The sequence below is a fragment of the Papio anubis genome, chromosome 1, assembly GCF_008728515.1.
Source record: "Papio anubis isolate 15944 chromosome 1, Panubis1.0, whole genome shotgun sequence".
Taxonomy (NCBI): Eukaryota; Metazoa; Chordata; class Mammalia; order Primates; family Cercopithecidae; genus Papio; species Papio anubis.
In genome coordinates, this window is record NC_044976.1 from 175,483,912 (window position 1) to 175,772,269 (window position 288,358).

Here is a 288,358-nt window from a genome sequence, read left to right on the forward strand (position 1 = left end):
GTGGTCATCATGACCCTGGATCCTAGATCAGGATCCTGAGAACACTCAGCCAACACTGCCTCCCCAGAAATCAGTCCCCTTTGGCATAACTACACTAACAGTACTTGATTCCACTACTATTACTACTGGTTTCAGAACATGATGAGTTGTCCAGTAGATTATTTTCCCCTCTCATTTCACAGATTGCTAACACAGCACACCATTCTATTCTAATGGGCATGCATTGTTGGAAATTTGACACTGCAGGCGAGGCGCTCCAGTTCATGCCTGTAATCCCAGCACTTTGGGAGGCCAAGGTGGGTGGATCGCCTGAGCTCAGGAGTTGGAGACCAGTCTGGGCAACATGTCGTGACTCCATCTCTACAAAAAATACAAAAAATTAGCTGGGGGTGGCAGCGTGTACCTGTGGTGCCAGCTACTTGGGAGACTGAGGTGGGAGGATTGCTTGAGCCAGGGAGATGGAGGTTGCAGTGAGCTGAGATCACACCACTGCAGTCCAGCCTGGGTGAAAGAGTTAGACCCTGTCTCATAAAAAAGAAAAAAGAAAAAAAAAGAAAATTTGACACTGGATATAAAGAAATAGAGATGGCTTGCTTCTCTATTAGCAAAACCATGTTTTATTCCCTGAATAAACAGAACAAATGAAACCAAAGATTTGGCTTTTATCCTTGGCAGTACCACATATAAAGGAGAATATATGCATGTGTGTATTTATATACATTTATATGCATATTTATATACATATAAATACAGATATATATTTCATAGATATTTGTTTCATAAACACACACACAAAAATAACAACTCAAGGAAAATTAGCGGACTGAAAAATAATAACATCGTGTTGAATAAGATTCCTATGAATGCCCAAAATTGTATGAAATGAATATAAGAAGCCTTCCTGAAGGAAGGAAAGTACATTCAGGATAGAGAACATGGAATGTGCAAGAAGGCATGGAAATAGCATTTATTAAGTTTTAGGTCAACTTAATTTTTACATTCCTAACAATATAACAGTTCCATAATATAATAAATTCCGGGAAAGGGTATTTATTTACCTACATTTTATTATGATTTGATAGAGAAGGAAAATAGGTATCATACAGATACAGAAAAAAATTCTGTAGTAGTTTGGGTTATGAAATCTAGATTTTAAATAAAATCTATATTGGCAACATGTAAGTCTAAACTCACGTAAATGTCACTTAAACTTATAGCATTGGCACAACCTTAATTTGAGAAAAATGTTTGGAGTTTCCCTTTTGACTTAAAAGTAATATTTCACTCCTCTTCCTTCTTTCTTAATACTTAAAAAATCTAGAAACAGTTATGTTTTAAGCTTTAGAAAAAAATAGATGATTGTGAGATATAAATTTTATCTTACTATATGGATGAACATTGTAATGGTTAGAACAGTCCAAAGTGAGGTCGGACAGCCATAGGATAGAATAAACCTCCATTACTAGAAATGTTCAAAAATAAACTAGCCAACAATTTAGAAGGGTCAGGTGGATTTTTAAGGACCCTTCTAACTTCGATCCTATGGGTCAATGACTTTCGGGGAAAGCTTTCCATATTTATGCAGCATCTTCAGTAGAGGTAAAATTTTCACTTTCTTCCAGCAATGAACTTTGTCCTTCCGAATACCACAGCCAGGGCTTCATTCACTTGCTTGGCATTTTGCAAAGTTTGGCTCTGGAGGCATCCACATCACAAGCTCTAAAATGTTTACTAAACTTTCAGATTCCTGGGCCACACCTCAAAACTACAAAACAAACAAACAAACAAAAAAAAACAAAAAAAGAATCTTTATGGGTGAGCCCAGAAATCTGCATATTTAACAAGCTTTCCAAGTGACTGACGTACTCACTGCAATTTGTGAGCCATTGCTCTAATCCTTGACATTCCTACTGAAAAGACAGACCAGTAAGGATTACTTGGAGTTATGATTGCTGTTATATAGTTACTTGTTCCTTAAGGAGTGAGTTAAGCTCACAAGTGCTTTGAACACTATTTAAGCATCCGACCACCTTTGGAGAATAAACTTGCAGTATGTAAAATCTTCTTTCACCTTTTCCTTGCAACAGACAATTTTCTGTTTTCATGAGCATTCCAATTACTAAAAATAATCTTTCCCAAATCCTTTGTCTCACCAAAGAACATCAAGTGAACAAAGCTTCACTTATCAGCAATGTTTGCTTAAGATATGAATCTATGAGTACTTCAGCTGCTTTAGTTTCCATTTGATATTTAAAAAGAACACAGTATTCAGATCACATTGGCAACCTAAACCACAGAATGCAAGTTAAGAAATCCAAGGGAATCATCTCAATTTTACTGTAAAAATAATAACTATTTGGTTGTATACCAACCCATAACTACTCTACCATTTGTCCTATGGTGTAAAATTGCATAAGCAAATTTGAAGATTTAAAAATCTCACCTCCCATTTCTTCCATTACAATGTTCTTTAAAAGATCATGAAAAGGATTTAATTGTAGCATATTAAAAATACATAATTAATTAATAGTAAAACTCTGGCCAAATTGTGCTAATTGAGGGAAAGGTAGTTCAAATGTTATAAAAAGAATGGATGGTTAATAAGGCTTTTAAAAATATTATTTTCTGTGAGACATCTGCACTCCCACATTTATTGCGGCACTATTCACAAGAGCCAAGATTTTGGAATAACTTACAAGTACATTAATGAACGAATGGATGAAGAAAATGTGGTGCATATACACAACAGAATATTATTCAGCCATAAAAAAGAATAAAATCCTGTCATTTGCCACAACATGGATGGAAGTGGAGGACACTATGTTAAGTAAAATAAGCCAGGCACACACACAAAAAACAAATTTTGCATGTTCTCACTCATATGTGAGAACTAAAAATTAAAACAATTGAACTCATTGAGATAGAGAGTAGAATGATGGTTACCAAAGCCTGGGAAGGGTAGCAGGAATGGTGGCATAAAGTGCAATGGTTAGTGGTATGAACCATTAGTTAGAATGAATAAGATGTAGTATTTGGCAGCATTTGGTAGCACAACAGGGTGACTATAGTCAACAATAATTTATTTTATATTTTAAAATAACTATAAAAGTGGAATCAAAATGTTTCAATTTTTTTGTTTGTTTTGTTTTTTGTTTGAGATGGAGTCTCACTCTTGCCCAGGCTGGAGTGCAGTGGCGCAATCTTGGCTCACTGCAACCTCCATCTCCTGGGTTCAAGCGATTCTCCTGCCTCAGCCTCCCAAGTAGGTGGGATTCCACGCCCAGCTAATTTTTTTGTATTTTTAGTAGAGACTGGGTTTCACCATGTTGCCCAGGTTGGTGTGGAACTCCTGACCTCAAATGATCTCCCTGCCTTGGACTCCCAAAGTGCTAGGATTACAGGCATGAGGAATTGAAATGGAATTCCACTGCCCCGGCCCTGGAATTGGAATGTTTCTAACCCAAAAAATGATAAATATTTGAAATGATAGATATATCAATTACTCCAATGTAATCATGATACACTGTATGCCTGCATTAAAACATCACATGTACTCCATAAATATATATACATCTATTATCTACCCATAACAATTAAAATAACAATTAAACATTTAAAAATCTTAAATATTTTCAATAATATATAGGATACCAAATTTCAAATGTGAAATGATGGTAATAAGCATATATAACCTTTTCAAGAGCAAAAAAGCAAATAAAAATAATTAATATTAATTATTAATTATTAAACTTAACTCAATTAAGTTTTTGCAATTTATTCTAATAAACAGACCAGGTCCAAATCCTGCCTGAATTATCAAAAATTCCCAATCAAGGGATTTTGAATTTTACTATTAATCTGTCTTTTGGATTTGAATAGTCAAATTATCACGTAGATTAGTTATCTTTCATGCCTGCCTTAGTTTATATTCTAAGGGCATTGTTTAATTGGGATAAAAGTAACAAAATACTCTCAGCCAGGTGGTGGCTCAGGCCTGTAATCTCAGCACTTTGGGAGGCCAAGGCAGGAGGATTATTTGAGCCCAGGAGTTCGAGACCAGCCTAAGCAGCATAGTGAGACCCCTTATCTTTATTTATTTTTTTAAAAACGTTAAAAAAAAACTAGGAATAAAATATAATTTCATTTTTATAATTCCCCTTAGGCACGAATGAAACATAAAGAAAATGTTAACATTAGAAGGTTATAAAAACTTCTATCAGGAATATTTGAAAAGGTTACTTCAATTCACCAGAACACATTTTGTCTTAAGTTACGAACCTCTTAAAATTTATAGATTTTATATTTTACTTGGCTTGGTGAGTTTTGCTTAGTCTAGAAAAGAAGTTTTGCTTTGTGGCTCTAAACAAGTTCAGAAGAGAAAATAATTATTCCTAGAATATACCCTATTAGAACCCCATTTTAGAGAGAACAGAGAAGTAAAACATTCTGCAAAGAGTGTATGTTTTAAGAATAATGTGTTACAATATGTCGTAAGTAAACAAGTAGTGTTTATTTAGTCATAAACCTTGATTTAACTCTTCAGATAACCACAGAACTGATACCCGGACAGAGTTAGGTGGTGGAGTAGAGCATGGCAGACAACGTGCAAACCCTAGAGGCAGAAAGTCCTTGTTTGTAACACCACTCTGAATCACCCTGAATAATTTACATAATCTTTCTAAGCCTTGGTTTCTTCTTTTGTACATGGGAATGGATGATATCTACTTTTTAGGGTTTTATGGAGACTAAAGGAAATAATAACTGTAATGCATTTAGCATCATATCTACTGTATATAAAGCCTCCAAAACATAAACCATTATACACATACCTATAGATATATGTACATGCACATATATAGACACATATAGACATGTTTGTATCTATGTACCTATATACATATATAGGTACATATATGTGTACATGCCTATATAAATACATATACATATGTATATATGTATGTGTAAATATACACATATACATATATTTACACACATATACATATATGTATATAAATATATTTTAATATTTATATTCAAAAATATTCAATGTTTTCAATATTTATGTACATGTACATGTACATAAATTTTAAATTTACAGAATGTACAGAAAATTTCAAAAGTACACACAATAAATTGTAAGTTATAAGAAATAAAAAGTGGATCCTAAATAATCCATGTAATAGAACATGTCACTTAAAATCATATTTTCAAAGAATAAACAGTGAAATAGTAACGATATAATGTCAAGTAAAAATAAGGACATAAAACCATAGTTTCTATGAAAAAAAGTATGCACAGAAAAGAAACTGGAAGTACTGGAAGAAAATTCCTCAAAATGTATGCAGTGGTGCTTTCTGTTTGGGGGCATTATAGATGGTATTGCACATGGTCTGATATCTACCATCATGGCCCCTCTCCTATACTCCTGTTCATTAATGTCCTTTTAAATGTACATATATTGGAGCTGCTAACTAAACATACTATTCCACACGTGTTCTAATACAATAGTATGATCACTGTCATTTGAATGCTTTTTATACAACCAAGGATGCACATATTTATTGAGCATTTACTCTATGCCAAGCACTGAGTACACAAAGACATTGATTCTGCCTTAAGAATCATACAGACTGGTAAAGAAAATAGAAAAGGTAAATAAGAGAAAAAGTATGCTGAATAGTCTGAGAGTATACAAGGTACTAAGGAGACACAAATGAGGGCAGTCCATTTTCTTCTTAGGTTTGGGGTACGTTAGCTGACTCTTAAAATATCAGTAAAAATTGCTTTGATTTCACACCTAAGTGTCATGCATGTGAGATATTCTTGTGGAATTGTTCAGTAATCAGTGGAACACATGAGTGTAGAAATCAAGAAAGAGTTCCAAGATGAAATGAGGATTCGAGAGCCTCCAATAGATAGGTGGACAGTTTAAGCCAGAATGGATCAAGTTGGTAAAATTAACCATGAAAAAGGAAACAGGAACATGATCTAGAATCAGAAAAAGGACAAGGCCCTCAAAAACACCTCAAAATATTAGTTAAGGGATATACGTAGCAAGAGAACCCACATATGAAGGCTGAGAATAAATGGTCAGAGACATAAAATAAGAACCAAAACAGAGCTGGTGAGGAAGCACTGGATAGAGAATTTTTAAAGAAGGGTTCAGACTGATAGTACTAGAAGATGCCTAGTTAAGTGAGACATGAAAATAAAATGACGAGTTGATGGGTGCTGACGAGTTGATGGGTGCAGCACACCAACATGGCACAGGTATACATATGTAACAAACCTGCATGTTGTGCACATGTACCCTAGAACTTAAAGTATAATTTAAAAAAAAAAAAAGAAAATAATTCATTAAATTTAGCAGTCAGGTTCTTTTGGATACATTTGCCCGAACAAACATGTGCGTCTATGTGAGTGTGCACATGGATATATGTACACATTCATACATGGGATGAGAAGATAGGGGCTGAAGGCATTAAATGGGATGAGAAGGTAGGAGGCGAGGGCACACACTCATACAGGGATGGCAAGGTAGGGGGTGAGGGCATTAAATATTAAAATGGTGAGGCTAAACAGACAATTCACAAAGAAGGAAATACAAATGGAAAATATGTATTTTAAAATTGACATCTCTAGCTCACAAATGCAAACTAAAACTAGATACCAATTTTATTTTAAATGATAACGCTTCATGCTGGCCAGGGTACAGTGAGACAGCACACACTGCTGATAGAAATATGACACAATTCCACATTCTTCCTAGTATCTACCTGGTGTAACTAATCCCCTCTTTCTCTGTGGCCCCACTGTATACTATTTGCAACTTTTAATTGTACTTATATTCTTCGTATATAGCTCTTCTTCTATTTGGCTTATAAGGTTTGACTACTCTCTATACTCGTTAGTTTCTAGCATCTATCACAGTGTCTGACTCACAGTAATTACTTAAGTACTTAAGAGGTGTTTGCTAAATGAATTCGTAAAGTCCAGAGTTCCTATTTCGATATGTTATTCTAGCTAAAATACAAAATTCATCCCAAGTTCATGTTATAATTTAAAGAAATTAAGCCAGAAAAAAATAATTTCCTGTATTAAATTCTGACAGTGTCTGTGAAATCAGTGACAAAGGTAAGGACATATCTTATATCATGCATATCCATCCACAAGTATTTATGCTGTTCTGATCCACCTTCCATTTTGTTATTTTATTTCTCCCAAGGTTGAAGTCTCCATTTATCACCTCATCATTCTTTGAATATAAACTTTAAAAGCTATGCAAAGCTGCCTAGTCAATCAAGACAGTCATACCCCCTGCTGTTCAGCTGGGCATATGACTAAACCTTTGCCTAACAAGTTTACTGAAATCAATGAAAATGGAAAATGTATAAATTCACTTGGTATTTGAGGTGGGAAAGTAAAACATGAGTAGGCTTTAAAATATATTTTATGTGCTTCATATTTCCTAAGCTGTAATTTTAATGAATCATCAGAAATTATTGCATCTGTATATATCATTCAGGGAATCTCAGGAAAAGTAGTCATCACTGAGCCCTCAGGAATATGGATGCAACATTTTGATATCTCTTCTATGAGAGCCAAAGTCCCCCACCACTGGCATTACCTAGTGTTATTCTTCTAGGATTTATCAACACCACCCAGAGTGTGAGCCAAGTCAGCGCCTTCAAAGAACTTGGCAATTTTCTTTAACCATGCCAAAACTGAACTACTATTCCTTTGCTTGCTTGTGAAGATATTGAAATAATGACAGTTTCTCTAACTATACATTACTATCCCTTTGTGCTAAATCAGTGTTACTCAACTAGGGACAATTTCGCCCCCAGGGGACATAGACAATGTCTAGAGATGAATTTGGTTGTCACGACTGGAGGTGGGGAGGGGGTTTGCTACTGACATCTAGTTGATAAAGGCCAGGGATGCTGCTAAACATCCCACAATGCACAGGAAAGAACCCACAACAAACATTATCCTATCCAAAATGTCAATAATGCCAAGGTTGAAAACCCTGTGCTCAATCATAGACTAAATGCAGTTTTCAGGGAATCATATCTATCTTTTGAGGCCCAACTAAGGCTATGATCTTTTTCACAAGGTTTTCTTGGATCAACCAATGATGGCATCTTCACAAGTTGGACTTTTTATGTATAATTTAGATTTGATAGTAACTTATCTTAAAGATGTGTTGAAGAATCAAATGTTCATATTCTTATTCACTGCTGACACTTCTGTCTTCCCTTTTTGTAATTTGTGTTCCATGATAAAACTATTAGATAACTTTATATTCGGAAACTAACTATATATATTACTTTCTCTTTCTAATGTTTTTAACTTCTCCAGAATCTTATCTACTATAACACTGGTTTCATAGAAAATAAGTTTTGAAGCGGGAAAGGATAACAAACTATTCTATTATTTTTCCAGCTAAAATGTTTGGGCAATATTTCTAGTAATTCACATTGCCAATCTCCATTGTTTGGCCATTCTACTAAGAATAAAAATAAACAAAAAGGCTATGATTTTTGGCCTCTGATCAATTATGTAATTCTCCTTTTATTTAAAGTTTAAAGATTCAGCCTGTTATTTTTAATGCCAGGAATTCACATGCCATTAAGCCAGTACTGGTGGGAATGAGAGGCATGAAAAAAAAATTTAAGCTCCAAATTAAAGTCAATAGTTGAATAGAGTTCATTAGCAACACTCTTATGAAACAAGTGGTTTTCCTGAGTAAGAAAAGTCTTTTAATAAGTCACTGTCAGATTGGTTGATTGTGTTTCAGGTCCTTGAGAGTCCTTCAATATATTGGTTATACACAAACATAGAGTCTACAAGTACATATGGAAGGTTGTCAAGAAATGAATTGTTATACAAAACGATATGAAGGCTTATGATAGCTATTTCCATACGACCTACCCAATTAAAAAAAAAAAATGTCCAGCTAGGCAGGTTTACTTGGTTGTACATTTCCAAAAAAGAAAGGGCCATTATGGAAAATTCTGAATTCTGCCTAAGACAGAAGGGCATGATGAAGTGGTGGAAAAGTCACTGGCAGAGGTCAACTAGAAGATGTTAGTTTTCATGCCAAACTGAAACCTGCCTTCCTGTAACTTCCACACTGGTCTCATCTGAAGCAACACAAACCAAGTCCAATCTGTCTTCCACAAAAAAATCCCTTCACATACTGAAGACAGCTGCCCTCTTCTCCCTCAGTCTTCCCTTTGAACTCATTTTAAGATACATGAACTATCTAGCCTAACCAAAGATGAGAAAACAATGTAATTCTGACACTTGAGCATAACTGAAGAGTGAGCAGTCTATCTTTGGAGATTTAAATACAATTTGACTTAAACTCCAATCCCCAAAAGTTGGAGCATACCCCCAGTTGTCTTCAGGGATTCTTGGATGAGAGGAGTTGAGACCTCACTTTTCTCCTGGTTTCCCCAAGCTCAGAGCCTGAGTTTTCAGTGAATATTTTATCTTACTTGATTCACACTTTCTGTGGATGTTCTCTTTTTGCTCTGTCTTTAGTACTAACTCAAATATTAAACACAATCCCTGTCCTAGATTTTCCCAAAACCAATCACACAAGGCATTTGTGTTTGTATCAAATTTATTGTAGTTTTGGTGCAACAGAGGAAACGTACATTGTAGGAATGAAAATGACTTAAAATTATATAGTAGGTATCATTGTAAAATTATATAGTAGGCAACCCTGTTCTTAGAAGTCCTTTAGCAATCCTGTTTGATCTTCTGCACTTTTTTAAACTCTCCCATAGATTCCACTCATTCTCTTAGCTCCAGCATCAACATGGAATTCTTAGCCACGAACTCCAGCCTGTCTCACCTAAGTATTCTTCTTCCTCCAGCTTCTCTCCAAATCCTAATCAATATTGAAGGGCACATTTAAATCCTACTTTGAATTATACCTCCTAATCATTCTGCCTTGCCTTTCCTTCTTCCTCCTCTAAACTATATCCCATTCACTTTGGCACTTGTAACAGTTTCACCTTCCTGGGTGCAGGTCTTCTGTCTCCAGAAAGCTTAAGCTCTTTTAAGCACTCTAGGTTCTTGCTAACTGCTTACTGAATATGAATTAAAAGCTGAACAAAACTGAGTCCAGCTTCCCGTTTCAGGTCTGGCATGTGAAAAACCTGAAGTCACCACTCTGTCTTAACAAGTAAAAACCTGAACAAACTGAAAACATTGATTTTCCTAAACCTGAATTTTCTACTTTTAAAAATATCTATTCAGGGTCTTATTTACTATGATATTGCTTTCCTGAGTAATAATTAAATTTCTAAGTAGGAAAGAATCATTACCCCATTACCAACTAAAAAGTAAAGGTTCAAGTCTTTAAGAAGAAAAAATTCTTTCGTAGCATATGTGAGACCGGGCGCAGTGGCTCACACCAGTCATCCCAGCACTTTGGGAGGCCAAGGTGGGTGGATCACCTGAGGTCAGGAGTTCGAGACCAGCCTGGCCAACCTGGTGAAACACCATCTCTACTAAAAATATAAAAACTAGCTGGGCGTGGTGGTGGATGCCTGTAATCCCAGCTACTTGGGAGGCTGAGGCAGGAGAATTGCTTGAACCCAGGAGACAGGAGTTGCAGTGAGCCAACACGGTGCCACTGCGATCTAGCCTGGGCAACAGAGACTCCATCTCAAACAAAAAAACAAACAAACAAAAACAGAAACAAACAAACAAAAAAAGCACATGTGAAATCTCTACTCTAATTTGCACTAAATCTTAAGCTTTCTATCTTTACTTCCCCCTCCTTATCTGCTCAGTAGCTCCTTCAAACATATTTTTTTCCAGAATATTTGTGACAAAATACCAGAAAATACAGTCTAAGAATCTTACTCAATTCTTTCTTGTGCATTGGTCTCTGATAGTTTCCTAGTTCCAAATGGAAGAAGGTGTTTTTCAAAATCCATACTTTAAAAATTCAGCATTTGAATATTCATGTATCCCTTAACAATGAAGATGTGTTCTGAGAAATGTGTCATTAGGCAATTTTGTCACTGTGCCAACACAAAAGGGTAGATTTACCACAAACCTAGATGTACATACTGTGCAGATACTAGCCTACTACACACCTATGCTATATGGTATAGCCTACTGCCCCTAGGCAACAAACCTGTACAGCATATTACCCTACTGAATAATGTAGGCAACTGTAACACAATAGAAAGTATGTGTGTATCTAAACATATCTAAATATAGAAAAGGTTATGTGTTGCACTAAGATGTTACAGTGGCTACAATGCCACTGTGTGATAGGATTTTTCACCTCCATTATAGTCTTAGGGGACTATTGTTATATTTGCAGTCTGTTGTTGACTGAACCATCATTATGCAGTGTATAACAATATAATACAAACTATTTATACTGCACTTATGCACAGAGTATATTTAAATTGGTCTACCTGCATTATCTCATTTAATCCTTAACAATCCTATGAATGCATACTATGATTACTCCCATGTAGTTGAGGAAACTAAGGCATAGAAATGTTAACTTGCCAAAATACCATGGTGAGCGAAGCATAAATAGTCTGACAACAGTGCTCAAATGCTATGTATTGTTCCATCCACAAAAAAAAACAGAAAAGAGAGTCTCTCACTCTCTGGGTGTGTTTATGTGTGCGTTCCTTTTAAAACACAATTTTTAAAAGTCATAATTGCAAATTATTTTTCTAATGCAAATCACACATATCCTTTTGATAAGGATATTCAATCATAGCAAATATAAGTATTTTTCTCTCTAATATTTCATATTGTATTTTAATCAGTTGAGCAATGTGTATAAAAGAAAAAAATGACTGCATTTACATGTTATTATGTGGTTTCCTTTGGAATCAGTTCTTTGACTTAAGGTCAAACCAGACAGCCGGCCTGTATGTGATTATGCTGCCCTCACGTGACAGACATTGTGAACTGCAAGTAGAGTGGGATTCTAGCAAAGACCACCAAGCCCGAAAACTCAGAAGAGCCGAGAGTAGCTACTCCCCCAACTGTTCGCTAACCATTTTCAAAGCCACTTTTACCTGTGACCTCAAAACATCAGTGTGATTTTCACATGTCCTTAGCTTACTTCTAAGTAAGGTGTACAGGTGTTTACAATACTGTGTATTTACAGGTCTTACATGAATTTACAATTTAGTAGTAGGCAGTATCAGAAATGCTCTATTTCCTCTGGACTTAATATGCTAATAGAGAAAGGTGGCACATAATAATATTTTAAAATAACCAAAAAAGCCTTGAAATTTCTCCAGGGGCATATATAATTTACCTATTTGGTCATACAACCTGACAAGTGCTACCATTTTTAAATCCTTCTAGAAACGCGGCATGTAAGACTAAATTTAAAGACATCTATTAATAATTATGAATGTGGCCCGACGCGGTGACTCACACCTGTAATCCAGAATTTTGGGAGGCCGAGGCAGGAGGATCACCTGAGGTCGGAAGTTCGAGACCAGCCTGACCAACATGGAGAAACCCCGTCTCTACTAAAAATACAAAATTAGCCGGGCATGGTGGCACAAGCCTGTAATCCCAGCTACTTGGGAGGCTGAGGCAGGAGAATCGCTTGAACCCGGGAGGTAAAGGTTGAGTTGAGCCCAGAATGCGTGGTTTGTTGCACTCTGGTCTGGGCAACAAGAGTGAAACTCCGTATCAAAAATAAATAAATAAAATAAAAATAAAAATAATTATGAATGTGAACAAAGACCGTTTTGGTAAGATAAAATGTGCCATGCAACAAAAATCAAGGCAAATCTCTAGTGTGGTCCTCCTCTCCTTGATAAACAGTTCATTGGCTTGCAAAAGAAATGGGAATGGCTAAAATTCTCCTTTGACCATAAATTTTTATGATAGTTTCACTGACTATGGAGTTAAAAACTAAAAACAGAGCATCAAAATTCCACCCTAGATGATGTAGGAAGTTGCCTAGAATATGTGATCTGAAGCCGCCAAAAGACCTCTCAGTGGCTCCAAATGATCTTTCAAACTGGCTTGCCCTAGAGCCTAGGATTCCTGCCATTAATACATTTTTTCCTACTTACAATATGATGTCTCTGGTAGTTTGGTTTTGAAATATCAGAATACAGCATTATCTGGAGAGATAAGACACTATAAATCACAAATTCCTTAGCACAGATTAATTAATCAGAATACTTAATGTCAAAAGGAAAGCAGTAAATAAGACCTTGAGGTCAAGCTACAGGTAGTAATTTATGGACAGGAGGATAGAGGTGTGGTCCAAAGGATACAGCACTGCTGAAAAGAGTGCCCAGCCTGGGCAAGAAAAGATTGTTTAGCAAGAGAGGCCAAACATGGACAGGGAAAGTGGGAAGAAGCTGAAGATAAACTTGGGCTGCTGGAGAATTGCGTGTAAGACAGGCTTTTTAACTGAAACTAAAATATAAAAATTATCCAATAAAAAGGAAAAAAAAATCAGACTTTATAGATTAAATAAAGCCAGTATCAGAATGACCAAGTTTGTTTTCAAAGGACTTTAAAATTTATGACTTTACCACAGAAACTCTCACTTTTTTAAACAAAAAATTCTGCACATAGAAATATCAAATAGTATTAAAATACTAATGCATCTGCTAAATATTAAATAGAGTACTCTATCTCTTTGTGGCCAGGATGAGGAAAGGGCCATATTCTGTTTCTAAGGATCTTACTGACTGTATATCTTGAAATGTTTAGAATACACTAAATAAATGTAAAAACAAGAAACATCACCAAAATAATGTGCTCCCAGATAAGGAAGAGATTTTTACAACTCTCAAAAATCTAGGTCCAACCTTCCCAAACTGTAAAAACGAACATTAGAAAGTTAACCAAGTAAGTGAGTTAACCAAGTAAGTGATCATATAAATGTTTTTTCCTTATCTCTGAGAAAGCAGTTGTTAGTTGGTTCTTTTCTGGTGATCTCTTTTTCAGGTTCATGCTTATTCGCAATGTAATAGCTCTTCTTTCCATAGGAGAAGCTCTTCTTTCCACAGGAGATATCATTCAGTATCTACATTCAATCTCCTGTGGAACCACTTGCTTCTGAGAGTGATTACGAACATATAAAACAAACATTCTGAGATCCCTTTGGATACCTCCTAAGTAGGTAGAATTTTAAAATTTAAGCAATTTTTTCTCTTTTTGTATTCCTACTGTAGGAATACAAATTTAGACATGGAGGGAAATGGTATTCAATTCCTTGAACGGCTCTAGCATCTGAACCAGGGTAAAGAAAGCAGCCACAGCTGGTGGAGCTGCTCCTTCCAGTAAAGGCCAGTGCAGAATCCTAAACTGGGTTCTCTTCTAGTCTTTGACCTTTTTTCCACTCAGAAGACAACGTAATTTAGGTGAAGGATCAATTTTTAGTTTTCAATCCCTAAGGATGATATTCAAAATATTTTCTCGAAAAAAAAAAAAAAAAAGGCAAGATGGTGCTCTGTCTAACCAGAACAGACTCAGGATGTAAACAAAAATGTTTACGTACCATATTGTTTCTTCTACCTCTTGTTCCATTTCAGGGTCATTTTTCATTCTTCTTAGTTTTCTATTTTAGTAAAATTTAAATACCATAACTTAAAATAATCCCAATATTTTTAAAATAAAGCCAAAATATGTGTTGTTTATGATTACACCAAAGAACATAACTTAGTTTAAGCTTCACTTAGTCATGTAGTTACACAGAATATTTTTAAAAAGAAAATCAAACAAGAATCTTACAAGCTCGACACCATCAACATGGTGAGTTAACATACAAATTTCTTCCTGGGGTGCTGATCACATTTGAATAGCACATTTAACATATCGAAAGATATTAAGCATTTTTAAGGTGGAAAACAAGAAAATATATAGTCCATATATTTGATACTATGTAAGGAGGAATATTATATCTCAGATGTAGCAATATTACTAGAGAAATAGCTATATATAAGTAATAGGAATAAAAACCCATCTGGAATCAAATTAATGTCCACATCTTGGTCCCAACTTTTATTGGCTCTGGGATCTTGAGCAAGTTACTCAACCTCTCTTAATCTGTTTCTTCATCAATTAAATGATAATAATACTCCCTCCAATCAGTTTATTGTGACAATCACAATGAAATCATGTCAGTGAAAGTATTTTGTAAATTATTAAAAGTAATCCAAATATTACCTAATTTAAGCATTAAAATAACAATAATATTATTAAGCTAAATTCTAAGGCAGTTTCAGATTCCCTCTAAGAAAAGTTTTCTTCATGAACTATTCCTTAAGGTACTAGATATGTGATAAGAATCTAAAAGCTTGACAAATGGTTTAGGGACAAACACTGGATTAAAAAGGCAGGTAGGCCTCAACAATCTCTCATCACCATGACTGCAGCTTTGCACCTCACCCTTGAAAATGAATGTTATTTATAGATAAAGCTGCCCGGTTAAATCTCACAAGTGGATTACAAGACTGCCAATCAAGAAAAAGCCCCAGCAGGTGGGGTTTATGTGAGCTGATAAAACAGGTTCTGGCAAAGCACTTGCAAAAGTGAATTCCAGAATCACTGGCCCTCCCATACCGTATTCTTTATTAAAAAAAAAAAAAAAAAAAAAAAAAAAAAAGAACAAAAAGTAAGAGCTTATATTAAATAGATGGATTTAGGTTAGAACAAAAAATAAGAGTCTGCTATTAAAACACAGATTCCACCTAAAATGCTTTGTAGGTTATACAGAGAATATATGTGTTCTATATACCTAGATTTTGAAAATTGCATTAATACTAAGAGTTCAAAAGGCAACCTGAGGTTTTCAAGGGTATCTCAATGTACATTATATTTGTCAATTATAATAATATTCTTTTACATACAATATTTGATGCTTCATTTACGCTTCAGGGCCAAATTTCCATTTGTATTTAGGGCATCTCTCCCTGGGCTACCCAAATGGACTTCATATCATTATGTTCAGAATCATCTTTGCTCTCAAACCTTCCTCATGAGGGTTTGATCTCAGTGAATAGTATCATTCAGTGATGCTGAGTGACCAATATCACCATCTTTGACTCCTTCCTCATCCCCCTTCCCACCACTGTCATTAATTAATCCCTTTGGCTTCTATCTCTGAAATGTCTTTTGTATTCATTCATTCATTCCTCTGTTCCATTGCTTTTGCCACTACCCTTGTCCAGAGATTCATCATATTTCAACTAAACTATCTGTACAATGTCTTAACTGTTTTCACTGACCCTATCACCTTTCCAAATGTACTTTCCACATTCCTGATAGAGAAATCTTCTAAACAATAAGGCAGTAAGATTAAAACTCTTTAGCGAGGTAGTTAACAAACTAGGGTATATCTTTTAGTCTTATTTCTAAATTGATGTCTCCACAAATTCTATTCCCTAGTTCCACCATACACCATAATAGTCACCCTTCCCTGAGTACTGTACTTCATAGTTCTGAGCTTTTAACTTATATCATTCCATGCATCTAGAAAATCCTCACTCCCTTCTCTAAATACTAGCATGCATTTATTTTTAAAAATCCAGTTCAGGTACTATTTTCTCCATCTCCTTTCATTCAAGCTGTACCCCAAAGTAAGAATTTGTCAGTGCTTCCTATACCCTTACAAAGCCCTATTTATATCCCTAAAAGAGGACTCTTTTAACACATGCATATTGTTTTCTTACTAAATTGTAAGTCCAAACACTGTAAGCATGTCATTTTTAGCTTGGTATCCCCTATCATCTTTGGTGTGTGTTTTATTCATAAGTAGCTCATTGCATGTTCATTAAAAATAACGACTACCCTTAAATGAGTGCTTATTAAATATTAGACTCTATCTCCAATCTTTTACACTATGTTAATTGAGTCATTTAATCCCCAAAATAAATCTATGAAGTAGCTAAATTTTACAAGTAAAGTAGCAAATGCCCTACAAAGTTAAGCAACTTACCCAATGTCAACACTATCTGGTATCAGGACAGGAATCAAGATCTTTCCTCAACCAACTCATTAGGTAGCCTTAAATGTCTATCTCTGGGTAGTCAAATACAAAAAAATATATAGTGGATTAAAAGGCTATATATGAACACTGACTAAAAACATAGAGAAGCTTTACTCTAGAGCATTGGTGTCTAAAAGGTATTATGGCTAGAATTCATAAATTTAAACTCTGTTTAAAGAATACTATTTCCTACCTCATAAGACTATTTTGGAGAACAAGTGAAATGCAGTATATAAAATGCCTAGCACAGTACCTGGAACACAGTAGGAGCTGAAATACTAGGTTGGTGCAAAAGTAATTACAGTTTTGCCATTAAAAGTAAAATGTTTATATTATTTTCTCAGTTGTGAATAGTACAGAAATTATACCCAGACTTATTTCCTACATCACAAAATCCTGGGGCAAGGAGATGTGCTTTCAATGCATAGTGGCCTAAGTGTCAGACAAAAGGAAGTATTGTTTTAAATTTACACATAAATTTAATAAATTTATAAAACATTTCTCAGCATATCTGATATAGATAGAAAATATGAATGGATTAATAATTGTTTGGACAAAGTTATGAATGATGGCCTTTTAGATCAAGAGATCTTAGCTTTTAAGGCCGATGGCAGGAAATAACATCATATCCCACAATACATTCCTCTCCTTCTCTGCTGGAAATACAGCACTGGACTATGTGAGACCTGGACCATGAAATTGATCCAATAGCAATAATCATTCCTTGAGCAATGTGCTAGACACTGGGCAATGCAGTTCGTATGTTTCAACACATTTACTTCTCACAAATCACCTATTAGGTTGGTGCTGTTATTGTTGTTATTATTATTATTTTTCAAATGAGGAAACCAGGGTGTGGAGGTTAGGTAATTTGCTCCAAATTGTACTGCTGTGAGTAGCATAGCCAGGATTCAAGTACATAACTGTCTGACTCTGGAGTCTGACCTCTTTACCACTCAGGCTGTTTTTGCTCAGTCTATAATCTACTGTTGTTTTGGAATTTTCTTTTACAAAGGGACATTTTTTTGTGTGATTCATTACATTATAAATACTGGCTTCTTTTAAAAAATTTCATTCAAGCAAAACACTCATTGTCTAGGCAATCCAACTTCTTTTAACAAAAACAGCAGACATAAACAAATTACAATTTATGTAGTCTGAATTTCACTACCATAAAACCAGAAAGCACAGTGTACACTTCTCAATCCACAGTCTTTTCCTAGAATGGTCTGAAAACCAACAATGACATCATTGGGGGGTAGACTAACTTCATAGCATATGACTGTATGGTGATGTGTTCTGCGTATGTTATTATCTAATTTTTAAATAAAGGTCATACGGGTAACACATCAAATAAGGTATTTTAAAACTTCAGCTCTTCCCAAGTCAGCCACATTGTCCAGTCTTTACATCTACATATTTGCACTGTCATTTCCTGGGTAATTCTCTTTGTCTAATTTGACACCACTGTCTCCTATATAGTCTCGGTCCTTACTTTAAAAAAAAAAAATCCTCTATAAATAATTGTTCAGTTGATAATTTCATCCTCTATAGGATAATTTAAGTTTTAAATATTTATGTTGGATCTGTGCAATGAAATAAAAATGTGTACAATGAAAGGAAGTACTTAGGCTTTACCATAACTAGCTGTGACATCCCTTTCCTCCACCACATAAAGAAGCAGAAATATGAACACAGAATTCAGAGGTTTAATTTAACATGATGGTGGTTTGGGGGCCCCAGCATCAGATGATAGTAATTATAGGCTTCTCTTGCCAAATTTAGTATTTTTGAAGTTGAGTCAAAGTTTTTATTTAAACCTAAATTTCAACTATTCATAAAGTTATTTTTATTAGTCAGACATCTCAAATGCTGTTTCTCAGTGATTATCTTGAAACTCCAGAGACACTCATTAAAAAATGCTTTTCTCCTTACATGCTTTGAACTGTTAGGTTTTTGTACCACTACTCTTTCATCTTTTTTAGCTTTGTATTTCTGATTTTTTGGCCGGTCCTAACATAATTAAAGTCTAAAGTTATTCTAAAAGAGAGTTAAGATCCTCAGCAAATCACTCTCCAAGGTATTTTTACATATTCTGTCCTAAAATATTTTATTTGGATGAAATATTTAACATTTAAACTGAAAAGTTACAAAATGAAAAACATGTTCAGAAGAGTGTATGTGGAAGAGAAAAAAATAGGATATGTTGAACTCTAAGTGCACAAATAGGAGTTCCCCACTAATTTTTTTAACCAGCTGAAGAAATACAAACTTAACCAACCATCAAAATCTGTGTGTGTCAATTTACGCTAAGTCCTCGCTTAACATCATTGATAGGTTTTTGGAAACTGGAACTTAAAGCAAAACAATATATAACAAAACTGATTGTACCATAGGCTAATTGATATAAACAGGAGTTATATGGCATATTTCTGGTCACAAAAACATCACCAACCTCTAAACAAAGACCAAAATACTTCCCATATTGAACATTTAAATAAGTGTGAGGTATACATGCATTTTAAAAATATTAATAAAAACAAGATAATTATTTACCTAATTATTCCAGTTCAGGGTGGCTGCTGGCTGGAGCCTCTCCCAGCAGTTCAGGGCACAGGGCGGGAACCATCCCTGGACAGGACACTATCCCGTGGCAGGACACACTTACACACACACACACACACACTCAGATTGGGACCTTGTAGACATGTTAATTCACTTAATTTGCACATCTTTGTGATGTGGGAGGAAACAGCAGTAAATGGAGAAAACTCATGCAGATGGAGAACCTGCAAGCTCCACACAGACGGTGACCCTGACTGGGAATTATTATTTTTTTTTTATCTCATCAATATTGTTATGAAATAACGTTGAATGGAATGAAGTTATTAGAGGTTCTGCTATATTTTCTTGTTGTTAGAATCAAGCCTTTATTTTAATTTAAACCATCATTTTGGTCAGTCAAGAAGGTATAGCGGTGTATTTCCTCCCACCAACTATGTGGCCCTTGTAAAGTTATTCTTGCACAGTTCTCCAATGTGCAATTATTGCACGTTTCAAAACAGACTTACTCTGTCTTAAACGAAATCCAGCACCATCAATTCATAAAAACTGCTCAAACTACATTTAATAATAGAAACAGGAGATAATACCTTTCCAAAACACATTCGTGGTAGGCTGAATAATGGCCATCAGAGATATTCAGATCCTAATCCCGGTAGCCTGTAAATGTTGCTTTATTTGGCCAAAAGAGACTTTGCTGATTTAATTAAATTAAGAATTTTGAGATGGAGAGATCCTCGTGGACAATCTTGGTGGCCCTAAATGTAATTTTAAGTGTGAAGAAAGAGAGAGCCCTAACTAGAGAAAGGAAGAAGGCCATCTTATCACTGACGCAGAGACTGGAGTGCTGTGACCAAGAGACGAGGAATGCCAGCAGCCTCTAGAAACTGGAAGAGGCCAGGAACGCACTTTCCCCTAGAGACTGCAGAAGGAACTAGCCCTCTGACTACCCTGACTTTTGTCCGGTAAGATTCATTTTGGAATTCGCGCCCCCAGGTGTGTAAGAGAATAAATTTCTATTTTTAAGACAACAGAAATTAAAAGCCAGTACATTTGGGGTAATTTATTACAGTGCCAATAGAAAACTAAGACAAGCCTGCCCCGCACCCCAAGTTTTGGTAAGGCTCCGCTCTCGCACCCGGCACCAGGACCCACTGGGCCTGCGCTCCTCGCGGCTTTCAGGGACCCTGCAGCCCCCACCCACCCGCCTGCAAAGCCGAGGGTTAAGCTGGGGAAAGGGGGCCTTTAGGAAAGAGACCCCCCTGGAAAAGCCCGGCAGCTCCAAAAACACGAATGAAACTTAGCTCTAGCCTTCGCCCCTCCAGTTGCTGGTGGTCCCTCTTGCGGTTCGTCTGAGGCTAGGGGACTAGGCGCATCGCCTAGCGAGACTCCAGTGGCCTTTCTGGCCAGTTTATAACCGGAACTAGACCGACCCCGGCCGCCCCCTCCAGTGCTGGAGCGGGGGAGGAATGGCCACGCCGGGGAGGAGGGGGAGGGAAGCCTGGGCCACTGTGGGGCCTGACCTTTGCTCCACCTCTTAGGTGCTCACGACCCAGAGTGGTGCCCTGCTTGGCACTGCCACTGGATCCTCTGGCTTATGAAGCCGTCCAGGACAGGATTGGGGGGTGGTGGTCCTTAGTTTTCTTAGTGGGGTCATGCAGAGCGGTTTCCTCGAGGTCCCACGCCCGTCTCAGGAAGCCGGAAACGCAAGATGCCGGGCCCTCGGCCCAAACCCGTGACGCGGCCCAAGGGGCAAGGCGGATACCCAGGCGAGGCCTAAAGGGCCGGACTCTGACCACCCCGTCCGGACGCTGCAGGGCTCCGCCGGCCAGAGGCGGCCTTGGCGCCAACCACACCTACCAGCGAGGGCCCCCGGGCCCCACGATGCGCCCTCCTAGTCCCATTGCTCCTTCGGGGAGTTCCGAGGTGACTCAGAGACGCAGCTGACACAATTCTGAGGCCCCCAGGTAAGCCTGGAGCTACGGGATGGAGACGTTACCTGGTTTTGAAAGGCCCAGCTAAGCCAGCGAGACCCGCGTGCGCTCCGCGGGGAAGCAAGCCTCCCCAGGGGCGCACCTGGAAGCGCTCCAGCCCCCTGGTCCTTATCTCTGAATCGAAACCCGAACCTGGACCCATCTAGATAATTGGACTGAGCAATTAAGGACGCTTCACTCTCAACTGTTAGCATTTTTTCCTAAGGCTCTCGGAGGCGGAATCAGCTGGAAAGGAACATTGCTAAGTAGGAATTTCAGGCACCTGTGAACTGAGCCTACTCAACAATCAGCCCTTACTCTTAACCAAACTCAGCAAAGGAAGAAAGATCAAGTTGCTGAGGATGCACAGAGCCACCTGGGTGCAGTCCTTTAGAAACAGGAATTCTGAGTCAGTAGATATGGAAATGTTATGGTTTGCAGTCTTCAGAACATGCTGCTTTTATGCCTTTCACATGATTCTCCTTGGACTGCCACGTAAAGTCCAAGAAACAAGTCGAATGTTTGTATATTCATAGAAAAAACATCTGTAAAGGTGCACACAGACTGTTAACCACGTTTCGCGGGTAGGGGAAACAAGGGAGTTACATTTTTTACTCCATTGACTTTGGATTTTGTATTTTTCCAGTTATATTTACTTTCATAATTTAGAAAGCTAATAAAACATGTTTAAAGAAACAACAAAAAAAGAAAACTAAGACAACATTTTACATATATGGCTGCATTTTATAAATAGGAGAATTGTTGCCAAATATGTTAAAGTCAATTTACTAATCTTTCAAAACCAGCATTCTCAAAGTTAAGTAATGAAGTGAGAGAACTTCTGGTTTCCAGTCTAGTATGTAAGGAGCTTAAAAGTTGCTCCTGTGTCCTAAAAAGTTTTAAAAAACTCAACAAACTGAAAAAAATCAATTCTTCTTTAATCTGCCATAGAAATGAGGTTATAGGCACTTACCATTTGTAAATTTGCTTACATGGATTAACTCATTTACATGGATTAATACAACTGTTAATTGTGAGACACAGGATTTAGGGACATTTTACAGACACAGAAATGTTAAGCAATTTGCCTAAGCCCTGTCCTCCAATGCACTCTGAGAAGGCACCACAGTGCTTTTCTCCCTTGAATAGGTAAACCCTTTCCATGTAAGTTGGCTATTTTTTGAGGTACCAGTCTGAAGAATCATTTCAAATAATTATCAATATTTAGACTTACAAAAGATATAATACCTAATCATCAATTCCAAGTTCCCCATTGTAGTGAGATATAATTGATACTACATTCTTTAAAATGTATTTATTTATCAAATACAAATAAAGAGCCTTCTACGTACAAGACACCACTGCAGTAGAGTTGGCCACTGAGGAGCTAACAATCCACCAAAGAAATGCCATGAGTAAGTATAACAAAGAGATGGTCAGATAAATCACTTCCAAGCAAATGCTTTCTTAATTTGCTGAGTTTAGATATTTTTAAACATCAAATGTATTTGTTTTCCTAAGTTTTGTCATTCTTGGCTGGGGTCAAAAATAAACGTCTATTTCCTTATTTAACGTTTTCTTTACCAACTGCTCACCACCAGGTGGTTGTTTCAATTAACCAACTGTTATATAATCTATCTTAAAAGAAGGGCCAGGCCTGGTGGCTCAGGCCTGCAATCCAAGCACTTTAGGAGGCAGAGGCAGGAGGATCGCTTGAGCTCAGTGGTTTGAGAGCAACCTGGGCAACGTGGTGAAACCTCGCCTCTACAAAAAATACAAAAATTAACCAGGCATGGGGGCATGCACCTGTAGTCCAGCCTACTTGGGAGGCTGAGGTGGGAAGATCACCTGAATTCTGGGAGGTGGAGGCTACAGTGAGCTGAGATCGTGGCACTGCACTCCAGCCTGGGCGACAGGGATTGTAAAGGAAAAAAACCATGAACAATTTAATCCAAGGACTATTAATGGTTTTACTATTATAAGTTGAATGAATGAGTAACCATGGTAAAACTAACTGAATTGCAGACTCAGCATCTGCTCAGTTCCAGAGAACTGAACCACAAAATACTTTCAACCTCATAAGTAATATTTTTACTAATACAAAGAATTCACTTTTTCTGGGTGAAGCATTTCATGTAATACAATGTCTGTAATAGCACTGACTAGCCCTTTTCTGACAAGTTTTCTCAGCAGCAATTTGATATTTAAAAAACTGTAAACCCTGGTAAGCCAACAATGTATTGCAATGGTAGTAAGAAATAAATATTCACTTAATTCAATAAAGCAACTCTTCAATGTTATTTTTATATTAGCCAAAGATTTAAGCCAGAATAAGAAAAAACAAATAACTAAAAGAAATATAATCCAACTTAATAAAATAAATAGCATACTTTCTAGCAGAAGGCAAGAAATAACTAAGATCAGAGCAGAACTGAAGGAGATAGAGACACAAAAAACCCTCCAAAAAAATCAATGAATCCAGGAGCTGGTTTTTTGAAAAGATCAACAAAATTGATAGACCACTAGCAAGACTAATAAAGAAGAAAAGAGAGAAGAATCAAATAGATGCAATAAAAAATGATAAAGGGGATATCACCACCGACCCCACAGAAATATAAACTACCATCAGAGAATACTATAAACACCTCTACGCAAATAAACTAGAAAACCTAGAAGAAATGGATAATTTCCTGGACAGTTACACTCTCCCAAGACTAAACCAGGAAGAAGCTGAATCCCTGAATAGACCAATAGCAGGCTCTGCAATAATTAATAGCCTACCAACCAAAGAAAGTCCAGGACCAGACAGATTCACAGCTGAATTCTACCAGAGGTACAAGGAGGAGCTGGTACCATTCCTTCTGAAACTATTCCAATCAATAGAAAAAGAGGGAATCCTCCCTAACTCATTCTATGAGGCCACCATCATCCTGATACCAAAGCCTGGCAGAGACACAACAAAAAAAGAGAATTTTAAACCAATATCCCTGATGAACATCAATGCAAAAATCCTCAATAAAATAGTGGCAAACCGAATCCAGCAGCACATCAAAAAGCTTATCCACCATGATCAAGTGGGCTTCATCCCTGGGATGCAAGGCTGGTTCAACATAATGCAAATCAATAAACGTAATCCAGCATATAAACAAAACCAAAGACAAAAACCTCATGATTATCTCAATAGATGCAGAAAAGGCCTTTGACAAAATTCGACAGTCCTTCATGCTAAAAACTCTCAATAAATTCAGTATTGATGGAACTTATCTCAAAATAATAAGAGCTATTGATGACAAACCCACAGCCAATATCATACTGAATGGGCAAAAACTGGAAGCAGTCTCTTTGAAAACTGGCACAAGACAGGGACGCCCTCTCTCACCACTCCTATTCAACATAGTGTTGGAAGTTCTGGCTAGGGCAATCAGGCAAGAGAAAGAAATCAAGGGTATTCAATTAGGAAAAGAAGAAGTCAAATTGTCCCTGTTTGCAGATGACATGATTGTATATCTAGAAAACTCCATCGTCTCAGCCCAAAATCTCCTTTAGCTGATAAGCAACTTCAGCAAAGTCTCAGGATACAAAATCAATGTGCAAAAATCACAAGCATTCTTATACACCAGTAACAGACAAACAAGAGAGCCAAATCATGAATGAACTCCCATTCACAATAGCTTCAAAGAGAATAAAATACCTAGGAGTCCAACTTACAAGGGATGTAAAGGACCTCTTCAAGGAGATCTACAAACCACTGCTTAGTGAAATAAAAGAGGACAGAAACAAATGGAAGAACATGCCATGCTCATGGATAGGAAGAATCAATACTGTGAAAATGGCCATACTGCCCAAGGTAATTTATAGATTCAATGCCATCCCCATTAAGCTACCAATGACTTTCTTCACAGAATTGGAAAACACTGCTTTAAAGTTCATATGGAACCAAAAAAGACCCCGCATTGCCAAGAAATTCCTAAGCCAAAAGAATAAAGCTGGAGGCATCATGCTACCTGACTTCAAACTATGCTACCAGGCTACAGTAACCAAAACAGCATGGTACTGGTACCAAAACAGAGATACAGACCAATGGAACAGAACAGAGCCCTCAGAAATAATATCACATGTCTACAGCCATCTAATCTTTGACAAACCTGACAAAAACAAGAAATGGGGAAAGGATTCCCTATTGAATAAATAGTGCTTTCGGAAAATTGGCTAGCCTAAGCAGAGAGAAAGCTGAAACTGGATCCTTTCCTTATACCATGAAAAATTAATTCAGGATGGATTAGAGACTTAAATGTTAGACCCTAAAACCATAAAAACCCTAGAAAACCTAGTTGATACCATTCAGGACATAGGCATGGGCAAGGACTTCATGTCTAAAACACCTAAAGCAACGGCAACAAAAGTCTAAATTGACAAATGGGATCTAATTAAACTAAGAGCTTCTGCACAGCAAAGAAACTGCCATCACAGTGAACAGGCAATCTACAGAATGGGGAGAATTTTTGCAATCTACTCATCTGACAAAGAGGCTATGCAAGAGACACCACAAGAACTCAAACAAATTTACAAAAAAAAAAACAAACTAACCCCATCAAAAGTGGGCAAAGGATATGAACAGACACTTCTCCAAGAAGACATTCATACAGCCAACAGACACATGTGAAAAATGCTAACATCACTTGCCATCAGAGAAATGCAAATCAAAACCACAATGAGATACCATCTCCCACCAGTTACAGTAAAGTGCTAAAAGTCGGGGCTCCTTGGGGTAGCAGGAAGTGGGAGAAAGCCAGTGCTTTTCGGTGAGGTGGGACTGTAAAGCCAGGTTCAACCATTGTGGGAAGACAGTGTGGCGATTCCTCAGGATCTAGAACTAGAAATACCATTTAGCCCAACCATCTCATTACTGGGTATATACCCAAGCGATTATAAATCAATACTGCTATAAAGGCGATGTGCACATATATGTTTATTGCAGCACTATACAAATAACAAAGACTTGGAATCAGCAAATGTCCATCAGTGACGAAGACTGGATTAAGAAAATGTGGCACATATACACCATAGGAATACTATGCAGCCATAAAAAAAGGATGAGTTCGTGCCCTTGGTAGGGACATGGATGCAGCTAAAACCATCATTCTCAATAAACTATAAGAACAGAAAACAAAAACCGCGTGTTCTCACTCATAGGTGGGGGTGAACAATGGATCACTTGGACATAGGAAGGGATCATCACACACCAGAGACTATTGTGGGGAGGGGGAGGTGGAGGGATAGCATTAGGAGATATACCTAATGTATGAAATGACAATATCGAGTTAATGGGTGCAGCACGCAACGCTGCTTTATGTATACATATGTAACAAAACTGCCGTTGTGCACATATGTACCTAAATTTAAAGTATAATAAAATAATAATAATAATAACAATAAAAAGAAGATACACAACTAAGAGGTAGACTTATGACTTGAACCTCAGTTCGTATGACTCCATAGTCTGTGAGTTTAACTACATCTCTACCTTCCATTCTCTTCTGCATATCAAATTAAATTTTCAGATTCTAAAAAAAAAAAAAAAAAATACTTTCTACTTATTTTTCAATGCTTGTCAAGTTTTATAAATGTGCAGGTCCTATACAAATAAAAAATTTTAATAATAGTTTCCAAACTATAGACTCAAAATGCAAAGCAAAAAAATCAGATGAATAACCCCAAACAGAAATAATACAAAAACGTTCATTATAAAGGTATATATTTCTAATATTCAAAGGCAAGATATATAGATGTCTGAGCATGCTAAACTGTAGTCTCCCATAAAAGAAATAAGTCCTGAACATCCCAGAGGTAAAGAAAACAATGAGGTTTTAAAAGTAGGCACTAAAATTATTTGAATTAAGACACAAGAAAAGATACATAGAAATGAGGGAAGCAGAGGAAGCAAAAATAAAAATACTGATAATAAAATTATTAGCTGCTCATTATATGCTATTGTGTTAAGTAATTTATATTTATTAGATTCTCACATCCATGATATAAAGTCAATATTCTTATCCTTTTATAGACTAGAAATCAGAGGCTCAGAGAAGGATATCACTACAACAATGAGCAAAAGAACTAGGGCTTGAGCATGGGCATTTCTTACTCTAAAAATAATGTTCTTAACTGCTGCCATGTGCTAACCTACTTAGCAAGCAAAAAGAAATAGGAAAAAAAATGACTCTGTTAATTTTGTGTGGTTTTCTATTTTGAAATAATTTCAAGCACACCTAGAGGGAAGAATATTACAAAAGAGAGAATTATTAAACAAATGTGATAAAATGTTAACAATTGAAGGATCTGGGAGAAGAATATTATGGAGTTCCATGTATTATCCTTGTAACTTTTAGGTATGTTTAAAATTATTTCAAATTTAAAAGTCACAAAAAAATTTAACTGTGTATTTTTACACATTTTTTTCCTTAATCAGAATCATTAGAGAGTAAATTTGTAGATGTGGTGCCCCATTATCTCTACATACTTCAGTGTGTATTTCCTAAGAGTAAGAACATTCACTAATCGTCTTAATAATGTCCTTAAAACCCAAGAACTATTGTAATCCAGAATCCTGTAATCCAGGATCATATATTGCATTTAGCTGCCATGTCTCTTTAATCTCCTTAATCGGAAATAGTTCTTTTTCTCTTTCACAACCTTTCCCATGGAAGGCCAGTTACTTTGTAGAATGCCCCTCAGTTTTGTTTTTGTCTGATATTTCCTCATGATTAAATTCAGACCACATATTTTTGGTAAGAATATCACAGAAGCTGTGCTGTGTCTTTTTCACAATCAGAATGCACATGATGTCAGTTTGTCTCATTGTTGGTGATTTTTAACTGATCAAGTCATTAAATGGTTTCTATCGGGTTTTTCCACTGTAAATTTGATTTTTTTCTCTTTGTAATTTATACATAATTTGTGGGGAAATAACTTGAGGCTATATAAATATCCTGCTCCTCATCAAACTGCCACACAATAGGTTTAGCATCCATTAATAATTCTTACCTGAATGAAATATTACCATGATGGTTACCTAATAGCTCATTTTTTAACTCTTTATTCCTTCTACATCTTGGTTGGCATTTTACTATAAAGAAGGGATTTTCCTTTTCCCCCATTTATTTATATCAGTATATACCCATAAGTCCTTACTTTATTCTATAGATTAAATCCATTATTATTGTCATTTTGATGCTCAAATTTTTCCAAATTTGACCAGTGGAGCCCTTTCGAGCTGATTCCTGTATCCTTCTGATACATCGCCCTGATTTTTTTAGCATGCTTTAATTTTCGGCATAAGATTGTATCTTAGGCTCATTTTGTACTTTTCTGTTCCAGCCCTAGCTAGTTTCTTTCCCAACATGCCTTTATTTATTTTAGCGAAGACATTGTTTATCAAGATTTGAGTACTAAATATACTCACTACTACTGGGGTATCATTGTTTTGGGCCCTCTTAGTGCACAGAGCTGGGAAATGCATACACATACATAGGTAGATGATAGGGATAGATAGATGGGTGGATAGATAAGTTCGATAGATGATAAATAGATAGATAGATGATAGATAAACAGAGAGATACTCAGATAGCTGATAGACAGGTACATAGAACAAGCTGTGAATTCATACTGATATCTTCAATCCCAATCACAGGATTCACTCTACTCTTTTCCCAATCCCATGGCTGTCTTCCTTTCAACAATGAGGAATCAGACTTCTTTTACACTCAATTTATTTGTTTGCCCAATCCTTAAAAACACATAAAGCAGTAACATATTACTAACTTACAACATAAAAAACAACAGTGCTACTTATTAAAGTTCAGTACTTATATATAGTTCTTTTGGTCTTTATTCCTAGGTTAAGTTTCCAAAACACTATATCAAAAAATAACTTGGGTCCATTGCCCCCGTCTTCAATGTGATTGTATTTTTATTTGAAATACTTTCACTTGTTTCTGTTTGAATTCCATTTTAGATTCCTCTGATTTTTATTAGATTTATTTTGTGGGTTTAGTTTGAGTATGTAAAATATTAGCAAGATTACAAAAGTTAAAACTGTATGAAAAATTATACTTGGGGAGGCATCACTCCCTCATTCTCAACTGTTGATGCTCACTCACTCCTAGTAGGTAACCAATCTTATTGGTTTCTGGGTTTTTCATTCCTGCGTTTCTTTTTGCAAAAATGAACAGATATATGTCTATTTTCTTGTATCTCCTTCTTTCTCTTACCCAAAAGATAGCATACTATATATACTTCATACAATTTTAACTTTGCTTTTCCAACTTAACAATATATTCTGCAAATCACTTCATATCAGTCTTAGAGATCTTTTCCTTTTAAATTTCCATAGTACTTCATTCTATGAATGTGCCATAATTAATTTAGCCAACCTCCTATGGATGGACATTTAGGTTGTTCCTAATATTGTAAAATTACAAACAATGCTTCAATAAATAAATGTGTGCATATAAATTCTCATACAGTTAGATATATATTTTCAGGGTAAATACTCAGAAGTGGAATTGCTAGGTCAAAAGGTAATAACAGGTAATTTTGTTAGATAATGTCAAATTTTCCTTTATAAGTTTTGTACCAATTTTTATTCCTACCAGGAATGTATGAAAGTGCTATCCCACATCTTGCCAGCAGAATATGTCGCCAAGATTTTTGAGTTTTTGCGTATCTGATAAGTCAGGAAGGGTATCAGTATAATTTTACTTTCTCATATTCTCACTTCTCATATTATGAGTAAAACTGAACATATTTCCTTATGTTTAAGAGCCATCTATGTATGTAGACATGTTTTATATATAATATGCATATTATAGACTATATGGTGTTAGAAGTTAGATTAATGATTACTCTCAGAGAAAGACAAATGGTGACTGGCAGCAAAATGTGAAAATTCAATGAGCTCATGATATATGCACTTTTTGAATATATTTCATTGAAATATATTTTTTAATAATGACTGTCTTCCAAATAGAAGAAGGAATTTATAGGGATTAAGGAAAATATAATCAATCAAAAGGAAATTTGGTAATAAGAGAGGAAGGCAAAAATTAAATCATATAAATGTCATTAAAAAATTAAAACATAAAATGATAGGTGTTAAATCTATCAGTCATCACAACAAATGTACATGGACTACGTTATCCAATTAAAAGAGAGACATTAGCAATTTAGATAGAATAGACAGTATATACCTATATGGTATTTACAAGAGACATTTTTTTTTTTTATGATAGCCATCCTAACAGATATAAGGTGATATTTTAAAGTGGTTTTGATTTGCACTTCCCCGATAATGAGTAATGTTCAGCATCTTTTCATATACTTATTGGTCATTTGTATGTCTCATTTGGAGAAATATCTATTCAAATCCTTTGTCCAGTTTTTATTTCTTATGTTTTTATTTTTTATTTTTTCAATTTATGACTGCTCTGTAAAGGTTTTGACTTTTTAATAAGGTTATGTGCTTTTTGCTATTGAGTTGAAGGAGATCCTTATATATTTTAGATATTGACCCCTAATTAGATAAGTGGCCTGCAAATATTTTCTTCCACTTCATGGGTTGGCTTTTCATTATGTTAAATGTTTCCTTTGCTTGTAGAAACTTTTTAGTTTGATGTAGTATCATTTGTCTACTTTCGCTTTTGTTGCCTGTGCTTTTAGTGACATATCCAAGAAATCATTGCCAAGACTAATGTCACAAAATTTTCCCGTTTTCTTCTAGGAGTTTTACAGTTTCAGGTTTTATATTGAAGTCTAATCCATTTCGAGTTGATTTTGTATACAGTGTAAGATAAAGGTCTCACTTCATTCTTTTACATGTGGAATCCACTCTCCCGACACCATTTTGTTGAAAAAACTGTTCTTTTCCCATCATGTATTCTTGGCACCCTTGTTATAAATCAGTTGACCATATATGTGTGGGATTATTTCTGGACCCTTTATTCTGTTGCATTGCTATATGTGTCTGTCTTTATGTGAGTACCATACTACGTTAATTACTGTAGCTTTGTAATCAACTTTGAAACCAGGAAGTGTTATGCCTACAGTTTTGTTCTTTCTAAAGATAGTTTAGGGTATTTAGGGTCCTTTGTGAATTTTAGGATTGATTTTCTATTTACATAAAAAATTGGATTATTGATAAAGATTAAATACAACCTGTAAATTGGTTTAGGTGGTATTAAAATTTTAACATTATTAAATCTTCCACTCTAGGAAAATGGGATGTCTTTACATTTTATTTTCAGCAATGTCTTGTAGTTTTCAGGATCTAAGTCTTTTATCTATTTAGTTGTTAAGTATTTTATTCTTTTCGATACAATTGTAAATGAGATTGTTTTCTCTAATTCCCTTTCACATAGTTCATTGTTAGTGTATAGAGACACAACATATTTTTGTATGTTGATTTTTTATCCTGCAATATCATTAAATATATTTGTTAGCTCTAACAGTTGGGTTTATTTTTTATTGATACAGAATAATTGTACATATTTATGAGGTACGTGTGATATTTTAATACATGCATACAATGTTTAACGATCAAATCATGGTATTTAGGATATGCATCTACTTGAATATTTATCATTTCTTTCGGCTGGGAACATTTCACATCTCTTCTAGACTATCTTTATTAACATTAGTCACTCTACGGTGCTATCAAAACTTATTCCTTCTGTCTAACTCTAGTTTTGAACTCATTAACCAACTTCTCTTCATCTCCTATCCCTTCCCAGCCTCTGTGAACTAGCATTCCATTCTCTACCTCCATGAGATAAACTTTTTAGTTCCCATTTATGGGTAAGAACATGCGATATTTGTCTTTCTGTACTCGGCTTGTTTCACTTAAGATAATGTCGTGTCTCTATCTCTTTATCTCTTAAAAAAAAACAGTAGAAAATGTAAACTAAGTGAAACAAATTAAGCAATAGTTAAGCAATGGAGCATCGATTATTTCCTTAGACAATTTTATGGTCATGTGATGTGCTGCATACCAGTCAAAATAATAGTTATGAGATTTTAAATATCTGGTGCCATACATGTCATAGAAAATTTTGCTAAGTTGTCTATATCTCAAATTAGATATTTGAACTCATACAAATTAAAAGGTAAATTTGGCAAAATCAACCCCCTCCCCCGCTTTTTTTTTTTGAGATGGAGTCTCGCTCTGTCTCCCAGGCTGGAGGAGTGAGGAGCATGATCTCAACTCACTGCAACCTCCGCCTCCCGAGTTCAAGTGATTCTCCTGCCTCAGCTTCCCGAGTAGCTGGGACTACAGTCACCTGCCACCACGCCTGGCTAATTTTTTGTATTTTTTAGTAGAAATAGGTTTTCGCCGTGTTAGCCAGGATAGTCTCGATCTCCTGACCTCGTGATCCGCCCCCCTCAGGCTCCCAAAGTGCTGGGATTACAGGCATGAGCCACCACGCCCGGCCTGTTTTATTCTTTTATTATCATTTTTCCCTGAGTTTTGAATCATACCAAATGTTTGTGGAAAATACCAAGATGCATTTACTTGCTTTTGTTGACATTTTAGGTTTAATTTTATTGCCTATGATCCATACAGTGATGTATAGAAATAGATTGTGTGTTATTTAGTGGAGGAACAGTGGATTTGCAACCTGGGTTAGAATGCTGATTCTCATTTCCTAGAGGTGTGACCATTAACTAGCTACTAGACCTCTCTAAAACAGCTTGCACAGTAAAATAGAGGCAATAGTACCCTTCATATCTTGTTATGAGGATTAAATGATATAATAATATAGCATCACAATTTTTAAGGTCCTATGTAAAACAGTTCATATCATTATTTAAAACCACTTCCTAATTATTTCAAAATTTCTTCCTAATTCCTGTGAATCTTTACCACTGCTCTTCTTCTGGCTTGATTTCTGATGTCTTTCAAGGAATCATCTTTTTGTACCTTACTGTATTTTTTTCTATTTACCTTTTATTTGACTTTAAATATTCATTGCTTTGATTGGAAAGTCTCCAGAAAACCACCTTTTTTTATCTTGTTTCCATGTCCTGAGAGCCCATAAAAGATGTGATTTAAAAAAATCAAATCTTATTATTGAACATCTTCAGTGGAGCCAGCCTTTCACTTCTAGTATTTTGTTTTCTTATGTTACATCATGGTCTTTAAAAAAAGAAAATGAAAATACCACTTGTATTTGTAAATTTCTTGGTTTTCTGCCAGAAACTTCATAGAAATCCTTTTTGAGTTCTCTTCTGAGAATAACATTCATTTTCTAGAAAAATATGCATAATGGAATGTGAAAAGCATATTATTTGTTGCATTCGGTATGCATTCCCTGTAAAGATAGCAAAATATGTGGAGTAAAATTGAAATATGCTCAGATTTTTAAAAAGAATATGTGGACAGGGCACGGTGGCTCATGCCTGTAATACCAGCACTTTGGGAGGCCACAGTGGGAATATTACTTGAGGTCAGGATTTCGAGAACAGCCTGGTCAACATGGTGAAACCTTGTCTCTACTAAAAATGCAAAAATTAGCCGGGCATGGTGGTGCAGGCCTGTAATCCCAGCTACTCGGGAGGCCTAGGCAGGAGAATTGCTTGAATCTGGGAGGCAGAGTTTGCAGTGAGCTGGAATTGCACCCCTGCACCGCCCCCTCCTCCCCGGAAGACAGAGCAAGATTCTGTCGAGAGAGAGAGAGAGAGAGAGAGAGAGAGAGAGAGAGAGAAGAAATATGATCCCCAAAGTTGGAGCTGGAGCCCTCTTGGGAGGTGTTTAGGTCATGGGAGCAGATCCCTCCTGAATGGCTTGGGGCCCTCCTAGCAGTAAGGAGTTCACATGAGATCTGGTTGTTAAAAAGTCTGGGACCTCCCTCCTGTCTCTGTTGCCCCACTTTCACCATGTGACACACTAGCTCCCCTTTGCCTTCTGCCATTAATAAAAGCTTCCTGAGGCCTCACCAGAATCAGTTACTGATGCCATGCTTCTTGTACAGTTTGCAGAATCGTGAGTCAAACAAACCTCTTTTCTTTATGAATTACCCAGCCTCAGGTGGGTATCACTAGATATTCCTTTATATCTAGTGATACCAAATGGACTATCATGGAAACTTCCTTCAGTACAAATAAAAATTTCTTGACGATGGGGGATAATATTTTATCCTCCATCTTTTGACAATATTTTTCAAAAGATGGAGGATAAAACATCAAATTGCTACTCCAGAGTTAATTCTGTCCAGCAAAGAAAAAACCAACCAGTAACAAGGATGTGTTGTAAACCTTCAAAAGGAAACAACTAAGGGACTTAAGCTACAAAAAGAAAAGAAAAGGAAGGCTGACTATAGAAGAATAAGTGCTACAGATATATAGAAGGCAATGAGCATTACAGAAGAAAGGCGCCTGTAATCCCAGCTACTTGGGAGGCTGAGGCAGAAGAGTTACTTGACCCCAGGACTTCAAGGCCAGCCTGGGTAACATAATGAGACCCCCTTCTCTTAAAAAAAAAAAAAAAAAGTTATATATTCTTTTGTCAGACTCTTTAAAAGAAAAAACATCAAGAGATAATAAAATTCTGATAATAACTATCTCCACATATTTTTAGGAAAGGAGAAAGATAAAGTGGCTGATGTTGTAACATCTCAGTGAATGCCCAGATGATTTGTTAAAGGATACTATAAAAAGGTGGAAAAAAGGGTATGCAATCAAATATGATAAAATAATATTAAGAATACTATAATCCAAAGTAAACTAGGTTTCAAAAATATATTAAGAATAAAAAGATTTTAAATTATGCATATAGTAAGAAGACAATGAAGGAAGACATGTCTCCTCTTTACATGAATAATAAATTGCAAAGAGAAAGAGAAACTGGAATTCTTACCTTGCTTTCCTCTTCTCAATCAAGAAGAATAAAATTCAGACAAGAAAGAGTAGAACACATATCAGAAAAGGGAAATAAAATCCTAAACAGAATAAATTACAGCACTATCTCATTCTGGTAAGTCTTTTCAGCAGTATGGTCTTGTTTCCAACATGCCCTTCCAGCTCTAAATTTAATTCTGCTATTTGAAGATTGAGGGACATGTTTTCAAGTTCAAAGTAAGATAAGGTTTATTTTTAGTAAAAACCATGTCTGCCAGAGCATCTGCTTCACTTACACCCTTTATTACTAAAAATGCCCCAGCCCCTACTGAAAGGGTAGCCCTATGTAGGTCACATAACCTTGCCATCTGGCTAAAGCTGATTAGACCAAGGGTGTGACCTTGGCCAAATTATGCCAATGGCATAATGAAACAAAATGGTTTGGGCTAAACAAATCAGATTCTCCCAGAATACTCATTTGGAAACATGGAAATAGCCAAGCTGTTATCAATAGATGGGAGGCTTAAAAAATTTCTATAGATAGGTGTCTTGAGTAGAGTCAAGGCCATGAGGGGGGTTATGGAAAACAGAAGAAATAAGAAAATAAATACTGAGGAAGCACAGGCTGTAAAGTAAAGGTGATATGGAAGGCCTTAGGAAGAGTATTAACTAGTGACAGAAGATCAGCCATGGCAGGAGGAGCAGGGATGGGGGCAGGCAGTGCATGCTGTTAGTGGGATGGAAAGCCACAGTCTTGGTGTTTGAGTCCTTCTGGGAAGATCAACAGACCCCTCCCAGCTGCTAAGGTATTTACGCAGCATTGTATCCTCCAAGATTCTGAGCTGACATTCCATTCTCCTAGGACTAGAGTGTATAGCTGTCCTTGAACTCCTAAGGAATTCACACTTTTCTGTCAATTCTGTCCTTACAATTAACTTTCTCACACTAAAAAAAAAAAAAAAAAAAAAAAAAGAGGAAGTAGATATGTATGACAGCCCTGGAACCAGAAAAATCTCCATTGAAGGCTGTTTAGAATTTAAAGAAAATTCTATAATTTCATCTTTTTAGAGCAGGTAATTTAATCTGCCCTAAACAGGAGACTTTACTGGTTAATAGTGTGGAACATGGAATTAAGTCATACCTGAATTTGAACGCTGGGGTCTGCACGGACATAATGTCAACATTTGAAACATAAAAACTGTTTTCTTGCTGCTGTATATAGAAATACCTTGTCCATAGAAGAGTGCTTTCACACAGTAGGCATTCCACAAATATTGGGGAATAAATGCATCAATTAGATAAGTTACAAAACTTATCCAAGCCTGTCTCCTCATCTATAAAATTATACTTGACCTACCTCCAAGGATTGTTGTAAAGATTACGCAAAGTAAACAATTAGTACCTCACCTGGCATGATGAGCACTCAGGAAGTGTCCTAATTATTAATATTTTTATTCCTGTTTTCTAAGATATTTTCAGCTGGTTTATAATGTTTGTGCCTTGTAAAGTATTTAGTATTCTTAAAATTGGATGTAAAATCATATATAAAAATCTAAACAGTACATCAACATATAATTCTGATACTTTTAAATGTTTTTACATCAATCAAGAATCATATGCATGAAATAATGACCTTTTGGGCTTTGACTCTTTTCTTGACAAGTTTTCATGATCTACAAAAATTACTCAATTCATAATTGAAGCAATTAGATCAAATATGCTTGTCCAAAATGGAGGCAAGTGTGTGATGTCCATAATGACCCCAAATCCTTCCAGTGAACAAGTGCCAGAGATAGCACAAAATAAAAAGCAAATTATGGAAATATCTGTGTTGGGAAGGTGGCGGTAGCATAGGAATTGCTATAGTAATTTTTTTTAACCATAAGTCTCTATACTTGTACCTATATTACATATTTGAACATATGAGTACCACACTATATTTGACAGTAACTTAAAACATATTTTTTGAATGTTAAAACCACTATGACATTTTTTATCATCAAACTGAAATATTAAATTTCTTCACATTTGCCATCAGAAGGCATCTTTTAAGTTACATTTGTATTGCACCTGACTACATTCTAGATTCTTTAGCTAGAGAAAAAACACTCAGTTCATAAAAACTGAGAGTGAATTGCCCTGAGAAACTTTGTTGAAAAGCACATGTATAGCACACAAACTGGAAACCTGCTAAATGGGAGGTAAACATGAAACCTGCTAAATGGGAGGTAAAAATCTGACTTAAGGATGAAAATGAAAGTTAATTTAGAAAATACTTTGATTTCTGGAAGAATCTGTATGAAAATATTTATGGTTGTGACTCTCTTAAATATTGTAAATTTTATGTACTCTTGTCTATTCTTCAAATCAAATTCTACAATAAAAAAATGTATAAGCCAACAAAGTTCTGAAATGTGACAGATTTCCCTCCTACTAACAGAGTAAATAAATAACAAATTAATTTAGTATAATAAAACATAACTATTAAAATTTATTTAGACACTATCACTGTTTAAATTGCATTAAGATCTACTTAAAGTTTCTGGGTGAAGCTATGTATGACTAAACCTTATAATTTAAATATCTAAATGTATTCATTTTAATTGCCATTAATATTAAAATTTTGTCCTCTTGCTAATTAAAAATTTCCAGTTTTAAGCTTAGAGTAAATTAAATCTCCTACTTTGGCAAAGTTAGATGAGAATTTGGTTGTAAGAATTAAAGATGTTAGGAAAAGACGGAAGATGAAACACATGCATCTACTTCCTTTACATCTCAAAACTCCATTAAAAAACAGCAGGAAAGGAATTTTTAATGGCAAAAACCAGAAACAATAAGGAGAAGTGAAAAGCAGAAAATGCCAATAAAACTAGAATCCAGAAAGCAAGATCTGTAAAAAAAAAAAAAAAAAAAAAAAAAAAAACACAAAGCCCATCTGAAAAAAATTGTATTAAAAGCCTGTAGTAAGAGAGGATGAAAATCATAGTATCTCTCTTACTCCTCCTCCCAATGTTGTAGTAATCATAGCACTTCATTGTGATTACCTTTTTACTTACCTATCTCCCCCACTAGACTGCAAGCCCCACGATATAGGAAATGGGGTTTACTTGTCTTTGTACCCTGGTGCCTAGGTACTGCTTGTTTCACACAAAGTAAGTGCTCAATAGAGGATTATGGGACTAATGAATACAACTCATGTTACTGTGATAAATAAGTACTCATAATGATCTCTGTCTCTCATCCATTCAGTGTGTTCTGTAAAATATAAACTGACTACTCTTTGTTTGGTTTTGCCTTATTATAAATGAATAGGTCTTGCTAATTCTGTTAATCCTATTACTTGTTCAGAGCTATTTCTGCAAGGGTCATCAATATCTGGGGATTTTAAATCTGAGCTTAAACCTACTGAAGTTCAAGAGGAGTTCAGTAGACAGGGATTCTCACCCACTGAACAAGGACACCAGGCACAGAGATCCAAACAGTGAGTCCACAAGTAGTCCTTTTGATAATATAATTTTTAAAATTTTACCTTAGGGGAAAGAATAGTGATTCACTGTTTATATATTATTGTGTTAATTTAAAATAGTTCAAAGTACATAAAGTTTTGAATTCTCTACTACAAAGACAATTAAATACAGTGTTTCCTTCTCTCTTTTCAGTGATTTCCACCAGTCATCTTCACTAATACAGATTCAGAGTAAACATGCAATGTTTAGCCTGATATTCTAGACTGTTAAAATAAGACCATGATTGGAGAACTCATTTTGCAATTTTAAATTTCCTTTGAGTGAAGGGAAAACTAAGGGAATAAATGATGAGTCCTTGAACTTTATGTTGGAAGATCTGGCTCCCAAGTTGGAAAGGGAGTGCGGTAGTTGCCCCTTTTCCAAGGGGGATATGTTCCAGGACCCCCACTGGACGCCTAAAACCATAGATAGAACTGAACCCTGTGTATACTATGTTTTTTTCCTAAACATTCATACCTATGATAAAGTTTAATTTATAAATTAGACACAGTCAGAGGTTAACAATAATCACTAATAATAAAATAGAAGCTTTATAACAATATGCTAGCATCACAACACTTGTGCTTTGGGACCTTATTAAGTAAATAAGGGTTACTTGAACACAAGCACTGCAATAGTCAATCTGATAACCAAGAGAGTAATGCGTATGGTGTGGATATGGTAGACAAAGAGATGATTCATGTCCCAGGCCAGACAGAGCAGGATAGTGTGAGATTTCATCAAGCTACTCAGTACACTGCACAATCTAAAACTTTTGAATTGTTTATTTCTGGAATTTTTCATTTAATATTTTTGGACCAAGGTTGACCAAGGGTAACTGAAATCACAGAAAGCAAAACCTCAGGTAAGTGAGGACTACTATATTCATCCAGCGTTAAGGCATGTTTTGAGGCTTTTCCTTAGTAGTATGTTATTGTGGCGGTGGTTTGTTGGTGGTTTTTAATTTTTAAAGTAGAAATAATGTTTGTTTTGAAAGGTTACTTTAGAAATTTAATGGAACAGAAATAATGTTTTTAAAAGAAAAGAACACTGAGAGTTTGTTGATATTTGTTAAATTCAGTGAAAATTTTCTTTCAGTTGTTTTTTTTTTTTTTCTATTTTGTTCCCATGGAGGTTATTATTATTACCAATAAACCTTACAGTTTTGCATTATGAAAATGAGTGCAGTAATTGATTTGTAATGAAGTATTTTTATTAACTGCAAAAATAACTTCTCACTATAGAATCCATTTTAAATATATATAATATACATATTGTCCATTGTACGTGCTACTTAGAATCACCTAATATTAAAGCTAGAAAAAACTTAGAGATCATCTAATTCATCAAGATGATTTCTGCCTAAATATTATGTTTATAAGTGTATTTGACATTATATGTCATTATCAAAATATATATGAACCATTCATAATAATGTCTGCAATGGAATTCAAACAATATGTACAGGAATATGTATATTTACAAGATAAAGAGACACTTTTAAAAAGATGGCGGTTATAAATTCTAAAATTCTATTTTCTCCAGAACAAGTAAAAGAATATCTGTATGTTGTAATAGCAAAATTGGATTGGTGGATGTCTTTTCACTAGGAACAAGAATTCAGTTATGACTTTTAAAGCTCATATTTCCAGAGTAAATTTTTTTTATTGATGATACTGGATAACAGACAGGAAATTGATATTTGCTATGCATTCCTGACATACAAATTGTTTAAAAGGCTCCCTACAACTCCCCTGCCCAGTCCCATAGATGTTGAAAAAGCAAAACTATTTGAGTAGGGTAGAAACAGAAAATATTACATCTGTTCTATAGTGTCTTATATCAAAATTTCTATCATAGTTTTTCTATCAAAGTTCTTATGAACTTTATCTACATACTGGGGGTAGGGGGAAGTCAGGCATAAAGTAAGGAAATTTTTCAACAGCATCAAGATGAGTGTTTTGTATTTAAAAGAAAGAAAACTAACATTTGCTGACTGCCAACAATTTTCTAATTTGTTTTAGGCATTTTGAGGATCACGTGTCCTGTATTCCACTATCCGTCTCAAAATTTAATTTTAAAGAAAACTCTTATTATGATACCACAAAATGTAAAAGTTGATCTAACCCAAAATTAACAACTAACATAATTGAAGGTAGTAACAAAAATCCTAAGTTTTGTCTTACTCCATTAGAGAACTGAAATTCAGAAAAGATATATAAAGCATTATAACATAAATGCAAAAAGGAAAATCAAACAGAAAATCACTTATGATCTGCAAAATCATGGGTAAGGAAGACAAATCGTTGGAAAACAAGTATGCTACATTCAAATCAAATAATCATTCCCATTTTTCACTTCCAATTAATTCAAGAAATTAATTGTTATGAGGTATAAAATCTCCTTTGTGTCTCTTGTAGAGACACTGAAAGTCTCCACAAGCCCAGTAACACTTTTGTGATCTGACATGGTGTTGTCAAAGCTATTTGATATGAAACTCTCACCACTGATAATTTATTTTAATAAGAAAGGAAAGGCAGAACTACTTTCTATAGAGTCCAATATGGCATTGGGGAAGATATTCATGGAAGGGGTTAAAACACTTCATATTAATGTATCTGTATTGGCGAGCACATTAGCTTGGCTTAGTTGATCAGATTAGCTTAGTCACCTTAGAAAACAGGAAAGCAGAGACCTAAGGAGATGTACAGTTAGAGGTAGAGAAAAATAGGGCATAAAGCCCTGCAAGGGTGACTAGAACACAGTGTGACACTCTGTGGGACACAGATCAAGATGCCAAATGTAGATTTCTAGCAATAAAATGAAGCAGAATTTCTGTCAGTTTTGCCCACATAGCAATTTTTCTTAGTTTTAGCCATCTCAAAACATAATATGTGCCAGATAGTGCCTTCAAGCTAGATAACTTACTAAATTTCACTTCAGTTGAGTTAAACAGGCATTTCACTTCCGTACTTGATTTCCAGTCTGTTATTTCTATCCCATGTTTAATCATGTTCAGTCATAATAATGCCTTTTTAGTGCAGCACCTTCTCTGAAACAGTTTCTTACTCTATGTGTTTCCAAAAGGGAATATGAATATATGCTTTCACGTAAACGAAAGAAAAAAGATTGTTTATTTCAAATTTGACAAAACAAAAAACAATCTTACTCTGAAAATTTTACATTGGAGCTACTTCAGTGCTCTATGTTTTCTGCGTTTTGTACATCCATGGAAAGATGTCAGGTATGCTATAAGTAAACAGATAATTTAATGTTTGGCTGTTTAATTTCTTTACTTTGTACTTGGGGAAACCAGTATCAGAATAAGACTGTGAAAACCTTTCATCATAATTGAAAAAGAAAAAAGGAATGCGGATACATTTACCTGAACCTCAGCCCTTCTAAATAAAGTCTATTATTTCTACTGAGCATCAACCTTTTAGTTTGCTAAGGATAATAACAGTTATTGAAATGCTAAAAATATTTTTCTCTGTGTGGAAAATATTGCATATGATATATATTTTAGATATTCTACTAGTTACTTGATCTTACCCGGACTAAAGTGAGTATATATGCTCTATACTAAGTCTGTACACCACTTTTCTGATTTACTTTTTTAGAGCAATATCCTTAATTTTACTGCAGTTAGTATAGAATACTAATATTTTCCTTAACTTCAAAACAAGCCAGAAACTGGCCAAATAAATAACTGGCATTTGTATTACCTAACATGCAGGGGAATACTGGCGTGCATATATATATATATGTATATATATATAATTTTTTTTTTTTTTTAATTGGAGTCTCGCTCTGTGGCCCAGGCTGGAGTGCAGTGGCGCGATCTCGGCTCACTGCAAGCTCCGCCTCCCAGGTTCACGCCATTCTCCTGCCTCAGCCTCCGAGTTGCTGGGACTACAGGCGCCCGCCACCACGCCCAGCTAATTTTTTGTATTTTTAGTACAGACGGGGTTTCACCGTGTTAGCCAGGATGATCTCTATCTCCTGACCCCGTGATCCGCCCGCCTCGGCCTCCCAAAGTGCTGGGATTACAGGCATGAGTCACCGCACCCGGCCACTGGCCTATATTTTTGTGGGCTCTTCTATGGCATCCCAGGATTGGGGGTCCACAGGCATGGAAAGAACTAGTGAATAGTCAAAAAAAAAAAAAAGAGTTAATTTTAGGTATGCCTCATTTCCCCAACTGCAATTTTAAAGGGTAGGTGGGGAACCCTGAAAAATCCAGAGGCTCAAAGCTTTAGGAATTAAAGAAAAGGCAGGCTATGGAGATAAAGAAATAGTGGAGGGCATCTGTGTAAAGTCATTCTTTGCAAAAGTCAGATCCAGGCGCTATGAATTGAATTATATTCCCTCAAAATTCATACATTGAGCCCCTAACCCCCAATATGACAGTATTTGGAAATAGGGGCTTTGTAGAAGAAATTAAAGTTACATGAGGTCAACGGGTATGGCTCTGATCCCATAGGATTACAAGAAAAGACACTGGGGAGCTAACCCACTCTCAGTCATATGAGGACACAGTGAGAAGGCAGACATCTGCACGCCAGGAACCAGGCCCGCACCAGAAGCCAGCTTTACTAGATCTTTATCTGAGACGTTTAGCCTCTGGAACTATGAGAAAATTAACTTCTGTTTTTCAAGCCACACAGTCTATATTTCGTTATAGCAGCCCAAGCAGACAAAGGTACCAAGGAACTGTGTTTATTTATGACTTCTGACGAATAGACGAGTGGCAGAAAGTTTGAGAGACTGAAGTGTTAGTTTTCAAACATAAGCCACACACTGAGATTTTATACAAAACTTGGGCTAGATCATAAGAAGCTTAAGAAACAAATAGACGGCCGGGCGCGGTGGCTCAAGCCTGTAATCCCAGCACTTTGGGAGGCCGAGACGGGCGGATCACGAGGTCAGGAGATCGAGACCATCCTGGCTAACACGGTGAAACCCCATCTCTATTAAGAAATACAAAAAACTAGCCGGGCGAGGTGGCGGGCGCCTGTAGTCCCAGCTACTCGGGAGGCTGAGGCCAGAGAATGGCGTAAACCCGGGAGGCGGAGCTTACAGTGAGCTGAGATCCGGCCACTGCACTCCAGCCTGGGTGACAGAGCGAGACTCCGTCTCAAAAAAAAAAAAAAAGAAAAGAAACAAATAGACTTATTTTAGAAATTGATCTTAAAGATCTCTGAATCTGTAGAATTGTAACTTCAAATACATTTTAAAAATCAAATACTATTCTTTGGAATATAGGATTAATTTTTTTATTGGTTGATACGAATCCATGAGTGAAATATCTCACTTTACAATATAAATCTCCACACAAAGCTCACAGTGTAATGTTTCCATAACTTGGCCACGTGTAAGAGTAGCTCTAGAAAGAACATTTCCTAGCTTTATTTTTATGTATAATTGATGCATACTGCATATTACACTTGCTTTTACAAATGACCTAGAGATGCAAGACTGATGATAAGTTCTCAATCAATTCATATGATTGTCAAAAACCAACAGCAGGTCTTTTATACTGACGTTCCAGAGTTGTTACTAGTCAGTTAAAATTAATTCCATTAACATGAAATAGGCCAGGTGCAGTGGCTCACGCCTGTAATCCCAACCACTTTGGGAGGCTGAGGCGGGTGGATCACAAGGTCAGGAGTTCAAGACCAGCCTGGTCAACATGGTGAAACCCCGTCTCTACTAAAAATACAAAAATTAGCTGGGCATAGTGGCGTGTGCCTGTAATCCCAGTTACTCAGGAGGCTGAGGCAGGAGAATTGCTTGAACAGGAACCCGAGAGGCAGAGGTAACAGTGAGTGAGATCACACCACTACACTCAAGCCTGGGCTACAGAGCGAGACTCTGTCTCAAAAAACAAAAAACAAAAAAAAAAAAAAAAAAAGGAAGAAGAAAAGAAAGAAAGAAAGAAACTATCCTATTACATTCAGTATAAACTAATGAGGTTTAATCCAAAGCAAAAATATATCATTCAAATAAGTACTGTCTCAAGGAATTTAGAGACATGGTGACTTATTGATTTATTGCTTTCCATTTCCTCATCTTAGTTTTAATGCATATACAAAAAAATTACGTCGGCTTCTGTGGTTAACACATTCATTCATTAAGCATTTTATTGAAGTGGAATGGTGTAATGGAAAAAATAGAAATTTTGGAGATTTGAGAGTCAGAGATTTGAAACCTGGCTCTATACCCACTCTATACCTCTGTGAGCTCTGGTAAGTCACTGAATCTCTCAGAGTCTACAATTCACCTCTGAAAAACAAGGATAATAATTTTGTGTGGATTAAAAATAGTGTCTTGAGTACCCCGCACATAGTAGGTTCTTCAAAATTTGCCACTGTCATTTATGAAGTATTTACAATGTATGAAATGATTATAAGAGGTACAACAACAAGTAAAAAATTGCCTCCGTCCTCAAAGAATTTACAATAGTGGAGAAAAACATGTAAAAATAAATGCTGTAAGTTGTTGTGGATGCTAGGAGAGAAGTCAGTCTATATCACACAGTGATTAGATAATCCAACTATTTGAAAATCTACCAATAAACTACAATAGCTAGTCTTGAAAGCTAAGCTCTTCTTAAGCAATCCTGAGAATATACAAGTTAATTTAAAACTAGATAGTCTGATTAGATTAAACAGGTTTGAAGTGACTGACAATTGTCATGTGACCAAGGATAATGATGATAATGAAATGTTTAGGAGTAGATTTTTTTTTTAAAGAGTCTTTTAAAACTAATGTTTAAAAATTTTACTCACTTCCTTTGTATTCTAGATCCTCGCTATCATATATGAAACAGGAACAACATGCAGGACCATTTATATTTGTCTCATTTTATTTCTTGGTAATTACTAAGCCATAGTTGGGAGGTGTTAGAATTTTGAGGACAAGGTTTGAGAAGTGTTATCCTCTATAAACTACTATTTAAAATTATTAAAATCCTAAATTAAGAGGAAAATAAAACCCTAACTTGGTAAAATTCTATTTTAAGCTGTGTTTCTCCCCAATATTAGTTTTTACTATTACTTTTGAAGAGGGTGATAATATTCTTTTAAATGCACATTATTCTGTCAAAGGATCCATATATAATTTTTACTTATTACAGGTTTTAATTGAAACAGTAATATAACTATTTAAAAATTTTAAAAAATACAAAATTACAGTTTTTCATAATTTTGTGATGTGGAAAATACAGTAATTCTTTTGAACCAAAGTAAATCTTGGTGAAGGCAAGATTTTTACCTTCTGTCTTCTTGCCTTACTTTATTACCAATTTCCAATCACACGAAGATGTGCTTACCCAAAGCCCTGTAATAATCCTATTGTCATTTTAAATGTTTTAGCCTAAAGTAGACATGAAATCTTTTAACCACGAAATAATAGCATTGTAAATGAAATGTTTATATTTTTAAATGACTGATACATTGCATACACATATGTAAAAGATGTATTTTTATTTTATCTAACAGACTCCTAGAGCAGTTACCATGTGCCGAGATCTAAGCACCTTGCAAATACTCCAATTAAATTGCTTATACCAACCGGGCACAATGGCTCATGCCTGTAATCCCAGCACTTTGGGAGGCCAAGGCAGGCGGTTCACTTGTGGTCAGGTGATTGACACCAGCCTGGACAACATGGTAAAACCCCATCTCTACTAAAAATACAAAAATTAGCCAGGTGTGGTGGCCCATGCCTGTAATCCCAGCTAGTTGGAAGGCTGAGGCACAAGAATTCTTGAACCTGGAAGGCAGATGTTGCAGTGAGGGGAGATTATGCCACTGCACTCCAGCCTGGGCAGTAGAGTGAGAGTCTGTCTAAAAAAGATTTTTAAAAAATTACTTGTATGATGCTAATGTAAATTTTGAAAAAGATAAGATTTTGGGACAATCAGAAAACCCCATAGTGAGTTGGTGACAGGATAAATTAATAGGAAAGTAGATGAAATCTATTAATAGCTAATAATATTCTACTTGTGCCTTCCTCTAGGTGCTTCAAGCAGTGCAAACAAACACATTCATGTCTTAATATTTTTCTTTCAATCTGTTCACTGCTTCCCTGGCAGTAAACAGTACCAATGTTTGCCAATCCTTGTACTCTAACTCAAATGGAGGTATTAGATAAGGATGGACTCTGTCCTTGACTTAAACAGGCAACCCAGCTGATTTAAGTCTTAGTATTAGTGAGCATCATACTGGAAGAGTTTTGTTCTTCATGTAATTCAGAGCCCAGGAAAATGTCTAGCATATAGTCTATTCTCAACATATATTAATCCAATCAACAAATAAGTTTTGTCCTAAGTAACTGGATTATCTTTTAATAAAGGGATTCCCTGAAATTGGTGAAAACCTTTTCTGAAAAAGGAATTTATTTTTCCCAGTAGATTGTCAACTAGGTAAACAGCAAGCAATTCAAGAAGGAAGCTGTGCCCTGTATCTTCAGCATTTGAAATAAAATTATTTTTAGATTTCCTTAAACTTATGTATATTTACTGAGAATAGTAGCTACCCCAAATTAACAATCCAGTCTTAAAAAGTAAAGAGACTGGATTGAGTCTCTATTTTTCTGAGAACTGAAAAGCTATTGAAATTATCAAATAAATTTCCATTTCTTTGTTTTGTAGTTTTCTTTTGAAGCAAAAATTTTCATGTCTTTTCAGATCAAAATTTATTTGTAAATAGTTGCAGTAAGAAATAAAATGGCTTTTCTGTCCAGCAGCTTTTACTTTCCATTTTCCATTATACTTTTTAATTACTAAATCCATTCAAATATAATATTCTTTATTACATTTATACTTACCTAAACATTGTGAAATTGATTGGCTTTCCCTTCACAGTCTTTTCTTGTTCAAATGGAAAAAATCAAATTGGCAAAGACATTTGACCTCCAGTGATTCTGGATAGGGATTGCAAAAAGAGAAGCAAAATTACAGGACCACTCCAAGTGTGGAGACCAAAGGTAAAGGCAGAAGAGAAATTAAGAGAGAGTTCTGTCTTACCACCCTGCGCCTTGGGAAAGCACCACACAAATCAAATGCAGGATTGAAGTGTAAATCAACAGAAAACTAAGATGAGTTTCAAAGTATAAGCTGTGCGATATTAGTGCCTAAAACTGACTTCGAAAGAAGGAGGCAAAGCCAAAAAAGTGAAAGAATAAAGTGTAAAAATAAGATATTTTATCTACTGTTAGTATATCCTCCCTGACTTGAAAACTTCAGGAAAATCACAACTATATGAACACTTGAGGGAATATGTTAGTTTGTGTAATAATTGAGTTTTCCAGATAGTCCAAAGCTAAAATAGGAAATATATTTGATTTGAGTGTGAACCAGATAGAACGAAAGAATAAATAGATTCTACATGAGGGCACCAAGGAGTTTCATATGAATAAAAATCCAAGTGCTTTTAGTGATTTTCTATTTTAGCCTGTCAAAAATACTATAAACTGGCAGAGTGTGGGCTCACTCCTATAATCCCAGCACTTTGAGAGGCCAAGGTGGGAGGATCACTTGAGGCAAGAAGTTCGACACTAGCCTGGGCAACATACCAAAAAATAAAAAAATAATTAGCAGGGCGTGGTGGCACACACCTGTTGTCCCCGCCACTCAGGAGACTGACGTGGACTCACTTGAGTCCAGGAGTTTGAGGCTGCAGTGAGCTAAGATAGCACCATTGTACTGAATGAAGCCTGGAAAACAGAGTTAGACCCTCTCTCAAAAAACTTAAAAAAAAAAAAAATACTATAGGCTTAGCTACTGGCTATTTTCATTTGCTTGGTGGATACTGTTGTCATGAAAACTTGCCCCATGGTATGGAGAGATGCTATTGAATAGTGTTCCTTAGACCATCATTCTTTAATGCCAATTCAAAGATTCGATTGGCCAAATCATACTGAGAAAAATGACTCTATTATAGTATGTTAATTTCCATGATAGTGTAATGATTAAGAGTTGGCTCCAAAGTCAGACAATGTAGGTTCAAATCTTTGCTCCACCACTTACTGTGTGATCTTGGGCAAGCAACTTAAACTCCCTGCCCTTCAGCTTCCTCGGTTATAACATGTCATTAACATTTGTCCCTACCACATATGGCTATATGAGAATTAAATGAGTTTTGACACATAAAATAATTTAAACAATGCCTGACACATAGTGTTCATAGCAAGTATACAATTATTAATTTTTATTATATGAAATAAATAACATATATTACTTCTTATATATTCAAATTTCACATAATATGAAATTAGGAAAATCAGTAATAAATAATGTTCACTAACCACATAGACTTAACTGGAACACTTGAGTTAAGAAAAGACAAATGATGAATTATATAAAATCCTTAAGTCCAGACATCTTTAATAATACATGTTAAATTAATGTCCTTTTACATTGCGGACAGAAACATTCTAAATACTTTATCACTGAGTGATTATCCTTAGCCTACTTATGGAATCTGGCAGCGGGAGACTATAAATATGCATATACCTATATATTTATCTATCTATCTATATATATGTATGTACATCCTGGAATTCTTGTGTCATTATTATTTCTTTGTTCCTCCTATAGATTATATCAAATCGAATCCCTAAAATGGAAGAAGCCAAAAGTCAAAGTTTGGAGGAAGACTTTGAAGGACAGGCCACACATACAGGCAAGCAAAGCAAGAAGAAAAAATAATTATTAACTTAAAATTAAATATGGCAATATCTAATGTTCTTATTGACATTATTCAGTATGTACTTTAAGTAATATCTTTAGATAAATTGTTAGACTAATCTAAAAAATATTTGAGTGGGCAAATTAGTTTTTGAAATCAAATAATTCCTAACAGTTTTATTTAGATGTCAAAGAGTAAAAAAAACACTAATTATTGGTAATTTCTTGCTGACCAACTATCACAAGACCTCTTATCTACACTATAATTAAGTCACTTTCCTCTCTCCTGATTGTACCCCACCCTCACTACAAACTTTCACTGTAAACAAGGTTAGACCAAAAGGTAACTAAATGGCCTTTAATTTCAGTTTTCTAATCTCAAAAAAAAAAAGGGAATGATAAAATATTCCCTTTATTTTTTTGAATAAATAAATTTCAGTATTCCTCCAGAAAACCTAACAGTTCATTTCATCCAGAGTCTGTTTTCTTAATCTGTTAAATTATGTTTGGCTATCTATATGCCACTCCTAAGAGCTTAAAAAACTTAAATATCATGACTTAAATTTAAAAATTCCCATTTAACTCTATTGAATCTTATTTGAATGATAATTTCCTCTCTCTTTGAATTTGGATTGAGCCATTAAATTTAGCCAGAAGCTTGAAAGAATTCACAAGACTACCAGCCAAAATGTGTGGAGATTTATTTTATAATAGCAATATGAGGAATACCTTCCTAAGTATGACAAAAACAAAAACAACAACAAAAAGACCACTGAAGAAAAGGTTGGTAAATTCATTTATAAAAAGGAAGGAAGGACGGATAGATGAAGGGATGGAGGGAAAGTGGGAGACAGGGAAAAAAGTGAAGAAATAGTTGCTGTCTGGTAAAAGTCACCACGAACAAAAGTCAAAAAGCATTTAACAAATAGGGGAAAAACATTTGCAACTCAATCGACAGTGTCAGTTTCCTAATATATATGAAGAGCTCCTACAAATCGATAAGAAAAGGAACCAATTACCAAATAGAACAATGAACAAAAGATAGGACAGACTATTCATGGGGGAAAAAAGAAAAAGAAAATAGTAACACAAAAAACTATAGTGAAAGTAATTAAGTTTAATAACACATTTTTGGCACCCTCATACATTGCTGATAGCAGTGTAAACCGGTATAATCTCTGTAGGGTTAACCTAGCAATATCAAAATTAGTAATGTATATGCCCTTTGACCAGGGAATTTTACTTATATAACCATAACTATACCTGCACAGAGTTTTAAAAATGTATGCACAAGATTCTTCACTCAGTGTCATATGTCATAGAAAAAAACTGGAAACAACAATGTAGATCACTACGAAACTGTTTAAGTCAATTATGTATATCTACACAATGGAACACCATGCTTCCATTTTCTAATTAAGGAAGAACCTCTTCATGTGTGTATGCCAAAAAAATCTCCAACATATAGTATGAAACAGAAAAAACAAGGTAAGGAAAAATGCATATAATACACCACCATTTGTAGAAAACAGGAACAAAATGGATTCTCTTTTTTAAACAAACATGTACGCATGTATATTTTGAATATGCATAAAACTTATCTAAAAATATTGATATGAACACTATATGGGAAAACCAAAAGCTTTGATTGCCTGCATATAATATACATACATTCATAACAAATTTATATTAAATATATACCATATATATAACAAATAAAAATTATTAGGTAATATGGAGGAGAAAGAAGGAATACATCCACATATAGAATACGATATAGAATACAGACATTAAAGGTGTGGATATAGCTAAGCTTTAGTGAAGGATAATCAGTTTAATATTCCTTGTTTTAAAGAATTTAAGACTTTCTTAAGTGAATAATGTTGTTAGTCATCAGGTCAACTGAATATTAGAATTCCAGTTGAATCATTCTTCATTTAATTAGTTTTACTTAAATCTGCCAATCTGGCCGGGCATGGTGGCTCACACTTGTAATCCCAGCACTTTGGGAGACTGAGGTGGGTAGATTACTTGAGGTCAGGAGTTCAAGACCAGCCTGGCCAACATAGTGAAATCCCATCTCTACTAAAAATACAAAAATCAGCCGGGCGTGGTGGCATGCACCTGTAGTCCCAGCTACTCAGGAGGCTGAGGCAGAAGAATCACTTGAACCCAGGAGGTGGAGGTTGCAGTGAGCCAAAATCACACCCCTACACTCCAGCCTGGGCAACAGAGCAAGACTCCATCTCAAAAAAAAAAAAAAAAATCTGCCAATCCTATTCTTTCTATGTTTGTAAAATATTCCTAGAATCTTAGAAGAATGAGATAGTCTCATAATAATTTTCCTAAAGCCATTTTAGTTTTATTGAGGTCAGGCCCCCTGCTCACCAGTTGTTCTTTACATACTATTGTTATTTTGTTTCCCCAACATTCCTGGTTTCCTTTATTAATACTGTAATGCCAATTTTAGTTTGTTGCTGAAGTTTTTTTCTTAGGTAATAAAAGTGCTATTTTTTCCAAAATTCTAGTCTCCTACCTGGACTCTAGTTTTTAAACATATTAACCCCAACCTTTTGCCAGTAGTTCAAAGTGCATCATTTATATTTTCATTAGTGCAAATGTTTCCAAAAGATTCTTTACCAAAACCCATTTAACAAGATTAATGTGGGAGCATATTTTTATGAGCAGGGCAGTCAGAAATTTCTAGTCCAAACAAGATGTTTGTTTCTGATGCAGGAGATAATAGGTTTATTCCATGACAATACTTATACAAATTTCAGTTATCCCAATAGTCCTTTTGAAAATATAAAGGAAAACAATTTATTTTTCATTTCATTCCAGGACCTAAAGGAGTAATAAACGACTGGAGAAAGTTTAAATTAGAGAGTCAAGACAGTGATTCAATTCCACCTAGCAAGAAGGAGATTCTCAGGCAAATGTCTTCTCCTCAGAGTAGGAATGGCAAAGATTCAAAGGAACGAGTCAGCAGAAAGGTAAGATAATACAAAAATCAGTAACAAATAATTTACAATGTGTTTTCTAATCTAAATCAATCTAGAGAATCATTTTAGACTATTACAAAATATATTGATTACAATATTGCTTATGCTGGCAAAAAAAAAAAAAAAAAATGGAAATGAAGTGAATGCCTATTGTGGCCTTCCATACCAAGAATACTTACAGTTATGGAAAGAATTAGTTACAAATACATGAGTTGATCTAGAGGTAGTTTCACAATATGAGAAAGCAAAATACAGAAAATTCCATCTGGGGAATCATAACAAACCTGCTCCACTTGTTTTGAAAACATATAAAGAAAAAATAAATGTAAAACTATGTTGAAACATGTAAAATACTACACTAATGTGACACATAATCATTATTAAAAATTGTATGCCAAGGTTAAACTTTGGAAATGTATCTGAATGCCTACATATCTATATGCCTGAATATGTGAATGAAACAAGTTTTCATATAAATACTCAAATACATCTTCAAGTCAAATTTGTGTGGTTTGGTCTGTTAAATTAACAGAACTATAGCAGCAACATAAAAATTATATAAAACACTGGAAATTTTTAGGGTTAAAACTAAATTGGGACATTATTATTATTATTATTATTATTACTATTATTATTATTTTGAGACAGAGTCTCGTTCTGTCACCCCGGCTGGAGTGCAGTGGCACAATCTTGGCTCACTGCAACCTCCACCTCCTGGGTTCAAGCGATTCTCCTGCCACAGCCTCCCAAGTAGCTGGGACTACAGGCATGCGCCACCATTTTTTGTAGAGATGGAGTTTCACCATATTGCCCAGTCTGTTCTCCTGGGCTCAAACAATCCACCTTCCTCGGCCTGCCAAAGTGCTGTGATTACAGGCATGAACTCCCATACCCATCCTGGGACAGTAATCTTAAAACAGAAAAAAATATGAAAAGGAAAATAATGAGGACGTTAGGGAAACAAATATAAGAAACAGAAACAAAAGAAAGAAGTAATGAAAGCATCATAGACTTTTACTTAACTTAAATCTCAGTGTCTTCTGTAAAATGACACTAATGATACCTATCTCAGAGGTTATTTGTAAGGATTGGATAACATAATCTATGTGACGTGCCCAACACTTATGAATGTTTTTCATAAACATTAGTTTCATGTGTTCTCAATTCTCCTCTACTTTAAAAATTGATAGCATTTGCTGTTTGAGAGGTTACATGAATAAGAGGCAGCAGATGATCCCACATGGGAACCATCTAACTTGCATGGTTCTGAGCTCCACATCTATTAATCACACTATGTCCCATTGTTCCTTTTTATCTTTTTCTCTTTTTTGGCTCGGGGAACGGTTACTTAATATTCTGTTAAATACATTAATAATGGAGTAGCTATTATGAAAGGCCTTGCAGGTAACTTTATATTCCAACTGTAAGGAAAAGTAGCTATCTTAGAAAATGGAATTTGGGCCTTTTCTTACTTCAGCCCAAACTAGTGAATAATAATAACCTGGAGGGTTTGTTAAAATACGGATTACTTAGCCTCGGTCTTATAGGTTCTAATTCAGTAAACCTAGGGTGGTGCCCAAATATTTGCATTTCCAAGAAGTTCCCAAGTGAAGCTGATGCTGCTGGTCCAAAAATTAACCTCTTGGATGATCTGATGAACTCCAAATAGTAGGAAAAGCTGTCTTACTTGAATTCCATCCCCCATATTCCAAAAAATCAGTAAGTTATAAGATATAGTAGCGTTTGTTGCTATAAAGAAAATAAACCCGCATAAAGAGTGGAGAGCGTGAGATGGGGACTTTTTTAAGTAAAGTGATCAAGGAAGGTGACATTTAAACAAAAGCTTGAAGGAGGTGAAAGAGAAAGGCACATCAGGAGTGAAAGGTAGGTGGTCCAGGCAGAGAAAAGAGCAAAAGTAAACTCCTTTGGTTGAGAATGGGCTTGGTATATCTAAGGAATAAAACTTCTGACTTAATAATTTCTGTCATTTCTTTATTCTCAGATGAGCATTCAAGAATATGAACTAATCCATAAAGAGAAAGAGGATGAAAACTGCCTTCGTAAATACCGTAGACAGTGTATGCAGGATATGCACCAGAAGCTGAGTTTTGGGCCTAGATATGGGTTTGTGTATGAGCTGGAAACTGGAGAGCAATTCCTAGAAACAATTGAAAAGGAACAGAAGATCACCACAATAGTTGTTCACATTTATGAAGATGGTATTAAGGGCTGTGATGCTCTAAACAGTAGTTTAACATGTCTTGCAGCAGAATACCCTATAGTTAAGTTTTGTAAAATAAAAGCTTCGAGTACAGGTGCTGGGGACCGCTTTTCCTTAGATGTACTTCCTACACTGCTCATCTATAAAGGTGGGGAACTCATAAGCAATTTTATTAGTGTTGCTGATCAGTTTGCTGAAGAATTTTTTGCTGGGGATGTGGAGTCTTTCCTAAATGAATATGGGTTACTACCTGAAAGAGAGATACATGCCCTAGAGCATACCAAAATAGAAGAAGAAGATATTGAATGAAGATTCACTATGTCAATATCTCATGTTTATCCTTTAGGCATTGGATGATGGTTTTGGTAGTATCTATATTGCTTTAGTGAACACAGAGTATGGGCATGGGCATGGTTATGCTAATTTGACAAAAATGATTGATGCAACAATCAAGTTATTAGCATTTCTTAGTATTAGTTACTCAAATTGATACAATGCTTGATTACAAAACACAGCTGTCTTCAACAACATTATTAATAAACAAAGAGGATGTGGATAATATTTACGACATTTTTCAAAAATCCCTTTCAAGTTACATTTTGTCTTTTTTACTCCATTTTCCCTCCTCACTGTTATTATTGTTTGGGCTTTTCAAATTACATTATTCATTATAATTTTCTTTGTGTAATAAAAATAAAATCTCATGAGGAAATAAATTTTCTGTTTGAAGTCTATTCTTTCTCAAGTATTACATTACCAAGGCCCTAAAAACATTATAAAGCCCAAAATACAAAATATCATTCAGTAAAATATTTTATGTTCCAACCAAATTAATGCGTAAGAAACTTAGAAACACTGTGCCAAGTTAAAGTTGTATTTTAAAGAGGAAGCAAGATCTTTTTATTCTCTGGGTGGAAGAATAATATTTAGTGGTAATAAAATTACAATATTCATTTGTTGATTGCCTATTATGGGTCAGTATTTTATACATATCATCTCTAATTCTTAACCACAAATCTGTACATAGAAAGTATTACTCCCATTTTATAAACAGTAAAACAGAGAATCAGAGAAGTGAAGTGTAAATTCTACCTTTATTTCCCTTGAAAACATTTGGAAGTCTCTCCTCCAACACAGAAACATGGAAGTGAAAAATAAAATATGTTCAAAATGTCTAAATGAACAATGAGATGAAGAGCAAGATAAAAGAAATTCCTAGGTTTCTGAATCACAGTAGAGAAATAATGGTGCTGACATAATATGGCCTACAATTAAAGATGTGGCACTTGATAAGTACCCAGAAAAGGGTACTTTACTTGTTTAAAGCAGATTTGCATGTTTTCCTGCGGCAGCTCAATGTTGAAATCAGACATTTGCCACAAAGTCTACTTTTCACTCTCCTAAATGACTATTGCTATAGCTTCTCTCCTTTCCATAAGCCTTTTATATCACTTTCCTCCACTTCAAACATTTCATCTTACTCATACTTCATTGAGAAAATAGAAGATATCAGATGAGACCTACTTCATCTTTCCATCACCAGATCTGAAGTGCACAGCTGAAGGAAACACTGTTTCTGCTGACATCACGATGGAAGAAGTGTCCATTCCATCTAATGCCAACTGATCAAACTGTACTGTGAATCCTACTCTTTTTATCCATGTAGTAATTACTCTCCTGTAATTATTACACCCCTCTCTGCATCATCTCATTCTTCCTTGTCTATGTTGTATTATTTATATTGGCTTACATGTGAATTTTTAAATTGCCCACTGTTTAAAATACGCCCACCTATAACTTAAATTTTCCAGCTATCACTCACTTCTCTGCTTTCCTTTACAATCATCTCTCTCAAAAGAGGTATCTAAAGTCACCATCTTTATTCCTCACTTCCAATTTTTTTTCATCTCACTCCAATCAGGCCTTTGTTCCAAGTACTTAGAGTCAAATTTAATAGCCAATTCTTATTCCTTATTTTTTTGTCTCCCTCTTAAAAGCATGTGTCATAGTTGACTATTTTCTACACCACCCCCCACCCTGTTTTTTGTTTGTTTGTTTTGTTTTGTTTTGTTTTGAGATGGAGTCTCATTCTGTGGCCCAGGCTGGAGTGCAGTGGTGTGATCTTGGCTCACTGCAACCTCCGCCTCATGAGTTTGAGTGATTTGCCTTTCTCAGCCACTCGAGTAGCTGGGACTACTGGCATGTGCTACCACCCCTGGCTAATTTTTGCATTTTTAGTAGAGACGGGGTTTCACCATGTTGGCCAGGGTGGTTTCAAACTCCTGACCTCAAGTGATCCGCCTGCCTCATCCTCCCAAAGTGCTGGGATTACAGGTATGAGCCACTGCGTCTGGCCTCTTCCCCTTTTCAAGTCACTTCTTTGGCTGATTTGAAAACTCACTGCTTGTTTGCCTTCTATTCCACTGACTATTCCTTCCAAGTTTCCTTTGCTGATTTATCCTCTAAACACCCCAGGTAATGTCCTCCAGTTCATAATCTTAACTACCATTTATATTAAGGCCACTCTCAAATTCACATCTCCAGTTTTATCTCTGTCCTAGACTCTAAAATCCTATGTCTCAATTGCAGGAAGGGAAGAAAGGAGGAAACAAATGGGATGGCGGTGGAGGGGAAGAAGGTCTGCGATTGTACTAGATTTTGGTGAAACAAAAGTGGGTGAGATAGAATTCCTGACTCTGACTACTTCCTAACATATGATCACTTCAATAGGTACTGAGTGTTTTTGCTCATTAATCTAAAATTCCATCCTCTATTCTTCTTTATCAACTGGGAAAGTAATTTTAATTGCCCCATGGACTATTTCTAACTTGATGAAGAACAGGCATATCACATGGAGAAAAAGTGCTAGAAAGGAGACATTCAGGGTAATTATATATAAAATAAGTAGCTTTAAAGTAATAGTTCAACATGTTTTCTCCTATCAAGTAATTGCTAACAAATGTATTAATCCAATACAGAATTCTTTGCTAAGGAATTACTGGACCTAAAAAACTGTAGCAAAAAACGGGATCCTTGCATAATATAGTTATAATTCAAAAACTCCTCAGTGGAACAGCTCTTTATAAATTGACATTAATTCCATGGACTGAAAGTAAATACTTAAAAGAATGGTAGCAAGGTAGTAAGGAAGAATAGTCAAATAAGCATCTTAAAAGAGAGCAATACTTTAAGAATAAAATATAAGCCCTTTTTAATCATTAGCCATTGTTAACTGCAATGTAATGCAGTTTTGTCAGCCAGGCGCAGTAAAGCAAGGCTGAACAGTGAAAGACTCATCTACAAAAACAAGAAAAAAATGAGTAATTTGAAAGATTCTTGCTTAAAGAAACCTTTACTCTTGAAAGAAATAACCTACCATGCCTTAATTTAAAATAGAGAACTAGCAAGCTTAAGCAGGACTAGGCTCAGGAATGTATTTAACCCATAATTGCCAAAACAAAAGTAACTAGGTGGCACCTGTTTAGAGAGTAAATGATGATAGCAACCATTCTCAAAGTAAGCACTCGATGACTAATAGATGCCAAGGTGAAGCTTTTATCACAACACTCATCAGGAAGAGTTGAACAAAAAGCAGGATTTGCCTAGAATATTTGAAGCCCGCTGCTGCAGAAATCCTGGATTACAAACTCCCCTCATGTAAACACTTAATCTGCAATTCTTTTGGCAGGAGGAGGAGGAGGAGAAGAGATCATTTTTGTCTCAGCAATAGAATGACGTTTTAAATGTAAAGGCTTAAAATGTCATAACATGTCTCATAACAAATCACCCAAATAATAACTGGAATGGACTTGAAGGAAAAGCCAAGAGTGTTAGTTGTAAACTAATAGGAAACTTTGGAGGAAATAGCAAAATTATCCTGTAAAGTCAGAAGCTCATTCATTTATTTGTTCATAAAATACTTATTGATAAGATGCCATTTACCAGCCAGTGTCCTTGATCTCAGGAATCTTAAGGTAAAGAAAACAAACATTCAAACAAGCAATAGAAGATAAACATGTCGACATTTGTATTCATATGTCTATACTGTAGTGGTGGTTAATATCTTGAACACTAGATCTCCTAGGTTTGAATTCATTCACTGATTTTGTGACTTTGGGCAAATTAGTTAACCTCTCTACTGTTTCCTCATCTGTAAAGTAAGAAAAATAATAGCACGTGTTCATTGGGTTGTTGTGAGAGGAAAAATGAGTAAATTATGTAAACTAGAGCAGTACCTGACACTGACATTACTCAAATGTTAGTTTTCATTATAATTAACAGATATACATGAAGTAAAATGGTGCATACAGTACATAGATACATGACTTTAAGGATCAGCTTATGTAAATAAAAGTTAATTTATTATGAAGTTGGGATTCAATTAATCTATGCCAAACACACCACTCACATTTCTCTATATTAGAAACTTATTCAAACTTTTATGTATGTGAATTGAAAGAGAGAAGTCCGAAAAAACTGCCATTTCAGAATGACTGTAGATACCACAATAAGCAAATTAAATTAAGTTTGAAAACAAAATAAAGCTTAGCACATAAATAAGAAATTCATTTTGAAGTTTTATACTGAATGTATTATAGAATAAAATTTAATCATATACTTATCTATTCAAATATATCTAATATATTATCTCATGACACAAATTTTATATATTTTTGTTCCCTTTCAAATATTCTACAATTATCTGAGTGTCTAATACATACAAAGAATTATGTTAAATAATAGAAAAGATGATGCAAATGTGTAAGATATAATCGTTCTTTCTTTTCAACGGATTTAGTCTAAGAGGGGAGCACACATTTCTTAAATTAAAAGATATAGTGACGTTTTAATTTTACTTATTTATTAATGTTGAAATCTTATATTCTGGAACCCAGCTTATATTGGATTTCAGTGAAGAAAATGTCATCCACTCATGCCCCTCTGATTAGCTGACATATTCTGGCATGCAGTTCTTCCTTTTACTTTTACTGCCAACTTCCCTTCAATTTCAATATCCCATTCTCTGATGATAGTTATCTACCCTTCCAGTTCTCTCAATTCTTTTTTTTTTTTTTTTTTTTTTTGAGACAGAGTCTCGCACTGTCAACTGGACTGGAGTGCAATGGTGCTATCTCGGCTCACTGCAACCTCTGCCTCCCAGGTTCAAGCGATTCTCCTGCCTCAGCCTCCCGAATAGCTGGGGTACAGGCGACCGCCACCAAGCCTGGCTAATTTTTTGTATTTTAGTAGAGATGGGGTTTCACCACATTAGCCAGGCTCGTCTCGAACTCCTGACCTCAAGTGATCCGCCCGCTTCGGCTTCCCAATGTGCTGGGATTACAAGCTTGAGCCACCGCACCCAGCCCTCTCAATTCTTTTCTACCAAACCACATGTTGTTTAAGACCTGCAATTTCTCAGTCTTGCCTGTTCGACACTGCCTTTCTCCATTGTCACCTTCCCATGCAGCCTAAACACTTGACAGATGTCATCAATCACCTTGCTACTGGCGCTTCCCGCATTTTTATCCCCTTATTCTTCCAAAGCACTTATCATTTAAATCCCCAAACTTCCAATCACTTCAACCATCTGATCTCTCTTTTCCTAACTACTAGCTGGTAAGTCCTACTCAACAAAATTGTATCTTTCTCAATATTTCATACATGTATCAACCAGTCAGTGCTCTTCAACTAGGGCCTATAGCTTGTTCCACAAACAGATCCCTCTTCCGTTTCCCAAAGCAGCTATTCCAAACCTTCATTATTCTCCTCAGTCTGCCTCTCTTAAATCCTTAAACGACTTTCTTTCAACATCTCAGTAGAAACCAAGCCTACCAGGCATGAACTTCCCTCATTTTTTACCCCACATCTATTAGCTCATCTATTTTCCATTTTATTGTTCTCAAAGATGTATTTCTACGTGAAACTAATATTGTCATCTGTGCTTTTAATCGGATTATAACACATTCAAATTTCTTTTTTACTCATATTATAATTCTGTCCCCTCCCTCTGTGTTTTTTATTCACAACCTAAAAACAACTTTCCATCTCTTATTTAAAAACTTGTCCTGGTTCTTCCAAATTATTACTACCTATTATTGTCTCTAGTATTCTCCTTCTCTTCATTCCCAAAACTCCGTGCAAAAAAAAAAAAAAAAGAAAAAGAAAAACAATGTATTTAATCTTCCTTTCTTTCTATTTATTTTTCCACCTATCTGCCTCAACTATTCCACTGAAAGTGGTTCTGACAGATCAACAATGACCTCTGTGTCAGGCAGGTCCCTGGCAGGAAACAGCACAAACAGAAAAGGTATGATTGAAGGGAGTTTAAAGAAAAGTCGATTTACAAGGGTGTAGGCAGGAAACTAACAAGAGATACTGAAGAACCACCTATTAACAGGTGAAAGTGACTACTACCCACAGGCCTGGAGGGGTCAAGAAACCAGTGAGACCTGCAGTTATAGGAAAGAGCTGCCCAATGGGAGCTTTAGCTTTTGGAAGAGAAATACTGCCCCCGTCACTCTGAGGCCCAGCAGGGACAGAGCTTCAGGCAGAAACAACTTGCACTCTCTCCTCGTACTCTGCTGTTTTCAGGACCTCTCATTGTCAGAATCCAGCTGAAAGCCAGAGGACAAGAGAACCCTTGATGAAGTCTGTTAGGTCAACCTTCTCTAGGAATAAAACAGGATGGAGAAAGATAGAACGTGAATTTTAAGAGGCAAATGAAGAATATCCAATACACCACCTAACCCCGTTAGACTCAACAGTCCTCATTTTACTTAAATTTTGGCTCCATTGAATGTTGATTACTACTCCCAAATTGAAATTCTTTCCTCACTTTGGTTTTCGTAATACCACTCTCCAGATTCTTCTCTGCTTCTGTGACCAGGGGCATGCTCCTTGTCTATTGGTGTTTTCTGGATTAGACTCCTCCCTCACACTTCAGATGCTGTTATTCCCTCTGAAGACTTCAGGTACTATCTACACTGAGGCTTCTGAAAGTCACCACTATCTACATTTGGGGCCGGATAATTCTTTGCTGCGGGGAGTTGCACATTATAGTATGTTTAGCAGCATTCCAGACCTCTAACCACTAGGTACTGTTAGCATCCCTCCCTCAGTTGCAACAACTAAAACTATCTTCAGACATTGCGGATTGTCCTCTGGAAGGTAAAAATCATCCCCAGGGAAGAAGTGCTTACTTCTACATACAGAATATCTATCTTCTGTCCCCTGAGTTCCAGGCTGATGGAAACTTAATTACTATCATCTGTCTCCTGGACAATTGCAATCATTGGCTAACTGGGCTCCACAACTCCCAGTCTTCATGCTCACACCAGATTGATCCAAAAAAGACTGAATGTGTGAGGGAATCCCAAGGCTGTCAAGCCATGCAGCTGAAAATATTCTGAAAACATCTACGAGACACATGAAAAGAAGTGAAACTGTAAGAGTTTTTGACTTACACTCTGAAACATTTGCGGATGTAGATGCTCTTCTTGATGACCTATGACTGTGGGAGTGAAGTAGCTCTGTACAGAAACATTGTACCTCCCATTACAGGAAAAGATATTCTTTCAGAAGAAAGTAAACTCAACAGCAGCATTTCTCTAGTCAATTTTCAAAAGTTTTGTCTCTAACTGGAAGTTTAAAACGTGAAAAGAGTATAATGACTAAAGTGGCACTAACATATATTTAGATAAAAATATGCAGGTTCTATGACAAAACAGTTATCTTTTATACCAATTAGATACGAAAAAATTACACACACTTACACACACACGTACACACATTTATATATCTACACAAACAATAATCATTTTAATTTGACTTTTCAAGATAGGTGCTACTTCAATAACTCCTGTGCTTTTACTAAGAAAATTTTGAAAAATCATTTAAGAACAAATACATTTGTCATGGGTAGTTGTTTATATGCTTTGCTATGAAAATAAAGCACCTCATGAACAAGTTAGATATTGCATTCCTGAAACATATATAAAAGTCAAATACTATGTAAGTTCATAATTACTAAAGAATTGATGTAAAGACAGTAGAATCCATGCTGTGGAATAGTAGCTTTGTTGCACCAAATATAGCCAACATTTTTATGGTGTGTTATGTTACATAATTATTTCACATACATTGTCTCATCTGAATAACTACAAGACACAATTGCTCTATGAGGTAGGTAGAACAATGTTTTCAATATGTCCTCTTCAAGGATGACAAAATTGAAGTGTTTGTGGTTAGCTGACTTGTCCAGGTTATGCAGCTAGGAAGATACAGAGTTTAAATTTAACCTTGGACCTCTCATCCCTGGTTCCTATGCTTTTCACATCACAGCATACTTCTTACTGGCAATCATCAATGCAAAGAATGCATTAACAACAAAACTCAGGATTATCTAAGATTGGAAGATCTACCTTAATATATTTCAGGCCCATATATCAATTCTGCAGGAAAAAAACAAAAACAAAAACAAAAACAAAAGAACAAAGTTACCTGGAATCCAGAGAAAGCTTCAGTTAAGTTCCACAACTCTAACAACTAATACAGTGTGTAGGACTCTGGCAGAGAGAACAAAGTAAAGTATACAGTAATCTCAGTTTTCAATTATGGATATTCATTATTTGGTCAATAGCATTTAAGGACAACATTTAATTTTATCTTTACTTGAGGCTCTCACCTAAACAGCTGTCAAAGTCTGTTCATCTTTCAGGGATTTTTTTCCACAGTATAAAAGAAAATGCTCCTAAAAATTAGTTTTTCATAAAATAAGGTGTTTCACCCTAGGCTATTTTATTTCTTAGAGTGTTCACTCCCTGCTTCCAATAATTGAACACAGACTACCTTGATTTAAACATGTTCTATCAAAAACAGTAATTCATTTTTAAAGGTTTACATATATTCATTGCTAACAACATACAATTATCTCCCCTACAGGGTTCCTGTTATAACAAATTAGATGCACTTTCAATAGGCAATGATAATCACCACGAAATTGAACTTTCTGGGTAACTTGAATTACAGAGACTTACATAATAAACTGTGTAAGTCCCACAGAAGTTTAGAAGAATAAGGCCATGGCTCTACATTACATTTATCTTTTATTAAAAATAAATACAGATGTCATTTTTGCCAATCATTGTCTCTCCAACTTATTTTTTCCCTTCTTCAAGCATTTCCGGAGAATGAGGATTTTTAATTTTCTTTTTTGTTGCTTTTGTTTTGGTAGGGAAATGGAGAGGACTTTTAAACCTCCATTTGGCTTTCCTTGAAGGAGCAGCAAGGAGTTTCTATTTGAAAACAGAGTTATTTTACCATTCTTTCCAGTTCCAGAGTAAGAATTTTAAAAGGCAATAATTCCAAACATAATAATAGTGACAAAAACCATAAACGATTTCAATTTAACAGTTATGAGGCATATATTGTTTAATTAGACTTTTTTTAAACTCAGGTATTGGCTATTCAAAAGAGATACATACAAAACATAAGGATACAGAAAAGCAAAGTGTAAAATGATGGAAAACCCATATCTAGCAAATACAATTCTTTAAGCAAGTATCAATTAATATCAGACAAATACTTTTAAAGAGAAAAAGCATTATTAGATATAGAAATATATCTGACATACATAATGTAATATTACTTACATTACATAAGTATAAAATGGTACAGTACCACTAGGATGATCTAAAAATTTTAAACATATATATGGCTAATAAAATGTCATAGAATATACATGGTAAAAATTGATAGGTTACAAGAAAATAGTGGCAATCCACCATCAGAAATTTCAGTACAGTTCTTTCAACCTTTGCTAGATTGCATAACAAAAAAATTAGTATCTATTTAGATATTAACCACAGAATTAACAAGCTTGATCTAAAGGACATATTTAAAACACTGCAACTGACCAGGTGCAGTAGCTCATGCCTATAATCCCAGCACTTTGGGAGGCCGAGGTGGGTGGATAACCTAAGGTCAGGAGTTAAAGACCAGCCCAGCAATATGGCAAAACCCGTCTCTACTGAAAATACAAAAATTCACTGGGTGTGGTGGCGGGCACCTGTAATCCCAGATACTCGGAAGGCTGAGGCAGGAGAATTGCTTGAACCCGAGCTGCAGAGGTTGCAGTGAGCCAAGATCGTACCAGTGCACTCCAACCTGGACCACAGAGTGAGACTCCGTCTCAAAATAATAATAATAAAATAATAAAAATAAAGCACTGCAACTAATAATTAGTAAAGTAGCCACTTTTCCCCCTCCAACACACAAGGAACATTTTCAAAAGTTAATAATGAACTAGGGCACCGTAAGACAAATTACTCTTTAGGACCACAATGCAATTAAGTAGAAATTAATAACAAATATGTATTTACTATTAATCACAAATACACATACATCTAAATAACTTCTGTGTCAAGGAATAAATTATACTGGAAATCTAAAATTCTTAAAACTTAAAAATAATAACAGTATTTTATATCAAAACTTTGGAATATCAAGAAAATATTACTATTAAAAACATAAATTACAAAAGAAGAAAGACTTAAAACAAATAGCCTGAGTTTCCAACTGAGAAAATAAAGCAAGCCTACAAAGTAGAAAAATAAGGAAATAAGTATATGCAGAAATTAATATAATATAATATAATATAATATAATATAATATAATACAAATTTTATAGATAGAATTCACATGCCAAAAATTGGTTCTTTAATAAGATTTGAAAAAAATCTGGCCGGGTGCGATAGCTCACGCCTGTCATCCCAGCACTTTGGGAGGCCAAGGTGGACGGATCATGAGGTCAAGAGTTCGAGACCAGCCTGACCAACAGGGTGAAACCTCATATCTGCTAAAAATACAAAAATTAGCCTAGTGTGTTGCCATGCTACTGGTGTGTTGCCAGTAGTCTCAGCTACTCGAGAGGCTGAGGCAGGAGAATTGCTTGAACTCGGGAAGTGGAGGTTGCAGTGAGCTGAGACCACGCCATTGCACTCTAGCCTGGGTGACAGTGAGACTCCATCTCAAAAAAAAATTAAAAAAAATAAATAAATAATAAAAACTTCCAGATTCACTGCAGGGGGTGTGGTGGCTATGAGAAAAGCATAAATAAACAACATTTAAAAAAATTTTTTTAACTCATGCTTAGATAGAGCTGAGATAAAAAAGATATAAAATATTATGAGCAACTTAATGCCAACAAATTTGGAAACAAAAAAATCAATAGATTTCTAGAAAAATATAATTTACCAGAATTGAGTTAAGACAGATAGAAAGTCTGAATAGCCCTGTAACCAGCAAAGAAACCAGAACAGTAGTTAACAAAATATTACTCCCCACAAAAAAACCACAGGGCCTAGATGTATTTATAAGTTAATTCTATCAATATGAAAAGAAACATTACTTTACACAGGCTTTTTCAGAGAACAGAGAAGCAGAATAATTATCAACTCATTTTATTAAACTTGTATAATCTTTGTACCAAAACTGGACAAAGGCAGTATGAGAAGGGAAAATTACAGGCTAATATTGCTATAAGTATGGAAACAAAAAAAAATAAATATTAGCAAGTCAAATCCAACAGTGTATGTAAAAGAGAAAACATGATCAAGTTGGATTTCTCCCTGGAATATAAGGTTGGATACATAAAGCTCATAGCTTGTAGCTATAGGTTATGTTCCTACTGTAGCCTTAATGTCTTTAGTTGCTGGCATCAACACCTAGGTCCCTTCCCACCTCCAAGCCATTTAGGAGAAGCTACCCAAACTTGTTCCAACTGCAATAATTACTCACTTACGCTGAATGAGTCAAATCCTTTATTAGAACCAGAATCCAGCCTCCTCAAAAACTCTGAAATTGAACCCACTATGACTCTTAATCTTGCATTAATCACAGTCAATATCTAAAATATAAGCCCCCTACCAACTTTTCCCACTCCCTACTTTCTGCCCACTCCCAGCTTGCCCTTTGCTTTAATAATCTACTACACCATCCCCATGAAAGTCTGTGCTTCCTTGCTCTCTGAAATCAGAATTTCCCTCTATTTTCAACCTTTTTTCCAAGAATTCCTTCCACATCTTTGCCATTACTGAAACCTGCCTCTTCAAAGAGGGCACACTTTCTCTTTATAGCTTGCAAGTGGTGATTGTGTACTATTTCAGAATTCAAATATCATTAGTGACACTCTCCCTTACCCCAGATTATTCTTCTCATTGGCTTCCATAAAAATACTACATATCTTTTAGGCTCATGCTATTTGTATGTATCACTTTTTTCCATCCTTGCAACTGACAAATATTGACCTTCTAATTACTGTACTTTTCTGCTTAAGTTTTGTGGTCATCATTAGCCTAAATTTCTAAGACCTTCTTTAATTTCAACTCATCTGTCTATTAGACAATCCTCCCAAATATTGCTCTTCATTTTTTCTATTCTTGAATCTGAGAAGACAAGGATTGCTGGGGGAAAAATACACAACTTATTCATTAGTGATTACTAACCTCAAAAGGAGTTTTACCACTCTCTGGCAATTCCACGATATTCCTGTGGTCAACTCGATATACCATTCTTTGCAATACTTCTTACAAATCTTTATTTTCATCATCCTTCACTCTAGGAAGATGACCTTGACAATTTTATAGAAATCTAAGGCATCAGATGAGATTATCTTCAACTTTTCACCAGCACACCTACAAGTTCGTATATATTTACACCTATTTTCTTCCCCCTCTGAGCTATTATGCTAGAAGGGGTGTTCCTTCTCTAAAGGCCAAGAGCCACCTGTACTTTAGAGTCTATCCTCTCCCACATTCCAAAAATCTTACATTTATGTTTTCTTAGTTGTGTACAGTCATCTGTCTTGTTTCTACACACTTAATTGTTCCCTTTCATCAGTATGTTTTCCCTTAATCTGTATATGTACAGTAATCTTTAGGCTTAGAAAATGACTTTCCTGAACATTTTTCTGAATGGTTAAAAAAAAAAAAAAAAAAAGGAGGGAGGGCATGATAGAAATGAAAGTACTTTGCAAACAGTAAAGCACTATTTATTGAGAGTTAGTGTAATGTTAGAATTTGTTCCCACTTAAAGATCAAAGGAATTAACTGACTTCGCAAGGTTTTATTATTTTTCTTTTGGCAGATCTAGGAATATAACTCAATTCTCCATAATTATTAGCTATTTATAATTAAAAACTAGAAAATATTTTTAATAGTGCTAACTTGAAAGCACGGAAAAAATCTATTAAAATTATGTTGGTTATTTTTGTTTAGACATAGAAATTGCAGTCTAACATCTTAGCTTATTGACATTCAGAATTTTAATCATGGGGGTAGGCGTCTGGTGTTTCTACAACTAAATTGGATTTGCCTAAAATAGAATCTAAGACCTGATTAAACTACCTTCATCCCTATCATTAAGTTCCTCTTCACCATTCTGTAAACAAAAAATCTCCTCAACAAATTGAACAAGTTGAATAAAGGATAGTTTTCTAAAATATCAAGCCTTTTTAATTAAGGATTTTTTTACAGTGCTATTTTGGGATCAGAAGTTCCATAGTACAGTACAAAATCTAGCTTCATTTAATGGCGTTAAGTAAATAAAATACCTATAAAAGATTTTTACAAAGATGAAAAAAGAAGGAATAATGTTTCTGATTATTGAGATAAAGATAATAGTTATTTACCCAAATATCTACTCTACGCATCCTTGTGAATAATAATCAAAGTCTATTTCTATTATATTAATAAAATTTGAATCTATTTAACAAATCTTTGCCCTTACAATACAAACTGTTATAAAAATCCAATGAAGTAATGAATCTGAAACACTTTCAAAATGGCAAAAACAAACGACTGTAACTTCTAACTCTACTTTCATCCTTTGTTCTTAACAAATAATAAATCAATACCTATTAACATATTAATTTACGTTTTAATATGTTATAAATTTTATGAGACCTCATTGACCACCTTTGATTAATATTCATTAATAGACTTGATATTTCCAACATAATTATTTATTAGGTTAAAGTCAGAAATCAAGAACAATTTACCAGATATTTATTGTGCATTGGCTAATTTATATTTAGACAAATCTTTTAGGTAAGAGCCAGCAAACATAACGACATTATATTATAATAGGGCTTGATTATTCCTAACTATATTGGTGATGTAGTCATGAACCTATTGACTATTGAGGATTGTAGGGGTAGGTAAAAGACATTTTATTTGTCCCCAGAATTGTCACAGTGAAAAAGAGGAAGACAGAGGCACTATAAAAGACAGACTGTGATACGAGTCATATGTGGATTATTTTTTGTGTAATAACTATTTCCTTAGGGAACTTTTTTGTCTCTTCTTTCTCCTAAAGTTTACAGGCATATCTTATTTTATTGTAGTTGGCTTTATTGCACTTCACATATACTGCAATTTTTAGGAATAGAAAGTTTTTGACAACCCTGCCTCAAGCAAGTCTATCGTAATTTTTCCAACAGCATATGCTCATTTTCTGTCTATGTATCACAAATTGGTAACTCTTGTAATAATTCAAACTTCTTCATTTACATGATATCTTTTTTTTTTCTTGAGACAGAGTCTCAGTGTGTCACCCAGGCTGGAATGCAGTGGCACAATCATGGCTTACTACAGTCTTGGCCTCCCAGGCTTAGGTGGTCCTCCCACCTCAGCCTCCCAAGTAGCTGGGACTACAGGCATATGTCAACCATACCCAGTTAATTTTTGTTTGTTTGGTGGTGGTGTTTTTGTAGAGACGAGGTTTAATCATGTTGCCTAGGCTGGTCTTGAACTCCCAGGCTCAAGTGATTTACTCACCAAAGTGCTCGGATTATAGGAATGAGCCACCATGCCCAGCCTCATTATAACTGTTACAGTGATCTGTGATCAGTGACTTTGATGTTACTATTATAATTGTTTTGGGGCTCCATGAACCATGCCCATATAAGAGGGCAAACTTAATTGATAAAATTCTGTGTGTTCTGATTACTCAACCACTCAGTCGTTTCCCTGTCTTTCTCCCTATCCCTATTCTCTGAAACACAATATTATTATTACTAGGCCGGTTGATAACCCTACAATGGTCGCTAAGTGTCCAAGTGAAAGAAAGAGTTACATGTCTCTCACTTTAAACCAAAAGCTAGAAATGATTAAGCTAAATGAGGAAGGCATGTCGAAAGACAAGACAGGCTGAAAGCTAAGCCTCTTGCAACAAAGAGCCAAGTTGTGAGTGCAAAGGAAAAGTTCTTGAAAGAAATTAAAAGTGCTACTCCGGTGAACATATGAATAAGTGAAATAGCCTTATTGCTTATATGGAGAAAGTTTGAGTGGTTTAGATAGATCAAACCAGTCACAACATTCCCTTAAGACAAAGCCTAGTCCAGAGCAAGGCCCTAACTCTCTTTGATTCCATGAAGACTAAGAGACGTGAGGAAGCAGAAGAAGTTTGAAGCTAGCAGAAGTTGGTTCATGGGGTTTAAGGAGAGAAGCTATCTCAATAACATAAAAGGGCAAGGTGAAACAGCAAGTACTGATGTAGAAGCTGCAGCAAGTTATCCAGAAGATCTAAATAAGATAACCAATGAAGGGCGCTAAACAATAGATTTTCAATGTAGATGAAAGTCTTCTATTGGAAGAAGATCCCATCTACTTTCGTAGCTAGAGAGGAGAAGTCAATGCCTGACTTCAAAGCTTCAATGGATAGACGGACTCTTGTTTTAGGGGCCAATGCACCTGGTGACTTTAAGTTGAAGCCAAAGCTCCTTTGCCATTCTGAAAATCCTAGGGCCCTTAAGGATTATGCAAAATTGACTCTGTCCATGCTCTATCAATGAAAAGTAAAGCTTGGATGATAGCACGTCTGCTGTCCTCATATTTTACTGAATATTTTAAGCCCACTGTTGAGACCTAATGCTCAGAAAATGATTCCTTTCAAAATATTATTGCAAGAGCTCTTATGGAGATATGCAAAGAGATTAATGTTTGTTTCATACCTACGAATATAACATCCATTCTTCAGCCCATGGTTCAAGAAGTAATTCTGACTTTCAAGTTTTATTATTTAAGAAATACATTTTGTAAGGTGATAGCTGCCAATGATAATGATTCCTCTGATGGATCTGGACAAACTAAATTGAAAATACTTTGGAAAAACTTAATCGTTCTACGTCATTAAGAATATTTGTGACTCATGGAAGCAGGTCAAAATATCAACATTAACAGGAGTTTGGAACAATTTTATTCCAATCCTCATGAATGACTGAGGGGTTCAAGACTTCAGTGGAAGAAGTAATTACAGATGTGGTAGAATTAGCAAAAGAACTAGAACTAGAAGTGGAGGCTAAAGATGTGACTGAATTGGTGCGATATCATGATAAAACTTGAATGAATGAGGAGTTGTTTCTTAAGGATGAGCAAAGAAACTGGCTTCTGGAGATAGAATCTACTCCCAGCAAGGATGCTATGAACACTGTTGAAATAACAACAAAGGATTCAGAATAACACACAAACTTAGTTGATAAAGAAGCCATAGGGTTTGAGGGGACTGACTCCAATTCTGAAAGTTTTACTGTGGGTAAAATGCTATCAAACAGCATCACCCACTACAGAAAAATCTTTAATGAAAAGAAGAATCAATTGATGTGGCAAATGTCATTGTCTTTTTTAAGAAATTGCCATGGCCATCCCAACCTTCAGCAACCACCACCCTAATCAGTCAACAGCCATCAATATCAAGGCAAAACCTTCCACCATCAAAAAGATTATGATTTGCTGAAACGTCAGAGGATTGCCACTTTTTTTTTTAGCAGCAAAGTATTTTTAAATTAAGGTATATACATTGTTATTTAGACATAATGCTATTGTGCACTTACTAGACTACAGTATAAAAGTAATTTTATATGCACTGAGAAAACAAAACAAATTGTGACTTGATTATGATAGCTTAGTATTGGTGGTCTGGGACCCTGCCCACAATATCTCTGAGGTATGATTGTATTTTCAATCTTCTTTTTTTTGACATATACTAAAAATGTGTAGTTACAAATCTCCATTAATGACTGCCATCAATTCTTTCTCTCTCTACAAGCATGTGCCACTTCCCCAATGAGATATGGGCTACTTTTTCCCCTTCTATGGAAACTGGGCTGGACCTGTGTTTGCTTTGACCAGTAGAACACAAAGAGTGACGTTCTGGGACTTCTGAGAAGACCAGGCCTTAAGAGGACTAACGGTTTCCACTTCTTTTATCTCTGAACATTGAATCTTGGAACACTCCCTTTTGGAATCTAATCACCATGCTGTGGGAAGCCAAGCTCTTTGGAAAAGTCACATGAAGGAAAATTAGATAAACTGTCAACCATGTGGATGAACTGTCTTGGATATCATAGCCTTTAGATAGCTGAATATCCCACCCAGCATCATGTGGAGCAGGGCCACCCAACTGGGTCAGTTAAGCTCTATCTATACAAAGAGTCATGAGTTAACAAAATGATTGGTTTAAGCCACTAAGTTTTGAGCTTGTTTGTTGTGTAGCAAAAGATAACTGAAATAGAAACTGGTAGCTAGAAATAGGGTGCCACTGGGTCAAACCCAAAACTTATGTAGCCTCAACTTTGGAATTGAACAGGAAATGCAGACAGTGGTGGCTAGAAGATCAAAGAGAAAACAGGAGGGCAACACTTTCCTTTGCAGTAATGTGAAAGGTAGAACTAATAAGCTCATGGCAATTGCTAAAGGGAAAGCATAACCTAATAAATTTGTGAATCTATCCAAGGAGACTTCCAGGCAAACATTGAAAATGCCACCTGACTACTTCTAGCTGCCTATCATCACATAGGAGAAGAGAAAAATAAACTAAATAAGAAACTGTTCAGTTTTGGAGCAAAATTTATAGAATATATAAAGCATGTAGAACATCTTTTCCAGCCAGCAAGAGGTTCTCAAGGAAGAAATCACCTTATGGCAAAGATCAAATCAAGAATTGTTAGTAAACCATAGAATTAGGATAATTTAGGATCAATGGTGCATCTGTAATATCCTTTAAGGTTTCAGAAATATTTAAGCCAGTGCTTCATAGACCTCTTAGCTAGACAAAAACACTTCTAAGAATCTTATGAGCACATTTTGTAGATCACTCTGCTTGATAATGAGTATCTAAGACTGTTAAAGGTGCTGTTCCTTAACATCTCTCAGTTCAAATTGGAGAGAGGCCTGTCTTAAAGAGACGAGTATGGATTTTGTCTAATGGAGCAGATTATAATTCAATTCAAAGGGAACACAAGATGTTTTAAAATGAATTACATCAGCTTATACTAAAAGACAGAGACAGTTCAAATTGAAGAGTCTTCTGGGTCTTCAGCATCCCCAAATCAGGAAGTGGTTTGAGAAGGCTACTCAGCTTCAAACACAAAGCCATTTCTCATGGAAAAGAATGACTCAGAGCAAAGTCGAGATCTTACAGGGAAGAACCAAGAGCTGAGAACCACTCTCAGGTAGAATTAGGCCCTAAGTGACATACATTCTCTGCTCCCAGAATCATAATTAGACGTGCCCAATTGGAGTTCAGAATTGCTATGAACCATTCACTGCTATGTACCTCTCATTTTTCCTCTTTTTTAAACAAGAGTGTATATTCCCTGACTCACCATTGTAGGCTGGGTGAATATGAGAAAGAAAACTTGTCTAGGTGAATATGGGAAAGAAAACACATCTTCAGATTGAGGGAAACTGTAAAGGCACCTCATATGTAACTGAAACTGGTTTAGATGATGAGATTCTGGGTCTTGAGCTTGAACCTGATGTCATATTGAGATGAGACTTTAAGGTTTCCTGGGAGGTGGTGAAATAATTTTCCATCAGGAACATAAATTACTATGACCAGGGGGTACATTATAACTACCAAATATTTCTGCCGTTTCTTTCTTGCTCATGTATGCATGTCCCTTTCCCATCAAAAAAGGATTTGTTTGCTTTTTTTTTTTTCCTTCTTCAATCTAGGCTGGCCCTGTGGGTTACTTTGACCAATACAATGTGGTGAAAATAATGTTCTGGGACTTCCAAGCTAAGGCCCCAACAGGACTTAGCTTCTACTTTCCTCTTCTTGAAATGCTTATACTTGGGGTGCTGCTTCTTGGATCCCAGCCATAAATGATAGCAAGCCCAGCCACCACGACTGGAAGAACTCCAAGTCCCATGGAGAAGCCACATAAACTGAGGTGTGGCAGCTGAATTCCCAGCTGATAGCCACCATTAACTGCCAGTCATGTGCATGAGTATCTCAGATGTTTCAAGCCCAGTCCAGCCTCTAGATAACTGCAGCTAAAGTCACCATCATGTGGAGCGAAACCACCCAGCTGATTCCTATGAACTCACAGCAATTATGAGGCAAGTGAAATGGTTATTTTAAGCTAATTAAGTTTGAGGGTAGTTTGTTAGTAACAGACAACCCCCCAAAATTCATGTTAGTGCCATTAAGCAAATGAAATGAAGATCAAGAAACCCATTACTCAAGAACCAAAGTATCACTAATATTGTTTTATGTATTCATGTGTTACACCTTGCCACTATCCTGAATTTTATGACTCTTGTCAAAGTTTATCACAAATATACATATTCCTACATAATACAGTTTAGGTTTCTTTTACAGCTTTATAAAAACTGTAGCATACTGTACGTAGACTTCTGAGACTTGCTTTATCATTTTTACAATTACTCTAGGTTGTTGCATGTAGGTCATTCTCCCTACTAAACAAAATTACAAAACCCCTAATTTATTTTTTGTTGTCAGTGGTCATTTGAGTGGTTAAAAACAGAGCTGCCACGAGCACTCTTGAGGTACACAGGTCCAAGAATTTCTCTAAGGCATTTATGTAAACGTAGACTGGTTAGGGTATATGAATGCTTAACGCTAAGAGAGAGTGCCAAATTGCTTTCTGAGGAGCCTATCAGTTCAAAATCCTACCTGCAGCGTGAAAAACTGAGGCCCATCATCTTTATTGGTATTGTCATATCCTTTAATTTTTCAATCTATTGAATGCAAAATATTATTCATTATGGTTTTAATTAGCCAATCACTTAAGAGGTAAAACATCTTTTCATGTGTTCAGCCACATCCTCTGAAAATACCTGTTTGTCTTTTGCTTATTTTTCTATAGGACAGTGATAAATAGAAGTGGTGGTTGGGTGCAGTGGCTCACGCCTGTAATCCCAGCACTTTAGGAGGCCGAGGCAGGCGGATTACCTCAGGTCGGGAGTTCAAGACCAGCCTGGACAACTTGGTGAAACCCTGTCTCTACTAAAAATATAAAAATTAGTCGGGTGTGGGAGCAGACACCTGTAATCCCAGCTACTTGGGAGGCTGAGGCGAGAGAATCGCTTGAACCCGGGAGGTGGAGATTGCAGTGAGCCGAGATCACGCAACTGCACTCCAGCCTGGGCGACAGAGCGAGACTCCATTTAAAAAAAAAAAAAAAAATAGCACAAGAAGTGGTGATAATAGCCACCCTTATGTTCCTGATTTTCAAAGTATACAACTTGGTCATGATGCAGTTTTAGTATGTCAACGTTTATTAATAGTGCTTTTGACTTTACAAGTATAAGTGCCATTAGCCTGTAATTTTCTTTTCTCCTACTGAATGTCTCTGATTTTAGTATCAGTAAGTTATATCAACCTCACACAATATGCTGGCAAGTATTCCCTCATTAGCTATTTTTGTCTGAAAGAGCTTGTATAAAATGTTGGAATTTTACCCCCCTTGAAAGAGGGGTAAAACTTACCTGTAAACCTGTGCCAGGTCTTGTCAAAAAGTTAATTATTGTTTACTATTCAACCTATGAGTAAGTATATTCAGCTTTTCTATTTCTTCTTGAGCCAATTTAAGTAAATTGCAATTTTCTGGAGTTTGGTCTATTTTGTCTAAGTTTTCAAATACATTAGCATTAAGATGTTCCTGGTAGTCACTTTTTCATCCCTGCTTTATCAATGGATTCAGACCGCTTTTTCAATCTTTACGTTGTTTGTGTCCCATTTCATCTTGTTCAATTATGCCAGTTTTACTGTTTTGTCATGAAAACAACTTTGACATGTAATTCTTCATCATTTTCTAATTCATTGATTTATTCCCTTGCCTGTATCTTCTTGCTTCTACATTGCTTTTACTATTTCCTAAGTTACACATCTAGTCTTTTCCCTTAAGCATTTAAAGCCACTTCCCTCAAAGTGCTGTTTTAGCTGTAATACCCAATTAAAAAATATATATATATATATTACTTGTAACTAGGTTTCAAGTATTTCCTTTTTTCCTTTGTGACGATTTAAACATGTAAATGTAAGACTTTAAAAAATTTAACCTTTATTACTGACCTCCACTTGCTTCTGATTATCCATTTAATACCAATTATTTGATGTTTTGTAACTTGCTTACGCCTAAAATACATGGTCAATTTTTGCTAATATACAATGCTTAAGAAAAATATTCTCTGTTTAATACATTGTTCTAAATGTTTATTGACTCAATATTAAGAATGCTTTCACTAATTCTTTATCATTAATTAGTTGTTGAAATCTCCCATTGTTGTTCAATTTGTTGCTTCAGCCCTATTGTTGCTTCAGTTCATACATTTTGAGGCCATTTCATATGGTAAAGCCACACTGAAAATTGTTATATATACCTAGTAAATTGATCCTTTAACTATTTTTAATGGACTTCTCAATCTTTAATATCATAAATCTAATTATTTTAATATCACTAAAGCTACACGAGTTTTTAATATTCACCTACTTCATTTTTTAAAAATATTTACTTTCAACCTCCTCATATCTAATATTTTAGGTGTTTTAAAAAGCCTAGTTGGGTTTTAAAAAAAATCTGACCAATGCTATCATTTAATCGGGTAATTGTCTATTCATAATTAATATTAGACTTGTTATTATTATCTTACTTTCTAACTTCACTCCCTCACCTCCATTATTTCTTCCTTTATTTGTACTAGGTTATTGCATACCTATTCTGTATTTTAAAGTTCTTTTCCTTTGGAATGATTCATCCCCCATCTTTTTTTTTTTTTTCTTTGAGATGGGGTCTCACTCTGTCACCCACACTGGAGTGCAGTGGCACGATCTCGGCTCACTGCAACTGTCACCTCCCCGGTTCAAGTGATTCTCGCACCTCACCCTCCAGAGTAGCTGGGATTACAGGCACCTGCCATCACGCCCGGCTAATTTTTGTGTATTTTGGTAGAACGGGGTTTCACCATGTTGGCCATGCTGGTCTCAAACTCCTGACCCCAAGTGATCTGCCCGCCTCAGTCTCCCAAAATGCTGATTATAGGTGTGAGCCACAGTGCCTGGCCAATCCCCTATCTATTCTTGTGGCAGTCACCCCTGAACTCTGATTACATATATTTATTATAACATAGTCAATTTTAAGGTTAAACAGTATCTTAACCAGTTTTCTGAATAAAAGAACCTCAGAACCCTCTAATTCCAATCACCCTTCTGCCAGCCAACCGCTATTATCCAGCTTTTCAATTATATCCTTATTTAAAAATTCCACATTATTAATGTTGCATAACGTTTATTTAGTTTTACATTTGTTTACAATTTCTTATAAACACTTTTCATTATAATTGTTTTATCCAAACAGTTTAAATTTACTTATGCTAGTTTTTCAATTTCAGATCATCCTTTTAGAATCATTTTCCTTCTTGAAGATCATCCTTTTGTAGTCTCTTTCCTGAAGTTCTGCTGAGGAGAACATCTGTTTTTCATCTCAGCCTGTGTTTGTTTCAGTTTCACTTGTTGCAAATTCTAAGCTAACAGTTTTTCTCAGAAGTCTACCCTCTTTTGGGTACATCGTTGCTGTTAGGAAGCCTACTAAGTATTTGACTGTCTTGCCTTCACTGATGATGATCTTTTTCTCCCCATGGTTGCTTTTAAAATTTTCTCTTTGGTGTCTTATCATTTACAATACCTTGAGTCTAGGCCTGGATTTTATTTAAATATATGTTTGGTATATATTGTGCTTTCTGAAGCTATGAATTCATGTTTTTCCAACAAATTTGGAAAATTGTTTTATCTTTTCAAGTACGCCTCTCCTTCATTCTCTAAATTCTCTCCTACTAGTACTCCTAGTCTTTATAATTCTTCCCTCCAACTCTCTTAACTTTCTAATGTTTTCTAGCTCCTTCTTTCTCCTCGCTGCTCACTGGGTAATTTTAGATCCAGCTTATAGTTCACTTGTCTCTTCAGCTGAGTCTAATAAAATATTCACCATGTCTGAGGGCTTTTTTCTGATTTCAATAAATATTTCTCATTTCTAGGAATTCTATTTGTTTCTTTTTCAGATCTGCCTGTGGTTCCAACTTCATTTCTTATGTTGGTGATGAAACCTTGAAGAACTGAGTTCAATGTTTATTTTTTCTACAGCTTCCTTGTCATGTTAGTTTGTTTCAACTTGTGCCTGTGATCTCTAGTCATAATATAATACTACTTGATAACAATCTATAGGAATCTTGGAACTAAATTAGGAATGTTTCCCTCTTGCCTCTGCCAGGAGCTACAGCACTACAAACTGAGGGTCACTGAACCTTCTTTAACTGTCCTCTCTAGGGCAGCATCTCAGATTCAGATGTCTTCTTGTTTCTGATTTGAGGCAAACTGAATATGGCAGTGTTGCTATTGGTATCTGCCATCCAGACAAGCATAGTCCACTTGTATGGTCAATACAGTATTCATGACTCCTAACTTAAAATGCATCCATTTCTTGTGGCAGAGGAAAGGTAGAAGTATAGAAGTATGGTTCTTGAAAGTTCTCCTACTTCCTGTGAACCTATTCAAAAGCAGATTTTATTCAGAATCTAGTTGTTTTATAATATCTAGTCTAACATACCTGCTGGAAGCAAAGTCTTATTTTGTATATTAAGTATACTAAAACAGTTATATAGTAACCTGAGAAAGCACATATTTTATGCCATTTCTTACTAATGGGACCTCTCTGGAAAGGTTCCCTACCCCTTGATCAGAACAAAACACACAGTATATAGGAACTGAGTGCACGTCAGAAAACTCCTAGAAGATGAGCTTATCGTAAGGTTGTTGTTTCGCTTGGTAGAAATTTCTTCTGGTGCTCTATTACTAAGACGTTGCATCAACATTGACTGTTCAAATTACTATTTTTTTTTTACTTTTTAAATTTACTTATTTATTTTAGAGACAAGGTCTCATTTTGTCACCCAGGCTGGAGTACAGTAGTGCGATCATAGCTCGCTGCGGCCTCAAACTCCTGGGCGCAAGTGATCTTCCTGCTTCAGCCTCCAAGTAGTTCCAAGTAGTTGGGACTAGAGCTGCATGCCACCATGTCCAGCTAATTTTTTTTTTTTTTCCAGTAGAGACAGAATCTCATTATGTCATCCGGGCTGGTCTCCAACTCCCTCCTAGCCCCAGGTGATCCTCCTGCCTCAGCCTCCCAAAGCATTGAGATTATAGGTGTGAGCCACCATGCCTCTGTTCAACTTTTTAATGTCCTGATTAATATGTGATTCAGATTAGTAAGACTAAAATCTTGATCATATCCCATCATTTTGAACCTTTTAAAAAATAATAATGATTTGTTACATGCAGCTTCCATCTAGATACATAACTTTATTTCTGGAAATGTGGGCCACCTACAATGTAAAGCAGACTAAACAAGGCAGCTTGTGATTTCATTTTAATCAGAAACACATCAAATAGGCATCATGGCAGCAGATCTGGCTGCTACTGTTTTAAATACAGATGGATTAACATCTTTATTATTCATAATTATCTGTCAATGTTCTCTGGATGATCAAGAAACTCTTTGTGCCTCACCCTAATCACTGAAGTAATGAAAGGAGATACCAGCAGCAAGCACTGCAACTGTAAATGCTGCAATCACACCTAAAAGTAAAACAAACACAGAACAAATGAAAATGGAATGAGCAAAAGAAAGGCCAAACTAATCCTAGGCTCTGAAATGTGGGTAACTGATGGGCCTAAAAAACAACAATACACAAACACACAATCTTACATACACATATATATGTATATACTAAAAGGCAACAACATCTTAGAGAAAAATATAGTCATAAGTTGAAAAACTAGACTTCAAATGTTGGACAAAGTATCTTTCTTGCACAAATGTGCACTGAGACGTATCTAAGAGAAAAAATAACAAACACTTTAAAGGGCTTATATAAATATTTTTATTGGCATACCAGCTGTCTTATGCTACTTAGGTTAAAAAAAAAAGGCAGTTCCAGTAGGCAGCAGTTCTCAACCATTATAATGTAAAGCCACTTGTGTAACTTGTGTAGCTACTGAAAACTGCAGAAGTCCATGTTCAACCATTATAAAATCTAAGAATTAGTATGTCTAAGTTGTAACTTTTATTTTTTCCTGATTATAGTAAGCTAAAGAAAGAAACTGGCCATAGTAGTCCAGACAGACAGACACACACACGTACAAAAAAATTAATTAAATTTATCTAATGAATGACAAGAACTACAATTAAATCTTCTGGCTCCTAACTCTCAGTCAGAAGTCTTAATACTTAGTATTTCTCAAATTGTTACCCCATTAAACAATAGTCTGCATGTTCCTTGTTCAAAAAGTCTGAAAATGTTAAAATAATTCTGCATTTCTTAGAGCCTTTAAAATATAAAAATACATTATAAAATTCCTGACTTGAATTTGAAATTTTTTGTCATAGAACACACATCAAAATCTCCTGTGATAGTAATTCTAGGAATACCAGTTTGTAAAACATTAGCCCTACTATACTAACTGATTCCCAAAACTCTGCATTTTTTTCTTTTAAGAATGTTTTAAAAATTAATAGGATGTGTCATCTTTGAGGGCACTTGGATGACAATGTATGAATTATAAATCTTTCTATCTCTAGGGCCTGGCACTTTCCATAATACCCAATAAATACTCTTAAGTCTAGCAATCTTAAGAAAGCGAAATGAAATACAAAAATTTTAAAGTAACAAGAAAACTCAAATCTAAATATGGTTTCAGTGTTATCAAAGAAGTAAAATTAAATACCTATGTTTTGCTGAATTTTCAATAACATTGTAGTTTTAACTGGTTGTTTTGGTTGTTCATCATCTGTGTTGTCCAATGAAGCTTGACTATTCATAGAGGAACTCATACAAGCTGAAAGAGTATAATAATAATAAATTTCACATAAAATAAGGATTAACACATGAAACTGAGTTTTAAAGAACATTATAAAAACCATACAATCAACACCATTTTCATTCTACTTGTTTTTTATGTAATAATGAATTTGCTCATTATCAATTGTAGGTGAATTAAATAGAATATATGTCAAATTGACAGTTTTCAAAACAATGTAGCTTTATCATTGAACTAAATCAGAGGGCCACACAGCCAGTTCTGAATGACTTTCAAAAATTGTAATTTGTTGGTCAGGCGTGGTGGCTGACGCGTGTAATCCCAGCACTTTGGGAGGCTGAGGCAGGCAGAGTGCCTGAGCTCAGGAGTTCAAGACCAGCCTGGGCAACATGGGTGAAACCCTGTCTCTACTAAAATACAAAACATTAGCCGGGTGTGGTGGCATGCACCTGCAGTCCCAGTTACTTGGGAGGCTGAGGCAGGAGAACTGCTTGAACCTGGGAGATGGAGGTTGCAGTGAGCCGAGGTCATGCCACTGCACTCCAGCCTGGGTGAAAGAGTGAGACTCTGTCTCAAAAAAAAAAAAAATAATAATAATAATAATAATTTGTTTACTATATAGTAGTAAATTTATACCAAAATTCATAGCAGAGTAAACTTCACTCCTGAGATTTACTTTTTTTTTTTTGAGACAGAGTCCTACTCTGTCACCGAGGCTGGAGTGCAGTGGCATGATCTCAGCTCACTGCAACCTCCGCCTCCCAGGTTCAAGTGATTCTCTTGCCTCAACCTCCTGAGTAGCTGGGATTATAGCTGCCTGCCACCACAGCCGGCTAATCTTTGCATTTTAATTTATTTTATTTATTTATTTGAGACAGAGTCTTGCTCTGTCGCCTAAGCTGTAGTGCAATGGCGTGATCTCGGCTCATTGCAACCTCCACCTCCCAGGTTCAAGCAATTCTCCCGCCTCAGCCTCCCGAGTAGCTGGGACTACAGGGGTGTGCCACTACGCCCCACTAACTTTTGTATTTTTAGTAAGATGGGGTTTTGCCATGTTGGTCTGGCTGGTCCCCAACTCCTGACCTCAGGTAACGCGCCCACTTTGGCCTCCCAAAATGCTGGGATTACAGCCATGAGCCACCACGCCCGGCCTAGTTTTTGTATTTTTAGTAGAGACAGGATTTCGCCATGTTGGCCAGGCTGGTCTCCAACTCCTGACCACAAGGGATCTGCCGCCTCGACCTCCCAAAGTGCTGAGATCACACAGTGGGTGGGAGCCACCGTGCCGAGCTTAATTTATATCATTATTGGTGGTTTTAGCAATTAATTTCAAATAATTAGATATTAATAATAAAACCAGTGACTAGCACATTGCAGTACATGGGCCTCTGGCTCATGACCTATTTTTGTAAAAGCTTTTAAACTAAAAATCTATTTTTTTATATTTTTAAAACACTGTAAAAAAAAAAAAGAATATGTGAAAAAGACCTTATGTGGCTCACAAAACCTAAAATATTTATTTGCACAAAACAAATCTGCTGACTCTTGATCCAACTTGAAATTTAAACTATGATAAAAATTTTGACCTTAAAACAACTCTGAATGGTAAGCAAGGCAAGGACATCATCACATTTTACAAATGGAAAACATAACCTGGAAGGTTAAAGTGCGTATTTGACCATCACAGGCATTTGACTGATGATTTGGACACAAGTTCTCTTTCTACTTTATTATGCTGACAGCAATTTATGTAGGTTAGCCTATCTGAATTTATTTAATGCTCAATGAAAGTGTGTGAACTGATAACATCCTCAAAGACCACACAGGCTAATAGTTTTCAATTTTTTTTCTCCTAGGACTGAAGAATCCTACGAAAACAAAGAAAATCTGACAGAAATTCCCAGTGTGTAAAAAAGATGAAAGTATGCTAGCCAGGCTGAAGCTGGGAGGGAGGACTCCTGGAGTCAGACCAGCTCCTTACTTCTATCCTAGAGGTGATAGAAGAATGCTACTCTATAGAACTCTAGGGAACTAGGTTATGAAAGCAACTACTTTAGATTGATCTGTTTATTTACCCTCACCACTCCCCAAAAAAGAGATAACTCAAGAGAGATAGTAAATATTATTGTTTAAATTTAAAGTAAAATAGCTTATTGTTGAATTTACAGTGTTCTTACAGACATCTTCGCACCCCAATATACTAGCACAAGTTCAAAAGAATGACATATAAACTTACTGAAATAAGTATCTATGATACCAAAACGGATGAAAAAGAAAAAAAAATTACCTACTTGTCATTAATTTCTCATAAAGTTTGATTTTCATAAATAATTCCTAGTAACTATCTTATTAGAATCATGGACGCCACCATTCTTTTTTTTCTTCTTCAAGTATACAACTAAAATACTTTAAAAACAAAAAACAAAAACACCCTCCCCGCCTTTTTTTTTCTATTCTCACATGAAACCAGTCACAAAGAACAACAAATTCTTATGAACTGTCTCTAGGAATATCTAGGAATATCAAGGGCTATAATACCTCGGTTCCAGACTATATTAGCCTAGTAATTTAAAATTTCTTCCAACTTCAGTCCATAGGTCTAAAAGTTGAATGGCTAATACAATTTTACGTTAAATAAAAACAAAAACAACATTTGGCTCTATGAGCAAGTATCTCTGTTAAAAAGGTATTTTTTGGCTGGGCACGGTGGCTCACGCTTGTAATCCCAGCACTTCGGGAGGCCAAGGTGGGCGGGTCACGAGGTCAGGAGATTGAGACCATCCTGGCTAACATGGTGAAACCCCGTCTCTACTAAAAATACAAAAAAAATTAGCCGGGTGTGGTAGCAGGTACCTGTAGTCCCAGCTACTCAGGAGGCTGATGCAGGAGAATGGCGTGAACCCAGGAGGCGGAGCTTGCAGTGAGCCAAGATAGTGCCAGTGCACTCCAACCTAGGCTCCGTCTCAAAAAAAAAAAAAGGTTTTTTTTTTTCCCCCATATTTGGGCCAATAAAATCCTTAGATAACAAACAAAAATAATGGATGGTGTGAATTATACCTATTTAATATAGGAACTTTATTACTTGAATACTTGCATACAAAAAAAAAATTGTTTTAGTTGTCATATTACTTATATATTTAACATTGAATATTACATATGAAGATCATGCTCTAAAAGATCGTACTCTGCACAAATAATTTACTTTTATAAAAGGCATTCCATTGCCTTGCTATTTCCATTTTTAAATCTGTCATATAAAATCACGTGGTTTGATACAAATTTGAGATGATTTTACTGAAGCAGAATGTTTTTCAATAATGAAAATAGCAATTTATTTGTTTATTTTTGGTGGAGGCTTGTAGGATTTTTAAATCAAATCTCAGGCACTGTGTTATTTCACCAATATTTTAATATATTACATGAAATTTAAATACAAATAACACAGTGATTCAATACAACATTAGATCTCAACCATTCCTTAAAACCAAGTAATTTTAAATTCAGACAAATCGAAAATTGATCATTATTGTTAAGAAAGTATTCTTCTTGAGCAGCCGTCAAAAAGATAGACAAAACAAGGGCTGTGAATGCATGCAAAAGTTGCAGACATGTTCAGATTTCATTCCAAGCTGCTGATAGGTAAGAAGGACTATTTAAAAGCTTAAAATGAAATGTTAAGACTTGAACTCCTTCGTTGGCTGTGTTCTTCCTATCCCTAAATCCTAAATTACTGATGTATAATTATAGCGATGTAGCCATAAAATTGTATCTTCAGTATTACTCATTTTTCTTTTATAATTGTCAATGTTTAACCAAATGACAAAAATTAATTTCAGCTCTGATATTGGCAAAGATGAGGTTCACCAGATTTTAAAGGTGTGACTTCAAAATTTTTTAGATGGTACTGTTGATAAAAGTACATTGAAATTATTAAGTTAATGTCAACTAGGAGATGACTAACACAGCTAAGAAATTTTAAAGCCAGTTATCTCTCACCTCAAGTGAGTCATTTTGACAAACAAATTGTTCCTCATCTCTTAAGTCATTTAAAAGTATGTTATTTTAAGACACTTACTTGGCAAATATGTATTTTAAACATAGCAACTATTTGGCAACCATACTATAGAACAGAAATAAGTAATAATCAGGTAAATAATATAAGTTGAGCATCCCTTACCTGAAATAATTTTTTTTTTCAAATTTTGGATTATTTGCATTATACTTACTGGTTGAGCATCCCTAATCTGAAATCCAAAACCCAAAATGTTCTAATGAGCATATTTCCTTTGAGTATCATGTTGGTGCTCAAAAAGTTTCTAATTTTGGAGCATTTTGTGTTTCAGACTTTCAGATTAGGGATACTCAACCTGTAATGTTAAATACTTAGAAGATAAAGCAAAATGTTTATAGCAAATTTAACGTTCCTAAATGTGTAGTAATTGATTCCAATTTCTGAATTTGAACATTTGAGCTCCACTTTTTTGTGGTTTATTTTATATGGAAACTCTAATTTCAAATATTTAGGAAAACTTACACATATTATAAAACATTTTCATACTTTAACATTAATATTTTTCATTACAAGTCAGAGGTTCAGTATTTAAAAGCCTAATAATGTGTTAATATCATCTCTGTTTAGAAAGTATTTTCCCTAACAGTTTTACCAAATTCTCACAGCAACCCCAAGAGAATCTAGGACTCAGAGGGGACTTCTTTAAGGTTAGTTCTAAGTGGCAGGCCTGGATTCCTGGACATTATCTTCGTAAAATTGTGGCATCTAATATCTTTGAGTAAATGAATAAATGAGTAAATGAGTGAATAAGTGCGTATAATTCTTAAAAAAAAAAATAGGATGTTTATGTAAAGGCACTTAATTTTTCTATTAAAACGTATGTTTTTATTCTATTGTTTGAGAATGTGTTCTTTATAATAAATATGCATAATTACTAAATCATTCCTTCCAATTTAACAAATGCTTGATGAAGCAAAACTAATATACTTCTAGGTAAGTCATATTCTTGGTTGTAATATATCTCATACCAGTGTTCAATTCCTAAAAAGCTACTTTTACTTGTATTCATCCTTCAAAATGAACTCAAATGTCACCTGCTCTAAGCAGCTTTCCCTGAGTCCCTTACAGAGATAGTGCCTCTGCTAAGAGTTCTGACGCTTCTCTGTTCATTCTTGTTATAGAGTTATTAGTGGTTTTAGCAATTAATAATTTCAAATAATTAGATATTAATAATAAAGCCACAGATCAGCACATTATAGCACATGGGCCACTTTGTTTTGGAATAACTCATTTCTTTGTATTTTCCATTGCACTGTGGGCTTCTTGAGAGTCAGGACTATATATTTTATCTGTAGAATCCTAATACATAATAGGCAACCAAGAATAGACATCACTCACTCACTCACTCACTCGAGATTCATGTAAGTTTCAAAAACAGGGCAGAGTCCTGAAAGGATCATACCTACCATACTGAAATATCTTCAATACGTTATACAATATTAGAAAAATGTATAATATCATCTAGAAACCATGAGTTTAATATGGCATACATGTAAGTATACACACCTAAACTTTCCAAATTGCTGTTTTGCTTCCTTTGTTCTTGTAATATTAAACGCTTCCTACTGTTAATCCATCTCTATACTAGACTGTCAGCATAAAAAAGAGAAATATAGACAGTAAATAATTTTTAAATACAGTGTGAAACATATAACTAAGTTTTAATATTAAAGGTTTATGAAAATTAAAATCCATAAATCAGACATATGTATTAATATTTATATATTATCTAAGATTTTAAAGTTATTTTAAGGTATTTCATATTTACTGGTTCATGCGAATATTTAACAAGGTGCAAATAATGCTAATGATAAAGTTTACTGAGGGAACTCAAGAAAGAGGATTAAAATATATTTAGTATATATATAAACAGTTCATTAGAGAATAGCATTTATATCTGACAATAATGGATAAAAAGTATATTGTTTTGAGGCTAAAATTAAAACTTTTATTTATTTGCAAAAGTAAACATCATTCAAAACTATGAAACTTTCAACACAAGAAGGATTATACACTGTATAGAGCATCAATTTATAAAACTGGTATGTGCTTTCAGTGACCTTTCAGTTGAAGTGAAACATAAAAGTAGTACAGGTTGAGTATTCCTTGTCCAAAATGCTTGGGACCGTAAGTGTTTCAGATTTCAGATTTTTTTGAATTCTGAAATATCTGCAGTACATCAATTTAGCATTCCTAATCCAAAAATCCAAAATCTGAAACGCTCTACTGAATATTTCCTTTGAGTATATCGGTGCTCAAAAAGGTTCAAATTTTGGAGCATTTAAGATTTTAGATTTTCAGATTAGGGATACTCAACTGTAATAAAGAATACAAAAAGGGAAATAATTTACTAAATTTTTTTTTTTTTTTTTTTTTTTGAGGCAGAGTCTTCACTCTGTCGCTCAGGCTGGAGTGCAGTGGCGCGATCTCGGCTCACTGCGAGCTCCGCCTCCCGGGTTTGTGCCATTCTCCTGCCTCAGCCTCCCAAGTAGCTGGGTTTACAGGCATGAGCCACCATGCCCGGCTAACTTTGTATTTTTAGTAGAGACGGGGTTTCTCCATGTTGATCACGCTGGTCTTGAACTCCTGACCTCAGGTGATCCACCCGCCTCAGCCTCCCAAAGTGCTGGGACTACAGGCATGAGCCATCGTGCCTGGTCCACTAAAATTTTAATATAGGAATGCCAAAACTTTGTTACTGTATATTGTAGATTTCTGGTAATGCCTATAACAGACTTTTTTCTGATTAAATTACTAACCAAATCACTGGAGACCCTAAAATTCTCATCACTAATCTTGATGGAGTACTTAGGTACTCTTAGGACCTTACTACATTCTCTGCATAACTAATCACGCATATACATTCTATCTTTCCTCTAGGCTTCTAAAGGAAAGCAATCAAGTTATTGATTCATATCTATTATATTGTTTTGAACAGAGCGTAAGCTTAATAAACATCTGATAAATAGACATACTAAATGCTGTAAACTAGATTAAAATTTCTGGGACAACAACTAGTGCTACATATTTTCATATAAAAGACATAATTTCATGTCTTAAATGTTCAATACTCCTGAAAATGTTCTGAACTATACATTCTCAGCCATACATCTACGAATATTATAGCCTTTTTAAACCTTCAACATGTTCAGTATACTATACTACACAAACCTTAAAAACCTTGTCTGTCCAGGCATAAGCTTATAATTTGTCAAGTATAAAATAAATGTGAAAACAAGATGTGCTGTAGTTTCCTAAGAATCATTTATTCAGTATTTATGAATCAGTAACAAATACTTAGGAACACCTACTATGTTTTAGGCACAGATAAATAAATACTCTACTTACTTTCAAAAATCTTATAGTCTAATGTGAAAGATAAACATTAAATATGCAATTGATGATTTAAATAATTACAAGTATGTAAAGTATTATAGAAGAACAGCATAGAAGAGCGAACTACAAGAAAGTTTAGTGAAGGAGTTTACCTAGTTTGAACTAGCCTGAAGTTAGTAAAAACATAGTATCTACAGAGACATTTTTTTAAAAACTCTATTGGCTGGGCGTGGTGACTAACACCCGTAATCCCAGCACTTTGGGAGGCTGTGGCGGGTGGATCACGAGGTCAGGAGTTCGAGACCAGCCTGACTAACATGGTGAAACCCCATCTCTACTAACAATGCAAAAATTAGCCAGGCTTGGTGGGACACGCCTGTAATCCCAGATACTCAGGAGGCTGAGGCAAGAGAATCGCTTGAGCCTGGGAGGTAGAGGTTTCAGTGAACTGAGAATGCACCTGTGCACTCCAGCCTGCGAGACAGAGCAAGACTCTGACTCAAAAAACAAACAAACAAACAAAAATCTACTTAGCTCCTTGAAGACAGGATCAGCATTTTGTTGTTCTTTGGATCCCAATCCATAGGACTGACAAAATAAATAATATATTCAGTCAACAAATATCTACTGACAACCTATGACGTGCTAAGGCTAAGCTCTTAGTAAAGTGCTAGAAATATAACAGTAAGCAAGAGAGGCAAAGGCCCTTTTTGCTCTCTCAACAGATGTTTGCTGAAATGCAATGGTTAAATATAATGGTTTCATGAGAATTCAAATTTATTGGGTTTTAGTTTTGGTTTTGGGAGGCTGTCATGCCAGGTTGCCATAGTTACCTCTTAGGAGTACATTACAGTGGTCGAAGCTACTTAATTTTTTTTTTTTTTTTTTGAGACAGGGTCTTACTCTGTCATCCAGGCTCGACTGCAGTGGTGTAAACATGGCCTACTGAAACCTCTACAGCTAATTTTTGTATTCTTATTGTAGAAACAGGGTTTTACCATGTTGCCCAAGTTAAATTTTTTTAAATGTCTTAGCAATGTAAAGAAAGAATATTAACCTCTGTTATTAACTGTTTGTTAAAATATAACTTAAAGAGAACTGAATAAAATAGTGTTAGTCTATATACTTGTGTTTAACATACAACATGAAATTAAATGAGTTAAAAATACTTAAGACAGAAATATTTTTAAGAATTATTTTAAAAACCTAGATGAAATGACTCTCTCTATTCTTTTATATCTGACTTTTAAAGTAACTTGTGAATGGGGCAAGTTTTGCATAGAGTGCTACCCTTAGTCATTCTTAGTTTAAGAATGTGATATGCACTAAGAATGTGACAAGTAATTCGAAAAATTATATATAAACATGATATATATTTATATTCTATATTTTTATAAGAAAACATTTTTATATATTGTTTATATTGTATTTTATAAACATATTCACATACATAAACATATAAACATGTTTATAAATATAACTTATATTTATATATAAACATAAAAATGTTTATATTACACATTTATATATGTGTATATGTTTATATTATATATAAACATCACATACATTTATATTATGTTTATATAAACATGAGATGCAAGATTCCAGCCAACAAATGAGAAATTATATTGACATAATCTAGATGAAATTAAACCAAGATAATGTAACATCATCCATTTACACTTGAAAATGTTTAAAGGGATGGAATGAAGAACGCCAGGCTAAAATATGTATCTAGATCATGGAGAGTAATAGTACTATACTTCACTATTTAGCTCCCACAGAAAGGCAGTAAAACAAAATTTTTAAAAAAGAGGCACAGACTCTAAAACCAGACTGCCTAAGTTTAAATTCCAGCTCCACCATTATGAGCGATGTAACTTTGAAAAGTTACCTGGCCTTTCTGAGCCTTAATTCTCTCATCTGGAAAATAGGATTAATAATATTATTTACATCAGAGAGTTGTTATAAGGAATGATAATTTGGTATTTGTAAGACTCTTAAAACTGTGCCTGGCAGATATATAAATAATGGCTGATATTAGTTTTAGAGCATTAGCTTCATCAGGGTAACATATTTCAAGAAAGGCAAACCAGAATATATTTAAGAAGTAATTTTTAGTTTTTCTTAGTTACCAACTCTTTGAAAGCGATAGACCTTTTCTTCAGAAAAAAATCATACAATTACTTTCAAGTGGTTTGTCAACCTTCTAAAAGTTCAGCTCTGACACCAAAGGTTTTGGAGCTCACAGGTTAAAAATTCCTAATCTGCTGGAAGGCAAACAAGGTGGTAAGAAAAAAATGTGGTCTGGAAACTATAATAAAAGGAACAGCTTAAGGTAGATGAGAATATAGGGCTTTGAAATATTTAGAATATAACAGTTGCTCTCAAATTTAAAGCATAGTCTCAACGAGGAAGTGGTACTCATGTTTTATTGCTGTGTATTACTGAAAGAATAGGTTACAGGGAGGCAGATTGGTATGTAAAATGAAGAATAGAAGGTGAATAGAACTATATCTGCTAGGGACATAGTTTTCAGTATTAACAGGTTAAATTAGGTCAATTCGAATAATCCTACCAACACTATAAGATCTATTCAACAACAGAATGGTTCAAGAACTATTGCTAGGCATTAACGATAGACAAGTGAACAAAACAAACAAAAATCCCTGTCCTCGTGATTCTAAGTTTCATTGGCAGAGATAATGCAGTCACTAACCAGGGAAAATAAATTTTGGAAAGCAGTAAACATTTTTACCAGTCTACTTTCAAAAAGCCGATACTTTCCGTCTGCTACAGTTATATCTTTAAAATTATTAGTTTTCATGGGATTAGAAAGTAGTTGCTTCTTTATTTTAACACCACGTACTGGGTAATTTAGTATATTTTATTCTCCCCACTGAAACAAGCTTATTGCTTTACATCATGATCTGGCATTGCTGAAACTAAAGGGTGGTTTGCAACTAACTTGAGGCAGTTTACTATGATTTGATGTTCCCCAATCAAATACTAACTTGACTCACTATAATCTCAAGCGCACTCTGAATCAAACACCCTATTCCTGAAGGGAGAATTAACTATGCAAAGAGGAATAACTAAGAAATCAGAAAAGGAATTTACATATTTATTTATAGACATGTTTTCATACCCTGAACTCACTAGAAACAAAAAGAAAGTGAAACAAAACAAAACAGTCTTCCAAAGTGTAAATTCAAATGTGAAAGTGATGGCTAGGGGAAAAAAATGTGTTATCAAACTCACATAGTACAGCAAATCTATGCACTAGGAAAGTAATCTAATTTCTGGAACTGTCCGTTTTGGTGTAGTATCCCAATTACATGAAAGGGATATTATAAAAAAGGCAAATAATATGGAGAAAATTTTTTTTTTCGGCGGGTCTGTCTCGCTAGGCTGGAGGTCTGCAGTGGCGGGATCTCAGCTCACTGCAAGCTCCGCTCGAGGTTCACGCCGTTCTCCTGCCTCAGCCTCCGGTGTGGGGACTGCAGGCGCCCGCCACCTCGCCCGACTGGATTTTTTTGTATTTTTTTAGTAGAGGCGAGGTTTCACGTGTCATTCAGGATGGTCGATCTCTGACATAAGTCCGCCCTCTAGGCCTCTAAAGTACTTGGGATTACAGGCAGACCTACATGGCGAGAAAATGTTTAATAAATTAGTGTTTTAAAACTTTCTGTTCTGACATGGTGCTTACTTACCAAGTAAGTAAGACTTACCAAGTCTGACATGTAATTTTACCTACTTAATGCTGAACTTGTTTTATTAAGATTTACTTGCTAAGCTTGAAAAATACCTTAGTATCTTAAATTTTGGTACAATTTCCCAGGAAATACTCACTCTATGTCTAGACATGTAGAAATTAAACATATATTTTAAAATGTCTCAGTTAATATTTTGAAGTGTCAAACAGAATTAGCTTTAAAAAATCTAAAGACATGCCATTTAAACTAGACATCTCATAGGTAAAATCTTAGCTGTAATCTAATCAGATTATTAAATAGCATCATATAATGACCTGTGTTTATTTCCTCTGCAATTTTCAAATCTTCTATTTGAATTGTATGATCCAACATCTCCATAAAATGGTCCCTGATTTCTTCAGCCGGCTCATCATCAAATTTGTAATCACACAACATTACAGTGGATCCAGGAAGGGGAACAAAGACTCGATAAGGGAGGATGTGGAACTCTTTTTCAGAATCTAAAAGGAGAAAAAATATTATGAATATTTAGATAGGTTTGTCACTGGTATCAGTGATACATATTTCAGAAGTACATAAAAAAACTAATAGAAATAAAGCTTAAAAAAGGTCAGTATTTTTTCATTTTCTAGTTGATCTGGCACAAAACTGCTCTTAACCAAATTGTGCTTTACCTCAAAACCCCTGGTCTTTGCAAGAAACCTAAATGATACTCCTATGAAAAACAAATTTATCTCCAAGTGCAGTGGTTCATGCCTGTAATCCCAACACTTTGAGAGGCTGAGGTGGGCAGATCACTTGAGGTCAAGAGTTGGAGACCAACATGGCCAACATGGTGAAATCCCATTTCTACTAAAAATACAAAAATTAGTCAGGCATGGTGGCGGGTGCCTGTAATCCCAGCTACTCGGGAGGCTGAGGCAGGAGAATTTCTTGAACCAGGAGGTGGAGGCTGCGGTGAGCCGAGATCGCACCACTGCACTCCAGCCTGGGCAACAGAGCGAGACTCCATCTCAAAATAAAAATAAAAATAGAATAAACTTATCATTGCCTTCAATGTAAAGATGCTGATTACACATTCTTATATGACCCACTGTCCTATGAAGAACACTCAAGAGACAATTTTGTCCCTAATGTCAGAAACATTGTCCCTCTTGTTTGTTTTACCCTCACAGGCGCTGTACATTTTACAGTTGGTTTTTCTCTTCTTCATCCAAGTTTGGAGCCAAATTACCACCCACCTTACATCAAGTGCACAGGATCTGATAGAATACATTTTTGTACTAATCTCACCATGAATTTGGTCTTACTAGATGCAGCCCCCTTCCTATATCAAGCATGTTTAGGACATCTAGTCATACATACATTTTTTGTGTACCAATCTCACCACCAACTCCATTTTGCTTTCTTTAACTTCCCTTTGACTCTTTATTACTAATACTTATTTTCACTTGTTTACTTCTGCTTCTTTGTAAAAAGCCTTAAATCATTTTTAGAAAAAAATAAATAGAAGTAAATAATAAATATCTCATTCTTCTTTGAATACTTACAAACTGGAATATATTATTTTCCCTAATTTCTAACATAGTCACTGTTGCATGTAAATGATTACTTTTTAGTTCAACACTACGATTCTTATGAACTATCAGAAAGATAGAAATTTTATGAAAAGAATGACCTCTTTCAGCCACAGATATGATTAAAAAGTTACTAATATAAAGATCAAGTGGAAAACTAGGGCTTACTTTAATAGTAACCTAGACTTCGTTATCAAGAAACTAGTGGTAACTTTACATAATTACAAACAGAAGATGAGGAACAATGCCTTAAGTGCCACGGGAAATGCAATGGCTTAAACTATGTGTTCCTTCCAGATTCAGTGTATCATCTTGCTTGCACAGGAGAACTGGGAGAGAAATTTTACTCTTTGACCAGACTGCCTCCTAGCTGTGGAAGAATAGTACTGCAATTTGTACTGTAGCACAAAAATTATCCACACATTGAAATTAGGACTATATTATTTTATTTTGGGCCACAGTTACTTGAAACAGATTAAATAAAAACTTAAAAATGACTATAATGTGCATGTGCAATTGGCATGCAAAATTTTAAAACCATTTCAAACTACATCAATTCTTGGTCTATCTGAAAAATAAGCTAAAAAAATTAAACATTAAATAACTGGTTCCAATAAATTTAAATTACTAATTTAAAAAAGCACTTATAACTTTCAAATTAAGACGTTAAATTAGTAATTGAGTAAATAAGACTCGTTTTCTGTTGGTCTGAGGTTTAAATGGGAGGAGAAATCTTTTTGAAAAGACATATCTCAAAAAGCATTCAAAAGCAGAATCCTTTAGGAATATCCTCATGTCACGGTATTTAGTTCAAAATTATCTGAATAAATTCAAAACAAATAAAAAACTAAATTTAAGCCAATATAAGAATTGGGTTTCTATTGCTCAAATGTCCTAGCTGGTATCACAGTACTATAGAAGCTTTTAATTTATTTATGTATTTATTTTTTATAGAAACTATTTTAGAACAGGTGATAGCAGAGCTGAAGATTAAAGGACAGGAGGACATCTGCATAAAGGGATAGGAAAAGTGCTATTCAGAGAGTGGAATCATGGGCACAGGCAAAGAGGATTACAAATGTTCTGGGAAGACAGTGGAGTTTGGTATAGAGAATACTGATGTAGGGATGGGCAAAAGTAAGAGGTTTCATAACTGATGACCTCCATTTTCACAATGAGTAGGTCATGTATGAGAGTAAGTTGAGCAGGATCAAATGAAGACTTAAAACAGTGAAGAAGGCTTAGGCTATATCTTAAGAGGAATCAAAGAGGAAGATCACAACAAGTATAAGGATTAACTGGAGGGTTTTTTTGTTTTGTTTTGTTTTGTTTTAAACTGACATTGACATACTAAGATCTTTTATCTGGATAGCCAAAATTAAAAGCCTAGGTTTACTTCAGAGATCAGAAATAGAAAGTTATAATGTCCTTTACAGACTTTCACATGCATGCAAAAATACTCTAATTCAGGTTAATTTTATGGCATACGTTCTACATTTTACTGTATTACAGCATCTATAAGATCTTACCAGTATATAAGAAAATTAAGCTAAGTAAAATGAGGACAAAATCTAAAATCTAACAATTTGGTGTATAAATTCAACATCAGAATTTATTTATGCTTGAGAGGATGGATAACTCATTCTCCATGATGATTAGTTTGTATCACATGCTTGTATCAAAACATCTCCTATACCTCATATATATGTGTGTATATATATATATCTACTATGTATCCACAAAAGTTAAAAATTTAAAAAAATTTTAAAGAATTTACATTTATTTATATTATCACACTTACAATGTATTCTTTTATCTTGATACCTAAGATCAAATAATACATTGTTGGAATAATTATCCTGTTACTAAAGTGTTGAATATATATTTACATCTTATTTCTGTTTGAGATATGCTAAATTTCCCAAAAATTGAAGTTAAGACATTTTAAAGACAATTAACATAAGTAGTTCTCCTTCACCATCTCCAACATGGTATTAAAACCACTTGCTGAGGGCTTGGCTTAAATCAATTTTATTAGGGGCCTTACAAACATCATCTCATTTAATCTTGCAGCCTCAAAAAGTAGCTACCATAATTCCTGTTTTATATATAAGAAAATAGGGCCATTCATAGTGGCTCATGCCTATAATTCCCAGTGCTTTGGGAATTATAGGTTTAATTTATAAATTAAAGATTTATATGCTTAAATCATTTTTAGAAAAAAATAAATCTAAATAAATTAAATAAATATCTCATTCTTCTTTGAATATTTACAAACTGGAATATATTATTTCTCCTAATTTCTAATATAGTCACTGTTGCATGTAAATAAATAATTACTTTTAAGTTCAACACTATGATTCTTATGAACTATCAGAAAGATAGAAATTTTGTGAAAAGAATGACCTCTTTCAGCAACAGATACGATTAAAAAGTTACTTGGGGCCAGGAATCTGAGACCACTTGGACAACATAACAAGGCCCCATCTCTACAAAAAAGTGAAAATTAAAAGATTACCCAGGCATACTGCCGTGCACCTGTAGTCCCAGCTACCTGGGAGGCTGAGGGAGGAGGATCCCTTACAGCCGGGAGTTCAAAGCTGTATTTAGCTATGATCATACGTGTGCACAGCCATGGGACTACAGCCTGGCCGACACAGCAAAGACACTGTCTCTACAAAAAAGTTTAAAAAAAAAAAAAATCAGCCAGGTGCGGTGGCCCTTGCCTGTAGTCCCAGCTACTCAGGAGGCTGAGGCAGGAGGACTGCTTAGGACCAAGAGTTCAAGGCTGCAGTGAGCTATAACTGCATTATTGCGTTCCAGGCTGGGTGACAGAGAGAGACCCTCTCATTGAAAAAAAAAAAAAAAAAAAGGAAGGAAAGAAGAGGAGGAAAGGAGAGAGGAGAGGAGAGAGGAGAGGAGAGAGGAGAGGAGAGGGAGAGAAGAGAAGAGAGGGTAGGAGAGGAGAGAGGAGAGGAGAGGAGGGGGGAGGGGAGGGAAGGGAAGCAAAGGGAAGGAAGGAAGGAAGGAAGGAAGGAAGGAAGGAAGGAAAGAAGGAAGGAAGGAAGGGAGGGAGGGAGGGAGGGAGGGAGGGAGGAAGGAAAGAAGGAAGGAAGGAAGGAACGGAGGGAGGGAGGATCCCTATAAAGTCATTTGTCTGAGGTTACCCCGCTAGCAGCAAAATAGACACAGAACCCGAGAACCTCAAAGTCTTTGCAGAAAGAAAGGAAGAAGAAAGACAGAAAGAAAAAAAAGACAGAAAGAAAACAAGAAGAAATAGAAAACCTGAACAAACTAATAAAAAAATCACATGATTGAATCAGTAATGAAAAATTTCCAAACAAAGAAAACTCCAAGACTGGATGGTTTTACCAATGATTTATACCGAACCTTTAAAAAAGAAATAATACCAATTATTCTCAAACTATTACAAAAAAAGGAAGCACAGAGAACTCTTAACTCATTCTATGAGATCAGCATAACCCTAATAACAAAACCAAAGACACAAAAAAGAAAACTACACAATATCCCCAATGAACACAGACACAAAAATCCTCATCAAAATACTAGCAAACCAAATGCAACAGTACATCAAAAAGATAATACATGACAATCAAGTTGGATTTACTCCAGAGATTCAAGGATGATCCAACATATAAAAGCGAATAATGTGATACATCACATCAAAAGAATGTCAAAACCTATGTGATCATAGAAAGAGGGAGAGGAGAGAGGAGAGGAACAAAGAAGGAAGGAGAAAGAAAAAGAGAGAGGAAGGGAAGGAGGGAGGGAAGGAGGGAAGGAAAGAGGGAAGGAGGGAAGGAAGGAAGGAAGGAAGGAAGGAAGGAAGGAAGGAAGGAAGGAAGGAAGGAAGGAAGGAAGGAAGGCGGGCGGGCGGGCAGGCAGGCAGGCAGGCAAAATTCAATGCCTATAAAGTCGTTTGCCTAAGGTCACTCTGCTAGGAGCAGAATAAACACAGAACCTGAGAACTTCAAAGTCTTTACTCTTTCCACCAAACTACAGTCTATGCTCTTCACACAGGTCCCAAGGCCACTCAATTACCAGTAAAAACTTTTTCACTTTTTAAAAATTTAGGATTAGGCTATAACATTAACTGCTAAATGCATCAAGTTTAACATAAGAACAGTACAACTGCTGTTAGGGGCCATTAATTTTATTAATTGAACATCAGCAAAAATTTCAAAATACTAACTGAACATGAAAGAATACCATGATAGCCATATAATACCACTTTTATAAAGGATTTTTAAATAGAAAAGAGTATACTAATGTGTCTGATGAGGTAGATCTTTAACATTAATGGTGGATACATCCCCATACCCTGAAAATCTGAAACTCGCTATGCAGCTATAACATACACTGTTGCTCAAAAAGTGAAGCAATGATTTCCACCACAGGAGTTACCACAAACTCAAAGTCAAATTGCAAAAACAAAGCCACACTGACATGGGGCTGCTAGACTGACGGACCATGTGAACAGGTCCCACATACTGCCCTTCCAAAACTCTCTATCCAATTGTTTCATGTAAGAGTCAAATAAAATTACAAATTATTAGTAAATGGAACTTTAGAATTGTGAATTAAGGGAAGGATAAATGTTAAATCTGGCATCCGTAGAATCTAGCATACTAGGAATATAAAAAAAGATTATAATTAGTCCATCAAACTTAATATACTAGCTATCAGTAGTACTAAAAGAAGTTGGTTAAATAGGGGAGCTGTGTTTTCGTACAAACATAAAAATATTCCCTTCAAAAGCTAATGTGGGCCAGGCGTGGCGGCTCATGCCTGTAATTGCAACACTTTGGGAGGCCAAGGTGGGTGGATCACCTGAGGTCAGGAGTTCAAGACCAGCCTGGCCAACATGGTGAAACCCCATCTCTACTAAAAATACAAAAATTAGCCAGCTGTGGTGGCGGGCGCCTGTAATCTCAGCTACTCGGGAGGCCGAGGCAGGAGAATTGCTGGACCCGAAGCTAATATGAATGTTTCAATTATGTACATATCTAAATGTGAATCTCAAATCCAGTGACACTGGAATAATAAGAATGGGGAGATGATGATGTAGCTTTAAAAAGTGTACTCAATATTTTAATTTGCTTTTGATTAAAAAAATTTTTAATACCAATTACTGCGATGGTATAAATTGTTATGTTTCCCAAAAGTTGCAATCGTTATTAAAGGGTAAGATACTATGACTCAGGCTTTTTTTAACACTAATGAAGTCTGTTAGAGTAATCGCTGAGAAGCATATAAACTAATGTAGTTTATGTAAATAGTACCTATTAAAGGACGTATTATATAGTATTTAACACAAATAATATTTTGATTATGGCTAAATTATTTAAAATACTCATAGATATTAACAAAAAATATTAACTTTAAAATGTCAACAAGGTTTACTCATTCTGGCAGAAGTTCCCTTAGAATTAATTTTTAAAAAAATCTCCTTGAAATTGTTAAGTGTCGACAAATTTGCTAAATTTGATAAAGTGTTCAAAAACATTTTTCTAGAGTCAAGCATGGTGGCTCACACCTGTAATCCCAGCACTTTGGGAAGCCAAGGACGGTGGATCACTTTAGTTTAGGAGTTTGAGACCAACCTGGGCAACATGGCAAAACCCTGTCTCTAAAAAAGAAATACTAAAAATTAGCCAGGCATCATGGCATGTGCTTGCAGGCCCACGTACTAGGGAGGTTGAGGTAGGAGGCCACGTACTAGGGAGGTTGACTGCTTGAGCCCAAGAGGCTGAGGCTTCAGATGAGCCCTGACTGCACCACTGCACTCCAGCCTGGGCAACACAGTGAGACTCTGTCTCAAAAAAAAAAATTTTTTTTCTGAGCAGCAACTGAAAAATGTTCATCCAATGATAAAAGATGATACAGTTTGAAAACATAGATAGGTAGCTATAAAAGATGATGTATTTGCTATATCTTGATATCTTATTACTATATCAGTCGAAGTTAGGCAAAAAAGTACTTATTTTATACTCATAACTTTTTTTTCTGGAATTTCATTCAAAAGCAGATCCTCAAATAGTATTTCACAACGATCAGCAACTGTGTTCAATATATCCCTCTTTACTGCCTACAGGGAAAAACACACAAAAACACAGTAAGAAATAAAATACTTTGGATTTACATTATTTAACTAACAAAAAAACATAATTTGCTTTCCAGTACAATCATGCCCACTAAATAACTGATACATCATTCAATGTTTTATTTCCACTTATTTAGCACACTTATTAACAAATGTATAGTTTAATGACAAATTTGCCTAGACCATATCTAAATAATTCAAACCAAATAAATGAATAAAGGTTTCACATCTAAAAAAATAATTGCAGTGTTCCGAATTAGATACTAATATGTACAACTGTGGAACACTTACTAAACTTGTATAGCCATAATTTTTAAAAAGGCACAAAATAGATCCTCTACATATGAAAATCTTGACACCAGTTATATGGTACATTTGGACTGCACAATAGGCCATTATCAGTTAAAATCAAATGAATAATTATAAAATATAAGATTAAAAAAAGGTAAAATTTTAGGTTTTTGTTAATAGTTAACATGTTTTCATTCGCTAGTTATTCCTTTTTGTACCTGCACAGCATCTTTAACTTTGGGTTTACTGCTGTGGATATAAGCTCTGCATTTCACAGTACCCTTAAGGTTTACAGAACCGCTACATATCTGGACTGTGGCTGTGGATCTGTGGTCTGAATTCAGGAGCTGAAAGACAAAATCTGTTTAAGTTCTAACAGCCAACAATGATTAACTACAGGAAATACTTAAACATTATATTAGAGATTTTATGAAGACAGAAGAAAGTTTTGACTGAGCCAAGCATTTGAAATTATTTGCCGCAAATTATTTAAAGGCCTTCATATTTGTTTTTATAAGTTATATATTATTTTTCAGGCATTTTGAAAGTATACTGAAATTAAACACAACTACATCTAAATTTTTCTAACATAACCATTTAAAATGGTTCAATATTCACTCAATATGTTCCTAAAAATATAGTATTTGCAAATTACTCACATCAGTACTGTGATGATTAAAAGATGTACAAAGACATGATGTAGTAGATGTAAGTTGTGCAATGCAAAATAAGTTCAACAATAACAAAGTGGGATGTGAGAACTATGGTAAAACTATAAGCAATGCACAGACACATATATTTACACACTTTCAACCAAAAGCTTTCATAGACTAAAAGTAATGCTATGCTCCAGAGCAAAACTGAAACAAGTCAACTATGCCTGCTATCAGAAAATGGTATCAGTGGTCGTAAGCAGTCACTCTCATCTCACAGTCCCATCCTCTTCAGTCTAAGGAATGCCAGTGCTCTTGTTTGGTTTTCAGGTGTTTCACATATATTTTCAACCTCATCATCTTAATAAGTGCCAAAAACAAGGATAGTATCAAAATAGTTAAAGTACTACAGGTACTTTAACTTTAAAGTAACTTTAAAGTACTACATCCCTAATCTGAAAATCCTGAATGCTCCAAGATCCAAAACTCATTGAGCACCAATGTGATGCTCAAAGGAAATGCTAATTAGAGCATATAAAATTTTAGATTTTTGGATTAGAGATGCTCAACTGGTATGTATTCTGCAAATAATTACAAAATCTAAAACAATCCCAAACCCAAAACACTTCTGGTCCTAAGAAGTGTTTCAAATAAGGCACACTCAACCTGTAATAGAGGCTCATAATAATGGAAACAAAAAATCATGATTTAAAAAGATAACCAAAAAATGGAAATGGTAAGGAAGTAATTTATGTTCTAAGAACACTTGGAGTATAAGTCATTCAACAACAAAATCAATTCTGAAGAACAAGAGTCAAATTACACAACTTGTGAAAAGTGCTTTGTGCCTATCTGCTTACGCAATCAGGAATAAATGCGGAAAAATAATGAAGAGTAGAATATTTAAATGCATAGCTATCATAAGAGCATTATTTGATGTCTAGTGTAATTCAGGCAATATCTAAGGTAATGTAAACCTTCTAGGTGTTGTTAAACAATTTAAACTCTAATATGGTCAAGGACTTGTTGATAAAAAATTAGCCACAGAACACATAGCTCCAAAGGTCCTGGGTCCATTCAAAAATGGCTATCATCAAACCAAGCAGCAGTCTGACCATGCTGATACGATATCTGGAATAAGCTTCCATATGACACATGTAGAGTTCACTGATATATCAATAAGGTGGAGTTGGAGGAGGAATAACAGGCTTCCTCTATCTACTCCATAAATTTTTACTGTAGACAAAACTACTTTAAAAAGAATGCCCTATTTTACATATTTAATATATAACGCATATCTTTTTAACATATAACACATTTACATATTAGTATATGTAAATATTTGTGTGTGTGTGTATATACATCTATCGAGCTAGCTAGCTATTTATCTATCTATATTTAATTAGGGCACTGTTTTCCAAAATAGACTAGACTATTAAAGATCATATACACACATATTAAAGAAAAGAGGTATTTTTTGGTTGGTTGGTCGGTTTTGTTTTGTTTGAGGCAGGGTCTCGTTCTGTCGTCCAGCCTAGAGTGCAGTGGTGCTATCACAGCTCACTGCAGCCTCAAGATCCTAGGCTCAATCGATCCTCCCACCTTCGCCTCCCGAGTAGCTGGGACTACAGGCACACACCATCACCCCCAGTTAATTTTTGTATTTTTTGTAGAGACAGGGTTTCACTTGTTGCTCAGACTCATCTTGAACTCCTAGGCTCAAGCGATCACCCTGCCTAGGCCTCCCAAAATTGCTGGGATTACAGGCATGAGCTACCATGCTCAGCCAGGAAAAGTTTTAAAGAATATAAGGTCTGACTCATTCCTTTTAGGTGGAAATGTAAACCAGTTGGGGTCTACAAATGTAAACTCCTCTTGATTACCTGGACTTAGGAATAACCTGGCTGACAAACAGCCTTTAGGTAAAGGAACTTCTGTGATGCTAACATGGCATTTGAAAAAGAGAAGATTCCCCATTTTTATGGGAAACAAATGAAATCTTACACAAGTAATGGCATTTGGGCTAGATCTTAATGTATTGATAGGATTTTGACAGTTTGGGTGACAGAGAAAAGAGTAAAGACATAACACATAGTTCAGGAAATACAGAGTTTTAAAGGTACAGCAAGCATACATCTAGAAAATAAGAGGTAGAAAGAAAGAACAAAAAGGTATGTTGAGGCTATGAAGAACCCTGAGTTGGACTTCTCTAACTAGTCAGTACAGAACACTTAAGAAATTTTGAGCAAGAAGAATAACATAATCAGTGTCTGGCCATTGTACAAACTCAATAAATACTTCTTGAAAAAAATTAATAACTGAACATAAACTATGATTCAGAAATGATCATCTGAGTGTATAAACAGGATAGAGTAGATAAATGGAAAGTATTTCAAGAGATGTACTAACAAAGGTAGAAGGGTTTTTAGAGAAACAATCAGTTTGGACAAGAATGTATAGATGAAGAGAGACCAGTTAAGGGTTACTTGTGCTAATTTAGGTAAAATAATAGTGTTGTAAGGCTAATAACAGCAGGACTGTATGAAAAATAAAAGAAAAGCTTAATACTACAAATAAGGAATCAATGAGACTTAACTGGGAGAAAAGTGGCAATAAGTACTGACTACTTATTGTATATTAGTCACTTCAAAATTTCCAGTTAAGTGATCGGTGGAGTGACTGCCAAAAATATACTATATAATATTACTACAATAAATTATCTCATGAGATTATCTTTCACTCATCTCTCTATATTCCCACACTCTACACATCTCCCAACTACAATTTTATACTATTAATAAAATAATCTTAACCAAATTGTTTAATAAACCATGTAGTAAGCCTAACTAGTGAAGAACACATAAGTAGAGGAATAGCCAGCCTCAAAACAAAGGACACTTCTAAAATCAAGACAAAGTAGAAAATCAAGACTAAAATACTTCTAAGGTATTGAAAAATGAAATTGAGAACTCACATTGAGTGGCATAAGTCCAAAGACAATTTACTAATGCTCTATTGCTACACACAGAAAAAGAAGAAACTAAAACATCCTCAAATGCCAAATTGCTTTTAATTCTATTCTATTCAGTTCAAAAAAAGACAAGTCCTGAGAGTACTTCTGTTTCAAAATTCAGTATAATATTGAAATAAAGTTTCCTACAAACACGCGTGTGCTATTTTATACCCTTGTCTGTTCTTTAGGATAATTTCAAGTAGGATTAAAATCAAAGCCACGTATATTTTTAGGAGTAATTAGTGGCTTTAACTTTTTATTCTTCAAGATATCCAACTTTTAAATTTTCGAAAAGATGTGTAGATTAATGCAACCATACAGAAATATAAAACTTGCTAATTAATACTTTGTAATTTTTATCAAATCAAGGGGTATAAATCTAATAAATCTACTTCAAATTAAGCATATGAAAACTCTTTGCACCTCTGTATACACATCTTTTACTTTTCAGTTGTTAAAATTGCAACTTTAACTATAAAAGCTACAACCCAAAATATTTACACACATGCATACATATCACATATGTATGTATGTGTATGTACATATTTTTTTCAACTGCTATTGATGTTAAAATTTTAATGTCCTTAAGGCAAAAAACCCAAACAGGTTTTATTAAAATGACGTTTCTTGGGAATAACCTTCCTATAACCAGCCATTTCATACAGTCTCTTACAGCTCTAAAATCCTTTTATTCTCTAATGAGAAACATAAAAACAGAAAGTTTCATTATGGTTAGTCTAATAAATATTTTAAATAAGTGGTATTTTAAAATATTTACCAACTGCGTTAGCACTCTGACATCAAAAGAATGACTAGTTGCTTGAGTATTTCCTCTAGAAGATTTTTTCTGAAAAAACACAAAAGTTAAAAAGCCAAATTGTCAAGACTATGGAACATAAAAGACAACTTAGACTATTGTAGATGTACTAACTTAGAAAAAACAAGTCTTTTAATTTAGTTTTTTACATAGATATTACTTTATGTATTCTGGATCAATGTGCAGTCTTTAAAACAATTAATTCCATACTTTCATTCCTCTAAAGCAACAACTGGCAAACCATTGCCTGTGGGCAAATACCCACATTGCTACCTGTCTTTGTAAATAAAGTTTTACTGGTATGCAACCAGGATCATTCACTTCTGTATATCTCCTGTAGCTGCTTTCATGCTACACAGTAGAGATAAAAATACAGACTGTGAAATCTAAATATGTAGTATTTTTCTCTTCACATAAAGTTTGCTGATCCCTGCTTTGAAAAGGGAGGGATCACAGAAGTTCTGCTTCCTTCAGGTCAAAGCTATTTTAGAAGCCTCTATAGACTTCTCTTATAAAATTGCCATAGCTTTTGAACTGCCCTGAGGGCAGAACAACATGTGGCCTTTGGGTACAGGTCAGCAATTTGCAATTTGGAAATTAAATGAAATTCAGATGACACTCCCATAAGTTTCGGGATTTCAATCACATCATTTTCTCTTTTTTTGTTGGACTTACTTATTTTTTAAGTTCATCAGTACATGTGCAGGTTTGTTACATAGGTAAATTTGAGTCATAGGGGTTTGATATACAGATTATTTCATCACTCAGGTATCAAACCTAGAACCCATTAGTTATTTTTCCTGATTCTCTCCTTTTCCCTCCTCCCACCTTCTACCTTCCGATAGGCTCCAGTGTGTGTTTCTCCCCTCTATGTGTCCATGTGTTTTCGTTGTTTCGCTCCCACTTATAAGTCAGAACATATGGTATTTGGTTTTCTGTTCCTCTGCTAGTTTTCTTTTTTTCCTTTTCTTTTATTTTGAAATGGAGTCTCACTCTGTAGCCCAAGGCTGGAGTGCAGTGGCACGATCTTAGCTCAATGCAACCTCTACCTCCCAGGTTCAAGCGATGCTTCTGTTTCAGCCTCCTGAGTAGCTGCGATTACAGGCAGCTGCCACCACACCTGGCTAACTTTTGTACTTTTAGTAGAGACAGGGTTTCACCATGCTGACCAGGCTGATCTTGAACTCCTGACCTCAAGTGATCCACCCACCTCAGCCCCTCCAAAGTACTGGGATTACAGATGTGAGCCACCAGGCCTGGCCCCTGCATTAGTTTTCTAAGGATAATGGCCTCCATCTCCACTCATGTTCCTGCAAAGGACATGATCTCGTTCTTTTTTTACAGCTGCATAGTATTCCATGGTGTGTACATACCACATTTTCATTATCCAGTCTATCACTGATGGGCATTTAGGTTGATTCCACGTCTTTGCTATTGTGAATAGTGCTGCAGTGAACGTAATGTATGCATGTGTCTTTACAATAAAACAATTTATATCCCTTTGGGTGTACAGCCAGGAATAGGATTGCTGGATCAAATGGTATCCTTGTTTTTAGGTCTTTGAGGAATCACCACACTGCCTTCCACAATGGTTGAACTTATTTATACTCCCACCAACAGTGTGTAAGCATTCCTTTTTCTCTGCAGCCTCACCAGCATCTGTTACTTTTTGACTTTTTAGTAACAGCCATTCTGACTGGTGTGAGATGGTATCTCACTGTGGTTTTCATTTGCATTTCTCTAATGATCAGTAATGCTGAGCACTTTTTCATACGATTCTTGGTTGCATGTATGTCTTCTTTTGAAAAGTGTCTGTTCATGTCCTCTGCCTACTTTTTAATGGGGTTGTTTTTCTAAGGAAAACATTTGCCCTTTATTTTTAAAGAAATTATAAATGAGAGGTAAATGAAATCAGTTTTCTTGTAGGCAAGGACTAAAAATAAGTCATCTTTTATTTTTCCTTAAGCATTAACAATTTAATAAGATGATTTTTCTCTTAACTCACCTGTCCTTCTAATAGGTCACAATCTTCATCTTTAACTTGTCCGTTAATCAAATAAACACCATTTTCTATTTCCTTGGCCCAGCGTGTAAGTCCATTCTTAAGAGAAACACAACATGGAAATCTCTCAGATTTCCTATCTCAATTAAACTTCCTATAATCTACTTTTTTCACCTAATAAACTGAAATATTAAAATCCCTAAAAGTCTCATTAATGCAGCATTTAAATCTAGTTTCACAAATTAAAAAAAAATTATACCCCCCAATTCTTGGTACCTTATCATATCTAATAATATAGTTTTTTTCTGATCCTTATCCCAGAATAACATTTATGTCACAGACTCGGGAGGTTATTAAGTACATGACCAGTTAAATAAAATTTAACGCCCATTACCTTAAAAAAAAAAAAAAAGTGAGAAAAAAACCTCAAATAATATGTCTAAATAATTTTTTTAACAAAAGCTCCATTTGACATCTTCAATGGGAAAAATGAAGAAAAATAAGATAAAAATAAAAGAATGGTATAGAAATACAAAAAAGAACTGGAAAAAGACAAAAAATCTAAGTACCAAGAGAAAGCTGAAAGTCCAAACACTATAACTTTGTACATTAATTACATTTTACATATGTTAATTAATGAATACTGGTGTATTTAGTTTAATGACAAAGCACATAATAATACTTAATTGGCACATAATAAATACTAATGTATTTAGTTCAATAACTAAATTATTAGTTATTATTAAACTGAATACACTAGTATTATGACATTGTTCCACTTCTAAAAATTTCTAATTTGGCTGTGGGTATGGTTACTCACTCATATAAACAGAATGTAATTTTTTAGGATTGTAAAATGAATGACACATGCAAGCAAAATAAAAGCAGATTGTTCACTTAGCAATCACTGAAGAAAATTCATTTTACCCTGATACCTTTGTATTTTTCTCCAGAGTATAGCTGACAGAAGTAGCAGAAAGTGGGATATGAATATTAATGTGAACTGTACACTCTAAAGAAAGCCATGAGGATAATAATCCACTTTGATACTTCCAATCTGCTGGTCTTGCTGAACCCTAGTAGTGGAGAAGGGAGAAAAATAACTATGATGTGGTCTAGATAAAATACATGGATCAACAAAACATCATTAAGTATATAACCTAAATAACGCATACAAGCTGATATCTAACATATATGGCTAAACCCTCGATCAAAAGACTACAGGTTGAACTAAATACAAAAGAAAGCATGTGTTAAGTTCAGTACTCTTCAAGCTTGGCATCCTTGGCATCACTGCTCCTCCCAATGGTAGACAGAAAAAGAATCAGAAATTTCCATGTTTAGAATTCTGAAAGGTCCTTTGATCCTCTAGCTTCAACAGTATCAATATTGAAGATTCTGATGTGAAGCTAATAATCACTGAGCAACTCCTAGGTGGCAGGCATTCTCCTTCTGTCCCATCCTTGCTAATGACACTGCAAAGTTACTTTTTCACAACCCTTTTAGATGCATTAGCAAAGTGCTAGTCTGGGTTTTGCTGAATACACATAGCTTGTTTAGTAGGCATTGCAGCTACCAAAGTCCTCAGTCACTTTTATTACCAGCCTCTCAAATATAAAACTAAATACACAAACAAGGCAGGAGGAGATTAACAAAGATATTTTAACAATTTTTTTAAAAGTTGGCTGGGCCTGGTGGCTCAAGCCTGCAATCCCAGCACTTTGGGAGGCCAAGGCACGCAGATCACTTGAGCCCAGAAGTTCAAGACAAGCATGAGTAACATGGCAAAACCCTATCTCTATCAAAATAATAATAATAATAATAATAATTACGGTGCAGTGGTGCACATCTGTAGTCTCAGCTACTCAGGAGGCTGAGGTGGGAGTATCCCTCCAGCCCAAGAGGTGGAGGATGCAGTGAGCCATGACTGCACCACTGCACTCTAGCTTGGGCAACAGAGTGAGACCCTGTCACACACACAAAAGTTTTCCTTACCTTTAATAAAATTAATCATAGTTCAAAGTAAAAACTATAGTTAGCTGTAGACATCAGTAGGAAGTGATGGCAATGGAAATTATTAAAACTAAATATAAAGCTGAATTTTGATTGAAAATACTTTGTGACACAGAAAAATCTTTAAAGAGTAAATTTCTTACCTTTGGATCATGCATATCATAAGTTCGACAAAATATTCTTTACTAATTAAGGAAAGAAATAACCAAAAAAGGCATTATTGATAACTAAAAGAATATAAACCATCAAAAAATAAACTAAAAAATGCACACATCCAAAAGTTCTTACAAAATCATAACTTTAAAGATATGCGTACATATATGTATACATGTGTGCAGGTGTATACATATATATGTATATGTAGTCAGACATGTAAACTGCTGTCACTATACTACTTGAGATGCTTGAAAAATCATTTCCTACCTTTTATGAATCCTGCTAATTGCAATAAATAGAATCAAAGCACTTGTGAAATTCTGCTCAAATACACATTCTCCATTAAAAAAAGTAGCACTGTTTTATATGAGGTCAAACCTGAGACTATTTACTGGATTAAAGGGCTTGTACATGAAACTTTGCAGTTAAATACTAAAGATATAAAAAGAAAAAAAAAAAAAAAGCCCTGCTTCTGCAGGAATGGTCACTTTTAAAATTCTGTCTTTGGAAGTCCATCAATCGTGTCACTCCTTCGGTGAGGCTAACCCTTGCTTGGGAGGTACCCTTGCCCTGGCAAGGTGTAGATAAGAGAAGGTAAGGAGGCCCTGTAACTGGCTTTTAGTGTCATTTCATCTTAGCCAAAGACATAAGAATTTCTCCGATGTCCTATACTATCCAGCTCTGTGCACCTGTGCTTTGAATTGTACATCATTATCTATCGAAACTGGAGGTGAAAACTTTACCAAAATAAAAACATTACCTTGCCTAAGTCATGAGTTAGGCATTTATCTCTGTAGAGAACCTATTGTGCTTGGATGTACCGGGGCAGATAGGTAAAAAATTCAAAATCCTGAGACTTTCATATTTCAGATCTCAAGCTTTTTATGACCTTGGGACATGATTAACAACCATTATTGCTATTATTATTATTAGCAGCTCTAATTCCATGTTATTTACAGAAAAATCTTACAAAACTATGCCTATTTTTTAAATGATGATTTAAATAGCAAAAAAACCTTGCAATAATATTATTTTGGTACTTTGTACTTTTAAACCATAAACTGAACAAAAGATACTTTTTTGTAGAAGCACAAATGTGAAGTGTCACTCGTTCTGAGACCTCCTCCTCTGTGAAATTCCACAATCTCTTTCTATTTATAGACTTTTCCACAGCATACATTAGCTGAAAGAGAAAAATACACATCGATTGAATGCAAAATGAAAAAAAAAAAAGTGAGTGTTGAAATAGGCAATTATTATGTCCCCAACTCTCATCTAGCTTTAAAATTTCATGATTCTTTATTTACTGGAGAAGGGGTCTCATTATGTTGCTCAAGTTGGCCTTCAACACCTGGGCTCAAGCAATTCTCTCACCTCAGCGTCCCACGTAGCTGAGACTACAGGTATGTGCCACCATTAATTTTTCTTTTCTTCAAATTAAAGACTGGAGCTAATTACTAACCTTTTGAGTCCCTTTTAGGAAATTACAAAAAAATTGGGTTTAAATAAAAAAATGTAATTCACTGTCATTAGTGATTAACTGGACATGAACAATTAATTTGGGGCAACTAGAATTTACATAAACTATAGAACAGAGACTTTATTTTCATTAGAATGAGAAATGACAAGTGATTTTAACTAAAGAAATCAAGCATGTCATTAGCATTTCTTGTTTAAATGTCACACAAGACTTAAGGCAATATATAACAACATATAAAATATAGTAATAACATAAATTAAAAGTTAAAGTAGAATAGTGAGATAAATTTGTGTCTGAAATAAGAATTATAAAAATGCATACTTGATATAAGGGGTGGTAACACATTTCGCTCTAAGCTTTCTAACAATAATGCACAGAGAGAAATCTAATCTGTAACCTAATTCACATGGTCTGTAAGCTGAAGACAAACAATCATCAGAGGAGGCACAACTTTCTTCATGATATAAAAAGAAATTTCTTCCGGAAACACAATATTAATGTAACATGATGAATAAAGTTCTTAACAACAATGGGTGACACTGACAAGTTTTATAAGGCTGTTTCTTATAGTGTTGGTCAATGTAAGCCAATGGAAACAATTAGATAATTGAAACTCAGTAATTTTACAGATAAGCATTTCTAAAGTTTTATATACTTTTTAGGAACAAAAGATACAAAAGCAAGGAAAGTGGGCCTGGCTATATCCCTCTAGCACTGGGCCCACATTCAACCCACTCAATTCAGCACCAGCCACAAAAGGGTGCACAATCAATGCTATTAATATTAAATACGCATAGATTTAGGTTAAATTTCAAAATGCTAAAGGGAATGAAAAATTGTGAACAAGGTAAATTTATTTAAGATGGAAAAATTGGCAGAGGGTCAAACAATTTAGCAAGGAGAATATCTCCATTTTCTTCCCTTACTCCCTTAGGTGCAAATATCAGAGGCTTGAGGCTTGGACATCTGACAGGACAGGTTACAAGACTGAAAAAATCTGTAACATCTGAAGTTCTCAGCTGCACACTTTTTGTGGGATACTGCTGAGGTTGGGTTTTATATGTCTCAAGATTAAAAGGTCCCCCCTCTTTTGGGGTATGAAATACCCTTCAAAAAGTTCATGTGGATCCTGAATGTTGAAAGAGCTGGCTACACAGAGTTTACCTTAGGTTTGGGTTTAAGGGAAAACAGCTTGTGCAACTTCATATTTACTTTTACACTACATTACCCTATTCTCTGGTGCAGTAATTAAGCAAAAAACACAGGAGATTCCTGATAGATACTGTGTCCAGGAATAATCTGATTCTTTATGTTTTACTCTTGGGATCCAAGAAGAATTGAAAAGAAGGTAAAGAATTTCAGCACCTATTAATTTCATGTTACAATAATCACTAGGTGCTAAATGGAATGTGTGACAGAATACTGCTATTGTACAAGAAAAACTGTTAAAGCATTATAACTTGTTTCCTAATAGTCAGAATTATCTCTAAAATAAAGACTATTTTAAAATATGTAGTTTTTAAAAATATAAACAGTTTTTACACTCAAGATATCCAAGAAATTGAGTGAAAAAAGCTTTTTCAATGTAACCCCAGCAAAAAGAATTATGGAAAAGAAATTTAAATATGCCTAGAATCATTATATATACTCATAATCAATAAAAATAACATATAACTGATTTCATTAAGAATTTTCGATATATCAAACTTACTCTACGCAGGGCATTTTGAAAATCATTTGCCAGTTCTAAAGTAGTAATAATAAATACTCCAAGAACTAAAAGTCCCCCTGGTAGCATTCTGGATACCTAAAAATAGAAATACAGTATTAGGTAACGAAAGCATTTGGCATTATACGCAATCCTTTCCGTTTGAGAAACTGTCTTCTTAGAGCGTCCTTAGTTTTTCACCTTAAAACTACCTTATAAATAAAACTATCTGATAACAACATCCTTTAGCTACATCAATAAATAAACCCCTTTCTCAGGAGATCAAAGACTGAAATATTTTTTCAATGGTGTCTCACCATCAGCTAAATAAAATTAAGTTTTAGATTGATATTTCAGACTTTCTAGAATTTGGTCAATCTGACGTTTATACCCTCATTTGACACTACTTTTCCTCAAGTAATTCAAATATTTGTCAAAAACTACTTGAAAAGTAGAGTCAAATGAGCTATAAACTGTTTCCCATATACATCCTAAGCTTTCTAACCCTATGTCTTTACTCAGGGTGCTCCCTAGGCCAAAAATGACTTTCTCTTATATTTCTACGTGTCTCAACTCTACTGGATACTTCAAAGGCAGCTTGAGGAAGCTGCCTTCTCTGATCCTTTGATCTCTGAACTCCCATAGGGCTTTGGGGTAGTTTTCCCAAGGATTTTATCACATAGCCTTATATTATAGTTATCTGTGAACCCTACTAGTTGGTCAGGGAGCTCCTTAAGGGAATAAGTAATTCTACCTTTGTATCCCTATTTTTAGCAGCATACTAGATCTGGAATTTGAACAGAGGGAGTCTGACTTGAAAATCCATTATTTTCTATTGCATAGATTAACCTCAAATTTTTAAGCCCATTTACTGATATTGGGCATTTATGTTATATCTAATTTTACCTTAAAATAATATAGATTAAAAATCCTAGTACGTCTTTCTGCATTCATAGAATTATTTGTTTAGGACAAATCCCTTGAGATGGACAACTGGTTTAAGAAGTTATACATATTTTCAATGTTTTTGATGCATACTACCATGATATCTCCATATTTGTATTTCCCTTCACATGATTGTGGCTAGTTCTTAACACCACATGGATTTTTTTCTATCATCTACACTCAGAGATTAGAGTGCTTTGGTTAGCTTTTCATTAGTTAATGTATAAGGAATTAATCAGAGTAGAGTCTTAAAAAATTAGATACCATGCTCTAATCCTTAATCTACCTGCATTATGTCTGCTGGTGGTTTCCTCTAATTTAATAAACTCTACTTACTATAGTAGCACAATTTGACAAAGTTTTCATATTTAGCATAAGGAGCCTGCTATCTTTTCAAAATCACCAACACAAAAAATTAACCATTTTTTAGGAGATGGAGGTGACAGCAAGAAAGGGGAAAAAGTAAAATCAACCTTTTCTTTCTAGAGGCAAAAGGTTAAGCTAATTTACTATATAAATTCATTAATACTCTGTGTGTGTGTGTGTGTGTGTGTGTGTGTGTGTCATATACAATTTCGTGAGAGACCAAAAGCAAAATTAGAATAGAAAGTTATTTATAAACCATTGGGAATTTAACTTTACAATACTTAATATTTTTTTTAGAAGATAGTTGCCATGTTTGTCCCCCTTAAACATCATGTTGAAATGTGAACCCAAGTGGGGTCTAATGGAAGCTGTTTGGGTCATGGGGCAGATCCCTCATTAATGGCTTGGTTACATCCTCACACCAACGAACGAGTTCTCGCTATATTTGTTCCTAGGAGAGCTGGTTGTTAAAAAAAAAAAAAGGCCTGGCACCTCCCAACCCCTTGCTTCCTCTCTGGCCACGTGATCTTTACACACCAGCTCCAATTTGCCTTCTGACATGAACAGAAGCAGCCTGAGGCTTTCACCAGATGCTCAATCTTGCAGCCAGCAGAATCATGAGCCAAAAAGGCCTTTTTTCTTTATAAATTACTCAGTCTTAGGTATTCCTTAATAGCAACACAAACGGACTAAAACAATAATAATTAAATATTGAATTTCTTTGTTTTTTGTTTTGTTTTGTTTTTTGAGACAGAGTCTTGCTTTGTCGCTCTGGCTGGAGTACAATGGCGCGATCTTGACTCATTGCAACCTCTGCCTCCCGGGTTCAAGCAATTCTCCTGCCTCAGCCTCCCAAGTAGCTGGGATTATAGGCACCTGCCACCACACCTGGCTAATTTTTCATATTTTTAATAGAGACGGGGTTTTGCCATGTTGGCCAGGCTGGTCTCGAACTCCTGACCTCAGGTGATCCACCCGCCTTGGCCTCCCAAAGTGCTGGGATTACAGGCAGGATTTTTGTTGTATATAACTATGCACTGCCTCATAATCACAAACACAAACACAGATACAGATATATGTCCACGTATATATATATACACAGACACAGAAACACAAGTTTGAGTTTAAAAGATTTAAAGTTGATTGGAAAAGGAAATAATTCTTTTATTTCTTAAAGAAAATTCTTTTTCTTCAAAAAAACAAAAACCCAAAAACGCAGAATGGGCAGGTTTGTCACATAGTTATACGTGTGCTATGGTGGCTTTCTGTACCTATTGACTCGTCCTCTAAGTTCTCTCCCGTCACCCCCAACCCCAGAAAAGGAAGTAATTCTATTTTTAGCTTATTCTAACATTATGTATTTGATGATACATAATTCATTCAATAAATACTTGTAAGTGAATTTAGTCATTATTCCCACTCACTCATCCCAAATCTGTTTCTTCCTTGTATAATGCCAACACTATCCTCCTAGACACCCCAGCTAACAATCTCAGTCATATTTAGCTACTTTCTCCCTATGTCTCTTCTCTCTACTCAGTCACTAAATCTTCTTGATTCTAGCTTTTTTGAAATGAAACTAAAACACATAAACAGAAAAATAAGATAACCTGGTAGGCATGTTCTGTGGCCCATTCTTCATCCAAGTTATCCAACTTAGCTTTGGGATGTTTGAGGTTCTCACTTTGTTCTTCTTTGGGGGGCGTTCTAGTGGCAAGAATCACATAATCCTTTTGTGAAGAACACTTCAAAAACAAATTTAAAAGCTTGTTAGAGTGGCATCTGACTCCTCAATCTAATTAGAGTGGTACCTGAATTCCTTAGCTTTTATGACATGCAAAAACTGAGTAATATTTGTTAACAGGTTAAATCATTAACACCAATATTATAGTGGAAGCTAAAGGGAAGCTAATTTTTAAGAGTGGCCTTACAACCTTTCCCTCACATGTTGTTTATCTTTTAACGTATTTAATATCAGCTTCTTATTTATTTGGACAACTCAAATATAAACCACAGAGTGGTCCCTAAAAATGGTTTACGGGATGAGTGAATGAATTACATTAACTAAAAAGTAATATGCTTATTCAGTTTTCTAGTTATATTTGTTATATTTTCTAGATATATTTGTTTTATAAATAGTAAGTGAACAGATTGGAAAATATCAGTGAAATTAAACAAGTGACCTTTTGTATCTTATTTTAACTGAAATGATGACAGTGGGGAACTTCCACATACATTTCCACAGAATAACAAAGGGGATTTGGGACACAATTCAAAGTGACAACAGATTCTATGTTCTTCAGGGGTTTTTTCTGTTTTGTTTTTTGTTCTTTGTGTGTGTGCGTGTGTGTGTTTGTTTATTTAGAGACAGGGTCTTGCTCTAATGCCCAGGCTAGAGTGCAGTGGCGTGATCACAGCTCACTGCAACCTTGAACTCCTGGGCTCAAGCAATCCTCCCGAGTAGTCTCCCAAGTAGCTAGGACTACAAGGCTTGAACAACCAGCCACAATCGCCCGGCTAATTTTTTTTTTTTTTTTTTACTTTTTTGTAGAGACAGAGTCCTGCTATGTTGCCCAGGCTAGGTCAAACTCCGAGCTTCAAGCAATCCTCCCACCTCGGCCTCACAAAGCATTGGAATTACAGGCATGAACCACCACACCCAATCTGTTCTTCAGTTGTAAGATCAGTTAAGTAGTGACCAAAGGTGGGAGATCTAAAAATAAATGTAGGGAACATTTAATAGCTCAGTTTCACTACAGTGAAAGTTTCCTACAAAAAAGAGTGAAAATAACACTGCTAATGCAAGTTAGCATTGTATCATCCCCACACACGACCTGAAATGTATTAGACCTAAAATGATCATTAGTATCACCTTGGGATAGAAAATAAGATTAATTATTCCTACAAGTTATTTTCAGGAACTTACATTCAAATAAACACAGGAAAAGAAGGTAGGTCTCAGTTAAGAAGGCTTCTCTTTTCTTCATAAAATGTATAACTTTGAAAAGAAAAACTGACAGAGACCAGGAAACAAGCAAGCTTAAGGGGAAGGAGAGGAAAAAGCAATAAACCCTGGAAGAAAAGTGAAGAAAAAGCACGTAGAATACTGCAAGGAATGAATTCCTCTGTCCTTGAGCAATACATACTAAAGCATAAAGACAGATGGAAGGAAGGCCTTAAATTATGAGACACTCATTTGTCAGATGGCAGTTTGCCTGAACTTTAGAAACAACCTTTATCCAATTAAGACAAATTTAGAAGAGGGTCTTTCTCCCTGACTTTTTATTTCTACCGATCACATCTTTCTCTAAGACTTCTTCTCTTTAATGTTGTAAACAAAGAGAAACAAAAAAACTTAAACAGAAAACTCCTAACAAAAAGAACCCCGAATTACATGCTAAGTAACTGAATTAAAAAGAAATTCACACTGTTCTCAAGAGAGGTGGTCTGGTTGTCTAATGAGAGGCTTCACAGGGTGGTGCTACCTGGTTGATCCATGTAGACGTGCCCTCTGTTTTGCAAATTAAGAAATGAGATTTGTAAAAATTCTGAAAATGAGCCTGTCTTTCATGGCTAGACTGACATTAACTGAGTTTATTCAGAATGATGTAGAAAGCTAAAATGTCATGAAGGCATCTGAACACGAGTCCTCTGGACAGTGTATTCTTTATAAATAGATAACATGGGGCATCAAACTATAAAAGAAAGTAGCTTGGGAATATGGATAGAATCAGAATAAGGAAAGTTAATTACGTAATTTGAAGATTCTAAGGCATCAGTCTAAGTTATCTAGAAAGAAAATTGTCCCAATAAGAGCTTTATTGGCTAGTAGGCCTCAAAATCAAGTCCTTGGGCCAAAGTGCACTCTCCCCCAGTGTTTTTGGATAGACACAGTCAGCTTGCCTGTGTGACTCGTTTGTTTTTTTTTTGCTTTGTACTGCTGACCAGTCCCTCCAGCTGATTAACAGGTTCTTCTTTCACCTATAACAAATCAGTGGCATAGGTTTTAAAATAAGTACCTGAATCTCTGTTTGATTTTGTGTCGATTTTTAAGACACAGCTCTAAGAAGAAATTAGAATTTGTCTAATTTCCAAATTTTTCCCAATCCCTCTCCCTCCTTATTGATTCAACATAAAAAAAAAAAATGCAGTAAGATGGGTACTATAGCATATAAAAATATGACCACTGTTGCTATAATGTCTAATATGAGACAATACAAATCAGAATAGGAATAAAATTTTCAAAAGCTTCCTTTGTAAAGAATTGAATAACCAGATATTAGAAAGATTAGAAGGGAGTACAAAACACTCTGGAAAGACAACAAAATGTGAATAATCTGGTCAATGAACATTCTAATTCTGAAGTTTCCATGTAATAAATTACTTTTACATGGTGAAAGGGGAAGGTGTCCTGACTTGAGCAAAACTGGGCTAGGTTTGTCACTTTTCCATGTTTCCCCAAAGATCTACTTTAAAGTTACTTCTTCTACATTCCTTCTTCCATCCCCCAACCTTGAATTTATTATTAAACAGCATCTTTTAACTTTAAATAAACAAGTAATTTGTTTTAATAAATTACAGAGTAATTATTTAGTAATAAATACAGAGTAAAAGATACATACCTGTCCTATTAAAAGGCCAGAGACAAAAGCCTTTCCTTGGAGATTTATGTTTGAAAGATACTGGCCAACAGTCTCTTCTACAATGTAGGTTCTTCCCATTTTTAGGAACTAAAATCTCCTATATTACAAGAAAAAAAGATACAGTATTTTTAGGTAAAATATCATTTGCAATGTCTTTATCATGAGAGTAGTACAGCAAAAGAAGTGATACTATCCTGAGGCCATCCCAGGCCTTGCAGCAAATGCTTATTACACAGTGTATTCCTTCTTGCAAAGTTCAGATGTAGTTCCAGAGTTCTCAATACAGTGCAGCAGGAAACAACCACAAATCAACCAGAGTTGACATGAGAGATCAAACCTTCTTCTCAAAGCTGGGATAAGGGAGAGGATACTAAACTAGTAGGCAATACATCAGATTGCTTTCTTCCTTTTTTTTTTTTTAATTTATTTTTTCTTGAGATGGAGTTTTGCCCTTGTCACCCAGGCTGGAGTGCAACGGCACAATCTTGGCACACTGTAACCTCTGCCTCCCGGGTTCAAGCAATTCTCCTGCCTCTAGTCTCCTGAGTAGGAGGGATTACAGGCACCCACCACCATGCCCGGCTAATTTTTGTATTTTTAGTAGAGACGGGGTTTCACCATATTGGCCAGGCTGGTCTCGAACTCCTGACCTCAGGTGATCCACCCGCCTCGGCCTCCCAAAGTGCTGGGATTACAGGCGTGAGCCACCGTGCCCGGCCAACACATCAGATTTCTTATTTTAGATCTACTTCCTAGTTGTATTGTCTTTGATAACATATTGCTAAGTCTCAGTGTTCTCATTGCTAAAATAGTAAACATGAATTTCTGAATAGTTCATTAGGAAGTAGAGTCAAATTCATTTACTTGATAAGCATATATGAAAGAACTATACTTTTGCTTAGAAACTATGCTAAGTGGGATAACACAAAGATGAGCAACACAGTCTCTGTCCTTGAGCAATATATACTACAGTAAGAGTTATTTAAGTAGAAAAATAGCAATACAACAACAACATTTATATAGCTTCTATTTTGAACAAGGCATTATTGTAAGTACTTTCCATGTAACAATAATTCATGAAACCCCAGGAAGTAGGTACCATTATAATCCTCATTTTATATATGAAGAAACTGAAATGAGAAAAGTTGATTAAATAATTTGCCAAAATGACAAAGTTGGTTAAGTGGCAAAGGAGACACTCCAGCTCTAGAATCCCTGTTTTTCAACACCATTCTCGTAACGAGGAATCGTAACCAGTCCTTCAATTAAATCATTACTAAGCATAGCTCTTGTTCTGCTTTCTCTCTGATTTGTGGAAGGAAATCAGTATATTCATTCCTTCTATTGGCTTATGCTCCTTCGATTTGCATTTCTATAGCTTAAAACCAAAGATAATGAATAAAAGAGCTAGGCAATATAATGAATGATTAAATCAAGGAGCTCATAATTGGTGAGGATGAAAATGTAAAAGAGATGATACCCAAAAGAGCTATAAAACAAACAGAGACTGCAGGAACACAGTTACAGTATTTTGAACACTGCAATTTAGGAACAATCATCATTTGGGTTCTGTAAAAAATGTGAATCTTATTCAGTACCACAAAGTTAAGGCTACCAGAGATATGCTGGGATGGTATATCTGATACCAGTAAACTGTCAGTCACAAGATGGTTTTGCATTTTAAAATTAAAGCCCAGAGAATGGATTCAACTTTGAACTGTCCTACTAGAGGCTGTTTCATTATTGTTTCAATGAGCTTGCTCAGTTTTGTCTCAAAATACGTTAATTTCTTCCTAGCTCTTTTTTGACAACAATAGACGTGAATCAGATTTGCATATCATTTTTTAGAGACTAAGTCTAGGAATGCTTGTCTAAATATCACTGATGCCTCTGTGAAGTTAAGGGCTTTTACCTTTTAGTAATGCCTTAAGGTATGAAATTCTATATATTAACTTTCCTCTACTTCATCATATTATACTCCTTTTCCTTCTGCTCTAATAATTCTTAATTCTTGCAACAAATACAAATAATTCCAAAGTTATATTTACCCTTTTAACCTTAGTTCTTCTAGGGTGTCACTAATAGCCATATTAATGTGTAAGAAACTCAATGCAATAGAGAGGTGAAAATCTGTTCAATTATGAAATCGGATTGAATGTCAGATAAATTTTTCTTTAGAGCTCTTTCAAAATGTTTAAATGTAGTCAACCATACTTTATAAAAGGCAGTACTAAAAATATATATAGTCAGCTTTCCATATCTGTGGTTTCCACTTCCATGTAGCCAACCAACCACAGACTGAAAGAAATTCTATTTTAAAAAAGCATGATTACATCTGTACCATTAGTGCAAAGATGTTTTTTCTTGTCACTATTCCCTAAACAATACAACAACTATAGCATTTACATTGTATTAGGCATTATAAGTAATTTAGAGATGATTTAAAGTATCCAAATGCTACACCATTTAATATAAGGAACTGGAGCATCTATGGATTTCGGTATCCATGGGGTGGGCAGGTGAGAGGGTCCTGGAACCAATGCTCCACGGACACTAAGGGACCACTGTATTTTGCCTTATAGGGTCATAATTTTCCAGAAATGTTGTATATCAGCCAAAGCCTTTGTGATCCAAGCACTGTGACTGACACAACTCACTCTTCCTGGGCTCCGGTTTCCTAATCTATAAAATAAACCATTTGAATCCTAGCAGATCTGAAAACCTATCTAATGTTAGGATTCTGTGAATCTAAATACAGAAAATCTACATTTCCCAAATGACAGATCAACAGTATGATAATACTGTGTGCTTAGGACATAGCATATACTTCATATATCAGCAACTTTAATTACAGTGCTTATCTAAAAAGTATTTTGGGGGAAAAATCAACCTTAAGTTCCGCTGCTGATTTATTTTTCCTTAGTTATTACAAAATATCACAAAATGCTTCCATTTATATTTCTTAGATGGCTTCACAACATGATTCAAAAGTAGGAACTAGAGAAAAAGAATAAATTTCATATAAGAAATAAATCTCCAATTCACAGTAGGCCCACGACTGTGGGAACTGCAGAGAGAAGACATTGGGAATGCATTATTTACAACGAATAATTTAATAAATTCTTTCTGAAGAGTAATTAAACACGAAGCAATCTACGGATTGAGCTTTAAAATTACAGAATTATGATCTGGAAACATGCAAGTTCTATTACTGTAGCAATTAACACTGTGTTTAAAAACTTCAGTTATACAGTTTTCAATTTTAAAAACAATATAATGTTAGGTAGCAATTTCTGCAACGAAAAATTTAAAACACAGGCTACACTCAAAGTGCTAACGGTTTCTTTTAATTCTCCTCCTGAAGAATTAACCCGGGTCCTTAAATTCCCGGGTACTGTATCACTCAGTACCACCTCTCCACCGCCAAAAACCATTTAGGTACGCCGTTTCACACAAGGTAAGTTCGTCAGAAGTGTGTGCCAGAGTGACTGTCCATATGTTTCCAACACTCTGTCCCTTCCTTTTTGTCTTGAAAAGGGAGCTGTGTGCTCTAGTGCACACGCACGCACGCACACACACACACTACATTTAGGCTGACTTACCTGTTTTCAGAATGTGCACTCGTGGCCGACAATTACCTCGGACAGTCTGTCTGCTGGAGATGGGGTTTGGGGGCGCAAGTACCAGCCTCTAGGGGCCAGATTCCCTCCGGTCTCAATTCACTGCCACTTAATTCATCAGAAAGCGACCTACTTCCCACACCTCACTTCCCACTCCAAAGCTAGGGTCTTGGGAGTCAGGTGGCGCAGATTGATGACGTAAAACGCCCCCCTCCCTTCACCGCAGAGCCTCAGCCAAAGCGACTGCGGTCGCCACCCCGCCCCCTTCTGGGCGCCATAGAGAGCGTGGCGGTAGCCTGGAGCCTGCCGTCCGCCCCTACCGGGACCGATGCCCTCTAGTGGCTCAGTGTCCAGAAGCCGCCAAAGAGGACGATCCATGGCATCCCGGGGCTTTGATGGTAAGGTCACTAGCTCTTCAGGGAGGGCCATGGGGTGACGAGTACGTATGTGGCGCCACCGTGCGGACAGCGGTTACGGAGCAGAGATAGGAGAGCCAGGGGGGCGGGGAGAAAAACGGAAACTGAAAGGGCGGTGCGGGATTGGGCTCGCGGAAGGGAATGAGAAAAACACTACATTTCCCAGAGGCCTACAAGGCCTGAAGTGGGTGGAGCTGGAAGACAGAAAATTGAGTGCGCAATAGGATCGGGGTAGCAGCTGAGCTCGGGTTCCCAGGGTGCGTAGCTTCCAACGGCTGCGCGCGCACTTTGGTCGCGGGCGGTGAGGTGCTGTTGCTGAAGCGCCGCCGCTTAGGCTGGACTCGATTTCCCAGGGTCCCGCCGCGGGAGTCTCCGGCGGGCGGGCGCGCGCGAGCCACCGAGCGAGGTGGTAGAGGCGGCGGCCCAGGCGTCTGGGTCCTCCTGGTCTTCGCCTTTCTTCTCCGCTTCTACCCCGTCAGCCGCTGCCACTGGGGCCCCTGGCCCCACTGACATGGCGGCGGTGTTGCAGCAAGTCCTGGAGCGCACAGAGCTGAACAAGCTGCCCAAGTCTGTCCAGAACAAACTTGAAAAGTTCCTTGCTGATCAGCAATCCGAGATCGATGGCCTGAAGGGGCGGCACGAGAAATTTAAGGTGGAGAGCGGTAAGTGAGATGCTCTTTCCGCACTTGGTTATGAGCTTGACTCTCGCCCTTTGGGTCTGGTCTTCCCCCTATCAAGTTGGCACTGGGTACCACGCTGTTAACCTCACTTCCTGGGCTCTTTGGATATCCTGAGCCTTCGCTTTCCTGCTCCTTACAGTTTGATAAGAAGCCTTTGAAAAATAAAATCTGAATCTAAGTTTAGTACCATTTTCTTTGTCATTAGGGTAGGCTCATATAGGGACTCTTATTTCTCTTCGTCCGACAAACGGGAAACAGACTTGGCTGGAGTCTGCTAACCCATCTCTCTGAGCCTGGTGTACCTTATATGTTTTGTTGCACTTCAACTGGTAGTGGCTCCGCCCTATTTTCTAGTCACCTGCATTCTAGGCCTTTGCCAAATTGACCACTCTGTGCACTTGTTCTTAGTGTGTGCGTCGTCCCGTGGCCCCAGAATGAATTAGATGTTTACGAAAATGAATATTAGGTGCATAAGAGCGCTGGAAACACAGTGAACGTGCAGTACATAAATTTAATGTATCTGATTTCTCTCAAAAAGTTGGAGTTTGATAGAAAACATTAAAATTTTCTTGTAATTACCTAAAGTAGGCCTTTAAGTAAGAAAGTTACTGACAATAATGGCTTGAACATCCTTGAAAAAATATGAAGAATATAGTAATTACCATTAGTAAAATACAAACTTACTGATAATGTGTTTTGGTTTACCATTTGTTTGGGGAAGTTAATGCTGTTCTTGCTAAGTTGACTGGAAATTCTGAACAAGTTTTTACTTCAAAAAAAGTGTAACTGTCTGCTGGGCGCATTGGCTCACGCCTGTAATCCCAGCACTTTGGGAAGCCGAGGCGGGCGGATCACGAGGTCAGGAGATCGAGACCATCCTGGCTAACACGGTGAAACCCTGTCTCTACTAAAAATACAAAAAAAAAAAAAAAATTAGCTGTAGGTGGTGGCGGGCGCCTGTTGTCCCTGCTATTCGGGAGGCTGAGGCAGGGGAATGGCGTGAACCCGGGAGCTGGAGCTTGCAGTGAGCTGAGATCCGGCCACTGCACTCCAGCCTGGGCTGCAGAGGGAGACTCCGTTTCAAAAAAAAAAAAAGTAAAAATAAATGTAACTGTCAAGCAGAATTGACTTTGAAAATTAGTTCTCTGATCTCAGAGCTGAGTAGTACGTTGCATTCTATGTATTAATTTGCACCGTAAATATTGAGTGTCTTACATGTTCCTGATACTATGCTGAGCACGATATTCAATCCCTTCCCTTGGGAAGTTTACACATTTACGTAAACTTAGTAGTTTTATGCTTTCAGGTAATATCTTGACTACTATAAAAGAAGCCTTTTAAAACAAAGCAATTTTTTTTTTTTGTCTAAACAATTTTTTCTCGTTTAATAAATACTTCATGGTAAGCAGTTTACTGATGTCTGGAGAAAATACTAAGATAAATGAGACATGTTACCTGCCTTAAAGACATTCATTTGTAAAGTCCCTTTTAGGCCTTATTTTTATTTTTATTTTTTGTCATGTAAGTCATTTGGAAATACTCTAAGTCCTTTTCAGTGCTCAGTCTATTTATCTTTACTCAGATTCTGTTACGTGAAGTGCAATTCTAGTACTATACCTTAAATTTTAAATTCGAGGTTATTAGAAATAAATAACAGTATTGACAATGTATGTACATGTGTTTGATTTTGTTGTTTTTTGCTTGTCTGCTGTAGAACAACAGTATTTTGAAATAGAAAAGAGGTTGTCTCACAGTCAGGAGAGACTTGTGAATGAAACCCGGGAGTGTCAAAGCTTGCGGCTTGAGCTAGAGAAACTCAGTAAGTATTTAGTTCGTCTTTGTAAGTATTCTTGGAGTATTGAAATCTTCAGAGACTCCTTTATATACTTGGGAAACATTTACTTACTAAATATGAAGATACTGATTAAGCATCATTGGTTTTTATTATGGTGATATTTTGATTTTTCACTTAGTAGTAAAGATTTTGTAAGAACACAGAACTTAATGGACGGGCGGCCTGGATTCTTATTCTGATTTTGCTATTAAAAACGCTTTTGCCACATGTAAATCTTAACAGTATCTGATTATTGTTTATAAAATGGCTAGACCCACATACCTGTCTACTTAGACAGCTTTGTAAATCAAATGAGATAAGAGTTCTTGAAATATTTTTTAAAAGGTGGAAGCGTTATGTAACTAAAGAAGTAGAGAGTGGCTTGTTTTTATGTTGAAGAATCAAAGCCTATTGATTTCATTATATTTATGTTTTAACTTTTTAAATAATTTTTATAAATATCTGTGAATCTCAGGATATTTCCCCTTTAAGGCCTAGTTCCTATAAAAGATTGATAGCTAATCTCTTTCTTAGTTTTCTTACATCATTAAGTTTTAGAAACCTCACAAGGTGTTTGAAGGGGTGGCCTGCCCCTCCACACCTGTGGGCCTTTCTCCTTAGGTGGAACGAGAGACTTAAGAAAAGAAATGAGACACAGAGACAAAGTATAGAGAAAGAAAAAGTGGGCCCAGGGGACCCTGCTCACCATACAGAGGACCCACGCCAGCAGTAAGACATATGAATAAAGATCTCTGTGACATGAATAAGTTTAAGGAAAAGTGCTGTGCCTTGATATGCATACGCAGACGTCTCCATAAACCTTTTTAGTGCATAAAGAGCAGCATTGCTGCTAGCACGTCCCACCTTCAGCCCTAAGGCGGTTTTCTCCTTTCTCAATAAACAGAACATACAATAGGGTTTTACACCAAGATGTTCCATTGCCCAGGGTGTTCCATTGCCCAGGGACGGGCAGGAGACAGATGCTTTTGTTTATCTTAACTGCCAAGAGGTCTTCTTTCCTCTTATACTTCTTTCCTCTTCTTTCCTCCTTAGCACATACACTTCATGGGTGACAGACTGGGGGACGATCAGGTCTTTCCCTTCCCACGAGGCCGTATTTCAGACTATCACATGGGGAGAAACCTTGGACAATACCTAGCTTTCCTAGGCAGAGGTCCCTGCAACCTGCAGTGTATGTGTCCGTGGGTACTTGAGATTAAGAGAATGGTGATGACTTTTCACAAGCATACTGCCTTCAGGCACTTGTTTAACAAAGCACACCCTGCACAGCCCCAAATCCTTTAAACCTTGAGTCCCCACAGCACAGTCTCTTGCAAGGACAAGGTTGGGGGTAGGTTCACAGATTAACAGCATCTCAAATATAGAAGAAAATGGAGTCTCTTATGTCTACTTCTTTCTATATATACACAGTAACAGTCTGATCTCTCTTTTCCCCACAAGATGTTAAAGATCCTGACATTTCTTAGGAGGATGGTATGTCCTGTGCTTTGCTTCTACCATCCAAGTTCTAACCAGGCCCGGCCCTGTTTAGCTTCCGAGATCAGACAAGATTGGGTGCCTCAGGGTGGTCTGGCTGTAGACTACTTCTGATTTAAGAAAGCAAATGTCAGAACATTAGGAAAAATCTCTATAGAGGCATAATTAATTTTTTTTTTTTTTTTTTTTTTGGAGACAGAGTCTCACTCTGTTGCCCAGGCCAGAGTGCAGTGGTGCGATCTTGGCTCTCTGCAACCTCTGCCTCACGGGTTCAGAAGATTCTTGTGCCTCAGCCTCCTGAGTAGCTGGGATTACAGGCATGTACCACCAGGTCCAGCTAATTTTTGCATTTTTAGTAGATAGAGTGGTTCGCCATGTTGGCCAGGCTGGTCTTGAACTCCTGGCCTCGAGTGATACTCCCGCCTCGGCCTCCCAAAGTGCTAGGATTGCCACCGTCCCTGGCTGGCATAATTAAATGATATTTAATATAGTTCAGTTTTAATGTGATTGTTGGAGAAGGAACACAGGAAGTTCATAATCAAAGGAATGATTAAAATTGCAACTTTCTTTCTTAATGGGTCCATGACCATCAACTATTTAGGTTATAACTTTTTTCAGCTACTTTTGGTACACCTCATTTTAAAAACATAATGTATATGCATACATGTGTGATGGAGCATATATAGCTAGATCTGGTTCATTATCTATGTAGTTTTGCCTAGGCATAATAGGAAGATCTGTTTGGTAGTAGTGCCGAGGAATTTGAGAAAAATGATTGTGAAGACAGCTTTTATGAGATCTGGGAGAAGAGACAAAGGGAGGAACCTACAGATACATCAGATACCTTCCTGTGGTATACAGTTAATATGTGTGTGTGTTTTTATGTACTGTGGATCAGTAAGTCTGGAAAGCAGTAAATAATGTTAAAACAAAATAGAAAATTTAGACCCATTTAATGGGGTCCTCTTTAAATAGTAGTTAAGATTAGAATTAATTATAATGTATTTGCTTATTAAATTACCAGCATATGTATTTTAGTGAAATACAGTTTCACAATGTATATTTTTGGAAAAATTTCAAAAATTGTATTTTTTCTAGTTAGCCTATGTTTAGAAGAGAAACTGTGTGTAAGGGAAAAGAGCCCATTTTGAGTGGCAATTGAGAAATTGATAAGTGTGTTATCAAGCATAATTTTTTTTTCTTTAAAGGCTGTATGTAGAGTGATAAACACGATAGGAATTGCAAATATTCATTATTGTGATTTGCTGTATATACATGTTATATAGTTTAAATGCTATTTTCTCTCTTGATCCTATCTTTTTAACTGCATTTTCGTGTTGCTAAATACAGGTCACTGTTTCTTATGATATATGTTGACTTAGAAGATGGCATTGAAAAATAAAGGAATTACTAATTGCATATGACTTTCCCCATAAATGTTGGCTAGGATTATTATACATTTGATTTGGAGACAGGATAGCATATTTAAAATTTTGGTCTAGAACACAGTAAATTTTGAATGTATTCATGAATTTGAAATGTGATGTGCATGCAGTCCTTCTGGGCTTCTGTTTTTTCATTTTTAAAATGTGTAAGGTTGGCAGTTGCATAAAAATACTCATTGCAAGTTTTAAGCAAATGTGTATGTATTCATAAAATTCCTTTTATCCAGGCAATCAGCTGAAGGCACTAACTGAGAAAAACAAAGAACTTGAAATTGCTCAGGATCGCAATATTGCCATTCAGGTAAGAGATATTTCTTTGAATAAGCTCATTGTAGATGTGTTACTTGAAGAGACATTCTATTCTGATTGTTTATTAGTTATTAGTCCATGGGAAGATGTAACTGATGTCCTCTTAGGAGAAGCTACCGACAAAAATAAGTATATATAAATTCCTTAATTGGATCTATGTTTTATTGATAGATTGGACATTTCTTTTACTCAACAGAAATTATCTGTTGAATGCTTACTGTAGTCCAGGTATTACACCAAATGTGATATAGTTGGGGATTTGGGTGAATCCACATTGGTAATCATTTCTTTAGGGTAGTTTTGTAAGAATAACAGTTTGAATATGATCCCAGGGATTGCTGACAAATTTGTTAAAGTGGTCACATGCACTTATTTTTTAACCAGATACAACTTTATACTTTTGCCATTGCTTTTTTAAAATTTACATTTTATTTGCTGTTAAAAGATAATTTCTTGAAATTTCTGAAGGGAAAAAAAAATTTACTTCCAAAATCTGAATAGGAGCAAAAAAGCCTCGTAATATACCTAGAAAGGCTTTGTAAGAAATGTATTTATATGAAGAAAAACTCAATACCCAATAAAACTCAAATACTTTTCTGAAAACTGTGAGAATATACCTTTATAAATGAAGATATTACAAATTTCTGGATGGAAATGGTTTCCAAATTAATGTGTTGGTAATACATTTTGACTCTTAAATCCAAGTCAGATAGCCAGAAACTTGTTAATGTAGTTCTAAAGATGATTGGGGAAAAAAAAGCATAGTGTAGCTAGGATGCTTCTAAAAAAGGAAGTATCAGTTTAAAAATACTTGCATAGCCACATATTCAAATGTTTTATAAAGCTATGGTTATTAAAACATTACAATGCTGATATAAGAATCAGTACAGAGAATAAAAGGCGGTCCAGAAATAAAACCCAATACGGAGGTTCTTAATCTTTTGGAAAGAAAGCAGAACTGTCACAAAATCTTTATAAATCTTATAAAAGCTATGGATCTGTAGCCCAAGAAAATGGTGTGCACACAGTCACATAAAATTTTGCAGGAAAAAAATCCGTGAAGCAACTTAAAAAGTAATAGAAATTATTTAACTGCTTGATGGCTGAAAAAAAGAAACTGAAAACTTTTTCACTAAGATCCAATGGAAGGCCGGGATGCCCACTCGCCATTTGTATTCAGTATAGTACTGGAAGTACCAGCGAGAGCAATCAGACAAGGAAATAAAATGCACCCAAATTGGAAAGGAAGAAATAAAATTATCTCTACTTATAGACTATATGATCCTATATGTAGAAAACCGCAAAAGATTCCACAAAAACCTGTCAGAGCTAATAAGTAAATTTATACAGTTGCAGGATACAAAATCAATATTAAAAAATCTTGTAGCATTTCTATAGACAAATAATGACCTAGCTGAAAAAGAAATCGAGACAGCAGTTTCATTAGGGTACCATCAAAAAAACAAAAAACAACTTAGGAATAAATTTAACCTGAGAGGTGAAAGATTCGTATACTAAAAATGATATAACATTGATGAAATAAATTGAAGATGCAAATAATTGGAAAGATATCCCATACTCATAGTTAAGAAGAATTCATATTGCTATAATGTCCACACTATATAAAGTGGTATAAAGATTCAGCCCAATCCTGTCAGAATTCCAGTGGCACTCTTCACAGAAATAGAGAAAAAAAAAAATCTAAACTTCTGATGGAATCAGTTAAAAAATCCTGAATAACCAAAGCAATACTGAGCAAGAAAAACAAAGTTGGAGGCATCATACTTCATGATTTAGAAAAGTGTTATAAAACTATAGTAATCCAAATAGTACAGTACTGACATAAAAACAGAAACATGACCAATGGAATAGAGAGCCCAGAAATCAATCCAAACGTATGGTCAACTAATTTCAACAAGGGTGCCAAGAAGATACAAAGGAGACGGGATTGTCTCCTCATTAATGGTGTTGGGAAAACTGGATTTCCACATTTGAAGAAATGAATGTTGGATGTTTGTGCATCATATACTAAAGTCGAGCCAAAATGGATAAACGATCTAAATGTAAAATCTGAAGCCATAAAACTCAGAGAAGTGAACATAGGGGAAAGATTCTTGACATTGGCCTTGGTAATGATTGTTTGGATATTACATCAGTAGTTCAAGCTGCAAAAAGAATTAAATGGAGCTGTATCAAATTAAAAAGCTCCTACACAGGAAACAAGAATATTAAAAGGCAACCTACAGTTCTGGCATAGGTAGCTTGAGATTGGTATTTCTCAACGGCATATAAATTGCCATTGTCTTGCTGGGAAGCAGTTTGACAAGTTTTTTGGTTTTTTGTTTTTGAGACAGGGTCTCGCTCTGTCACTCAGGCTAGAGTGCAGTGATGCAGTCTTGGCTCACTGCAGCCTCCGCCTCCCGGCATCAAATGATCATCCCACCTCAGCTTCCTGAGTAGGTGGGACTGCAGGCACATGCCACCATGCCTGGCTGTTTTTTTTCTACTTGTAGAGATGGGGTTTTGCCGTGTTGCCCAAGCTGGTCTTGAACTCCTAGATTCAAATGATCCGCCCAGCTTGATTTCCCAAAGTGCTGTGATTACAGGCATGAGCCACTGCACCCGGCTGACAAAATATATTAAAAGTTTTAAGTAATTCAATTTTTAGAAATCTTTCTTGAAAAATAGTTTGAACTAAGGTGTAAATACAGTGATATTCTAAGTTATTAGGACATTTCCTTGTGATTAAAAGAGATATGAGAAAAATTTTCATAAGCCTGGTAAAAATGTTTTAAAAATCCAAAACTTAAATAGAAACATTGGAATTATGGATATTTTTATATGGATATTTTTAATTTTTGATGTGTAAATTATAAGAGAAAGCCAATCATTTAAACTGCAGCTGATGTTAACTAAAGTGACAATTCTATGTTTACTTTCCTGTATTGCTCTACTTGATTTTCTTATTTATTACTCCTTTATATAACAGAGCCAATTCACAAGAACAAAAGAAGAATTAGAAGCTGAGAAAAGAGACTTAATTAGAACCAATGAGAGACTATCTCAAGAACTTGAATACTCAACAGGTATGAAGAAGTGCTTTTAGCTTTTAGTTCCATTGCTTTATTTTTCTTCTGATAATGCTAGGAATTAATACTCAGCCCATTTCTGTTGCTGATATTTTTTTGTTATGGTTGAGTATAGAGTTGTAATATCCTATTATTTCTCATACTCATTTATCTTTAAATCATTATCAAGTGTTTAAAGAAGTGTCTAGAAAGTGCAAGAAATGAAGAACATCTCAAAGAAGTAGTAATTTGGACCAAATTTTCCATGCAAAGATTTTTACTATAATGCTATACATAGTATCAAATTGGAAGCACTTTAAATGTTCATTTGCAAAGACTGAACTACTGTTCTTCATTTCATATGGACATCCTTGCTATATAATAAGCATGCAATATAAGAACCTATACTCAGCTCATATTTATAAACATATTGAAGGAGACAGGGACATAAAATACATAAACATAGACTATAGTATATAATACAACTGATGTAGTCAGGTGAACTTGACTCTGAAGCAGTTAATGGTAAGAAGTTTCCTTTGGTGGCCGGGCATGGTGGCTGACGCCTGTAATCCCAGCACTTTGGGAGGCCGAGGCGGGTGGATCATGAGGTCAGAAGTCCAAGAACAGCTTGGCCATGATGGTGAAACCTTGTCTCTACTAAAAATAACAAAAATTAGCTGGTCATGGTGGCACGCATCTATAATCCCAGCTACTTGGGAGGCTCAGGCAGAGAATTGCTGAAACCCAGGAGGTGGAGGTTGCAGTGAGCCAAGATTGTGTCACTGCACTCCAGCCTGGGCGACAGAGCGAGACTCTGTGTTAAAAAAAAAAAAAAAAGAAGTTTTTGGGGTCCTTTTTTGTGTGTGTGTGTGGTTTTTGAAACCTTTTTATTTCTATAAAAGAAAGAATTCTCAGATATTTATGTCATTATACAATAATATTCCATTAGTTAGGTATACTTTCCCAGTCTCACGAGAGTTCCTTCAAAATTCTTGCTGAGTGTGTTGATCAACAAGTGGTAGTTACAATTAAAGGAATTCGTAAAATCTAGATATTTAATAGGTAGTTTTAAAAAAATGTATATTCTATATTGAGTAGAAGGTTTTTATATTTATCATTGCTTTTTAGCTTAATGGTTATTTATAAAATTTTAATAGATCTTTGGATATATATCAGGAAAATTAAGGTTGATGTTGAATATTTAACTTACTTAAGATACTATATTTAAAATAAAGAAACTTGGATAATTCACAGGTTTGGATACACAAATTTCAATTTTTTGTCATCTATTTGTAGAAATTGAATTTGTAATTAACTATGGCAGAAACAAGTTAAAATAAGGGAGTGGAGAGCTACAGTTGACCCTTAAACAACACAGTGGTTAGGGCTGCTGACCCCCCCCAGCTGAAAATTTATGTGTAACTTTTGATTCCCCAAAAACTTAACTACTGCTGTTAACTAGAAATAACTTACCAATAGCATACACAGCAGATTGTCATACGTTTTGTTTGTGATCTGTGTTACTGTGCTGCTTCAATAAAGTGGAGGAAAAAAATGTTAAGAAAATCATAAGGAAGAGAAAATACATTTACTGTTCATTAAATGGAAATGGATCATCACAACCATCTTCATCCTCCTTGTCTTTACATTACCTAGGCTGAAGAATAGGGGTTGGTCTTGCTGGCTCAGGTGCCAAAGGTAGAAGCGGCAGGCAGGAGAGGGAGGCACACTCAATGTAACTTTCCTTCCACCATTCGCTGTAGTTTCAGTGCCCATATAAGAAAACGGTCTATGTCATAAAAGAAATCAAAAACAGTCTTGGATAATCAGAACCCTTCCGCCAGATAGTCTGTTATCGATTTGTTTTCTGACACTGCTAGTTCTACGTTCTTTTTCCTCATTGTCTTGCACTGGTTTTGAAGCACTCATTTCCATCCAGTCATCTTCTGTTAATTTCTCTGATATGGTATCTGTTAGCTCTTGGATTTCTCCAAGGTCCATATCTTGAAACCCTTCATCCCACCTTTTTTGCCATATCCACAATCTCTTTCATGATTCCCTTGATTGGCTCTGTTATAAATTTTGTGACATCATGCACAACATCTGGACGGTTTCCTCCAACAGGAATTTATTATATTAGCCTTGATGGCTTTCATAACTTTTTCTGCAACAGAGATGGCCTCTTCAATTGTGTTATCCTTTAAAACTTTCATGGTATTTTCTCTGTTGGGGTACTCTTCCACAGTGTTGACATTTTTTTTCCACAAGGTGTCATCTCTACTGAGCCGTAAAGGTCCTTATGACCCCGATCTAAAGGCTGAATTAGAAACATGTTTGGGAGCAAGTAGACTGCTTTGACACCTTCCATGTTGAACTCCTGGGTTCTGGGGCCAGGGACAGTGTCTAAAATCAAAAGAACTTTAAAGGTAGCCCCTTGCCCTGGCACGGTGGCTCATGCCTGTAATCCCAGCACTTTGGGAGGCCGAGGCAGGTGGCTTACCTGATATCAGGAGTTCGAGACCAGCCTGGCCAACATGGCAAAACCCCGTCTCTACTAAAAATACAAAAATTAGCTGGTCATGGTGGTATTCGCCTGTAGTCCCAGCTACTCGGGAGGCTCGTGTGAGAATTGTGTGAACCAGGGAGGCAGAGGTTGCAGTGAGCGGAGATCATGCCACTGCACTCCAGCCTGGGGGATAGAGTGAGACTCTGTCTCCAAAAAAAAAAAAAAAAAAGGCAAGGTACTTTCTGACTTCAGGGACAAAGCATGAGTGGAACCAGTTCAGAGAAAGGGGTCTCTCACTGTCCAGGTCTTCTTCTTGTGTAACCAAAAGACAGGCAGCTGGTTTTTATCTTTTTCCTTTGGGCCCTGGGGTTAACAGCTTTATAAATAAGGGCAGTCCTTATCATAAACCTGACTGCATTTGCGCAATGTGGTAGAGTTAGCCTATCCCTTCCTGCCCTAATCCTGGTACTCCCTTCTCTTTCTTACTAATAAATATCTTTCGTGACATTTTTTTTTTCCAGAATAGGACACTTCCATCTGCATTAAAAACCTGGTGCAGGGATATAACCTTTCTCAATGATTTTCTTAACAGCATCTGCTGTTTCTTGGTTGACAGAACGTGCTGCTTCTGTTTTCTTGACTTTTCTTTAAGTCAAACCTCTTTCTAAAATTATCAAACCATCCTTTGCCGGCATTAAAATCTCCAGCTTTAGATCTGTCACCTTCCTTTTGCTTTAAATTGTCATATAATAATTGTTTTACCTCAAATCATATTAGAGTCTATAGGTATGTGATAGCAATCCTGCACCCCATAAAAGCTGCATTTTCAATACGAGATAGGAAGGTATTTTGCAGAAATGCACTTTTTTATGCTTGCTGGAGTAGCTGCAGTGATGGCTTTATGAATTTTCTCCCTTTTTTTTTTTTTTTTCAAAAAAACAACGGTCTTTATACTGGATTCATTCGTCTTGAAATGGTGGGCAACCATAGCTGCAGTCCTCAATCTATGGTACATATCAAGCAATTCAACTCTTTAAAATATTGTCATGACATTTCTCTGCTTCTTACACTTCCAGCATCACTTGTGGCACTTCTTATGGATCCCGTGTTGTTATTCAAGGTTTATGGTATTGCACTAAACACGATGACAAATATGCAAAAACTTCAAAAGATTTCAAGGTTTATGGTATTGCACTAAACACAATGACAAATATGCAAAAACTTCAAAAGGTTTCAAGGTTTATGGTATTGCACTAAACACAATGACAAATATGCAAAAACTTCAAAAGATTACTGTTTTCTGCATTATGCAATTTACTAGAGAGAAACTGCTCACGTTAGAGTCACACAGCATTCCATACAGATACTCAAAACACTTGCGCTTACTGCAATAGTATCAGGAGGTGGCTATGAAAGTATTACAGTAATATAGTATGTATTACAGTTTATGCAGTTATGGTTTAATAAAGCATCTGTACATTTGTTTATATTTTTGTTGATTACAAATGAGGTTGTGTACTGTTGGTATAACTTTTGATAAAATTTTTAAGTTTGTTTCATAGATTTGTGCATATCTTAATGGTAGTAAATGATAAAATACACTAATATCTACATATATTTTATGCACTTACAGTAGCTTTTTCTTAGTTTGTTTCCATTTCTGGGCTGCCTGGATTGGTCTGTGGTCTCTGAGGTTTTCAAATTGTTGTAAGTTTTTGGGAAAAAGGTCCAATATATTTATTGAAGAAAATATGAGTGGAAGTGAATCTGCACAGTTCCATACTCTGTTATTCAAGGGCCAGCTGTGCATACTTTGTATTAAAGATTTATATTCCTAGAAATATATTTTTGATATTTGGTTCCCCTGAGTGTTAATTAGTCATTATTTTTTAATTCTCTTTTCACCATTCTAGAGGATGTTAAACGTCTAAATGAAAAACTTAAAGAAAGCAATACAACAAAGGGTGAACTTCAGTTAAAATTGGATGAACTTCAAGCTTCTGATGTTTCTGTTAAGGCAAGTAACAGATGATTCCTAATGCATAAACTGTAGCTTTTGATTAAAACTCACCTAAATTAAATTTCAAATACAGGCAATAAAGTAATTAAAAGCTGCATTTTGTTTTGTTTTTAATGTCAGAAAATTAAGCATTAGGACAATTCTATTTCAATTGTTTTGCTTGTTTGAAATTTAAGTTTGTTACAGTTCTTAATGTTTTCTAGTTAAGGATCTATGCAAATACTTAATTTCTGTTTTCAAATAAAATTCTGCTTGTGTCCCTTAGCTACAGACAAAATCTTTTGAATAATCGTATATCTTCTTTAACTGTAGATGTTATTTTCTTGGATTTCTTTAGTATCGAGAAAAACGCTTGGAGCAAGAAAAGGAATTGCTGCATAGTCAGAATACATGGCTGAATACAGAGTTGAAAACCAAAACTGATGAACTTCTGGCCCTTGGAAGAGAAAAAGGGAATGAGATTCTAGAGCTTAAATGTAATCTTGAAAATAAAAAAGAGGAGGTAAGTTAGTAAAATTGTTTTTCTTCATGTTGAGTATAACTTACATTTGTGTGTTAGTTTATTAAATATGTATTCAGTATTGTGTACCTGATTAGTTGTAAGATTAGTGGTTAAATGTGAATAATGCATTAGCATTTGGCATAGGAAATCAACCAACTGCATTTGCATAAAAAAATTTAAGATTCTTTGTTGAATCTGGATAGTATCTACTGTGTTTTGATGTATCTTTCTTAAAATATGTGTTTGTTTAAGAAGTGGTGATAAGTTTTTGTGAGCTAAATCTAAACATTGTTCTGTGAGCAGTTATTCTTAGTTTTCTTAAATATGCACATTTGAATTGCTTTTTCAGGTGGGGAGGGGGAGTTACTCAGCTTTTCCTTAGCAGCATAAACCTCATGTCAGAGTAATTTCAATTGATATGACATCCTTTCACTCTGCTCTATGTTTTGTTTTTAGGTTTCTAGACTGGAAGAACAAATGAATGGCTTAAAAACATCAAATGAACATCTTCAAAAGCATGTGGAGGATCTGTTGACCAAATTAAAAGAGGTATATATGACCATTAAAAAGTCTTTTTTACAAAATATTAAAGAACTTATGAAGCTGTTATTTCACAAAATGATGTCATGTTTTAATCTGTCCTTGGGTCCATAAAGCAGTGAGAGTACTACTTCCATATGCTGTAGCTAGGCTAAAATAGAATCAGAAATAGCAATTATATGTTATATCGAAAATACTATGTAAAAAATGAGTATGGGTTAATTTTTTTGTTTAATTATTTTACTTTGAATTTAAAATATCAGTAATATTTTATCCATAATTTATCTTTGTCATGAAGACCGATTTGAATTTGAGTGTTTTAGATTTAGCTCTGACTTTACAAAAATGGAATTTTTCATCTTGTCATTTGATAAGCATTCTAAATTTAGTTCAAAGTAGACTACTATAATTGGGCTATATTTTTACAGGCCAAGGAACAACAGGCCAGTATGGAAGAGAAATTCCACAATGAGTTAAATGCACACATAAAACTTTCTAACTTGTACAAGGTAAATATCCCACCACACATGTTAGTATCTAAATGTTGCATTGTTGACTGTTAGGTAACTTTTTAAGATTAACTTTTAGAGTGCTGCTGATGACTCAGAAGCAAAGAGCAATGAACTCACCCGGGCAGTGGATGAACTACACAAACTTTTGAAAGAAGCTGGTGAAGGTAAGTGTTTTCGATTATGGGAACATTATTTTTATTGTAGTCTTTTTTCTTTTTACCCTTGTTTTGTATAGATTATTGGATTTAGGTGTTAGACTTTATTTGGGATGAAATTAGGTACAGAAGAAAGAATTTTGGATTAGGAAATTCGGAATTATATCTTAAGCAAAAGTAAGTTTATGTATTTTTGAAAATACAGACAGCAGGGGGTTTTGTTCGTTTTTCATCTAATAATCTTGTATAATTTCCTGATCTCTAATCAGAAAGTTTTCTGTTTTGAAACATTTACTCTGATTAAGTATGTTTGAGTACTCTTGGTTTATAAATAAGACATCCTCTTTAAGTTATCATTTGCATTTTGTAAAGTCTTTTATTTCCTCAAATTTTTGCTTTTTTCAGTGTACGATATTTATGGTCTTTTCCAACAATTGCCTTTGCTTAGGATTAAAGATCAAAATCGAAATCAAAGATATGCCTAGAACCACTTTTTACCCTTTGAGTTTCCTTATTTTCACTGTGGGTAAGAGACATCAAAAGGAGAAACACCAGGCCAAGACAATTACAAAATTAAAAGTAGAGCAAGAACTTTCAATAGATACTGTCAGCTGAAGCCTCTCTAGAAATTTAATATTATCTGCTCAGGAGAGAAGTGACTGATCTATTGCATTTTGTAAACTAAAATTTTAACTGTATGTTTGAATATTTGGTCTTTAAAATTGTTTTTTAGCCAACAAAGCAATACAAGATCATCTTCTAGAGGTGGAGCAATCCAAAGATCAAATGGAAAAAGAAATGCTCGAGAAAATAGGGAAATTGGAGAAGGAATTAGAGAATGTAAATGACCTCCTTTCTGCCACAAAACGTAAAGGTATGCCTAATAGATGCTTGTTAGTGACTTGAAATACTACAGCTTTCCTACATAAAAGTCATTTGATTTCACTAATAGTATTTGTCATGCTGTGATGTAGGAAACTCCATCAAGTTATATTAATAGAATTTGTTTTAAAATTAATACTCTGTATCTTTATAGAATCAAGTATGTAAATACCATTTGATCACACACAGTCTTATAAATTCCCAGGTTATTGTGTGATTTTTAGAATTAGATGTGTTACATGACTTTTTGATGTCATATATTTAAAATTTTTATAGGAATCACTATATAATGTACAGTACATGTCACTTATCTTGAAATAATTATTAATGACTTTTAGTTTGGAATTTTACAAAATTATACTAGATGTATATTTGTTGGCACAGGAGCCATATTGTCTGAAGAAGAACTTGCAGCCATGTCTCCTACTGCAGCAGCTGTAGCTAAGATAGTGAAACCTGGGATGAAACTAACTGAGGTAAGAATGGTATTAAATGTTGTTAAATTATTTTTCTTCGGCAAAGGTATACAAATCTCTTTGAAATTTAATTCTCCCAAAACTTATTTTTAAAATCATCTTAAAATTAATGGATCATTCTAGGAAATGCTTTCTTTAGTTCCTAGTTCTGTGTAACTAACATATAATAAATATTGCCGTTTTGTGTTAGTGTTAAAGAATGTTTATTATAAAACTAGATAGACTAAATATTTGTGTTGTTGTGGTTAGATTTGAAACAACCCCTCGTCTACTTTCAGCTCTATAATGCTTATGTGGAAACTCAGGATCAGTTGCTTTTGGAGAAACTAGAAAACAAAAGAATTAATAAGTACCTAGATGAAATAGTGAAAGAAGTGGAAGCCAAAGCACCAATTTTGAAACGCCAACGTGAGGAATATGAACGTGCCCAGAAAGCTGTAGCAAGTTTATCTGTTAAGCTTGAACAAGCTATGAAGGTTGGTTCCATTCCTAAAATTTAGCTGTGGTAACAATACAAATGAGAAATGATTTACTAGGTATTTTTTTCTTAAGGTAATTGAGTCAGAAAAATCTAAATATGATTTTCAGTAAATACATTTTGAAACTTCTCACTACATTATTAAACACTACTAATCACAAAACGTCCTACCTTTATTTAGCAATTTTTATTTATTTCACAATTTTTATATAAAATTAGGAAAGCATTTTAACCTTTTTTTAATGCATTTGGTATGTTTTCCTTAGGATTCTCAACTAGAGAATAATAGCCAAATCTCCTAAGACTGCTCTTCAAATTCAGATAATCTGTGTGTAATAAAACTCTCCTATTTTGTGTAATCATTCTTTATCAGACAGTTGTAATGGCCTGCCTAAAAATAATAATATTGTTTGACCATAAGTAGAACTCCTTTTTTATACCATTTCACAATTTGGCATGTCTCTGTATACATTATTTTGTTATAGCTCCTTTGCTTATTAAAAGTGTTAATGAAATTCATAAAGATTTTTTCTCTTTTTAAGAGGTACTGATTGAAAAAGAGGTTATACTCTGAATGTTTTGCTTTACGGTGCAATTATTAACTACTGAGGGAAATGTAAAGATTTCTTTAAGAAGTTTTATGGAGGAAATTCAGTTAGATGATTTATATCTACTCTTCTAAATTGATAAATTGTTTTCCTTTTGTTGGAAAAGAATATAAATAAATTGTATCCCTATTTCAAAATTAAATCTCTGTTGCTGTTATAATTTAGAACTCAGCTTAAATCCAAGTACTTTATTATATCAACTGGTTTTTTCCTTCTTCATCAAATGAAGTCTAGCAGTCCCGCCCGACTGGGAATAATTTTTTTTTTTTTTTACCAGCAGTGTAGTTTGCAAGAGAGCCCTTGGGTCCAATTAGATCTTCCTTGAATTTTTCTCTCTGTTGAAAGTGAGGGTTTTACCTGAAGCTTGTTATTGTCTGAATAAAAAAATAATGTGTTCAAATTTATACAGAACTTCTTTTTTAGTGGCTACAATATGGTATAGAATTTTATTTAGTGTATAAGTTGATTACTGGTGGTATTTGAGTATTACATGTCTTGATTATTTGTATGAATCCTAGAAGGAAGTACAAAATTTTAACTTGAATTTACATTTTAAAGGAGATTCAGCGATTGCAGGAGGACACTGATAAAGCCAACAAGCAGTCATCTGTACTGGAGAGAGATAATCAAAGAATGGAAATACAAATAAAAGATCTTTCACAACAGGTTAGAATTTGTTTTGTTTGTTTTCTTACTTTTAAAATCCTGACTGCCCATTAATCTTTGAATCTGAAGGTATCTAAGATAGAACTACCACGTATGAAATTCTAATTAATTAGGAATAGTACTCAAGCAGAATTGTAGCGTTATTGTTTCTTTTCATAGCCCCTCCCTTTTTTCAAATGTTTGATAAATTTTTAAATTATATGTGTTGGTTGTAATAAATGAATAAATAATTCAAAGATAAATAAAAGCTTTCTCCAATTTCTACCCCTCTACCCTCCAGAGTCCCAAAGTGTAGCTAACAGACTGTTGTGTATTTTTTTCACATCCTTCTCTGTATATGTATATACATGAGCATATATAAACATATGTAAGAATTATTTGACTTTACTGAAATAAAATTGGACTGTATGCATTGCTCTGACACTTTTTTAAAAAGCAAATCAATAAATTTAACGTCTCATTCATATATTTTACCCTAATTTTTGTGTGTGTGTGTATATCCACACAACACACAAATGTAAAAATTTCACATGAATGGCATTATATATATGCTTTTTGTTTAAATGTCCATTTTTCATGCTCTTCCCTATTATATATACAAAAGCACACACACAAAAAATAGATGTTTATATCTCTGTGGGTTTTATTTGATCATTGTTTTACAAAAATGGAGCCATGTTTTGGGAATTGTAATTTGGCTACTTTTTAATAAATATCCTTCAATACATACTTAAAAGTAACTTTATTCTATTCAAATTTGATTGTTTAGATTTTAATATCTAAGGATGCTTTGTTTTTAAAGATAATTTGAGGCAATACAAGTTGAAGGTTTTATAAGTAATGTTTTAATTTGAAAACTTTCATTCTAAACTTTTCCAGAATTGAAACTAATACTATTTTATAACATATTAAAACTTTGTTTTTAGATTAGAGTGCTTTTGATGGAACTTGAAGAAGCAAGGGGTAACCACGTAATTCGTGATGAGGAAGTAAGCTCTGCTGATATAAGTAGTTCATCTGAGGTAATATCACAGCATCTAGTATCTTACAGAAATATTGAAGAGCTTCAACAACAAAATCAACGTCTGTTAGTGGCCCTTAGAGAGCTTGGGGAAACCAGAGAAAGAGAAGAACAAGAAACAACTTCATCCAAGTAAGCAGTCGAATACCTCAGCTTGTTGAGCAAACATTTATGAAAACTTCAGCTAGGCTCAGTGTCTCATGCCTGTAATCCCAACGTTTTGGGAGGCCTGAATGGGGTATCATTTGAACCCAGGAGGTCGAGACCAGCCTGGACAACATAGTGAGACCCTGTCTCTCCAAAAAAAGTAAAAAATTAGCTGGGTGTGGTGGCACATGTCTATAGTCCCAGCTATTCAGGTGGCAGGCTGAGGTGGGAGGATCACTTGAGCCCAGGAGGTTTAAGCTGCAGTGAAGCATGGTCATGCACTGCACTCTAAGTGGGTCGACAGAGTAAGACCCTGTTGCCAGCAAAAAAAATCTCCTATGTGTCCCTAACAGTGCTAGATACTTGGGATATAGTGATAGAGAGAGGAAAGAATTGAGCAACAATACCAGACAAAAAATTTCTACTCCAGGACCTCAGGTTATGGGTGAGACAGATGTAATAAATAGATAATACGATAGGCAAGTAGACAATTTCCATTCAATGTGGTTAGTGCCTATCTGTGGGAGCATAGAGATGAAGGACCTGTCCTAGATTTCAGGGAGCAGACCAGCTTCATGGAGAACCTATATAAGAATTAATCAGAGATTTTTTCAAAACACATGTATAATGCTAGAAGAGGAAGAATGGCTAAGAAAGCAAGAAGACTAGAGTTTGGAGTGAGTGGAACTGATTTAATTTTTACAAACAAATTTTTCAGATTGCATTGGTAAGTATAAGTACCTGAGTCCTGTGTGGTAGGGATTTAAAAAGTAGTTCATAAAATACTCAGCATCAAAAAAAGGATGAGAGAGACGAAAATGGTATGCTTAATGGTAGGCAAAGATGCTTGGTTAATTACAGTGGAAATTAAAATCAGCTAACTCTCAGTTCAGTCCTGTGAAATAGGCCGACTTTTTCTACAGAATCACTGAGCTTCAGCTCAAACTTGAGAGTGCCCTCACTGAACTAGAACAACTCCGCAAATCACGACAGCATCAAATGCAGCTTGTTGATTCCATAGTTCGTCAGCGTGATATGTACCGTATTTTATTGTCCCAAACGACAGGAGTTGCCATTCCATTACATGGTAGGTTTTTATAAAGTTATTTAAAGGAATAATTTAGAAATGTACATTAAGGGATTAATTTTGCAATATAAGCAATAGCTACTCTAATGATGGTAGCTTCAAATTTAACTACCATATATGATTGCTTATAACATTCCATCAACTGTAAAATATACCATTATTTTGTGTATTACTAAGAAGAAATGCTTTCTGTTGTTGAAAAAGGTGCATCTCAGAATCAATGAATTACAGTGTTTATTTTGATTATATTTTGATGACCAAAGCAGATAATATGTTTTAATAAAACATAAATGTGGATTATGTTTTAACCCATAAATACTGAGTTATTTCTAATAATCATCAAAAAATCTTAATACATTGTTTAGTGGATTCCTTATTTAAAAACTCCTATAATTTTATTATTTCATTTCAATAAGTGTAGCTTGTTTATTTGGTAATAGTGTATTTGCAAAGAATTGTTAGATTAGATCCATGAATGCCAACAAAGCATTTTATTAGTCTTTTTACTTTCCTGAAGCTTCAAGCTTAGATGATATTTCTCTTGCATCAACTCCAAAACGTCCAAGTACATCACAGACTGTTTCCACTCCTGCTCCAGTACCTGTTATTGAATCAACAGAGGCTATAGAGGCTAAGGCTGCCCTTAAACAGGTAAAGATCACACCTTTGCCCTGGGTTAGGTTTTTAGAGAACACAGTGTTACCTTCTCATAATCTCCAATATTTAGTTGCAGGAAATTTTTGAGAACTACAAAAAAGAAAAAGCAGAAAATGAAAAAATACAAAATGAGCAGCTTGAGAAACTTCAAGAACAAGTTACAGATTTGCGATCACAAAATACCAAAATTTCTACCCAGCTAGATTTTGCTTCGAAACGGTAAGTTTTCTTTTGTTTCAAATTAATTAAGTCTAAATTGTATGCTTTACAATTCAAATCATTTAAATTCAAGAGCTAATTTGCAATAGCGTTACTTTTTTTGTGAACCGTCTTCTAGAATGAGAACCTCTGGTAATTCATTTTTTTCATATTAATTGATTCTCTGGGCAGTGCTAAGGGTTTAGCTTGTTTAATAAGTTGAGGCCTGGCGTGGCGGCGCATGCCTGTAATCCCAACACTTTGGGAGGCCGAAGAAGGGGGATCATTTGTCTCAGGAATTCAAGACCAGCCTGGCCAATATGGTGAAACCCCGTCTCTACTAAAAATACAAAAATTAGCTGAGCGGCAGTGGTGCATGCTTGTAATCTCAGCTACTCAGGAGGCTGAGGCAGGAGAATCACTTGAGCCCAGGAGGCGGAGGTTGCGGTGAGCCGAGATCGGGCCACTGCACTACAGTCTGGGCAAGAGAGTGAGAATCTGTCCCAAAAAAATAAAATAAAATAGAAATAAGTTGAAATTCATGTGAGGAATGTTGGTAGTTTCCCTTCCTAAGATTGAAGGACCTGTTTCAGTAGGACTTAATTCTTTTATAAATGCACCAGACAATGAGAGAAATGGGAGCAAATTTTATTCCACCTTTTCTGTTCTAGGTAGAAGAGAAGCGAGTGCCACGTAGTTTTAGGAGAATTAATTTTCTTGGTCACATCCAAAGAAATAATAATGAATATTTCATGGTTATTTGTGATTAGATTCATTGAATACTTGTTAGTTTAGTTTGTTAGGACAGCATTTTTTTTTTTTTTTTTTAGTACGTGATAAAACCATTTCTGTTTTATAGCAGACAGGATATATTGCAGACAGTTAACCCTATATATCTAATAGTTCAGCAACCCCAATTAAAGCCCTTCTTTTTTTTGTGGTGTTACCTCTGTCCAGCCATTATCTAAGCTGTCAAGCACATAAGAAAATAAAACTGAGGATTATAGAAGAAAAAAGGATTAGCAAAAATCCATCACTAACCCTGTATAATATCTTAATTTGCATACTGCATTGTAGTGGGTGTCTGGTGTTATCAATATTGTATTGACATTATTTTAAATATAATGTTTTTTTAAAAAAATTAGGAAGTTATTTAGCATGAAATACTTTGTTTATTTAAAACTTGGACTACTACATTTGGATTTGGGAAAAAAGAATGAAGGTTTTACCTTATTACACAAGCCACTTTTTCATGAATCATAAAATTAACCCCTTTCCCATTTAGAAAAAAAAAGTGCAACTTGTTGCCAGTGCTCATTTAATTTTACATAAGCATGCTGTTTGAGGTTAAGACAAATGTGACATATTTTCAGTGTGAAAATAAAATATAAAAACTGTTCCTGGAGTTATTTCTAAAGAGAACTCAATGTAACAGAAATATATATGATGTTACATTAGGATTAGAGACAATATTCTCAGGGCAATTGGGGAAATGGGTTAAGCTATTGTGAAATTTCTTCAAGGAATTAAGCTAGGATATCATTTTGGTTACTTATAGAATTACTTTTTTCATACCAGTTATGAAATGCTGCAAGATAACGTTGAAGGATATCGTCGAGAAATAACATCACTTCATGAGAGAAATCAGAAACTCACTGCCACGACTCAAAAGCAAGAACAGATTATCAATACAATGACTCAAGATTTGAGAGGAGCAAATGAGAAGCTAGCTGTCGCAGAAGTGAGTCCAATATCCCGTATCCGACTTGCATTATAAGTTGCATTTGACATTTGTTTAGTTTTTACTTTGAATTTTACTCACTGATAGGACTTAGGTATTTAAGAAGTTTATAGATTACATCCAAGTAATTAATACATAGTCTGCAAATAGCCAGTGTGCATTAGTGAGGTGATTGTTTCTATTAAGATGGAAAAGGGAAAAGAATTTGTTTTTCTGCTGGACTAAGATTTACTCGCAAGTCTTGTATTTCAAAATAAATTTGTAGGTTAGTGTTCGGTTCTAACAAAGATAACAAAGACAATTTTTTTTTTTTTTTTTGAGACAGAGTCTCCCTCTGTCACCCAGGCTGGAGTGCAGTGGCACTATCTCGGCTCACTGCAAGCTCCATCTCTCAGGTTCACGCAATCCTCCTGCCTCAGCCTTCCGAGTAGCTGGGACTACAGGCGCCCGCTACCACACCCAGCTAATTTTTTGTATTTTTAGTAGACATGGGGTTTCACTGTGTTAGCCAGTATGGTCTCGATCTCCTGACCTTGTGATCCACCCGCCTCGGCCTCCCAAAGTGCTGGGATTACAGGTGTGAGCCCCCGCGCCCGGCCAGACGAATATGTTTTATTCATTCTTGCTCATCTGAAATAAAAGGCAATATAATAATTATATTGCATTGAATTTATATTTCTGAATTTTAACTTGACTATAAATGTCCATTTGAAATTAACAATATTTTTAACTACTTAGTTCAGTGATGATAAATTTTTTATATAGTCTTCTTTATTACTTAGTTATCTCTTCTGTCTTTGATCATTATTGTAAGCAAGGTATGGTTGTCCTCCATTTTACCCGTGTGAAACAAACTCAAGAGCTAATATATAATTTGCCTATTTTGGGACAGTCATGAGAGATGGGTTGGTTAGGACTTGAACCCATGTCTTATAATACTCTTATAAGGCTGTATTCTTTGTTTTTATCTTGCTCCATCTCCGTTGTGAGGAGTGGGCAGCAGCACTTTTTCAAACTGGTAGAGTGAATTTTATGGTTGATTATTTTTATGAATCATTGTGTGTAAATATGAGTACTTTGAGATTATTGGTTTTCAAAACATTCTCCCTGGTCCCCTTGAGACTCAGAGTGTACTCTCTGGGTTGAGGGGAGGGAGATGATTTAAATAGATGAATCATCACTTTTAAACAGGTACTTAGAAACCAGCTTGGATTCTAAAATTTACGTAATTTAATAGTAGTCAGGTATGATTATAGCAGTCAAGCAATTCTGCTTTCTTATTCTTGCATATCAAATTTTTCTTGCTGTTATTTTTTAAAGTCTGGATTGTTAGAGCAAGGAACCATAAGTATTTGTAGTAGTCAAAAGATTTTTTCATTGATCATCCCCAATAATTTTTGCTTCATATTTTAGCACATGAAACTAAGTTATATATTTCCTTGTACAATGAGGAGGTATAGTCTCTAAGAGCATTAAAAAAAATGTAGTGATGTATGAATCATTTTATAATCTTAATACATTTACACCATGTTTTTCAGCATTTTTTGTTTCATTTCTACTTAAGGTAAGAGCAGAAAATTTGAAGAAGGAAAAGGAAATGCTTAAATTGTCTGAAGTTCGTCTTTCTCAGCAAAGGGAGTCTTTGTTAGCTGAACAAAGGGGGCAAAACTTATTGCTAACTAATCTGCAAACAATTCAGGTAACCAATAAAAAGCCTATGTAGAAAAAATTTATAAAAGTTAAATTTAGATTATGTTTGTATCCTCTCAATTTCCTTAATTAGAAAATTTATCCATCACTTTTCTCATCCATTATAATCATTGAATTTTGGAGTTTATTAAGACATTTCAGTATTTTAAATAACATATTGAAAGAAAATTGATTGAAACCATACATTGGTAAGTCCTCAGTTATATTTACAGCGTGCAGTACAGTTTTACTATTTATAAGATTAATTCTTTGGTTTTTATTTTCTTTAAAACTGGGAAATCTGAATGATGATTGTAATATGTTCCATCTCTTTCGTGTATAATAGATGTTTTAATATTGAAAAATACCAGAATACTTTCTTGATAAATACTCTGGATTTTAGCTTCTTCATGTAGAAATGGGTTTTAATACTGTAATTATTTCTTGCCTTTAATTTTTATTGTTTTGTATTGCCTTTTTCTTAAGCATAACCAAAAATCTTTTCTTTACTTTAGGGAATACTGGAGCGATCTGAAACAGAAACCAAACAAAGACTTAGTAGCCAGATAGAAAAACTGGAACATGAGATCTCTCATCTAAAGAAGAAGTTGGGAAATGAGGTGGAACAAAGGCATACACTTACTAGAAATCTAGATGTGAGTCCATCAGAGTTCTGAATTTCTGTAGTGTGTTTATGTTCAGTAATTAATCTGGTGTGTGGACAGTCTGCCATCTAAGATGAAGCATGATTTTGAAAAACTTTCTTACTAAGTTTCTTGCCTCACTCTATACCCAGTAATTTTTTACTGGGTGCCATGTATTGTGAGTTTTATTGTGTTGGGTGCAATTTTTGTATTCCTTTAAATCTTCTTGAGCTTTATTCTGAGATGCAGTAAAGTTAATTTAAAATGGTTTGATTCTTTTGACTTTGCCTTTTATGATGTATTAGGTGGGCCCAGAACAGTGTGCATTCTGGAGTTATTATTCCGCACTACTGAGGCCAAGACTTTCATGAGTTCTAGTGCCAGTGTCCAGTGTAATTGTGGGGTTTTTTTTTTTAGTCTGGCTGCTGGGAAGAGTCATTATTCTTGACTTTCTTTGAGTGACAGATACTCTTCACTCTTAATTCCTTTGGACAATTCTTCCCCTGTCTGGGGTAAGCGCCTCATATATATATGCAGCGATCACTACTCTGGTGAATATTTAAGGAGGACCCTCTGTAGAGCTCCAGGGTACTCTGTGTATGCACCTCTCCTGTCTTACATTCTGTCTTACAAATTTGAGCTGCTTTGGTCTCCCTGGACTCAGATCTGTGTTCTCAATTCAGAGAGTCTCCTGGCCTCTGCCTCATTTCCTCTTCCCTGTGTCATAGCCTGGAAACTTTTAAATCAGTAAACCGAGGCAATATAAGGTTCACCTCTTTTGTTTTCCATCTCAGGGATCTCAGTTGTTTCATGTGTTTTCTCTGGTTTTTTTGGCTGTTTCAGGTGTGACAGTAAATCTATTTTCTGTTACTCTCTCTTGGCTGAGCTCCAAAGGTTTATAAAGAGATAGTTTGAACCTTTAGTTGCTTAGGAACCTAAAGAGAGTGTTATAAGATTGATGTATTTTATAGGTTCAACTTTTAGATACAAAGAGACAACTGGATACAGAGACAAATCTTCATCTTAACACAAAAGAACTATTTAAAAATGCTCAAAAAGAAATTGCTACATTGAAACAGCACCTCAGTAATATGGAAGTCCAACTTGCTTCTCAGTCTTCACAGAGAACTGGTAAAGGTAAATAAAATAAATAGACCAATATAATTGTAAATAAATAAGTATTTCTTAGTATTATATATTCTGTCAGTAAATAACCTTATTCTTTGTGAATGCTAGTAAAATGAAACAAAAAAAAAAAAAACCAAAAAAACGCAGCTTTTTCTTTATATAGTGGTACTCAGTTTTGGGCCTACAATAGTAAATTCGCTGTTTTAAAAGATTCAGAATAGTTTGGCTTGGCCTTTGATCAAGGTATGTACCCAGTTTTCTAATCCTTGAAACTATTTATTGATACTTTAAAAATTATTCTTTCTGAAGAGAGTTACTTGATTTTTAACCCGGGCCCCTTGGAAATGAGGTTACATACCAAATCTACAATAAGTTTCTCTTAAAGAAAGAGTTGATTTGTGATCTCCTTTAAAGTAGTATTCCCAATTTTTGCTTATTGGTAGCCTCAGGTAAAACATTTGTTTCATTAGATTTTGCTTCCCTTTTTAAATACATCATTTCAAGGTCAAAGCCTTTGTGTCTCAATAATCTTTCTGTATGGTTTTATTTCTTAATACAAGGGAAATAAATAATAAGTGTATGCAGACTTTCTGATTTACACAGTTTTTCAACCTATGGTGCAAAAGCAGTACACATTCAGTAGAAAATACTTCAGTACAGTATTTGTTCAGTAAATTACATGAGATACTCAACACCTCATTATAAAATAGGCTTTGTGTTAGATGATTTTGACCAACTATAGGCTAACGTAAGTGTTCTGAGCACCTTTAAGGTAGTCTCGGGAAAGCTATAAGCTATAAGCTAAGCTATGGTGTTCAGTGAGTTAGGTATATTGTATGCGTTTTCAACTCAACGATAGTTTCAAATTATGATGAGTTTATCAGGATGTGCCCCCACTGGGAGTACAGAAGCATCTCTCTCTATATGTGCATATATACAGACTCATAAATATCTGATCCATATAAATAGTGGGTATATAATTATCTAGGAGATAAGTATATACTTTCTTGTTGATATCATGTGATAAAACGTTCTTTCCAACTTACAGTTTTCTGCCTATTTTATGTACTTCTGATAAAAATTGGGCTAAATTTTAGATTTAAGATTTAGTGTTTTAGAGTAAATAATGTTTAATTATTGGGAGAATCCACCCCCAATATTTCAACATAGGTTCTATTTTCCATAACTATTGGCCGACTGAGAAATAAAGAGAGACAGTACAAAGAGAGGAATTTTACAGCTGGGTTGCCAGGGGTGACATCACGTGTTGGTAGGACCGTGATGCCCACCTGAGTCTCAGACCAGCAAGTTTTTATTAAGGGTTTCAAAAGGGGAGGGGGTGTAGGAACAGAGAATAGATACAAGGATCACATGCTTCAAAGAGCAAAAAGCAGAACCACTGATAAGGGTCTAACAAAGATCACATGCTTCTGAGGGAATAGGGCAAAGGGCAAAAGCAGAACCACTGATAAGGGTCTGTGTTCAGCGGTGCACATATTGTCTTGATAAACATCTTAAACCAGAAAACAGGGTTCGAGAGCAGAGAACCTGTGTGACCACAAATTTACCAGGGCTGAATTTTCCAAACCCTAGTAAACCTGAGGGTTCTGCAGGAGACCAGGGCTTATCTCAGTTCTTATCTCAACTGCACAAGACAGACATTCTCAGAGCGGCCATTCGTAGACCTCCCCCGAGGAATGCATTCTTTTCCCAGGGTATTAATATTAATATTCCTTGCTAGGAAAATAATTTAGCGATGTATTTCCTACTTGCATGTCAGTTTATAGGCCCTCTGCAGGAAGAAAAATATGGCTCTTTTTGCCTGACCCTGCAGGCAATGAGACCTTATGGTTGTCTTCCCTTGTTCCATAAAGATCGCTATTCTGTTCTTTTTCAAGGTGCACTGATTTCATATTGTTCAAACACGTTTTACAGTCAATTTGTTAGTTAACACAATTATCACAGTGGTCCTGAGGTGACGTGCATCCTCAGCGTACGAAGATAACAGGATTAAGAGATTAAAGACAGGCATAAGAAATTATAAAAGTATTATCTGAGAACTGATAAATGTCCATGTTAAGATGAAATCTTCACAATTTATGTTCCTCTACTGCGGCTCCAGCTGGTTCCTCCGTTCGGGGTCCCTGACTTCCTGTAATATTTAATAAATTAAGAGTTCTGTCATTTCTTCATATAGCTACCTCAGTTTAGTGGAAATATTTGATTGTTCTCTTTTGAATATTCTTTTCTTAATTTTTGTAACAGATTTCAAGTATTAATATTTGAATTTTTTGTTTTTGAGGAAGTAACATAACAAAGTACCTGTTTTTATTTTTGTATTTGGCATGCATTGAAATGTACTTTCTAAATATATCTATATTTGAACCTTAATGCTAATTTCACAAGCTCTTTGTAACAGTCATCTCGGATACATGTGGCTCAAGCCTGTAATCTCAGCACTTTGGGAGGCCGAGGCGGGTGGATCACGAGGTCAGGAGATCGAGACTATCCTGGCTAACATGGTGAAACCCTGTCTCTACTAAAAATACAAAAAACTAGCCGGGCATGGTGGCGGGCGCCTGTAGTCCCAGCTACTTGGGAGGCTGAGGCGGGAGAATGGCGTGAACCCGGGAGGCGGAGCTTGCAGGCTTGCAGTGAGCTGAGATCACGCCACTGCACTCCAGCCTGGGAGACACAGTGAGACTCCGTCTCAAAAAAAAAAAGAAAAGAAAAGAAAAAAGAAAATACTAATTTTAACAGAGCTGTCGTATCTTTTAGGTCAGCCTAGCAACAAAGAAGATGTAGATGATCTTGTGAGTCAGCTAAGACAGACAGAAGAGCAGGTGAATGACTTAAAGGAGAGACTCAAAACAAGTACTAGCAATGTGGAACAATATCGAGCAATGGTTACTAGTTTAGAAGAATCCCTGAACAAGGAAAAACAGGTATGTATAATTCTGAACTCAGAATTCAATCTGAACACATTTGTTAACTTTGTTTTTATTAATTAGAGGACTGCTGTGTAAGGCACTGGTATGAATTAGACCAACATCATTGCCTTTAACCTTATGAAAGTACTTGAGTCTCATAAGACAGATAAAACAAAAACACACAAAATTCATGAAGCGAGGAGGTTATCCTTGCTGTTGGAATGGTCCAGATCAAATGTTGAGAATGAGAGGTCGGGAATGTTATTTGTTTTCTGGGTATGCATGCCTTCACGAGAGATGGCATTTGTGCAGATAAAGCCTTGAATGAAGGTATCTGTGTAGGCAAATAGAGTAGAAAGGTATTTTACATACTGGGAATCCTCAGCCATGGTAGAAAGCCTTCAGAAGATGACAGTTTGTAAAGTGAGTAGTGAAGGGATACAGTTATAAATGTAGTTGATAACCAAATGTGAAAGGTTTTAAATATGTTAAATTATATTCTGTAGGTTTATTAAGAGCCATTGATTTTTTTTAACATGTCATAATCAGATTTTTTTTTTTTTTTTTTTGGTTAGAAAATTAATGTGGTAGATTGGAAGATACAGTGCTCATTTTGAAGGCTGTAGCGGTAGTCTAGGGCTGCAATTTTAAAAGATCCTTTTGTAGTTGACATCACTGTAAAGACATCACAATGTGTGAGGAAAATACCTTTCGATTGTAGAATAGATGGATTTGGCAAGTGGATGTGAGGATTGAGGGAGAAATGAGAGATTGGAAATTTCATTTCAAAAAAGAAAAATGGCCAGTAGCCAAGCTGAAAGGTAAATGCTTGTAGATTTATATGGTGTTTTTGCTTGTTGTTGAATCTTCTAATCACCTTTAATGGATACTTTTTCTAATATAATGCAAACATTAATTTTCTTATCAAATTAGTTTTGATTTGGAGAAAGTAATTATATGATTTTAAATGTGTGTAATTTTTATATCCTACGGTTTGTAATATGGTAAAGGTGACAGAAGAAGTGCGTAAGAATATTGAAGTTCGTTTAAAAGAGTCAGCTGAGTTTCAGACACAGTTGGAAAAGAAGTTGATGGAAGTAGAGAAGGAAAAACAAGAACTTCAGGATGATAAGAGAAGAGCCATAGAGAGCATGGAACAACAGGTAAATAGGTTAATGATATTAATGTTGTTGTTGTTGTTGTTGTTTTTGTAAGGATTTGAATTCTTTTAACTAGGTCATTAGTTGCCATTTTGTTCATCTCAGCAGAAATTTATTAAAAACATAGGCAAAATTATGTTTTACTCTTTTCTGTACCTCTATATACATTTCCCATTGAAATGTTTAGACTACTTTACAGAAATAGGTATCAGTGGTTCTTTTTAAAAGCCCCTACCTGAGATGACTTTTGCAAATATTAGGGGATGGATAGAGTTGCAAAACTGATTATATCAGGGTGTGAGCATTTTAAATTTAGCAGCAGTTTTTTGGTCTAATTGGATCTTGAAAAATGAGCCTTCAGTATAGTAACACTACAATACAGTATTTTCCAAGTAAGTTTGCAATTAATTTTGGTTTTAATCTTGTTCTTTCTACTTAGTTATCTGAATTGAAAAAAACACTTTCTAGTGTTCAGAATGAAGTACAAGAAGCTCTTCAGAGAGCAAGCACAGCTTTAAGTAATGAGCAGCAAGCCAGACGTGACTGTCAGGAACAAGTAAGTGGTGCTCTTATAGCCAGTTAATTGAGAAATGAGTTTTGATCCTGGAGAATGATTCTTGAAGTATATTTATGCATTATGAGAACTGGTGGACCTTGGAAAAATTCAAGATTATTTCCACTTTTGTGGAACTTAGGACAAATTGAAAAGTATAGATGAAGGCTAAAAATAAATACATAGTGCAATATTCGTTAACAAAGCAATCTTGACAATGGGAAAACAAAAACAGGAGTAGGAGACTAAAATTTGTACTTGGCTCTTATTTGCGAAAATTATTTTACTATTGTCCTTCACTAGATCCGGTTATAAAATTATAGATACAATTGATTAGAGACAGCCTTTCCTTAACAAAACAAAAACCTCTTGATAACATTGTTAATGCATTACTAAGTTTGCACATATATCTGTATACTGCTTTTTATAAAATGTTAAAAAATGTCTCATTAGTTTGAGTGTATGTATGTATGTGCACACATGTGTTGAAGCTTTTTATAATTTTTTTATGAACAAGAAATGATAAAAATTCAGGAGTCAGAGTTACTAAAATGATAGGATGGGATAGGAATACATTTGAGGATATTGGTAATGTTCTTATTTTAAGTTGGGTGTCATGTTAATAGCTATTCATTTGGTTACTATTCTTTATTGCCTATATATATGTAACATGTATACCACTATTTTAAAATGTAATACAGGGAACTGCTTCAAAGTAAATTTCATTAAAATCAGCGGATCTATAATTTAGTATTTATATAGCTGAGTTATGTTTAGTTTCTTATATCGGAAAGTTTGTCCAAATTGCTACCATCTTCTAAGTTTCATTTCTGACAGTTTTATTATATTTCATTAAGTAGCTAAAGCATAAACTTTTAATTTCTTATTCTGCTACATTTAGATTGTCTTTACTTTTATTATTTAAAAAGTTCAATGTGTATCTTTTCCAAAAGTGCTAGCTAGCTTTATGGATTTTTGATCTTTGGTATCAACTGGGAAATAATTTCTTATAGGCTAAAATAGCTGTGGAAGCTCAGAATAAGTATGAGAGAGAATTGATGCTGCATGCTGCTGATGTTGAAGCTCTACAAGCTGCGAAGGAGCAGGTTTCAAAAATGGCATCAGTCCGTCAGCATTTGGAAGAAACAACACAGAAAGCAGAATCACAGTTGTTGGAGTGTAAAGCATCTTGGGAGGAAAGAGAGAGAATGTTAAAGGTATAATTGTAAATCTGAATAGAATGTTCAGTTGAATTCAAAGAATTTTTTTTTTTTTGTGAGATGGAGTCTCGCTCTGTCACCCATGCTGGAGTGCGATGGCGTGATATTGGCTCACTGCAATCTCTGCCTCCCGGGTCAAGCAATTCTCCTGCCTCAGCCTCCCAAGCACGGTGGCTGGCATTAGCCACCGTGCCTGACCAAGTTGTTTTTTAAAATGTGTATTGGAAAATCTGCTATTCTGATAGACTCTTGGCTTGCAGGATGAAGTTTCCAAATGTGTATGTCGCTGTGAAGATCTGGAGAAACAAAACAGATTACTTCATGATCAGATCGAAAAATTAAGTGACAAGGTCGTGGCCTCTGTGAAAGAAGGTGTACAAGGACCACTGAATGTATCTCTCAGTGAAGAAGGAAAATCTCAAGAACAAATTTTGGAAATTCTCAGGTAAATCATGTTCTTACTGCTTCATTTCTGTGGTATAACAACTGTGAAATAAAATTACAAATCATAAATTAAAGAGATTATACATAATTTTGATACAAAGTTCATTCTTCTATTTGTCAAAAAACTCATAACTTTTAACATTTACACATACTAATAAGTGACTAATAAGTTGAATCTGATAGTAGGAACTAGAGCAGATTTCTCTTGAAAAACTAAATGCCTTTCAGATCATTTTAGAGATGAACATTCTAAAGCCAGTGTCTATAAAAGAAAATAGAAATGCATTTCCCATTATTGTTTATTATTAATAAAAACATGTGAAATAGTTATTAAAGTCAATGATTTTTGTCATCTTACCAAATTATCCAAGTTTTGAAATGTTGGCTTTTTAAAATTCACATAAAATTTTAATATCTGTATTTTTGTAGATTTATACGACGAGAAAAAGAAATTGCTGAAACTAGGTTTGAGGTGGCTCAGGTTGAGAGTCTGCGTTATCGACAAAGGGTTGAACTTTTAGAAAGAGAGCTGCAGGAACTGCAAGATAGTCTAAATGCTGAAAGGGAGAAAGTCCAGGTAGGTATAGTAAGCTTTAAGAAAGCATTTGTTAAGTCAAAAGAGAAACACTCATTTGTATCTCTACTATTTAGCATAACGTAAAATTTAACTTGAAGTAAGCATTCTTCTAAACTTATAAATTCATTAAGCTTTTGTTAAACACTAATATAGTATAGTGCTTAAAAGTAAAGGCTCTGTAACCACACTGCCTGGTTTCAGATTCTAGCTTCATACCATTAGCTGTGGCGTTGAGTACATTGTTTAATTTCCCTGCTCTTAGTTTCTTCATCTGTAATATTTGGATAATAATGAGGATTAATTGAGTTTGTGCACATGAAGCATTTAAAAGCATGTCTGGTATGTAGTGGGTGCTTAATAAATTCCAGCTGTCTTAATTTATTATAGTTATGGTTTATACATGTGGATAGTCATTCTAGGATAAAGTGATTTAAACTGCTACAGAATATCTTTCTCACCCAAGGAGCAAAAAGTAGTAAAAACTAACAACCAAAGGAAAAGAAGCTGTGGTAGTGAAATGTGTGGTAATAACACAAGCTTGACTCCTTACGGCACGCTACCACCCAAAACTTATTGTTGAGTTACTTCATTCTTAGAAACTACAGTAATATACCCCCACATCTAGAAGGAAGGAAATTAAGATCTTAAAACATTCACCTCTTTTAACTGATAAGTAGTCAAAATGACTGTTAAGAAACCATTGAACAGGGAAAAGTAAATAATGAAGTTTATGGGATTTATGTGTTCAGCAGAAGCTAAAGTTTCCAGAATTATATCCTGTTTAATTCAAATGTATCTCACCATGGAAATAATAGAGCCTCCAGTTCAATGGAGTTAATACTTGGAGGAAAAGGGACAGAATCAGAGTCTGTAACAAAGATTGCGTATTGTTTCAGTCTTTTCTGCTTCCCTTTTTTTTCCTTTGGGCTATAGAAAGTAAATACTAGAAAATGCCTGCCCACCAACAAGTTCACAGGGAGAAACCAACTCTTAAATATAGGAAGAAGAGTCAATAAGTAACATAGATTATATAAAAAGTAATATAATGGGCCGGGCGCAGTGGCTCACGCCTGTAACCCTGCACTTTGGGAGGCCAAGGCAGGCAGATCATGAGGTCAGGAGATCGAGACCATCCTGGCTAACACGGTGAAACCCCATCTCTACTAAAATATAAAAAAATTAGCTGGGCGTGGTGGCGGGCTCCTGTAGTCTCAGCTACTCGGGAGGCTGAGGCAGGAGAATGGCATGAACCCGGGAGGCGGAGCTTGCAGTGAGCCAAGATCGTGCCACTGGGCGACAGAGCGAGACTCCATCTCAAAAAATAATAAAACAATAATAATAATAATAATATAATGTCTGTCTAAGCTTGAACAGTATAGCATGGCAACCATGAAATATGCTATAGCTTTAAAAATAGTGGGGGAAGAAAGTAATATACCAAATGCAAAAGATGGATAATTATACCCTATGAGAAGAAAAAAATTCTTCACAGATAATTCGGTAAAATTTCTCATAACCAAAGTGATGAAACAAAGGATCAAAATAAAGAGATTTCTGAACAAGAGGGAATAAACTGAGATTAAAATAACATTTTAGAACTAATACTGAATTTAGTGCAGCAAGGAAAAAAAAGATACAGAAAGAAAAAAAAATAGAGATTTGGATTGATGTTTTTACCTAATGTTAATACTTTGTTGGTGGGATTTGTAGCATCTTTTCACTTTTATCTTTGTAATTCTTGTATTTGTTTAAACTGTGCAGTTAGCATGCCTCACAGAAAAATAAACATGAACTTTCAAAAATTTTAGTTCTAAAAGTTGAAACTTAAATCCTCTTTACTTTGTTGTAGGGAGGATTTGAGCTCATAGGAACAGGTAGACTTTCAACTATTGTTAGATGTTGGTATGTATATTTATTTGAAATGTTTAGGTAACTGCAAAAACAATGGCTCAGCATGAAGAACTGATGAAGAAAACTGAAACAATGAATGTAGTTATGGAGACCAATAAAATGCTAAGAGAAGAAAAGGAGAGACTAGAACAGGATCTACAGCAAATGCAAGCAAAGGTTTGTTGCTTGGTTATCAAGAGTGGAAGCATGTTATTTTTAATAATAAATGAATTTTTACATTTGTTGTTAAATATTGACATGACTTTCAGGTAAGGAAACTGGAGTTAGATATTTTACCCTTACAAGAAGCAAATGCTGAGCTGAGTGAGAAAAGCGGTATGTTGCAGGCAGAAAAGAAGCTGTTAGAAGAGGATGTCAAACGTTGGAAAGCACGTAACCAGGTAAATGCAGTTAAAACTCTTCCAAAACATGGAAACGTGTGTTTTTAATAATAGGGGAAACTTGGGGGATAAAGATATTTGAGGAACTAGTGAAAATTACTGTGTTTATTAGTGGAACTCTATTATTTACATGTATTATGTTATTAACACATGTAAATATTTGACATGTTAAACTTATAACCCAATTTATTAAAAATTTGTTACATTATATACATTTCTAAAAAGCAGTTACTTTATTTTCCATAATTTAAAAGTTTTAGGCTTTCATTTTATCTCTAAAATATTTTTATACATGAAAATAGAAATCTGAGGCCAGACATGGTGGCTCATGCCTGTAATCCCAGAACTTTGGGAGGCCAAGATGGGAGGATTGCTTGAGCCCAGAAGTTTGAGACCAGCCTGGGCAATGTAGTGAGACTCCATCTCTACAAAAAATTAAAAATTAGCTGGGCATGGTGGTGCATGCCTGTAGTCCCATCTACTTGGGAGGCTGAGGCCAGAGGATTACTTGAGCCTAAGAGGTTGAAGCTGCAGTGAGTTGTGATCATGCCACTGCATGCTAGCCTGGGTGAGAGAGGGAGACGCTGTCTCAAAAAAAAGCAAACTAGGAATCTGTATACTTTATTGAATTTATTGAAGCACTTTAAAAAGACTTGTTCACTGGAACGTTTTTAGGGAGATGAAACCATGTTAACATACTGTGGTTAGAAACTCAGCTCTTTATTCAAACAAAAGGTTAGAAATCTGCCTTGCATGTACTAGTTATATGACTTGGGAGAGTTTCTTAACCTCCTGGAGCTTTAGTTTTCCTCATTTGTAAAATGAGGGAAACTCTTATCACCTTTCGTGTGATAAAAAACGTAATACACGTAAAGCACGTTACCTGGCCTCTACAGAAGGTTTGTGTATTTAACTTGTAATGCATTATCTACATTTTTTTTCTTTTAAATGTCACTTCAATGAAATTAGATACTTAATATTGAAAGTTTTGATTCTTTGGATCCCTTTATTTGGCTTCTAACTAATCTGAAATGTTTATTCACAAATATGAAAATATAATGAGCAGTTAATGACATTTGATCTGTTTTCCTCTTCCGTTTTGGCTAGACTTCTTAGCCAAACCAAAGCTAAGTTTGATCTTAGTATCTTGTAGTTCCATGCTTGATTACTTTACATGCAAGTAACCTAATGTAAACATAATCAGATATTCTTCCATTTTATTATAGCACATTTGTTTCATAAAACCTAAAAAAATCAAGTAAGCATTTTTGTTATTCTAGCATCTAGTAAGTCAACAGAAAGATCCAGATACAGAAGAATATCGGAAGCTCCTTTCTGAAAAGGAAGTTCATACTAAGCGTATTCAACAGTTGACAGAAGAAATTGGTAGACTTAAAGCTGAAATTGCAAGGTATATTGAAAGAAGCCTTAAATCATATATAATATATAAAATCTTAAAGAAGTTTATTTTACTTACTTACATGACTCCCCAAGTGCCTGCCTTGTGGTTTAAGAAAGAATGGAACGTGCTAGAGCACTCATATCTGACTTGCGTCTACTTTGTAGAGTCAAGCAGTGATTTAATATTATGCCTTCATATATAAAGTATGTATCAGAATATCCTCATTATAGATAATTATTTCTCTATATTTTATTTTTTAAAGAGCTACTCAGTAGAAGTCTAAAGCTAAGTTTATAGCTATCAAAGACTTTTACAAGTAGCTTTTGTGTTGTTGTTGTTGTTTTGGTTAGCTGATATTTGTGACTCTGTAAGGGAAGTGGGTTTTATTGCTTTGGCTTTTTTGTTCCTTTTTGTGGAGAACAGTGTTTCCCTCTGTTGCCCAGGCAGGTCTCAAACTCCTGGGCTCAAGCTGTCCTCCCACTTCTGCCTCCCTAAGAGCTGGAATTACAGGCATGAGCCATCATGCCTGGCCAAAGGAAGTTTTTAAGTCTTAATTTTTTCTTGCATGAACTAATAGCAAAGTGTTGCCCCTTTAAAATTAAGAAATTAAATATTAATGTTTCTGGTTTACCTTTTCTTAAGCTTTAGTGTAATTTGTCCATATCATGACCCCATCTATATATTGCTTTACAACTTACAAATTTGTGTGTTTTTTATACATACTTGTGTATATATATTCTCTTTGTAGCAATAGTCTAGCATGTTAAGTAGAAGAGTTATATTTTAATCTTAAAAATGAAGAACCTAAGATTCAAAAAGATTAACTACCTAATTCAGGCCATCTGATTTCAAGTTCAGTTCAAAATTAACCCGTACTCTTAATTCAGGCCATCTGATTTCAAGTTCAGTCCAGGATATAGTACAGGTATTGGCAAACTATAGCCCACAGACTAATGTGACCCATGATTTGGTTTTGTACAGCCTATAAGCCAAGACTGATTTTTATATTTTTAAAGCATTGTTGAAGAAAAATGCAGCAAAGACTTTGTGGCTTGCAAAGTATAGCATATTCTAATATCCGGCCCTTTACAGAAAAAATTTGACAATATTCAATGCAGTAGAAAGAGGGTGGGTTTTACTCTCAAGCAAGTCTGAATTAAAATCTGAGTACCATCACTTGATTTTAGTTTGTGAAATTGCGCATGTTACTTGACCACTGGTAACTCCGTTTCTCTCATCTCTAAAATGCACATGTAAACCTATGTAATAAGATCTTGCCTAAGGGCTGTAAATTTGTAAGTTCCTACCTTTGAAGTATGTGGGTATTTTTTAGGATTTTCAAAAAAAAAAATTTTTATTAAAGCAGTATAACGTAAAGTTACATTGAACTTCAAAATTTGAAAGAAAAATCTTTATTTTTTCCTCCATTTTTTAAAGATCAAATGCATCTTTGACTAACAACCAGAACTTAATTCAGAGTCTGAAGGAAGATCTAAATAAAGTAAGAACTGAAAAGGAAACCATCCAGAAGGACTTAGATGCCAAAATAATTGATATCCAAGAAAAAGTCAAAACTATTACTCAAGTAAAGAAAATTGGACGTAGGTACAAGACTCAATATGAAGAACTTAAAGCACAACAGGATAAGGTATTTTGAAGAAGCTTTTCTTACAAAAAAAAATTAGGATGAATGTTACGAAATCTTATTTCTTTGTAATTTTGAATATTACTAGCTTTCAGATACTAAACTCGTGTAACCATATATGATATCTTTATTTAAGATTAGTTCTTTAATATGCTGAAAATGCATTATAAACTCACAAATTTTGGTAAATACTAGATATATTTTGGTTCAGTTTTCACCTTTCAAGTACTCTGCATTTTCAAAGCTATGTTCTTATAACTCATTGGTAATTACAATTGGATATTAAAAAATGATGACTAATCAGGTTTTGTATAGTTTTAAATAAATTATTTATGTTAACCACCTATCAAAAAAATTCAGAAATCTTTATTATATTTATATTTTGAATCTAAATGTTGTTTTTAATTCCTGAAGGTAAGGAATTTGTATATTGAGAATTACGTATTTATTACATGTTGGATTAGAAAATAAAGAAAAAAATTCACAATTACTACCCCTTTGTTTTAGCCACTATTAGTACATTAGTATCCCTTTTCATACATATAAGCGATGTGTTTTTTCAAAGAAATAATATTATATGCTTATATTATTTTGTAGTCTGCTTTTTTCACTTCATTCATTATTATGAAAATGCAGTTCAGTGTTGAAAATTCAACTATAATGCATCATTTTGATTAGCTGTTTAGTATTCAGTTATGTGGAAAACCACAACTAGTTCCCCGTTTTTGGAGATTACAGTTGTTTCATGGAAAATTCTGTTTCGAATACCTTCAAGGATAAAGTTTCTTTGCAAAGTTGTGATTATTTTCTTAGACAAACTTGCAGAAATGGAATTACTGAACATAAATATTTAAGTGTATTATTACTGTTTGTTGTCTTAGGTTATGGAGACATCGGCTCAGTCCTCTGGAGACCATCAGGAACAGCATGTTTTAGTCCAGGAAATGCAGGAACTCAAAGAAACGCTCAACCAAGCTGAAACAAAATCAAAATCACTCGAGAGTCAAGTAGAGAATCTGCAGAAGGTATGAGTGTGAGAACAGTCTGTTCCTAATTCTTTCCTGTTATACACCTGAAGAAATATGTACTAACTACTGACAGTTTCTCTTACCATGTGGGAATGGATACATTTTATTCGTTTACTTGGAATGGCTCGTGTAAGTAAGTAGTACCCAGTCATCTTCAGGTGTGCATTTAGTTGGTCTGACCACCATTTTTATGCTTCTATTTAATCTTTTAAAGAGCAAATTAATAAGTTATACTTTAAGTTGCTACCACATACAGTTTATATTGAAATGATTGAATTCCATGGTGAATACTTTGTTTTCCTTTAAAGACATTATCTGAAAAAGAGACAGAAGCAAGAAATCTCCAGGAACAGACTGTGCAACTTCAGTCTGAACTTTCACGACTTCGTCAGGATCTTCAAGATAGAACCACACAGGAGGAACAGCTCCGACAACAGATAACTGAAAAGGAAGAAAAAACCAGAAAAGCTATTGTAGCAGCAAAATCAAAAATTGCACACTTAGCTGGTAAATACCTGTTTAAAGTTTGAACTTGGTAGTGAAAGTTGGTTGTGTGTTGCAGGCTTAAAATTAAATGGAATAGAAATAAAAGGTATCTACTATGAAGGGTGTGTTTGTGTCTGTGTGTGTGTGCGCTTTAAATATTAGGAATAATTAGTTGGACACAAAGAGCAAGTGATGAGGATGTCCTTGATATGATGAAATTTTTCTCAATTGTTGGCTGGCAATAGATAATGGAGTACTGCTATCCTTCTGCTTTCATGAATAACAATTTTATCTTGTGACAGAGATCCTTTGAGCCCAGACTATGCTGCCTACACACCTTATGTAGACTGCATAAAGATCTTTACCATTCCAGGGATTTTTTTGTGCCTCATATGGTAGAGGGCCCCTGTAGCTCTTTAGGGAGAGTATCATGTCAAATTTATGAAGAACCTAGTTCTTCAAGGCTCAGGGGTTTATTCAGCCTTGCCTGTCAGTCTGCTGAGTAGTTAAATAAAATGTCAAATCAGTTGGGTTTTGTTACAGGCATTTTTTTTTAAATGATCTTTAAGACAACGTCCTAACAACTTACTTGATTTTAAAAGTTCTTGAATTATTTTTAAACAGTGCTGTAGATTATATGAAATAAAAATTTTGCAATTCATAATAATGAATGATACATTGAAATATAAAAGAGCTTCTGCTAACTCAGATCTTTAGTTTGTTGAGATTTTAGTTAGGAAAAAGTAAATTTTTATGTTGGAGTAAGTATATTTTATATTCTAGTAATAAGTTAAAACATGAATGTACTTAGAACTTTGCTCATTGAGATGTACAGTATATCATAACTAATGTAGATGTTATAGTAGTAGAATCTGATGTGACCACGTGTCAATTAAGTGCATAAATGTTGTTTTAAATGTTTGATTATAATATTAATATAATCACCTGGTTACTTCTTTAGGTGTAAAAGATCAGCTAACTAAAGAAAATGAGGAGCTTAAACAAAGGAATGGAGCCTTAGATCAGCAGAAAGATGAATTGGATGTTCGTATTACTGCTCTAAAGTCCCAATATGAAGGTCGAATTAGTCGCTTAGAAAGAGAACTCAGGGAGCATCAAGAGAGACACCTTGAGCAGAGAGATGAGCCTCAAGAACCTTCTAATAAGGTGATTAGCTAATTCTGCTTAAGTAACAAATTGTTTTTCTTTGTACATTTTACTTGAAAGTGCCTGGTGACATAGGAGCCTTTGTCAGAGTGAATTTTGGCTAAAATTCAATATATGCAGAGAGAATTAACAATAGTGAAATATTTTTTGTAGCATTTTTAGTGGACTCTTGTGGGCTAGGAACAACAATCAAGAGCTTTCTCTTTATAGGTTCCTGAACAGCAGAGACAGATCACGTTGAAAACAACTCCAGCTTCTGGTGAAAGAGGAATGTGAGTTTTAGTTATTTCATAGTCTGTTATTTTTCTTTTAAAGCTCGGGGAATATCTAGTGATCTTTCTGTTTAGGAAACAGAAATCTGTGTATTCTATTGTAAAAACATACACTAAAGAGTTATTTTCTCTGCAAAACTGTATCATGTGTTTGCCAACTTGTTTTCAGCATACTTTCAGTCCTATCAGATGAAGCTTTGTGACAGAGAAAACATCTCTCATCTTTTAGTTTACAGTTGGTTTCTAAGGCTGCTACTGATTTTCCCCGTGATGTTACATGATGACAGATATAAAATGCTGGGCTGAGACTTGGGTTCAGCAATTCAGCAGCTGGATACATTCTGCATTGTCAGGATGCACCACACTGGAGCATTCCCTGTATAGTTTTTAATGCTTAAATTCAAAACAGCTTTAATAAGGCTCTGAAATATTTAGTGAACAAAAAAATAGAGACCTGTACTCACTGTGTTTTTAAAAGTATTTGTGTAATAATTTGTTATTAGTTATTCTTGCATTTTCTCCTCTATTAGTGCCAGCACCTCAGACCCACCAACAGCCAATATCAAGCCAACTCCTGTTGTGTCTACTCCAAGTAAAGTGACAGCTGCAGCTTTGGCTGGAAATAAGTCAACACCCAGGGCGAGTATCCGCCCAATGGTTACACCTGCAACTGTTACAAATCCCACTACTACCCCAACAGCTACAGTGATGCCCACTACACAAGTGGAATCACAGGAAGGTTAGTGAAATAATACAGATCTGATTAGACTGATTGCTTATTTAGATTTATTATGAGAAAATGACAGTAATTTCAAAGATAAATGAAGCGTCCAGTACAGCTGAAGTCAATGTCATTATAAAAATGGATGCTTAATATTTGCAGTACATACTTCTAGGACCAAAAATTTCACTTGTAATGACAAAGAATATATGAAATCCACTTTGGAAAATCATACTGAATTACTGGCTCAACCCAACATTGCTTTCTCACTGAACCTGACCATTTCATTGCTTTCTTCAATTTTTTCCCATGACATTCTGTTACTCATTACAGCAGTTACAACTTTGTATTTTATTCTGTGGTATACATGCCTTTTTACTCCACTACATTGAGCTCCTCAAGGGCAAAAATCTTGGCTTCTTATTGTTTAATCCCTTTACCTAACTCCACAGTAGGTGTTCAGTAAAACTTTGCTACCTGCATAGTTCCTTATATTTTTATCTTGATAAATGTTAGAAGTCAGTAAATTATTCAAGTGTATCTGTGCTATGAAAATACAGAATGTTTTATTTCAACTACATCCAATAAACTAAATATATTACTAATTACATTTACTATCTGTTATATCAATTAAAAACAAAATGATGCTTAATGAAAAATTCTAATTATACTTCGAGCTTAATTTCATTAATTTTATTCAACAGTAATTTAAATGAGTAGATGCAAAATCAGTTTCAGATACTTATTTATTTAATTGAGCCAACATTTTATTGCATGCTACTTGTCAATTACATAGGGAATATAAAAATCCATAATACATTACCTTTACCCACAGTGTATTTGTCTACTAAGTGCCAAGAGAATCCTTGTGAAAGGTGACGTTTACCACAGAATAGGGAAAGATAATTTCAGTTTTGATGAAAGTAGAAGTCTTATATTCAGCATTATAATTATTTTTTCAGCTATGCAGTCAGAAGGGCCTGTGGAACATGTTCCAGTTTTTGGAAGCACAAGTGGATCCGTTCGTTCTACTAGTCCTAATGTCCAGCCTTCTATCTCTCAACCTATTTTAACTGTTCAGCAACAAACACAGGCTACAGCTTTTGTGCAACCCACTCAACAGAGTCATCCTCAGATTGAGCCTGTCAATCAGGAGTTATCTTCAAACATAGTAGAGGTTGTTCAGAGTTCACCAGTTGAGCGGCCTTCTACTTCCACTGCAGTATTTGGCACAGGTAAGATTAATTTTAAAATGAAGTCAGAGTAGGCCTATGCATTTATAAGATCTCGAGTATATCTTGAGTTATATATCTTGAGTATATCTTGAGTATATATATCTTGAGTGTTCTTTGTACAAATGAAGTTAAGTAAACCTATGCAATTATGATATCTTATATGTATTATAATACATATCACAAGTACTCTTTGTGCATACTTGCTTTCTACCAGATATTAGAATGAACGAATATATTACTAACATTTTATTTCATGTTTACTGCTGAATATGACTATTTTTGATCAGTTGTTTGTCATTAAGATGATTTTCCCCCTCCAGTTACTTTTTTTTACTGGTTTTACCTATTAACATAAAACATATTGTATGTAATTTAACGGAGGTCCAGAGGACTAAAAGACACCTGAGATAAGACTATATACTGATCTACATATAGTGTACATTTTTTCTTATTCAAGGAGTCCTGAGTTTTGTAGAAGGTCCCATGTAAACTTTGTAAATAACAACATATTAGTATAATCTCAGTGAATCAGATATATTGTAAAAATTGGTTGACTTTATTAAGCAAAGCGTGGGTTGGTATAAAAACATTGACACAGAGCGTAAGTTGCTCTTTGTTTACCCATAGCTTAGCAGAAACAAATTATGTTGATGCATTGATCTAGGAGTTGGTTGAGTGTATTTTAGTAATCTGTACAATTAAATGTTTACTGTGTTCTCCTTTAGTTAAGTGACTGTATTGGGTAAATTATCTTTATCTAAATCGAGTTATGATCATGCTCTAATTCAAGATTTATGTAATTTCAAAGTTTCAGCTACCCCCAGTTCTTCTTTGCCAAAGCGTACACGTGAAGAGGAAGAGGATAGCACCATAGAAGCATCAGACCAAGTCTCTGATGATACAGTGGAAATGCCTCTTCCAAAGAAGTTGAAAAGCGTTACACCCGTAGGAACTGAGGTGCATAAAGTTCTTTTTGTCGATTTTAACCTTTACCAGTAGAGTTAAGGTACTCTTTTCAGTTATAGCCTAGAGAAAATTAATCTTTTGGGACCAAAATGTTTTATCTGGAAAACACTTTTATTGAACTTTCTACAAAGATTCCACTGACAACCCAGGTATTGTTGCCAACAGTGTTTTATGTTCTTGCATATCTTTAATTTGTTTCTATTTCAATAAAAAAACACAGTTATAAAAACATAAATTGAATTTCCTCTCAGCTTTTAAATATCATGGACATAAACTGTTACCTGCTGTCTTTTTCTAAGATTAACCAAAATTATATTCCTTTTTGTTGTTAAGATTAAATTATAATGAAGCAGGTTTCAAATCAAACATTAAGGCTACTAAATTAATTGTATTAGCATGTATTAATGTTCATAAACCTTACTTTGTGTATACTGAGGAGGAATGTGATTATAATTTTTAAATAAAATTTTCTTTATTTTTCTATAGTTTCATGAAATTAAAGATTTGAAGGGTTTTTTCAAATGAGAGAACTAACAAAAACAGGTAACCCTTCATCTTCATCTGCTACACTGATATGGTTAATATATTAGTGTATTATGATACAGGAAGAAGTTATGGCAGAAGAAAGTACTGATGGAGAGGTGGAGACTCAGGTATACAACCAGGATTCTCAAGATTCCATTGGAGAAGTAAGTAAAAACATACCTAACATAGCAAACTGTTGCTTTTCATGAATGAAATTAGCTTTGACAGATTGAAACATTATTTGGTCTTTTTTTTTTACTTGTTCTTACTATATTTAATGAAATTAAATTAATCATTGCAGAGTCTGCTTCCTTTTACTCCTATGAGTATAGTGTACTGCCTTCTAAACTTATATTAAAGAAATGTTTTTGTTCATATATAGCACAGATTTCCAGATTTTTTTAGAGTTGTGAGCCAAGATTTTTCACTATTTTAATTACATGGAATACAAGAGTGCTAGTTGCGTCTGGAGTTAATTCATAGTACCCCATTTGCTGCTTCTCTCTTACTCCCCTGTATTATTTCCCTTACAGAATTAAAGTAATCCATAAGAGGAAATGCATTTATGCACCTCTTCATTTTTTGATCTTAATCATTGAGTTTCCTCTAGAGCAGTTTTACTAGTGGAGAGAATATAGACCCTGAAGTTACAAAGCATGAGGTGAGCTTTGTGACTGTAAAGCATGTCCTTAATTCCCTGCATTGTCTCATTTGTCAAAAAATACAAAGTAGTACCTGCCACATATTAGGCACTCAGGGTATTATTACTTTCCTTTCTTCCCTCTGTCCCACAAAATGAGAATTCATATTGTCATCCGGAAGACCCCCAGGGTGGCTAAATACTGTTTAATAGAAAGGAGAGCTTTATTAGTGATATCATTTTGCTAATGAGGAAGAGATAGTCTCCAGCATGGACCAGAGGTGTTTTGTCTTCACACAGGGCAGGGACAGTTGTGGTTGTATGCCTCACAGGGTCCTTATTACACAATAGAATCATACATATTCAGCAGGTTTGGGGAAAAAGCTATACATATTTATGAGGGGAACTGAGCATATGAACAGTAGGTAAACCTATATAATATACATCCTGTGTTCACTTTGGGGCAGGGTTTTAGCACTAAAATGAGCTGGAATCTGGCTCTTTATGTGAAGAGTGAACAAAAGGTGAACTACAGGACACAAAGACAGTTTGTGCTCAGCCTCTTTAAGCAGGCTGAAACTAGCTTAAGGTGTCTGCTGCAGCTGTTTGCCAGTCCTCTCTACAGTCAGAGTTGTAGTCATCTGTATTGTAAATCAGAGATAGAAGTCTGATAACTTGCCCGATAGCTCCAATTAGAGGAGTTTAGCAAAGTCGTATTTTTTTTAATTGTACATACGAATTTAGAAATTTACCGTGCCAGCCAGGCCCTGAACCCTTGACCTACAGGTAACTTTTGTTTCCTTAACCTTTGGGTTTGTCTTAGTTGACAAAATGGCATCTATTTTGGTCTCTCAGATCACAATATATGATAGTAATTAAATATCAATATTTAACACTGAACTCATTACTATATGCCAAATGTTGATCTAAGAAATTTTTATTTATTGACTAATTTAATCTTCATTATACCTCATAGTTACAGAAACTGATACCCAGATAAAGTAGTGTACCGAAGTTCACATAGCATTGGAACTCAGATTCAAACCCAGGCTAGGTAGTTTTCAACTGTCCTAAGCTTGAAATAGTACTTTTCTCTGGATAAACTTTCTGAATCATCTTATGCTATAATTATTTTATCCATGTAAAATTAAGGAATTATCTCAAGCTAACCATAAATAGCCATATCGCAAGTAAATTTTAGTTTCTTAGCTGCGTTAATTTTGTAAGCTAATTTTACCAGCTTTCTTTGACTGAAAACACTAAACTAAATCTTCAGATGAATATGTAGTACAAGTCGAACATCCCTAATTTGAAAATTCAAAACTTTTTAGGTGCCAATGTGCAAGCCACATGTGTAATGTTCCACAGCTGACTTAATGTGATGGGCCACAGTCAAAACAGTCAGAACTTCATTTTACACACAGAACTATTAAAAATACTGTGTCAGATTAACTTCAGGCTATGGGTATAAGGTATATATGAAACATAAGTGAATTTTGCATTTATGCTTGGATCTTACAGATATCTCATTATGGATATGCAAATATTCCAAAATCCTAAAAAATCCAAAATCTGAAACACTTCTGGACCCAGGCATTTTAGATAAGTTATTCAGAGCGTACTATAAATGATATCTTTTTCATCTATCCTTTAGAGAGCATTGTTTCTGAAGAACATAATAATTTGAAAATAATAAGATGTGAATTTCTGCTTTCTTGTCAGACTTGGTTAAATTATACTGAAATCTTCTGCGAAAGCTTTTTCTTGAAATTGGCAAAATTGTCTGTGACTCCAAAATACCATTTGGATTTTTATTCTACCCTTCTAGCATTGTCTACTGAATGTGTAACAGTTTATTTTTCTGATTTTCTGACAGTGAAGCAGATGTTCTTTACAAGTGATGCTTTTTCTGAAATAAGCATGTCACTTTGAGGCACTTTTTAAATTAAATCATGACTTACTCATTTTTTCCATTATGGCATGTGTAATTTTTTATGAATGTCTTAGTTTAAAAGATACTGTTGCTGGCTTATATGAAAAAATGATTTTAGTGAGTGCTTAAGCCAAAACGACATTTAACTTTTGATAGTAAATGTTATAAATGAAGTTAAAATAATAGTTTATTTCAGTAGTTAACAAAATAGAATTGTGGAAATAGATTGAGCAAGAAATTATCTAGTATCTGATATATTTATTTTGGTGTGAAGGCTTGGAATAATTGGAGTTTTGGGGAGGGAAGAAGTTCTTTGTAAAAAGACAACAATAATAACTTATGTATTCAGTGCTTTTCTTTGTGAAAAGACAATGGTAATAGCTTATTCATTCAGTGCATTTCCAAATTAGGTCTAGTTTGGGAAAACCTTCTCTTAAAACATTGCAGACCTATGAGTATTTTTTTTTTTTTTTTTCTGACTTTGGTCTGTAGCTGTATTGTACACTATCCGCACTGGTCATTGAGCAACTGAAAAATGGCTGTCTAGATTGATATAAATATAAAATATACATCAGATTTTTGAAGACTTAGAAATTTTAAAATGTGAAATATCTGGTTAATAATTTTTACATTGATTACATGTGGAAATATTTTGGATATATTGGTTAAGTATATTATTAAAATTGATTTCACCTTTTTTTAAAGTGGCTACTAAAAAATTTAAAATTACATAACATATTTCTGTCTCACAGCACTGATGTACGATATCACACTAGTAGTTCTGAATACATAAATGTTTGTTTATATTTTTTTCTCTTTTTCTTCTTGGAGTATTAACCAATAAGATTTATGATAATTCTTCTATAGGAAGACATTAAGGAAACTCAAAGGTTCGTCTTCTTTCTTCAAAAATACTTGAAGTACCATTTTTAAAATTAAATGCAGTCAAGAGTTCGAGACCAGCCTGGCCAACATGGTGAAAACCCGTCTCTACTAAAAATACAAAAAATTAGCCAGACGTGGTGGGGGGTGCCCATAGTCCCAGCTGCTCAGGATGCTGAGGCAGGAGAATTGCTTGAACCTAGCGGGGCGGAGGTTTCGGTGAGGTGAGGTTGCACCATTACACTCCAGCCGGGGTGACAAGAGCAAGACTCTGTCTCAAAAAAAAATAAATTAAATTAAATGCTGCTAGTCCATAAGTACTCATTATTCTTTACTTTGACCTATAATAATACCTCACATATAGTTTTAGGTATCTTTATAGGGCTCTTAATTTTTTTCTTGCTTTTTTATTTTCAAAGGGAGTTACCCAGGGAGATTATACACCTATGGAAGACAGTGAAGAAACCTCTCAGTCTCTACAAATAGATCTTGGACCACTTCAATCAGATCAGCAAACAACAACTTCATCCCAGGATGGTCAAGGCAAAGGAGATGATGTCATTGTAATTGACAGTGATGATGAAGAAGAGGATGATGATGAAAATGATGGAGAACATGAGGTAAATTTGATTTGAAATCATCTAGTGTTTTTAAACTATTGGATGAAAGTGCTCAGATCCTTGGGATATTAATGCATTGGCTGTAAATTCTGGTTCCCAGTCACCTTAAGTAGATTGTATTGTTTTTTTTCTTCTGTCTTAATTAGTTCAGAAATCAACATTTTATAATGAAAAGTAGTGTAGAGCCAGTGATGGAAAGCCCATTTTTAAAATTTTGTTTCATTTTGGTTTTTTGATGATTCATGAGTGTTTTAGGATTTGTTCTCAATTAGACCTAATTTTAAGTCTTATTGGTAAGTGACTGTATGGCTTTAAATGTAAGTGCTATGGTTTCTGGAGATAAAAAGAAGAAACAAGAATTATTTTTGTTTCCTCTTAGAGCCCCATAAGTCATTTTTGTCAATTTTTTATATATAAAGTGTATTTTATGTATATAAAGTCAAATTGTGTCTTTTATTTTGGGGTTTAAATCTTATATTGACAGCTTCTCATTTTAGATTAATAAAGCAACATTTTTTTAAAAGCTCCTGATATAGTGTAATTTTATCATTTTCTTCAGCTCCACCTGTTTAAATTTAGAATAAAGTGGACCACTTGACATTTTGCTGACACCTAATAGGGTCTATATTATCTTTGAACAATCTCATGCAAACAGAATTCAGAATTGATCATTATTGTACTAATTCCAGTAAGTACCACAGTTGTGATATCTGGTACTGCTATACTAATCCCATACAACTCTCAGGACAATTCCTATCTTCTGATTAATGCGTCACTTAAATTTCTAAGTGTGGTATCTAGATATGCAGAGCATGTGGGCCATATTCTAAACTTTTATTTATACCTGGGGAACTTTCTACTAGGATTATGAAGAGGATGAGGAAGACGATGATGATGATGAAGATGACACAGGGATGGGAGACGAGGGTGAAGATAGTAATGAAGGAACTGGTAGTGCCGATGGCAATGATGGTTATGAAGCTGATGATGCTGAGGTAACTGGCTAGAATTTTGACCGTTCATAGTTCTTTCTGAGAGCTTTCTTGAATTTGATGTTTTCCAAGGATATAGAAAGGCTTATGAAATTCACTAAAACCTTTGGGGGTTTTGTTCATTTGTTTTGTTTTTTGTTGTTGTTGTTAGTTATTTGTTTTGTTGTGGTTTGGTTTGGTTAATTATTCAGTCTGGTTTTTTTAACGTACCTATTTTATTTGCACATTATGTTATCACGTTTTGTTTTTAGGGTGGTGATGGGACTGATCCAGGTACAGAAACAGAAGAAAGTATGGGTGGAGGTGAAGGTAATCAGAGAGCTGCTGATTCGCAAAACATTGGTGAGATTTTTATTAGTCTTTTTTGAATTGAATATCTCTGGTATTTTCTAAACTAGAATTGCACTTAATTATAATATATAAATTTATTTAGCGAATTGGTAAGAAAGAGATTGGCCCCTGCTCTAGCTTTGTGACTGTTATGCTGTCATAAAAAGTCTACTATATTTATGACTGTTAGGTGCTGTCATTATACTTTTTCTGCCTCATTGGACTGCTATAAGATGCAAACATTTTGTAACCCTTACAGTATTGTAGATGCTGTATGCTGCCATTAAGAGGAAAACTTTAATTAGGGACTACTTGTAACAGCAATTCACAACCAGAGGAGGTCAGTCTAATCAAGCTGCATGCTTCAACATTTGGTACTATTGGAACGTTGCAGTATGTTCTGGTTTTCCAATGAATAAAAGATTTTTGGATCAATGTAGCATATATTTTGTTAAATCTTGGAAAGGATAAATCCTAGAGGTCCACTGAAAAGTTGTGGGCATTAAAAGAGTATGGAAGTTGTAGAAAATAATTTTATTTTGAAACGTGTTTTAAAGAATTAGTGATTATCTGGATAATAGATAACTAACAACTGATATGAAGCCAAAATCATTAGTGTTGACATAGTAAATAAAACCTTAGCTGTTTAGACTAATGGGAAAATATTGTATCTGGGTTTCTGTAGAGGCCTGGGTATTTAAAAGGGCAAGGTGTATTCTCATTTTAACTAAAGCAAGAACAGACAAAAATTTAAACTTTTAAATTTTTTTAAGAGAAAAAATACATTAATGAATATTAAGCCATATAATAAGTAATACTATTCTTACTTTTAAAGAGAGATGAGAAATTGATATACTTTGAACAACAATTTACATTTTATAAACAATTCGTAGATTAAGAAACATTTTTTGTGAATCACATAGTTGAAATATAGAGGGAACAATTTTTGCTGCTCTAGGCCTGCCTGCCTGCCTTGCCTCCCTCCCTCCCTCCTTCATTCCCTCCCTCTTTCCTTCCTTCCTTCCTTCCTTCCTTCCTTCCTTCCTTCCTTCCTTCCTTCCTTTTCCTATTTTTTTAATTTTTATTTTTGCAGCCAAGCAAAAATAGGCCTAGTGGCCCGAATAAAATTAATGGATGGATTTGAGTACATTTCAAGCAACTACACTTGTATTGAATTGTTTAATTCTTATAGTAAACTTAATAAGGTTTAGGTACCAATGAAAAATCTGAATCGCAGAAGTAAAGTCACTTGAGGTGTCACATAGCTTACTAAGTAGCTAAGTAGCTTAAGTATTAGATATTAGAGCAAGGATCTGAATCTAGACCTCAGACTTTTAAACTATGAAATTCTGTGGCATCCTGTTCAACTTTTCATAGTAGAAGATGGCTTCTTTTGTTGCTACAGTGTATGTAGAAGAATACCCAGACATTTGAGAGACATTTGTGAAAATTCAAAATTCGGGGAAACCAAAAGATAAAAATGTATTTGTAAGGCTTTTTCTCTGTCTTTATCCTATTTGATTGTTATACTGATTCTCTAGTAGTCTAACCTTTAGGCAACTTGCCTACTTTATTAAAAATTATGTAACCCAAATTTATTAAATGTTAATTTTAGTTTTATTTTATTAAATGTTTACTTTAATTTTAATTTATTAGATGTTTATCATGTGTTGAACTAAGGGCTTTATGTTCATTATCTGAACTCTTTAGAAAAACCATTTTAGAAAGACCATACCTGGAGGTTACATTTGCTCTATTAACCAACCAAAAAATAGACTCAAAGAGGTTAAGGGACATGCCCAAAGCCACACAGCTAATAAGTACAGATCCCATTATCTCTGGGTATAAAAGCCCACATTTGTTTCCATCACATCTCACTACTTTACTTCTGAAAATATTAGAGCGGTGAACATTCCTGTTGGCAAGATTTATACTTCTAGGGATAGTCCAAGTTTTTTTGTCGTAAATTTAGCAGTTCAAAAGTAAATTTCTCTTTTCCTGTAGGTGAAGGAAATACAGGTGCTGCAGAATCTTCCTTTTCTCAGGAGGTTTCTAGAGAACAACAGCCATCATCAGCATCTGAAAGACAGGCCCCTCGAGCACCTCAGTCACCTAGACGCCCACCACATCCACTTCCCCCAAGACTGACCATTCATGCTCCACCTCAGGAGTTGGGACCACCAGTTCAGGTATTAAAAGTACTGGTGATTAGGAAAAATGAACTTGAAAAAAATCTTGGCTTTTCTCCCTTTCCATTATGTATTTCTCTCTCTCTCTCGATTTTTTAAATTAGCAATCCCATGAACTTTTTGGTATTTTGGCACATTTTTATAAAATTCTTTGAACTGAAACTAATCTCTGAGGGATGTTTAGAAAGGCAAGCATTACTAAAAGTTGTGCATACGTTGAAATGGTTATAGTCATAGCAAATAAAATTCTGTTTGTTATTTCTCAAGTGAGAAAAGAAAGATTTTCTTGGGTTTTAATTAAAGTACATTTCAGCAGCTCACCATTGTCTGATTTGAAGGTTTCTTTCTGTACAGTGCACGTATTTATAAAAGAGAAAGGAATTTCTGTCGTACTTAAGAATATTTTTTCTCATTTGTTGATAATCACATATTTTAACTTTTAAATTTAATGAAGGTATGTATGACCCCTTATATTTAGCATGTAGTAGGGTCGGTCATCTCTTAATCAGAAGCACTTGCAAAAAGAGTAGGAAAAGCACAAAGATTCTGTTAATTTAGCTTAAATTTTACCCTATAAAATAGTATGTGTAAACACTGTCAAATATAGATTCTACTAAAATATCACTAGTGAAAATAACTTCATGATGGGAGAATATCAAGTCTTAAAGGATCATGTATGGAGGCTGCAAAAATATATACAATCTATCCATTTAGAATTGTCTTAACTGGAAAACAGTTTAAAAGGCAATACTGCTGTTTGAACTCCAAAAGAATACTTGCTAACACTTCCAGCTAAGGAAATAGGAATTAAATTTGTTTACATGCAAGATGGTATTAGATCTGTTTTTATTTAAGTATTGGTTAAGAATTGATCTGTTGGTTAATAGAATGATTTGTATTGGTTAATATTAGAGACTATAGTTAAAAATTTGTCATTGACTAAAAGTGATTTCTTGGCAGGTTTTCCTGGGAAAATGTCCTAATTACCTATCTGCTAACTATTTTGTTGGCAGCATAATAAGCTGTATCTGTTGATATTTGGTGTTTGTTTCATTGCCTCATTTCTTAAAGCAAATGTAATTTCTTTTTCTTGACATGCAGAGAATTCAGATGACCCGAAGGCAGTCTGTAGGACGTGGGCTTCAGTTGACTCCAGGAATAGGTGGCATGGTAAGTACTTACCCATTATGTAAAAGTAATTCATTTCCTCAGCAGATATTTGTATAGTCCATATGTGTGGTGTTTTGCCTGTTAACTCTGTTTTCTATCTTTGTTTTAGCAACAGCATTTTTTTGATGATGAAGACAGAACAGTTCCAAGTACTCCAACTCTTGTGGTGCCACATCGTACTGATGGATTTGCTGAAGCAATTCAGTAAGTTAATGAAAGGGAAACATTTTGTAACTAATCAAACTTTTAGTCTTTCTCTGTTAGTTTGTTTATCATTTGGTTAACTCATTATTTGTTGAGTCCCTCTCTATTATGTACTAATAAGTACTTGTGGTAGGTCAGTTGAGGATGTATTGTTGGGGAAAATTATACAGAAGTCAATGACATACAGTTACTTCTACCAAGAATTTAAAGTAAAAGACAATATAAGAATGTTTAAGAACATGGCCTCTAGAGTCAGAATGCCTGTGTTTGAAACCTAACTCTACTGTTAACTAGTAGTAGCAAGTTCCTTAGGTTCTCTGCTCGTGAGCACCTTCATTTTAAAAATGGGAATAACAATAGAATAATTTCTATTGCATAAGTTAAAAGAATTAGGTGAATCAGTTAATTTGTGTTAACATGTTTAGGCTATTACCTGACTCATGATAAATTGCTTTATAGTTGTTAAGTGTTGGTAATTACAATGATCATAATTTATAGTATTCTTGTGGAAGCTAAGCAAATGAGCAACTAACTAATGTAAACAATGTAGAAGGATAATAGAGAAATAAGCAGTAGGCTTTGTTAATACAAATGAAGAAGTAATTTATTTCAACAACTAAGGAGAAAGAATATGAGATGATTTAATGGGGATGATATTGAATTCAGTCTTGGGAAAGAATACTTAGCATTTACTGAGCATTTTCATGCGTTAGTTTATTTAATCCTCATACCTTATGAGGGTAGACATTATTAATGTTGTCATCTTATAGTATACTGAAACACAGACATGTTAACAAATTTGCCAGAGGTCAGATAGTAACGAAGTAGCAGTTTTTAGTTTCAAACCAGTTAGTCTGGCTGTAGGACCTGTGTTAAGTGTTGTGCTATACCACTCCTCTTAAAGGGTTGAAAGGCTCTCCATGTGAAAGTATACACATTTATTTATGGCTGAGGTATTAGTTGCATAACAGGATATATTCGAAGATCAGAACTTACAAATTTCTACAAACTTGGGGAAAGGTTGATTGTTCTATAGATGTGGTAACATGTGGCAGTTAGAACCAGTTTTAAACTTGCTCAGTTAGCCGCAATTTACCTTGGCTAACACATTTTTACAAGCCAACCAATCAATTTCAGCTCCCTCCTTCTGAAAGTCAGCACTCAGGAAGAGACTCACTCCAATAAACATGAAGAATTCTGAGTACCAGCAATCAACAGCATCTTCACTCAAACAAATGTCACTACTCCTACGCCTCTAGAAGTCACCACTTCCTGAACTCCATGTTTCCTAAAGACATTAATAGCTCACTAGCTAAAGAAAGATAGGCAGAATTAAATAATGCTAAGTTTTATGTCCTGAATTATAGGCAGAAAAATAAATGATAGTGGTATTAGGATAAGGAAAAAAGCAAGTTTTTAGCTATCTAATATTAGAATTTTCCTAAACCTTGGGAGCTAGCTAGTAAACTCTTAATAAGCTAGACAAGTGACTTGATTTTTCTATGACTAAATGAAAACTAAGATAAAACTTTGTCTCATGACTTCATTCTAACTCTTATGTTTCATGTTGAGTTTGTGTTGCTTTCAATATATCTATGTGAGGATATCTGAGACATTCAAGAAATGTGAGGCATAGTTCAGGAGAGCTGAAAATTATTTACATGTAAGTCACAGGTTATTCATATTATTGCTAAATTCATTAACACCTGATAGTATAAAAGGATTTTTATAAGTAAGAAACCCTTTAAAATAAATAGACTTTATTTTCGATCTGTTTCCTTCCCAGTTTGTTGGTGTTCATTCTTCCTTCTTCCTATATTCTTTTCACCATTGTGCTTTAAATAGGTTAACTTTAAATTTCATCTTAAATTAGTTTTTGTCCATTTAGTTCACCACAGGTTGCTGGTGTCCCTAGATTCCGATTTGGGCCACCTGAAGATATGCCACAAACAAGTTCTAGTCACTCTGATCTTGGCCAGCTTGCTTCTCAAGGAGGTAAATAGTTAAACCTTTAGATCTCCTGGATTTGTATGTATTTGGTAATAAACTATTGTGATGTGATTTAAGGGGGATAAAAGAGCGAATATAAATATTTTTAAAATTGATATTGTTTGCTAATTTACTTTTTTAAATGCTGTAATATACTTATTAAGCGCTGCCTTACATCTTACCTTTCTGACAAAGTTCTAATTTCTTTGAGCATAAGGATTAGCTTTTACATTAGTATTTCTTCTGGCTCCTGGTGTAATGTCATACATGTAGTTTAAGTATTCAGGAATATGTGTTGAACCAATAAATATGGGTACTACTAGCCATTTTAAAGTTGTTGGAAGGAATGCGGCATGTTTTCTGTTTACAGTTTGACGCTTGTAACATTCCTAATTAAATGTCTAAGGCTAGTTATATTTTTTGTATTAACATTACTTGGAAAAACAAAAAATAAAAGATCAAAATATGTGGAATAAAATGGTCACCACATTAAGTAGTAGAATTAGTTTTCCACATGTGAATTATGCAATTTGTGGAATTGATTACCTTTTAATCCTCAGTTGGAATCCATATTACCCTCTTTATTTCTGGGAAGCTGTCTGGCACTTGGTAAATGAATAGAGAATGCATACTACTATTATAATAAGCTCAATCTTTAGCCCTCATGAAAGTCATATAATGTAACATCTGCTTGTTTAGGATATTAGTTCTAACACTGAAGGCCTCTTACATGAAATTGTAAGTTGACTTTATAAATTTAAAATGTTATTTGATTTTGTGACTGTATGTTAATACAATTTCCTAGACTTGGGCATCAGATCTAGGCTTAAATTGGAATGCCACCACTTACTAAACTTTGTAACCTTGGTAATTACTTTTGTTAATTACAAAGTAACATCCGTAGTTGTATACTCAATAAAATTAGCTTGTATGAAAGTCTTAACAGCATTTTAGCTAATGTTTTAAGGGCACTTTAGTGTTAGAAAGTTTAAAGGATGTCTTTAAATTGTATTTAAAATTTTGAGGCCAGGTGCAGTGGCTCACACTTGTAATCCCAGAACTTTGGGAGGCCAAGGCAGGAGGATCACTTGAGGTCAGGAGTTCAGGTGCAGCCTTGACAACATAACAAGACTAACCCCTGTCTCTACAAAAATGAAAAATAATTAACTGGGCCTGTGTTCGTAGCCCTAGCTCCTTGGGAGGCTGAGGTGAGAGGATCACTTGAGCCCAGGAGTTTCAGGCTACAGTGAGCTATGGTGGTGTCACTGCACTCTAACTTGAGTGACAGAATGAGACCCTGTCTCTAAAATAAAATAAAAAATAAAAGTTTGAGAGATGGATTTTTGCTTGATGGAATAATTAAATTGTGGTCTTTAGTAAAGTTGTGTATCTCCAATAATTAATATTTTTCTTTCAGATCCCTAGCTTGTTGACAATTTTATGTTTTTTTCAGTCATTAATATTCAGAATTGTCTTTAGGTTTAGGAATGTACGAAACACCCCTGTTCCTAGCTCATGAAGAGGAGTCAGGTGGCCGAAGTGTTCCCACTACTCCACTACAAGTAGCAGCCCCAGGTAGGGATCAAAGGCAGATAATAGGTTCTGTTTTATTGGTAAAATGAAAACCTATGAAATATATTCTGGCTAAAAATTTGATAAACGACAAAGTTTAAAAGTTCTTTTACTTGTCTTTTCTTTTTAAAGTGACTGTATTTACTGAGAGCACCACCTCTGATGCTTCGGAACATGCCTCTCAATCTGTTCCAATGGTGACTACATCCACTGGCACTTTATCTACAACAAATGAAACAGCAACAGGTGATGATGGAGATGAAGTATTTGTGGAGGCAGAATCTGAAGGGTAAAAGTTTATTTTGTTGTTTTTGCTTGCTTTAGTCTTAGCAGACTTTTACATTTGTTTTCCTTTAGCCAAGAAACAATCAGCTAAGCCGTTTTCTTTTTCTTTTTTTTTTTTTTTTTTTTTTGAGACGGAGTCTTGCTCTGTCACCCAGGCTGGAGTGCAGTGGCGTGATCTCGGCTCACTGCAGCCTCCACCTCCCAGGTTCAAGCAGTTCTCTGCCTCAGCCTCCCAAGTAGCTGGGATTACAGGCGCCCGACACCACACCTGGCTAATTTTTGTAGTCATTTTATACTGAAGTTTTCAAATGACTTAAACTGGAGCAGATTCATGTTATTCTTGTACTGTCTCCCTCATTTGTGTCTTGAATGGAAGAGAGAAAGATGGATATAGCCACTGAGCTAGGAATTTTACATACCCATAGCCTATCTCATCTGGGCTAGAGCCCATGGTTTAGTTACTGGCATACTATTTAATAGTGTGACTATTGTGAACTTTTTAGTACTGTGCTTTCCTAAAATGTTGTTTTGAGATTTATCAAAATCTGGACCATATATTTCTTATGAGTGTCAAGAATGTGAACATCCTTGTCAAAAGGAAAAAGGAAACAGAAGAAGAGGAAAATCATAAACTAAAATTGGAACATGTCATAGTGAGAAAAGGAGTGAGGAAAAAACAACTTGAGCTCTCTTCCCCCCACTCCTTTGAAAAATATATATGGTTAGCAAATCAGTCTGTAATTTTTTGTTTAAGGGAGCTCTGGATTATTTAAGTGATAAAATTGATTTAAAAGAGTGGATATAATTTAGGATAGACTGTAGGATCAGTTTTGTATTTTTTAATTAATTTTTCTTTTCCTTAGTATTAGTTCAGAAGCAGGCCTAGAAATTGATAGCCAGCAGGAAGAAGAGCCGGTTCAAGCATCTGATGAGTCAGATCTCCCCTCCACCAGCCAGGATCCTCCTTCTAGCTCATCTGTAGGTGAGTCCCTGCCCTTGACCGCAGTACAGCTTTTATACATCAAACTTGTTTGTGAAAACACTGCTTTATTAGTAACAAATTAATAATCATTTTTTCCTTTATTTTAAAATGCTTTATTTAAAAGAGAAATTTTATTATTAAAGGGAACTTGATTTATATTGAAATCATTATTCTAAGAATATTCTGGCATCGATAATAAGAAATATGGACATGGTGGATCTATCCCAAAAGAATAGCTCACTCATGTTTCATCTAGACTAATGATTGTCAACATGTTTTGTAGAGCTCTTGGGTCTTTTAGAGGTGCTACAGGGGTTGTAGTGGATGGGTATACTGGGAGGGAGGCTAAGGAGTGCTAGGGCACTCCAGGCCTCTTGACTCTGAACCACAACAGCTCCATTTTTATTTGTTCTACATATTGGGGTTCTACATGAGATTTGATGTGGAGAGTTAAGGGGTAAGAGCTCTGTTGCTTAAAAAAATTGTTTGAAATTTACTGATGTAAACAGTTTCAGAGTTTGGCTTTTCAAATTTTTGAAGTTAATTTTGAAAAAAGGATATGTATTCCTGTAATAGAAGTTATTTTTTAGAATAACAGTTAGCATTTACTGAACACTTAACTGTGTATCATGCAGTATTCTGAGCCCTTTACTTATATTTACTTATTTGATTCTCACAACTCAATGTGGTAGATATTCATCCACATTTTATAGATGTGGAAGCTGAGGCACAGAAAGGGTGAATAACCTCTTCAAAGTCAAATAGCTAATAAGTAATGGACAAGCAACGATTACACTGAAGAAGTCTGGCTCCAGAGACTCCACTCTTAAACAATACAGTGTACTAGCTCATCTATCTCAAATTTTTAGACAGAGAATTACCTTTATTATTAAGGATATACAGTACTTGGTCATTCAGTCTGATTATTTTAATTTTTAATTGCTTACAGTGGTAATTCTTAAACTCTGCCATGGAACCTTCAGATTTTAGGGCAGACCTGCTCAGTTATTTATTACTTTTTTAAATCACAGAACTTTGCTATCCCAAGATCTCTTCCCCTGCTTCTCAGCTGCTTTGATGTGACATATCAACCTATTGGCTAACATCCCTAATATCTACTGTTTCATATCTGGTAACTTTACATTTCTATACGTTATGCAATATGGATACTCATAACTAATCTTGCAATCAGGATTTAAAATAATGTATGTAAAATACAGAACCATTTCATACACAGTAAAGCTCAAAAAATGTATAACTATCATATTCATGATTACTGAGGTTTTGTGCCCCCAGTTATATTTTGATGTCCCATAAAAATTGGCTTTCCTCAACACAATTGGCACTTGTTATATCTTATCAGAGCTTGTATGAGAAAAAATGGTGGTTGTTCCCTTTAAAGTATAATATGAAATTACGATGTCTTTAAATTTATTTGATAATGTAAAACTGGACCTCCCCCATCTGAGTATTTGGTCAACAATACTCATGCTACATTGTCAACAAATATTTGACAATGCAGCAGGCAGTCTCATAGGAAGCATCATAGGAAGCATCACTAAGAGAAGGCGACATTTAAGTGAAGATCTGAAAGAAGAAAGGGATCAAAGCTGTGCAGTTACTTAATGAAGAGCATACTAGATCAAAGAAAATATTAATAGATGCCAAGTCCATAAGGCAGCAGTGTGTCTGCTTGTGTTCAGGGTCAACAAGGAGGCCACTGTGGCTGAAGCACAGTGAGTGAGAACAGAGACTAGCAGGAGATATCTTAGAGGCGGGAGAAGATAGAGTAGATCATTGTAATTGCCTTGGCTGTCATGGATACTGGAAGCTACTGGAGGGCTTCACACAGAATAATGACATGACATGATCTCATCAGTTTGGCTGCTGTGTACTGAAGAGATTGAAAATGAATAATGGACAGAAACAAGGAGAAACTTTGGAGGCTACTGCAGTAATTCAGGAAAAGATAGTGATGGCTTAGGTGAGATGGTAGAGTTAGGGTTGTGAGAAGTTGTCAGATTTGGGACATATATTTAAATTTGACCATTCAGGATTTGCTAATGATTGCATTTGGGGTGTCTGACAAAGAAGAATCAGATATAATTTGTGTTCTATTGTAGGCGGTTTGCTGAGGGACTTGATATTTTGTTTTCTGTTGTATTTCTTAGCACCTGGTACTATGTTTGATACATGGGTAGTCAACAAGTAAATATTTATTAATATAAGTGAATAAATGAAAAAAGTCAAACACTTCTGGGTTTTTTTGTTGTTGTTGTTGTTGTTGTTTTTGAGACAGGGCCTCGGTCTGCCTGGTTTTTTGGGGTTTTTTTGAGGCAGGATCTCACCTGTCTCCCAGGCTGGAGTACAGTTAGCTTGATCATGGCTCACTGCAGCCTCAACCTCACCCAGGCTCAAGTGATCCTCTAGCCTCAGCCTCCTGAGTAACTGGGACTGTAGGCATGTTCCACCATGCCCAGCAAATTCTTTCATAATTTTGTAGAAACAGGGTCTCGCTGTGTTGCCCAGGCTGGTCTCAAACTCCTGAGCTCATGATCCTCCCACCTTAGCCTCCCAAAGTACTGCTTTTTTTGTTGTTCAACCATTTACCCTTTTTTGGTTTGTTAAATGTTCCTCATTGTTTGAAAAAAAGAATTGAAAACAAATGGACAAGTCTGCATCTTATTCATTCTTTTAGTAATTAGTTTGTATCATTATAAATGCTTTCTCATTTTTTCACTTGCTTTTGTTTTATCTTAATGTTTTTTGTAGATACAAGTAGTAGTCAACCAAAGCCTTTCAGACGAGTAAGACTTCAGACAACATTGAGACAAGGTGTCCGTGGTCGTCAGTTTAACAGACAGAGAGGTGAATTTCTGACATAACTGGATTACATGATAGAACGTGGAATAGTAATAAATGGAACAAGTTTTCTAATCCTTAAGCCTCCAATTTATTTTTTTTAATGTTCCAAAGTTTTATTAAATAATTACATGTTGAGCAGGTGATATTTACCAATCTGTAAACTTCATGTAGACAGATTTGTATACCTTAGGTATACAGTAAATATATGCTTATATTTTATATTTATTGATTTCTTCTTTAAATCCAAATTAAGATTTGGAAAATATGAAGTATTATGGTGTTATATTCATTTGTTGTATCTCTACATCTCTACCTATTGCCATTATATTGTTATTTTTTTTATACAATGGATAAAGCTTTGTGATTATGTTTTAGCTAGTAAAAGTGTAAAATTTTAATATTTCCATGTTTTCCAATATAACTTTTAGATTGTACTTATGTCACAAAAATATTAATATGCTTGTAATAATTTCCATTGAAGTTGTAGAATACCCAACAGTTTTATATCCGTAATGCCTAGATATTTTTTATAATGAAGTAGAGTAAGTGAATACATGAGTTTTGAATTCTTAAAAGATATATTCAATTTGACTCTATTTTTTTTTTTCTTTTACAGGTGTGAGCCATGCAATAGGAGGGAGAGGAGGAATAAATAGAGGAAATATTAATTAATTGGTCTGTAAACAATAACAACTGTGAATAAGATTTTCAAATCTGTTTTAGTGTAATGATTGTCAAGTTTAAAAACATTTTTATATATAAACTGGTATACTCATGTCAATATTCTTTATTAATAAAATGTTTTTCAGTGTCAAAATGTATTATTCTTTTCTTCATTAGTTGACTCCTCCTTTGCTCATCAGTCTAAGGACAGTTGTACCAGACTTTGGATAAGGTCTGCCCAGAACGAGTAGTAATTGCTCTTGCTGTTCTACTAGGCACATCAATGTTATAGTATTGATCTAAATGGAAGAGAAAACATTTTTTTAGTTAAAAGAAAACAATGCCCGAACTAAAAAATAACTTATATTGACTATTATGCTCAAAGACAATGTTTATCATTTTAATAGAGATGTTTTTACTAATTAATTTGAACTTTATAACAGAAAGAAAAACAATTGCCTAGACTTTCCAACCTTTCAGCTTTTTTAATGTTTCAGAAGATTGACATTTCACCATCTTTTTGTAAAATCAGATTCAACTCTCATTTATGAAATAAGCATTAAAGAGTAACCAAGTTTGAAAAATAATTTACTTGGGTTCTTTTTAAAAAATATATGCCAGTGTCATTCATATTATGGAATTACAGGCAAAATAACTTAGATTTCTGGGCATTTCAAAGAAAAGCGTCCTGAGTAACACAATTTAATTGATAAAGTTAGTTTCTCAGGCACTTCTTTTCTGATCTTACAGACTGCAATGATGCAAATCAGTATAACCTTGTGTCAAACAAGGTATCTGTTAAATGCCACAAATGATAGAAGTAAAATATTATCGTCAGTAGCAATTTTACTCTAGTAATTGGATGTTTTATCGTAATCTCATAAAGGTTAGAGCAGAATTGAATTGCAGTGCCATTCATTTTAATTGAAATTAAAGCAAAAGTCTTAACTCTTTTCCACAGCAATTAGAATTAAGTATCGTAGTGTAACTTCTCACATTCAGTCATCATTGCAGCCAGCATTTTTACTTTATCTTCATTATTTTCACAAATGATATCACCTCCTTGGGAAACTATTAGTTAATAACTTACCTTTAGAAAAGGCATAGTAATCATAGCCATCAGGTTTTCTAATGTTGGGCAGTGATATAGCTGAGGTAACCACATTTGGAAGTCCTCTCCACAGTGTACTCACTTTAACTTCATTATGAAGGAAACCTGTAGATGACATGTTTAATAATAAAGATACCAGATTAAAAGGCAATGTACTATCTTGGGAAGGGCCAGACAGATCTGAGTTTTAATCTCAGTTTTTGCCCTCTGATGTAGAACTATTGAAGGTTATAGATCGGTATATAAAAATAGTTATTGGTAAGAAGTACTTGATAAATAGTATTGGTTATAACTGACAAACCTGAACAAACTGCTTTCCTTACCCACAAGGAAAAAGAAAGTATTGGTCTTTGGTTATTCACTAAGGCAAGTGGATGAGTTTTTCATCAGTAAGCTTAAATTATTAGGGCTGTTTGATCAGTATCTATATTTCATAAGCCTTACTGTATAAGAAACTGTATCACATCTACTTATGTTTAAGGATTTTTTTAACAGAATAAAAATGTTACCTTTGTCTTGATAAGCCAGTCTGACGGGTGAATAGTGAATTCTGATGGTGTGTGTTAGAGAAGGTCCTATAGCACGTTCAAAGCGACGTCTCCTAACCTGTGTCGTTTCTCCATACACTGGATAATTTAGAGCAGGCCTTCTTCCAGGGCACTTCTGTACAGGTTCCTGTTTATAAATATACTGCTGAATACTGCCACCTGTTATGTGTTAGAATATCACATGGAAAATGAAAATTTTAATCCCCTCAGAAAAGATGGAAAGCAACTTTTACAATGTATAGGAAAAAATTTTGTTTCATTTTTCATATAATATGTCGATTTTAATGGCTGTTAGTCAAGGGTATTGTAAAAATAATTATTAAACCCTGAAATACTTGTTGAATGAATAGATGCAGCCAATTACATGGTTATATATTTAATTTCAATTGAAAGTGACAAGTGCTAACGTTGGCAGCACATACACTAAAATTGGAATGATACAGAGATTAGCATAGCCCCTGTGCAAGGATGACATGCACATTTGTGAAGTGAAAGTAAAACATTCTATCAGTGACCTGAAAACTCAAATGAATTGTGATTTGCCTGTGAAGAAATGTAAGTAAAAATTGAGGACAATAAGAATACTACCCTCAATTTTGATTTTTGTCACTGAAAATATTTGATTGCAGCCATTAAAGATATCTTTTAACAGTAAACTCAATAATAAAATGCTGAGTGTAATTCTTTAAAAGTTTTGTAATCTTGTCAGTTATGTAGCACATACCTCTCTTGAAAAAATACACAGATTCAGGCCGGTTCTTGTATTTAGCTATTGAAAGCGCTGCCACTATTTGTCCAGTTAGTCCTCCAAATCCTTTGACAATTGGTTTGGGATACCCTGCATCTTTTATATCATTGGTAAAACGCCAGTACTGAGAATCCTGATAATTTAAAAGAGAAAATTATGTTACCAGCTTTGGGAAAAAAGATTAGGAACTCATTTCTAGATTTAAGTATAGAGAGAACATGTTAACTTAGTTGAATGGTTGAATTTTGACCATTAATGTTATCAAACTTGCTTATGATTAAATTTTGATAGTTTAAAGTGCGGACACTTATATTGGAGGTTAAGGTGATATATGTTGTAATAAACAATGCATTTACAAATTATAATTAAATTTCTCTCACAAAGATAATTGTGTTACCTTAAAGAAGAAAGTTTTTCCTTCACAGTTGCACCTAGTAAAAACAGTATCAATGGGGGAAGGAATACCCCAGACTTCAGTAATTCTGCGAGCTGGAGATGGTGGACTGAATGGACTTAGCATCCAGAAATAATGACCTAAAATTTAAGGAAAAACATCAGCCTACAAGCTGAATGCTAAACCTATCACAAAAGAAACCAAAATGGAAAAAAAAAAAAAAAAAAAAATGTAGTTTTCTTATGCATTGTATGACTGGAAGTTTAGTCAGATCCAAAAGGTAGTGTTTGAACATTTCTGAGAGCAGGTAATTCCCAAGTCCGAAATTTAGCGTAACCTTTGAGATATTTTAGTTTTCTAGTTTCTTTAGAACGAGCTATTGGTTGGGCCAGGTGCAGTGGCTCACACCTGTAATCCAGCACTTTGGGAGGTCCAGGTGGGTAAATGGCTGGGCCCAGGAGTTTGAGACCAGCGTGGGCACCATGACAAAACCCTGTCTTCACAAAAAAAAATACAAGAATTAGCCAGGTATGGTGGCGCACACCTGTAGTCCCAGCTACTCAGGTGGCTGAGACGGGAGGATCGCTTGGGCCCAGGAGATTGAGCCGTGATTGTGCCACTCTACTCCAGCCTGGGTGACAGAGGGAGACCCTGTCTCAAGAAAGCCTTTCGGCTTTGTGACTTACTATCTCTTTAGTTCTCAATTTCTTTATCTCTTAGAACTAAGGAATTATAATTTAATGGCTAACATCTCTTTAGCCTCTACTATACAAAAAGGAATTATTTTCACATTTAATCTAAATATGTGTTAAGACTGACTAGCAGAGAGTACAGCAGAGAATTAACATGAAATAACTTTTCTTCTGTTACCCTCCGACAGAGTGTAACACTTGAACACATCACAATTGAGATGTTATTTTCAAATAAAGCAGCGAATATGCATGCTGATGTCATTTCATTTGGTATGAAATTAAAATTTTAACAACCGCCCCCAAAAAAAAATTGAACTACCTTTTAAATCTTAACAGTAGGAAAAAAACCTCAGTAGTATCAGTTCAGGGTCTTGATTTTGTTTTGTTACTTTGTCTAATTTTCTTAATCCAATATTTCCATTATTACTCTCAGATTCTCCTGTGAGGTATGTTTATCAATCAGATTCCCCTCCAGAAAACAACCCAAACTAGCACTCTTCCATGACTTTGGTTCTCATAAATGCCGAAACAGAATGATGAGAAGAAAAATAAACGTGTACATAGCTCACCTCGGAATGCAACTAATGTCCCATTGCGCAAAGTAGTCAGTCCATCTACTGGCCTACCATTGCATATATCGGTCTCATCTAAACAAATTAACAAAAACAAAACAAATACAGAACAAAATGAGAAAAGTATGTATGTTTTTTCAAGTCTTTCCACAGGGTTCTATTTCCTGTTTACCTTTTCTAAGATCTTGAAGAACAGAGTTTGACGCGTTTGCATAGTTATATACTTGATAATTCCATTTTACTTAAAGATGCGACTCTTCAAAAGTATTACATGAAATAAATTATGATGAATTGGAATGGGCCAGGTTACCTAGATTTTCATGTAAACTAGACATTTATTGGATGTATGAACTCAATGTGAAATTGCATCTTTCAGTTCTGATTGCCCTCCCTTTGGGTTAGTTTGGAAAATGATACTACACATTTTTGCTTTGCATTGTACTTTTAAGAATAGACTCCCAACTAAATTTTTTTGACATTCGATGTACCATCTCTGCTGCCCACAGACACACACATGCTAAATTCCCAACCCTAAATTATTAATTTCCTAAAGAATGAATAAGCTTACTATACGCCTCTGCTTACCTACACGGAAGCTGTAAAACTTCACAAGTTAATCAGGTCAGGTAATACATCTCAGTCGAGTGATACTAAACTAAGGCATTCTGGTTCATATAGATGTAAACTAACATTACCAGCTTTAAAAATGAAAATAACTGATTCTTAATACCGGAAAGCATGGGATTGATGATAATGCCTTGATTGGGTACTCTCAGTGAGTAATCCATGCCGGGAATAACTATAGGCGTGAACACATGGGGCCTGGGAAGCATGTGAGGTGTTTCTCCTTCAGCACCACCTGCATCTTCATTCTTTGGATTTACTTCAAATAGTTTGGAGTTTGGAGTTTGGTTAGGTCTGGTGGTGGTTTGGAGCATGGCTTCTGCTACTCTTGAGGTAGGGTTCAATTCTGGCATTGTTGATGTCATCTTGGGGGGAGTTGGTGTCGTCTTTGGTTTTCTCACTCTAGGTGTTGTTTTTGGCTTTTTGGTAGAAGTGGGCTTTTTGGTAGAAGTGGGCTTTTTGGTAGAAGTGGGCTTTTTGGGTGCTTTGGTTGGCTTTTGAGGTTTAGCAGTTGTCGCTTTAGAATTAGTAGCTCTATCTTTTGGTTTAGCTGTTTCTTCAGGTTTGTTCATGATCTCAGTTGTAGTAATTATCTTTTTTGTTGTAGTAGTTACTTTGGGTGCAAGAGTAGTTGTTTTAAAAGTAGTAATTTTGAATGGTGTGGTATCTTGAGTAGTGGTAGATGTTACTTCTGTGGTTGTAGTTGTTATTTTGGATTCGGTAGTTTTTTCTGTTGTAGTTGCTGTCTCTTTTGTCATCTTAGGTGCAACAGTTGTAGTTTCAGGTGTAGTACGTATGTCTCTTTCTGTTATCTTGTCTTTAGCTATTGTAGTCATTTCAGATTTAGTCACTGCAGGAGTCTTAGTTGTAGGTACACTGGGTTTCTTGGGACTCTTTTCAAGAACCTTTGGTGTGGGTTCTGCAGAAAGCTCAGGAGTTGATTCATCAGGGCTTTTGTGGCTAGTGGGAGGCTCCATGGTGGTAGTTGGAGTAGAGGCCTCTGAAGTGGTTGCAGGAGGTGTCTCAGGAGTAGTTGGAGCAGGCTTCTTGGGGGTAGTGGGTGCAGGCTCCTTAGGGGTAGCTGGAGCGGGCTTGTCAGAGGTGGTGGGTGTGGGCTCCTTGGTGGTGGTGGGTGCAAGCTCCTTGGGGGCAGGCTGCTTGGGAGTAGTGGGTGCAGGTTCATTGAGGGGTAGTTGGAGCAGTCTCCTTGAGGGTCGTTGGAGCAGTCCCCTTAGGGGTAGTTGGAGCAGTCCCCTTAGGGGTAGTCGGAGCAGTCTCCTTAGGGGTAGTTGGAGCAGTCTCCTTGAGGGTCGTTGGAGCAGTCCCCTTAGGGGTAGTTGGAGCAGGCTCCTTAGGGGTGGTTGGAGCAGTTTTTGGAGCAGGCTCCTTAGGGGTGGTTGGAGCTGGTGCCTTGGGAGTGGTGGGAGCAGGTTCCTCAGGGGTGGTGGGAGCGAGTTCCGCAGGGATGGCGGGTGTGGGCTCCTCAGGGGTGGTGGGTGTGAGCTCCTCAGGGGTGGTGGGTGTGAGCTCCTCAGGGGTGGTGGGTGTGAGCTCCTCAGGGGTGGTGGGTGTGAGCTCCTCAGGAGTGGTGGGTACGAGCTCCTCAGGGATGGTGGGTGTGAGCTCCTTGGGAGTAGTGGGTGCAGGCTTCTTGGTGGTAGTGGGTGTGAGCTCCTTGGGAGTGGTGGGTGCAGGCTCCTTGGGGGTGGGGGGTGCAGGCTTTTTGGGGGTGGTGGGTGCAGGCTCCTTGGGAGTGGTGGGTGTAGGCTCCTTGGGGGTGGTAAGAGCAGGGCCTTTGGTTGTAGTTTCAGCTTTGGGTGTAGGTTTAGCCGGCACTTTAGATGTAGGTGCTAAATCTTTAGCTGATGTTTTCTCGACACTTTGTGTCTCTTTAGCTGAAGTAGTCTCTTTTCCATCAGTTGAAGTCTGTTTAGTTTCAACTGTTGTCTCTTTATTCGTTGTCAAAGATGTCTGTTTAGATGTATCAGAATTAGGTGGAAGACTGGGTCTGGGATTTTTTGGTTTTGCTGTTGTGATCTTGGGAGATGTGGTGACTTTATTGTGTTGGGTGGTAGACGTGGCAGGAGTTGTGGTGACCTTGAAGTCACCATTGTCCAATCCACTTCCAGCTTCATCTACAACTGGTGGTTTGGGAGTAGGTTTCTTTTTAGTTCTGTTCTTCTTGTTATCTTTTCCTGGAGAAAAAACACATCTTGTTATTTTAGAATTTTTTTTCTTTAATAGTGAGATAAAGATCCCATTTTTATCATTGACTAGTTGTGTGTTTCTAAGCAAATTGCTAACCTCTACTGTGTCCTTTAATTTGTTGTAAAATGGTAAATACTCAACCTATCTTATTGAGTTGTTTTAGGGAATGAATGAGATGAGGGATGAGAAAGCACAAATTAAACTCTATACAATTAATACATGTAAGTCAGTGGCAACTTTGAAATTAGCAACACAACAAATAACACTAATTCATCTGTTTATATTAATGTTCTTTACCCTCCACTTTTCTAGTCTTATTCTTCAGTGCCCAGTGTCCCTTCCTTCCTCCTGGAAACCTAGTACTACCATCTTGCTGCAACAATTATCTCAGAGGCCTCTACAGCTACCTCTGAGCAGTCTGCCCCAGTCACCCGCACAGTCCCTGCTTGAGGCTTGTTCCCATACATAGGGCTATTAGCCACTCCTTTCCTTCTGTGCAGCTAAACTTGCAAGTCCCAGGGGACATAAGTAGGAGATTAGGGTGCCATGGCAGCAAAAAGACAGTATTTATCAAGGCTTTCCCATAGCAGCTACCCCACAGGTGAACTACAAAGCCCAAGGGTGGCTTTGTGCATGATTTTCTGGGTGACTAAAAGATTAAATATCTGGCTATTTATCTAGAGAGAATGCTTCGGAGGAAATCACAACCACTTAGAGTTCTTTAAAACTCCCTTATCCAAAAATTCAGTATTTCCTGGAGAAAGAGAATATATTTTAGAACCAGAACTTCAGGAAATAATAAACAGCAAAGGAAATCTCTTTTCAGGCAATAATAGCCTACTCTGTAGCACAGTCTCTACTAGAGAAAAATCAGCCAGATATATAAGTTACTAGGAAAATAAAGAGGATTTGTAAAATATGGATAACATTTTTTCCATAGAGGTTTGTAAGAATTTAATGAATTAATACTTGTAAAACACTTAGAACAATAGTATATAAATGTTTGTTAAAATAAAGCTGGGGAAGGGAAAATGAAGATGCAAGGAAGATGAAGGGGAAGAAGCAAAATGATATCAAGTAAATAAGAGTGACAATAGAACACCATAAATAATCATCTCTGGTGCCATCCTGTGGTTCCACAGTCACTGCTACAGCATCTTCTTATCCTTTGCTTTTAGAGTGGCTTCTGAGCTGCTTGGCACTAATTTCCAGTAGTAAGTATTCATTTGGTACTTTCTAAGATAATAGTTTTAAAGTTATATTCCCCCACCCCATATTGAGATGTCTTCATTCTACCAACACGCACTACTTTTAAGTATAATCATTGTTAATATGGCATTGATATAGTCTTTGATCTTTATCAATGCTCAAACCTTTGAGTTTCTTCTGTAATTCTCTATTAGCAGCTGAATTTTTGGAAGACTTGATTTTCCGAATTGTTGAAGAAGAAGAGGAAGAGGAGGAGGAGGAGGAGGACTCTTGATTTTCAGAAACAGAATGTTCTATAAATCAAATAGAAAGTTTGATCACACCAACTTGATTTAAAACAAAAAAGAACTGACAGTCTAAATACAGCAAGAAGTGCTATTTACTAATCTACAAGTATCTGGATTTTGCTTTTATTAGTAATATGACCAACTGCCTCTCAACTGTCAGTTAAAAGCAAGGCACCTGGGCTTATCACAGATACTAGCAGTATTACTAGTATCTCTCAACTTTCCCATATCCTCCAAAACACAGAATCAAATTATTCTGCAAAGAAACTCATGGGATGGTTTTTGTTTTTTACAGTAAGATGTGTCCCTTCTGATTTGTTTTAACCCAGACTCATGCTGGGTTTGGTAAATACAGAAAGACCTGAGAGTTTATACTTTGTCTTAAACTTTACTTAAAAGCAAAGTCTAAAACCTTCAAGTGTAATGAGCCTCATGATTCCTAAGATTACCCTGTTCTCTGAGAATGGGCTTAGATAAGCAGTCACCTACAAGTTATTTCATCTAAGAAAGCTCCTTTGATTATATCTGTCATCTTCCTACCTTCTGTTATTTCCTCTGATTCTACAACTTTCTTAGTCTTCTTCTTGTTTGGTGGTTTGGGTGAACGTTTGGTTGTTGATTTGATGGTTTGAGATGCTCCTGAAGGTGGAGATGCTTTCTTTGCAGATGGTGGTGATGTGGGATTATGCACTGAGGCCAAGCAAGACAAGTCAGTTAACATCTTGTTTTCATCAGCAGCTCTAACTGTGAAAAGCACAGATGCATCTAGCTTCAAGAGTAGATGCTGGTGACAGCCAGTGCAGGCAGGCTCCAGCCCAACACGAATGACTCCATTTTATTCTAAGGATGCATTGCTATAAAATATTAGTTCTCAGATTGTTGTAAATTATGACAGGGAGCAAAGTCTCAGGAATCAGAAGACCTGAATTCCAGTACTAGACCTACGAGCCTCTACCATTGTGACCTTAGGCAAATAATTCTCTTGAACTTCATCTTCCTGTCTACAAACTGAGATGTTTATTCAAGATGATTTCTAAAAGTCTTTGCCTTCAGAATTTTTTTTCTGTTTTAGTATTCGTTTTTTGTTTTAATATTCATTTAAATTAAATGATACCAATTTGCCCTTTGTTTTTTTAATTACAAAAGTTCCACATGAATATTCTTGTGAAAAGTTCACACCTTCACATTATGCTTTTCCTCAAATGTGCTTCCCTTCCCAAAGATACAACTGTTAATGGTTTAGAGTGTTATCTTTTTAACCTTTTAGTCCCCTTCCCTCTTCTGCTTCTCAGTCTAGAAGAGAAAACATGGAACTTTTAAATTTTTTTTTTAATCATTAGGAACAAGAGGGACTAATGAAGGATACGAAAACAGAGAGTATTGGGGACTTTCTGGGTACAGAAGAGTTGTGATAAATTGTGCTGCTCCCAGCAACATCGCCCCAGAACCCTATTGCTATAGTCTCCATGAACTGGCCACTGCCCCTCTCATTTCTCTTGCCACCCAACAAAAATGTCAAGTATCTCAATTTGAGAAACAGATCTGCCATGTACTAGCTCGTGCTCTTGGCCAGAACGGTTAGCCTCTTGAACTCTGTTTTCTCTCTCCCATTCGGAGACACTTGGATGGCTGGGATTCCTTCAATTCTTGAAATGTTATGATTTTTAGATGTATAGACACCTGTAAGTGGTATCTATACTGAAACAACTAGGTGGTAAATCTCAAGATAGTTGGGTTATTATACTTAAACAATAAAGTATTGAGATTCTGAGTGGTTTTATTATTTTAAGTTGGGACCCTGACTATCTTATGAATTCTGTAAAGAAAGTTGGCCAGCATTTTCTTCATCTTTTTTTTCACTGAGTTCTACCTAAACTTTAAGTAAGCTGACCAAACATTTCTTAGCATAAAGTATTATCTTTATCAAAATGTTCTCTCAATGTCTCATCACTTTCTAATCATCTTCCCTCCCTACACATCCTCTGCCCAAAACAAATTCTTAGCTTTCTTGTCTCACAGCCAAAACAATTAGGGTAATGAGTAAATATGTGTCACTCATCATGGGACCTGCTAAAAGCTGCAGGAAGGGTGAGCTCTGAGTTTTTTATTACAAGGGTGTTGTCTTCATTATTTTTGGAATGTTTTCCCATGAAAACATTGAACGGCTAAGAAACATCTCTCAACTCTGCTGATTAACAGTTTTCCACTCTGTTTCTTCACTGTTCTAAACAAGCAGGAGGTGAAGGCTTGTTTAAATAAAATGATAAGATTGATTATGCAAGCAAAGCTTGTCTTCACCTCCACAAATATTCTTGTTTTAACAAAGTAGAATTTAAGAACAACCATTTGGTAAAGGAAAGTAATTCAGTATTTAAGTATGTTTTTAAAATCTTTTTCTATAAAATCTGGAGCCTTTTGTTATATTCTAGAGTAGTCCTTCAAGACCTATAAATAGAGAAGATGATTTTAAGATGGGAATATCGCTTGTTATTGACTTTACCATGCACATGTATTGGAATAGAGACTGCTGAAGAGACTGCAGAAATGGGAAGGAACATGACAGTTAACAACGTGTTACGTAGATTTGCCTGTAAATTTAATGGCTTAAACTAATTCATAAATTTACTTGTTTAGGGAAGCTGAAAGTGTTGCTTGTGTCCTTAAATATATACTCAAACACTGAGGCCAAAAGCACAGATAGCTCAAAGGATAGTTGACTTCATGAAGTCAGCAAGGGTGAGACAAGAAATCATCAAATGAGTTGATTACTGTTGATTTAACCTGAAATTGAACCACATCTGAAGAAAAAAAAGACATGTGCATTCAGCCTCATCCTCTGTCTTTCCCCTCTAGCAACATTTTGTGCTCCTGGAGCCTGGCTGAGCCTGGGGGTGCTGCTGTTGCAAGGCGCTTTTCTTCTTTAATTAATCTCCACAACACAAAATTGTTATGAAATAGCTTATATGTTAGTAGAATCAAGGCATGAGATGGACTGCATGTTAGACATTAGCAGTGATGCTAAGGTCGGTGCACAGATCAGCCTGTACTGAGAAGCATTGATTGGTACTGTGATACTTACCTTCTGCACAGAAACTCTCATAATCAGGACAGCACTTGTCATACTTCTTACATTGGGCGTCGCAGTCACACTCCCTCCCTCTCTCGAAGGACTCAAAGCAGCGGCCTTTACAGGAAAGCTCTACCCAGAGCAAAACAAGAAGTTACAGATTATTAATTGCGAAGCCAGGCCCGTGTATTTGACAGCCATTTCCCACCTTAGACTCGACTAGGTTTCCAAAAGTTCATTTCTAAGTCTTTTATTTAAAATTTGAAGTACATCATCCAGGAAAAATTAGATAGTATCCCAGATGGAGACAGCCCAAGTTAAAAAAGAAATATGGTGACTGAGGGCCACTCTTCTTGCCGTTCAAGATATCCTGATGCTGCCTAAGTTATTCACATGTATGAACAATGAAAAATCGGGAAATGTCTAAATAGTGAGGTACACTTAATATGAAATCTCTTCATCCTTCTCCTCTTCACACACTGCTTTGTAATAGATTCACAGTAATTGAATGTACAGATCTCAGCAATATATTCCATATAAATATATATGTGTGTATATATATATTCCTATAAATGGGCCACTTTTGAGGCTTAAAAATCATTTGTAATGCAGAGACCCTTATTATGACAAACTGAGAAACGTGTATAGTTGAAAGCTTTCAGCCTAATCTTATAGTGTGGACTATGTTAGGGAGGACTACTCATTTAAAACAGGAAAATTTAAAAAACCTTGGTTAGAGGTACCAGGACTTACCAAGGCCTATTTGAAATAATTACCCACCCAATACATAAATTGTGCAATATATTCCTCACCTTCATATTCAAATTCTAAAGCAAATATACCTTTCAAATAATTTTAATTATAATTTTCTTAAATTGAATAGGAAATGTTTCTGTGTTAATAACAAAATGGTCCAAAATATATTCAAGTGAAACACTACTCACAATTTAAAATTCAGACCTTCGAGTTTAACTGAAATTCATCATTAAACACTAGCACTTTATCTTTAAAGTGCCTTTTCCAGGTAATTTAGAAATGTATTAACATCAAAAAGTCAAATAATAGACAAGATTATTCCACGCTCATGTATTCTTTTGACGAAACTATTGAAAGACCTCATCACTAGTCGAGGACATCTCTGATTGTAAATAATTACTCCTTACTATATACTTAATGACTGCTGACTCACCGTATCTTCTCTATTTAAAATAAGACATTTTACTTGGAACTAGTCAATAACCTTGTGCAAGTGACAGATTTCCAGGCTCCCCTTACCCTCCCCAGTAATCACAAGCTTTGACACCATCCTTAGGTACAATGCGCTGCAACATTTATGCAAGTGAAGGAAAAGGCACTTAAGCAAAGGAAGTGATACAGTGGGAAAACATCACTGCAAGTGGGTGCAAGGGGAGGCTCAGTCTCACAGACAGCACTGCACGAGGGTGCAAGGGGGCACTCACAGACTCACAGAGCTGCTTAACAGAGGAGACACTCGCTCTCAGGACTTACCCACAGTGCAGACTCTCTTGAAATCAGGGCAGCACTCCATGTAGTGTTGACAGTTATAATCACAGTTGCAGGTGGCATCTCTAGAATACCCTTCCCCACATCTCCCTGCACAGCTTGATAAATCTAAAATTATACAATACTGGCGTAAATATGGCCAAACCACTTTATAGAAAGGGAGCAATCTAATGAGGGGGACGAAGCTGCTTGGTGAGAGAGAATTTTATTGACTGAGAAGGTGTTGGAATGATGTTAGCAATAGGCCCAGCTGATATTTGGCTGATGTCTTAGGCGATCTCAGTTATGTCACTTTATTCTTCACTAGATTGAGATAAAAAATACACTTTTGAAAAGCAGGCAAAGTAATGGCTTTGCCTGAAGAGGGTGATATTCCTAAGGGAGAGGTGGCAGCTACAGCTACTACCGACGCTGTGGCTGTGATGATTAGCAGTTGACATTTATTGAACTTCTCTATGCCAGGTACTGAGTCATACATTATCTCTAATGCTTATGAAAATGTTTCCAGGATTTAATAGCCCTTTTTTAGAGATAAGAAAGCTGAAACACAGAAATTTTGACAACTTGCTCATTATCACACGGCTAGTTAATAGTTCCAGTGTATCTGCATCGTAGGCTAATTAATACCTTCCAATTATTTGTAGTTAACTCTTTTACTCTTATAATTGTCCTAATTTAGATAATACATTTTATGGTCACCTTAAGTAAACAATCCATCCAGAATTTGAACTCTGATATATCTTATTTCAAGCCTGAGATTTTTCTACCCATCGCATCGCCTCCCATTCCTGATGATAAGCTTAAAGCAAGCCGGTTGCACCAGCACAAACTTTACTGAGCTTTTTCTTTCTTAATTGGTGGGAATAATTGGATTTTTAAAATGTCAGGGAAGCCAGATGCTAACAACCACTGCTAAAGTGAGAACACTTAAAATAACTGGGCATAACTATAAAGGTCATGAACAGAGATTCTCCAGGCAACAAATAAGCAAACAATAATAAAAGCATACTCATTCTCAAATATTTTTAAAAAGTCATTTGGAAAACACCACCTTAAAACCCTCCCTGAGAAATGACTGCAGGAATGTGACAATGGAATCCATCTCTGGAACAGAAATTGGCAGGTGCAATGTCCTAAATCCACAGAGGAATGTTGAAACACACTGAAAACAAATCTTAATAGAGTCCAGGAATGCCAAGGTCTGAATATGCAAATAAAACAGTAAATTATAGGACAACTTTCAGAACATTTTGCATACATGAATGCATAACACATACAAAAATGTATATATAGTGTATGTATATAAATACATATATTATATATAAAGGAAAAAGAGAATGAGATGAGGTTGAGAAAGCAAGAGAAGCAGACAAGACAGTATCAAGAGATTTTTTTTTTATGGTTGGCAGATTTCTGAAATAAGAAATCAACTGTAATCCTGGCACTTTGGGAGGCAGAGGCGGGCGGATCACCTGAGGTCAGGTGAGACCAGCCTGGCCAACATGGTGAAAACCCATCTTTACTAAAAATACAAAAATTAGCCAGGCATGGTGGCAGGGGCCTGTAATCCCAGCTACTCAGGAGGTTGAGATAGGAGAATCGCTTGAACCTGGTAGGTGGAGGTTGCAGTCAGCCAAGATCATGCCACTGCACTCTAGCCTGGGACAAAACAAGATCCTGTTTCAAAAAAAAAAAAAAAAAAGGAAATCATCCTTACAGGAAAAGTTTGTTTTCATACACTAGGTGTCTGTCCTACTTTTATTGCTATTAATTATAACCATTAATTTTATTTATTTATTTATTTTTGAGACAGAGTCTCACTCTGTTACCCAGGCTGGAGTGCAGTGGAACAAGCTCGGCTCACTGCAACCTCCACCTCCTGAATTCAAGAGAGCCTCCTGCCTCAGTCTCCGAGTAGCTGGGATTACAGGCACACGCTACCACACCCGGCTGATTTTTTGTATTTTGTATAGAGACAAGATTTTGCCATGTTGCCAAGGCTGCTCTTGAGCTCCTGACCTCAGGTGATCTGTCTGCCTAGGCCTCCCAAGGTGCTGGGATTACAGGTGTGAGCCACCGCACCCAGCCCCGTTAATTTTAATTTCATTTATTTAATGAAAATTAAAATTAAAGTAGCACTGTTTTAGTGAACAACCAATTGTATTACAGAGCAAAAGGCAGTTTAGAAAGTGCCCCCAGTGTTTTGAACCTTGTCATATTGTTATGCGAAAGCCGAAGGGTCTGGAGATACTGGAGTAGTCATTGTTCTCATTGACTATTCACATTTGCTTTCATGTGTTTTCCCATCTTTTCTTATCTAAACAATTCTGCAACTTATGCCTATGCAGACAGTTACCACTCTTGTTCAGGTTTCATAAGAATCTTCGTATTTTACTGGAAATGTTTACTTTAGAAATGTAATTTCATCGTAACTGTCATGAATCTTGATTTTTATTCTCTCAGCTTTTGCTTATCAAAGGGGAACAAAAGGAAAAGAAAAGAAAAATCCAAAGCTTGGCATTGTTACTCTTAATCCATCTAGATGGCATGATAGCATCTTCTACTAATGTGATTACACTGAGTGTACTTTAATATTCTCTAAAAAATGAATAACAAGAACTGTTCATCCAGGACCTATTTTAGAGGACTGTGAAAAGTTTCATGTTATATTACAAAATGACAGTCACGTCTATATTTGTCCATACCTGGATGAATAGTTCCTGTAAGAAAAAGAGAACATTTTCAAGACTAATAAAATGCCATTTGAAACACTGTAGTTTATTATAATATGGTATCTATGCCTAAATGATGCCAAAATAAGTTATCAATAATTTATTTGATTTAAAAGACCAAATTGTTCAACATATAGGCAAAAAATATGTTATCTAAATATTGTTCTTTTTAGCTATTTTTATGATACTATATAGCTCCAGCATAAATTTATGATGAACTGTCTGCACTTTTTAAACTTTTGGGAGAACCATAGAAATAACAAGTACCAAAATTATTATTTACAGAAGCTCAAAACTCTCAAAAGGAGAAAAAGATGAGAATTCTGAAGCACTTATAAACAGGCTACATATTGTATATTATTTTAAGGTTGTACGATATATTAAACTCAAGCAAATATAAATTTTTAGAAATATATTTCTGTTGTTATAAAAATCAAGACTGAATGATTAGCAATAGTTGTTAAATAAAAGTATGTTCGATGGTTAATCTACCTTGAGATGAAACTTGCTGAATCACGAAAACAGACAGCAGCAACAACAGGTAAATGGGAAGTGTTTTCCACGCCATGGTTGTTTTCAGGTACCATAGGTACCCTTGCTGAAAATAAAATCAAGGTATCAGAAAATTGCTCTTTCATCTCACCACTAACTTAGGCTTGCACTATACATGTTTCAGTAATTTTAAAAATGTAACTTAATAATAAAACCATGCTATTCTTGAAACAAGACTTTAAATCAGCTTTAATTCTACAGAAAATATTTGACCATTAGACTTAATTTTATGCAGAACAAATCAAGTCACCCTCAGCCATATTATTGACAGTTTTAATATTTAAGAAATCTCTAACATAGAATAGACTTATCTTAAAACTCTAGTCAAAGTATAGCATGTACTTACCAGTGCAAGGTTAAAAGTTTATCTTAAGGAAAATAATAACCTGTGTCATTGAAATGTAATTTAATAAGCATCATGGAGTTACTGTTCCAACTTTTCCTTAACTCTCAATATAAATTCAGAGACTTCCAACAGGTGTATTGCATAAATATAATCCTTTTCAAAAATTTCCAACTACTATCCTTATACATTTTTTTCAAATACCTCTAATGAAAACACATTTAATTCCATGAAGCAAGTTAACTTTGACACTTACCCGTAAAGGATAGATGAGTTTATCCCATGCCCTGGAAGTCTTATATATCAGTGCAAATATAGTGGGATGAACCAATTAGTCCAAAGGTTAGACAAAATCAACAGTGACAACCTATGAAATCAAACTTTCCTCATTTATTGGAAGAGGGCCCAGACGACTAGACTTAGGCAACATCTGGAAAACACTTCCATTAAGCAAAATGACTACTACAAAATAAATTTAGATTTATTGGCCAGAGCACATTTCTAATTTCTAAGTGAAGTGAACAAATTGTCCTGAGATGGTAAATAGCTCTGGCAGGCTTCGACTAGTATATTGAAGCAGCAACTGTAAAACATTCACATACTGGTATCACTTCTTTCTTTCTTCCGTTTTCCAGTTAAATCTAGCAAAGGTGGCTTTGACATTTACCTAGTGTTAGCTTGTGGTATACATTTTATATACTTATACCATTATATCAAATGTACATTTCTTGAGTAGTTTCATTTTCTCTGAGCACAGAAAACATGCTCTCAGTTACCTGCAGGTGGATTATTGACACTGGATTTTCTAGCTTCCTTTATCATTTTAAAAACCTGCTTAAAAACCATATTGATATTTTCCTTAGATCCCTCCTTTAAGATAAGCATGCTTGGAAAAGGTCTTTTAAATTACTAATTTTGCTTCCTTTCCACAATGAAAATGTGAACCATCACCATTGCACAGCTAAGTCAGCTCAGCCCAAGGCTTTCCCCCATTTTCATATGGAATGTAACGGTGTAAAATCTTACCCACCAACGTAAGGCCTCTCTCATGTCCTAGCACCTCCCTGAAACCTTTCCAGATCAAATTCAAATCACATCTAGAATTATAGTCAACAACTGTACTACATTTTACTGAAAGTATCTGTTCATCTGTCTCATACCCCCAACAGACTATGATTTCCCTAAGGACAACCAACACATATATCTTAGTCTATTGCCAACAAACAGCCCAGTTGTTTCACCAAGTTTATATGTTTAAAACATGGTCAGGCCGGGTGCAGTGGCTCACTCCTGCAATCCCAGCACTTTGGGAGGTGGAGGTGGGTGGATCACCTGAGGTCAGGAGTTTGAGACCAGCCTGGCCAACAAGGTGAAACGCCCTCTCTACTAAAAATACAAAAAATTAGCCGGGTGTGGTGGTGGGCACCTGTAATCCCAGCTACTCGGGAGGCTGAGGCAGGAGCATCACTTGAACCTAGGAGGTGGAGGTTGCAGTGAGCTGAGATCACGCCATTGCACTCCAGTTTGGGCAACAAGAGCAAAACTCAGTCTCAAAAAAAAAAAAAAAAAAAAAAAAAGAAAGAAAAAAGAAAAAGAAAAGGAAAGAAAACATGTTCAGTGAACCACATGGTTGAAGGTTGGATACTGCTGTCTACTATTCATTTAGTAGGTGCTGCAGTTAATTTTCACAAAATGCCTTAAAGTTAAATATAATCATCCACATTTACAAATAAAAAGATGAAGACCCACAAATGAAGAATGTGTGACCCATCCAAGGATCTATAAAGACTAGAGGCCAGAACCAAGATTTGAACCCATGTCTTTGCATTTTAAGTTCCATCATGTTTGCACTATATCCAGCTCCCTTTTGATCAAAACCATCACTTAGTTTGTAATCATTATACTACATTTTACTCCTTTACTCCACATGTATACATAGGTTTGTGAGATTGTGACTTTTTTAAGACTAGGAATTATAAGCACCTATTTTCTTTCCACAGTGCTTATTTCACAGGACTAAACATATAAAGACAATTTAGAGGACACCTGCTCATCTCTAAATAATCCCCCTTTTCTGGAAACTACTTCCATTTCTATCAGGGTATTTTCCTTTTAGCTCTGGTTATATATGTTACCTTCCCACATCAGCCACAGCCAATAGGATTAGGAGTCGGAACTTGAACAACCTGAGCCAATATGATTTCTTCGTCTGGAAAACTGAAATTATAGTTCAGAGATTACAAATTTGTCGGTCTACGTAGACCAATAATGTGTACATTTCTGCCCATGGTCTAAAGGATTAGAGAAAGTCGTTCACAATAAAAAGATCCATATAAATGAAGCAACCATGCAGAGAGAAATTTCTGATAACTTTCTAAGTCTCAGTTACTCTGTTTTTTAGACCCAACTTCTTGCTCTGCATCTTTATGGCAAGTTTCCGTTTTGGAGCTGAAGCTGGTTATAGATGCCTTTTGCTACTTGAAATCAATATACAATAGATACACAAAAGATCATATATGGAGTTGAACATTAAACAGAATTCTGTGAATTCTTAGCTCTACTGAGGCCAAGAGTGGGTCAGCTACAAGCTTTTCCAAGTAAGACCTCTACAGTGTTACTTTATTATTTATTTGGAATATTGGGAATGCCCAAGTCAGATACAAATATATACATAGATACATATTTTTAAATAAGATATAAATTGTTTTCTAATCATTGCCTTTTGAACTGTATGCACTATCATTTTCCTTCTTTGTATTGATCTTATAATAGTGATGGCAAATAAAATTCTTGAATTGATTAATATCACTTTTTTTTTTTTTTTTTTTTTTTTGAGATGGAGTTTCATTCTTGTCACCCAGGCTGGAATGCAGTGGTACAGTCTGGGCTCATTGCAACCTCTGCCTCCCGGGTTCAAGCAATTCTGCTGCCTCAGCCTCCCGAGTAGCTGGGATTACAGGTGTGAGCCACCATGCCCGGCCTATTAATATATTTTTATAAACTGTACTAAATACTCCATTCTGTGAATATTGATCCATTTAACCTTCCTTGTTGATCACACTGCAATCATCCCATTCGTTTATAGGTTCCTCTTTTAAGATTTCCCTTCTCTTAAAGGTATTTTCTTAATGTTCATTTAAATCTCATTTAATTGGATAAAAGCTATTCCAGAATTGGGTTTTGATGCGTGGGAAATGGGGAAAGTAAAGAGACATGGAAAAGACATACACAATGTTAAATCCTAGAGACCTCTTCTAGGGATGATTTTCACAGGGTTCAACCTCATAAGCATCAGTTTTATGCTTGGCAGCAGCACAGTGATACCTTAGAGAACACTAAAGCAAGTTCAGGGGTATTTTTCCTGTGCTAGATTACCCTGGACTGTAGTGCCTTTATACTTCGTCTCCATGCCTGCCCATTAGCTGTCACTTTGCCCTGTAGCCAGAGTGTCTACACCTAGTGGCATCCCTCCACCTTTCCACATCTTTGATGTGTTTCATTTCCTTCCAGCAGCAGCCTAGGAAAAACTGAAGCATGCCAGGGGAAAACCACAGATGTGAGCTTGTTCTTTATTGCCCTAATGTTGCTCACAATGCTAAGTTAGTGTGCTCTAGATACGAAATAACTCCCCTCCTCTCACATGAACCAGAGTGTAGGACTTCGGGACTATTCCTGCCCATTCTGTTCAGGCATTTTCACATATTAGAAAGTGATGTGGCTTTTTTTTTTTTTTTTTTTTTGCAGGTTTGCTCAAAAGTATCACTATTAGATCAGTGAAAGTATTATTAGATTCGCTTTTGGAGATTGTGGCAATCTGATCATTGATCCCAATCTTTTCTAACTTTTTTTAGTTGCCCAGCTAGAGATTACATTTCCCACCTTCTCCTTCAGGTAGTTGTGACCGTACAACTGTGGTCTCTCTGGTAAAATAGGGACAGAAGTAATATGGACAACTTGCACTTATTTTTCTAACAGGAAACTGCTTGATCTCGACTTTCTCTTTCTCCTGCTTCTTGCAGAATGGAAAGGGGGCATCAGAGACAAGCTTTGATTATGCAGACAAGGCTAGCAGCCTAGGGAATAGTATTCTTGGTGGAATCCAGATGCCGTCTCACTCTCTGCACTAGTCAGAAAGTTTCAGGAAAAGAAATACATTTCTATTTTATTTGAACAACACTCACTTTAGGTCTTTTTAGACACTATCCTAACACAGAGATCATAGGAAATTTCTAAATATTTATAGGAATTATATTCCAAAATTTGATGTGAATTCTCTACGACAATAAAAAAAAGAATGAGCTAAATGACCTATCAGTAATAAACTATTGGCATTGGAGAGGCAGAGGTAAACTATCCTTATTTGCAGATGACATAATTGTGCATGTAGCTTTAAAATCCTAAAGAATCTAAAAGCTGTAAAAACTACTGAGTGAATTTAGCAAGATTGATATAAGATCAACAATCTTATATCCAGATTCATACTGAGGCCATTTTAATGCATAAACTTATATGTGCACGAATAAAGAATTTTCTCTACTGAATTTTCTAAGAATAAAAGTTCATCCAATTTGTTCATTCTATTGAGGGGAAATGATCAAATAGTGGTCACTATACACCAAACCTAGTATCAATTTCTAGAGATACATATGTGTGCAAAAGAGAATCTCTGGTCCCTAGCATTTCTTGGACTATTCAGGTAGCCAGAAACAAACAAATAGTTCAAATATCATGTGAAAGAAGTAGGCAGGGTGGTGAGCATAGAGCTGGGCTTTGGAATGGATGAGAACATTGTTCAAATCTCCACTACAAAATTGTCTACCTGGTGGCTTCATGCAATTATCTTGACTTATCTAGGCCTCAGTCTCCTCATCTGGAAAGTGGGAGCAATAATCCCAATGAGTTGGCATTGTCGAGATGCATAAAAAAATCAGAGAATTATACTGAACATTAGTGACATATACAGAATAAATTATAGGTGTTACTGTTATGGCTGATTATCATGCTAAAGCTGCACACAAACTCTTATGGAAACATAGATGAGGAAGTGCCAACTCTACCCAAGGAATTCTTTGCAGATGAATGACATATAATCTGGAGTCTGAAGGCTCCCACAGCTAAAAACTGGGACAGTAGCCAAAGGTGACAATAAGGGAAAAAATAATGTAGCTACACTTTTTCATTCTTCTTACCTCCTTGTTCTTTAGTTCCTGATAATACGACTTTTTCTTCCTCCAAAACAGAGCTTTGGGAGATAAAAAGTAACCTTATAATCATTCTAGTATAGCCTTTTACTAATGGGCCATTTTAGTAACCTAATAATAATAGAAAACATGTGTTGAGTGTTTATTTTGTTACATGGCATAAATGTATGACTTTATTGGATCTTACAGTAATTTTTTTTTTTTTTTTTGAGACGGAGTCTCACTCTGTCACCAGGGTGGAGTACAGTGGTGTGATCTTGGCTCACTGCAACCTCCGCCTCCTGGGTTCAAGCAATTCTCCTGCCTCAGCCTCCAGAGCAGCTGGGACTACAGCCACGCACCACCACGCCCAGCTAATTTTTGTTTTTTTAGTAGAGATGGGGTTTCACTATGTTGAGATAGTGATCCACCTTCCTACAGGCATGAGCCACTGTGCCCGGCTGAGCCTCACAGTAATCTTATGACATAATAGTTATTATTATTCAAGCTATTTGACATTTGAGATTATCTGAGGCATAGAAAAGTAATGTGCTCAAGATTAAAAAGCTGAAAAGCCAACAAATGGTAAGTTAGTATCTTAACCCCAGCCTTGTCTGACTCCAAAGCCCATGATTTTAACCAACTCAATGACCCATGTGCTATAATATCCATGGTTAGTAATTTCCTTCTTTGTGCTCCTACATAACTGTTTGCATCTCTAAAACAGCATCTCACTCTTATCAATATCTATCTTTCTCACTATGCTGTAAGCTTCTTAAGGTTTCAGAATGATTACATTTTGTAGCTTTTTCACAGCTAGCATGGTTTCTTCTCATACATGATAAACTTAGGTTTACTGTCTTTCTTCTAATGGCCACTTTGCCATCATATATCTGTTTTCTAATCCAGTATTGTGATCATTCAAGTCCCCATCACTTGGGTTCCAGATGTCAAGGAAGCATACTATGTGACAGCTCAGACAGGAACATTACTGACTTATTTTCCAGTAGCCAACAACATGAGTAATTTCCAACATGAGGGAGTGAAAGTGAATTGGGGTGCTATAACTCAGTGTGACAAATACTTCAGAATTGGGAAATTCAGAGAGTGGGAGCAGAGCCTGGGTGTGGCTGAAGGACCCATAGATAGGTGGGATAAGAGGGAAGTCTCCCCAGAGACACTGTAGAAGACATTTCATTGAGTCATTCCAAAGCAGGAACACCAGGCTCTTTAAAGATAATGAGTATAATGCAGTATTGGCTGATTGTATAGTATTGCATAATAATCCTTTTAAAATCCCTTTCCCCGTGATGGCAGCTAATTTCTGTCAAAAGGATTAAGAAGCAGGACATTTGCAACAATTGTCTCTATGGAGCTTATGTTAAGCTTGATACAGAAAACTCAATCAGAAGATTAAAATTCAACATTTCCTCCTTTCTTTTGGTTGATTGCTTATGAAACAAGACCCCAGAGGATCTCTATATCTCTGGTGGCTCAGTAAACGTTCATGAATAAATTAATGAATAAATGTCACTGCTAATATTAGCACTTGCTCTGCCTGTGCCTTGGACTGGGGAAAAGGGCCTTGGTATTGACAAACACGTGGGTTCGTTGTATGTGTCACTTAGACCCTCAAGATTTTTGAAGGGATGGAGAGCAGACATGGAACAAATGGTTACCTATTTATCCTTTTATTTGTACTCTGCTGTTTGTGCAAAGAAAATATTTATGGGAGGGGCACTGATAGAGACCAGACCCTTTGTTCCTCCAAGTCCTCCTTAAAGTAATATAGTAGAAAGCTATGTCCTTTACAGAGGCAAACTCAGGGTCACAGCAATGCCTTGAGGAGTCCTATACTAGGCTTTGGACAACTCCTCCACAAACCATCAATATTTATTAAGTATCAGCTAGGTACCAGACATTTATTCTGATTAAAGTGAAACAAACATAAACAAAATAAAAATAAGAAAAAACAGTGAGGTAGCTTTTGTTATTGTCCTCATATTACAAATAAGAAACTGAGCATCAAAATTTCAGTAGCTTTTTCTGTGAAAATGACAGCAGTAGGATCCCAGCCTACATGTGTCCAAAAATTATGCAGTAGATTCCTTTTAATATTATATTGCAAGTTCCAACACCAAATTACTATAAGGATCCAAAGAAGCTTTGGAGTCTTAAATTTATTCTCAGTTTAAAAGATGTCTTCCTCCTTAAAAAGTCTTCCTCCTTCATAGATGGCCTGTTATTATGATGAATTCAGTAGAATATGGCAAGTAACCCTAAGCCTCTAATTTTCTTTTGTATTTAATTATAAAAATATTTTAATACAAGAAAAACACTCACCTATAATTTTACCATCCTAACATAGTATTTACATTCTTACCTATTCTCTTCCAGATTTAGTCCTTATGTAATTAATTAGTCCTTATGCAATTAAATTAGTCCTTATGCAATTAAAATTGCATAAACATATTCAAAATCAAGAATTCATATTTTTTATTGTTTACTATCAACTTACTATTCAATTAGCCAACATGTTTGTTTTCTTCATAAGTGTCATAATTATCGCAGAAAACTCCATGTACTTGAGATACCATAATTTAATTTTATTGAGCAAATTCTCTGTTATAAGACATTTCTAGCTTTTTTGTAATAAAAATGTACATTTAGTTTTTTCTCTTCTATTAAAGATAATGAGAAGCCTACATAGAAAATATACAGGTAACTTGTGCTTTTTTGCATTTTTGGAGGTTGGAAGAAGCAGTCATAGAAATAGCCTGAATTCCAGCTACATAAACTTTGTGTCCCAAAGAAAACTTTTACTTCCATGCAGCCTATAATTAACTATTCTCCCAAATCTGTTCATGGTATATTATGGACTCTCCTTGTTCAGTGATCAATGTATAATTCTGGTTTACTTAAAAAAAATAGCCTCTCCTTGCCCCAATTTCTTCAAACTCTTTGACCCTATATATTATACTTCTTAGGGAATATTTGTCTTAAATTTTTCTAACCACAAAAAAATGAGATATATTAACAAATGAGGTATAAAAATGAGAATGCCTTCATAGTAAAATTGAATTTTGCAAATAGCAGTAGTGTAGATCATTAGAGTCAATCTTTCTGTTTTATCTTCACAATTATTATTCTAAATGATGGTATAGTATTTTGATCTTTACTTAACTATCATTCTATTATTGACCTCCATACAAGTTGTTTCTAGGTTTTTGCTAATGACTAACGCTTCAATAAATTCCCTTTTTCATGCGGCTTGTATTGAATTTTACCTTTAAAATAAAATCTTAGGAGTGGGAACATCTTCATAATTCTTAATAAATATCAACAAATTATCTTGCAGTTTAGATTGTAAATTCATCAAAGGCAAGAATATGTTGTATCCCCAGCACCTAGCAGAGGACTTGGCACATAAGTGTTTGATAAAATATCAGATTGAATTTAATGAAACTGTAGGATTGTCATTAAAAATTTTTTTTCTCCTAAAAATGAAGTTGGTGCTTAGAGACACATACTGTTTCTTCTTCCCAACAGCGTGCGTTAATAGGCATGAGACTGAACTGATGGATGTGGCCTGTGTAGGCTGAAAAACCCAGTAAGGTAAGAAACAGTGCTGGGAAACAAATGATTTCTCAGAACTCAGAAAAGTTATGATCAGTCCTCCAAAGCACTGAAAACAGGAACTGCTCTTTACTTTGATCCTTTTTTCTGTTTTCGTTTATTTTGTTTTGTTTTGTTTTGTTTTTGAGACAGAGTCTCGCTCTATCGCCCAGGCTGGAGTTCTGTGGAGCGATCTCGGCTCACCCCAAGCTCTGCCTCCCGGGTTCACGCCATTCTCCTGCCTCAGCCTCCCGAGTAGCTGGGACTACAGGTGTCCACCACCACGCCTGGCTAATTTTTTGTATTTTTAGTAGAAACGGGGTTTCACTGTGTTATCCAGGATGGTCAGGATACCTCGTGATTCACCCATATCGGCCTCCCAACGTGCTGGGATTGCAGGCTTGAGCCACCGTGCCCAGCCCTCTGGTTTTTTAATCTTAAAGCACATTGCTATAGATATGAATGTGCTTATCATATCAGAAGAACACAGGAGGTCAAAGTTGAGGAGAGTAGCCAAAAACTAATTTATTTCCCAACACCCTTTATCTCTTCCATGCTTCTTGCAGAAGAGGAATGTGAAGGCCTTAAGGAGAAGATAAAGGAAAGGCCAAAAAAAATAAGTCCTGATGTAAATAGATGACACAGCTTACACAAAACCATCTATCTTATACTTGGTAGAGGAGGCAGGAATGTCAGAAGGGAAAAAAGTAGAGTCATTTAGATCAATGCTGGGAAGACTATAATTGGGATTGTATAAGGTTTTTTGGAAATTGAACTACTTTGTGGTTCTGCTTTTGGATCTAAAAAATTAGTTTAACACAGGAAAGTAAAGAAACTATGTATTATGCAATGTAATTATCTGGATAAAATGTTATATCTTTGAGAGCAATAATTCATTTTGCCCTCCTCGTGCCCTCCAGAAGAAAGACTGATTTTAGTTAAACAAGATTTTAATAATCTCTCAGCTAAATAGAAGCTGGCCAGCACCCAGAGATTCTGCACAATAAAGAAAGGTAGGAGGAAGCAGAGGGAGGAAGTTGTGGGCTGGAAGAAAAGGGGAGAGAGGGAGGAGGGGATCTTGGATAGAATGATGGTAAAGGCTGAAGACGGAATTTAGGTAAACAGCAATGGAGATTTATTAAGATACGTGCCGTGTGGTGTGAAATATAACTCCTTTCCCTGTTCCTTATACAATCTTTAGTAAATCCTATAAATTTACAAAAGCTTTTGATTTCAATGGATTTGTTATGGTGGTTGTAGAAATTAAAAAGAAGATTCTTTTGCTATATACATATTGGGTCATGACTGACACTGGGCAAAACTAGAAACTACTCTAATCCTTTATTGCTAAGGATACTAAACAATGACATTACATCCAACGTGTAAAATATAGTAAGAGGAATATTGTCAGAGCTGCTTTCAGAGGCTGCCAGTCACAAGGAGGGTATGGGCTGAAAGTATAAATGTCCCTAAAAATTAAGGAATAATTGAAGGTAATCGAAATGTTTGATAGTTGACAGAACATCTCTGACTGGGAAACTGACACAGAGGCCTATGGGGCAGATCCCTGCCATCTCTTCAGGGCCTCTGTCCGGTGCAGTCTGTCTGGGCTGATTCTTTGTCTGTTCCATGAGGCAGTTCTAGAATCCTGGGTTGAGGTATCTAATGATGGGAGAGATAGCAGTTTGTTTTTTTTGCTTATATTTTTCTTTATCATTGAATAAAACAATACTTAGGCATCATATAAAGAAAACAATTCTAACAGCAAGCGAAAGTTTTAAAATATAGGAAAGCTGTTTTCAAGGGGAAAAAAAGATGAGGATGGCTATTTGTTGTTCATGGATTATAGCCAGTTCTTCCTTCCTTGATGGTGATTCTTATAAGTGATGCGCTGTTATAAACTGGAATAACATCTAATGGCCAGAGTGACTCACTGATGGGAAATTAGTCAACAACGCACAACAACTTTTGAGTAATAGGTCAATTTCTATCTTCTGACTTGAGCCACACTCCTTCTCCCTTTGCCCCTAGAATTTCACCTGGACATCTCTTTTCTGCTTTATTACATCAAGGAAAGTTAGGTTCAACTCTGATTTTTTTCAAGCCTCTTACAGGAAGCAAACCTATGAATCAAAAACTAATAGAGTGACCTAATGGCTGGTCCAGGCTTCCTGCCATTGGCAACCCACCAACCCATTCCCTCCTTCGGAAGATTTCTTTATAGAAGTTGTGAGTGCTAATTATTTGCAGCTGTTGCTGACCGTGCTGTAACAACCTGATGGGCTCACCCTAGGAGTCTGGCGGATTGACCAGCCTATATGGGGTTATTGGCCAAATCCTACTAAAACCAAAGACAGTGGGAGTATGGAAATTATATGGGGGAATCCCAAGAGGAATCTCAGAAAAATATCTGTAGAAATGTATATTTTGCCTAAAAGCAGCCAATTCCAGAACTCTTAGCTTTAGAGAGAAAGTATCAACAGGGAATTGCAGAACATAAGAAAAAGGAAAGATCAGTGAGGGAGGATTAAGGAAGGAAAGAAGGAATCAGCACTTGGAGACTTGGATATAGGAAGGCAATTCCTCCCCAGGGTGGCAGGTTGGAGTAAAGGGGACAACCCCGCCCCTTTTATAGTCCAGGAGTAACAGTCGTGAATGGAAATGTTAAATCTGGCAGTTACCTCAGGATAGAAATGGGACCAAAGGGTCCAGGACAAGGAAGTGAGCACACAACGAGGCCTGACCAGGTGGCATGGCATCTACAGGACGTTCAATCAGACACCCTGCAAGGGCCACCCTTCCAGCTCAGGAGGAACCGCTGGCTAATCACATCAGTTCTCAAACTTCTGCCCCAGCTCAGGACTGGGGCTATTTTTTCTCATATATAATCTGAATTTTTTAATACTTTTCCTTGATTTTCTTTTTTAGATATTAAAAAAAATTGTCCAATTAAGGATGAGAAAAATATATTTTAAAAAATAACATGGGAGCCGGGCGCAGTGGCTCACGCCTGTAATCCTAGCACTTTGGGAGGCCGAGGCGGGCAGATCGCCTGAGGTTGGGAGTTCCAGACCAGCCTGACCAACATGGAGAAACCCCGTCTCTACTAAAAATACAAAATTAGCCAGGCATGGTGGTGCATCCCTGTAATCTCAGCTACTTGAGAGGATGAGGCAAGAGAATCGCTTGAACCCGGGAGGTGGAGGTTGCAGTGAGCAGAGATCGTGCCATTGCACTCCAGCCTGGGCATCAACAGTGAAAATCTGTCTCAAATAAATAAATAAATAAACAAATAAATAAATAACGTGGAAACTCATAACTGCAACTGCATCAACCTTTATTATGACTTCAACCTTTATCATGAAGCCTAAGCTAGGCTTCACATCTTGATTTTAAACTCTGGGGAAGGGAGTCATGTCTTGCTTTGGACCAATTCAACATTAAGCAGAGATTTAGTAGATGTGAGTAGTTTCCTGACTACTAGACTATTACTTATATAATCATAAAATAGGGCACAGGAATATAAAGTTTGCAGGCAAATCCAGATACGATAGAACTGTTTATAAATTTAAACATACTGTATGATACCTAATATTTCAGCATATTTAGTAAAAATCAATAGAACAACACATGATGAGGCATTTGTCTTGTTCCACACAAGCTTTAAAAAGGCATTTTGGTATACTTTGAACTAATGGGAAAATGTGAATTCATAATCTAATTGGTGGACTATCATAAACTTTGAAAGCTGTTGAAAAATTCTCCTGTGGATATAATGACTATTATCTGGAAAATCATATAACAAAGTAATTCAAGTGTAGGCTCTGTCAATCACTAGCTATGTGAACCTAGGTAAATTATGTAACCACTCTGTGCCAAGAATACCTATTGTGGAAGGATGTTGTAATGATCCACACAGGTTAATGCATCTAAAGCACTTAGAATAATACTAGCTACAGAATGTATACTCAGCAAAAGTTAGCTTTTATTATTGGTGTTCTTTTAATTACATGAGTTTAAGAGTTATTTGGTGTGCCATCAAATTTCATGGTAAAATGACTATCTTCAGAGACTTAGCAGATTATCACATGGAAGACTATGGCATTCTGTCATAGAAAATGGTAGAGAAGGAAAGATCTAGGTTGGAATCACAACAGTTCACCGGTATATCATAAAATTTTGCCACAGAATCTCAATCTTTACTAGATTCTCTCTACTTGCCCCTCTACCCATCCAACCCCCAGATCAAACCTTGATGTGAATAAAGCTGAGCACCTTCAATGTTTTTTTCACAAAAATTATAATCTGTAAATACAGCATTTTTATGTTTTTAAACTTTTGTGACAATTTCTGAAAAAGTACGAAGGGGATTTTGGTTGTTTTTCATTAACTCCTGCTAACACACTGGTTCTCTCCTCCATTCTCCATAGCTGACCCAAATATTTTATGACGATTATAATGATAAGTAATTAGGCTGTATATACGATAAAATAACACTTAACTTTTCATATTGACCACTATGAAGTTTAAAACTCTATTTATGGCTTAGATCTAACAAGAGTCTCTTGAGTCACATAATTGTTCTATAAAGTAATGTGTAATTCAAGTGCTTCAATAAAATAAATTCTCTGGGAGGAAATAAAATAGACATAGGAGATATGTTCAAATAGGTTTTACAAATACCACTCATCTTCTTGTCTGTCATATAAAACTTGTACCAACAGTGGTTTTTAAGAAAGCAAATATAATGGATTGAATGTTCATGTTCCCCCTCCAAATTCATATGTTGAAATCCTAACTCCCAGTATAATGGTATTGGGAGCTGGGGCCTTTGGAGGTAATTTAGGTTGTGATGGTGGCGCTCTTATGAATGGGATTAGTGTGCCCACGAATGGAAAAGAGACCCCAGAGAGTTCTCAACCCCTGCTCCCACCATCTAAAGATACAAAAAGAAGTCAGAAGTCTGCAGCTTGGAAGAGGTCCCTCATCAGAAGCCAACTATACTGGCACCCTCATTGGAAACTTCCAGCTTCCAGAGCTGTGAGAAATAAATTTCTTTTGTTTATATGCCACCCAATCTACCGTACTTTGTTATAACATCTCAAATTGACTAAGACAGCAAGTAAATTAAAAATATTAATGATATGACTGTAAAAAATATGACAATCTCCAATCAATATCCAAATGATAGCCTACAAACAAAGCTGGGGAGGAAAGAGTAAGTAAACAACTGTCACAGAAACATCACTGAAATAAATTTAAAATGTAGCATCTGTTAGTTTAAGTTTTAGCGTGGAAATTGAGGAAGAGAAAACTTGCGTTCTCTTTGTCCTGGGCACACAGTTGGATTGCATTTACCAGCGTTCTATATAATTGCAGGGGCAGGGGGTGGGGGGAGTACATGATTGTGTAATGGATTATGGGCAGAAGTGAGGTACACCCCTTTTACTTTGGACAAAGTGGAGGACTCAAGTGCCCTAGATGATGGCAGAGCCCCTTCATGGGAGAAGTCTGGATCCATGAATGACCATCAACCGGAGGCTCCCCTCTCCTCTTCCCTGCATTGGACTGTGCCATGAAGCATAAATAAACTTTAACTGTGTATTAAAAATATGAGAGGAGTTATTTTTTTCTTAAATGGCAGTTAGCATAGCCTGACTAAAACAGAAATCTGACAAAACTAGTAAAACATAAATTGAATTTTCTTCTGGCGAAATAGAGTACACCCTTGAGATAAAGTAGAAAAGCACTCCCATCTCTGGTGAGTAATTTTATGAGTGCCCGTGGCACTTGGTAAAAAGAGGCTGCTGAGTGGAAAATCCCCTTGAATCAAGCTGTGAGTACCTTAGTTATCCAAAACTGATCCTCAACTTCCCCATTTTGTAAACCTTAAACTGTGATGAGCAGTTTCAATGATACTATTTCACACGGTATTACGTTTTTTTTTTTAAGTACCATTTGCACCATTATTTTTGTAAAGATATAGAGGATATTTACTTGTCACAAGTCCCTGGACACAGAAGCAGAGCCCATTTCCGACAGGAGGGGAGAGAAACCTGGAGACAGTCTCCAAGTGCTGGTATCCCAAGCAGAAGGCTCTTCCTTCCACAAGCAAATCTCCTCTGCTCTCCATCTGGAAACTGATCGAATCATCGCAGGTTTCTGTAGGATTCAACAAGCTTGGGATGATCTCTATTATCCTTGGGGCAGTGTGGTGACGGGGCAGTGTAGTGAGAAGGCAGTTGCTCCAATAGAGAGCCCAAAAACTAAACTGCAAACCATTAAAGATTCTTACACTGAATAAAAATTATCTATAAAGAGTCATGCCCCTTTGTGCTCAAAACATTATCTAATACCTCAGTACAAAACGTAAGATCCTTCATGTTCTGGCATTTGTTTACCCTACAGCTTCACTTTTTTCCACTCTCCCTTCACAATTTATACTGGCCATGCTGAACCTTTTAAAGTTTCTTCAATTGTCCCTGTTCTTTCTCAATTTCATTTTTCTTTACACATAGTGTTTCCCTTCTCACAGCTGCTAAAGATCTGCTCTACTTACTCCACCACTTGTTAATTGAACAGAGATTCAAGGAGGCAACTGAGTGGCCTGAAGGAAGTGGTGCTCTGAGAGGATTCAAAGAAATGTTTAGTAGTTTTGACCTTCCCAGCCTCTGCTTAGATATCCTTTCCACCTGGAAGCCATCTGGTTAGTTGCTTCATCTATGTCCTCCTCCAAGTGTCCCTATGCCAATGTGTTCCAGTCATTGCACTTTATTCCTAGTATACCCCCACCCTCCACCACTCCCAGCGCGCACACACACACACACACACACACACACACACACACACCCCGAAGAGCTTCATGAGAACAGTACTCAAACCCTGTCTGCTCCTGTTATCTCTCAGGCCTCAGTGCTTAGGGGTTTGTTGAATGATTAAATGAATGCATCTGCCACCGTCATCAAACTAAGTAGCTGAAACAGCCCCATCCACCTACTTTTCTGCTCCAGCCTAAATGTTACTTCTTTTTAATGACATCTTGTCTCTTTGATGCTGCCATTGACTTTCACTTAGAATTTATATCTTATGTATTAAAATATATCAGTAAATGGAATATATACTGTATTTTACCCACAGAATTCTGTTCTGGCTTAGAGGATGCTCATTAACTATAATAATGGCAAACTTTTTTCTTTCCTTTTTCTTTTTTTTGGCATATGGATGCAATATAGAAAAAAATTAAAGTGATTATGATTTATACTTTTGGATTAAAAATGAAAATTTCTGTTTGAAAAAAATGTATATTCATATAACTCAAAGAGCATGTGGAAAGAGGGTATAAATAAAAAAGGAACTACTATAAAAATATCATTTTAACTTTTCACTGAAAATAATTTCAGACTTACCAAAAGTTACAAAAAGGTACAAAGATTTCAAATATATCTTTCACCCAGATTTCCTAAATGCTAACATCTTACACCACTACACTTTTCAAAATCAAGAAATTATTATTGTTATACAATAGCACTGTATGTATTTTACAGATTTTATTTCAAATTTCATTAATGGCTTGGCTAATGTCCTTTTCTGGCCCAGGATCCAATCCAGTAACATACATTGCATTTAGACATTAGATATATTTATCCTCCTTTTTAGAAAAGCTCTTCAATTATTTTGTCTTTAATGACATTGACAGCTTTGAAAATTATTGGCCAGTTATTTTGTAGAATTTTCCTGTGTTTAGATTTGTCTGATTTTTCCTTGTGATTAAAATTCAGGCTATGCATTTTTGTTAAAAATACCACAGAAATGATGTTCTATTCTTCTCAATATATAATATCAGGAGGCACATTTTATCAATTTGATCACTTGGCTAAGCTGGTATCTGCCAGGTTTCTTCACTGTAAAGTTACTATTTATTTTCCTCTGCAATTAGTAAATATCTTGTGGGGAGACAATTCAAGACTATACAAATATTTTGTTTCTCATCACACTTTCATCCTCTAATGGCAGCATCCATTGGTGATCTCCACCTAACACAATTATTACTATGATGCTTGAAAGACAGTAGCTTTTACTTTTCTTCTTCTTCTTCTTCTTTTTTTTTTCCAAGATGGAGTCTTGCTCTGTCATGCAGACTGGAGTGCAGTGGCGCAATCTCAGCTCACTGCAACCTCTGCCTCCCAGGTTCAAACAATTCTCCTGCCTCAGCCTCCCAAGTTGCTGGGATTACAGGCACCCAGCACCACGCACGGCTACATTTTTTGTATTTTTAGTAGAGACAGGGTTTCACCATGTTGGCCAGGCTGGTCTCTAACTCCTGACCTCGTGATCCACCTGCCTCGACTTCCCAAAGTGCTGGGATTACAGGCATGAGTCACTGTACCTGGCCCAGTAGCATTTAATTTTCTTATTCTTTCTACATCTGTCAGTTGGAATTCTCCTGAAGAGCTTTCTTATTTACTTATTTATTTATTCATGGAATCTTATTTTAATAAACAGGTTACAATCCATGACTTTCATTATTTCTTGTTCAAACTGTTCCAGATTTGACGTTAAAGTGGTATCATAATTTTGTATATCCATAGCACTTTCCATAGGGCAGACATAGTGGATACTCAAAAAATATTTGCTAAGTAGTGAACGATGCTAAAGGAAAAAACCAGAATGTATTATTTATATATAAGAATGAAGAAAAGAATATGAATTAACTTTTATTTATAGATTGTTTCTAGAAAATTTATAGCAACATGGTAAGAAACTCACAATTAAAAGTATAATATAAATTAGAATAAGAGAGAAGGTTGGTGCAAAGAAGAAACTAAGTAGAAATATATGATGGAAATAAGAATAAGGTGAGTGCTCAAAATGTATAACTTGATCTACACAATTGTTGAGAATAGGCAGTAGAATTGTTTGCTTAATGTAGTGCACTTATGGTGACAACAATGAAGACGATTGCTGACTTCTTCAAGGTCAATTTGAGACTCAGGTTTCAAGCCTGGGATGAAGTAGTAAATGTGTTTGTTTGTTTTTAGAAAAGGCAGTATAATGATCACAATCTTCAATCTTAAATTGCCTTCTTCACTTAAACAGATGTTTAAAGGGCAAAGGATGAATCTAATATACCACAAGAAGAGAATATCACACAAAGAATGGGAGAGAACAAGAGAGAGAATGTTCTACTCTTGGCTTCTTTTGGTTCTTCAAGAATATTGCTAATGAGCCCCATCTGTGTCGGCTTCTGAGTCTTTACAACTTGTTTCTGGTTGGACTCACATCCCTGATTTTTCTTTTATGGAAAACAGCAGCCTAAAATCATGCCCTCCCACAGGAAAAGGTTGCCAAGCCATCTGGAGTCCCTCTGGGGACAAGAACAGTTTACCCATTAGAGGCAGGCAGATATGCCCTACATACAGACCAATAGCTGCCTAGCAAGTCAACAAGAAAACACAAATAATCATTAAAAACAATTTTTACTGCACTGCTTAAAGGAAAAACAAATGTGGTGTCTGCATACTAAAGTTACTATATCTCCAGGAAAGCAACAACCTGCCCTGGGGGCCCTGTAATATCCTGCTTTCGTTCTTCCAAATTCCTATGCTTTCACCAGTTTCCTTTACTGCAGATCTACTCAGAGCCTTTAATATGAGTTAACATATAGCATGACTTTCTGAATGGGGAGTGTTATGTAAAGTATTTTCCAAATGTGTCTTGTAATATGTTGGGACATTTGCACAGGCCAGTAGTTCTCAAACATTAGCACGCATCAGAATCACTTGCAAGGTTTATTTAAAGAGGAACTGCTGTTCTACCCTACTCTGTAGTTTCTGATTCAGCAGGTTTGTGATGGGGCCTAGAATTTGCATTTCTAACAAGTACTCAGATGATGCTGATGCTGCTGGTCCAGGGACTATTTTGGGGACCACTGGCCTAGGTATATGGTACCCAAACCATTTTGGTTTAAATATGTCTTTAGGGGTCTTTTATATCTTTCAATTCCCAATAAGAGACAAATTAAAAAATAGGTCTCAGCTCACTGGAAATTTTTGCTGTTGTTAAACCTCCATCCAGTGTTTTCAGAAATGTAAACAAAGAATGACTAATGCTCTATTGCAATTCTGTCAGGGGCCTACAGGTTGTTTTATTAGAAAATTGTGTGTATAATATGACAACATCTGGGTTTCCAACAAATAAGAAACATCGACTTATAGTATTTTACGGTTTCAGATTCCATCCCACTGGTGATTCATTAAGAGAAGCGGTCTTCTTACAGATTATGGCAGGGATTTTTTGCATCAGAAGGTTACTCTCTGTACAGGTGTTTGGATTTGTTTTTTGTTAAAATTTTTGGTCTCGGGGGGAAAAAAAAACTAACTTCTAGTCACTTCTTAGAGGTGCTAAAGTTTCTCTGTGGCCATGAAGATAAGAGATGGTGGAAATATCAATAAAGAGCTCTGACGGCTCCACGCGGTGACGCATGCCTGTAATCCTAGGACTTTGGGAGGCCAAGGCGGGTGGATCACCTGAGGTCAGGAGTTCAAGACCAACCTGGCCAACATGGTGAAACCCTGTCTCTACTAAAGATACAAAAATTAGCTGGGCGTGATAGCGGGCGCCTGTAATCCTAGCTATTTGGGAGGCTGAGGCAGGAGAAGCACTTGAACTGGGAGGCAGAGGTTGCAGTGAGGTGAGATTGCGCCACTGTACTCCAGCCTAGGTGACAGAGTGAGAATCTGTCTCAAACAAAAAAAAAGAAAGAAGAAGAAAACAAAAACAGCTCTGAGAGCTGTGAATCCAGTGAATTAAGTACCAAACCTGGTTTACAAACCAATTTTAAATCAAATATATGTGTATAAATATTCTCTATTTGCTATAAATATCTAAGGAGTGCTTTCAGGCCAACTAATCCCAAACTTGTGTTTTCATTAAACATGCACCTGTTCTCCTTGGTCTTGGGGTACCAGAAGGAAACCAAAATTGAAGTTCAGCATTTATTATTATGCTAGTGATTATCAGTAACAGTCCTGGTACATATCTGTTATTCAAAAACTCCTGGAACCAGATGTGCTTCAAAATTAAGAATTCAGAATTTCTACCATTTTGGAATGATAAACAGTGAACACATTTTGCAATATATATATAACATTTCCAGCAGGGTCCAGGATAGCACCTGATAAAGAAATGAATTAACATTTCTACAGAAAAAGATACACATAGTCACACTAAGTGGCTTAAATAAAGACAATCAACAGTTTTATAATGGTTACATTTTGCTACCAAATAAGTTCAAGTCATATTTTTTCTTTTAACTTTTAAAAATAGCTTGATTGAGATTTAACTCACATTCCATAAAATCACTATTTTAAAGTGTACAATTCAGAGTTCTTTAGTATATTCACAGAACTGTGCAAACCATCACCACTATCTAATTTTAGATTGTATCCATCACGCTCTATTTCTCTTTCCTCCTGGCCCCTGGTAGCCACTAATCCTTCTGTCTCTATGGATTCACCTATTTTGGACACTTCATATAAATGGAATCATACAATATTGGCCCTTTGTGTCTGCCTTTTCTTGTTTAGCATAATGTTTTCAAGGTTCACCTATGCAGTAATATATATCAGTACTTCATTACTCTATGTTGCTGGATAATGTTCCATTTTATGGCTATACTACATTTTGTTCCTCCATTCATCAATCAATGAACATTTGGGTTCTTCACCTTTCAGTTATTATGAATAATGCTCCTATAAACCAGTAGGTACAAGTTGTTTGTTTGCTTGTTCGTTTGCTTTTGAGACGGAGTCTCGCTCTGTCACTAGGCTGATGCAGTGGTGCGATCTTGGCTCACTGCTGCAAACCTCCAACTCCCTGGTTCAAGCAATTCTCCTGCCTCAGCCTCCCAAATAGCTGGGATTACAGGCATGCACCACTACACCCAGCTAATTTTTGTATTTTCAGTAGAGATGAGTTTCACCATGCTGGGCAGGATGATCTCGATCTCCTGACCTTGTAATCTGCCCGCTTCAGCCTCCCAAAGTGCTGGGATAACAGGCATGAGCCACTGCACCTGGCCACAAGTTTTTGTGTAAACATGTAGGTATACACATAAGATCGGACAAGTTTTTGTGTGAACATATAGATATATACCTAAGAGTGGGCAAGTATATATATCACATGTGTGGAATTATACCTAAAATACACACACACACACACACACACACACACCCCTAATAGTGGAATATAACTAAGAGTGGAATTTCTGGGTCACATGGCAACCCTGTTTAAGTATTTTTTAGGAACTGAAAAACTTTTTTTTTCCAAAACAGCTGCACCACTTTCCATTCCCACCAGCATGATGGTTCCAATTTCTTTTCGTCCTTGCCAATACTTGTCCTTGTTCATCTTTTTTATTATAGCCATCCTTGTGACTTTGAAGTAGTGCTTAATTGTGGTCTTGATTTTTATTTCCCTGATGGCTAATGAGGTTGATTTTTTTTCATGTACTTATTAGTCATTTCTATTTCTTCTTTGGAGAAATATTTATTCAAATCACTCACTCATTTAAAACATTGAGTTATTTCTCTTTTTGTCATGGAGGTATAACAATTCTTCATAAGTGCCCCTTGTATTGTTGCAAGCCTTTGGTTAATGTGTAGAGTTCTGAAAAAGTTAGATTTTTAACGTTTTTGCCAATGTTTTCATAACTTTTGTGGAGAGTCTGCTTTGCAGAGCTTCTTATCCTGCCATTCCAGAAGCGCTTCCCAGGTCATATCTTACAGATTATATATATATATATAAACCTTTCATTTTTCAAAAATCTTTTGGGCTATAGAATTGTAAATCACGTTTTGCTCTGAATATAAATTATATCCTCATTTCACCTTTTTGGTGTACATATGATTTGAATAAAGGAGATGGCAAAATTGTATGACAGAAAATACAACTTTTCAATGTACAGTAGAATCTAGCGATGAGGATGTGAAAAGAAAATTGAAAATGGAGATGATTATGTCAGAGTTGCTAAAATGGAGCTGGGAGGGCATGAGGAGTTGGAGCTCAGTCACATACACACCCAGATGGAATTTGACCTGTTTAACTGGGGCCAAATTATAAAACCAGCTGCATTTGATTTGAGCTATTTCGACTGGGCCCAATCACCAACATCCTGGAGACACAGCTACACAAAACTAAATTGATCTTCAACTAGAGACATCCTAAGCTGATAACCAACCATCATCAGTCATAGACTGTGCTAAAACCCTCCAGATGTATGAACCTACAATAGTCATTAAAAGCCCTGCCTTACGTTGCCTGGATAGAACATGATTTAGCTGCTTGCTAGATTTGTGTCTCTCAAATGGCAATTCCTAAGGCCCTGATTAGAACACCGATCTTCTGCTTGCTGCTCTACAGTGTTGGTTGTATTTCTGGTATTATTATTATTATTATTATTATTGAGACAGAATCTCACTCTGTCACCAGGCTGGAGTGCAATAGTGTGACCTGGGCTTACTTCTACTTCTACCTCCTGGGTTCAAGTGATTCTCCTGCCTCAGCCTCCTGAGTAGCTGGACTATAGGTGAGCACCACCACACCTGGGTACATTTTTTTGGTATTTTTAGTAGAGATGGTCTCAATTTCTTGTCCTCATGACCTGCCTGCCTCGGCCTCCCAAAGTGCTGGGATTACAGGCTGTATTTCTTACTCATTGACAAGGAAGAGGTAAATATAAATCCTACATTTTTATGTTGATATTATGGAACAACTTTGTTATAACTCTACCTACATGAGAATAAACCATAATATTAGGGTTAATTTATACTTATTTTATGTTTAAAAATACTTGTTTTCATAAGAACAGGCCAAAACCCAGATGTTTTGGGTTTTACTGGCAGAAAGTAAAGGCAATATAAAAATTTAATTAAGGTTGTTACTCTTCCATAAATTTATAAATTTCACTGACAACCAGTTACTCTGTGTTTTGATATGTTCTGCCCTTTAAAAATATGAGAATTATAAAAATTAGTTTAATTATACAAATTTATAGAAAAGCCATCAAAATTTTAATATTAAGCTGCTAAGAGTTTCAAAGAGTCATGTTTTGCTTATAGATTTTAGACACCAGGAAAGGATGCCAGAAAGTGGCTTGCTAGTGTAGGAAAGAGAAAAATGTCTTCCCTTCACCTTTCTAGGTTCTTTGGCTGGGCTATAAATTAAATTGCCACCACACAAATTAGCAGGAGAAAAACCATGTTTAATTAAATGCATACACACAGGAGTCCCATGAAAATAGATGATTTAAGCTTATATAGCATCCTGAACTACATACAGAAAAGAATTGGGACTTGGGGCTTCTGGTGGGCAGTGGAGATAAGTTTCAGAAGGATGAGGTGAGGAAATGTATGGTGAATAAATGTTGTCTTGTTATGCAGATTAAAAGTCAGGTAATAAAGTTGTCTCAGAGCAGCCCTCTTTCTGTTATAGATACTTTTACTGATGTAGATTTCCTTTATAGATGTAAATTTCTTGTATAAAAGGATGGGTTTTCAGAGCTACTTCTGTGTCTGCAGTGTCTCAGAATAAGCAGCTCAAAACATGCTAAAAAGGCATATTTTGTGGTAGCATATTCTGGCGTCCTATAGTCATATTTTGGGATGTCCTGAGTCTCCACATCAGACTTGGGAGTCTTAGAACTGGTATTTATTGAGCATGTACTACATGCCTGGAAACATGTGATTGTGTTTGGAGAGAGGGCCTTTAAAAAGGTAATTAAAGTGAAATTAGGTCATGTGGGTTAGCCCTGATTCAATATGACTGGTGTCCTTGTAAGAGGAGGAGATTAGGACACAGACAACACACACTGAAGTTTGGCCATGTAAGGCCACAGAATGTGGTCATTTACAAGCCAAAGAGAAGCTTCAGAAGAAACTAAACCTGACAACACCTTGATCTTGGGCTTCCAGACTTCAGAAGTGTGAGAAAATAAACTTCTGTTGTTTAAGCCACTCAGTGTGTTGCTTTTTTTTTTTTGAGATGGAGTCTCGCTGTTGAACGAGCCGGGCTGGAGTGCAATAACTTGATTTCAGCTCACTGCAACCTCCGCCTCCCGGGTTCCAGCAATTCTCCTGCCTCAGCCTCCCGAGTAGCTGGGATTACAGGAATGTGCCACCACACCTGGCTAGTTTTTGTATTTTTTTAGTAGAGATGGGGTTTCACCATGTTGGCCAGGCTGGTCTTGAACTCCTGACCTCAGGTGATTCACCCACCTTGGCCTCCCAAAGTGCTGGGAATAGAGGCATGAGCCACTGCACCTGGCTGCATTTTTTAAATGGAAGCCCTAGCAAACTAATGTAATGGGGCAAGAAGATAATAAAATAAGAAAAAATGTGTGACAATGTGATACAAGCACTAGGAAGAAAGGAGGGATGAAGGGGCTGCTATATGTGACAGAGTGGCTCAGGGAAGACATCTCTAATGACATTTGGGAGACTTGCATAAAGTGAGGAAGTAGATGTTATGGACATCTGAGAAGAGATGTAAAAGGTAACAAGTGCACAATTTCTGAGGTTGAAATGCATTTATCACCTCGTGATGTAGGGCCACTTGGCCTGAAAGCACTCTGAGACACATAGGGTTTAGGGCTGTAGGAATGGTCTCTAATTGCCTGGCACCCGAGGTTGGTTGGTTTGCATTTGAAAGACACACCCAGTGAGTCCTTGGCTGTCTCTGAAAACTGGCTATCCCTGGTTGGGACAGTCTCTCTGGTCAGCAAGCTCTTAAGATGTCAAAACATCGTAAAATACCGGAAAAAAATGTAAAAAATGATTAATACAAGCAAATAGTGAAGATTCATGCAAATACATTTGATCTAAAGTTAGTTTGTAACTAGGTTTGATACTTAACTAAGGATTCATAGCTCAGCTCGCTCTCAGAGTTCTTTAGTGATACTTCCACCATTCCTCATCTTCTATCATAGCAACAAAGAAAACTTAGCACCTGCAAGGAAGTATCTGATCTCAATAAAAAAAGTTAGAAGTTTTTTCTTAAAAATGGTTTTTAGTGAGATCAGATAAATGCATGCACACACACACATACACGCACACACAGACATCCTTATAAGTTCTTAGACATAAAGTGAGGCTTAGGGCAGTTAAATAATATTTCTAGTATCAACAGAGAGTACAATTTTGTCTGATTATAAATCTCATATTTTACATTTTTAAAAATCACATTTTTGAAAGCAATAGAGGCTTAAGTAAATTTCAGATGCTTAGGGAATAGTCTGATGGTTTATTTATGCAATCAACGGTGTCATCTAGTGGCAATTCATCTAAATTTCAACCAAATACCCCAGAGGGCTATGCTAAAGTCATTAGAGAGTATGACTAACTTCTCCAACTTAAATGACTGTCAAAGTATAGTCATCACTTTTTTGAAATAATCAGATTCAGAGGAAGTTACAAAGTTAGTACAAGGAGGTCTGTGTACCCTTTAGCTAATTTTCCTTCATCTAACTTTCCACTGTGCACCCTTCATCTAATGTACTGTAGGTTACTTTTAATGTAACTGATAGTTATAAAACTATAGTACATTATCAAAACCAGGAAATTAACACTGGAACAATGTATCTATAGTTCCATGTCTTTTTATCATACATGTAGATTTTGCATAACCACCATTACGATCAAGATACATAAATATTTCATTATCCCAAATACAGTCAGCCCTCTATATCTATGGGTTCTGCATTCATGGATTCAACCAACTGCTGATAAAAAATATTTGGAAAATAGGAAGAATGAATAAGAGTTAGTATTTAATAGCACAACAAGGTGACTGTAGTCAATAAAAACTTAATTGTACATTTAAAAATAAGAGCATAAATGGATTGCAACACAAGGAATAAATGCTTGAGGGAATGGATTCTCCATTTTTCATGGTGCGATTATTACTTATTACATGCCTGTATCAAAAAATCTCAAGTATCCCATAAATATATTTACCTACAGTGTATGCACAAATTTAAAAATAAAAATAAAATTTAAAACGACTATCAAAAGTCTAAAAAGTTTGAAAAAATGTGTATTAAAAATGCAGAGACTTTTTTCCTTGTCATTATTCCCTAAACAATACAGCATAAAACCTATTTACATTTAGCATTTACATTGTATTAGGTATTATAAGTAACCTAGAGATGATTTAGAGTATACAGGTAGGTGTACTTAGGTTATATGCAAATAGTAGGTCTTTTTATATAAGCGACTTGAGCATCACAAATTTTGATATCCACAGGGGTCCTGGAACCAATCCTCCACAGAAATCAAGGAACAACTGTAACTCTCTCACGCTATACCTTCTTATAGTCACGCTCATCTTCCTCTTCCCTACCATTGCTGACCACTAATTTGATCTCCACCTCTACAATTTTGTCATTTTAAGGATGTTGTCTAAATGAATCATGTAGTATGTGACTCTTTGAGATTGACTTTTTTTCCACTCAGCATAATTCCCTGGAGAGCCAGAGAGGTTGCTCTGTATGTCAATAGTTCATTCATTTTTACTGCTGCATAGTTTTCCATAGTATTGCTATACCACAGTTTATTTAACCATTTACCTGTTGAAGTACATCTGAGTTATCTGAATTTTTGATGATTACAAATAAACATGCAATAAAGGTTTTGTGTGATCATGTTTCAATTTCTCTGGAATAAATATCCAGAAGCATGATTGCTGAGTTACATGATAAGTGTATGTTCTGTTTTTGAAAGAAACTGCCAAACTATTTTTCAGAGTGGTGGCACCATTTAGATACCCACCAACAATGTATGAGTGATCCAGTTTCTCTGCATTTTTATGAACATTTGGTATTGTCACTATTTTTTATATTGGCTTTTATGATAGGTGTATACTAATAACTCATTGTGGTCCTAATTTGTACTTCTCTAATGAGTAATAGTGTTGAACATCTTTCCATGTGCTTCTCTGTTGTATGCATATACTCTTCAATAAATTGTATCTTCACGTATTTTGTCTATTTTCTAATGGATTTTTTTTCGCTGTTGCATTTTAAGTTCATTTATATTCTAAATACAAGTCTTTTGTAGGATACATGCTTTACAGATTTTTTTCTTAGTCTGTAGCTTGTCTTTTCATCATCTTAATAGGATCTTTCAAAGAGTAAACATTTTAAATTTTGATGAAATCCAATTTATCAAATTATTCATTTTATGAAATGTGCTTTTGGTTTCAAGTCTAATAACTCTTCACCAAGACCTAGGTCCTGAAGAGGTTCTACTGTGTTATCTTTGTTTATCCTCTTTGGGGTTCACTCAGATTCTCGAATCTGAGGGTTTCTGTCTGTCTTCAAATTTGGGAAAATTTCAGGCACTATTTCCTTAAATAACATTTCAGGCCCTTCCTCTTTCTTCTCTCCTTCTTGAACTCAGTGACATAAATGTTAGATCTTTTGTTATAGAACCGCAGGTCCCTAAGGCCCTATTCACTTTTTTCAGTGTATTTTCTCTATTAAGATTGGGTCATTTCGACTGTTCTATTTTCAATTTTGCTGGTTCTTTTCTCTACTCCTTCCATTCTGTTGTTGAGCTCATCCATTAGGTTTTTGTTTTGTTTTGTTTTTGTTTGTTTTGTTTTGAGATTCTTGTATTTTACAGTTCTAAAATTTTCATTTGGTTCTTCATCTGACTACCACAAAAATCTTCTCAGAAAAACCTAACTTAATATCAACGTCATCTTGGTTTTTGTGTCTATTGACTCAAATTAAGATTTTCCTGCTTCTTTGAATGACAAGTGATTTTTGTTTGAAGCCTTGACATTTTGATATTCTATTCAGAGACTCTAGATCATACAGAAAACATATTTTCTTTTCTCTCTCTCTCTATTTATTTATTTATTTATTTATTTATTTTTTAGGCAGAGTTTCGCTCTTTCGCCCAGGCTGGAGGGAAGCGGTGTGATTTCAGCTCAGTGCGACCTCTGCCAAGATCGTGCCACTTCACTCTGGCCTGGACGAAAGAGCAGAACTATCTATTCCACCTATTATTCCATCTATTATTCTATCTCAGCATAATAAATTCTCCTGCCTCAGCTTCCCGAGCAGCTGGGATTACAGGCGCCCGCCACCATGCTTGGCTAATTTTTGTATTTTTAGTAGAGATGGGGTTTCACCATATTGGCCAGGCTGGTCCCGAACTCTTGACCTCTGTGATACACCCGCCTCGGCCTCCCAAATTGCTAGAGTGCTAAGATTACAGACACAAGCCACTGCGCCTGGCCGTTTTTTGTTTGTTTGTTTTTTGAGACGGAGTCTTGCTCTGTCGCCCAGGCTGGAGTGCAGTGGCGCTATCTCGACTCACTGCAAGCTCCGCCTCCCGGGTTCACGCCATTCTCCTGCCTCAGCCTGCCGAGTAGTTGGGACTACAGGCTCCCGCCACCACGCCTGGCTAATTTTTTGTTTTTTTAGTAGAGATGGGGTTTCACCATGTTAGCCAGGATGGTCTCCATCTCCTGACTTCGGGATCCGCCCGCCTCGGCCTCCCAAAGTCCGTGCCCGGCCTTTTTTTTTTTTTTGAAAGCAAGTATTATTTGATGCTGCTTTCCTTAGTGGAGGGAAAGGAATGCTATTTCATCATTGCTAGACGGAGGCGGAAGTACAGATTACCCACTCAGTCTCCACTGACATAGAGGGTGGGAAGGTGCTCCTCCTCTCAGCTTAATGGGGATGGGTGTTCCAGCCCAACTAGGCTTTTACTGATATTACCTGGCTGAGAAGAACAGGACTATCTCATCCCTGCTCCCCACATGGTCTCCGCTGACAAAGCACCGTAGTGGAAGTCCTGACCCTGTACTAGGCCTGCTCTGACACCTCCACAACATGGAGCCGAGGGATCCGTCTGTACTGCTGGTTGGGGATGGAATCTAGATTCCCTATTCAGCCTTTGTTGACGTAGGTGGGGGGGTTGCATTTTTTTTTTTTTTTTTTATTATGTTTGGCAGGTGTAGGGCAATTATCGTCAAATAGTTTGTCTTGCTAGGCTGCCCCTTTCCTAATCCTTTGGCTAGAGAGAGAAAGCTGTTTTGTTGTTGTTGTTGTTGCTGTTGTTGTTGTCTGTAGCTGTTGGGATTTCCAAGTTGCTGGCATCTCCATCTCTATCACCCCATCCAAGATGTATGAAGCAAAATGAAAACTTAGGAAACATACTCCCGTGTTGCTTCTCAGGCCCTAATGTCCCTAGACAGTCTGACTTTCTTCTTCCACCATTTGGAGTCTTCTCATGTTTGTTTAATATTGAATGTCCAGGGTTGTTAGCTGTATATTTAATGGGAGGAAAGGGAAAATTGTGTCTACTCCATCTTGTCCAGAAATGAAAGTAGAAGTCAGTCACCAGGTAAACTTTGTTTATTACGGTAAAACTCACGTAACATAAAATTAAAGTTCTCACTCATAAGTGGGAGTTGAACAATGAGAACACATGGACACAGGGAGAGGAACATCACGCAGTGGCGTCTGTCATGGGGTGGGGGGGGGGGTAGGGGAGGGATAACATTAGGAAAAATACCTAATGTAGGTGACGGGTTGATGGGTGCAGCAAACCGCCATGGCATTTGTATACCTATGTAACAAACCTGCACGTTCTGCACATGTACCCCAGAATTTGAAAGTATAGTAATAATAATAATAAACAGAAAAAAAGAAAATGGAACAAAGAAAATTTGAATTCAACAAATGGCAGGAGATAGGTAAACAGGAAAAAAAAATGTCAGTAGAAAGCCAAATATTAAAATGTCAAGACCAAATCCAAATATAGCAATAAAAACGGTAACTATAAATGAGTTACACTCACCCATTGTAAAACAGAGATTCTTAGGTGATTATTAAAAAACAAACAAAATAAAAGCTAAATTTTTCTATGTGCTATATAAAAAGATACTCCTGAAACAAAATAATAGTGAGACGTCTGCTTTCGGGCGGAAGGGAATATTTGATGCTGAACTAACCCTCTCACTCTCAACAACTAGACAATTAGACACAGTATAGGAAATAACTGTTTTCAGACTTTGTACAATAGGCAATGCAAGACTGACTCTTTAAGTTTTATATAATTCTTTTTGACTTCACCATTTTTAGGTAGTAATTTAGCAACTTTGGCTTAAGACAAATTTTGCCTTTATTACTACTTTATAATGTATTGAATACTGAAAGGTAGCATTACTTTTTATTACTTTCAGTTAACTTTGAAGTCTTGTCCAATTGAGTGCTAAGGCTAACATTTTCAAAGGTGGCTGGCTGATGAAATCAGACTCTCTGAGAATGAAGCCCAGGCACTGGACTATTTTAAAGCTTCAGGTGATTTTAAAGTTCATCAGGGCCAGGTGCGGTGGCTCACGCCTGTAATCCCAGTACTTGTGGGATGCTGAGGCAGGCGGATCACCTGAGGCCAGGACTTCAAGACCAGTCTGGCCAAAAAGGCAAAACCCCATTTCTGCTAAAAGTACAAAAACTAGCCAGGCATGGTAGTGGGTGCCTGTAACCCCAGCTACTCTGGAGGCTGAGGCAGGAGAATCGCTTGAACCCAGGAGGCGGAGGTTACAGTGAGCTGAGATTGTGACACTGCACTCTGGCCTGGGCTGAGCAAGACTTCCCTCTCAGAAAAAAAGAAAAAAAAAATCATTAGGATTGAAAAGTCATTATTATATCTGAAAACAAAATCAAACAGAAACTGTTTAGGATAATCAATAATGAAGGACTTTTTTGCAGATTAAATTATTTTGTCATATGAATTAACTATATAATTGAAGCCAGGTGTGAGTTATAATAATGAGTCCTTTTAATAATCGTTAGAAGGATGCCATGTAGATCAGACTTTCTACTATATTTTTTCATTCTACAAAAACATATTGAATGCCTACTATAATCTAGGCTGTGTGCACTGGAAACCAAAGTGAACAAAAAAGTCATGGTCCCTTAAGAACTTTATGAACTGGAGGAGCCAGACATTAAGTACATAGTCATACAAGTCAGTGTTTAAAAATGATCTGTGGCAAATGCTATGACAAAACAGTACAGGTGCTCAGAAAGCATGCATGGGAGGCTCCTGTCATAGTCTAAAAGGTCAGGGAAGTTTGAGTTTTAGTTGAAATATTTGAGTTGATAAATTATAAGGTGAAGGGAGGTGGGCAAGAATACTGTTTCCTAGGAAAGGAAGGAGCATTTGCAATGTTCCTATGATGCAAAGTTGTGCGGGGTAGCGCTTCTCACACTTCAATGTGCATAAGAATTTTCTGGGGGGATCTTATTAAAAGACAATGAATCTGAAGTGGAATCTGCTTACGAGTGATACTGATATCGCTGGTCCACATTCCACACTTTAAGTATCAAGAGAAGGACATTCAAGAAACGGAATGAACTTTGGTGTGGTTTGGCCCCCAGAGTTGGAAAGTAATGAAGCAGGAGCCACATGGTACTGTAGGGCCACTTATTTCATTTACTCCTAATAGTTTGTCACTTAAGTCTTGCATCATTTAAATTGATGGTAATTATCATCTAGAATTTACAGCTTTTTCTCTCTCTCTCTTCCCACCTATCCCTTATAGAGAAAAATGATTGTAACTGTCACTGAATTGGGTCAAAACTCCTAGCTAAAGACTACAAGAAATGCACTTGTAGTTAAAGTTAGGCTTATTTGTTTAGTTGGATCCACCATGGTTATCCATGTGGATAACCAAACTAATTTGCCTTTATAGAAGAATAGTTTGCATTTCTTTAAAGGCAGAGTTTACTAGAAACTTGCTGTTGCAGCCCAATGCTGCACAATTAAGTTGTCCAGTTCTGTTTTCTCCTACTGGGTCCTCTTTAATTAATCAAAGATTAAGACACTCATGAGGGGAAATACTGGTTATAACCCTCCACACACTGAAGTAATAGATTTATTCATTTAGTCTTTGCTTTTGTAAGAGCTGCCAGAAAGAGGGAATGCACCTGGAAGGAACCACAGGATTTTCAGCCCGGGGTAGAAGGGAGGGGCTTCCTATAATGTTTGGGTTTATGCCAGGTGGTTCTAAAGAGGGACTAGGGAAGAGGGGAAAGAGGGGACATGTTCTGGGTTGGCTTGTGTCTAGAAGCAGCAGTTTGGTATTCCAGTAATCCTGTGCCTTTCTCACCTGCATAACTCCAGAGATCAAAGTCTTTTGTTTCTTTTTCAGCACTTAACTGAGTCCCTGTCTGATAACGCCACTATCTGAGTCCCCCATAGGACTGGTTTTTTTGTTTTGTTTTGTTTTCTGCTGGTTTTCATTCATGTTGGGTGGTCCTTTCATGGAACTGTTACTATTATTATTATTATAATTATTAATTATGCCAGACTTTGCATTTGCAAAATTACAGAAACAATTGGAGTTCCAGGAAGATGTAATCTTCCAGAGTGGATTTACATTTACTTTCATCTGGCTTCTTCGTATTATTTCAACTTCAGGCATTGAGCTAATTTGAAGCTGAGCTTCAGTTTCTGTGAGGGCCATTCACTTCCAGTGCACTCTGCTCCTAGGAGGCAACACTGTCTGAAATCAAAGAAAGAAGGTTCATTAGATACTCTTTTAGCAAGTTCTGGATCTCATGCCCCTTCTTCGAACCCTGTGACTCTTTTAAAAGCACTGTTCAACCCTTCAGACTCCTCCTCTGGGATTGACATAGGAACCCTCCAGGACTGGCAAACATCTCCAGGGGAAAAGTGGTCCTTCCCGGGATTTTGGCTCAATACTTCTTCATATATTATTAGCTCTATAATTGCATCAAGCAATTAAAAAAACAAAACTGTCCAGCTTTTCTAGTTGTCTTCAGTGGGAAACTTGGTCTGCCATTTCTAGAAGCACGTATCATATACAATTTTTATAAATTAATTATATTTTATTACCTTTAAAGTTCTTGCATAAAATTAGCTATCTGGATATGGCATATTTATACATTCTTTATTAGCAGAAATAAGTTGTTAGCCAATACCTCACTCTTCCAAACCATGATGGATAACCAAACTAATTTGCCTTTCTAGAAGAAAAGTTTGCATTTCTTTAAAGGCAGAGTTTACTAGAAACTTGCTGTTGCAGCCCAATGCTGCACAATTAAGTTGTCCAGTTCTGTTTTCTCCTACTGGGTCCTCTCTAATTAATCAAAGATTAAGACACTCATGAGGGGAAATACTGGTTATAACCCTCCACACACTGAAGTAATAGATTTATTCATTTAGCCTTTGCTTTTGTAAGACTTGTCATCAAAGAAGGTAGAGTGGCAATGGTAATTTGGAGACATTACTTCATTACCAATGGATCTGAGACTGTAATTGGTTTCCTTTCCTAGTCCATGTGTATCATGCACATCTGTTAAAAAGGAGAGTTGTTTGCAGAGTCAATACAATTTTGCCATTACAAAATCTGCAAAGGGACACAACAACAGTCTCTTCCAAACTTGCAGTTTAAACAAAATATTTTTCTTTACCTGCTTTCCAGCTGAAATTTATTTAAATTTAAACTAAGCTAGAAGATGTTTATACTTAGAAGGAAAATACCCAGTTGAAGCTGTGAAGCCAACATAGCAGAAATGGAATCTTTCCAACCTGAAATCATTTCATAGTATGATTTAATGATGACAAAACATGAGTTCCCAGAAAAATATAATTTCCATTTCCCTTACTGCAAGTGTTCACCCAGTTTGAATTGTTAATATCCCTGAACCTAGACCAACATCAGAAGTGCCCTGAATATAAGTGATTTTCCAGTTATTTCCTTAGATGTGGAAGGCAAAAATGCAGCTGAATACAAATGGGCCCAATCTCATTATATTAAGTGTGCCTCGGGGAAACTGCTTTGTGAGAAACCAGTATTACTATTAGAGATTATAAAGTATACAGTTAAGGACATTAGAGAAATCTCATATTAATGGGAATGTTAAAAGCCATCTTAATGACTGGGGAAGCTTGGAACAGAGGCATATTTTAAATAATATTAATTTAGAAAGACATTATGGAAAGCTATCAAAACAGTAAGTTAAAATATAGGGAAAAAAACTGTGGTGAAATTGGTTATATTTTTCCTGTTGGGATTAAAGACAAACAACAATAAAAACACTTTGAAATTGAACCATCTTTAGTCACTCTAAACTCCAGAGAGAAAATGAATTACCAAATAGAAATCATATCTGGTCTCCACATAGAGGCAACATGTAATTGCTGACCTCTGCTTGCCCAATTTCTACACTGTTTCTGGGAGAATAGCCCATCTTTCTTTCCCTTCCAGGGTAAGCACACCAAGCACATATGAGCAAACTTTTGAAGGTTTCATAAGAAGCTGGTCGTGGGTGTACAGTATATAATTGTGTTACTCTGTTCCTATGAGCAGAGCTAATTGAGTGCATTATCCTATAGCCAAAATTTTTCCTTTAAAAATTGTGAAATGAATCAAGTTCAGTAAAGATGAATAAGGCTGGTTAAAACTGCTGAGGAAAATGATCATGATTTAACACTTTTAAATGCTTGGCAAGAAGGTCTACTCAGTCTTTTATAAGGGCTCTAGCATTTAATGTGTGTTACATGTTCCCAAAGAAAGGTATTTGATTTTGAGTCATGGATCTGCTCGAAGACATATTCTTTTAAAAAAAAGTTGATGCCACTCTGCTGCATGTTCATGGTCTTCCATGGTCACCAAAGTCCACATAGATGCCCAATTTAATCTTATCTTGTGGGTGGTTGTATATTTTGTTGAGCTAATCATGTAGCATGGATGGTATGTTAGTTTCCTATTGCTGTTGTAACAAATTACTACAAATTTAGTGGCTTAATATAATGCAAATTTATTATCTTAGTAAATTGACGTTTTGGAGGTCAGAGGCCAGAAATGGATCTTCTGGGGTGAACATCAAGGTATCGGCAAGGTTGAGTTCCCTCTCAAGGCTCTGGGGGAGAAAACTTTCCATGCCTTTTCCAGTTTCTAGAACCGCCTACATTCCTCAGCTCCTGGCTGCGTCCACTCTGACCTTTGCTTCTGTCATCACATCTGTTGTTTGACTTTCCTGCCTCTCTGTTCTTGTAAGGACCCTCATGATTTTTATATCGAACCACTGTCAAAAATAAACACAGCCAGACATTAAAGCAGTGAATACAGATTTTATTCAATAACCACTGAGTGTTGGAGAAAGAACCCAGCTCCATTCTGATTTGTGCAGAGGCGATTGGGTATTTTAAAGAAAGAATTAGGGAATAGGGAAAGGGAATGTCAGGGGTTGGGTAGAATTAGGGAAGTGAACAATTACAGTAAGTGGGAAGGGAGATTGGTGCATGTGAAACCCATCTGGGTTTGCTAACTGGCACTTGTTGAAATGTGGCTCCTGCTCTCCCACAGAGACGGGGAAACAGAGGCCATATCTCCAGGTATTGGCTAGAACAAACAATAAATTATTCTGGCAGTCTTATAATCACCAAAGTTCAGTTTTTATGAGTAACTCTGTGATAATAGTGATTCTATTTAGTTTCCAAATAAATGTATTTATTCATGTAATTAAAAACATTGAGTGTTAGCTATAAAAACTTTAATTCCTCAAGGGGTCTTCAGAGACTATTTTCTTTATCCCTGACTCTCCAGTCCCTACCACAGAGCCTTGAACATCAATAATCAATAATTCTTTGACATAGGTAAGTAAACATGTTTGATGCAGCTATGAGAGAAGGAAGCACAGGGAACACTCCTATGGATATGACAACCTAGGGTATGCGATTTGGGAACCAAAATATTTGGGGTCTTAGTATTGTAGCAGGCTTATACTAGGGAGTTCGGAAAATTGGATTATAAAGGGCGTTGAGGAAAAACAATTTCAAGGCTGACATTGTGGAAGACAGAAGGTGAAACCCTGTCTCTACTAAAAATACAAAAATTAGCCAGGCGTGGTGGCGGGTGCCTTTAATGCCAGCTACTAGGGAGGGTGAGGCAGGAGAATCCCTTGAACCCGGGAGGTAGAGGTTGCAGTGAGCTGGTTGCACTCCAGTGTGGGTGACAAAGCTAGACCCTGTCTCAAAAAAAAAAAAAAAATAAACCAGGTGGAAATGGAGAAAGGCATCAGAAGAAAAGGGGAGAAGATAACAGGAAGTACATTGTAGACAGCTTCCTATGACTTTGCCACATAAAATATTATTTAAAATGTTCTCTACTTGAATTTAAGGAGTGCAGGTTGTTTCCTCAGGTTCATGAATGTATAAATATACCTACTTGATATTGATAAGCCATAATACTATAGGTTGTCATTCAGTAGCATTATATGAATCTACAAATAACTAACAAAGAAAAGTTTGAGCTGTGTGAGATTAAAACATTTGAAGATGACCTCTTATTTCCTAGATTGAAGTATTCTCTCATTCATCTTCAAAGCAAAATGCTGATTTTTGATAGTTAATCCATCATCCAGGTATAGTCAATGATTGTAATCAGAAGAGGCTTGGAACCCTTTTAAAAGATGTATGCAAATAGTGAAAGTTAAGAGATAGTATAAGATGTTTTGAATTTAAGAGATAGTATAAGATGTTTTGCAAAAGCTTCCACACCTATTTCAGCGTCTTAGGCAAGTTAAGAAATTCAAATCTGAAACTGCAAAGAACTATAGGATCAGGAAATCCTTCACTATTAAAAGTTCTTTTCTCTGGTAAATAATGCTTAACACATTAAACCAAAAATTTCATAATGAACATTTTCCTTTTTTCATGACTTGGAGAGAAATGGTGAGTTGACTTTTCACCGTATATTTTAGCCATATATCAGTTCCTCTGACACTTTCCCTTCATACATGTATTTTACCTGTATTACTTGGCCCATACCCTCTCAATGCATTTGACACACTTAAACACTTCTTCAGTAAATGACATCATAGCCTCAGTAGCTCAGATCATCTTGAATCCTCTCTTCCCCTCACAGCCCCACATTCAAACCAGCAGGGCTTTTCTTGTTTATTTTCTGTCTGCTCTCCTTGAATGTAAGCTCTGAGGGAGTAGGGATCCTTTCAGTCCTGATGATAAACAAATCCTTAGGACTAGACAGAGTCTAGACAGAGTAGGTATTAAATGCATATTTATTGAATGAATTAATAAAAACTTTAATAATATTTTAAATAATTTTTTGTATAAAATATTCATTGTCTTTGGTGATATTTTCTTTCAATAGACTATTTTTAGGGGCAGTTCTAAGTTCCCAGCAAAATTATAAAGAAAGTACAGAGACTTCTTCTATACTTATACTCCCTTCCCCCACAGATGCATAGCCTCCCCTGCAATATCAAATCCCTACCATTAGTTACAACTGATGAACCTACATTGATACATCATTATCACTGAGAGTCCATAGTTTATATTCGGGTTTCCTCTTGGCATTGTGTATACTATGGGTTTGTGCATGTATCTACTATTACAGTATCATAAAGAGGAGTTTCACTGCCTTAAGAATCCTCTGTGCTCCTCCTAATCATCCCTTCCTCTCCTATAACCCCTGGCAACCACTAATCTTTTCACTGTCTCCATAGTTTGCCTTTTCCAGAATGTCATATAGCTAGAATAATACCTTATGTGACCTTTTCAGATTGGTTTATTTCACTTAGTAATATTACTTCTTTCAGGGTTCCTCTGCTTCTTTTTATGGCTTGATAGTTCATTTCTTTTCATTGCTTAGTTTTGAAAGAAACTCTCATACTGTCTTTTAAAGTGACTCTACCATTTTGTATTCCCACCAGCAATGAAAGCGAGTTTCTGTTATTCTATGGCCTTGTCAGCATCTGGTGGTGTCAATTTTCGCCATTCTAATAGATGTGTAGTGGTATCTTGTTTTAATTTGCATTTCTCTGATAGCTATGATTTACAGTATTTGTTCATATGCTTATTTGCTATCTGCATATCTTCTTTGATAAAGTATCTGTTAAGGTCTTTGGCCTATTTTTAAATTGGATTATTTTCTTATTGTTTGATATGGTTTGGCTGTGTTCCCCACCGAAATCTCATCTTGAATTCCCATGTGTTGTGGGAGGGACCCAACAGGAGGTAATTGAATCATGCGAGCAAGTCTTTCCCTTGCTGTTCTCATGCTAGTGAATAAGTCTCATGAGATCTGATGGGTTTAAAAAGAGGAATTCACCTGCACAAGCTCTCTCTCTCTCTGCCTGCTGCCATCCATGTAAGATGTGACTTGCTCCTCCTTGCTTTCCACAATGATTGTGAGGCTTCCCCAGCCATGTGGAACTGTAAGTTCTATTAAATCTCTTCCTTTTATAAATTGCTCAGTCTCTGGTATGTCTTTATCAGCAGCATGAAAACAGACTAATACAGTAAATTTGTAACAGGAGTGCGTTGCTGCTGAGAAGATACCCAAAAATGTAGAAGCAGCTTTGGAACTGGGTAATAGGCAGAGGTTGGAATAGCTTGGAGGGCTCAGAATAAGACAGACAAATGTGTCAAAGTTTCGAACTTCCTAGAGACTTGTTGAATGGCTTTGAACAAAATGCCGATAGTGACGTGAACAATGAAATCCAGGCTGAGGTGGTGTCATATGGAGATGAGGAAATTGTTGGGAACTGGAGCAAAGGTGACACTTGTTATGTTTTAGCAAAGAGACTGGCAGTATTTTGCTCCTGTCCTAGAGATTTGTGGAACTTTGAACTTGAGAGAGATGATTTAGGGTAGCTGGTGGAAGAAATTTCTAAGCAGCAAAGCATTCAGGATGTGACTTGGGTGCTGTTAAAGGCATTCAGTTTTAAAAAGGAAACAGAGCATAAGAGTTTGAAAAATTTGCAGCCTGACAATGCAATAGAAAAGAAAATCCCATTTTCTGAGGAGAAATTCTAGCTGGCTGCAGAAATTTGCGTAAGTAACAAGGAACTGAATGTTAATCACCAAGACAATGGGGAAAATGTCTCCAGGACATGTCAGAGGTCTTCACAGCAGCCCCTCCCGTCACAGGCCTGGAGGCCTGTGAGAAAAAGTGGTTTCATGGGCTGAGCCCAGGGTCCCTCTGCTGTGTGCAGTCTAGGAACTTGGTGTCCTGCGTCCCAGCTGCTCTAGCCATGACTAAAAGCATCCAAGGTACAACTCAGGCTGTTGCTTCAGAGATTAGAAGCCCCAAGCCTTGGCAACTTCCGCATGGTGTTGAACCTGAGGGTGCACAAAAGTCAAGAATTGAGGTTATGGAACCTTCGTCTGGATTTCAGAAGATGTATGGAAACGCCTGGATGCCCAGGCAGGAGTTTGCTGCAGGGGTGGGACCCTCATGGAGAACCTCTGCTAGGGCAGTGCAGAAGGGAAATGTGGGTTTGGAGCCCCCACACAGAGTCCCTACTGAGGAACCACCTAGTGGAGCTGTGAGAAGAGGGCTGCCATCCTTCAGACCTCGGAATGGTAAATCCCCCAGCAGCTTACACTGTGCACCTGGAAAAGCCACAGGCACTCAATTCCAGTCCATGAAAGCAGCCAGGAGGGAGGCTGTACCCTGCAAAGCCACAGGAGCAGAGCTGCCCAAAACAATGGAAACCCACCTCTTGCATCAGCATGACCTGGATGTGAGACATGGAGTCCAAGGAGATAATTTTGGAGTTTTAAGATTTGACTGCCCTGCTGGATTTTGAACCTGCATGGGGCCTGTAGCCCCTTTGTTTTGGCCAATTTCCCCCATTTGGAATGTCTGTATTTATCCAATGTCTGTACCCCCATTGTGTCTAGGAAATAACTAACTTGCTTTTGATTTTACAAGATCATAGTCTAAAAGGACTTGCCTTGTCTCAGATAAGACTTTGGACTCTTGACTTTTGAGTAAATTTTGAAATGAGTTAAGACTGGGGGACTGTTGGGAAGGCATGATTGGTTTTGAAATGTGAAGACATGAGATTTGGGAGGGGCCAGGGGCAGTATGATATGGTTTGGCTGTGTCCCCACCAAAATCTCATCTTGAATTCACATATGTTGTGGGAAGGACCCAGTGGGAGGTAATTGAATTAGGGGGGCAAGTCTTTCCTTGCTGTTCTCATGATAGTGAATAAGTCTCACAAGATCTGATGGTTTTAAAAAGAAGAATTCCACTGCACAAGCTACCTCTCTTTGCCTGCTGCCATCCACGTAAGATGTGACTTGCTCTTCTTTGCCTTGTGGCACGATTGTGAGGATTCCCTAGCCACTTGGAACTGTAAGTTCAATTAAACCTATTTGTTTTGTAAATTGCCTGGTCTCAAGTATGTCTTTATCAGCAGTGTGAAAATGGACTAATACATTGTTGATTAGGTGAGATTTTGAAATGTACAGAAAAGTGCAAAGAATGAAATGGTGGTCTCTATAATGTTTGTATCCAGAGAAAATCACTATTAATAATTTGATATATTTCTTCTAGAAATCTAAAAGTGAATGTTATATGCTTTCCAATAGATCCTTAAAAGATGAATTAGTGTTGAAGAAGATTAAGTTTTACGGCTTTTAAGACACATTGAGATAATGTTTATAGAATTTTTATTTTTCCCTCACATAAAATTATATAATAAGTGTTTTCTCATCTGGCTTATATTTGAAGATATCTTTTAAACAGGAACCTATCTGTTAAGGTGTAAATGGAATTTGCTGGTGAGTGTGCCATTCTGCATCTGCCACACATCACTGGCAAGGAAGTGGCTTCCTCGGAGCCCAGTCAAACTTGTTGAAAGATGACCACTGAGTCTTTTGCAAATCATTGACAACCACACTGCAGGAAAGAAGGAAGGCACACCGAAAACAGGAAGAGAAGCTCTAGTGACAAATTCTAACATTGTTCCAGCTGGCAAAGGAGAAATATTTAATACTCTATATCCAAAATTATAATGCAAGACAAAAAAGCGTAGATCTGGCACGCAATTGTGAGAAACACGCTCACCCGTTCAAACCCAAAGAATGGACTTAGAGGCACAGAGAACAGTGAAAGTGAGACTTTTAATATCTGTCTTGCAATATCGGGTGTTTGGTAGGCAGGCAAATCCAGGGCAGTCACAACAGGTAATTTATCGTCACAACAGGTAATTTATCTCCTAGCATGAAAGTCCCTCCCCCAGTTCCTCATTGGTTGAGTACTATGGGGTTACAATCTTCCCAGACGTCTCCTAAGTTTCATTATCCCCCTTATAAAGTTATACCCCAGCCTCCTTCCGTGCTTAAATTTCAATTTCCGAATAACAAAACTTTTTCCCCTTTTATGGGCTGATCCCTCCTCTACATTCTGTTCACTTATTGTGACCTTCTAGTTGCATGACCCATGTGGTTTGTTACATTTGCAGGCTGGCTGCCAGTACTTAGATTTATCATGCCTTGAAAATGGACCATTTAAAATGTTTTCTCACACCATCACGCATAGCACTTTTTTAATGGAATGTTTTTATTATGACTAGTGCATAGAATTGCCATGAAATTTTGTTTATTGATATCATACTTAGCAACTGTGATAAACTTTCTTATTAATTCTAGTTTGTATATTCTTCTGGTGTTCTATGCTGACTATTGTATCACCTGTGAATAATAACAGGTGATATGTCTGTCTTTTGTTTTCTTTATAATCCTTACACAGTTTTTTTTTCCTTTTAATTGCCTTCTTAAGCTGAATAGAACTTATACAGTACAACGTTAAATAGAAGTGATAATAGTGGCATTCTTGACATGTTCCTGAATTTGAAAGGAATGCTTGTAATGTTTCACTACTGAATATAATATTTGCTGAACTTTTTGTTCATATACACTCTAGGTTTAAGAAATGATATGGTTAAGCTTTGTGACCCCACCCAAATCTCATCTTGAATTATAGTCCCCATAATCTCCACATGTCAAGGGACAGACCAGGTGGAGATAATTGGATCATGGGGGCAGTGTCTTTCATGCTGTTATCATGATAGTGAGTGAGTTATCATGAGAGCTGATGGTTTTACAAGTGTTTAGTAGTTCCTCCTGCATTCATTTCTCTTTCCTGCAGCCTTGAGAAGAAGGTACCTGCCTCCTTTTCACCTTCTGTCATGATTGTAAGTTTCCTGAGGCCTCCCCAGCAATGTGGAACTATGAGTCAAACCTCTTTTCTTTATAAATTACTCAGTCTTAGATAGTATCTTTATAGCACTGTGAAAATGGACTAATACGGTTAATTGGTATCATGGAAAGTGGGGTACTGCTATAAATATACCTAAAAATGTGGAAGCGACTTTGGAACTAGATAACAGGCAGAGGTTGGAACAGTTTGGAGGGCTCAGAAGAAGTTAGGAAAATGTGGGAAAGTTTGGAACTTCCTAGAGACTTGTTGAATGGCTATGAATAAAATCCTGATAGTGATATGGTCAATGAAATCCAGGCTCAGGTGGTCTCAGATGGAGATGAGGAACTTCTTGGGAACTGGAGTAAAGGTCACCCTTACTATATTTTAACAAAGAGACTGGTGGCATTTTGCCCTGCCCTAGAGATCTGTGGAACTTCTATCTTAAGAGAGATGATTTAGGGCATCTGGAAGAAGAAATTTCTAAGCAGCAAAGTGTTCAAGAGGTGACAGAGTGTAAAAGTTTGGAAAATTTGCAGCCTGATCATGTCGTAGAAAAGAAAAGCTATTTTCTAAGGAGAATTCAAGCTGGCAGCAGAAATTTGCATAAGTAACCAGGAGTCACAGGCCTAGAGGCCTAGTAGGGAAAAATGGTTTTGTAGGCCAGGCCCAGGGCACCCTGCTTTGTGCAGCCTCAGGACTTGGTGCCCTGCGCCCAAGCTTGGTGGCCAGCTCCAGCTGTGGCTAAAAGGGGCCAACATAAAGCTCAGGCCATTGCTTCAGGGGGTGCAAGCCCCAAGCCTTGACAGCTTCCATGTGGTGTTGGGCCTGCCAGTGCCCAGAAGTCAAGAATTAAGGTTTTGGAACCTCTATCTAGATTTCAGAGGATGTATGGAAATTCCTGAACGACCAGGCTAAGTTTGCTGCAGGAGTGGAGCCCTCATGGAGAACCTCTGTTAGTGTTACCAGTGGAGGGTTTTGACAACACGTTTTCCAGGTCCTAGGCATTTTGAACAAAGAATTGAACAAAATGCACAAAGTAACAAAGAAGTGAAACAGGAATGAAACAGGCAAAACAGGAATTTACCAAAGCGAGAAAGTACTCCACAGGATGGGAATGGGCCTGATCAAGCAGTTCAAGGACCCAGTTACAAAGTTTTCCGGGCTTTAAGTACTCTGAGGCTCCTGTTGGCATCCCCCTATCTGGATGAAGGATTTGGTCTGTGGCTAATTAAAGGCTGAGATGAATTTCACCTGGGGCCAGTCCAAGGCACTTTCCCTTTAGGGAGAGTAGCCTTTGATCCTTTGTTACTCAGGTGTGGGGAGATGGGTTTTTCCTTTTGGTTTAGCCTTGGGAAGTTTGTGTTAATTGGCCTTAGGTTTCCTGCCCCCAGACCCAGGTGTTTTCCATTTGATCCAGCTGTGGGAAGTCAGCGCAAATTGGAATGAGATCCCTGCCCCCGATCTTGGTGTTTTTCCTTGATTCAGCAAGTATTGGCCTTAAGTTCCCTTCCTTCAGACCCTATTCTCCTGCCTCACTAGGGCAGTGCAGAAGGGAAATGTGGGGTCAGAACCCCCACACAGAGGCCCCTCTGGGGCACTGCCAAGTGGAGCTGTGAGAAGAGGGCCACTGTTCTCCAGACCCCAGAATGGTAGATCACAAACAGCTTGCACTCTGTGCCTGGAAAAGCCGCAGACACTCAACGCCAGCTGGTGAAAGCAGCGGGAAGTGGAGCTGTGCCCTGCAAAGCCACAGGGTGGAGCTGCTCAAGGCTGTAGAAGCCCATCTCTTGCATCAGCGTGACCTGGACGTGAGACATGGAGTCAAAATGGATCATATTGGAACTTTAAGATTTAATGACTGCCCAGACGGATTTCGGACTTCAATGGGACTTGCAGCCCCTTTGTTTTGGCTGATTTCTCCCATTTGGAACGGTAGCATTTACCCAATGCCTGTATCCCCGTTGTATTTAGGAAGTAACTAACTTGCTTTTGATTTTACAGGCTCCTACATAGAAGGCACTTGCCTTGTCTCAGATAAGACTTTGGACTTGTACTTTTGGGTTAATGCTGGAATGAATTAAGACTTTGGGGGACTGTTGAGACGGCATGATTGATTTTTGAAATGTGAAAGGGACATGAAATTTGGGAGGGGCCAGGAGCGGAATGATATGGTTTGGCTTTGTATTCCCAGCCAAATCTCATCTTGATTATAATCCCCATAATCCCCACGTGTCAAGGGAGAGACCAGGTGGAAATCATTGAATCATGGGGCGGGGTTTCCCCCATGCTGCTCTCCTGATAGTGAGTTCTCACGAGATCTGCTGATTTTATAAGTGTTTGGTATTTCCTCCTGCGTTCATGTCTCTCTTCTGCCGCTTGTGAAGAAGCTGCTTGCCTCCCTTTCGCCTCCGCCATGATTTCAAGTTTCCCGAGGCTTCCCCAACCATGTGGAACTGTAAGTACATTAAACCTCTTTCCTTTATAAATTACCCACGCTCAGGTAGTATTTTTATAGCAGTGTGAAAATGGACTAATACAAGAAAGTTCTTCTCTATTTATGAAATTCTCTATATTAGAGTTATTTTTTAAGGTGTACTTTCAAGAAGAACATCAAAATTATAGTAAGCCTTTATTTACGTTTTCTAAGTTTGTGTTTATTAGAAGCAGAGCACAGTTAATAATTTACATTCAGTAATAGTTTACAGTTTATGAAAATTCTTATATTTGCTGTGTATTTGAGCTATACAATAACCATTTGAGGTAGGAAAAGGCGTGGTAGAATTTGCTACTTGCTTTCTCTCTTTTTTCCATAATCATTACTTTTTTAAGCTGGAACATGGTCAAAGTAAAGATACGCTTCTCTTTGCGGTGAGTGTGGCTATGGTACTTTGTTCTGGTCAATGGGATAGACGTTGAAGCGTCATGTAGTATTGCACAAAGATCTTTAAGAGGTTGTTCATGTGTACTCTTTGATACTTCAATTTTTCATCTACTTTGCTGCTTGTAACATGGATAATACCATCTTGGGCCATGAGCATAAGAACTCCCCATAGTAGAATGTCACAGCAATGAGCTTCAAAGAGCTGGTTCCCTGAGGACTCTGTGGAAGAGAGTAACTGTGCCAGGTCATTTATGCAGTTTTACATGAGAGAAAGAATATTTTCTTTTCTTTTTTTAAAATTCTATTTTATTATTATTATAATTTTAAGTTGTAGGTACATGTGCATAACGGCAGGTTTGTTACATATGTATACTTGTGCCATGTTGGTGTGGCTTCACCCATCAACTCGCCATTTACATCAGGTGATAACTCCCAATGCACCCCTCCCCTCCCTCCCCCCATGATAGGGCCCCGTGTGTGATATTCCCTTCCCCTGAGTCCAAGTGATCTCATTGTTCAGTTCCCACCATGAGTGAGAAGAACATGTGTGTTTGGTTTTCTGTTCTTGTGATAGTTTGCTAAGAATGATGGTTTCCAGCTGCATCCATGTCCCTATAAAGGACACAAACTCATCCTTTTTTATGGCTGCATAGTATTCCATGGGTGTATATGCCACATTTTCTTAATCCAATCTGTCACCCATGACATTTGGGTTGATTCCAAGTCTTGCTATTAAAATAGTGCCTAATAAACACGCAGTATGTGTCTTTATAGCAGCATAATTTATAACTTCAAGTATATACCCAGTAATGGGATGTAGGCTAAATATATGGTACATCTAGTTTCGTAGATCCTTGAGGAACGCCATAGACTGTTTTCCACAATGGTTGAACTAGTTTACAATCCCCACTCAACAGTGTAAAGTGTTCCATTTCTCCACATCCTCTCCAGCACCTGTTGTTTCCTGACTTTTTAATGATCAGCTACCTTAACTGGGTGTGATGGTATCTCATTGTGGTTTTAATTTGCATTTCTCTCATGTATTATGAGCATTTTTTCATGTAAGTCTTGCTGGCTGTATGAATGTTCCTTTTGAGAAATGCCCATGTTCATATCCTCGCCTAATTTTTGATGGGGTTGTTTTTTTTCTTTAAATTGCCTGAGTTCTCAGGAATTTGGATATTAGGCCCTTTTGTCAGATGATAGATTTTGCAAAATTTTTCTCCATTCTTGTAGGTTGCCTGTTCACTCTGGATGGTAGTTTCTTTTGTTGTGCAGAAGCTCTTTTAGTTACAATGAGATCCCAAATTTGTCAATTCCTTTTGGCTTTTGCTGCCATTGCTTTTGTGTTTTTAATAAGCCTTTTGCCTATGCCTATGTCCTGAATGGTAATGCACTTTAGGCCTTCCTCTGTGATTTTATGGTATTAGGGTCTAACATTTAAGTCTCTAATCCATCTTGAAATTACTTTTCGGGGATATGAGGTAAGGAAAGGATGCAGTTTCAGCTTTCTACTTCTATGGCTAGCTACCTCTTAGCACTACTGGCTGCAAATAGGGAATCCTTTTCCCCTATTTCTTTGCTTTTCTCAGGTTTGTCAAAGATCGTGGGATGCCGTAGATGTGTGGGTATTAGTCGAGGACCTGTTCTGTTCCATTGGTCTATATCTCTCACTTGGTACCAGTACCATGCTGCTTGCTACTGTAGCCTTGTAGTATAGTTTGAAGTCAAACGGATGCTTCCAGCTTTGTTCCTTTTTGACTTTAGATTGTTCCTGAGGATGCTGGCTCTTTTTTGGTTCCATATGAACTTTTAAAGCAGTTTTTTCCAATTCTGTGAAGAAACCCGCCTAGTAGCTTGATGGGGATGCATTGAATCTATAAATTACCTTTGCATATTAATTCTTCCTATCCATGAGCATGGTATGTTCTTCCATTGTTTGTGTCCTTTATTTCACTGAGTAGTACTTGTAGTTCCTCTTGAAGAGGTCCTTTACATCCCTTTGTAAGTTGGATTCCTCGTATTTTTATTCTCTTTGAAGCAATTGTGAATGGAAGTTCATTCCCTGATTTGGCTCTCTGTTTGTCTGTTACTGGTGTATAAGAATGCTTGTGATTTTTGCACATTAATTTTGTATCCTGAGACTTTCTGCTTAGTTGCCAATGTTTCTAAGGAGATTTTGGGCTAGAGACAATGGGGTTTTCTAAATATACAATCATGTCATCTGCAAACAGGGACAATTTGACTTCTTCTTTCCTAACTGAATAATTCTTGGATTTCTTTCTCTCTTGCCTAATTGCCCCATGAACTTCCAACACTATAAGCTTGAATGGGAGGGTGCAGAGAGGGCATCCCTGTCTTGTGCCAGTTTCTCAGCTGGAATTTTTCCAGTTTTTGCCCATTCAGTATGATATTGGCTGTGGGTTTGGAAAATACAATGGTAAAGGGATCAAATTCAAACAAAGAGCTAACTATCCTCCAAATATATATGCACCCAATACAGGAGAACCCAGATTCATAAAGTCCCTAGAGACTTACAAGGAGACTTAGACTCCATACAATAATAATGGGAGACTTCAACACTCCACTGTCAACATTAGACAGATCAACGAGACAGGCGCTAACAAGGATATCCAGGAATTGAACTCATCTCTGCAGCAAGCAGACCTAATAGAAATCTATAGAACTCTCCACCCCAAATCAACAGGAATACAGATTACATCGTAATACCCTAAAATGGACTATGTAATTGGAAGTAAAGCACCTCAGCAAATGTACAAGAACAGAACATAACAAACTGTCTCTCAGACCACAGTGCAATCAAACTAGAACTCAGGACTACAGAAACTCAATCAAAACCGCCAACTACATGGAAACTGAACAACCTGCTCCTGAATGACTACTGGGTACATCACTCTAATGAAGGCAGAAGAAAGATGTTCTTTTGAAACCAATGAGAACAAAGATACAACATACCAGAATTCCCTTTGGGACAAGACAAAGCGGCGGTAGAGGAAATTGGCAGCACTAAATGCCCACAAGAGAAAGCATGGAGCATCTGCTCCACACTCTAACATCTAATTAAAAGAACCAGAGAAGCAAGAGCAACACATTCAAAGCTAATAGAAAAGAAACAAATCAAGACCGTATGAGAATCAGCGAGATAGCATAACAGGGAAACCCAAAATCACCACCAACCCAGGAGTTGGTTTTGAAACTGTAATCAAATAAAATTGATGTTCCACTAGCAAGATCAAGAAAGCAACAGCAGGTACAAATCAAACTCCACACAATTAAAAAATGATAAAAGGGGACACCGACCTACAGAAATACAAACTACCATCAGAGAATACTACGAATGACCTCACGCAACAAACTGGAAAATCTAGAAGAAATGGACAATTTCCTGGACACTTACAATTTCCAAGACTGTCCAGAAGAAGGAACTCTGGAAGTAATCCAATAGCAGGCTCCAAATTGAGGCAATAATTAATAGCCTACCAAATCCAAAGTCCATAGGACCCATGGATTCTCACAGCTGACTCTACCTGAGGTACGCTGATGAGCTGGCACCCATTCCTTCTGAAACTATTCAATCAATAGAAAAAAAGAGGGAATCCTCCCTAACTCATTTTATGAGCCAACATCATCCTGATACCAAAGCCTGGCAGAGATTAATAACAAAAAGTAGAGAAATTCCTTGACCAATATCCTGATGAACACGATGCAAAAATCCCACAAATACCGAAGTAAACCGGATTCAGCAACACACTGCAAAAAGTTTATCCACCAGCGATTGGCGGGCTTCATCCTTGGATGCAAGGCTGGTTCAACATCTCAGAATCAATAAACATAATCCAGCATATAAACGCAATCCCAAAACATGCTAAACCACATGATTATCTCATTAGATGCAGAAAAGTGCCTTTGACAAACTCAACAGCCTTCTCATGCTAAAAACGCTCAATAAATTCGGTATTGATGGAATGTACCTCAAAATAATGAGAAAGAATATTTTCTATCCTGTTTAAGCTATTTTTACTTGTACTTTCTCATTTTTGCTTATTTTTTTTTCAAAAACTAGAACTATGAAAATATATGGACTATAAATCACAAATACATGTGGTGTATATATTAACACATAATTTATGTGACTACCTTGTTGGGTAGATTTACACTTAAAGACACAAATATTTTATATACTTATCAACATAAATTAAAAAGTCCTAAATATAAAAGCAAATTAAAACAATTGAATATTGTATATTGAGTAAGTGGTATAACCAAACCGGGAAAGGATATTTCAGATGACTTTGTAGCACAGCAATGTGTGTGTGGATATACTGTGTGATATACTCTGAGAACAAAAATAAGTACAAGGATATCTTAAGACGTATTCAATAATCAGCTGGGTGCAGTGGCACACGCCTGTAATCCCACCACTTTAGGAGGCCAAGATGGGCAGATCACTTGAGGCCAGGTGTTTGAGACAACTTTGGCCAACATGGTGAAACCCTGTCTCTACTAAAAATACAAAAATTAGTCGGGTGTGCTGGTGCATGTCTGTAATCCCAGCTACTCAGGAGGCTGAGGCACTAGAATTGCTTGAACCCAGGAGGCCAAGGTTGCAGTGAGCCGAAATCATGCCACTGTACTCCAGCCTGGGTGATAGACTGAGACTCTGTCTCAAAAAAAAAAAAAAAAAAAAAAAAATTCAATAATCTATTGGTGGTGGTGTTGGTATTGTCATAGATGGGGGTGTATGTAATTGTGGGATAGACTTGATGGGTTATATATTTTGGTATTGATTAGAATGAGAATTTTTCTTTCAATGGAAGAATAAAACATAAGATTTAAGTGAAATACCTTGTAGTCTTAACTTGACTGGAGTTAAAAATATAAATTCATGATGTGCTTTATGTTAAATAGAAGTGTCATGTAGTTCTGTTCACTGAAAAGTCCTGAAAGAGTAAGTAACAGTGATGTTAAATACCTCTAGTGCTAAAAGTCTTCTAATTTTACTTTTCCTTTAAAAGATACCCAAGTTTCTTGAAAAATGGCTGATTTCAGCTCTGGGGCAGAAAATGTACAAGATAAGATGTCTCATGACTTTGGAAGGCAAGATAGTACTACTATCAAATACTACTAGGGTCATATCAAAAAGGAGCCCAAACTGACCTGAAGATGGTACATCTGGCCAAAATGGTACAATGTATCAATAGAATTATAGTTGCAATATAGTAAAGCACATAAAATGTTTATGTCCTGAAGCTCATAATAATCCCAAAAGACAAAACAAAAGGATCACCTTTACAAGTAGTTTGTAGAATAACTTTATTTGAAGGGAACGAATAAGGGAAATAAGTATTTATTTATTGCCCTTTCTGTGTGAAATATTCCTCAAGGTAACCACACAGTTAATAAAGAGAAATGTTTCTTTATAAAAGTATCCCAGCTAATGGTTGTGGAAGAAACTATATGATTAGCATCTTACCATTTTGCAACCTCAGGTGAATTAGTAGATCTTGGTAATGGTTATTAGTAGCTAGCATCACACAGAGATATCCAGACATATATGCACCATCACCTATGAAATATTCTTGTAGAGGCTTAAAGCTTAATCTAAATAAAGTTATCTAATTTCTGATGTACAGAAAGGAAATACAGGGGACAGAGAAACATGTTGAATATCACAGGGATGTAGTCAGCAAAATCCAGACTAGAAAACTCTACAGGACAACCACCTGGTTTCTTCAAAAAAGAATTAAGAGATAGAATGATAGTGGGAGAACCTGTAAGTTAAAAGCGACTGAAAAAGTATATCCACTGATCACAAGGTATAGGCCTTATTTAGATTTTTCCTTAAAAAATTTGTGAGCTAATCAGGAAAATTTGAACACTGATTAGACATCTTGGAATATTAAGAAATTAGGGTTAATATTTATTTTTAGGTGTGATGATATTGTGATTTACTTTTTTTTTTTTTAACAGTTCCTACCTTTTAGAGATTCATAATGAAATATTTCCAGATGAAAGAATATGATGTCTGGAATTTGCTTAAAAGTCATCCGAAGGTAGAAGGAGTAAGCTGGGGTAGAGATAAAGCAAGACTGTCGAAGAATTAGTAGTTGAGGAAATGGGTTGATCCTCTACTACTGAATATTAAACTATATTCAACTTCTGAATATACTTGAAATTTTCTTTAAAAATGTAAAAAAAAAAAAAAAAAAAAAATGCTGATGCCTTGACCCCTCCCTAAATTCCAGTTTTAAAAGCCTGAGGTGATGATAGATGTTTGATGAAACCAAATCTCATTTACTTGAAGTTAAACAGGAAACCAAGAGATGCAGTTTCAGACAGGCAGAGCAGATTGAAAAGTACTTGTGTGATAACCAGAGAAAGCGAACTGGAAGGAGGTCAGGAGAAAGGGATGCTAGACCTGGCTTTGCCTCTAGGGAGTGTATGAAACTAGATAAGTCACTTCATCTCTATGGGCGTATATTTCTTCATCTGTAAAATGAGGGTATAGAATATTTAATTTCGAACATTCTTTCCAGGTTTTGCAGTGCATGAGAGAGAGGAATGATTGTTAAGTACGTTGAGGTACCCAATATTACACCATTATTGCATTTTCTTAATTTTTTCCAACCAAATAATTCCTCTGGCCTTTAGAATAAATGTATTTGCTTCTCGATGGAACCTGACTGAACTTCCTTATTCCCACAGTTGTTCCCGTGTAGCTGCTCACCTCACTGTGGGGTCCAGCTAGCAGATCTGACTGGTCCTTTGCAGTCCTTCTGCTCTTTCATCGCGCAAACACCTAACAAGTCCTATTATAGTTCACAAAGCGTCTTAGAAACAGAATATATGATTCTTACGTGGAGAGTTATACAAACATCAATGCCATACAATTAGGTAAATGTGTAAAATGTATAAGGCATGGACATTTGGATCAGTGGGAGGTATCAGAGGTCTGTCCACAGAGATGTGACAAGATCATTTTGGTATATTTGAAATATCTTTGTGGCAGTAGTGTTAAGTGATACAAGTTCAGACAGGCAGCTCTGCTTGATGATAAGGGAATGGGTCCCTGAGTGCTACTGTGTTTGAAAACTGGCTCTGCTGCTTATTAGCTGTGTGACTGGTGTGTGTTGTGTAACCCCTGTGTGCCTCAAGCCCCCCATCTGAAAAGGGGAGATCATTATAGTAGACTTTCCACAGGGCTGTTTTTGAGTATCAAATAAATTGATAAAAAGCACTTAGAATAGTGCCAGAGTAGGACATGGTGGCTCATGCCTGTAACCCCAGCATTTTGGGAGGCTGAAGCAGAAAGGTCACTTGACTCCAGGAGTTCAAGACCAACCTGGGCCAACATAGTAAGACCCACACCGACCCATCTACCAAAACAAACAAGAAAACCCCCACCAAATTAGCTAGGCGTGATGGTGCACACTTGTAGTCCCAGCTACTTGGGAGAGATGCTGAGGTGGGAGGATCACTTGTGCCCATGACTTCAAGGCTGTAAGCCATAATGGTGCCTCTGCACTCCAATCTGGGTGACAGACCCCATATCCCCAAAAAAAAAAAAAAAAAAAAAAAAATAGTGCCTGTCTCAGAGGAAGCACTCTATTATTATATAGTGTATAATAATTATTATTTATGGCAAAAAATACTTCTAGTATAATTTTGAGGATGATAGTTTTGTTGTCATAATTCTGCTACATATAACACAAGAATTATAGGAGGAGGGCATATACCTCATTTATGAAAAGGTATAAAATAGAGTGCAAAACAAAGAAAATAATTCTGAGGCAATATTTTTTAAAATGGAGACAATTATAAAAATATGCCTGGAGGGAATTCACATTAGGATTAAAATTATGAGTTATTTGACACATTTTTATCAAATGTCTTGAACTAGAAGTCACAGTTAAATGTACCCATGATGAAATCTTGTCATCTGGAAACACACAGAAATATAATAGTAAAACATACATTTTTTCATTTTCAAAAGCAGATGTCCTGAGTTTTGAAATTATTTGTACCAATATATTACTTGAGAATATTAACATTGTCCACTCCTTACATGAATAGAAATCTGTTTCACTAAAAGAATTGTGGCTTCCTTGGTTTATATGTGTGAGGGCACTCTCAGATGGCCAGATCTTGAAAACATGAGACACATCTTCTTTGAGGAGGTTCAATCTTGCCCTAATTAAATAGTGGTCACCACAGGCTCAGCCAATCATAATAAACACTTGTGGCAAAATACTTGGCTATGGAGAAAAAATATATTTCTGGGAGACCCTGTAGACCTCTTGGGATCATAGAAGAGGCATTTTAGAGGAAAGCAAATGTTCTTTGGCTCTTACTGGGTAACTGAAGCCTTAATTATATTAAATAAATCAGTGGTTGGGTTGTTGGTGGTGAAAACTGTTAGTGTCTTTGGCCCTACACTTGAATAATTTTTTTTTCTTTTAGAGTAACAGCTCAGAGACATATATAATTCACTTCTTAAAGGACGATAATAAAAACATATAGCCACCTATTCATGAAGGCAAATATGAAGGAAAAAGCCATTCCCCTCATCTGTGCTTAGATAACTTACATTTTGTGCTTGGATAACTTATATTTCCTTTTTTTAAAATTAAAAAATTTTAAAACTTTCATAAAGTGTAGGGAAAATAAGGTTAGCATTTTATTGGGTATTTGAAACAAGGACTTCCATCAAGAAGGCATCCGTTATCCATGTATGATTTCTTAGCTTAACAATCTTAATGAATTTTAATGAATTTTAATTTTGTGGAAAATTCAAGCTCCCTCTTCCACTCCCTCCATGAGCTCTATGGTCATCTAGAGGATGTCAGCACATTGAAGAACATCTTGTACTTTATTACTGAAGAAGAAGATGATTTAAAAATTACACATGAGCTTGTATCCTGTGATTTTTGTTTTGCCAAACAAGACTCTAACAGGAGCTCATAGAGCATGAGTGTGGTGTAATTTGTGGATGCTGGGGAAAGTCTCTGGGTCATGAAGGATGTTATTCCCTTAATAAAATTCCTTATTATAACACATATATCACACAAAGAATGGGTAGAGTTATTGACTAGCCTCGTATTTAGGATGAGTCTAACAGCAAAGTAGTTACAAAAATATTTAATAGGACCCTGGGAAGGAGTCGCAGGAGGAAAATACTGGAAGTCAATGGACGATGATGATATAGTTGCTGATAGGGAGTGAGAACTTACTACGTGTTAAAAATATCAGTGAAATGTCACAGTTGAGTCCAGAGCCCAACTAAGTTTCTGTATTACTTTCTACTTCTTGCCTGCCTCTTGTTTTGCTGCCTACCCTTTGCCCCTCCACTTCTCCATTTGTATCACAACTCATTTCGTTCTCGCCTGCCACGCACATTGACTCACCTGTGCCTGTGAATGTGAATGAGTGTCCTGCCTGCCGTTGCTGCTAATCTAAGTGTTCAAGTCTTCCTTGCGCTGTGGTTGTATAGGCCCACACTGGGGATGACCTGAGTTTGTGAGCCATCTTCTAGGTCTTAATCAGTTCATCTTGTTTCCTTTTAAGCTGTGTAAACTCCCTGGCCCAGAAAGCTGGGAAATAGATGCCATTGCACATAGTGGCCTCCTGATAATAATGATGATGACGATGATACAGTAGCTGATAAGGTAATGAGGACTTACTATGTGTCATGAACTCTAAGTTATTTGAATGTACTACCTTTTAAACCTCAAAATTGGTCTTATGAGTTTAGGAACTATTATTCTCATTTTACAGATGAAGGAATTAAGATTCCTTCTACATGAAGATCAAGGAACTTGCCCAGAGCACAGAGAAGGTAAGGGATGGGCTGGAATTTGAGCCCAGTCTGTGTGGTTCTGGAGCTCGTGCTTTCAAATGATTCCCTCTATTTGACTTTCACCTCCAAGTACTCAGCTCAAATGGCTGAAGAATTTTAATATCAGAAGTTATAGACTGTTCTATGCAACTTGGTTGAAGATAGTCTTGTTTCTGCCTTTTTCTATCTGCCCTTCTTAAGGAACCCTGGGCATCACTTGAAGATTATTGGGGTCCATTATTGCTTTCTGTTGGCCTTGGCCACTCATAGTTTCTGCTGCTCTGGAGCACATCTGGGACCTAAGGAGTCATTTCATGGAGGCTTCCTCTGGGAGTTGCTTGTATATTTCCTCATTAGGAATGACTCACCCAACCCTAGGGTGAGAGGGTGTCAGGGATAAGAGATGTGATGCCTGTCCAATGAATCACACACTTCTCTCCTCTGGATCTCCTCTTGTCTTGCTTCTGCCTAGACCTCACACTCTCTGCTTCTTCACTTAAGGTGACAACTCTGTTGTTCTTTCAGCTGTGCTCAAAAATAGGTAGATGTCTTAATGGAACTGTTTGACTGTCTTGAATTTTCACTTTCATGAAAGGTTGACATGCTTCATACAAACCAAGAACCCATATACAAAACAAACAGTGCCTTTTCTAATAATCATCATGCATTCTCCACACTTCTCATATGTTTTCTGCCCGAGCAGATCATGCTCATGTTTCTGTATTCTCTATGTGTAGTTGTAGGTGGTGGGACTAGAGGTCTCCACTAGAGTAGGGCAGGACAGAAGTCACCTTGGAATAGCTGAGCATAGCTCCCTTAGTTCTGAGGGCTCTTGTGTTTTGAGGATTTATTAAAATTTGGTGGTTCAACTCTTGAGAGGTAGCAAACATTGCGTCTAATGCCAACCAATTCTCCTGGAGTGTTATGTTCAGGCATGTGACTATGTAAGTGAATGGTTTTTGATAGGGGCTATATCAAGAGTGAGTACTCAGATCCGATATTGAGAAAAGGTCCATAATGCTGGAGATATTCTTTTCCTAAAGCATCATGGGAAGAGAGCACTGTCCTGGTACTCACAGCAGCAGCTGAGGCATAGGATTCTGTCTTTACCATTGGGCTCTAGACTCAAAATGTGTGAACAGCTTTGCTGACGAGTAAAATATTTTTCTTTCTGGCATCTTCCATCCATGCTGGATTGCCTTCTGTCTTTTGAAAAGGCAATTCCATTGCTGTCATATATCCCGGTTCTACCACAGCCAAAGTTTCCACAACTTTACATCTATAGGGAAACTGGAAATAAATAACTTTTAACAATAAGACCCTGGCCGGCTTGGCTGGGAGCCCCTCCACTGAGCATAACACTTGGCTGTGGGTGGCCTACCATATAAAGATTGGCTTCTGTAGATGACTATGCTATTCCAATGGCTGTGACTTTTATCAGGGTTGGGGACTTTGTGTGGTTTTCTAAATTTTAAGACATGATTCACAAAGGTTAATTTCTAATAAAAACTAGTGACCCTCTGCCATCATTGCATATATCAAGAGAGATCTAAGAAGGACTGATTTCTCTCTTTCATACTCTTTTAAGCATTCAGAGAATCTCTGGAGGTAGGAGCCTAGAGGGCGATGGGCTGGATTTGTAGAAAACCTGCTGTTGCCACAGGTACAGGCTCAAGCATTTGCATTTTGTGAATAGATAAGAAGCAGCTAGGATGAGCAGACACCGCAGATGCTATATGTTTATAGCCGTATGTACGCATGTGACTGTGCACATATTTATGTATATGTTGGGAGGGGGAGAAAGGATACTTGGAATATTAACATATCCTTGATATGAAAAATAGAGTAGATATCAGACTAAGGTTTCGAAGTGTGTACATAACTGATTCTCTATAAATACAGAACAGTTATTAAAATAAATTCAAAGTCCTAGTTAAGACTCTAACTCATGAACACCTGTGTTGGCACAACATCAGAATCATGACTGAGCAAAAACACAAAGTGGATCAAAATTTCAGACATGAAATCTCGTAAATATATTATGTATCTTCTTTCCTTTCTTTCATATTGCTAAATGTGAAACATTGCCCTACATGTTGACATGTTGGTAGTAGTCAAAAGAACACTAGCTCCTATAACAAATGAGTCCCCAAATCTCGGTGGCTTATAATAAAACTTATTCCTAGCTTATGAACATACTATTGCAATTCCTGGTAGATGAAGTAACTAACCATCCTGGGTTGCCCAGAATGGAGGGGCGGCGGGGGATCCTGGAATACAAGATTTTCAGTGTTAAGACTGGGGAAGTTCTGGGTAAACCAGGACAACTTGGTCATCCTACTGGTCAAACAAATTTTTTGAAACTGGGATCCAGGTACCTGGGTTTTTTCTATCTTATGGCTTCAACAACTTTATCACTTGACTTCCAAGGCTGCCCTGAGGGCTGTATCCATTCCCATCCAACTAGAAACAGAAAAGAACATGGAAGATTTCATGGAAGGTTTTCTGGCCAATGCTGGAAGTGGCATATATCACTTCTTCCCTTCTTCAGTTGGCTAGAGTCAGACACATGGAAACACTTATCTACAAGAATGACTAGGAAAGGCAGTCCTTTTTTTCAGAAAGAACTTATTTAATAATCAGTGAGTCGTCTTTGGTACATCAGCATATATAGATTGTGTTGAATATACAGGTACATCAATATATATATAGATTCTGTTGAATATACATAAATAGATTGCAGTGAGTGATTTGGTAACATGCAATGTAATATTTTCCCCAAAGATTTTTGTTCTCTGATCGTTCCTTTCAAAATTGCTTGCTTGTTCTTAGGAATTATTTTTATAGCCATTTAGCAGTTTATTTTTTTCCACTGAATCTTTCCCAACAGGAACTATTTCTTAAAAATCAGGGAGTACTCAGTTTTCATCAGGAAGATGTGGAGTGGGGTTGTTCTTACCCACTGCTTGGCAGAGAAGACATTCAGCTTAACTGTGCTATCTGCTTGCCAAGGGTACCACATCGGGAAGGTCAGAGAGCCTGTTCCAGGGATGTGTGCTGAAGTTTGTAGCAGTTGGGTAGGCATCAGCCTTTCAACCCAGACAAGAGCAGGAAAATGGAGTGCTCTTGAGAGGTATTTTTCAGAAAAGGAGCAGGTTCAAATATCTGATACGATGAAACATTTGAGAAAACTGAACATTATTATCAGTAGTATATTACAAGACACAAAAGACCATCTCAAAAAAGGCTCTACAAGTAGATGTAATCATAATAAACTTCTTGGCTTTTAGGTGAACTACATATAAGTAAAATAACAGCATAAACACAAATGATAAAATTATATTGGATACATGGCAAACGGAGGCTGGGCTTGGTGTAAAAACACAAAGAGGTCATATCCTCATCATAACAAATACAGATAGTGTCTAAAACTGATAAATCAGGGAATAGAATTACAGGCATATTTATATGAGATAATTACTATAAAACTTAGAAAAAAGAGTTAAAAGTAGTTTGAAGGGGAGATGAACAAGGGATGAGGAAAGTGGGGCTGGAAACAATTGTTCTTATAACCCATTCAATGCTGTTTTTTAAAAAGTGACTATTGTTAAAAATATTTATATACATGGACATAAAGATGGAAACAATGGACACCAAGGATTCCAAAACAAGAGGGGTGGAGCAAGGGCTGAAACACTTCCTATTGGATATTATGTTTACTATCTTGGTGATGGGATTGATAGAGGCCCAAACCTCAACATCATGCAATATATCCTTATAAGAAACCAGCGCATGTACCCCTTGAATCTAAAATTTAAAAAAAAAAAAAGATGTTTATTTTTAGAAGAGCAGTGCATCTTTAGGATTTCCATAAATATATGCCAATAGATAGAAAATATTGTTGAGGTTCCACAGCATTCCACAATATTTGCAAGGAAGCAAAAACAATAAAGATAAGCAAAATCATGTGTGAATACTGCATAGAGTAAGAGTGGGTTGCATAGTATCAGGGCATATATGAAATTGTACACATTACACCAACAGTAAGTATAGAGTGAAATTTATGGATTTTCAGCTAACGCATTTTTTTTTCCCTGGATTGGGAAGTACTGAGATAAAGGAGACATACTACAGGAACGTATCTCAGGCATGTAATTAAACAAAAAGTAGAAAACAATTAATGTGGAAAAACCCAAGATAGTACAGCGAGAGAAAAAAGATGAAGTCATGGTTTCTGGAATGTTAGTTAAGATAATGCTATGTGCTGTAACAAACTCTAACTGTAAAATGACTCGAACATCATCATAGGAGTTTCTTCTTAGCATCTAAAATGTTCAGAAGGTGGTGATTTGGGGGCTGTAGGCTCCTTCCATCCCATGGTTGTACGGTCTTCAACATATACCTAACAAAGTAGCATACTCACCTGCATCCAGCCAGTAGGTGGGTTAAGAGCATGGAGGGTCATATGGGGATTTCCACCAGCCAAGCCTGAAACTGCCATTTCTCACTTTTACCTACCTTGTATTGGCTAGAATTCAGTTATATGGTATGATGGTTAATTTTATGTGTAAACTTGACTGGGCTACAGGATGCCCAGGTATCTGGTCAAACATTATTCTGGGTGTTTCTATGAAGATGGTTTTGGATGAGATTAACATTTTAAGTGGGTAGACTTAGTAAAGCAGATTGTCCTCCATAGTGTGTGTGTATGTGTGTGTGTGTGTGTGTGTGTGTTTTTCAATCAACTGAAGGCCCGATTAGAATGAGTGACTGACCCTCCCCTTACTGAGAGAGAATTCTTCTGCCCGCCAGCCTTCGAACTGAAACATTGGCTCTCCCAGCCTTCGGGGTTTTGACCTGGGATGTTGACTCTTCCTGGTTCTACAGCAGTTTGTTGGCCTCCCAGTCTTCATAATTATGTGAGTCAGTTCCTTACAATAAAGCTTCTATTGGTCTGTTTCTCTGGAGAACCCTAATGCATATGGTTACATGTAACTGTAACAGAGGCTGTTGAGAATAATCTTTGTGTCCAGGACGAAGAGGAATGGGATTAGAGAATAGCTAGCCTATCTCTGCTGTTCCTAGGGAAGCCAGACCCTTGGGAGTCAGGCTTTTAACCTTAAAAAAGATTCTAGTACACAAATTTGGCATTGGAGCAGTGACGTCAACTGCCATTGGGGGACCATACTTTCGTGAAAAAGTATTTACCAGCAGTGATATATGTAGACTGATCACCAAAGGGACGTCCCTAATGCTCTAGACATGACATATAAAACTCTTAAGAGCCTTGCAAAGGTAATAGCAGTAATGACTCAGTTTAACTTTTCCTGACTCAGAGGGAAGGATGATTAAATCTGATTTAGAGAATGTTTTAGCTACTGCTTCCTAGCAAACAACCACAAAACGTCAGTGGCATGTCACACTGGCTTTTCTCTATTCCATGTTGACTGGTAGGCTGAGAGGGGCTGTCTGATCCCGGCTGGGCTTGGCTCTGTGCTACAGGTTGGATGTGGATCTGCTGTTCGTGTGTCTCATCATTCTTGGACCAGTAGCATGTTCTCATGGCTCAAGGCAAGAGTAAGGCAAGATAGGGAAGGCAGAACAGCTTGGGTGAATTGGTGGATGATGATGTCATTCCCTAAAATAGGGAAAAAAGGAGGTAGATATGGGAAAGGTAGGAAACATGATGAGCTAAATTTTGAATCTGTTTGAGGTTTGGGATATCCAAATAGAGACATGCCCTGTAATGAAAACACAGAGAGCATACTATATTCTCGTATGTTACAAAACCAGTCTGTTCTTCATGCATTTCAGTCCCAGTTTCCCTCTCCCTTATGCGCTTCACACCAGAAAGTGTTTTCCTGGAAGGCCAAGAGATAGGCCATGATCAAAGGAGCAGGTGTTAGGCACTAGGCGTTTTCCATGTGGATATAATTGGAAATTTATTATTAAAACATGGAAAAAACATACAACCTAAGCCTATAGTAACTACGTAAGATGAAGTTTGGCTTCTTAAATATTCACATGATAGTTCTAGGTGAATTGAAATCTCAAAACTTGAAAAAAGTAGGCTTAAGATAGAAAAGTATTCTTTCCCCAGAAGATGGTTAATTTACAGACCCGAAGTTGCAAGATAAAATACAGGATGCTCAGTTAAATGAACTACAGATTTAATAATGATTATATTTTTAGTATGTTGCAAATATTGTATGGTCCATACTTAAAGGAAATAACTATTTGTTGCTTATCTCAAATTTATTCTGTTTATTTTTTTCTTTTGCTTTTTAGAGACAGGGTCTCTATCACCCAGGATAGAGTACAGTGGCCTGATCATGGCCCAACCTTCTGGGCTCAAACCATTCTCCTGCTTCTTTAGTAGCTGGGAGTACAGGCATGCACCACCATGCCCAGCTAATTTTTATTTTTTGTAGAGATAGGGTCTCACTGTATTGCACAAGCTGGTCTCAAACTCCTGGCCTTAAGCAATCCTCCTTCCTTGGCCTCCCAAAGTGCTGGGATTACAGACATGAGCCACAACACCCAGGCTGCTTATCTGAAATTTGAACTGAGTGCCTTACGTTTCTATTTTTTAAATTTGGCAACCCTATATAGACATCATTACTTCAAAAAAATATTAAGCTGAAAATATAAAATTTAGTGGCTGCTTTAGTTTCCTTTGGTGCTGCAACAAATTACCACAAACTTAGTGCCTTAAGACAATACAAATTTATATTACAGTTCTGGAGGGAAAAAGTCTGAAATGGGTTTCACCTGGGTAAAATCAAGGTGTTGCCAAGTGTGCACACCTTCTGGAGGCTCAAGGGGAGCATCTGTCCCTTGTCTTTTCCGGTTTCTAGAAGCCCTCTGCATTCCTTGGCTCGCAGCCCCTCTATCTTCTAAGCCACCAATATTTCATCTTCCAGTTCCTGCTTCTGACCCATCTCCCTCATAAGGACCTTGTGATTACAGTGAACCCACCAGAATCACCCAGGATAATCTCCCAATCTCATGATCCTTAATTTAATCACCTCTGTGAAGTTCCTTTTGCCACATAAAGAACATATTCACAGGTTCCAGGGATTAGGACATGAGCATCTTTGTAGGGTCATTGTTCTGCCTACCATAGCAGCTTTCCAAAAATATTAGACTCATGAATATCGAATCTATAACGAGCTAGCTTTTGCTATCCTGTGTGATATGTCACCCTCAGTTTTCTAAGATTTTTCGTCAGTTTTTTTTTTCTACCAGGCTGAAAACAGGATTCGGTAAAGTAGTTGGTATACTAGCTCTGCAGTAACATACTTCAATCCTGCCAAGGCTGTGAGGAAATACAGTTATACCAGAGTACAAGACTGTCTTGAGTTATAACTTGGCAACAAAAGGGATGTGATGGAAGATGGGGTTGATGAAGAGCACCTTACTTTAAAGATGTCCTGAAGCTCCCTCTAGGATGCGACCAAAGCCACGGGTGTTAGAAAGTACAAAAATGTGTCTAGAAGGAATTTTGAAGAATAATTATTAATTTTAATTAACCTCTAAAGAAGCAGCATTGAGGAAAACTGTGGACAAAGTGATTAAAAGGCTGAGTTTATTTTAAAGAATAATTATCTTATTTTTACTTAACCTTTAAAGAAGAAGCATCAAGGAAGAATGTAGACCAAGTAATTAAAAGGCTGAGTCAGAATGATGCCAAATCAACTGCTGAATCTCATCATTTCAAACAATTGGACAATTTGTCCAGTTGGCTGAAAATACATCAAATTGATGGTGTCAGAAAAAGAAAAACATGATTACTTGCTTTTACTTTTTAATTGATTATGGACATATAAAAGTTTTTAGAAATTATCTGGCAGAGTACCTATTATGTTCTTGGATCTGTGCCTGATAAGTTTACCCATATTATCTTTTTACACCTTCATAAAAATCCTCACAGCAGATATCCTATTCACTATTTCACACCAGCAGAAACCAAGGAGCAGAGAGATTAGCTTGGCTGTCCAAGGGGCAACAGCTTAATGTCAGAGTCAGAATTTAGATGCTGGATTGTCCTAACCCCAAGACACTTTCATTCTCTGTGTCAAGTTTCTAAGATTTTATCACACATTGTTTGAAAAGCTATAAAAAGGGAGTGTTGAAATGCCGATTAGAGAGGTTTTAATCGTTCTTTATTCCTCTATGGGGGAAGAGTCCTGTTGGTCATGTATAAATTTTCTTTAGCTGTATGGAAACAACCAGGTAGCAATTATTTAATAAGGATAATTATGTCCCTCTTTAGAGAAGTACATCCACCTTGTTTTCCATCCCCTCCTTGCCCCATGTAGCTTAATGTTTGTTTTGTAAGACTATAGTGAAGTAATACGTTCTGAATGTTGAGGCATATTTTGGCTTTCTCTGGAGGAGACACGAATTTCTGGCCCTTCTTAATGTTCCTCTTTTGTTCTTTGTACAGTGAAGCACCAAGAGTTTCTATTTTTTTCCACAGAATTTTTACTGTCTTGAGGCATTCAGGGATTGGAAACCCAAAACACTGGTGAGCCAGTGACAGGCGTCGGCCCATGGTCAGACCCAACCCAATGACATAAGCTGAGACAATCTCACTCTGCCAGATTTGGTTTCTTTACTACGCTCTGCTGCAAATGTTTTTCTGAACACACCCAAATCCCAAAGATTTTCGTCTTGTCTGGGCTCCGCAACATCCGCTTTGTCAAATAACAAGTTATTACAGAACAAACCCAGTCTAGGTTTCCAGTAGGATTCTTACTGGGGATACCATTCTTCCTTGCAACAGAATACCTAGAGGCAATGAGTTTCAGAGTCATCCTTGAACTATGGATGGCTACTCCATAGACAGAGCTGCTGGTTGCCCATTTTTATGGTTATTTCTTGATGCTATGCTGAACAACGGGCGAGGGGGGATTACTCATGCCTCCCCTTCTTAGACCATATAGGGTAACTCCCTGATGTTGCCATGACAATTGTAAACTGTCATGGCACTGGTGGGGGTGCAGCAAAACTATCATCACCATCTTGGTTTTGGTGGGTTTTAGTGGCTTCTTTACTGCAACATGTTTTATCAGCAAAGTCTTTATGACCTGTATCTTGTGTTGACCTCCTATCTTATCCTGTGACTTAGAAGGTCTTATCATCTGGGAATGCAGCCTAGCAGGTCTCAGCCTCATTTTACCTAGTCTCTATTCAAGACAGAGTTACTCTGTTCACACGCTTCTGACATTTCCCCTCTCCCTTTTTATAAAAGAACCCTTAATCCTAAGAGTTGCAGAGGGATGAAGATTCATCTTCTGTAACTTCTTCAGGCTGAATAGGGGTGATGATATTCCTGCCTAACTATGAGGGTTTCTTGTGTTCAGGGTAGAGAGAAGCTCAGTCAGAAAGTAACTGTATGGTGAGGGCCATTCATAACTCTGTTTCAGCAAAAGGTGATACCTGGAAGAATAATAAGTGTTCAATTTAAGAAAACAGTAAACTTTATCCTGCATTCCTACACAAAGAGTACAACAGCAGTATGTTCCGCAACAGTAAAGCAAAATAAGGAAACTTATTCCAAGTAAACTAAATTAGAAAGCTTTCCATGAACTGGGCAACTGTGGGAACCAAGCTGATATGGAGTCGCTAGCTGATTACAATGTGTCCAGAATCAGAATATTGATTCAGATTTTTTACATTACCCATCTCTTTTGTTTCTTCTAAGCAGCAGTCAGAGATCATGGCTGGTTCACAGGAAGAAGCAGGGCTAGTCTAAAATGCAGAAACAAACTTAAAAAATAACTGATGAGACTAGAATTTAATAAGTGTACCATAGTTCTTGAAACACATGTCTCCAGTTTCCCATTTTTACTAAAGACAAATTATGGTAAGACCAATTTGCTTTATTATACTTTGCCTAATTATTTGTATAAAGTGCAGCAAGAATAATTATTTGCCATATAAGCTTTTTAAATTGGCTTTGGTGGAACTCTGTTCCATAAGGAATCTCAAATAAGACTCTTTTAAAAGTTGAGCCCATTCATGGGTTTGTACCCTCACATACCTGAGTTGAGTAAATTCCTACTAACTTGGTGCTTCTGGGCCTGATGGAAAGTGGTTCTTTACTTACTACAGGTCAGAAACCTTATACAGAGACTGTGTAGACAAGGTATGAGGCATTTCCCAAGGGGCTTTTATTGGCTTTACAAGTCAAGTTTGATTTCTTAAAGGAAAACACCACTCCAGTCAAAGTCTTGGTAAAATACTCAGTTTTTCCAATTGTGTCCTGATACCAAAAAAAAAAAAAAAAAAAAAAAAAAAAGTATTGCACTTATTATATTATATTGCTATAAGTTAATACAAATAGTTTCCAAATTCTGCAGAAATTGGGTAGGGAGAAACAAATATGCTCCAAATTTTTATTACAGGAGTATATTTAATTGCTACAAGCTGTAAATAGCTTAAAAGTTTTCTTTTTTTTTTTTTCTGAGACAGAGTCTCGCTTAGTCGCCCAGGCTGGAGTGCAGTGGCGCGATCTCGGCTCACTGCAAGCTCCGCCTCCCGGGTTCACGCCATTCTCCTGCCTCAGCCTCCCGAGTAGCTGGGACTACAGGCGCCCGCCGCCTCGCCCGGCTAATTTTTTGCATTTTTAGTAGAGACGGGGTTTCACCGTGTTAGCCAGGATGGTCTCGATCTCCTGACCTCGTGATCCGCCCGCCTCGGCCTCCCAAAGTGCTGGGATTACAGGCGTGAGCCACCGCGCCCGGCCTTAAAAGTTTTCTTAACTCTGAAAAACAAAACAAAGGATCAGGAACATTGTAAGCAAAGTTAAAAAGATTACTTTAGACTTCAGTTTAGTCCATGCAGTTAACTTCTGTTTGATATTCATGAACATTATAGCTCTCTGAGAGTTTTGAAAGTGGCTTCCTCTATTCTGATGTCACAGTTTCCAGAGTTATCAGAAATCTATATTTAAGAACACCTGTTGAAGTCCTATAGCTGAGTTTCAAAGTGGATTAAAACAAGACGACAATTGTCTGTGGATGACAAAACATCTTAGGACAGCCACAGTCAAAAACACAATGGACAAAGAAATTGTTACCTCTGTGGCACACAATAATTTAATGCAACAATTATAATTATTGATGACATATACTGAGGCATATCATTATTATCAGTTTTTATAATTTTAGAACACATACCAATAACACATTTATACAAATACAGCCCAAAGAGAACCAAACACCATTTCATATTTGACAATGCCCCATGTATGATTTTTATACCAAATAAGCCAAATGTCACTGCTGCATTAGTGCACTATTAATGTTAAGCCCAGCTCTTAAGCCCTATAGACAAATGTATTTAGTCTCATCAGTTTGACCATAAGGTAAGATTCTTATAAACCTTTATAACCTTTACAATTTTTTGTTAAAGAGCAGATCATAAGCAAGTTTTTGCTCTACGAAAAACCTGTTGTACTTTTATTCCAGTGTTTACTTTCGGGAAAAAAAAAACCTGAATAATGTCCATTTAACTTTAGGCAATATGTTACATGCAAAATTTCTTTTACAAATAATTTTTTTCAGAAACTTTCCACAACTTGCTTAAACCTTCAGCTTTATTCTATGTAATGTAATCCTACACTTGTAATTAAATCTCTACACTTAGGCAAGAAATCTACATTCCCATGCTTCTTAACTTTTACCAAAAGCACATTTTACTGTCCTTACATGCCTAATGCCTTGTGTGTAAAACAATTTTTTTTTCTTGTAGTCTCAAACACATGTTACACTGTTAACTCTTACCAAGATTTTCTTGAAAAAAGTTGCTAAGTTCAGGATTTTAATTATGTACTAGATATGGAACCTACACCCAGACACAAATGTAGATAAGATCTAACTCTTTCTAATGTCTAACTCCACATGTCCCAGGCCTTAGCTGTAAAGAAGCCAAGTTGTACAGTAAAAGTCATAGTGGCATTTTATGAAGCATTTAGGAGGCCTAATCATCTTTAAATCGTACATTTCTTGCATAACTTCCCTGTCATAAATTCTTTCACAACTTACATAGACCATGCTTGGACTTTCTGACTTCTCCTAAACATCTCTTTTTTTTTTTTTTTTTTTTTAACAACCAGTCATTTTACTTTAGGACAAGAATCTGTCATACAAGATCCTGTCTTATATAAAATCTCTTTTCTTTATAACCTTCTTTATATAACTAGGGGGCAGGGCTAATTCCATGTGTCCCCCAGCCTTATCTAGAATCTAATGCTCCAAAGTAGATAAGTTGAACAATTTTCAAAAGTCAAAGAAGCAGTTTATGATCTTAAAGCATTTAGCAAACTTAATCTGACCTGCATAATTTAGAAAAAATGTTTACATTTTTGAAACAATTTTCATTTTACCAATAATCTTTAAAACTGTCTTTATTTCCTAAAGATTACTTAAGTCACATGAACTAAATAAAAGGCATTACACTTTTTACTTTTATGAGAAAGTATTTGATTTATTATTAAGCCAATTAATTAAAGGCCTTTCATATATAAACATCACACACACAACACATATAAATACATAGAAGATAAAGCACTTATTTTCTAAGCCAGGAATTGAACCCTGAACTGGGGCTGCCATTGTGAATAGAGAAAGCACAACCGCGAAACTATAAGGTCGAGCTCCCCAGGACATACAACACAAGAAGGAAACCTCATCCAGTTTTTTTTAGGGACCTGCAGCAAAGTTTATAACTGACCAGTTTGCTGGACCGTCTTGAAGAGCAGGCCTATGGGGTCCTAGGCATTCATTTTGTCCTGAGGTACCCCTTATTATGACAGAACAATACGTGAAGACACAAAGCACACTAGATTTGCTACAGCTTAAGACGACTAGCCTCACAAATCCTTTTTCCCACTAATCAAAACTTTACAGAGGAGATAAAGAGTGATTTTTACCATTTTACCATTTGTTCAACCTCCAGCCAGGAGGTGGTGCTTTCAAGAGTTCATCAGCTGTGGTACTATAGGGAGAATGCAAACTTGTCCTAGGGTCACCTGGTTAACTGTTCAGGTTTCTCAGGTGTGGTGGGCAGGGCCATAGAGCTCCCAAGAGATTATGACCTTTGTCTTTGGCTACGAAGGCAGGTAGCGAGAGACCTCCAGGTTGGGTGCAGGGATGGGTATTTCTGGGCTCAGCCTCTCCTTGAGCAGGGCTTACTGGGGCTACTATGGGGGATGAGAGTATGGTTCCCAGGCCAACGGAGTCATGTTCCCAGGGGCTTTATGGCTGCTTCTGCTGAGTCATACAGGTCCCCATGGAAGTGGAGGAAAGCCAGCAGTCACAGGCCTCACCCTGCTCCCATGCCTAAAGGCCAATGTCAATCCCACTGTGCCCCCACCACCAGTACCGAGTCTGTTTCCAGGCAGCTGGTGACCAAGGCTGAGAAGTTGCCCCAGACCACGAGCCTCCCCACTGAGAAAGCAAGCCAACTCAGTTTTTCAGCATCTCAGGGAGCCTGCAGTGGCAATCAAGTTTCTTCAAAGGGTTTGTGGATTCTCTCAGATTTCCTGATATGTTCCTGGGGTAGTCCTTGGAACAAAAGCTCATGATGTGAGTCTCCACACGCTGTTCTGTCTGAGTGGGATCTGTAAGCTAGTCCTGGCTCCTATCTGCCATGTTAATCCCAAGGGGTTATTCCCTTTTCACTGTTGTGCTTCAAGCTAGCCCCAAGGAGCCAGAACTGACTCCTGCAGAGGCACAAATGGTTTATAAGCTAGAAGTTCTGCTGTTGATGCTTGCTGCTTAAAAGGGGCTTAGAGTCTTAAAAAATTGAGTTCAAGAGCCCAAGTTGCAGTCAAATTACAATGTGCATTGACTACCCTGAGATTTACAAGACTGGGTCAACCAGGCTTAGGCAAGGATGTAAAGTTGGTGAAATTGCTGTGGTGTGCTCTACCTGCCTTTTTAATGTCCTTTCCAGTTGGCGACGATTACACTGACCTGCAAGCAGATTGCATTTCTGCCCTTATTAGCTGTGTGACCCTGAGAAGTCCACAAAACCTTTCTGAATCTCAGGTTTTTCTCCCCATAGGTAAAATGGGTAATTGTGAAGATTAAAAGAAATGACAGAAATACAGAGAAAAAGACAAAAAATGCTTTTGTTCTAATTCTCTCTTTCCCCATTTCTCTATGGGGCTCTGCTCCAGCCACACTGGTCTTCTCTCTCTTCCTCAAATTGCTCAGCTGCTTGGTGCCTCAGGGCCTTTGCAAATGCCCGCTGCTTTGCTTGTAATATTCCTCCTTATATCTTCGCATGGCTTCCTCTTTCCCCGCATTTAGATCTCTGTTAAAATTCCTCCTTGGAGTGGCCTTCTTGGACTTTACTTTATAAAACGAGGAACATTCACCCTTCACTGTCTCTGTAGCCTAATTTCTGTTTTATTCATAGCCTTCATTATGGAAAGAAATTGTACAATTTATATATTTATATACTTGTTTAACCACCTCTCCCATGAGGCTGATGGATCCAAGGGGGTAGGATTTTTTTTGTTTTGGGGCTGAATCCTTATGGTGTAGGAGAGCACCTGGCACACAATTGAGGGACATTAAATATTTTTGCATGAATGAAGAAACAAATGAATAAAATTAATGTGCTTAACTCAAAGTACATATTGTGAAAACATTAACTTTTTTTTCTTTCTGGTGTCCCATTAAAGCTATTAACAGTTTTTCGTTCGTTTTCCAAGAATATGTGCATTTAAGGGAGGCTATCTGAAGAGACAATGGCATAACCCAGTAGGACTGTCCAATGTTGGCAGTTCAGAGCCCAGGCCTAAAAGCCTACCTCTAATTCTTGAGCCAGGGTATTTACCCTTGTCCTCACACCCCAACTAACTGCTTCGATGGGTTAGCCAGCCTGAGAAAAGACGATGTTAACTGATCCTGAAAAGCAGTGAAGATGAGGGGAAATATCCTCCCAACCCACGTGTTAGGGAAAATGGCTTACTGCAGAAACCACCCTTCCTCGTATGACTTAGATAAGACTCGGAGACACTTTCCTTGTTTACCCATGACAAGGGCAGACACAGATTTTCCAAATCCTCATTCTTTTCCTCATAAATAGCTGCACTGCTTGTCATCACTGGTCAGTGAGATCAAAATGACTGTTAACCACACTTTGGTTTATTCTTTCTCTCCTCCTCCCAGTTTCCTGCATGTTGCCGCACTCAGCCCAGCCTATCACCCCTGCTAAGAAGAAGTCAGCCTTAGGGTAACCATTCTCTGGTCCACTGTCTGACCATGCCCCCTTTTATCCCACTTCCTCACATCCAGTTTTTTTCTAGTCTGTGCACAACTCCCCGTGAAAGAAAACCCCCTCTTGTCTAATTCTTGAGACTGTTGCAGATCTATGCTAACAGCTCTTTCCTTGTTCAAAAATCCCCCATCCCCTCTTCCAATAGCCTCTTCCCCTTGAAGAATCCTTCTTGAATAAAGTCTCTTCTTACTAAGTCTGGATTTTTAAAAAAACTTTAACAAAGAAGAAGAATATTGCTTTTCAATGGCTGTTATGGGAGAATGGCTTTGGAAAACACGAATTCATGTTAAATACATCTTTAGGTTTTACCTTTTGAGTATTTTTGCTGTTTTTCCACCTCCAGTGCTGTGGTTCGTTACAACGTTATAAGCAGTTGCCATCTATCTGCTCTCACCTGTTACTGCAAAGACCTGCTGGCTGACTTCCTCGTATTTGTTTTGTACCCCCCTAGTCTCCATCCTGCAGCTAAAGTGGTTGTCCTAAATAGCAAAGTTGAGCAGGTCACTGCACTTGTTGAACTGCAAAATTCAACACTTTGGTGGCAAGATGGACTTTTTTCTTAGTATTTTTCCCTTTCCTTTGCTCCATTTGAAGAGGGAGCCAGCTCTGGTCTTCCTTGTCTCTGAGGAAGTGTGTGACATGGATCCTTGTATTTTTGTTTTTCTTTTTTCAAAAGTACCACAGAGGAGATTCTGTGAGGTATTCTGGTAGCTTTGAGAACGGGAGTGTTTATGCGGGAAACTTGGCATGAATTCCCCCCACCCGCTGGATAACATAAAATTTAATAAAAGGTAACAGAGTTCTGGAGATTCCACAGTCTCCAGGGGACTTGAGCTAGGTTCCACAGCAGAGAACTGGCATCAAAGGGCTCTGGCCAAGTGAACACCTGGGCAGAGCCAAGGCCAGTGGGCAGTATAGTGTTGCTATTAAGAGCAAAATGGTGCCCCACAAAGAATATGTCGTAAATCTAGAGTCAGAAAGATGTGGGTTCCAGGCCAGCTCTTCCATACATCAGCCCTAAGATAGTTCAGCTCTTTGAGTTTCAACTTCCTCACAAGTAAACAGAGATAATGATAAGTAAAACTTATAAGAAAGTTATAAGAGATGTAAAGCTGGGCACTTGGCTTAGACTAGGCACTCAATATCACTTCCTCTTTCAAGAGTATAAATTGTGATCTCAATGTGAACATGGCTGTATCCTGTTGAGCATGTCAGAGGAAAGTGCTGTTGGTACAGGTCCTTCCCGGTGGATAGAAGGAATAAGGCTCTGCTCTCCTGTGCTATTTGTGAACAATTTTGTATTCAACCTCCCAAGGGGAGACTAAGGCACCCACCAGTTAAATACATCCACAGAGACCCCTATAACGTATGTACATTACCTCTTTTTAATGTGTAATCTTCCACAATATCATTTTTTCTGGGCTTTCTCTCAGATGATTATCTTTAGGATTGGGTGGCCATTTATTTCAGGCCTTTAGTATTGTCTGAGTCTCCAAACTCTAAATGCCTTTTAGATGTTTAGGCATGAATTTGGATTGATGCTTTAGTGCTATGCATACAATATATATTTTTAAAAAATTATTTTGACTTCAATTGGAAGGCTGCTCTGTTTGTCACATAAGCATGAACTTACTGCACAGAAATTTCCCCTGGTCAAACACAGCAATGCCTTGTTCTTTTATGATCAGCATTCTGGTATTTAGTAACCTATTCATGTGAACCTTCTTACGCGATACAGTGACGACTTTTTAATAATTTACTTTCCACCAGTAATCGTTTTCAATGTGGAACAAAAAAATTATTTAATCTCATACATTGTGCATAAGTTACTATGTATTCTAAAAATAACAAGCTCAATACTTTGATCAGATTCCAAAGCAATCATAATTAGCTTACAGGGTCAAATATTCAGTGTTTCAACTTGGAGTACCCCAGAGACAAGGATGCCATCAACCTAATTAGGTCATGATAATTCACAAACATAGTCAGAGTTCAAAGTGTATGATGAGATTTAGCATTGTTATTCCTTTGCTACTAATAGGTCTCCTGCCCGTTAAAGTATAGATTCCTAAAAAGTATGATATCCCGTTATCTTAAATAGTCACGTATTTGCAAATGGTTGACAGTATATTTTTGATCTGTCATGTGACTTATTCTGAAAACTGATATTATGAATTGAATATAACAGAAAGTAGACCCAGAGTTTAGATTGAGTATTCAGACCAGAAGATTGTAGCTAGTATTTAATTCTATGCTAAAACCGCATTGTTTTTTATAAGAATTAAGCTGCTTTTGATTAATCAAGAGTTGGTATTTAACCCACCAACTCTCCAGAAGAGAGTCTGGAAATGGTTGAATGTGAAAGGCTGTGTTGTAATGACCAGAGACACATTCATTCACTGCTGTTAGAGTCCTGTCCTATCTGAAATCCTGATGAGGAGTGTCTCCTTGAAGAAATTCTGTAAGCCTCCAGGATCATTGGCTGTGGTTGTTACTTCAGTAATGCCAGAGAGGGGCGAGTGGGAAGCCCTGCTCGTGGTTACCATGTATACAGCCATGCCATGTATAATTGGAAGGTGTAGCCTCAGATTCCAGCTTCATCAAGTCATAAGCTGACAGAATCTCATGTTGTCAATGGCTGAATGAAGAAAAGCCTAGGCCTCCAGCACGGGTCTCCTGCTGCTCTGGCTAAAATGATCCTTGCTTCCTGGGTATGAGGGCATAGAGGTATAGGAGAAATTCAAGCACATGTTGAGATTAGTGAAGAATTTGGGGTTTTCTCAGAATGCATGTGGATTTTATGTCCATTTTCCATTTCTTTCACTACCTGCAAGATACCTTCCTCAGGTAAAACAAAGTGTTCATGTTATTGTGTCTCATGACTCAGAACCTATTTTCTTCGTTATTGTCTGGCCATTAGATAATAATTGACATATTAATTTAACCAAATAGGCAAAAATTGGCTTTATCTGTTGTTTAGAGAAAGAAATAATTCACATTTAAATAAAACACCAGCAAAATAATTCTACATGTATGTTGTGTTTTGCTTTGTCTCGTGTTGATGTATTTAAGCTGGAGCTACATTTCCCAGAATTTCTTTCACTGCATAATTCCAGGTTAGTGTGGGTCATAGGGGACACTTTGCATACAGTTTGGAAGGTAAAAATAGCCAGGGCCATATGATTTTTACATTCAGATAATTGGTGCAGGTCACACATGGTCCGGGGTCTGCTGGCTCATGCTGTTGTCATGGACAGCAACTGGGCACCTCCAGGTCCCACTGGACCACTCCTCCAGCTGCTGCTTCTTGTGGGCCAAGTGCATGTTTAGCTGCATTATAAAGAGCACCCCTTCTCCTGTAGGTTACTCGCATCACTGAAGTTGGAGGCTGGGAGGCCGTAAGGGGCCAATACGGGTTCCAGCTTGTCCTCTTGGTTCTGGTTTGCCATTGCTCTCCCTCACCTCACAACTATATTTCCTCCCTGGATGTCTTCCTTGCTGACCTGAGGCACAGTAAGAAATGTGAAAATAACAGCAGAAAGTCAACTATTTGACCAGCTTTCACGATTGTGTGAGATCAAATCTCTATGATAATCTCCTATTACATACGTGACTTCCCAGTGACTTTTCCTTCTCTGATCAAATCATGATTGATACAACCAGTATGTTTTGGTGCCCAAGTGTATAAGCCAGATTTTCTTTCTCTAGAAATGTTTGACTCACAAGAATTACAAACTAAGGACCTATATATCTTAGCTAGGTGAGGTGGCATATATATCTAAGGACCTAATTATATGTCTGGCTAATTTTTGTATTTTTTGTAGAGATGAGTTTTGCCATGTTGCCCAGCTTAAGGACCTGTATTGACATAATAAGTCTTCTGTTCAGGGGAGCTGGCAGAAAATGTGAGAATCTGAATATAGAGAGTGAAGGCTCTACTAAGTTTGATGACTTTGAAGATTTCTTTTCCTATATATTTATAATCTTTATCTCTGATAGTTTTATTGGAATACAAATTCTTTATTGAATCTGTGATAGAGGTACCCTTTTAAAACATAAGATGCAGGCTAGAAACCCTGGAAAATATTGGAATTGCCTTTGCTCTGTGAGCTAAGCTGGTGGATTGTGCTGGGTGGTGCTGGAAGTCTGGATTTTGGAATCATGCAGAATTGGAATCAGACATTTATTGCTACAAAACCATAGACATGCCACTTAATCTCTCTGAACCTTGGTTTTTTGACCTGTTAAGTCTGCTGAAAATATGGTAAAATTTTCAATATTTAAAAATTGTTGTGAAGACTAGATGAAATAACAAATCAAGGCGAAATTCACGCACATGGAAGTGCAGAAGTTGCCATGTACTGCCATATCCAGTAGTTATCTGTGTACGTTTCACCTCTTTTTCAAATTTGAAAATGCCCTTGAGAGTAGGACTGTGCTTTTTCTCATCATTGTTCCTAATACTGTGTGAGGTGTTCAGTAACTGGCATGTATCTGGTTCATTCTCAATATTACTTGTGATACAAACGAATGGATGTCCAGAGGCACATCTTTATTGCCGATGCAGCACAATTCAACCTTCTCTTCTGTGATCCCAAATAGGTAAGGCTGGCTACTGTGTTTAGAAAGTCAGGAGTAACGGGTGAATGTCTGAGAATCACCGTGTCTGTGACAGCATTCAAGTTAAGGATTTCTCATCTGAAGATCTTGGAAGGCCTGCCACCTGCAGTTATAATTGCATACCAGTGGATGTCACCCTTGGAACACACAAGCATGCTGTCCTGCTTGCTTTGAGAAGGCCAGACAGACATTCCACAGATGTTTGCTCCTTTCACAAGGGTAGTGTGGGAAATGATGTTGATCTCCAGGTGACATTCATCATCATGGAGCCCTCCATGCTACATCCTCATCCAAGCGCAGAAAGAGTACTTGCAGAATACTTTGCCTTTATCTATAGGAATGGTGTTCGTTGATTGATGGAATTTTGAAAACGCCTCGTAGTGAATGGATACCATTGAAAAATGTTGTTTGGCTGTAATAGCACTTGCCTCTGGAAAGGAAAATGGAGGATTCAGGCCTAGGCATGGGGAGTTCTCCTTTCACTTCTGTATTGGTGTTTGCTGTTTTGTTTGTACTTTGTCAATAAATCACTCATTCAAAAGTAAAGATTAAGACATAAATTGTTTGGCAAAATCTTGGAAGTATAATTCAAGGAAGCAAAATCCTGCTTCCTTGAATTGTTTGTCCTATTACTAAGGACGTTTCTATTTTGAAAAAAAAAAGTACTGATAACATTCTCTGTAAAGTTACTGGTTTTCAAAACCGGTTTCTCATCAGACATTAATTCAGATTTATTTATTTCAATATTTATTATGTACCTGTATGTTAGATGTTGTACAGTCACTAGGGCATGAGGGCAAATAAGACACAATTTTTATTTTTATTTTTTTTTTATTATATTTTAAGTTCTAGGATACATGTGTGCAACGTGCAGGTTTGTTACATAGGTATACATGTGCCATGTTGGTGTGCTACACCCATTAACTCATCATTTACATTAGGGATTTCTCCTAATGCTATCCCTCCCCCCTGCCCCCACCCCACAACAGGCCCCAGTGTGTGATGTTCCCCACCCTATGTCCAAGTGTTCTCATTGTTCAATTCTCACCTATTTGAGTGAGAATATGCGGTGTTTGGTTTTCTGTCCTTGCAATAGTTTGCTGAGAATTATGGTTTCCAGCTTCATCCATGTCCCTACAAAGGACATGAACTCATCCTTTTTTATGGCTGCTTAGTATTCCAGGGTGTGTATGTGCCACATTTTCTTAATCCCAGTCTATCATTCATGGACATTTGGGTTGGTTCCAAGTCTTTGCTGTTGTGAATAGTGGTGCAATAAACATATGTGTGCATGTGTCTTTATAGCAGCATAATTTATAATCCTTTGGGTATATATCCAGTAATGGGATCTCTGTGTCAAATGGTATTTCTAGTTCTAGATCCTTGAGGAATCGCCATACTGTCTTCCACCATGGTTGAACTAGTTTACAGTCCTACCAACAGTGTAAAAGTGTTCCTATTTCTCCACATCCTCTCCAGCACCTGGCATTTCCTGACTTTTTAATGATTGCCATTCTAACTGGTGTGAGGTGGTATCTCATTGTGTTTTTGATTTGCATTTCTCTGATGGCCAGTGATGATGAGCATTTTTCATGAAGATACAATTTTTAAAAAGAGAACTGAGGCCAGGCCTGGTGGCTCATGCCTGTAATTCCAGCACTTTGGGAGGCCGAGGCAGGTGGATCACCTGAGGGTCAGGACTTCGAGACCAGCCTGACAAATATGATGAAACCCCATTTCTACTAAAGATACAACAATTAGCTGAGCGTAGTGGTATGTGCCTATAATCTCAGCTACTTGGGAGGCTGAGACAGGAGAATCACTTGAATCTGGGAGGCCGAGATCACACCATTGCACTTCAACCTGGGTGATGAGCAAAACTCCATCTCAAAAAAAAAAAACAACAACTGATATGCATTAGTATTATAGAGAATAATAAGAAATACAGGGCCTTCAAAATCATGTGTCTGGTTTCTAGTTTATGGGTAGATTTACAAATAGGTAGATTTATAATAAAAGTATGTAGCTTATAATTTTATCGGAGTAAAAATTTATCATGAAGTTGGCAAAATTAAGTGGTTTCTACTTGGGAGTGTAATTATGTCCTCAGAGCAATTTGTTGAGACATCTCTGAAACCTCAGGAGTTATTATTTTTGACCCAGCAATTCCACATCTAGAAATCATTCTCAGGTGAGAAAGGTGTATTAGAAAGGTATGTACAAGAAAGTTTTAGTAAGAACTATGTATATTGGAGAAAAATCAGAAGCAAGAAAGAGGAAATATAGTAATCACTCCCTTAGCAGAACAGTGTGGCCGGGAGGCAGCTGTTGCCAAAGCACAAAGAGAGTGCGTCCCTGACCAGCCCTTCACCTTTGGGTTGCTTTGCATCCCTTGTGCCCTTTGCAAGTTCCCAGGCAGGAAAATGTCAAGCAGTGGGTTCTCTTTCCTTTGACTTTCAGGAGGAGGGAGTGGATAAGGCACCATGTATCAGTAATACTACACACACTGCGGGATGCCCCACAACATAGGTGGAGAATTGTGTGTTTGCCAAAACCTAACGGAAGTCCACTACAGTAGACACAGGGAGGTGTAGGACTTCTCCAAATCCTAACTGGTTTAGTTCTGCCTATTGACAAGAATGAACTTCCGGTTAAAGAAGATGGAACATCGTTAAGACGAAACTACAGCGTGAAGATAGTTGAGTTTACCTGGTTGTCCTAAATGAGCTCAAGTCCCTAGGATAGGACAGATTAAATTCTAGACTACTCACAGAACTGGCAAATGAAATCAAGTTAGCTTCAGAGGGCTCTATTAAAACAACAACAACAACAAAAAGTAGAGTGGTGCTGGAAAATGGAGCACAAGTAAAGATTGCTTTGATTTTCTGAAGGGTGAAAAAAATTCTGAAAATGTTAGCCTTTGAGCCAACAGGTGAAGTATCTTCATTCTGCTTCACATCGGGGTACAGTTGGGTGACCTCAGGTTCAGGCTTCTCCTCCTGACCCTGTGTTAGTTTTCTAGTCCTGCCATAACGAAGTACCACAAACTGCATGGCTTAAAACAACAGAAATTTATCTTCTCGTGGTTCTGAAGTCCTGAAGTCCTGAAGTCCAGAATCAAACTGCATGGCTTAAAACAACAAATTTATTCTCTTATGCTTCTGAAGTCCTGAAGTCCAAAATCAAGGTATCAGCAGGGCTGTGCTCCCTCTGAAACCTATTGGGGAGACTCCTTCCCTGCCTCTCCCTAGCTTCTGGTGTGGCCATCAATCCTTGATGTTTTTAGGCTTGCAGCTGTATCACTCCAATGTGTGCAGATGTATCACTCCTCTGTCATCACTCGGCACATTCCCTGTGTGTCTTCTAAGGACATCAGTCAAATTTAGATTAGGGCCCACCCTCATGACCTCATTTTAACTTGATTACGTCTGCAAAGACTCTATTTCCAAATAAGGTTATATTCATAGCTACTAGCAGTTAGGACTTCAACATGTCTTTTGGGGGATATAATTCAATCCATAGTGACACCTTCTTCTTTTTCTTTATCTTTTCATTATCTTATTCTATCTTGTTCTATATTGTGTGGTCTATTTCTTCTAGTCTATACCATATACCATATGTCTACTTCTATAAACTACCACCTCCAAACTCTTTCCCACATTTATTTTTATGAGTGGGATTATTTCTGTTATCCATCCATACTCAGGTGATCAAGCTAAAATTTTGAAATTGACAACTGTAATGCATTAATTGGGACATGCTTTCTTAAGTGGCATGGAGCCTGAGATGGAACCTAAGTACTTGGTCAAACTTTAAGGTTTCTACTCCTGCTTTCTGGACCTCAGCTTCCTCATATGTACAATCACCTCCACACTTCCCAGCTTGAAAACTAATAATATGTGTGACAAACTACAGTAACCAACAATTCTGATGTGGGGGCCTTTGATTAGGGGCAGAGATTAGGACAGGCTGAAACAAGCCCTCCCGTTTGGCACATTAGGACCTGCAAATAAACTGCAGTGCATCTTCATGTCTCTATTAGAGTAGACACATCAACAACCCCTCTGTCTTGTTTGTGACTCATACCTCAAGGTTTGTTCAAACCCAACGTCTGAAGCAACCACTAAAACATGGAGGAACTGTAGAAGCAGCAGTTTCTTTTCAAAGAGACTGCTAGGCAAAAAGTCAAGTTCAGTCTGCAGGTCTGGTGATTGTTTCTGCTACATATCAAAAGATGCCTATTTTTAATTTCCATATCATGTTGCCAAAGAGGTAATAATAACGAAGTGTGATTCTGTAAAGGAACAGCCCTGCCTCAAATGCATGTCCTTCTTTGATCCAGCCAAGCCAGATGATAGTTATTTTGCTGTCAAGAGAGCAATGACAAAAGGCCAGCCAAGCTGCAATGTTTTAGCTGGGTGTGTGTCAACTGAGGACAGATGCCTGTGCCTCTTCGAACTGGAGGCTGGGAAGGCTCAGTTTCATTTGTTCAGAATCCAGATACAACGATTGGTTCTTAAAAATCAGCTTATGGGATCAAAGCTCCCAGGGTGTGAGAAAGATTAAAGTGTCTCTGTTTTTACCTTTAGTCTGTGGAACAGTATCCTACAGGCAGGAAGCTGAATGGATACAGAGAACCATTACTTCTTGTCCATTCTCTTTCTCATCTGCTTTGAATGAAAGCTAGTTTTTGTGCTACCTGGGAATAAAGCTACTTATTTTTTTTAAGAAACGTTTTCCTAGGGTGCAATCATCAGATAGTTTGAGTTGTGCTTTATTTCAAAATGAAATAAAAAATTGCAAGAAAGATAGAACACCATATATCTTGATAGTGTCAATTTAGCAAGTTGTATCCTCGCTTTTAATCTTACTTAATAACAAGTACTTGGGAGCTTTGCCTCCCTGGTGTAATGGCATTCTGAATGCTACCAAGTGCTCTGTTTCCTATTGTAATTCTTCCACCAGAGTGATGTTGGTACCTTTGATCTCAGACCAGGAATGAGAATTTGTATGAAGACAAACTTTCATGTTCAGCTGTAGTATGGACCATGTTGGCCTTTCAATGGTGAGGTTCAGGCTTTGTGTGAGAAGCAACGGTTAAGCAACCTCAATTTCCCAAGTGAATTATATTATGAGCCAGTCAGTCCTGATTTTCTGGTTCTAGGAAGGCCACCTCTGGTCTCCTGAACCCCTTGCTAAAGGTCCTGGTACACTTTCATTTAGGAAGGATGAGGCCGAAACTCATCAGATCCCACCATCTAGGAGAAGGGCATTTGCTCATATTGCCTTAAAGAAAACAAATGAACTCTATCATAAATAATCCATTCCTAAATTTCCTATAACAACCCTCAATTTAGGATAAGGACTAAGTTCCTAGGGTTGGTGTCATTGAGTTCAGCCTTTCAGCTTCTCTCAAAACAAATTCTGTTTCACATTACTCTGGAATAAAGTCATAACTTCCTAAAAGAATTTACGGGAACCTTCATATTTTTATATCTGCTCTATTCTCCAGGCTTCTAGCCATATGGAACTGCTCACTCACCTCTGAATCTAATGATCTCTGTAGAGAATGACTTTTCCCCACTGGCATGTTTCCTGCCCCTTCCCCTTCCTTGCCACTTGGATAACACTCAGCCATTCATTGCACTGTGGAGCACAGAGGTTAACAGCCCCAGGTAACCTGGTCCTACATCTAGGCTCTGCCATTTACCATCCATAATATGTTTGGGCAGATTACCTCCCTTTTTAAGTCTCTATTTATTCATTGGGGATAAATTACAGTATCTGCAACAAGGGGTTTTAAAGTATGCAGTAACTAACTTGGGTCATATATGTTAAGTCGTGTAGAATTGTGTCTGGCTCAATAAGAGTTAGCTAATATTATTACAGTTCAGGTTTTCACTTGGCTGCCACATTCCCCAGGGCCTTTTAGTCCTGGAGTAGTGCCCCTGCACATGCCCTGCTTGCTGGTTCTTTTCCTTATATATCACTCACTACGCAGTATGGTGGTGTGGGAAGGAAGTGTATGCTGAGGTGGGCTAGAGTGGTCCTGTGTGTAGGTATGTAATACTGTCACCACAGAGTACTTATGCTTCATCTTTTTTACATGCTCCTGGATTGAGTACCCCAGTCACTTAGACAATGCCCCTTAATCCTGTTTAGAAAGAAAAAAAATGCAGCTGGCTGCCAGCACTCCGTTAATTTTACATAAACACGTTCTTTGAGGCCAAAGCAAATCTGACTGATTTTCAGTGTGAAAATAAAATATAAAAACTGTTCTTGGAGTTTTTCTAAACAGAACTAACATCAGAATCATCTGGATCATCAGACTTTTCTGTTTTGGAAAAATTGGATTCATACAAAATCTTTGGCCAACAACTGTTCAAGAACCATGTTAATATGCATAGGAATGCTACATTTTCTAGGATTGGACATCATCAATTGAGAGTTACTATATTTTGTAAATGGAAATACCACTACTAGAAACAGAATGCTATGAATAGAATGATGTCTTTTGCTTCCAAAGTTAATATACTAGAGCGATGCAAAAATAATAGTAAAAGTGAGATATTTCATGGCAAAGTTTTCTTGGGGTAAACGTTGCAGCCTCAAGCACCACTGGTATTCTCAGGGCAAATGTGAAAAGGCTTAAATTTCCAAACCAGGAACCCTCAAAGATACCACATAAAAAGTTTAGCTTTCAAAGGAGGAGAAGATGAAAACCATGCCTGTGAAACATCCCATCCTGTTCTTTCCTTACTGGGCCCATGGCACTTGTTTTTACATGCTAATTTACTGCCGTGAATCTGGGAAGCTGTTTGGTTTCTTTGGCACATGTTACATTCTTTTTTTTTTTTTTTTTTTTAACCCCAATTTCTCTATACAAAAAGGATAGGATGCCTTGCAGGGTTCATTCTGGTGGAATTCTACTTCTGTTGTAGATCTGTGTCCAGCATGGCCGTACATGCAGTGATAAATATTCAGATGTGCAAAACGCCCAGGCAGGCACATGTTTCATTACATATCTTTTACTGATGCTCTAATGCCATTGCCCGTATGTTGGAAATACACAGGATACAACAAAATCTTGATCTGTTAGCAGCTATGGTCATTTGGTGTTAGTAAATCACTGTTTTTTCAGGCCCTGGACTTATTGGAGTCAAGGGTCTAAGAGGCACAACCGTGACCGCAGGAGAAAGATGAAGCCTTCAGCCACTCTTCCAAATGCTTTCAGACACCAGGGCATGAAGTTTTGTGTAGATCAAACAGTTGGGAAAATTGACTAAACTTTTTGTTTGCCATCCAGATGTTTCTATGTACAGGTCCAAGTTCTTTACTCTCACTTTGTCTCCTTGGCAACAAAACAGCTGATCCATTCAGTAGCCACTCTTCCTTTCCTCATTAATTTTTTCTTTTAGTCTTACTCTGTCCTCCCAAGCTCCTGCCTGTTCCTTTTAATTGTTAACTCTTTTTTTTTTTTTTTTTTGAGATGGAGTCTCACTCAGTGGCCCAGGCTGGAGTGCAGTGGCGCCATCTCGGCTCACTGCAAGCTCCGCTTCCGGGTTCCCGACATTCTCCTGCCTCAACCTCCCGAGAGTAGCTGGGACTACCGTTGCCCGCCACCAGCCTGGCTAATTTTTGTGTTTTAGTAGAGCCCGGGTTTCACCGTGTTAGCAAGGATGGTCTCCATCTCCTGACCTCCTGATCCGCCCGCCTCGGCCTCCCAAAGTGCTGGGATTACAGACGTGAGCCACTGTGCCCGGCCTAATTGTTAGCTCTTTCAGCAGTTCTGGTACTGCAGTTCACACGTCCATGAGCATGAAAGTGTTAAATGAACATATTGTAGCATGGCAGTCAATCAGCATTTTAAATTTCATTAGTGACAACTTTAGAGATCTTTGATGTGAATTCACAGATTCCATCATGAAGAACTTCTGAGCAATTTTCAAGTGTCTTTAATACTCAACATACAAGATTTTTTTTTTTTCCTATGTGAAGCCAGGTAAATCAATAAAACTCTCCTCAGTGACCCCCACTGTATTAGACTTATGTATATTCACCCACAGATTTATCAAACATTTGTTCAGGCCTACTATATGGCAGGCACTATGCCACTCCTGTAAGCGCAGAAGATACATTATTAACAAATGCATTGGTATGGACTTGGAGGACACATGTCAACAGTTATCGTATACTGTTGTCATGGACTGAATTGTGTCCCTGAATAACTCATATGTTGAATCCCTAATGCCAATACATCAGAATGGAACTGTATTTGGAGATAGGGCCTTTGAAGAAGTGACTAAGTTAAAAACAAGGTCATCAGGGCAAGCCTTAATTCAGTCTGACTGGTGTCCTTATAAGATGAAAGATTTTGGACACATACAGAGACACCAGGGACATGTGTGCACAGAAACCCTTTGCAAGCCAAAGAGAGAGTCCTCAGGAGAAAGTAAACCTGCTTTGCATAATGGTCTTGGACTTTTAGCCTCCAGAACTGTGAGAAAGTCAATTTCTGTTGTTTAAGGCACCCAGTCTGTATTGCAGCCCTAGCAGAGTAATACAACTGCTGATAAGTATATAGTCCTGTGTGAGTATGGAGAAGAGGAACCTGATCTAATTGGGACTGGGGATAGGATTCAAGAGAGACAAGAAGAGGTGATACCTCAGCTAAATATTAAAAGATATTTTTATAAGCAGCAGGCACATTTTAAAGGCATCTTCTATCAGGCTTTTGGCATAGAAGAATATATTCACATTGAATGAGAATTCAGCGGTACACACATTTCCAGCATTTGCATGGGCCTTTTCTATTAACATGTAAAAAGAGAAATGTCTGATTGAAGAAAGTAGTTTTCAATCTTTTTAAAGGGATGTCCGACATTGTTTTTAACTGACATTATACGCATATCCTCAACATAGAAAATAAGTTTTAAATTGTTCCCATTGAAATGGGTAGTGGGGCCCAAGTCCCATCCACTTAGCCTCACTCCCTAAAATAATTCATGAGGCACTTTTGGTTATCCCAAGGTTCTAAGGAAAGTTATTCATCTAGATAGCACAGGGCTGAACACTCTCCATGCCAAGGTTGGAGTTCAACTCACTTGTAGACAGAGACTGAAAACTCTTTTCAAAAAATATAAGCTTTCATGTCAGAAGTGACCTTTCCATAGATGCCTGGCATGTTGTAGGACAGTGTGAAGCCACCTGACCTGGGCTGTAGAGATGACTTAGAACAAAGAAACAAAAGAGGACCAGAGGGAGAAAATGGCCATCCACTACCATCCTTGAGCCAAGGACTTCACCAATACTCTTCTCACTGCCTGGTTTTGCACTCGTACATGTTCCTAGAAGAATAAGTTTTGAGTAAAGCTTGAAAGGAGAAAGACACTCCATTTGTTAGAAGGAAGTAGAGTGGGAATTCTAGCTGTGAGAGATGAGAAAGATAGCTAAGAATGGTTGAAGGGTGTTAAGAAACAATGGATTGGGATATAAACTAGCCTGGAGGTCATATGTATGTAGACCTTTAAAAGAAGAGGTGGACTATTGAGCATATACAGAATCAGTAGACACTCTCAAAGCCCTTACTGATGATTTTTCATATCAATCCTAGAAACTAGCTATTTCCCTGGATTTTGGACCTTGGGCATTTTTCGGAACTCTGGAATGTGGTTTCTTCATCTTCTCTGGTTGTCTGGTTTTGTACTCACCCCTACACTTTGTGAAGACACAGACTCCAGATGGTTTCTGTGATTCCAATGCCAAGTCTTCTTGTAAGCTAGAAGCTTGGGTTACGTGTTCATGTGCCTATTCTAATTTTATTACCAATTGGTTTCCTTGACCATCAACTCTTCTGTAAATCTTATTTACTCCTCTACATGGATCTCTCACATCTGAGAACTTCTTTTTTTTTTTTTTTTAATTTATTTATTATTATTATACTTTAAGTTGTAGGGTACATGTGCATAACGTGCAGGTTTGTTACATATGTATACTTGTGCCATGTTGGTCTGCTGCACCCATCAACTCGTCATTTACATGAGGTATAACTCCCAATGCAATCCCTCCCCCCTCCCCCCTCCCCATGATAGGCCCCGGTGTGTGATGTTCCCCTTCCTGATACATCTGAGAACTTCTAAGAGACTTTACCTCTTCTGACCCCCAATTTACCCTTGAAGAAAGGGGATTGCTCATATGGGTGGTCAAGTATAAGAATTTAATGGGTCTTGGTGCTAAGCAGTGGTACATTTAAGGGGATGAACAGAAAGATTAACAGTTTGTGTTTCTATCTGATGTGTTCTTTCTTTAAGCTTTCTCCCTTGAGACTCACAATTGTTCTTGAATTCTGTAGTCCAATGAAACTGTGAGAGGCACATTTCCCTGGAAAGGGCCAGGAAAAAGGAGCCTAAATATCCCTTAGCCTGATTTTGGTAAGGACCCTGGTTCTACCCACAGTATAAGCAGAAGGCGTGCCAGTTCAAGAAAAACTTGTATTATTAATTGGGGCAAAACACTGAGCTAGCAATAAAAAGCATGTATTTGTCTAAACTTTGTATATTTCTCCATGTAAACTGATTGTGATTGGGTGGCAGACAGTTGGCTGAGGATCTTGGTTACTGGCTTAATACCTTCTGTACATCACTAGTAAGTATCAGTAAAGGTCCCAAGAAAGATAGACAAATCCTAATAGATGATTATGTTACTGAGCACAGGCTGGCACAAAAGGAGGAAGAACTGACAAAGGTGGAAGCCAGCTGATGCAGCGAAGGTGGTGAAGGTCAGCGTGAGGGCTGAGATGCTAGACGTGGGGAGGGAGGAACTCACCCAGAAACCACTGTGAAGAACTTGCAAATTCCCAGGCTGTTCCTCTGAGTAGAAAATCTGAAACAGAGTCTTGGCAGAGCATGGTGATTGGGAAACGGCAATCGCTTTGACCAGTTACATGTTGTACGGCTGCTCCAGCTTGGCAGTGAGATTTCTGACTCAGGAGAGGCGATTACACATTGAAAATTTGGCCCCAGTGTGTCCCGTCCAAGGACCCCTGGAAGGCTGGAGTTAATCAACAGACTGGTCATCAGGGGTCACTTGACATTTTGAAAATGTGTTTTAGATACCTGGGAAAGTCTGTTGATACATTCTTTCAGTGTTCCTACAGAGCTGGAACCACCGGTGGCCAAAGGGACGTGTCAGGCACTGCCTCCGCACATGGAACCATTTTGTTTGGGAGCCCAGGCCAGAGTGTGATGAGCTTGTCTCCTTCCTGCTGTCTGACTCAGAGGTGGAGGCAACTGGACATAGCAGGACATGGTAGATTAGAAGCTTGAAAATCAGACATTCTGGGAGTCTGCAAACCAATAGAACAAGAACAGAGGGACTTAGTACACAAGAACAGCTCCCTACCACCAGAAAAATTATGTAGGAACTAAAGACTTTCTGCATGTCCCATTGTCCCCTGCAGAATATCTGGAGAGAAATCAATCATTCCACAGACCAAAGTGTATTATCACCATCAAGAACATTCTTAGGGTGGCTAAAACACAGGGCTTCTCCTTGGAACATGAGTCATATACCACCTTCCTCCCATCTATCTATGGATACTTTATTACTCTTTGAAATCAAGTGAAAATGAACATCAGTTTTAAAGAGAAAAACGTCAACAAGAGGGAGATGAGAGAAAAAGCCACCTCTTTCATCTTTTACTTACAAATAGTAGGGAATTTGTGTGTTAGTTGGATGAATAGAAAGCTATGCTTTGTTTGCTTTTCTAAAGGTAGCTGGTAGAGTCAGTCCTTCCTCCTGTCCACATATCTTTCTATTAGAATCATCTTCCCTGTCCGCATCAACACCAAGGCTACTTGCTTATCCCTCACCTGCCTAGAACAACAAAAACATGGGACCCAGGGCAATCCTACTCTTTAGTAGAGAATTCTTCAACTTGTAACTCTTTATCTCTAAAGCCTACATAGTTTCTGGCACAGAATAAACAATGATAATATAATAACAAACAGTACTGTCCTAAGGACTCAGTAGAAAATAAAACTTTTGATTCTGAAGTAAAGGCTAGTATTATTGTATTAATATGCCTATTTTAAAAAGAAGGAAACTGAGGTTTAGACAGGTTTAGAGAAATTAATTTGCCTCACATTATGTTGTTAGAAAGTGTAGCTACTTGTGAATTCAGATCACCTGACTTCAGAACCTATGCTTGCAATCATTTTCCTCCTCCTTCTCCTCCATTCTTCTTTTTTGTTCTTCAAGAAAGGGTCTTGCTCCATTGCCCAGGCTGGAGTGCAGTGGCGTATCATGGCTCATGACAGCCTCAAACTCTTGCTTCAAGTGATTCTCCCCACTCAGCCTAATGAGTAACTGGGACCACAGGCGCACACCACCATGCTCAGCTAATTAAACAATTTTGTGTGTGTGTAAAGACAGGGTGTCATTTCACTGTTGCCCAGGCTGGTGTTGAACTCCTGGGCTCAAGTGATCCTCCTGCCTTAGTCTCCTAAAGTGCTGAGCCACCATGGCCAGTCCAGCCATTTTTGTATGATTCAAAAATAGTATTTATTTTCCCAAATTGATCTACAGATTGGTTGCAATTTCTATCAAATTCCCACAAGCCCTTTTGCAGAAATTGATAAACCCTAAAATTTATATGGAGATGCAAGGGACCCAGTGTAGCCAAAATACTTTTGAAAAAGAAAAAATAAAGTTAGAGGACTTACCCTTTTTAATTACAAAACTTATTCTAAAGTTACAGTAATCAATTTATAGTTAATTCATTTTTGACAAAAGTGCCAAGGCAATTCAA

The 288,358-nt window shown here is 36.4% G+C and overlaps 4 protein-coding genes and 1 non-coding gene across 11 annotated transcripts; 3 read left to right on the forward strand and 2 right to left on the reverse strand.

Moving 5' to 3' along the window:
- Positions 1–49,581: 49,581 nt before the first annotated feature.
- PDC (phosducin) lies at positions 49,582–55,602 on the forward strand. The gene is made up of 3 exons (XM_021929364.2): positions 49,582–49,642; positions 52,489–52,640; positions 54,652–55,602. Exons 1-3 carry the CDS (start codon positions 49,582–49,584, stop codon positions 55,177–55,179), a joined length of 741 nt encoding a protein of 246 aa, XP_021785056.1. The 3' UTR covers positions 55,180–55,602.
- A 23,905-nt stretch (positions 55,603–79,507) lies between these two features.
- On the reverse strand, positions 79,508–121,791 carry ODR4 (odr-4 GPCR localization factor homolog). 4 transcript variants are annotated; one of them, XR_639475.3, is made up of 15 exons: positions 121,560–121,791; positions 117,937–118,054; positions 114,925–115,059; positions 112,007–112,102; positions 109,892–109,998; positions 108,803–108,839; positions 107,582–107,722; positions 106,650–106,745; positions 104,606–104,674; positions 100,380–100,508; positions 99,765–99,855; positions 92,484–92,669; positions 86,624–86,706; positions 80,953–81,063; positions 79,508–79,803 (listed from the first exon to the last, which is right to left on the reverse strand). XR_639475.3 is itself a non-coding variant. In XM_009191556.3 (14 exons), exons 2-14 carry the CDS (start codon positions 118,033–118,035, stop codon positions 79,736–79,738), a joined length of 1,365 nt encoding a protein of 454 aa, XP_009189820.1. In that variant the 5' UTR covers positions 118,036–118,054; positions 121,560–121,791; the 3' UTR covers positions 79,508–79,735. The 4 variants fall into 4 exon arrangements, 3 of the variants coding, with proteins under 3 accessions (XP_009189820.1, XP_009189823.1, XP_017806743.1); XM_009191556.3 differs by lacking the exon at positions 86,624–86,706; XM_009191559.2 differs by lacking the exons at positions 86,624–86,706; positions 121,560–121,791 and having other exon boundaries at positions 114,925–115,021; positions 117,937–118,050.
- On the forward strand, positions 121,778–184,578 carry TPR (translocated promoter region, nuclear basket protein). Of its 4 annotated transcripts, XR_002518196.2 has the most exons (53): positions 121,778–121,975; positions 122,347–122,655; positions 124,388–124,492; positions 127,677–127,750; positions 130,748–130,844; positions 135,249–135,352; positions 135,693–135,857; positions 136,314–136,406; positions 136,826–136,906; positions 136,986–137,073; positions 137,798–137,938; positions 138,331–138,422; positions 138,701–138,898; positions 140,067–140,174; positions 141,101–141,327; positions 142,266–142,429; positions 142,947–143,080; positions 143,157–143,305; positions 144,863–145,025; positions 146,590–146,724; positions 147,230–147,370; positions 148,330–148,495; positions 151,265–151,431; positions 152,427–152,579; positions 153,016–153,132; positions 154,143–154,346; positions 154,610–154,794; positions 155,223–155,370; positions 157,300–157,437; positions 157,530–157,661; positions 158,942–159,072; positions 160,501–160,711; positions 161,590–161,733; positions 162,045–162,243; positions 163,184–163,389; positions 163,600–163,661; positions 164,192–164,400; positions 165,345–165,617; positions 166,426–166,574; positions 167,189–167,272; positions 170,983–171,183; positions 172,047–172,178; positions 172,427–172,517; positions 174,510–174,694; positions 175,796–175,864; positions 175,974–176,068; positions 177,957–178,063; positions 179,537–179,632; positions 179,762–179,918; positions 180,778–180,896; positions 181,928–182,028; positions 183,669–183,764; positions 184,378–184,395. XR_002518196.2 is itself a non-coding variant. In XM_003893387.5 (52 exons), the coding sequence occupies exons 1-52, from the start codon at positions 121,906–121,908 to the stop codon at positions 184,431–184,433; spliced, it is 7,320 nt and encodes a 2,439-aa protein (XP_003893436.2). In that variant the 5' UTR covers positions 121,778–121,905; the 3' UTR covers positions 184,434–184,578. The 4 variants fall into 4 exon arrangements, 3 of the variants coding, with proteins under 3 accessions (XP_003893436.2, XP_021785067.2, XP_021785071.2); XM_003893387.5 differs by lacking the exon at positions 181,928–182,028 and having other exon boundaries at positions 184,378–184,578; XM_021929375.2 differs by lacking the exons at positions 177,957–178,063; positions 179,537–179,632; positions 179,762–179,918; ... (2 more) ...; positions 183,669–183,764; positions 184,378–184,395 and adding an exon at positions 177,206–177,836.
- On the reverse strand, positions 183,826–201,310 carry PRG4 (proteoglycan 4). Its single transcript, XM_021929388.2, is given in 14 exon segments — positions 183,826–184,723; positions 185,515–185,640; positions 186,045–186,242; positions 186,808–186,964; positions 187,229–187,365; positions 188,487–188,564; positions 189,220–190,295; positions 190,297–191,308; positions 192,695–192,823; positions 193,358–193,507; positions 195,897–196,016; positions 197,394–197,516; positions 200,633–200,738; positions 201,292–201,310. Coding segments are annotated over 13 exon segments (3,480 nt in total). The 5' UTR covers positions 200,709–200,738; positions 201,292–201,310; the 3' UTR covers positions 183,826–184,625.
- LOC116272010 lies at positions 186,483–186,590 on the forward strand. Its single transcript, XR_004180739.1, has one exon. It is a non-coding gene; the product is annotated as a U6 spliceosomal RNA (small nuclear RNA).
- Positions 201,311–288,358: the final 87,048 nt, after the last annotated feature.

Excerpts from the sequence above, each read along its gene's own strand:
- TPR (XM_003893387.5), top strand. The coding sequence starts at position 121,906 with ATGCCCTCTAGTGGCTCAGTGTCCAGAAGCCGCCAAAGAGGACGATCC. Across the intron at positions 137,074-137,797 it reads TTTGAAAGAAGCTGGTGAAG|CCAACAAAGCAATACAAGAT; the intron begins GTAAGTGTTTTC and ends ATTGTTTTTTAG. Across the intron at positions 166,575-167,188 it reads TTACACCCGTAGGAACTGAG|GAAGAAGTTATGGCAGAAGA; the intron begins GTGCATAAAGTT and ends ATTATGATACAG.
- ODR4 (XM_009191556.3), bottom strand. The coding sequence starts at position 118,035 with ATGGGAAGAACCTACATTGTAGAAGAGACTGTTGGCCAGTATCTTTCA. Across the intron at positions 112,103-114,924 it reads CCACAGAACATGCCTACCAG|GTATCCAGAATGCTACCAGG; the intron begins GTTATCTTATTT and ends TTCTATTTTTAG. Across the intron at positions 106,746-107,581 it reads CTCTGGAGAAAAATACAAAG|AATGGACTTACACGCTGGGC; the intron begins GTATCAGGGTAA and ends GTTTCTCTTAAG.
- PDC (XM_021929364.2), top strand. The coding sequence starts at position 49,582 with ATGGAAGAAGCCAAAAGTCAAAGTTTGGAGGAAGACTTTGAAGGACAG. Across the intron at positions 49,643-52,488 it reads AGGACAGGCCACACATACAG|GACCTAAAGGAGTAATAAAC; the intron begins GCAAGCAAAGCA and ends ATTTCATTCCAG. Across the intron at positions 52,641-54,651 it reads AGGAACGAGTCAGCAGAAAG|ATGAGCATTCAAGAATATGA; the intron begins GTAAGATAATAC and ends CTTTATTCTCAG.